Consider the following 205,453-nt stretch of genomic DNA (forward strand, 5'->3'; position numbering starts at 1 on the left):
TATTCTTAGTTTCTTTTTAATTTTGATTACGTGTTATGTTTGTGTATATGGCATTTATTACATTGACGTTTATTATGCTAAAAGGAGATGTTTGTCTGCATGGCATGATTTTATTGTATGATAGGGATTTGTAGAACTGTGGGGTCGTGCAGGGGTTAAAAATATTTTGTAGGAATAAAAAGGTGTAGTTCCAAAAAAAATAAATTGCACGACTGGGGTCGCACGTACTTGCTCTTATGGTAAAAGTTACTCTAATGTTAAAGTTTTTTATTGAACAAAATTAGGGAAAATTTGACATTTTCACGGAATTTCGTTGGTGGTACAAAAAAAATAAAATCCGTTTTTATAAATAATAAAATACCGTTTTAAATGATCTTTTACAAAAAACAAAGTATGCCATTTTATTTCTAGTATAAAAAGGAATTTTTAGAAAAAAATTTTCGAAAATCGTTAGAGCCGTTTTTTTAAAAAATAATTTTTTATATATAAAAATTTTCTAACATTTTTCAAAAAAAAAGTTGATATGCAATTTTGAATAAATAATTAATTTACACATAAAAACAAAATTTCAAATTTTTTCACCAACTCGTTTCCAAAAAATTGATTTTCAAAAAAAAAAATTTGAAATATTTTTTAAAAATCCAAAAATGTGGTTTTTGAAAAATTTTAAATTTTTTTAAATAATGATTGATTAAACGTTTCTGTATTAAAAATTTGGTCGAAATCTGTTATGTCGTTTATGAGAAATTCATAAATCAAAAAAACCGTACTATGGCAGGTACCGTTGATAACGGTACAAAAAATATTTTTTTTATTGTCAAAGAAGGCTCTTATCTGTAACAGTAAGCAGAAAAATTTTAATCAAAATCGTTAGAGCCGTTTTTGAAATAAATCAACTTTTCTGTTTCCGTTATATGACAGGTACCGTTAGTTTTGGTCCTAAAAAAAAACTTCAATTTCTCTTCTAGGGAATCACTCAAAACTGTTAACTACCAAGTTTAAAGAAAATCCCTTCAGTAGTTTAGGATGTAGCTCGAGGTTCTTACAGACAGACAGACGGACAGACAGACAGACAGACAGACAGACAGACAGACAGGCAGACAGAATTGCCGGACCCACTTTTTTGGCATTCTCCATCATCGTAATGTCATGTAAAATTGTTATCTCGAGTTCGATTTTTTTTACGAATCCTAAACTTGCCCTATAGTACCTATATCGCAAGTAAAAAGATTATGGGTGAATTTATTGTTTATGATCAGTTGAACGGCTAACATCAGTTGGTTGCACTCGGTGCCCATAACAAGTAATATGCTCCTCTAAGGACACAGAAAATGTACCGAACGTTTCCAAAAAAAAAAACCCGAAAGTGTCCCAAACCTATACCACGCATGTCCAGAACATGTCCCGAACGTGCCACATAGGAGTATTTCGATCAAAAACCTGGACAAAATTATTTTTTGAAGTAAAACAATTTATTTGTGCTAGAAATTATTATTTATGCAATTAAAGGCGATTTTAAATAAATAAGTTGAAAAACTTTAAAAACGCTCGTGATAAGAAAAACTAAAAAAATAGTATGAAATTTCATACACCCAAAATGAGGAAAATTAAAATATCTAAAATGTCAGAGCTTCTTCAAAGGAACCATTGTGAATTTTAGGCTCAGTGAATCCAAATGCATGAAGTAAAATAAAAAAATTTTTGGAAAATGTTAACAACCAGGAAGAAAAACACGTAGGGCGTATGAGTGATTTTTACTAAAAGTGAAAATTTCATTCGGAATTTATTTTGTTAATCGCAAAAATTCGCACCCAAACTTTTGATATTAAATTAAAAGAATAGTCAAAGTTATCATAAATCTATGTATCGAAGCAGAATAGCAGGGTATACTTTAACAAAGCCATTAGACTTAAAAAAAAGCAATAAAAATATCTATATGTGGCATTTAATTGAACAGAAAACATTTAATATTTCCAAAACTACTTTTTAATTATTATTCAATACCTGCAATTGTATTTTTCATTTGAAAATTTTATGTTTAAAAGCACACTCGCTCACAATCAATCTCCTAACAACACTCACCAAATCACCACAAATTAAAAAACAATCCAGAAAATAAACAGCTGACTTTGAACTTGTTTTGTCATGTGTTACGAACATGTCCGAAACATGTCCCGATCATGTTCCTCACTAGGCTATTGATTATGTAGTTTAGAAAGGAACTAAGACGTTCACGAGTTTTTATTACAGGAATCGTTCAATGGGTTATAAAAGAAGATAAAACCGCGGAGTGCTATTAAATGAGAGGGTGGAAACTGAAGATAGGGGTGCAAAAGCCCCATTTTTGGTTTTTTCAATATACCTCGTAAACCAAGCAAAATTTTGATATATTGTCAATACAACTTTTAGTAGAGAATTAAATTTCCAATTGGAATAATGTTTTTTAAAAATTGAAAAAAAAATTTCCATACCAAAATAGTCGAAACAATCATAAAAAAAATATCAAAAAAATCGATTTTTTGAGTTTTTTTGCTTTTTTAGTTGTACATTTTTTTTTGGGTTGAGATAGACATAAACATTGTTCTAAAGAAAAAAATAAGATTAAATTTCCTTCAAAATGCTGTACTCATTAAATTTTTTCATTGAAAATTGACCGAAGTATGGCCATTTTAATCTATCTTTTTTTCGTATTTTTAGTTTTACTTAAGTAAAACAGAAACATTTGAGGGGAAAGTACGATTACTTAAGCACCAAGAACTGATAATGAGATTTTGTAGAGGGGTTAAATACAATCATTGTTTACTATGGGAGGGAGGGTCAATGTCCCCCCGTTTTGGAGGGAGGGGCAATTTTCTAAAAAAAAATACTTAAAATTAAAAAAAATTATTAAAAAACAACGGCAACACTTACAGTTTTGATTGATACTTTTTTCAAAAGCTAGAATTATAAAGTTAATATTAATTTCAAAATGAAGTTATTTTAATCAATTCTTTTTGAAATACCCGATTTCAAAGTCAAAACTTGTAAAAAAAATGTTTAAAAAGCACATTGAGTACAATTTTCACAAAGACTGTGGACTTCCATACGACAAAATAAACTGCCTTAATTGATTTCTTATCAAATCATGAAAATCATAATGTTCCTATGCCTTCTACTTTTTGAGAAAATTGAAAAATAGACAAAATACTTTCTTTATCGGAATCACTCGTTTATTTCAAAAAGAATTGATTAAAATAACTTAATTTTAAAATTAATATTAAGATTATAATTCTAGCTTTTGAAAAAAGTATCAATCAAAACTGTAAGTGTTGCCGTTGTTTTTTAATAATTTTTTTTAATTTTAAGCATTTTTTTTAGAAAATTACCCCTCCCTCCAAAACGGGGGGACATTGACCCTCCCTCCCATAGTAAACCCCTCTACAAAGTCTCATTATCAGTTCTTGGTGCTTAAGTAATCGTACTTTCCCCTCAAATGTTTCTGTTTTACTTAAGTAAAACTAAAAATGCGAAAAAAGATATATTAAAATGGCCATACTTCGGTCAATTTCAATGAAAAAATTTAGTGAGTACAGCATTTTGAAGGAAATTTAATCTTCTTTTTTTCTTTGGAGCAATGTTTATGTCTATCTGAACCCAAAAAAAATGTACAACTAAAAAAGCCAAAAAACTCAAAAAATCGATTTTTTTGATATTTTTTTTATGATTGTTTCGACTATTTTGGTATGGAAATTTTTTTTTTCAATTTTTAAAAAACATTATTCCAATTTGAAATTTAATTCTCTACTAAAAGTTGTATTGACAATATATCAAAATTTTGCTTGGTTTACGAGGTATATTGAAAAAACCAAAAAGGGGGCTTTAGCACCCCTATCTTCAGTTTCCACCCTCTCATTTAATAGCACTCCGCGGTTTTATCTTCTTTTATAACCCATTGAACGATTCCTGTAATAAAAACCCGTGAACGTCTTAGTTACTTATTACCCTGTTTTTTTCGACATAATCAATAGCCTACACATATCCCGAACATATTCCTAACATGTAGAGAACGTGTCCCCATTGTTTACCGAACGCGTTCCAAAAATTTTCCGCACGTATCCCAAACATGTCTCATAAGACATGTTCGAAGAGGCATTTCTCATGAAACGTGTCCCATTAGACATGTCTCATGTATTTTTTTGGATTTTGGTTAATTGAGAAAAATCGGAAAAAGTACAATTTTTACAGTGAAAAAAAAAACAAATTTTAATTCTTAAGAGGTAGGTAATTTGAAAAAAGCTTTTTTGTAATAACTTTTGAACTAAGGGTAGGCTTACGAAAAAAAAAGTGATGTAATTTGTTGGTATTAGCATGGTTAATTGAAAAAAATGGAAAAAGGACAATTTTACAATAAAAAAAAACAGATTGGTAATTTAAAAGAATTTTTTTTCGTGTAATGAAAAATAAATCACTTCAAACCATTGTATATCTATTGTTACTTTTGAAAAATGTTTGGATATATTTAACTAAGCATGTAGCTTTTTCTAGGTGCTTATATGGCAAACAAAATAAATCAATGATTTTTACATTTCACGAAATTTTTGTATGTTGTGGTTTTTAAGGTGAAATGTCAACTTAAGCTTCTTAACCGTCAAAAGTTAAAGTCAAAATTGTATGTCAAATAAATAAAATTTGGAGCGCAATGCAAACACCAGTGGATTTAATTGTTTTTAACTATAAATTAAAAAAAAGTTCACTGTGGTGTATACGTACTTTTTTTGTGTGGTGAATAAAAGCTAATTTTTCTATAATTTTTAAACTAAGCGTAGGATAGCGAAAACAAAAAAAAAACACAGTACAAAAACAACAATTTTTACACTGAATAAAAATAATTCATTTTTTGTGATTTTTGAGGTGAAAAAAATAATACCGTTATGATTTTAGAACTAAGGGTGGGCTAGTGAAAAAGAATCTTGGGTTAACCTGAGCTAATCTTGGGCAATCGAACCAGGAAGGTTTGAAAAAAAAAAAAAATTTTTGCATTTGGGGGTGCCAACTTCACATAGCCGGTCACTGTCCTATTTGAACGAATAAACTTTCAACGACATCTTACAAATGAATTCACAGACAAAATTAAACCCTTACTGACCCCACTGTACAGGGACTGTGTATCCACTTAACAAAAATCAGAGAATATCTTTTCATATTCCTGAGTGAGCAAAATACAGTTTAGTGAGCACAAAGTTAATCGTTTCCCGCAGCAATTTTCATTCGAGTTCATCGTATTTCCCTTTCATGTCAATGTTTCTTTATTTAAATATGTGTTGGTATGTGTATTTAATTAGAGAAAGAGAGAAAACGAGAGAGAGAGAGAGAGAAACCGAGAGGATAATGTTTTTTAAGGAATGGGAACAAGAACAAGTGTTCTGCTATATTCCTCCAGTCATTACCGTTATTTGCCTTGGCCAACTCCGGACTCCGAAGAGCTTCTATGTATAGAACCTTGCAAGCTAGCAACGTCATAATTCAAATTGAAACATAAACGAAGTATTTAAAAAGCCATGAATTATTATTTTTACTACCACAAAACGACTTTGATGAAGAAAGACGATGAAGTATTAAACTACGCCAGAGTAAATGTTCGTTTCTGTGGGTAGCAAAGAGAGGGTTGGGGAAGGGTGGAAAACCTCAGAACTCCCCAACCAGACCCCATTTATATCCCATTTAACAACTTCGAAACGCAGTAGCAGAGGGTTGTTTTGGAATATACCTACCGAGTACACGTTGCGTTGGCTGCTGGCACACTTCATACTTTGTATACAGCCATTGTGCCATTTTATCGTTGTGGTTTTTATTTCAAATGCAATGTTGCTGATTGCATTATATTATTATTTTAATGGCGGCCGGTGGTTATATGGCGTTGTTGCTATAGATTTCCATCCACTTTATGAAGTGGGGGTGGGTTGAAAATAATGGAAAAACAAACGAAGAGACTCTTTTTATTGACATTGAAAAAGGACACATTTTAATAAATGGACTCTGCTAAACAGTGGGAGCATTTATATTTTAATTTATTGGTGTGTCGTTGAGTGTTTGTGTTGTTTGTGTGTGTGTTGGAATTTTAAATGCTAAGTAATTGATTTCCATGTAGGTTGGATGAATAAATTAAGGGCATCTTGAAATTAATTGGTTGGAAATAAAACGAAAAAGGACGAATTTTTGTTTGAAACGGAACGATTAAAAATTTAATTTTTGAAAGCAGATATTAATTGTTTGAAGTTAAAATGTGTCTTTTGGAAATAATAAAGAGTAGATAAGAACCCTACATAAATAATATGGGTGCCTCAAGGCCCAAGGATCAACATTAGATAAATAATGTTTAAACTCTGGCAAAATATGTTACTGCAAACATACAATTTAAAATTCAGAAATCAATGCATTTGAGGCATTTTTCTGGTATTTTCAAACTTCATAAAGATTGGCTTGAATTTCAAAACTGCAACAATGTTACGTATATTAGTTATACCTACAGAGGTAATAAAGGGTTCTTTTACACCATAAGATCTAAGAAGTTCAGCAAAGATCAGTTGAAACCAAAATACTAGACAGCTATGAATTAATTAGGAAGATTTTCCGCAAATCCCAACTAACAAAAATCCTACAAATAACGAATTCGGAAGCTTAATTCATAGCCTTACATCAGCAAACCAGCATTAAATCGGAGTGAAAAACTCTTAGCTTAGTTAGGAGACCAAAATAAAAATATGCCGGTACCGGACAACAAACAATAAAAGGCAATTATCAAAAAAATTTGTGTGAGAAAAATTTGTTCAGCTTAAAATTCTCCATAACTTTTCTGTTTTATAAAATAAGATCTTCGTTTGTTGTATTTTACAAAGTCAATTTTTACTTAAACTTACCTCGGCGGGGCTGTACACCTTGTCGCGGTGCGGAGGCTTAGTAGAGGTCAATGACTCTTGGGACTAAAACATTCCCTATGAGGAGATTCGAAGCTAAGATGCAGCCATCCCCTCCCCTCCTCTACCCCTCCCCCCTTCTTTCCTATTTCCCTACTCAACTTACCTTCCCTTACCCTCCACAAACAAAAATTCCCAAGTCAAGGTAGTTGGAATACGTGCCGAGGACTGAATGGTGCAGGGAACAAAACATGTGCATCGCGAACGTACTGTCCCTATGCGATACCGGGCGACCTCGCATAGTAACTAGCCTTACGTCTACATGGGAGCTCTGTAGATAGTTGACCTTATATTTCTCGCCATACTCGTGGGATTCAAATGGAAACAAACAAACAAAAAAACACAAACCAAAATAAAAACAAAAACAAAAATCATTTACTGGTTGACAACGCAATAACGGAGTCAGATGAAGAAGCTCTACTCCGCTCACCAGGGACTGATATGGACGTGGATTTCGTCGAACCACCGCCATATACAGGAGCCGTGCCCGTTCCCAATGCAAAGGGCAATCTAGATGCTCAGGCACCACAAGGTCCAAGCTCTATGATTGAGGGTAACGAACACGTCAACAAGCCCCAGCAGAAAGATTATTTCACTGGGGCTCAGAAGCGACGTATAGCTGCGCAGATAAGAGACGGCATTGAGCCCGAAGAAGCCAGGCGCAGAGAAAAGGCTAGATATGCTAAAATACTAGCAGACAAGCAGGCTGGCACATCGGTGCAACCAACTAACAAGGGCAAAAGGGAACGGTCAGCTGACAACTCCCCTGCAGGAGCAGCCTCGAAGAAGCATCGTGCTCACGAGAAGACCAGATTCAGCCCTAATACCAGCAAAGACAAGCCCAGCAGTGCCGCCAAAACTGGATCCAACCATGGAAAAGAAGGTAATCAATCACGACCAAGCACATCAGGGGGCTCCTATCGGGATGCCACAGCCCAATGTAAGGTCGCGATTATGCACTTTCTCCATCCTTTACAAACACTTACGGAGCGCGAAACCAAACTGGTCAGAAAAAGCGTTCTGGAAGAAATGGACAAAGCAGACAAAAACTGTCCAGCAATTAAGTTTGTAGCCGTCTCGGACAGAGACGGATGGCTCTCGTTTACCTGTCACGACACAGAGACCAAAAAATGGCTCATGTCTACGGCAGAAAAAATAAAGCCATGGAAGGACGCAAAACTACGTGTCACTCAGGGCAACGATATACCCAAGCAACACGTTTGCGTTACTTATGTCCCGGAAGATGAAAATCTCACCAAAGACATTTTTCTAAATCGGCTTGGAAAACAAAACACCGATTTAAACACCAAAGGATGGAGAGTCCTCAGGATCATCAAAGAAAAAAGTGGCGGTCATCACGTCACTTTCTCTGTCGATGAGAAATCCAAGGACTCCATTCTGAAGTCAAAGTGCAAACTGTTCTTGAATTTCTCTCAGATCCAAATTAGGATCAAGGCAAACTCAAGACAGGAAGGCACTGGCACGCAAGGAAACAACAAGGGCGATAGTTCTAAGGACCTTGCAACAACAGAGGAAGCAAAAACAGATGCTCCTACAATCAGTGGGTCAACGGTAGAAGTTGCCAACCCCAGGAAGTCTAAGACGTCTGAAGACTTATCTCAGACCGACGAGACCCCTGGGGATAACTCTATCGCGGCACCTGGAACTGATACTGGCGCTCCTGCCAGTAAACCCGCTCAACAATAACATGGGATTGAGGTGTATCCAAATTAATCTGCAGCATGCGAAGGCTGCCTCGGCAGTACTAAGCCACAGATTCAATAAGGAACACCTTGATATAGCCTTTATCCAGGAACCTTACATAGTGAAAGACCAGATAAAAGGCCTATCAGGTGAGCTAATTTATGATTCTAGTAGTGAAGGTAGACCTAGAGCTTGCATTATGATAAATAAATCTATAATAACCATTCCTATTCCACAGTACACCAACAAGGACATGGTAGCAGCTATCATCCAGCTGCAGACCTCGGAGGGTAGGTCAGAAGCTGTCATCTGCTCAGCCTACCTGGCAGGGGATTCTGCCGACCTAAGCTTCACACCACTGCAGGATCTTATAGACTACTGTGGCAGAACAGGCCGGCAAATCATCATTAGTTGTGATGCTAACGCCCATCACACTGTATGGGGCAGCTCCAACATAAACAAAAGGGGTGAGTACCTTCTAGAATTCATTTTTAAAAATAATCTTGAAATCTTAAACTATGGGAATAGCCCTACCTTCATGAACAGAATCAGGGAAGAAGTCCTTGATCTCACCCTATCCACTTCATTCATAGGTAATGCTATACAAAACTGGCATGTTTCGACTGAAACATCAATGTCAGATCACCGGCAAATTTGCTTTGATATATGTATAGAATCAAAACTCCCCTTAACGTACAGACAACCGAGAGCGACGAACTGGGACGACTACTGCCTAGAAATCTCGCAAACGATCAGAAACTGTCCAAACAGCATCAGAGACATTGACAGCCTAGAAATAAGCTGCAACAGTCTTAATGCAACAATCACTACTGCCTACCATAACGCATGCCCAGAGAAAACGAAATCAGGCACACGAAAAACACCATGGTGGAATGCCAAGCTCTCAAAGCTAAGAACGCTGACCAGAAAACTATTCAACAAAGCCAAGCGCAATGGAGACTGGACCTCATACCGCACTTCTCTAACCAACTACAATACAGAGATTAGAAGAGCCAAAAGAGAATCATGGAAAAAGTTCTGCAATGATCTATCTGATATACAAAGCAGCGCTCGCATCCACAGAATTCTCGCTAAAGAGCACACTAATCATATTGGTCTCTTAAAAAACACGGATGGAACGCGTGCGGAAAATGGTCCAGATACGTTACAAATCCTTACGGACACTCACTTTCCAAACTCTGTAGTCATACCCTCAGATCTATCTAGTCCTTCTCCCCAGTTCAGGCTTACCAGACCAAACAGAGAGGATTGGAAAAGAGCAAGGGATATGTTCTATGAGGGAAATATAAAATGGGCAATAAATTCCTTCGACCCATATAAATCTCCCGGAGAAGATGGAATCTTTCCAGCACTCCTTCAGAAAGGAAATGAGTTAATTACACCTATGCTAATAAACATATTTAGAACAAGCTACGCATGGGGTTACTTACCAACAAGCTGGAAAGAAGTAACGGTCAAATTCATTCCTAAATCAGGACGAAGACCAACTGACCAAGCTAAATCCTTCAGACCAATTAGTCTTACCTCATTCTTCCTGAAAACAATGGAAAAGATACTAGACAGGCATATCAGGGACGGGCCATTGAAAACAACACCTCTTCACAACAACCAATATGCCTACCAGCCAGGAAAATCAACCACGCTTGCTCTTCAGGAATTAACAATGCGGATTGATAAATCCCTTAACGACAAAGAGACTGCAATAGGTTGCTTCCTAGACATTGAGGGTGCTTTCGATAACACTGATTATGCCCAAATACAACGCTGCATCCTCAGCACAGGGGTAGATCCTACCACATGCAGATGGATTCAACATATGCTCAGTCACAGAAAAATTAATGCCACATTGGGCAATGACAAAATCAGAATCACAGCTGCAAAAGGATGCCCTCAAGGCGGGGTTCTCTCCCCACTTCTGTGGTCCATTGTAGTTAATGAACTGATTGTCATACTTAGCAATGCTGGATTTTATGTTCAGGGCTATGCTGACGACATTGTGATCCTCATTAAAGGTAAATTCGAAGACACGATCTCGAATCTTCTACAAAGAGCACTCAATATAGTCGCAAACTGGTGCCTAAAAGTTGGACTTAATGTCAACCCTAAAAAAAGTACCATAGTCGCCTTCACCAGAAAAAGAAATAAACACAAACTTATAAAGCCTACTCTTTTCGGTGAAGCGATAGAATTCTCAAAGGAAGTTAAATATCTAGGGATTACCCTAGACGAAAAACTCAACTGGAACTCTCATATACAGAAAACCATTGACAAAGCCAGGACTGCCTTATGGACCAGCAAATGTCTAACTGGTAAAAACTGGGGTGCCAACCCCAAAATCTCTCGCTGGCTCTATACAGCCATTGCCAGACCAATTATAACATACGCTGCACCGGTCTGGTGGCATAAAACAAAACAAAAACAGTACAAGCCAAGCTCAATAAACTACAAAGACTAGCTTGTATAAATATTACAGGAGCAATGAGAACAGCCCCCACAGCAGCGTTAGAAGTTATCACAGATCTACCACCACTCCATCTCCTACTAAAGAAAGAAGCCATGGTCAACGGCTACAGGCTCATCGCAGAAGATAACTATAATTCCAAGATAATCCACTCTGATATTCTCACTGAATTAAATAGGGAAGAATTACTTAAAATATGTCTAGTAGACAATTGTCTCCCAAGATATAACTTCACCCAAAACTATAAGGTCACATTCCCCTCACGACATGAATGGGAACAGAACAGACCCATCTTCAATAGCGAGTCTCATGTATGGTACACAGATGGCTCCAAAACAAATGAAGGTGTTGGGGCCGGAGTATTCGGAATGAACACCAAAACTTATCTGCACCAGAGCATGGACAGCTTCAATTCCGTATTCCAAGCAGAGGTATTCGCAATTGAACTCTGCCTCAGAGAAAACTTAAACAGAGCTGTAATAAACAAAAAAATTTATATTCTCTCTGACAGCAAGGCGGCACTCCAAGCTCTTAGGAGCAATGAAGTCACCTCAAAGCTGGTATGGGACTGTATACAACTTCTACACCAGCTTGCCAGTACAAACAGAGTTCAACTCATTTGGATACCTGGTCACAGCGGTCACGTTGGGAATGAAATAGCAGACACACTAGCCAGAAAAGGTTCCGCATCTACATTCATGATGCCAAGACCATTCTGTGGCATACCAACAAGCACTGCAAAACATTACATTAATAAATGGCTAAGAGATATGGCTAATCATTACTGGACGCATACGGAAGGTAACAGACAAGCCAAAAAATTTATACCAAACATCTCCCACGCCAGAACGAAACAACTCCTCACACTCACCAGGAGTCAGATTCGCATAACCACAGGCTTCCTTACTGGACACTGCTCAGTAAAAAAACATCTCAAGACCATGGGCATCACACAAGACGATACCTGCAGAATGTGTAACGAAGACGAAGAAACAGCAGAACACATATTGTGTCACTGTAATTGCTTAATCAATACACGTCGACGTCACCTCGGAGGGTATTATCTCGAAGCGGAAAACATTGCCGCTAGTTCACCCAAAAACATACTAAGTTTTCTAAACTCAGGATTTCTACGTGAACTCTAAAAAGAGGACATCACAATAGGCCCATCAGAGGCCGCAGTGATAAGGCGAATTATTCCCACCTCTCACCCTAATCTTAATCTTAATCTTACTTAAACTTACCTAATATGCAGATTGGGCTAAATTTTAGCTCCCATACAAAATTATCTCCAAAATTAAACCGAGCTATAATTTTTCAAAAAATTTAACCGAGTTGTGGGCAGCTCCAGCTAAAAAAATCTCATTTTTGTCCTGTATTGTACATTCTTTATCGGACATAATTTAGCAGACGGAAAATAGTTTAGAAAATGAAATAAATTATTAAAGCAATCGTTTGTTGATGTTTACAGTATAAAATTTGTACTAACATGCGTACAATCCCAACAAACAATATTACTTCTATAAAGCTTTACAGGAGCTACATTACCACCTGTAAAACTTTATAAAAGCAAATTTGTTAGTCGAGATGTTACCAACAAATCACGACTATTTAGGTATAGGTAAAGGTGAAGTAGTAAATTGATTAGACATAAATGAGCATTTGTCTAATTTCCTCCGGCAGGTTACAACATGGCACAATTGTCATAGTAAAAAAAAAAAATGTGTTCAAACGCTTCTTTTCTCTAACGTTATCCGAGGACTTCATGGATTGTTAGAATAATACGGTGGGTGATCTACGGAGAACTTCTTTATTACCTAGAGACCTCAATACCAGCCAGACTTTGTCACAAAATTTGTTGGAACTGAAACCATCCTAAATTATTTGATTTTCAAGTGGCCACATACTCCTCTGAAGTTTAGCTCTTCAGATGCTCCCAAGCACAAAACAATGGTTTTTCTCTGACTTTTTTTGGTAAATTCGGATTCATCATCGGCTTGAATGTATCAAGAAGTCAAACTGGATAAACGAATGCTATTGGTAAACATACGTCTTTCTAAAAAATTGGCATTACCATGGTTAATTGAGATAAAGTGTAAAAAGGACAATTGTTCTTACACTAAAAAAAAAAACAAACACGATTTTAAAGTAACGCTATTTTCACAAGAAAAAAAAATCATATTTTTTTCGGTTTCTGATATGAAACAAAGTTTTTTTTTGTATCTTTTGAAAAAAAAAATGGTGGAAAAAATGGAAAAAAAAAGTTGAGCTATCGTCATATCGTGACGTGCTTACCTTGGGCAAAATGAACAACAGTGCAAAGCCAACAATTTATACACTGAACAAAAAAAAAAAAAAATATTTTTTGTCATTTTAGAGGTGGAAAAAAAATAATTCCGTTATAATTTTCGAAGGAGGTTTTTTTACGACTCACCACTGGAACAAATGTTGGTCCGGAATTTTTCCAGACGATCTATCGATTAGGAACTCATGCGAAAAATAAAGGTTTTTGACGGTGTAGTAGGTAAACATAATATCTCGGTTCTCCGATAATTTCAAAACTTTATTCGTCACTGGGCTTATGCGTTGTATGAAGGACTTTTCAAGAAAGCAATTTATTTATTCTAAGCAAAGCAAAAAGTTAATGACACAATTTCTCGTTTCACCCGTCTCAAAAACTGTTTTATATTGGATTCAAATAGGTTGATAAACCAATTTGTTATGAACAACTGTCATCGAGTTGGTGAAGATCTTCATGTGGAATTCATGGACAAATAAAACTCTCAACAATTCTACTCTGCAACATCGATTCAAAGGGATGGTCCTTGTTTTGAAACTAGAGATTTCATTTTTGTCACCTGTGGAGACCATTATAGATCAACGATATATTCTCATGTTAGTAGAATTTTTGAGAGAAAGAGAAAGATTCGATCGTAAAATTGTATGACAATCTCTTGTATTAAAAACTTGGGGGTACCTTCGAACTTCATGAGGGCGTTATAGATTTAGAGTTAACAACTATGAATATTTAGGTTTATAGGATCAGGAACGTTGGATAAAAACCAAAAAGCCAAAACATTTCTTCCAAGGCTATGACAAATTATTGTAAGCCAAAAGCCAATTATCTGCTTATTTTGAAGAAATCAAAAATTCTAGTTTTACAAAACATTTCAACCGACCCAACTCCAGCAACGTAGCACGAACCTTTCCCCCATTAAAAAGGTTATTCGGAAATAAAACAATAAGGCCACACGCATAGTATCAACTTACCAAAGAACTGTCAACCAAAGATGAAACAACAAAATAACCTTCCGTCGTTGTCGCCAGCCAGTTCTCTGATAGAGTGATAAAAATACAAAAACGGATACTGCGCCTTGGATGCAAGTTCTCTCTGAGGCACACAAATACCATTAAACAAAGTTGCCTCATTCAGTACATTATATTTTACTGAAGGCCAATTGCCAGCATCAAATGACTCTGCAGAATCATCATAAAGTTGGCTGGCAGGCAATAATAAACGCATGTTGTATACTCCCCAACCCCAAACCAAAGCCTCCAATATAAAAATGTTGAACACCCGCCGCCAACTCGACTTTAGAAGAGGATTCCATCACCATCTCCCGTTATAAGTGGTAAAGCATAGCATTTAATGCCTTTTCACTGTTTTTGCGGAATCGCTGTGTTGTTGTATATTTCTGGCTGATGATGATGATGCTGGATGCTGACTTCGCCTCTCAGTCTCAATGTAATTAGTGTCGTTAAAGTGCTGCTTGCCAGTCCTGCCTGATGCTGCTAGCTCCTGTCATCCACCCGCTCTCTCTCTCTCTCTGTCTTTAAATGATGTCAAACTAAAAAGCCCTCCCGCCAACCATTTGTTGTTCCCCCCGACAAACTCTGAATCAAGCGAGTTGGTAATCGGATGCCAACAAAGTCTGTGCATCTGTCAAACATAGATGGCACTCGCATCGTGATGGCAATGCCTTTGAACGTAAAGAAGGCTAAACGGGGCAAGGGTGAGAATGGGGGAACTTGGAATATTGAAAATTGGAGTGGGAATGAGACCAGAGTGGTTGGGCCAGCAGCAGCAAAACTCTGAATTGTATACACTCTCTTGGCTTGGTTTGGCTTGGCGTTGGCAGTAAAACAATTTATCCTCGTTTTCGGCATGCAGCCATTTAATTTCCGATTATAGTGAGATTTTCATTTAATTTTTGTTTTTCGTGTTTTTGTGTTGGCTGAGTTGGGATCAAGCAGGGCAGAGGGTTCGAAAAAAGGAAGAATTTTGTATTTGTATGGGTTTTGTTTGTATTTGGGGGCATTTGGGACTTTGGGGGACGAAATGGTCGAGAGGACGAAATCAGAGGTCGAAAAGAGGATTGTGTAGTGCGGTCGGTGAATGGATAATTGCTACGTCCTGTCGTTGATGAGGCGGCACATTAAGTTTTATTTGCATTTTCGATTTTCCAAATTGAAATTATTATTTATACGGGTTTTTGGAGGGTTTTTTTTTTTTTTTGGTTGAATCTGTTGGGTTATATCGTTGCCCCGTTGTCCGTTGCCACTGCCAGTGGCAAATTTACTCTGGAGAGGTTGTTGGAGGAAGATGAGGATGATAGTATGAATGCTGGAGAGCTGGATATGGATGACGTGGTAATTAATTTGCTTGACGTTTTCATTTGAATAGCGGGGGTGGAGAGGAGTTGGAGAGTCGGATGGTCTCGCTTTTCGGTATGTTTGGCGAAATTGCTTCGAGTTATTCATGAAGTTGGCAGTTCTGTTGGTTTGGTTGTTATTTTCTGCAAATCATGGGATTCGTGATAAAAGAGTTTGTTGTATGTTATAATGTGGAATGCTTTTGCCTACAAAATAACATATCGTTTTTTGGAAATGGTAGCGGTGTGGGGCATCATTTGGTTTTTGGTTTGGTTTGGTTCGGTTCATTTTGGTTTGGCAAGTGGATACGGATGCGGATTGGGTGGCTGCTGATGGTTAGTATTCGTTTTTGTTGCGTTGATGCGGGTTATATTGCGTGTGTGGGTGTGTGTTTTTGTAGGGCAACCATCATTGATGTTGGGTAATTATGACTGTGAGTTAGGCTTTTTCGTAGATATATATGGGCGAATGGATAATGATGAATACTGAGGTGACCCAGAACAAATTGATACATCAATCGTTTAATTATAGAATATACGAACAATTGTGGCCGGAAGTTTGATAAATTAAAATGCTATGAGCATTATGGTTTTTCGTAATATTGAGAATCATAATTTTTTGCGGGAGAATTGATATAAATATTTGTATACATATATTCATTAATAAATGCTCTTATAGTTATTTCAAATATGAATTGTTGTATTGTAAGAATTATTTTTACCAAAAAAATACTTGTTTTATAAAGGTTCAAACAGCTTTTCCTTTTTTGGAATATTTAACCGCCTCACTTACTTATTCGACTGTGACGTCCGATAGTCGGCTTAAATTAGGTGAAGCTACAGCCTGAACATTTTTCATTCAAAAGACCGTCAGATAATGTCGCTATCTGTGAAGTATTTCATCGTTCTAAGCCGCTGGATCTATTAATAACACTCTGGTCGGCAAAAAAACATAAAAAGTCGGGAGCAAGAACTCTGTAAGGTGATTTTAATAAACTTGATTGTGCTGAATTCAAAACAGTTTACAGATTTTATCCATCACGTCTTGTTTTTGAGCTCTGTACTTCAAATCTGCTTCAAAAACCATAAGTTAAATTAACCATATCTTTAAGAAAAAAATAATTTTGAAAATAAAAATAAACGTATTTAAGACGATAAAATATGGCTTTTGAATATTGCATATGTAGTTTTGCGAAAAAAAATTTAACGGTGATGAAATTCAACGCCAAAAGTACCACAAAAATGCGTTTTTGACCTGTTAATATTTAAACATTTCGAAAACTTGACGTGTCAGTGAAATTTTGACTTCAGATTCGGAATCAGCACACAAAAGTCCTTTAGAAAAGTATGGTTTGGTTCAAGCTACATTTTCTATGCCGACCAGTGTAATTTGTTCGACAAGGAAATATTATTGTAGTTTACACTAACTATCGCAGTACCAAATAAGGTCTTTACCTACCTGAGTATGTTAGAAGACTCTGTTAGGTCGCATGATCGCGATGGACCTGCCGTGTTAATAGTTTTGAAAAGATAATTTGTTGAAAAATTTCGTGTTTATTCCATTGGAAACTGAAAGCTCTGGCATGTCAAACTTATCAAATTCGAATTTGAACTAGGTATATGATTTTGTTAGGTTAGGTTAGGTTAGGTTATATGGGCTGACAGTTGATTTTGTTACCGTCACACTTGGATCAATGTAGATCCCTTGTGATACCCTGAAGTATTATAACTTCATGAAAAAGTGTTAACCTATGAATGCTATGGTTGTTCGAGCCATTTGGAGGACTTAACAAAGTTCAGTAGGCTATTGCCTGAGAGTTCCGATAGTTCTTCTAATTCATTAAAAAAATAGTTTCCTAAGAATTTTTTCCTAGTGCGACAGAGTGCTGGGCAGTGACAGAGGAAGTGAACAGTGTTTTCCTGTTCGTCCGCAGCCTCTGCATAGATCATCCGTACTAAGCCCCATTTTCTTTTTGTGGTATCCTAGTAGGTTATGTCCCGTTAAGACGCCTATTAGGGATCTTAAGGAAGGCTTACTAAGTAGTAAGATCTTATTTGATTTTTTCTCGTCGAAGTTCGGCTATAGTTTCCTGGTGTGACCGCAGGTTTCTAGGAGGTTCCATCTTTCATTGGTTTTTTGTGAAATATTGTTGACGATATTTCGCTTTATTTCACATTGTGGGATTCTGATGTTATGGTGTATGAGAGAGGGATCAAGAACTGAGCCCTCCCTTGCAAGCTCATCTGCTTTTTCGTTGCCGAATATATCACTGTGTGATTTTGTTAAGGAACACAATAATTAACGGTACCTGCCATACCTATAACCAAAATGAAAAAAAAACTTACTTTTCTCAAAAATGGCTCTAACGATTTTGATTCAAATTTTGGGTTAAAAAAAAATTATTATGTATTTGAACTGAAGGAAAATACCTGTGATAAAACCGTTTTCTTTATTTCTCAATTAGGTACCAACTAGAAATTTATAGAAAAGCCTTTTAGTACCTACTGTTAAATAAAAGATAAGTGAAATCTTGGAAGAACACAATTTGCATTTTAATTTTTTTTTTCATAAATCATTTTTTTTTTAAACGGTCCCATGATATTTTTTAAACATTGTTTACATGTGTGTCTATTAATAAATTTTTTGAACGATAGATAGCATACCTATCATTAAAAAAAATTAAAATTTTTATGCAGGTACAAAATTAAAACAATTTTTAGAGATAATATTTTAAATACTCGTATTACAAATCGTCGGTCTCATAAGGAGACCTCGTCACTCCACCTTTTTTTCGAAAATGACTTTTGAAAGCCATTTTTTAGAAAATATGTCAGCGGAGTAACCCAGAAAATTTGAAGTCATTCTGAAAACTCTAAATAGACTTAAATTCAAATTTTGCACAGCACGTTACTCCTCAATTACTCTGTAGTCTCTCTACTCTTTCTTCTCTCCTATAAAATGTTGATTTTGGGAGTTACGAGGTTTCCTTTTGAGGCCAACGAAATGATTTTTTACACAAAAAGTCTAAACTTTTGAACAACTATTTCTATAAGAGCAAGAAGTTTGTCAAGTAAGTATCTGTGCCTTATTAGTTCTTTATTAAAAATTCACATTTTTGATCCCTTTTTTTCTACAAAGTTTTGTTCTTGAAAAATCTAGCTTTTCTTACAGCAGTTTTTCAACTTAAGTTACAAAAAAATTAAGGCCAATTAAATTTTATCTTTACTTAGTTTTTTTTCAAAGTTTACAACAAAAATAGCAACTACCCGAAAAAAAGTCTTACCATATTAACTTGATTTTCAGGTTCAAAAATGAACGAGTTATGTGCAAAACTTAAAATAACGTTCAAAAACAAAATAGCGGCCTTATGGCAATAGGTGCAATTGTGCAAAATATGGTTTTTGGTTTGTATCGATATCAAATACCGAAATCAAAATTCAGCTCGGATTTTTTTCCCCAGAGAATCAAAATAACGAAATGTAGAAAATGTCACCCGTCTATAACTCACTACACAACGAGAACCGTTGTTCGTATTAGAAAATGTATTGAGGAAAAAATTTAGGTAATTGAAATTTCTCCCACTTCTTGATAAGAAATTTTTGTTCGAGAAAATCTTAGGGAAAACCAAATTCAAAATTTCTCTTAAGTTGAGCCACATTTCTTTGAGCCATGTTTTTAGAAAAAACTCAACAATAATGAAACTTTTTTTTTTTTGAAGCAAAAACGCAATAAAGCAATTCCAGAATCGAAATTATTGAATTGTCAAACGATAACAGGTAGGGTAGAAGGGGGAGCATTTGCCAGTGGGGTACCTTTGCCAGTCCAGGTTTTTTTCCAAACCAACAGAATATTAAATACAGAAAAATCATTTTGTGTTGCACATTTATGATTGAAAACTTTGCACAAAATTTGACAGCTTTTGGCTGGACACGAAATAAATTAGACGCTTGTGTTAGTTTTTTAATGTTGAGAACCAAAATATGAAGGTACATAACCGTCGTAAATTGTAAGTATTTGTCGTGTTAAATTACTTTTTGATACAAATATCTTTTCAAAATTATGTGTACTATGCTGTGTAGAAGCGATTTTTTTTACTGTTTAACTTATAAAAAAGTTATAAGTAAATTTTTGAAAGATTAGCTTGTGGGGTGCATTTGCCATTCGTTTTTGGGTAGGTTTTGCTCTGGCAAATGCACCCCATGGGGTACATTTGCCAGAAGCAAGCTTCCTCAAAAGAGGATGGCAGAATCCTTTAAAATCAGTCCCTTCTTCGTATTTTCAGCTAAAAAGAAGTTTTGTTTATGAATATTGGTTTTATTTGTATTAACTTTGATATTTAGGTAACTGGCAATCCCTCCCCACCCCCGTGGCAAAGCCTCCCACCTGGGGAGGCTTTGCCACATCACTTTTCATTTTTTTGAATAAATTATTAAAAATAGAAAAAATTAATATATCAAGATGAAAAAAATATTTAAGTGAAGATAATAAAGTCAATAACAATATCAGATATAAAAAAATTAAAAGAAACGTAAAAACTTTGCGTTAAGTCAATTTTCCTAAATCCTGGCAAATCCTCCCCCTTCTACCCTAAATATTCTATTCAAAAGACTTATCTTTGTGATCACATTAAGGAAAGAAAAACACCCTTTAATTTAAGTTGTTCTACATAAAAACGTTTACTTTGAAAATATAAAAAGACAAGTGAATGAACAATTCAAATCCCTAATATGATTTTTCAATATAAATAACCTTTATTAAGGGTTGTAAAACATCTTTTCTACTCGTTAATCGGGATTAACATAAAATGATTTATTAACGTTTTCCATGTTTTCAGTGCAAGGGTTAAACATGTACCTATGCTCTTTTTGCTTATTTTTTTTTTATTCATAAATTCTTAAACAATCGATATATCTGTAAAAACTTAAAGCCTTGTAACTTTTGAAATTTCTTGAACGGGTTTGAGTTTCTGGTCATAAAAAAATCAAAATAGTTTTTGATTTTCCAAAAACACATCGCTTGTTTTCTATGCATGTTAAAATGTTTCACATGACAAGTTTCTTCAAGAATATCTGGCAACCTCGAAAGACTATTTATGGAAATTCATGAAATATGGCGAATAGGAAAATATGGGTGGACGATGATAATGGAAAATCATTTCTGGCTCATATTGATAAGAAATACCTCACCAATATTTAGACAGCAGTCAGGTAATGGTTACTTTTTAATACATTTAAGTACGTTAATGATGATTTGCTTATTAAACAGAACTGTATGAAATACAATTACAGACAGCTTAAGAGCTACGGTCTTTTAAACCCTTAAGCTTGTTGACGAAATAAATGCATTGTTTGAAAACCGGTTAGGTACATTATGAATTTATAATTGCATAACACAAGGTAAGCAATGTATTTATTCAGAAACACGGGGATAAAATGATATTAACATTTAACCCCTTGTGAATTTGCACACGCAATACCTACATAAGGGTTGTTTCCGTTCAAGTTACTTCTCATTTTTATAATCAATTTGCAACGAAATCAAGTACCTCTTTTGAACCTCTCTCGCACTCTGCTCTATCACCATTTGATTAGTTTCCTTTTCCTATTCAATATAAAATTAACAAACACAACATACTTTATACTTCCCCAGAAATACACGAACAAACACACCCTCTTACAACTCGTACTGTAAAATTGTTAAGCACCGTGCCAAAGTTGCTATCTTGCAGTTTAACTAGCAAAACAAATCTCCACACTTCAACTGACAACAACTGAAAAGCACTCACTTAACTGTAAGGCTTTTCTGGGAAAATCTGGAAAATTAATTGATACACATCCCCAAAGCAACATGAAAACTCTACTCCCCCATTACCTAAATAAATGAATATACGTTACGTATGTATGTACTTTGTCTATTAATTCCCATACACGCATACGTATCTACCCATATATAAACATCAACTATACTCACATGCTTACACACTTATACAACTTCATCCACAGAGTCAGAGCCATACAAAGTTTATAAATCGGATTTTCATCGCACATACGGTACATTATTATCCTGCAATTAGTAGACACTCTACAATTTGCTGGCAGCATTGCCAGATGGCGCTCACAATCTCCACCAATTTGTAATAAAGATAAATGTGCATAATGATCCATCCATTGCTCCTGCTGCTAGCTATAACTGCTACTGTTTGTAATGCCAATGATTAAGGTGACCAGAGTGGTAATTTTATTAAGAATAGTTATTTTAACCAGACAGAAGGTTATTTTTACCATTATTTTTAAGGTTAAGGTGAGTGATAACTCGAGAAAATGGTAGCTTTTGAATATTTAGAAGCAAACTTACTGCATGACATCATTTTTCCACGGCATTTTAAAAGCAATTGTGAAGTTGATTTATACCTACATTTTTGCTAAACTGGTTTTTTTGTTCGACATCAAAGTTAAAACGGGTAGTTTCCGGACGCCCAGAACTCACAAACTAGGGAAAAGTGAAATTCAATTTTTCCACGTGGAATCTTGTTCACGGGAAACTCACGATGAGGCTTGTTGTGAAATTTCGACGAAGGCGATACGACAAGCTGGTTTTTATAAAACACTTCTTAATCTTTTCGTGACCAGGTTTCTCGTTAAGTTCGAAAATATCTTTGGAACTAGCGAGAATCTTTCAAGTCAAGAACTTTACCTACAAAAGCTCTAGAAGAATCGGCAGTTTGGGAGATCAGAGAGAGATGCTAGAAATTTCAAACTCGCTACATTTATTGAGCTTGTCAAAACAAAACTCCTCACAAAATTTCAGCCTTTTACAATGAGTAGTTTCTGAGATATAGAACTTCAAAAATCGCAAAAACCGTAACTGACTGACTGACTCACTCACTGACAGATCATCAAAATTATGGAGAACTTCCCGTTAACGTAGAAACTTGAAATTTTACACGGTGATAGGACTTGTGGTGTATACAAAGGAAAAAATCGAAAATTTGAGATTTTCAATTCAGGGGGCATGGCATCCGCCCATTTCCGCTGATTTATCATCAAATATTATAGAGCACTTCTGACTATCGTAGAATCTTGAAATTTGGTAGAATGGTAGAGATGGTAGTTTATACAAAGGAAAAAATTTAAAGTTTGAGAATTTCAGCCAGGGGGCGTGGCAACCGCCCATTTCCGCTGAATTTTCATTAAATATAATAGAGCACTTCTGATTATCGTAGAATCTTGAAATTTAGTAGAATGGTAGAGATGGTAGTTTATACAAAGGAAAAAATTTAAAGTTTGAGAATTTCAGCCAGGGGGCGTGACAACCAACCATTTTCACTGAATTTTCATCAAATATAGAGATTTTCAATTCTACAGCCATACCTTGCAAAAAGTAGTGAAATCACAACAAAAACATTACTGTTAAAAAAGTAGCCAAGTTCTCCTATGTTGAAATTATGCTGGCACAAAAAGTACTGAGATGTAAAAGTGTACCAAGTTCTAAAGTTTGGGTTCAAATTCGTATAAATAAAATTTTGATTGTTTACTTGGCAATTTTTGAAATAACTTTAAAAATCGGTAATTAAAAGAAAAATTATCAAGAGAACAATCAAAATTTTATTGATACGAATTTGAACCCAAACTTTAGAACTTGGTACACTTTTACATCTCAGTACTTTTTGTGCCAGCATAATTTCAAGATAGGAGAACTTGGCTACTTTTTTAACAGTCATGTTTTTGTTGTGATAGAATATTACTCGAAAAGAAAACAAGGACCTCTCGACAATTAAAACAATAATTATAGTAGTACAGGTAAAAAAGGCATTTATTAAAAATTTGTACCCACATGAAATTTGCCAAATGTTCGCTTTGGGGATAAAAACCAAGGATCACGACTGGGGTCGCACGTAGTTGCTCTTATGATAAAAGTAGCTTTTATGTCAAAGCTTTTTATTTTCAATTAATTATAATTTGATTTTATGAGGAGTTTCATAAGAAATGCAGAAATATGCAAATTTTTTTTATAACTTCTTACGCCATATTTCCACTACTCGTATTTTTTGAGAAAAACTAAAACGCATTTATGTTAGATTTACGTTCAACATAACGTTAACGTGTTAAATTTAAACAAAATCGTTAGAGTCGTTTTCGAGAAAATTGCAAAAACTCATTAATGGTGTGCGGGAAGAGCCGACATCAGCGATTTAAAAAAAATTTAATATCATATTTCCACTATACGTATTTTTTAAGGAAAACTAAAAATGCAGTTATGTTAAATGTACGTATAGCATTACGTGAGTCAAATTTAATCAAAATCATTAGAGCCGTTTTCGAGAAAACTGCAATACCTCCAACACGTTGTATGGGAGGTACATGTTCTAAGCGAGATATTGAAAAAAAAAAAACAACCTTGGAAATTACGAAAAAATCATCCGTACCAAATTTCAAGAAAATCCGTCCACCCCACAGTGGTACCGGTTTCTAAGAAGGGCGGCCATAGGGGATTATGGTTAGGATAGCAACAAAATATACTTGAATATGTGTGAGAATATATTTTTTTAACAATAAAAAATGAATTAATTTAAAAACAATTGTTCTATATAGAAATCTTGTATATATTTAATAACAAAATGTAAAAAGAAGCCTTGAATCTACATACAAACAAATGATAAGTTATTTTTTAAAATTATTTATTTGGTTTTTTTTTTCAATTTCAGTCATAATTTTTATGTTACATTTCAGATTTAAAGCTTGCTTAATATCATATATTTTTATAAAAATATGTGCAAAAACTTAAGGAAAACATAAAAACTTAAAAAAAAAATTTTTTTTGAAAAAGTTTTAATTATGAGAAATATTATTCGCAGACAGATTCAATTGTTTAAGAAACTACACGTGCTAGAGAAAATTTATGTATATGAATCATATATTTATATTGATGACAACATAGTTAAAAGTTTCGGTAAAGTGAGAAGAAAAACAAAAGTATGGAATTTGAACCTGTCCTTTTCTAGTCTGTTTTTTATTGAAAATTTTAAATAAAATTGAATTGTAAACTCTTTAAATAAAGTACATACCTTCAACTTTAAGTTCCATAACATAAAAAAAAACTTTAAAAATAATTTTAACCGAAAAATACACTTAAAAGTTTAAGTTGATTCGGGACCAAAAATAAAGCATTGAAATCAGACTTTTTTCGACAACTTTTCATGGTCGATATGAAAAGTTCCGTTATTTTCTTAAAATTTCTGTTATGCTATCTTAAAGAATAGGCTTTTTATAACAAATATAACGAAAAATGACGTCATTATATTGACATCGATATTTCGGACTATGGCCTACTACGGAACCACTGTGCACCCGTTTAAGCTGCAGCTTCATGTATACATCTTTTTTTGACGACGCACAGACGCACGGACGCACAGACCGACGGACGTCATGACGAAAACTACTTTTTCGGACTTCTCCATGATCGTAATGTTAGTTTTGATTAAAACCTCAAATTTTTTTTTTGACACGAAACCAATACTTGCCCTATTGAGCAAGTAAAAATCAAAAAGTTTTGATTTTGTCGCTCCGGTGTGTACACAAGTGTGGTGTGATTCCTCGATTGCAAGTGATATTGGAAAATTGTACAACTTGGTCACCCTATCAATAAAATCTTAGTACCCATGCAGTACAAAATACATTTCAACATCAATTATATTTGCGACGCGACCAAAAGACAGCAATAGCATTATTTGATTGCGTTACTTGCTACTTTACAATTCAAACGCAGCAGCAGGTTCGTTACGTCTGTAGGAGCGTAGGTACCTCTACATTTTGTGTCTATCGCACAACAGAGTATAGACTTTGACTCTTCGACTGCAACATACAACCAAACAAGCCCTCCCATTTTACTCCTATAAATGCTGCAACATTGCCAAAGTGCACTTCTTCTTGTGAAACAGTTTATAAATAAAGGTCTGAGCTCTCCTCTGGTCCCTGTTATCCCATCATATATCCCACAAGGGAGAGATGGGTGTTTGATGGTTTTGAATTGAGAGAGAGTGAGACTTATGGCTTGTTTTTGTTGGGGAGCACACTGAGCACAACAATATTACTCCCCGGGTGAATTTGTCGAACGAAACGAAGTTGTATTGGAAACTTATTCATGTGCATTTGACGAACCATACGGCAAAGGGGGTCATCAATGTTTCAAAGGTCTTCACTTTAAAATATACCATTACACTATTCCCCTCAAACCATGGCAGGTCGGCTGCTCCCCATTTTACATCCATAAAAGAGAAGATGAAGCGGGGAACGGGGAGGATCCAGCAACAGAAACAGAAATAGCAGCATGTTTTCAATTACCCACTGTCAATTCGGATTGTGAGTGCCGCTGTCTGTGCCATTCTCCGTTATAGTCGTTCGTTGTTGTACGGCAGCGGTCGGTGGTGGTGGAGTATTCATTTCTTTAGGGACAAAAACTCCATTCATGCAACAGAAACGGTTCCAGTGTTCCTTGCGGACTCCTCTGACTCTTTTTATATGAAACGACAAAGCGACCCCATTGACATTGCCAGTATTGTGGGTCGTATTCGTTGCCGTGCCGTGTCGGTTCTCGTCGTCGCACAAACAATATTTTGTAGAAAGAGAACTTGCCATTATAGCAAATGGAAGGGGAGAAGGTTATAGGAAGGATACTTTTCATTTTAAGGGTGGGGTTAGAGGGGGTAGTAAAAGAACTCAATTTAAATACACCGCACTCGCATACACTGTAATAGCCTGCAGCTAGCCAATTGCAACATGTTTCCCTTGAGTGCTTCCATGCTGCACACAACTTGCAACGTCGCATTAAAATTAAATTTCATGAGAAAGAGAGAGTGGAAATGGGGGAGAGTGAGCTGGGAAGAGTGTGCGACTGTGTTTGGGGGAATAAATCCAAGAGAATGTGAACTTAAATTGAATTGGGCATCTGTTTGGGTTTTTTTTTTACTTTTTCATTTTTTACAAATTAATCTGAACAAACAAGCTTACTTTGTTTGTATGTTGGATTGTTGGTAACGGGAAAGTATCAGCTTCATAATAAAACGATTTCGTTTTAATCCGAAGAGAGGTAAATTGGTCTTGGTACTTGGTTATTAAGTAGGTATTATTGATCATAATTTGCAAAAGAGGAGGAGAAATTAAACGAATTTAATTGTTAATTAATTTCATTTCATTTAATGTTGGATTTGTTTGTTCAATATTTAATTGTAAAAGGTTGTCAAATCTTGTTCCTGACTTCAAGATGATAACGTTGAACCATATGGGACAGTCATACGTTATGAACTAGTCGGATTAGTTGTTTGTAAGCCAGAAATTTCGTCGTCTTACTCAATTCGTTCCATTTTCTGAGAAGCGGAAGGACCAAGTGAGTGTTTGACGAACTGGAAACGAAAGTTGACTTTCAACGCCCATTTTTGGGTAGTGGTCCCATATATTTCTGCTGTGGTGCTTCACCCCTTGACAGCAGTTTCTGGTGAAAGTGATGTCGCATACGTGATAAAGTCGGGGGCAAAAATCTTCATCTTCGTTTCTGGAAAAATATTGAAGAAAATTGGTACCAATTTAGACCCTTGCGGCACTCCAGCGCAGATTGTTTTCCTTGTAGACTAGTACATATATTAAAGAATCTATGGGTAAACAAATATTTGATTAGACTTCATCAGGTTGTTTAAAGTCCGAACTCTGATAGTTTGAATATAAGTCCTTTTAATTTTATCAAAAGCCTTTTTAAGGTCCAGAAAAAATATGCTATTGTTGTTTCCACTTTATTGAGTCCAATGGTGACCTCTGTGTGCAGTGCATTTAGTGGATGAATTATTGAGTGTTTTCCTCAAAAGCTGTACTGAAACTGTGGTATGATTTCCTTTTCTATGTAGAAATGTTTGATCTTCCTAAGGATGCCCAAGTAACAATTTAACTTGTATAAGGTTCAATGCAAACTATTTTTTGCCTTGTGTAAGAAGAAGAACAGGTCTTATGCAAATCATTTTGGCGTAAATTACTGAATTTCCTCAAGACGTTTCTCCACAGGCAATCCATAAGCTAATAGCTTATAACGAACAGCGTAAAACAATTATATTTTATAAAACAACTTTATGGAGGTTATAATAAGGCCTTATACAGGTTGTTATAAGATGTTGAATTTATGATTGAAAAAAAAAGGTTTATTGAATTTCCTTCTTTTTTTTTCTTTTAATGTTTTTCTATTTTGTTTTTTCTTCTTTTTTGTCCATTCTAATGTTTTTTCTGTTGTTCTGAAATGGGAAGAATTTTATTTTACTTGAAAAAGAACACATTTTTGTAATTTCATAATGGCCTCTGCCAGGAATCGATCTCACGTACCTCCGCATACCAGCGCTGCACTCTACCAGTAGACCATGCTCGAACATTTTTAAGATGAGTGGAAAATAGGGAGCTACCTCACATTGAAATGCAATATTTTTTTCAAATGCACTAGAAAAATTGCATACTTTTAAGAAAAAAATATTGCATACTTACAAGAAGAAAATATTGCATACTTAAAAGATAAAAACATTTCATAGGTACTTCAAAAAAACCTCTTGGAACAGGTCTTATAGAGGCCTTCTGTCACTTGAAAATACGAGGCTTCCTTAGAACGGTTCAAAGAAGTCTTGAAAAGGCCTTCTTAAACTAAAATGTACAAGGCTTCCTCTAAACACTTCTAGGAAGTATTAAGGAAACCTTAAGGAGACCTCATGCAAGCCAAATTGTTACTTCACGATCTTGCAGGGAAGAGATATTGATCGGTAACCTTTGATGTGGTTGGTTTTCTTTTGGCAGATGAGCTACTTTTGCCATTTTCCATGATGATGGGAAGTAACTGTTGTTGAGGCAGTTGTTAAAGATGATAGTCAAAAGCGCTAATGCAAGATTCGGTAACTTTTTTTAGTAAAAAGTTAGAAATCTTCGAGTTCCCACTATGAATTTTATCAGGCACCTCTTGTTTTCCCTGTTGAAGGTCCGGTAGTAAATCCTTTGCCGCTTCTTCCTGAGTCTAGGCCTATAAAAGGATAGATCCCTTCTGCTCGGAACTTTTTCTACTTAATCCTATTATAGGTCATTTATAGCTCTGGTTGAGGTTGCTTGCTGAATATCTTCAGGGCCCATTGGATCCTTAATTCTACTGCCAAATAGTCGGATTCACTGTCGTGTGGAACACAGTTGCAGTTTCAGAATTCTTCCTCAATGTTTATTTTTTCCACCTGAGCAACATGGAGTTAAAACAATATTGTAAAAGCCCGCATATTTTATTTTCATCTCTTTTATAACTTTTTATTTTACTGATATTGAACAAAATTATCAAGAAAACTGTCTCCAATTGGACACTTGGAATATGTTTGAAGGCAATCCACACCTTTTGTACCCTCAATATAAGCGTCTTTATAATATTCTTCACTTGATTCTTCTGGACTGAAAAAAAAAAACATAAATAAATAAAAAAAACCCATAAACAACACAAGACAAATTATCTTATTACGTCATCATTTGTTGATAAATCTTCTCAGCAAAGTCATGTGCATCGTCGTCGTACAACACCTGTGCGTTTTCACAAATAGCCCGTTGCATGCACTGCCTTCCATTGACACCACTATTTGTCATGTAATTCTCCAACACTGCATAAATATACATTCCAGTAAGGTCAATTTCGTCCGGTTGCACAAATGTTCTTCTAGGTTCACTTGATCTTGACATTTGCCAATAGTTAAAGTTGCCTAACCAATCATGAGCATGGTGAGGCATATCGTAATTAAATCCATAATTGAAGATCATATTGAATGTTCGCCATTTCTTCTTGTCGTACAAATTTACTGGAATTGAAATGCTAAGACCAAGCTGAAAGAACATAGAAATAATTATTATTAGAACTTATTATAACTTGAGTATTAACAAAATTATACCTTTGTGGATCCTGAGTTTGCCCATATGAGATATCTCTTTTCACGGCTTTTAGACCATTCAGTTAAATTTTGATTGCCAGTTGATGCCAAATATACAAATGTTAGGAAGAAAATCAAATGGATTTTTCTATAAGTTCTTCTTCTAGTAGAGATCGTAGAAAGAAAATTTAGTCTGCTGTCCATGGTGATACTTTCCTTAGTGTTCAATAATCCGTGCCTACCACTGAGAAGAAGACTACCAACACACACGCATGACATGCCAACCAACGACACCAACCAACGATCGTGTGTGTTTCCTTATTCCCTATTCTTCCCTCCCTCTCTTCTCGTCAGTCTTAACAAGATCTCTCAATAAAGAGGACGTCCAGTCCTATTGCAAGTATAAACTTGTGTTTTATTTATTTATAATTACAAATTTATTATACAGTCCGCTAAAGTTATGAACAGATTATTGTTCACGGTCCTTCGTAGCCCAATATTGAGCTATGCCTATAAAAATTACGTTTTTGTTTAAGTGAGAATGCGGAAAATAATTTTATTTATATACCTACAAACAAATTCTCGCGAGTGCAAAAAAGGGATAACAGATCTAAAACAAACAAGCCCTCTTGTGTACAAAGAAATACAAGTTAAAAAAAAAAAAAAAAACAATTGGACGGTAAAAATATCAATAGATACATTCATAGAATGGAAGTGATTCAACTGGGCAACAATAATGTATGGATCTTCAGGGACTTCTTGACACATATTCATCGAGCGAAAGTGAAAATCAGAAAGCAGATCTGGCTCTGCGTAGCCAACACGAATTCAACTGGGCAAATTCCTATGAAAGCATTTCACATCCTCATTTTTACGTTTTAAGTATCAAGGAGCTACATAAAAAAAACGTATACGTAAGTAATATGTATCAATGAATCGTGCCCAATTCACCATTTTCATATTTAAATTTTCAAACTACATATGTACATACATTTTAAGAACTAAATTTTGAGAATTAAAACACAATACAAAACATTTTGAATTACCGATTCTAAACAATTTATTAAGTTAGGTACATATCACTATACTTTAAAATAAACTTCAGCATGTACACAATTAGTTATATACCTACCTATACCTACAAATTTCGCTCTCACATCATTAATAATTAATTTTTGCTTGTTTTTGAGACTATTAAAAAAAAAAAAAAAAACAAGACAAAAATACATTTTCACCTATTTATATAAATGCTCCCATACATATGTACACATATGTGAATTTTAAATACATCAAGGCCAAGAAATCAATAAGAATAAGAAATTCGTTTGGCAATATGTAGGTACCTACACACATAAAGCAGGTAGGTGCCTACCTGATCCATTAATATTTAGGTCAGTTATTTTATTTTATTTCAATATACACATCCACGTAAAATTACAGGATCATTTGTCATTTCATGTCCAGCCAATAATAAATAAATACATACATGCGTAGGTACATATGTATGTATTTTCATAAAAAACTTTGCATTCAAGTAATGTAAAAAATATTTCGCTTTCATACCTATATCCGCATGCGTGCATTAGATTGAAAATTTGTTACCAATTTCTGCGTTCAAATAATTAACAACCCTATCTCATACCTATACATGACAGATTTTCCAAATAAGATTTTCAATAAGTAAAAGCAAAAGATCAGTAGGTACAAATTCGATTTCCAATATCTAATCTACATAGCTACATACATACAAATACAATTCAACATCAAAAATTGCAAAACAAGAGACATCGGTCCATGGTGTCGCGGTCGCGTACACATGCATCAACCACCGAAATTTATATATTTCCACGAAGGTATGTAGGTAGTTGGTGTTATTTTTTGCATTTGCTTGAACATTATCCCATCTTTTCTATTTATTTTTTATGTGACCAACTTGGTGGTGCGTTGGAAAAGAAAACCCCGTTAGGTCATCTTCATAGCCCTTCTAAAAATGTGTGTAGCAAGAATTTTGTTTTCTTAAGTCATTTAGGGATACATTGTTTGTGTCGCGTGTCACTCGAGTACACATTGGGTACCCTTTTTGTTTTTATGGGTCTTTTTCGTTCAAATCGCGAATTGTTTTTATGGTGCAGGTAGAGAGATTTGTTTTCTTTAGTGATGACTGAGGAGTCTGTGTACCTACATGAATACATAGTAACAACATATGTACATCTTCACACACAAAATATGCGATGAGATGATCGCATATACAATAAGTAAAGTAGGTAGGTATAATTATGAATCAAAATATAGTAAATAAAAATATCAACTGCCACGATTAACAATTAAGACCAACGATATATTTACAACTTATGCTACCTACCTATATCTTTTCCTATGTGTATTGTCGGTTTGTGCCAGACTTGTCACATATAAAAAAAGAGAAAATAAAAAAAAAAAAAAAACATGTCTATTGTCTACATTCTACATATAAAAAAAAAGAAAAGATTCATTTTCGTAAATTAAAAAAAAAAAAAAAAAAAAAAAAAAATGAATTTTAATTGTCACATATTGAAATCTCATGTATGAGCCGCCAAACTATTAGCGAGTAAATAGGAAGTGGTCCTTTACCAAATGTGTAAGAATGTATCTATTTATTCGAGAATCTACCTCGCGCTACGCATTTTTCTATTTGTTTTGCAAAAGTATGTATGTAGCCCAACTCGTTTTTTGTGCGAACAATTTCTTTTCCTTTGTTTTAGGGTTTGTTGTTGTGAAGAATCTATGCAGCTGTTGAAATAGAAAATTCCGTTAGGTCGTTTATTGCCCTTTTTGTAGAATAAGAATTCTCTTGTCATTGGTTCAGTCAAGTAGGTAGGCAGGCATACATTTGGTAGTGCACCACACATTTTACTAGACAGTAAGATCATTACCATTTTTTGTCGGCTCAGATTGAGAATTCGTGTTTTATGGTGTATGAAGGTATTTTTGAGCGAAATTCTTTTATGAGGAATGGAATCACAATCTTAGACAGCCACATCACAGGGAATTCAGAATTATTTTATGATACCTATTAGTATTTTATTTTCGTTTTGATTTAGGTAGGTATCGTGGTGAGTTTGAAGTTCAGATGTGCTTAATTGAGTTGTGGTCATAATTCAATTAGGTACTTACAAAGCCAATTGAAACACATCTTCCTATGTCATAGTGATTGATAGATAGTGGCTGTTAGCGTTTTCAGTTGTTGTATCTCCTTGGGTAGGATTTGGACACAAGACAATAAAAACAATATCACTTTTCTTAAACAGAAACAAAAAAAAAAAGCAAAAGCAATAATATTATAAAGACAACTGCCATATTTCAATACCTAAATCGTTTCTTGACCTAACTAAAGGTTTATCACAAACTTATGCACTTAATAGGAAGTGTATATGTTAAATTTCTGGGGTTGAGAAGAAAATTGTCTCAGAAGGAAATAAAACAACAAAGACTGCAAAGAGTCCGGAACAAGTAGAAAACCATTATACAATCACAGTTTCATATCATATCAAACGTTTAAATCGATAAACAAACCCACATTCTGAATGCACAAACAGTTGAACTCAATTAATTTTTCATTTGAAGGAACTCATATTTTTGTTAAAAAAAAGACAAACAATTAAAACATAATAAATTAATTGCACGACTGGGATCGCACGTACTTGCTCTTATGCTTAATGTAACTATAATGTTAAAGCTTTTTATTCAAAAAATTTAAAATTTGATATTTTGAAGAAATTTCATAAGTAGTATAAAAAAAATTAAATCTGTTTTTATAATTAATTAAACTCCGTTTTAAATTATCTTAAAAAAAAAAAAAACAAATATGCCATTTTATTTCTCGTATAAAAAGGTATTTTTAGAAAAAAATTTTCGAAAATTGTAGGAGCCGTTTTTTAAAAAAATAGTTTTTTATATATAAAAATTTTTTAACATTTTTCAAAAAAAAAAAAAAAGTTGGTAGGTATGCCATATTGAAAAAATAATTAATTTACACATAAAAACTAAATTTCAAAATTTTTCATTGATCCGTTTTCAAAAAATTGATTTTTCAAAAAAAAAAAATTTTGAAATATTTAAAAAAAAAAAAAACAAAAATGCGTTTTTTTTAAATTTTCTAAAATTTTAATATTATCTTTACTTGCACACTTTTGTATAAAAATTTTCATTTAAATCGGGTTAATGTTGTACGAGATATTCAGAAACGAAAAAAACCGTTCTATGACAGGTACCGTTAATAACGGTACAAAAAATATTTTTTTTTTATTTAAAAAGTTGGCTTTTATGTGTAGTACTACACACAAAATTTTTAATCAAAATCGTTAGAGCCGTTTTTGAAAAAAATTAACTTTTCTATTTCCGTTATATGGCAGGTACCGTTAGTTTTGGTCATAAAAAAAAAAAATTTCAATTTCCCCTCTAGGGAATCACCAAAAACTGCTAACTACCAAGTTTGAAGAAAATCACTTCACTCGTTTAGGCTGCAGCTCCAGACAGAGACAGACAGACACTTTTGGCATTCTCCATCATCGTAATGTCATGTAAAATTGTTATCTCGAGTTCGATTTTTTTTACGAATCCTAAACTTGCCCTATAGTACCTATATCGCAAGTAAAAAAGGATTTGCCTGCATAGTGTGGAAACACTCAATCTTGAGGGAAAGTTGTTGCCCACAAAGGTTAAACTTTTGATATTGCATATTGAGTGTGCGTTTTTACAAAATGCACATTCTTCCGAAACAAAAAAAAAAAAAATTGTTACCTACAAGGCTGAATTTAACATTTTGAGTGTGTGTTCTTACAAATCGCACATTCTTGCAGACAAGTTGTTACAAAGGATAACCTTTTACTCCTTATATTTTACTTGGAGTGTTTGTTCGCAGGGTGAATCATTTGTTCATGAGACAAAATTCATCCCAGCGTATATTCCTGCAGAAAAGCAGATCGCCCACATAGGGTGTCCTTTTCTCAATTCCATTTTGAGTGTACGTTCTTACAAAACGTACATTCTTACAAAAAAGCAGATCGCCTACATAGGGTGCCCTTTTCACAAATCAATTTTGAGTGTGCGTTCGCAGGATGAATCATTTGTTCAGAAGACAAAATTCATCCCGGCGTACATTCTAACATGAAACAAAGATGAAGCATTTGTTAAAGAGACTAAATTCAAACCAAAAACATCAGTTGATATCAAATTTTCAACAATACAAAACACTTCGAACACGTGTGTACATAATAAAAAAAAATCAGTATCCATTAAAACTGCTCAAGAAAAGGCAGCTACATCAGATCGATCGCACTCATTAAAAAAGGTTTAGGAATTGAAAAATACTAAATTTATAAGAAAAACAAAAGTTCTTCATCCACACCTATGCAAGAGACCTGTTCAATTAGTTATTTTCAAATCACACAAATTAACTTAGGAATTAAATCATTGGAAGCAGAGTCATAAAGCAAACTCAATAAACAAAATTCAACAAACTAAGCAAAATCAAATCATAAAAAATTTCAAAGAGTATCATGCAGAACAAAAATCCTAGTACATTTACATTTTACATCTATGTATGTATTTACTAACTTAAACTGTGTTATTTATGGGTTTATTGTGCAAGAGAAATATTAAAAAAAAAAAACAAAAATTTAGGTACCTGTACATATATAAAATAAGGTACACAAGGTTGGTGTTCGGGGTTTGACTTTGGTGTTTAGGTTGACTTTGGGTTGGGTAACTTTTTGACTTTGGGTTGGACTTGAGTGTGCGTCCTTACAACGCGCACATTCTTGCAGAAAAGGATCTACCTACAATGGGTAACCTTTTGACTTTGGGTTGGACTAGAGTGTGCGTCCTTACAACGCGCACATTCTTGCAGAAAAGGATCTACCTACAATGGGTAACCTTTTGACTTTGGGTTGGACTAGGAGTGTGCATCCACACGAGGTGCACATTCTTGCAGAAAAGGATCTACCTACAATGGGTAACCTTTTGACTTTGGGTTGGACTAGGAGTGTGCATCCACACGAGGTGCACATTCTTGCAGAAAAGGATCTACCTACAATGGGTAACCTTTTGACTTTGGGTTGGACTAGGAGTGTGCATCCACACGAGGTGCACATTCTTGCAGAAAAGGATCTACCTACAATGGGTAACCTTTTGACATTCAAGAAAAGGACCTACCTACAATGGGTAACCTTTTGACATTGCAGAAAAGGACCTACCTACAATGGGTAACCTTTTGACATTCAAGAAAAGGACCTACCTACAATGGGTAACCTTTTGACATTCAAGAAAAGGACCTACCTACAATGGGTAACCTTTTGACATTGCAGAAAAGGACCTACCTACAATGGGTAACCTTTTGACGTTCAAGAAAAGGACCTACCTACAATGGGTAACCTTTTGACATTCAAGAAAAGGACCTACCTACAATGGGTAACCTTTTGACATTCAAGAAAAGGACCTACCTACAATGGGTAACCTTTTGACATTGCAGAAAAGGACCTACCTACAATGGGTAACCTTTTGACGTTCAAGAAAAGGACCTACCTACAATGGGTAACCTTTTGACATTGCAGAAAAGGACCTACCTACAATGGGTAACCTTTTGACATTCAAGAAAAGGACCTACCTACAATGGGTAACCTTTTGACATTCAAGAAAAGGACCTACCTACAATGGGTAACCTTTTGACATTCAAGAAAAGGACCTACCTACAATGGGTAACCTTTTGACATTGCAGAAAAGGACCTACCTACAATGGGTAACCTTTTGACATTCAAGAAAAGGACCTACCTACAATGGGTAACCTTTTGACATTCAAGAAAAGGACCTACCTACAATGGGTAACCTTTTGACATTGCAGAAAAGGACCTACCTACAATGGGTAACCTTTTGACGTTCAAGAAAAGGACCTACCTACAATGGGTAACCTTTTGACATTCAAGAAAAGGACCTACCTACAATGGGTAACCTTTTGACATTCAAGAAAAGGACCTACCTACAATGGGTAACCTTTTGACATTGCAGAAAAGGACCTACCTACAATGGGTAACCTTTTGACGTTCAAGAAAAGGACCTACCTACAATGGGTAACCTTTTGACATTGCAGAAAAGGACCTACCTACAATGGGTAACCTTTTGACATTCAAGAAAAGGACCTACCTACAATGGGTAACCTTTTGACATTCAAGAAAAGGACCTACCTACAATGGGTAACCTTTTGACATTGCAGAAAAGGACCTACCTACAATGGGTAACCTTTTGACGTTCAAGAAAAGGACCTACCTACAATGGGTAACCTTTTGACATTGCAGAAAAGGACCTACCTACAATGGGTAACCTTTTGACATTCAAGAAAAGGACCTACCTACAATGGGTAACCTTTTGACATTCAAGAAAAGGGACCTACCTACAATGGGTAACCTTTTGACATTCAAGAAAAGGACCTACCTACAATGGGTAACCTTTTGACATTCAAGAAAAGGACCTACCTACAATGGGTAACCTTTTGACATTGCAGAAAAGGACCTACCTACAATGGGTAACCTTTTGACGTTCAAGAAAAGGACCTACCTACAATGGGTAACCTTTTGACATTCAAGAAAAGGACCTACCTACAATGGGTAACCTTTTGACATTCAAGAAAAGGACCTACCTACAATGGGTAACCTTTTGACATTGCAGAAAAGGACCTACCTACAATGGGTAACCTTTTGACGTTCAAGAAAAGGACCTACCTACAATGGGTAACCTTTTGACATTGCAGAAAAGGACCTACCTACAATGGGTAACCTTTTGACATTCAAGAAAAGGACCTACCTACAATGGGTAACCTTTTGACATTCAAGAAAAGGACGTACCTACAATGGGTTACATTTTGACATTGCAGAAAAGGACCTACCTACAATGGGTAACCTTTTGACGTTCAAGAAAAGGACCTACCTACAATGAGTAACCTTTTGACATTCAAGAAAAGGACCTACCTACAATGGGTAACCTTTTGACATTCAAAAAAAGGACCTACCTACAATGGGTAACCTTTTGACATTGCAGAAAAGGACCTACCTACAATGGGTAACCTTTTAACAGTAAATTAGAAGTATGAGCCCGCAAGAGGCGCACCAGATAAAACGTAATAAAAAAAAATTTTAAACATACACATTTCAAACATACATTTATAAAATATATTCCTTCAAGTAGGAAGCATGACTAAATATTTTCTTCTTTATTTTCTTTTCTTCCGAGCATTTCCAACACAGAGAAATGGCTAAGAAAGCCATATGAGACACGACACAGCTTTCTCAATTCTCTTGATTCTGTAGAATCAAAGTGGGCAGGGACATCTGTTCATAGATCAAACCCACTACACAAGGCACACAATGCAGTATATCAGCAATATTTCGTCATACATTAGTATTTTAACGAGGATAACAACCAAAGCAGCAGCAAGAACTATAAGAACGACAGCACAGCACCAACTTGTGATTCATCAAACCATCAACAGAATACACCAACAAGTTTCAGTAGCTCTTCAATTTTAACCACAAGCATTCAGCAGTATCTACAAGCCTCACAACAATCATCACCAAAAATTTGCAAAATAAAACGGATCAAGTTTTTCCACACACAAAGTAAACAAATTTTAATCTCAAAAAGTTAAGCAGACACTGAAAACACACCAAGAAATCTCCAGATATCTATTTGCCAATAATGGCAGATATGACACAACCACATAAACAGCTTTCACAACAACAAAACTGGCCTTGGACATTGTCAAGTTTCAAAACCCTGGTTCATGAAAACCACCAACTACGATATTCTCACGACTCTCAAATTAAACTCTCCAAGGCATCTAACAGGCTTTCAGTCTGGAGATTCATTTGAACAACGATCTCCTCTGTCACTATAGTCACTTCTGTACCTACATAATTCCCGAATCGACTTGGTTTTTTCCATTGGGATTGACAAACACTCAGGGGCGTCAATGGTTTTCCCAATGTCCTTGAGCAAATGCTATTCGGAAGGAGCCCCAAAGCAGAACTTAACTTCAAGCAAAATAACAATCAGAAGATATTAAACCGAAGGTTTAAAGTGGGCAGGATGTTCAATAATCCGTGCCTACCACTGAGAAGAAGACTACCAACACACACGCATGACATGCCAACCAACGACACCAACCAACGATCGTGTGTGTTTCCTTATTCCCTATTCTTCCCTCCCTCTCTTCTCGTCAGTCTTAACAAGATCTCTCAATAAAGAGGACGTCCAGTCCTATTGCAAGTATAAACTTGTGTTTTATTTATTTATAATTACAAATTTATTATACAGTCCGCTAAAGTTATGAACAGATTATTGTTCACTTAGTGAAGTTTCTACCTTACATTAACAATTGAAAAATGTTACACTATGATATGGCTTAATTCATGGGGTCTAATTAAGGGAATTGAACTGTCAACCTATTTAAATATTAGTTAAGGCTGAAAACATTATTTGATTTCCAGTTAAAAATGTACATATTGACATAAATTAAAAAGTGTTGAACCTTAGATTGTTTGCATATTCTTTTACCAAGTTCATTTGTTGGTAATTTGAAGGCCATCTGTATCTACATATTTCACCCAAAGTAAGTACCGAAGGGTTATCAATAATTTAATTGGTCAATATTATGAAAGAAAATTCTAATTTTAAGCTAGACCCATTGCGGTTATCACACAGATTCACCGAATTTCAAGGTGATTCCGAAAAATTTTTTGAAGCAATGCCCTTTGATGGCCTGCATTACCATTTTTAAGCCTTTGGCTGGCATGGCTATCATTTTTGGAGTTTGGACAAAATATTTTTATTTGCTTATTCGTCGACAAAATGGAAATTAAATAGAAACGAATTAATCGGGATCGGGTCAAAATTCTGGCTTCAAAATTCAGCTTTTCAAAATTCTGCCTTTTTAGCAAAAATTCTGTTTTTCAAAATTCTGCTTTTTTCTACTCTGTTTTTCAAAATTCTGCTTTTTAAAATTCTGCTTTTTAAAATTCTGCCAGCATTATATTTGAACAAAAAAATTCTGCCAATTCTGTTTTTTTTTTTTTTATAGCATATGCACTGGCTAAAGAAAAATACATCTCATTAATGTAATTCAACATTGGTACTTTCCTAATTTTTTTTATTTAAGTGTCGCAAATATTTTTTGAATTCCATATACCTACTGACATTCTTTCAAATAAAATATGTAAACTAATTGGAACCGATGTTGTTTGATACAAAATATTCCTTTTCTTATTCAAATTTTTGAACATTCATCTTTATTTGATAAATTTATAATTTTTTAATTATTTTCGGAAATGTTTTATATTAAACCTTTTCTTAAAATTTTCAAATTTATTAATTCATAAAAATTACTTAATACGCATTTAAAAAATGACAAATTTTCAAAAAGATGATTTTACAGAATTCTGCAATAAATTAAAAAAGGGTTTGGAAAATGTTAAAAAGCGCGCGCTTTTTAACATTTTCCAAACCCTTTTTTAATTTTTTGCAGAATTTTGAAAAGCAGAATTATAAAAAGCAGAATTTTGAAAAACAGAATTTTGAAAAACAGAATTTTGAAAGCAGAATTTTGTAAAGCAAAATTTTGAAAGCAGAATTTTGATAAAAGAATTTTGACCCCGGCAGAATTTTGACCCCAACCCGAATTAATCTATTCCCTTGGAAATCAGAATAAGTGAATCCTTGACTAAAACCAAGCCAAAAAGATATTAGTGTATTAAACAATATTGATAAATTGGAGATGTATAAAAAGTCCACAAAAAAAGAAAGATCTTTCAAGCTCTTCTCCAATAGCAAAATCGGTTCGTTCCAACATTCTGCCGTAGATTGAAGTTTCTGGTTTTTTTGATAACAACTGCACTACCCGACAAGATACGAAAATTTTAATAGAATGCTAGATTTTTTATGTTCGACAATATGAATAAGTGACTTATCTTTTTCCATGCCTTATAAAGCAAATGAAAATCTACGCCCACCAGCTAAGAATCAAAACGTAAAGCTACACGGCCCGGAAGTTGATTTATATAAAATGTCTTTTATTTGGCATTTCTTTACTTAAATTGTTAAAGCAAGACTCTCAAAGCTATCTGGCGGAAGAAGAATAAAGAGCTTCGTTAAAGCTTCCTAAAATATTCTTTAAAGTCTGTAATAGACTGTACCAAAACTTAAACTTGTTTAACGTTAGGTAGTCCAGCGGTGCATACAGGGGGGGTCACGGGGTCATGACATAACTTAAACTTAAACAAGAAATTGTTATGTGATTTGCAAAATGTCGAAGTTTTAGAACATGAACGAAAATGAAAAGTGAAAAAAAATTTTCGGTATTCAAACCAACTATTTTCCTATATTTGGGGATATTTTTAGCAACCGCTATGCTGGATTAGGATTATTTTGATTCGTTCGATAATATAAGGCATTGATAGGCTACAAGTTAAGCTGTGTTGTAGAGTTTTGTATGGATTTAAAATCCAAATATTTTTTTAAGTTTGACTAAACCGATGAAATAGATAAGAATATAAGCAAACTTGTCTAAAGGCAAATTAAATATTAAAGCAAGCTTAGATCACTTAAAATATCCTTCGATAATCAATTTAAGAAAATCTAATAAATATAACTGAATATGTTTTATATTTTAAACCGCCGATAAATACCTCAAAGCTGACGAAATCAGAGCCGAAATTTCAAAAAAATATCTACCCTAAAACTAGCATAATTTTGTTTAATATTTTCTGTTACGACAAAAATATTTTTTTGTCTCTACTATTTTCACAGAGGTACCTATTTGAATCATGTAACCCCCTCGTCTTAAAAAAAATTAAAAATTCGCGTACAATTTTAAAACAAAATTTAAAAAAAAATTATATTTTCAAACACAATTTTTTTGGAAAAACTTTGCGATTCGTTTGCCTGAGGTTAGGAAGACAATTAACTCGAAAGTTACCAGTGTTATTAAATTAAAATGATTTTTATTTTAACTAATAAAATAATTCTGGACTAGCGAAAAACAATGCAGAGTTGTTTAAAGGCAAATTATTGAATCGAAGGACTTGTACATTACTAGGGATCGGGTTTCCATGCAAATGCATGTTTTTTTAGGAACACCTCGGAAGCATGGCAACGAAGTATGTACACGAATCCTTCAAATGGCAATCAATCGTTAGTGCATATTTTGCATTTATTAGCATTTTTTTTTTTTGCATATTTTGACATATTTGGAAATAAATGCATGTTTTTTGTACTTATTTTCGCAAAAATTGGCAAAAATAACGAAATTTCACGCTTAAATTTTTAACATCAATTGGAAAAAAAGTCAAAAACGTAAATTTGCTGTGCAAAACTGGCAAATCAACGTTGTCCAAACTCATAAAAAAACACCCTCAAATTATAAATTGGATTATTTAAGAGTAAATTTTCGCCAATTTTATTTATTTTTTTAAAGAAAACCCCAATATTTCCAAAAAGTTACATCTTTGAACTCGGAAATGTTTTCGTATATAGATTTCATAAAAGTTACGTAAAATCTTTTTATAATTTTAAAGAAATATTGATATTTTACAAATTTATGTGGCCTTAAAAGCATATTTAAAGTGCATATTTTTTACTTGCTCAATAGGGCAAGTATTAGTTTCGTGTAAAAAAAAAAATTCGAGGTTTTAATCAAAACTAACATTACGATGATGGAGAAGCCCAAAAAAGTGGGTTTCGTCATGACGTCCGTCGGTCTGTGCGTCGGTGCCTCGGTGCGTCCGTGCGTCCATCTGTACAAGTAGCTACAGCCTAAACGAGTGGACGGATTTTCTTGAAATTTGGTATGGATGTTTTTTTCGTAATTTCCAAGGTTTTTTTTTGTTTTGTTTTTTAATATCTCGCTTAGAACGTATACCTCCCATACAAAATTTTCGAGTTATTGCAATTTTCTCGAAAACGGCTCTAACGATTTCGATTAAATTTAGCACACGTAATGCTGTATATAGTTCTAACATAACTGCGTTTTTAGTTTTTCTCAAAAAATACGGATAGTGGAAATATGGTCTTTACATTTTTTTAAATCGCGGATGTCGGCTCTTCCCGTACATCATTATGGAGTTATTGCAATTTCTCAAAAATGGCTCTAAGGATTTTGATAAAATTTTGCATACGTAATATTCAAAGTAATTGCAGTAAAACTGCGTTTTTAGTTTTTTTCAAAAAAGTCAAGTAAAATAAAAAAAAATTTTATTTAACTTACATTTGGCCTCCATGCCGGCTCTTCCCCTACATCAACCAAATTTCTTAAAAATGTATATAGAGGCAGCTCTAATAACCTACAAGTAAGCTAACATAAAAAGGCTTTGAACTGCAAGAGCAAGTACGTGCGGCCCCAGTCGTGCATTTTATTTTTAAAGAGTAGATATATTTTGAGCGCATATTTTTCGTTTTAAAGTGTATGAAAATCCTATCCCTATACATTACACTGTACTTTAAGGACAGGATGGTCTTAATTGGTTAGACTTAAGGTTGAACCCTAAACAAAAGCAAACGAATCACACAACGTTTTTGTTTGGTTATTCTAAGAACTCTTCGGAACTGCTCGATTCGATATGCAAAACGAACAAACTTTAATATTTTTAATTCAAATAGCACATTTTCAAGTTTATGCCTACTATCAAAACTTTTGTAAAACAAAAATTGGCATGACAACCCCCCCCCCCCCCCCCCAAGTAAAGTAATTTAAAGTATCTACAAATATTATCTCATTAAATAGGTTTTACGTTAATGTAGATTTCAATTTCTTTATGAAGGGCACTACCTAAAAAAACAAAAACATAAAAATACAAAAATATCATAGTTTGGTGTCTACAAAATAATTGTAACAAATGATTTAACTTTATTTATCTCAAAAAAAAAAAAAAAAAAAAAACTAAAATGTTTCCATCAAATTAACCCACCTATATACGCTTCCATTTAATATAATTTAACCCAATCGATATTTTTACTTGCGATATAGGTACTATAGGGCAAGTTTAGGATTCGTAAAAAAAATCGAACTCGAGATAACAATTTTACATGACATTACGATGATGGAGAATGCCAAAAAAGTGGGTCCGGCAATTCTGTCTGTCTGTCTGTCTGTCTGTCTGTCTGTCTGTCTGTCTGTCTGTCCGTCTGTCTCTATCTGGAGCTGCAGCCTAAACGAGTGAAATGATTTTCTTCAAACTTGGTAGTTAGCAGTTTTTGGCGATTCCCTAGAGGGGAAATTGAAATTTTTTTTTTATGACCAAAACTAACGGTACCTGTCATATAACGGAAATAGAAAAGTTAATTTTTTTCAAAAACGGCTCTAACGATTTTGATTAAAATTTTTGTGTGTAATACTACACATAAGGGCCAACTTTTTAAATAAAAAAAATATTTTTTGTACCGTTATTAACGGTACCTGTCATAGAACGGTTTTTTTCGTTTCTGAATATCTCGTACAAAATTAACCCGATTTAAATGAAAATTTTTATACAAAAGTGTGTAAGTAAAGATAATATTAAAATTTTAGAAAATTTTCAAAAAACGCATTTTTGGTTTTTTAAAAAATATTTCAAAATTTTTTTTTGAAAAATCAATTTTTTGAAAACGGATCAATGAAAAATTTTGAAATTTAGTTTTTATGTGTAAATTAATTATTTCTTCAAAATGGCATACCAACTTTTTTTTTGAAAAATGTTAAAAAAATTTTATATATAAAAAATTATTTTTTTAAAAAACGGCTCCTACAATTTTCAAAATTTTTTTTCTAAAAATACCTTTTTATACGAGAAATAAAATGGCATATTTGTTTTTTTTTTTAAGATATTTTAAATCGGAGTTTTATTAATTATAAAAACAGATTTAATTTTTTTATACTACTTATGAAATTTCTTCACAATATCGAATTTTAAATTTCTTGAATAAAAAGCTTTAACATTATAGTTACTTTAAGCATAAGAGCAAGTACGTGCGACCCCAGTCGTGCAATTTATTTTAGTTGAATAACGAGCGCGCAATTAATTAATAATATCGTGTCTAAAACTAATTGATTAATGGATTTGGTGTGTAGGTAGGTATGAATTTTGCTCATTTCCCATTAAGTAATAATTTTTTTTTTTTGCTCAAAATTTAGCGACTCGAATACACAAAATCCATAAACATTAAAACCATTCTATACAATAATCATATACGATTGGTATCCAATTAGAGATACTTATTCCAGTTATTCTTAACATTTCACAGTAAATTATTATTATCTATAAATCAAACGTCGACCTGTGTTGTGTTGATATAGCTGTAGAGATATCGTAGACATTTTCCATTTAAATGCGTACTCAAACCCAAAGAACCCCGAACCGAACTCACCCCCACCTTAAACCCCTCGAGATTGCTGCCAAAGAACGCTCACTGCTATCGCCGAAAATAATCTACAACAAAATATCTACCTAAAGTTACTACATACCTACAACAATATAAACGTATAATTCCCTTCTGGAGGAAATCTTTCCTCAATAAATCATACGTCCGCAACAATGGCACGAAAAGTCGTTAGGGGCGCGCAGACTGTACAATGTACATATAGTAATCAATAAATACGTTTGTACGCAATTGAATGGAAGGTAAACGATGGGCGAATTGAGCAAAAGGAAGGGGATCCTATTCCTATCCTATCGTAGTAGAGCGAGCTCTAGATCCATGAAACCCACTTAGAAAACGTAGGTAAGTTATAGAGGGGGCTGAGGCATGAAGGGGGACTCAGAGAGTTCAAGTTGGATATATAGAAGACCACCAGAACGCGCACACGACAGACAAAGGGGTTGTTTATCAAATAAAAGAAATCGTTTCAATTGATTTTTTTCTTTTTTATTTTTTTTTACATTTTGTTAATGGAACCGTTTAACCAGGGCGAATACCGAAATAAAGCCATTAATGGGTTTTGTGCTATAGCATTCGTAGCCTCCAGCCTATTTGTGGGCCTACTAAGTGGGTGTTCGTTGGCCTTTGAACTGCTTTTGTTGGGAGAAAGAGGGACTCTTTGTGGGGGCAGAAAGAAAGACAGAATTTTAAATCAAACGAATGTTAACACTTTTCTGCAACATTGTATCTAAACATTTTGTAAAGTTGCGAAGGAAAAAACAGTGCCACTTGAACTACCCTCGCTAATTTCATTTGTCGGTTGTGTCGTGCGCTTCAATTTAACGCACACATTCAAAAATATGAAGACTACGTGTTTTATCTTGCCGCACCACCCGCATTCATGCCCTTATTGCGGAGAGGGTAAGAATAAGAATTATAACGGTATGTTGTTGTTTAGTTTTCGCTGCTGTGCTGCGTGCTCTCTGGCATTTAATGATGCAATTAATGTTTATGGAATACGTGGTGGTGGTGTATTCTTTTCAGAGGGTTGATGACTGAGTTGAGTTGAGCGCCGCAGTAGTATTTTAGGAAGATATTCAAGGGGTTAGAGGGAGTAAAAAATCGGTGTAGAACGAAGATATTATAGACTCTTATTAAGATTTTACGAGGGGTAAAGAGTTTATACAATTAATTTGTTTGTTCGTCGTTCGGTCGTATCATTTTTGGTTTCGCAGGCATGAAGCAGTAATTATTCGTCAGCTATATAATTGATACAATAATAAATTCGATTGAGGTATTGCCAGATTTAAAAACAAAATATATTTATTTTGAAAAACAATGAAGTTTTTCTTTTTTAAGTTGACAAAAAAGACAGTGTAGAGCAAGGAGTGAAGAAGATATTATATAGGACATAAGGGCTATGTGAAGTTGACACCCCCAAATGCAATTTTTTTTTTTTTTAATCTGTCTGGTTCGATTGTCCAACGTTAGCAAAGGATAGTATTTTTTCAAGAGATACAACAAAAAACTTATTTTTATATTAGAAACCGAAAAAATTGTGATTTTTTTCCTGCTAAAAAATCGTTAGTTTAAAGCCTTGGTTTGTTTTCCCCAAGGTTAGCCCAGAATAGCCCAATTTTTATTTTCGCTTCCTACGCTTAGTTTAAAAATTATAGAAGCATTAGTTTTTATTCACCTCACAAAAAAATAGTACGCATACACCAAAGTGACCCTTTTTAATTTATTTGACTAATAATTCTAACTTGATTGAATGTATTACCTATAACATTCTAGTCCAGTAATTTTAGGTTTTATCTGCGGAAAAATTCCTACTGGGCTCGATTTTGGTATAAACCTTCGTTACGGAATTGTTATGAAGATGTGAAAAATCGACATTGATATCGCGTCCGCGTTAGAAGTTATAGAGGTCAAAAGGTCACGAAAATCAGTTTTTCGCATATGTCTCGTGACCTGTTGCTCGGAGGTCAATAGGGGTCTATGGAAAATCTGTTCGTCATAAAATTATCTACAAATATTGCCTTATGCATTTTTCTGTAAATCCAACCGTTTTCGGAATAGAGCTGTTTTAAGCGTAGGCATAATACATGATACGTAATAATAGGTTTGTTTTATTTAAGAATGAATAATTCAGTATTTGAATACTGAAAAACACATGTGTAATCTCTTTTGCTTTTTATTAATACGTTTTTATAAGTTTCACTTGTAATCGATATTCAAACTAACTTACTAACTAACTAACTAAGTTACTTAGCTACTTACTAACTATTTAATAAAATCTTAGCAATTAATTTTGACCCTCAGGTCAAAGTTACCTACCCTGAGACATTTTGGTCTCAGGGTAGAAACATTTGAGGGTCAAAACACCCCAAATCAATCTTAGACTACTTCTAAGAGTCATATCGAAACTTTGAACAAATGTATGTAGTTTGAATGACTACATTACCTATAGCATAGTCCGAAATTGGTTGGATTTACAGAAAAATGCATAAGGCAATATTTGTAGATAATTTTATGACGAACAGATTTTCCATAGACCCCTATTGACCTCCGAGCGACAGGTCACGAGATATATGCGAAAAACTGATTTTCGTGACCTTTTGACCTCTATAACTTCTAACGCGGACGCGATATCAATGTCGATTTTTCACATCTTCATAAAAACGCCGTAACGAAGGTCTATACCAAAATCGAGCCCAGTAGAAATTTTTCCGCAGATTGGGGTAAAAAATGCCTAAAATTACTGGCCTATTCCTGTTAAGAAGCTTAAGTTTGATTTAATTTCACCTTAAAAACCACAAAATACAAATATTTTTGTCAAATGTAAAAATCATTGATTTTTTGGTTTGCCATATAAGCAATTAAAAAAGCTAGATGCTTAATAAAATATGTACCTATATCCAAACATTTTTCAAAAGTAATAACAAAAAATAGAAAACTAACCTTTTTTGCGTTAGCCTAAGTTAAAAAATAATGACAAAAAACTTTTTTTCAAAAAACCTGTTAAAAATCAAATTGATTTAAAATAGATTTCTGAACACATTCATTAGAATTTCCCTGTAAAGCCGAATATATTACTGAAGGGAGAGTGTACACCGCTACCTCCTGGAAACGAAATTTCTAAAAGCAAACTACGATAATCTAAATTAATTAAAACAAAATAATCTACAGAAAATAATGTACAGAATCTTTCGTTTCAAGTGTTTTTAATCGACTCCTAAAAAGGAGGAGGTTCTAATTAATCAATACTCATCTGAATTTTTTTATTTTTTTTACCTCAAAAATTTGGACTGGGTGAACCGATTTTGATGATTCCTTTTTGCATCCAAATTTGAAGCTACCAATCATTGACAAGGAACATAAGAGCCGAAGTTGCACAAGTTTCAAAACTAGGACCACATTAACATCTTCACCTCGGACCAAGCCTGTCTTGAAAGCAGATACTACTCATTTGATGTTGCTGAATCTGAATTCTGTAAGGTAAAACAATTCTCCAGAGCTTTTAAGAATTCCTATTCGATTTATGTAGCTCTTCACATTCTTACTCAAAAATTCTAATAAATTTCATTCCATCCGAACAGGATGTGGTCTCTATAATCACCCAAAATTAACATTTAAATTAGTTAAGATAATCCAATCGATCTTTAACTAATCCCCCAAATTTATCTTAAAAACATACATAATATACCTACTCAACTCATTGACATTCTCATATACAAAAACCAATTTATTCCAATCCAGATACTTAAATTATGATCTCATAAAATCAAATAAAAATCAAATTCCTATTCTACCCTCAATCCCTTTTTTCTCTGTGTTGTTTGTAGACTCATCACATCTATCGAAATGAAGAAGAGGAAAAAAATAGAAACCTCAAAAGATTAAGGGGCAAACAAAAAAATTAATTAGAACTTTAAAAATATACTTTGACATGAAAATCCATTAAGAGGTCTTCTTCTGCTTCCATTGGCATCGAGAGAGAGGAAATATAATTTGAACAAACAACATTCACATTATAGTTTGACGAGTACGCTACCGCATGTAAAATTTAAAAATAATCTTCAATTTAGTTTTTTTTTTTTTTTTTGGTTTTCATGTAAACATTTTTTCGAATTAGCGCACCAGCACTAAGATGGCTGGCGTATTTGTATAAAAGAACAAGATCAGGAATAAGATTCTTTATTAAGACAGTAATGCTGAAGGCTTATAGACACGATAACGCATAGTCGCGTCGGTCGTTGTCGAATTATGTTTGTTTGCCACTTAAGAAAACAATTAAAATTCTTAAACTTCATTATTAATAGTTGAAGAGGTAAAGTTGAATTTTAAAAAAATATCATGTAAAAAACAAATTTTCAAAAATTGTTTTTCAAAGCTACGAAAATACCTTTTTAAATGGTTTTAACCTCTAAACGCATCACTTTTGAAAATAACACTCTTCACTTTTGAAAGTAACGCGCGTCACTTTTTCAAATGGCTAGCGTCCCTTTCGAAAATAACGCGTTTGACCTTTGAAAATTACTCACGTGACTGTTTAATACGACTCGCGTCACTTTCGAAGATGACTAGCGTCACTTTTGAAAGTAACGCGTGACACTTTTAAAATTACGTTCATGACTTTTAATATAAAACGCGTCTCTTTTGATAAGCACGTCACTTTAAAAAAAATGCTCATCAATTTTAAGATGACATGTGTCACTTTTGAAAATGACTCGCGTTACTTTCGAAAATAAAGCATTTGACTTTTGAAAATTACTCACGTAACTTTTTAATATGCCTCACGTCATTTTTGAAAATAGCGTAACACTTTTAAGGTAGTAACTTTTGAAAATAACTCGCGTCACTTTCGAAGATGACTAGCATCACTTTTGAAGATTACTAGCTTTTTGAAGATTACTCACTTTTGAAAATAACGCGAGTACATTTTGAAAATGATTAGCATCACCTTTGAAGATGACTAGCGTCACTTTTGAAAATAATGCGTGTCACTTTTGAAAGTAACGCGTGACACTTTTAAAATGACGTTCGTGATTTTTAATATGAATTGCGTCTCTTTTGAAAATAATTGGGGCCACTTTTGAAAATAACGCTCGTCACTTTGGAAATAACGCGCGTCACTTTTGAAAGTGATGCATGACACTTTTAAAATGACGCTCGTGGCTTATAATATGAAACGGGTCTCTTTTGAAACTGACTCTGGCCACTTTTGAAAATAACGCGTGTTACTTTTAAAAAACGCGCGTCACTTTTAAAAATGACTCGCGTCACTTTTAAAAATGACTCGCGTCACTTTTGAAAATAAACCGCGTCACTTTTTAAAATGACTCGTTTTGCATACATTAAGAAGATAAGCAGCGATTGACAACGCTTTTTCTTAGACTATTAAGTAGACCCGGTATGCATAGCATCAAAAACTTCAATTTAACATTTAGTTCGGCGAAAGTATCTTTTAGTGTCTTTGCCGCGAGTCTATTAATTCGATTTGCCTGTTCAACATAAATCACTTCATTTTCTATATGTTCTCTATTCTAAGATCTAAGATTTTAGAATTCAAATTTTGGGGTGGAAATCCGCCATGCCTTGCCTTGTCTATGCTACGATCAGGAGGGCTGTCTCTTCTCTCTGCATGAGGCACCCTTGATGTATGTGTAATTTAAAAAATATACTCACTCGTAGTCATCAATCTTAGCGGGTGATTGAAATCAATCTAAAAAAAAGTGATCTTTGTCATCTTCATGATGTTTGATGTTGTTGATGATGATGACGATCTCTCTAAATGCAGATAGTCTTCGCTGGCAACCAAACACAACATCCAAATCCAACTTTTCCATCATAAACTTTACAATGTGTTAACAAAATTTGTTTTATTCCCCATTTTGATTGCTTCGGAAATTGAAATAATAATAATGCCCGATGCACCGAGCTGTGATGATGCTTGGGGACCGTATGCATTCTTCAAACAGCGACCCAGGCACGCACATTTAGCCATCACGTTGATGATCGGGCGAATGTATTTCAAAGTTACGCGTCAGCATCATAAAGCATGCAGGATGTTAAATATATCGTTTTAATGGCGTTTTATTGTTGCGTTTGACGGCATGACGTTCTTCTTCGATGTGGGGTACTCTGCTCTGCTCGTAAAATAAGATTCCTCGACTTTACTAAATGTCCCTCTTCTTCAATTTTATATTGCCGTAGAGTGATAAAGTGAAATTCTTCTTTCGTTGTTGAATTCTTATTTAATTGGACATTCACATTGCTAGAGCTCGAGATAGCATTTCGAAAAAAAAGATGAAGAGCCTAATAAAAACTATTAACATCATGTTCGAAAACAACATTAGACCGGTCGGTGTGTGTCTCTAAAGTGACTTCCGTTTTTCTTCTTCATCTTCATTCCTGGATGGGGAGATATGTCCCCAATGGATATATTTTAATAAAAAGATACTCATTCTATCGCATTTTATTTAGTTTGAGATATTTTTATTGGATACAAAGAAGAAGATTATTGATAGGTTTAGGTTAAGATATGATGGAAGAACCCGTTGATAGTTTAATTTTATGATTTATGAACTCAGCAGGTGCGGCCGGCGCAGGATGACAGGATTCATACAAAAATGGAACGCGCACTTTTGATGTGTCTTTTTATGACACGCAGTCATTTCAATTCAAACACATTCATGATGTTTTTTTCTTCTTGCTGAAGTGGAATTAATCATAAAATTTAATTTTTTAATCTGACTGAGTGAGTTACTATATTGCTGATGGGGAATATTTTTTTGTTTTATTATTATTATTTTGGAAGAAAAGCACGTTAATATACCATTAAAATAATGACGAGAATGTTAAATGCATAATTTAAAAGATTGAGAAATTCTTTTGATTCCTACATAATATCCAATGCAGGTGTGAGGTTCTGTTTAGACTCATTTGTTAATATTTTTAGAATTAGGAGATAAATTATCTCCTGCACGGAGAAAAAAAGGGCACCTTAAAATAAGATGATGGGCAAATTAAGTTTCACCACCTTAAAATAAGAGGATATCCGCTTAAAATAAGGTGATTCCACTTAAAATCAGTTAAATTTACATAAAAATAAAATGATCTCCCGTTTAAAACAAGTGGGAGTTAATTTTATTTGCATTCAACAAATTAATGTGATTTTTCACCTTAATTTAAGGTTAGATCCGCTTAATTTTATGTGGTCTTTTTTCTCCGTGTGCAAATGAGCTTACTTACCCCCAAATGGATTTAGGAAGGATTTCTATGCTTCATTGCATGGATGGTATGTAGGGGTGTGCTAAAAAGCGATTTTTAAAGAGCAGTGATAGCAAAGAGCAGCGTATAAAAAGAGCTGCTATTTAATCACTTTTTAAGCGCCAACTTTTGGCGTTTACGAAAAAAATTCTATGTATTTTTTAGCTTTTTTTTCTTCAGCATTGGTTTGTCGTACGTCATACAAAACAGGTACGGTAAAAAATTTCGAACGAAATTTTAAAATTGTTTTGTCTTTTTGCATACGTCCCAAATATAATATAAATAAATATATAAGTACTATAAAAGTATTTATTGAATAAAAGGACTCTATGTTCTATAAGGACGACGAATTTAAAAATTTGTTCTGCATTAAGCTCTTCGCTCCTTGCGGTTTACTCTATTTATTTATTTAAGGAAGAAAGAAAAAACCCATTTCAGAGACATCTTAGTCCCGTCCAAAAACGTATTTATAAACGGGAATTTAATTACAGTTTTAACTTGTCGTTTTATAAGCCAAAAAGGATCAGTACGACTGCTATTTTCAAGGCAAACACAAACCCAAATATTGCTCAAATGAGTGATTTTAACAAACACAAAATTGAAAAGAAAACTATGAAGGCAGAAAGAAATCATGATCGGCATGTTATTGGACCTTTGCTCTACCAAAAGGTAACGCGTCTTTATGTTTTTACAAACGAAAATTAAATGTATTAATAAATTTAAATCCTTAGTTTGATATTTATTTAATTCACTTTTATTTATGGTCATACAGTCCGTAAAACTTGTAATCCTCTCCTCACTCATAGTACTCTTAAAAATTTTGTAATGCACTTTTTATATGCGAAAAGATTGAAAATTTTTTTTTGCCACATTAGGATAGCCTCACCCCATTTATTCCAGCTAAAACGAAAGTTATTTGATAACTTTTTTAACGAAAACAATTTTTTGTTATTTAACGAAGTTAAAGAAACAATTTTAAAGATTATTTTATAGATTATATATAAATATACTTAGAATTTTGTCAGAAATACGATTATTTAAAAAGGAGTTAAGAAATTTCAATTTCAACACATCTAATGAGACGTTATCTCTGGGTGCTTTGATGCCATCTTTCACATCTCTTTCTTCAGATACACCTTTCTATCTTCATAAACTGCCCATTTCAGTTAATCCCACGCATTTACCATTATATTTGAAACTATAGGAACAAGATTGCCAAAAAAGTTTTTCTCCATAATCCATAATTTGCAAGAAATGGGGCAGTGTCCTTCTAAAAAATGATTTGTAATTCTTTAACATTATCCTGGAATTAATCTTAAGTATTAATTCCACTTTAATATGGTTTTGTATGGTGGGGCCATTACTTTACAGCTGGCAAAAACTGAAAGACTTAATATTGGAATGTCGTACGTACACTTACTTTGTCGTACGTGTATAGGAGTGAATAAAAAGTTGATTTTGGTGGCGTTTACGACAAACTGATTTTAGGTAAAAGTCTTGATAATTTGAAAACCAAACCAGATAAGACAATTTTAACAAAATAAATAAGAAGAAGATATCGCACAAAATATTCTATTAAATATTGAAAAAATTCTATCGGCTGGTTTTTTTTTAAGTGAAAACTTCTTTAGTATCGTAGTGATTTGAAACAAGATGAAACGAAAACGCTACACGACTTCAACTTGTTATAACTTTTTTGTTTTAATAGATAGATGAATGAAATTTGTAATTAAATAAATTATAATTGTACAAAATTTCAATTAATTTTATATTCAAAATTCGGAGATAACGGTAAAAAGATGTCCTTTTCCAACACACGTTATATCTTTTGATCTAGTGCACATACAAATTTGGTTAAACTTTAATACACATGCTGATAACATAACCTTTTATTTGATATATCACACATAACGTTACGTGCTCTACAAGTTACACAATCTTAAATTGAAAAAATTTTAAAATACCTCAAAACACCTGTGGAGATCTGTTGGCGATGACCAGCTACCAGTGTAGGAAGTACCGTAATCTCAGTTTGGAAATTCGACATGGTTGACTTTAAAAAATTCTAACTTCTCTTGTAGACATCTTTGAAATAAGATTTATACAACATTATACAAGGTGAAACAATAAGCTTTCACATGGTATAAAAATTTTTATAGGTTATCAAACAAAAAAATTGATTTAATAGCATGAGAACATAAAAATAAATGTTTTGTTTTTTTGATGAAATTTTATCGAGTTTAAAAAATTCTAGCTCTTTTTGTAGATGTCTCATACACCTGATCGATATATATATTTTGAGCTAAGACAATAAGCTTTCAGATGGTGTACAAATTTGTTACGGTTGTTACGGAAAAAAATGGATTTAATAGTGAAAGAAGATAAAAATACGTGTTTTTTCGCTTTTTTTGACGGAAATTGATCGAGTTCAAAAAATTCTAGATCTTTTTGTAGATGTCTCATAGACTTGATCGATATATATATTCTGAGCTTAGACAATAAGCTTTCAGATGATATAAAATTTATCTAGGTTGTCATATAAAAAACATTTATTTGAAGGTGATAGAATAAAAATAGGTAGATTTTTTTATTTTTTTTTTTTTGCAAGAAAAATGATTTTTTAAGGTTTCACTTCTACCACGTGTGAATTGCACACATGATTTTTTTTTATAGAACCAAGCTCAAATCTTAAAATGCGATTTCCCAAAATTCCAATATTGGCGTTTACGACAAAACAATTCTCGACCATGGACTTGAATCCACGTGGGTTTGGGTTGGCATTAAAAATGTACGACCTGAGTGTTGATGTTCATTTGATCTATATACATGTCCCACTCCACTCTTTTAATATAGGACTGAATAGCAATCCATTATAAAGATAAATATCCTCCACCATATAAATTGAAATAAAGCTTATTGTAAAAAAGTAAACAATTTTATTCATAAAATAACTAAAACCGTCATTTCCTGATAAACAAATATGTACTTAATCACACATCCATCAAAACCACAATATTTTAAATTCAGATAATAAAAAAATATAACATGGAGTATTTTTTTAAATTAAAAGCCATACAGATATTTATATTTGTCTTCTGATCCTGACTCATATTCATTAGGAGTAATGAAAATTGAACAAACGATTAATTAAATCAAATTAAACAAATAACATATTGTGATATTTGAATATTATTCTTATTAAATATATCCATGTCCTTTGATTTCAACGAATTCAACTCATTAGTCAGTGCCGGACTTTAAGCAAAGCAGTTCCCTATAGAAAATACAATTTAAAATAATATAAAACTTACACTCTTCCGAGAAAGAATTTCCTTAGATCTTCAAATTCATGGTTTCTAAAAAATGTTCTCATTTAATATGAGAATTATTTTGATTAATTTTTTCTGGAAGGAACTGTATTTCATTTAACCAAAATAGTGAAGTTGTTTCCACATTGGGCGCCATTTAATCAAGAGCCAGTCCTCTCCTACAACCACCATTTATTTACAAATTAATTATCCAATTCAGTTCGGGAGCATATATTAATTTGAAAGTACTACCTATTACTCGTGCATTTTGCACAGAGCGAGATAAGTTCGCTTTTGGTTGGATTGTGAATTTGTGATTTATGCGTCATCCATTACGACGAGTATCATAATCAAAATCACAAAACTGAAACAAATAATAATTGTCGATGATTAAAATAGTTTGGTTGGATGGCGGATATGCAGCAACAAGAACATCATCATATATAATATTATTATTTGCATGTGAGTGTGTTTGTTTATATGATTTAATCAAATTAAAAGAGAAAATGTTAAAAAGGCCGTCATCGTCGGTCGTGTCGTATAGTCGTCAATGAAATGCAAAATAAAATCGTTTAATATAATGCGCCATTAAATTTCAATTAATTATGATATTTTGCGGACATCGAAACAGAGCGAGATGCACTTGGCAATTCGTGAAATGGGGCTTCAATTAAGTTTAATTAATTTCCTAATTAAATCAAAGCTATTGAAAAATTGGTAAATATAAATATTTTATTGGTTTATATTTCGCATGTTGTATACGTATCGATTTGATGAACGAGGAGTGGGCATGTTGACTGAAAACCGAGAAATTGTTATTTTTCAGATGAAATTTAATTAAAATTTGAATACACTTATTTAACAAAAAAAAAAAAAACTTGGAAGGTCTTTAAAAAGAGTAACATAGACAAAAATATGAAATTTGTTGTAACATAAAGACTAAGGTCTTGAATTTCAGCGATGTCAGTGCGTTGATCCGCATTTAGCACAAGTTTATGTGTATCATTGTGCACCGAGCTTTTCATGCAAAATGAAAAGGTGCGTACGTGGTGCAGTCGTGGTGCTGCGGTGGCGTGCTCATCTAGCGGAATTTAATTAAAAAAATCACTTGCAAGAATCTATGGAAAAGCCGGTTTTATGTGAAGCTAATACCTTGTGCTAAGTAAGTGTGATTAAATTTTTGGGTAGAGATAACGCAAACAAAAAATAACTGATCTTAAAGTTGGAATTTGTCATTTTTTTTAGGTAAAATTGAGGTTTAAAGGTGCTTTGGTTACTATGGTCTTTTAAGTGTTTTTTAATTTGTTATTAAAAATTTTGTGTGATTTTTATTAAATGTAATACAGGAGCATATCAATTTAAGTAAAATCTCATTTCATATGATGTTCAATACTTTGCTATTTTGATTAAAAGTCGAAAAATCGTGTTTTTGGGTTAATTTTTACATTAAAATGGAGATAATTTAAAATTATTCCGCATTATTCCATTGAGAATCCATATTAATTTTAAAGCTTTATATATTAGCTTACCTTTTGCATTTTAAGTGGCTGCGCATAGCTGCGACACCCATACATTTTTTTTTGCATTTTCGAACTAGCCTTCCAGAAAAATAACTTATATGGAAAGAATCAAAACAAAATTATAAGGATTGTAATGTTAATTTGAAACAGTTTTTGTGAGGATTTTTTTGCCATTAACAGGTGTATTAAATGGTCTTTATGCTTGTTTTCTAAAAATAATTTTCGAAATTTTAAGACGCAAATTCTTGATGTTTGGGTGTCTTAATCTAAAATTAAATTCCCTGCACCACCAGCGCTAACTCAATAATTACAGAGTTATCTAATTTTTGTTTTTCAGGCACCTAAAGCTTCCAACTAACTCTATGTGTTAAATTTCAAAGATCGTTTTTGTTAGTGGCACTGTTAATGCCAAAGTTACCCAAAAAATAAAAATCTGATAAGAAAGTTGTTTCCTTATGTTTCAATTTTCTCAAAAACTAGAAGGCATAGGAACATATGGTTTTTAGTGATTGAAAAAGAATCAATTGAGACAGTTGGATGTATCAATCAATTTTGTATTTATATCCACAGTCTTTAAAAAAATAGTATTCTATGTGTTTTTTAAAACTTTTTTTCCCCAAATTTTGACTTTGAAATCGATTATTTCAAAAACTTTGTATTATAATAACATGATTTAAAAATACTATTCAGTATAAAACGTTAGCTTTTAAAAAAGGTATCATTCATAACTGTGAGTGTTGCCGTCATTTTAAAATATTTTTTTCTTTACTTTAAGTAATTTTTTTGAAAATTGCCCCTCCCTCTTAAACGGGGAGAGATCGACCCCCTCTCTACAAGAATACGTTACAATTTTTCACCTTCTGTGTTATCGAACTTTTGCCCAAAAATTACCCCCATCAAACCTCTGTTGGCTTAAGATATGAAAAACTATGTACAAAATTGTAGCTAAATTTTATCTTGTATATATTTGTTATAAATTCAACAAAAAAAAATCCTCGAAAGGTTATAATCTGTGATCGCTATTAATTTAGTTTTGCTAGATGAGCGAGTTGTCACACTGTGCGGCGGTGGTGCAGCTTTGATGCGGCGGTCAATTTTTTTTTCTTTTTTTTTTCTTTAAAAATTCAATTTCTATTTTTAGTCGGAGATATTGAGAAGATTGAAACTGAGTTTGAAAGAAAAAATAAGATCTTTTATAAACCGTGACACGTTTTGTTGAAAAAGTTTACATTACGCCAAAATGTTGCTTGGAAACACAAAAAAAAAAGTGGCATTTCTAGATTTTCTAACGGAAATAGGTATCTAAAAAAACGTGACTTTCTAGTACAATTTTGATTTCGGATTCGGAAACCATAGAAAAATCCTTTAGAAAAGTATATTTTTATTAAGAGGAGAATTTCCTTGCAGACCAATGTAATTGATGATATCCTAAGTCACACTGTTGCAGGGAAATGTTGGTGCAGCTATAATACATAGTTGTAAAGTAAATATGCGGTCACTGCCCTTTAACAAGATGTACAAAAAACAAAACTAAACTGATCCTTCTTCAAGATTTTCCGGTCTTATATTTAACTTGAACTGAACATTGAAGAATGACTTTAAAAGGTTTCCACACCCTCCATACACGGGTCAGTTTTTTTGACACTTTTTCAGTACATTCTCTCACAGTTCATACAGAGGTATCAGTTAGGAGGCTTCACAATTAAAGAAATTTAGCCAGGAATATCTTCGAACAATTTGCATCCGGTTACGTCAAACGGGCCGATATTATGGATTTCTTTGAAGTTGTCGAATACTAAAATAAATTTTTAACAATACCTACCTAAACTTTTTTCTTACTTTGAAAGTATTTGCAAACACTGCGGTGGCGTTAGGTCTACTTTAAAGCATTCAAAACCTAAACTATAAATTGCATTAGTACTTCAAAAGTGTGTTTAATTAATTTGTTTCACATTTAAAGTGGCCCGAATAGTAAGTCCCACACAATCTTTAATTAGAATTTAGAATGGAATACAACATAAAATCAAAATACAATTTATTTAATCTAAAATGATTTCTTGTTTCTTCTTGAATTAAATAAAAACATCATTTACCTAAGTATTTGAAAAAAAAAAAATCAAAACAAAAACCTTATACTTTTACCTTCTACTTAATCATATTTTAATGGCCCATCTGACAGAGGCCCGACTAAAATATTAATCTTAAAAATATATTTTAATAATTTTGTATTCATTTTGAAAAATTAAATTTTTTAAAACTAATTATTATAATAAATTGCCTAATAAACTGCAACACTTTTAGCCATCTCTATAAATCATTGAAACAAAAAAATATTCTCATCTCAAAAACACTTAAATAAAATCAAAATATCTTAAATTGATAAAATTAAAAATTAAAAAAAAAATAAAAGATATTCCCATGGCACAGTTCAACCGCAAAAAATGTTTTCAATTCAAAAATGCTTAAACATTCTATAAATATTATTGTGTTTTCAAAGATATTTTTTTTTCCGTTGATAATTTAATGGATCCTATACAGATAGATATATAATTATAATTTATTCGCTCATCATTGCAATAAATTAAACTCGCATACTAAAAAGGCTTCCAAGTGCAGACGCGCAGATGAAAAAAAAAGCAGAAGAACTTTCTGTCACATCCTCCAAAAGATTTTAATAACAAGCCACTTGTCAAAAATAAAACAAACACGCCCAAAGTCGGTGTCGCTCCCAGTGCTAAGGAGAGGGGCTTTTAGTTGGGGAATGGTGGCAACTCGAACCATGCCAAGCAATGGAAATGGAAATGAAAACTAATTCCCCCAGGGAGTAAGAGTATTTAACACGACGCGCATCCTTTTAATTGATGGCATTTTATTCATTTCAATTGAATTTTAATTACCTCGACGTCACCGAGGAATGTCAGAGTCATTTATGAAGCCCCCTTCCACTTTTGGCCCCCGAGAAGACGACTGCTAAACAGCTAACCGAAATCGACTTATACTTTGTATAGAGGATAGGTACTATCCATATGTGAGATGTGCGAGTGAGAATTCATTATGGGGATTGGGGATCTTTGCAAAAGGCAACGAAAAGATGTAGATTTTTGCTCAGTTTTCAGGGCTTCTTTTGTTGCATTGTTATTTCGGCAGATGCTGTGCTGTGGTGTGCACAGTGCACACTGGCAGCAGCAGCTTGTTGCACACACATTTTTGCCAAGCCAAAATGCACTTGGTTGAACTCAAGTGCGCGACAAGCCAAACAGAAGACATGCAGCCTCCTAATTGCCAACATTAAGGACTGTCGCACAGGAGGGGTCTTCTCGTCTTTTCGTTTGCAGTTTATTTTTTTTTTTTAATTTTATTTTATCGTCATCATCGCCGGTCTTGGGGTTTAGAAAAGCCACTTTGTTGTTGAAACGATATGACTGCAAAAATGAAATGAAAAAAAGAGAAGAAAAAAGCAAAATAAACAGAAAAAACAAATTGTTTACATATCGTTGTGCATATTTAAATGATGATTGTTAGGTGAATTTCTCGGGGGTAACTTTTTTCTTTAGCTTGAGATGAACAAAACTATGCAGTGTAATGCGTATTGGTTAATCCTAGCATACTAATACTATTTTTGTATGTATAAAAGAAGTCATATCAATCTTTTAAGCCGAATAATCGTTTTTTATTTTTTAATAAAAGGAATTAATAAAATCTGATGTATCATAAGTAAGGGTTTTGCACTTTGCTTTTTAAATTTTGAAATCACCAGAAAAATTTGAAAAATTAATTAGAATTTAGCTTTAAAGGGATCGGTTCCGGGAACGCATTCTCTATCACAAAAACCGCTAAATAACTGTTTGAATTTCCCAAAACTTAAAAATCCTTCGTGCCAAAAAAAAAATTACTTACCTACCAGCACTGATAATGTTGAAATGAAAATGTGCTAATTGAATTTAATTGATTGATTTACAGAAAATTAATATGAAGTGTTGAGAATTGAGTCAAAGAAAGTTATAAAATGGGGAAAATAGGTACACTCCCCTGTCCCCTCACACTTCGACTTTTCATTTATCTTCAAATTTGTTTGAGTGATTTAGAAGTAAAATTTTACCGGTCATCCTGATTTTTTTCGATAGAGAAATTTCAAGCGTCAATACATAATAACACTGGTCAACAAAATTTAACTTTTTTTTTGCCACAAGAACCAAAATATACTTTTCTAGTAGTTTTTGGTGTGTTGAATCCGAATCTGAAGTCAGAAAAATTTGATTGGCCGTCGTTTTTGAAATATTACCGTTAGAAAATGTCAAAAAACGTAATTTTGGCTGTTTTCGAGGTTCTGTTTTTATGTTGGGTAATTCATTGTAAACAAATTTGTAACGGTTATTTTAAGAACAGATATTCTTCTTTCAAAAACATTTTAAATTTTCTAGATATCTCTTTTATTGCTCGAGAAATCTTAAGTTTCATTTAATAAGTCAAAGAGAAACTAAACTTAATCTAAAGTTTAAGTCACTGGTCACAGAATTTTTGCCACAAGAACCAAAATATACTTTTCTGAAGGTTTTCGAGTTGCTGAACTCAAATCCGCAATCGGAAAAATTCTATTAGCCTCCGTTCTTGAAATATAACCGTTATAAAAAAAAACCCTTTTTTGCATTTTATAACGGTAATATTTTAAGAACGAAGGCTAATAGAATTTTTCTGATTGTGGATTCAAGTTCAGCAACCCAAAAACCTTCAGAAAAATATATTTTGATTCTTGTGGCAAAAAAAAGTGTAATTTGGTTGGCCAATGTTGTTTCTGATTCAAAGACCGCCACTTAAATTTTAAATATCTCGGGCAATAAAAGAGATATCGGAAAGATTTAAACATTTTTTAAAAGAATAAAACTAGCTCTTATAGGCACCGTTACAAATGTATTCACAATTAATTACTCCACATAAAAACATAACCTCGAAAACAGCCAAAATTACGTTTTTTGACATTTTCTAACGGTCAAATTTTTCTGACTTCAGATTCTGATTCAGCACCTTAAAAACTACTAGAAAAGTATATTTTGGTTCTTGTGGCAAAAACCTTGTTGACCAGTGTAATTAATTTTAAACGAAATTTTGATTTGGAAAGTGATGCTTTCCACTTCTTGTTAAGGATTTTATATACCTAGTTACAATATTTTCAAATAAATTTTAGCTTTATTTAGCATAGAAATAAATAAAATTTATAAAAAAAAACAAGAATCTTGAAAAAAAAAGCTTGGTCGTCAGCGCACAAAGAGCCACTAATTGATAAAGAACCATAATGTTTTAAGTAAATGAAACACTAATACCTACCAGTTTTTAGGGCTATGTTTCTATTTTTTTTTTTTTTCAAATAGTCCAGTAATTTTAGGTTTTATCTGCGGAAAAATTCCTACTGGGCTGAATTTTGGTATACAGCTTAATGACGGCGATGTTATGAAGATGTGAAAAATCGACATTGATATCGTGTCCGCGTTAAGAGTTATAGGGGTCAAAAGGTCACAAAAACTGGTTTTTCACGATTTTCAGCAAAACGGTAAGTCTTATCAAAAAATTTTCAATGCAAGAATTGTAGACCAGATTATTATATATAAAAAGTGTCATGACACTTTTTTTCCTAAGACCCACCGTTTCTTAGGTATAACGATTCAAAAAGTTGAAGTTTAGTTGTAATCGTCATAATCCTATTCCTGAAAAAAAAACTCCTAACTGAAAAGTTCCTGAAATTTCATTATTTTTTTAGCTTGAATTTCGTTCCTCAACTGTTAAGAATATGGGGAAACCAAAAAAAAAATGGAAATTTTCGCCATTTTTCCGATTGGGGCCCTTCTCCCGAAACCATTTCCCTGGGAATTTTTGTTTAGAATATGTCTGAAAATATACAGGGTGTGCAATAGAGCATGGACAACCCTAAAACGGCTTATAGCTACACTTATGATTGTTCTAAAAACAGATAGAAAAAAGTTCTATCGCAACCAGTTCATAAAATATGGACTTTTTTTCGTTCAGTGTATTTTAAATTTTATCATCTTATGTTTTCGTTCACTACAACCACGAATGAATGAATTTTATTTATTTCTTTTTTTTTATAATTTTCTACAATAATTGGATGAGTACATAAACACTTTAAAAATTTCATAGCTATTGCACATTTTCGTAAAAAAAATTTTGAAATCTGTTTTTTGATGCAAAATGTAAAAAAAGTATTTTATGAAAAATTTTAAACACCTGTGGTATAAAATAAATCTATAGAAACCTAGGTGGCCATCTTTCTTAAAAATATTCTCCTTATACCAGAATATTTTTAAGAAAGATGGCCACCTAGGTTTCTATAGATTTATTTTATACCACAGGTGTTTAAAATTTTTCATAAAATACTTTTTTTACATTTTGCATCAAAAAACAGATTTCAAAATTTTTTTTACGAAAATGTGCAATAGCTATGAAATTTTTAAAGTGTTTATGTACTCATCCAATTATTGTAGAAAATTATAAAAAAAAGAAATAAATAAAATTCATTCATTCGTGGTTGTAGTGAACGAAAACATAAGATGATAAAATTTAAAATACACTGAACGAAAAAAAGTCCATATTTTATGAACTGGTTGCGATAGAACTTTTTTCTATCTGTTTTTAGAACAATCATAAGTGTAGCTATAAGCCGTTTTAGGGTTGTCCATGCTCTATTGCACACCCTGTATATTTTCAGACATATTCTAAACAAAAATTCCCAGGGAAATGGTTTCGGGAGAAGGGCCCCAATCGGAAAAATGGCGAAAATTTCCATTTTTTTTTTGGTTTCCCCATATTCTTAACAGTTGAGGAACGAAATTCAAGCTAAAAAAATAATGAAATTTCAGGAACTTTTCAGTTAGGAGTTTTTTTTTCAGGAATAGGATTATGACGATTACAACTAAACTTCAACTTTTTGAATCGTTATACCTAAGAAACGGTGGGTCTTAGGAAAAAAAGTGTCATGACACTTTTTATATATAATAATCTGGTCTACAATTCTTGCATTGAAAATTTTTTGATAAGACTTACCGTTTTGCTGAAAATCGTGAAAAACCAGTTTTTGTGACCTTTTGACCCCTATAACTCTTAACGCGGACACGATATCAATGTCGATTTTTCACATCTTCATAACAACGCCGTAACGAAGGTCTATACCAAAATCGAGCCCAGTAGGAATTTTTCCGCAGATTGGGGTAAAAAATGTCTAAAATTACTGGGCTAAAATCCGTCGGGTTCGTTTACCTAACGTTAGCCCAGGCCAGGATATCCCAAATTTTTTTTAAATGATACAAAAAAAAACTTTTTTTTATGTAAATGAATTGAAGAAAATATGATTTTTTTCCTGTTAAAAAAAATCGTTACTTTAAAACCGTGTAAAAGGTTTTAAAATCAGTGTAAATTTTTTTTTTTACACTTTTTCTTAATTAACCATGATAATTCCAACAAATTACACCACTGTTGTTTGTTAGCCTAACCTTAGTTCAAAAATTATGATAAAAAAAAACTTTTTTCATATTACCAACCTATTAAAAACAAAAATTCGTTTTTTTAGTGTAAAAATTGTCCTTTTAACATCACTGGTTTGTATTTTTTGTATTATATTTCAAAATACATAGAAGTAAAATTTGTTTGTTTTATAAATTTTACTTCAATTAGTGAAGGTAAAGTTCCGTGAAGCCAAAACTGCGACCTCAAAATTTTTGAACCAAACAAGTCTTATTCGTTTGTCCACTTTTTGTCTAAGTTTTTTTTTTTTTTTTTTTGTAATAAATAATAATTTTTGAACTAAGAGTGGGCTAACGAAAAAAAGTGATGAAATTTGTTGGCTAGTTAAGAAATGTTTAAAAAGTACTATTCATGTACTGAAAAACGAAAAAACCAAACGAACCCATTGTTCTTGGTGTTACTTTTGAAAAAAGGATACTAAAGAATGTAGCTTTTCTAAATGCTTAAACGATAAACCAAAAAAAATAATGATTTTTACACTTGAAAAAATATTTGTATTTTATTGTTATAAGTAGAAAATAAAACAAATCATTTTAAGCTTCTTAACAGGAATGTTATATGTATGGACTACATTAAATCAAGTGAAGATTCTAAATCAAATGAAAAACATTTATAAATTTAAAAAGAAAGTCACTGTGGTGTATGCGTACTATTTTTTTTTTCTAATACAAAAAAAAAAAAAAAATAAAACTAGTTAGCATTTGTAACCAACTAAAGTTGGGATGACGAAAATAAATGATCGCTTAGCCTGGGCTAACTTTGGGCAAACAAACACAGTGATAAATCAACGATTTTTACACTGAACAAAAAAAAAAAAATTTTTGTGGTTTTTTAGTTGAAAAAATTTTATTCGCTATAATTTTCGAACTTAGGATAGAATAGCGAATATAAAGCTGGACTATCTTGGGCTAACCTTGGCCAAACAAACCCCGGTTTTAAACTAACGTTATTTTCATAGTAAAAAATGAAAAAAAAAATTGTGGGATTTAGATAAAAACGGTTGGGCTATCCTGGGCTTATAATGGGCAGTTAAAACAGGCATTTTAAAAAAAAAACCATGTGCAAACAGTTTTTTAACACACCTTCTAAGAAAATATAACTCTCAAAAAAATTAAATTATAATTTAGCATAAAAGGCTTTAACATTAGAGATACTTTTCCAAAACACAGAAACTTACGCCACAGTCGCGCATTTTGGCAAAAGTTACACGCTCTAGTTAATATCTGTTTATTATTAAAAAATATTGGATCTTATTTCAACTTATTACAATGGACTTTTTTTTAAGTCCCGAAACTTAGAATAGAGAAACCGCATAATTTTTTAATGTACCTAAAGTAAAAATTTAATTATTTCAAAAAAGCAAAGAAAACAATATCAAATAAGCTCCAAAATACTTATTCGTAATATTTACCCACTTACAAATTTCAAACATTAAAAAAACACACTTAGGTATTCTAATAAAGTACTGGTTTCAAAATGTTGTAAGCGTTAAGCATTTGGTTTATAAAATAAAAACACTTGTCTCAAAAAAAAAAAAAAAAAAAAAGAGAAAAAAAATTGATTTTTGTATTGTTTCCTACATATTAAAAAATCTCTTAGTTTTATGAATATTTGTCTTTGTTGGTGTTGGTGGTTGCTGGTGAAATTAACCTTTAACAGTTTGTTAAAAGGCAGAGTATTAATGCTAGTCCTTTTAAAAAGCCTCGTCTAAATATATATATTTTTAGTTGCGACAATTTCAATTTCACACTCGTGATAGTTTTATGTGGCGGTAAAACAAGTGCTAAAATGCCGCTACCGCCACAAAACATTTCAGAAAATGTTAATAAATGAAAAAAAAAAACCAACGATTTTATTTTTTTCTTACAAACAGGTCGACAGAAAGAGCACAATTTTCGCTAAATTACTTAAATTACTGGGAGGAAAAGAAAATCGTTTTCGTGTGATGCAAAATATACACACTTTGCTACAAACTACTTGTATGTAAATAATTTTCATTGGGAAGAACAGGTTATAGAGACTGGGTATAGGGTAAAGTAGGGTGAAACGGTAAGCGGATGGATCAAATGCCTCGGCGAGCTAAAAATATAACAAACAAAACCAACCAAATCGACACTCTCTCTTCGTCATCACATCACCCAAGAAGCGGTGGGAATATTTTGTAATCGCCGCGGCGGAAAAAAAGGACGGACGTGTCGTCGAATTTCTTGTGATTAGTGGCAGCGCATGGCTTATTACCTGTATATATTTGTGTCCTGTGGGGGCTGTTGGGGGATTGTAACAACAAAATGGTATTGAGTGACAAACGTTTTTTTTTTTTTTTTTTGTTGATTTTGTTTGTGTGGGATTCCGAAAAATTAAGCACTTGGTAGGGTAATTTTTTCAATTGGACGTAAAATTGTTTTGCTTTTGTTGCAATTTGTGAAAAGAGAAAAAATAGATTTTGTGTGTGTGTTTTTATTTTTTTTTTGGTTTTGTTTGAAGTCATTAGGTACCTACTTGAGTTTATTAAGTTCGTTGCTTGTGGGGTATTTTCAGAGTTTTTTTTCCTTAATTAGCTTAGCCGCAATTCAATACAATTGCATGTCATAGTCATTAGAATAAAGCTCATGCAGTTAAGAAGTTTTTTTTGTTGGTTTATTGGAAACTCAGATTTTAGAAGAAAAGAAAGACGATACCTATTCTTTTAAATTACCCAGAGGTTTTTTTATGGAAATAAATAGCATAGAAATATTTTTTTGTTTTGAAAACATTGTATTTGTATTTATCGTATTTCTTTTATTTTTCAATTTAGAAGGTATCGTATTTTATAATGGTATTGTTAGTTATTTTGAATAATTATTTTTTTTTTCTAATACAAAAAGATTTGGGTGCATCCACCTGCTACACGAAATCTTATGAACTTTTTAGTTTTTCGATTTCTAAAAAAAAAAATCACTCATACGCCATACAACATTTTTAATGATAATATTTGTTGCAAAGTAGTATATTATTTGTTAATGTTTTCTCATTCTCTTAAAGAAAAGATATAGTTGAAAAGATATACCTACTAAAAAAAGTTTTTGAGTGCAACATAAATGTGAACTGATAAGGGATTAATGTGCCGAAGGGTGGGAAAAAAGTCAAATAAAGAATTTTTACTGTGTACATAATGTTAATGTTACTTTTTACTTGCGATATAGGTAAGTTTAGGATTCGTAAAAAAAATCCAACTCGAAATAACAATTTTACGTGACATTACGATGATGGAGAATGCCAAAACAGTCTGTCTCTATCTGGAGCTGCAGCCTAAACGAGTGAAGTGATTTTCTTCAAAGTTGGTATTTAGCAGTTTTGGGTGATTCCCTAGAGGGGAAATTGGAATTTTATTTTTATGACCAAAACTAACGGTACCTGCCATATAACGGAAATAGAAAAGTTAATTTTTTTCAAAAACGGCTCTAACGATATTGATTATTTTTTTTTTGTGTAAAGTATTACACATAAGAGCCAACTTTTGAAATAAAAAAAACTATTTTTTGTACCGTTATTAATGGTAGGGGAGAGTGGGGCTAAATGTAACAGGGGTAAGAATTAACAGCTAAAAAAAGCGATGTTCCTTTCAATATTAAGAAACGGGTAAAGGAGAAAAATGCTCAATTTTTGCATATCTACCGGCACATTTTCTTCAGATGAAGATTAGACGACAGGGTGAGAAGTTACACTAGTGGTGCCCAAAAAATGCATGTTTGTAACTTTTTTTTTTAATTTTATTTTCGGTCTACCTCTTTACCCGAAAAAGATAGAGTGCTAAGTGTTTTTTTGTTATATGCAACTGTGTTTTGGCTCAAATTGCGTGTATATGTTATGTCTATATCAGTTTCGCTTTTTTTTTAAATTGATTTTATGTGCCAAATTTCATGCTGGGGCTAGTTGTAACATTTTTCCGGGGCAAGTTGTACCATGTAAAAACCTACCTATACTGAAAAATTGTTTACCTAATATAATAAACAACCCTGGATATGAATGCTTGTAATTGAATTTGTATTTATTTTGAAATTGGAAATACTTTTTGAACCACTACTTGAATTCATAAAGCTTATAAAACAATTTATGAATTCAAATAACTTTAATTTAAGACTACTGTTAAATTTTCTCTTGAAATCTTGGATTTTCTCCACTTTTTTTTTAAATTTGCACCAAAATTTCATGACTGAGGTTTGTTTTTATTGTTATTAATTAAAAATAAATTAATATAAACAAATAAAGGTATTTTTCTCTTATTTTTAGTTCTTGGTACAACCTACCCCGGTATGTGTTACACTTTGCCCCGTATGTGGGGTAAGTTGAAACAACACGATTTTTTTTTTGGAAGCTTTATTTTTCAACATTACCGTTATGTTTTGCTAAATTTTTATGATGGATCTTGGAGCTAAAACATGGGTCTTTAATTTAAAAAAGGTCTGGTTGACCCACTTTCAAATTTGTAGGAGAACCATCGATTTTAGAAAAAAGTGTTACATTTGGCCCCACTCTCCCCTACCTATCATAGAACGGTTTTTTTTATTTATGAATAACTCGTACAAGACTAATCCGCTTTCAACAAAAATTTTTACATAAGATCGTTTAAGTAAAGATAATATTAAAATTTAAGAAAATTTTCAAAAAACACACTTTTAGATTTTTAAAAAATATTTAAAATTTTTTTTTCGAAAAATCAATGTTTTTGAAAATGGTTTGACAAAAAATCTTTAAATTTTGTTTTGATGTGTAAATTAAGTATTTCTTCAAAATGGCATACCAACTTTTTTTTTTTCGAAAAATGTTAGAAAATTTTTATTTATAAAATATTATTTTTTTTTTAAAACGGCTCCAACGATTTTCGAAATTTTTTTTCAACAAGAAATAAAATGGCATACTTGGTTTTTTGTAAAAGATCATTTAAAACGGTGTTTAATTAATTATAAACACAGATTTAATTTTTTTATACTACTTTTGAAATTTCTTCAAAATATCAAATTTTAAATTTCTTGAATAAACAAAAAGCTTTAACATTAGAGTTACTTTAAGCATAAGAGCAAGTACGTGCTACCCTAGTCGTGCAATTTATTTTTGTTTGAGATCTAAAATTTTTAGTTAATTTTTTAATACAAAACAGATTTAGTAGGTATATTCCGGTTTGAGAATTGTACAAAAAAATTATAGAATTGGTAGTAGATATAAACAAACAATTAAAATATTTTAAGAAATCGCGGTGTTAGTCTATAAGAATGAACTTCGAGAACTAATGTTATTCACTCAATAACATAGCAATGCTGTGTTTGTGGAATAACGTTAAAAGGTTTTTACAAATTAAATACATTGGCAACGAAATGAAATTAAACGAAAAACCCATTAAATTTGGTTTATCAATGCACGAGGCAGAATTTTTGAGATTTTTCTGCATGTATATTTTACAAGCTCTCTGTAAGGAAATAGTAAATTACATCAATGTGGATATAACATCTTCTATGGAGATCAAAAAAACAATAAATAATAGTTTTTTAGCGGCTAGGATCAAAATTTGCCTGTATCAGAATTCTGTTTTACAAAATTCTGCTATTTAAAATTTTGCAAAACATTAAAAAAAAGGATTAGTAACTTTTTGAAAGTTTTTTTTTAATTTTTTGGCGAATTCTATAAAACAGAATTATGAAAAGCAGAATTTTGAAAAACAGAATGTTGAAAGTAGAATTCTATAAAAAGAACTTTGACCACAACTCTTCATTTACATGAAAACATTTTTAGAATACTATACTTGCAATATAGGTAGGTACTATACTATTACGATTAGTAAAAAAAGTCGAAATCGAAATAACAATCAAACACATGACATTACGATAATAGACAAAACGAAAAAACTCGGGTCTCGCAATTATATTTTTGGGTTGGGGTCAAAAGTCTGCTGGGGCCAAAATTCTACTCTTCAAAATTCTACTTTTCATAATTCTGTTTTACAAAATTCTGCAAAACATTAAAAAAGTGTTTTTTTGTTCGTCCTTATCTACGTTTTTTTAATTTTTTTGCAGAATTTTGGTATCATCTTCTCGCAAAAATTCTAGCGTGTTTGATTACTTACACATACCTTGTCAGAATTCCTATATTTAAAAATATTAAGAATAGGCTATTGATTATGTCGAAAAAAACAGGGTAATAAGGAAATAAGACGTTCACAGGTTTTTATTGGAGGAATCGTTCAATGACTTTTTCACCCCTATCTTCAATGTCCACCCTCTCATTTAATAGCACTCCGCGGTTTTATCTTCTTTTATAACCCATTGAACGATTCCTGCAATAAAAACCCGTGAACGTCTTACTTCCTTTCTGAAAGACATAATCAATAGCCTAGAAAAAGGTTTTTAGTGTATATTTTCGAAAAGCCCTTAAAAATGTATGAGTTTTTGAAGGGTTGGGGTCAAAATTCTGCCGGGGTCAAAATTCTTTTGTCAAAATTCTGCTTTCAAAATTCTGCTTTACAAAATTCTGCTTTCAAAATTCTGCTTTTCAAAATTCTGTTTTTCAAAATTCTGTTTTTCAAAATTCTGCTTTTCAAAATTCTGTTTTTCAAAATTCTGCAAAAAATTAAAAAAGGGTTTGGAAAATGTTAAAAAGCGCGCGCTTTTTAACATTTTCTAAACCCTTTTTTAATTTTTTGCAAAAATTTGTAAAATCATCTTCTTGAAAAATTTTCTGCTTATTTGATTACTTACCTTCATAATTTGTCATTCTTTGAAAGCAAACTAATTTTTGTTTTATAAATAAATAAATTTGAAAATATTAAGAAAAGGTTTGTAATACATTTCCGAAAATAATTAAATTTTTTTTAATTTATCAAATAAAGATGAATATTCAAAAATTTTAATAAGAAAAGGAATATTTTGTATCAAACAACATCGGTTCCAATAAGTTAAACATAGATTTTATTTGGAAGAAAGTCAGTCTATGCATTTCAAAAAATATTTGCGACACTTAAATAAAAAAATTTAGGAAAGTACCAATGTTGAATTACATTAATGAGGTGTATTTTTCTTTAGTCAGCGCACATGCTATAAAAAAAAAAACAGAATTGGCAGAATTTTTTTGTTCAATTATAATGCTGGCAGAATTTTGAAAAGCCGAATTTTAAAAAGCAGAATTTTGAAAAGCAGAATACAAAAAAAGCAGAATTTTGAAAAACAGAATTTTCGTTAAAAAAGCAGAATTTTGAAAAGCAGAATTTTGAAGCCAGAATTTTGACCCGATCCCGTTTTTGAATTACAAAAAAAGATTATTTTTTAAACAAAAATTAAATAAGAAGAAGAATAATTTGAATTGAACAACATCATTCAAAAGTATATAGTTACAAAGATGTGAGTTTTAAGAAAAATATAGTTAAAAAAGTACTAAAGTTGAATTACATTAATGAGGTGTATTCTTGTTTTGTTTGTTCAAATATATGCTGGCAGAATTTTGAAAAGTTGAATTTTGAAAGAAAGGATTTTTACAAATCAGAATTAAAAAAAAAATAAAAACAGACTATATTCGTTAAGCAGAATTTTGAACACCATAATATTGAAGTCAGAATTTTTGCCTGCTCTTTCTATGTTTTACTGTCTATGTGTCTGTTTCTGACTACAGTCTAAACAATTGAATTTTTTAGCACCAATAGTTGTCTTTTCTAAACGATTTTGAAAAAAAAAAAACAAGAATAAAAAAAAATAACATTTTTCGGGCAAAAAAATAGTGAGAGGCAAGTATTTTTTTTTATTTTAATAAAAATTAATCTAACATGACTATTGAGAGTAAAACATTATGGTCAAACATGCTGCAATTTGAGTATCGTTTTGCATAGATTCGAATCCAAACAAAGAGGGTTATTGGAGTGATTTTTCAGACAGCGAATCTTTAGCCTCTTTTATACATATGAAATGTTTTTTATTTTATTTATTTGTTTACATACTTTCTGTGCAATTTTTTGGATTTGAATTTAAAAATTCTTTTTATGCGAGGCAATAATTCACTTCTCCCACTTATGACGAAAAATTCACTTTTATTTTAATTGCATACAGAACCCACCAAAAGCATTAACTAAAAAAATAGAACTAAGTTCGCAGATTTTCTGTAAGACAACATACTACCATGTCACTAAAAACTACACTGTCTTTATCAAAACTAATTTTTTCTGGCACTATGAAAACCTATGTAATTACATATTTATATTCATTCTCTGCAATTGTGAACGGAATCTTACAAGGAAATAATGAAGAATTCAATGCCCCACCCCGGACCCCTTTATTAAAATTATTCTTTTCTATTAAACGGCATCAATATCATTTTGTCTAAATTATAGAAATAATTCATTTCTATTCAACATCAACATACTTGCACTCATGCCCCCATCGTCACTTTAAAATACAAAAAAAATCTCCACGAAAAATCTTAAAAACAAACATAGTCATAAAAAAGTAAACCATATCCTGGGGTCATAAAAAAACACACTACCACTTATAATCCCCGACAAACAATTGGGACATTTTTATGATTGATTAGGGTATTTTTAATCTGTTTGCAACACTTACATCCTCACAATCTAGAATGGGCGAGTTTATATTTGAATAATATGCCAGAAAAACTTCCAAAAATATGCTAATGGAAATGGATGGATGATTTTATTAGGACTTGAGCTCATTAAGAGGCAAATATTTGATTTAACGTCTCGCACGCTCACTTATGATAAAATCAAAACTTTGAAACTTTTTTAGTTGAAAAAAGTTGATGGTTTGAAGATGACATAATTATTTCCAAATTCCTTGATTTTTGAAAACATTTTGATTTAAAAAAAAAACTGTTTAAGGAATTTTTGAATAGAACTTACAGGAAGTGATGTAATACCTCAAACCCTCTCGTTTATAGAAAATTATCATGAAATTCAAATGCAAATGTACAATAGTAAAGTCACACTTCTATTGCACTCGCAAAAGGTAATGTTCCCATTCAGTGGCGTATCCAGAAAAAAATTTGGGGGGGGCTGAAAAATTTTTCAAAAATTTTTGATAAGGTAAATGTACTACAAATTTGTCTCTTTTTTTATTCATCTTTGATCGAGAGAAAAGCGCTGTGCTGCGGTACTGAAAGTCGTATAGTAGCATTTTACTGCTCCCGACAACTTCGTACTATTGTCTCCTTTCACATTCAAAGTAGCTATTTTTCCAAGTTCTTGTATCCCAAACATTTTACACAAACAGCAAGGTGTAATCTTTAAAAAAAAAAAAAAACACTTTTTCGTTCGAACTGTTTCATGTGCTGAATTCAAAACTGTTTATAGATTTACTCCTATCACGTCTAGTTTTTGAGCTATACTCATTAAGGTGGAGTGATTTTATTTTTTTTTTTTATTTTCGATTCGGCATAGTGATAAAAAGTTGCGCCATTTATAAACGAACAAAACTGTATATTTAAAATTTTTAAATAATTTCATTTTGAGGTGCCCCAAGCCCTCTGAATGCTTAAAAAGGCAACTTTTTGACCTTTAAATTAAATGGGAAAAAATAAAGTTCAGTATAGATTTTCTTTTAAATTCGTATTTAACTGAGTTTGAATCATCTAAAAAATATGTTTTACTTCACTTTTAATTGAGATTTCAATCAAAAATCTTAACAAAGGTGCGGTTAGTTGAAAATCTAGAATTCTTAAATTTCGATGTTCATTTGTTCATACTTTTCGTAAGACTTTTTTCTAAAAAATATATTAAAAAAGTCAAGTAACTTATTTTTTTCAAGTTTCACACTCAGTGAAACATGAATTAAAAAGAAAATAAATTGAACTTTATTATTAAAGGTCAAAAAGTCCCCTTTTTAAGCATTCAGAGGACTTGGGGCACCTCAAAATGAAATTATTTAAAAATTTTAAGTATACAGTTTTGTTCGTTTATAAATGGCGCAACTTTTTATTACTATGCCAATTCGAAAATAAAAAATTAAAATAAAATCGCTTCACCTTAATACTCATCACTTTTTTCGGTATAAATGCCCATATTTCCGCAATTCGACCGAAAGTGAACTGGCATCACTTTTCAATTTCACGTGAAATTGATCTTCGATCGATTTCGAAAACTTCGAAAATGCTTCGAACTGTCAAAACTGAAGGATCATCCATTTTTATTTTGTTTCTAAAGTTAAATTACTGCTACTTTGAAAATGGATACAATTTTATTGGCAACTTTACTGAAAAAAAGCAGAATTTAAAAGAAAAAATAAGAAGTCACATTTTGCGAGACTTGTAGGTAAGTGAAATGCAGAACATGGGCGATATTATTGCAAATTTTCAAAGAAAAATGAATTAGATAAAGTGTAAAGCGAATGAGGTTGCCAACACAGAGGCATGATATTCATGCCTTATGTGTTTTATGTATTTTGTATTAAATTAACAACAAATAAACATTACAAAACAATAAAAATATAAGTTTTGATAATATTTTGTCCAAAAATTGGAGATTCATTGAAAAAGATACCAAGTTCACAAGCAGAAACAAAGCGAATTGAATTCGATCAGAAAATCGAAATGAGCGAAAAAATGTAGAACTCCTAATTTCACTATCGGCAACGCAAGTGAATGCTCAAAAAGGAAATGCAGAACGTAAAAGTCTCAAAAACTAATTTTCAATTAAATTCGTTTGATGTTTAATGCGATATATTTTTTAATAATATGTTCCTTTTTTAATATAAATCAGAAGCACAAACTGGAATTTGCTTAAATAAACTATTAGTTTGTTGACCACTAAGATATTGAGATATAAACAATTTGTATTTCCAATATCTTTGAGAAAAATATTATTTTTGAAAAAAAGTAATATACTCAAGACAATAAAATACAACGTGATGGCATAAGAAGCTTTGCTAAATTTAACGGTGATGTAATTCGACGTCAAAACAACAAACAAATTATTTGAAGAATTCTGAATTGGACTAAAATCCTGAAAATCCCAAACCTCAACGTCAACTAAGGCACTTACAACACAAACAACCATTTTATAATTTGGGGGGGGGCTCGATCATTTGAGCTGCCTCTAAATCTCTACGATTTACGAAGAAGTTTCAGTTAATCATGTAGATTATGATGAAATCAGCTAAATAGTAACATTATTTTGGAGGCTGGGGGGGGCTTGAGCCCCCTGAGCCCCCCCCTCAATACGCCACTGTTCCCATTATGTCCGCAGGCCAAACATGAACAAAAAATGTCACATAGTGCACAACATAACACAAAAACCTCTAAACCAGCAGCAGAGCCGCCAACCCATTAGCAGCTTTTTACATTTTCACCCCGGACCCAGGAATCCCTTAGAAGGATGGAGGCCATATACAAAAACCAGGAGAAACACTATTGTCAACTAAAATCATCGCAATGACATCGTCCTCTACGTTTCAGTAGTCGCTTCGTTCCTATTCGTTATTCCTGTATATTGCCAAAATGCCTTTGGGCCCCCCACGAAACACAAGAAAGCCATTAGTGTTGGCCTTTTTGGTTGTGAGTGCTGCGCGCGGAATTCGACAATTTAAATATTGCAATAAACAAACCTCGCAGCATGGCAACATGCCGTACAAAGATGCACCCCAGCCGACAATCGCGAGAATATCGACACAATAGCCAATGATGAAGCTGGAGACAGTGGCAGAGTGTTATTGCACCAGCAAGCCAACTACAAGCTCACGCATACCGAAAAACATGACTTACCTGGCCCCGGTGTGATGCTAAGGACAAGTAGAAGCAACAAGTTTGGCTGACCAAAGAGCAACGCAAAATAACGTCAAATGTTTCGTTCGTAAAACAAGTGGAGAGGCTAAGGTAGGTACCTAATATTGGTACTTAATGGTAACTTGACCAGAAGAACGCGTTTATTAGTCGCTTTTGATGGCGGAGAGGCTTAATTAAAGGGACTACCACCACGACAAGGACACACGGTGCGATTCCAATTATGCAAACAACACCCGGGCAATCCTTTGATTGAAGCACAGTCGCATTTAATTAGCGTGAAATATTTGTGTGTTTCCTTTTATTTTAATTTTAAGGTTCTTCTTCTCATTGACTGTACTTGAATTTCCAGCTAACTTCCGATACGAAAGGGGAACCATTCGAAATAAAAAAAAAAATTGAATTCTTATTTAATTACTTTGATTTTTAAAATCGACTTCCTTCCTTTTCAGGATTAAAGAATTGAGAAAGTATACATATTTGAAATTTAACGGTTCGCTATACCACCTAAAAGTATGCAATGATTAATTTTACTATGAAAAATAACATTGAATGCCTTACGATATGCAATCATTTTATGATTCATCTGACTTTTCAATACAGAACACTCCCAAAAGTAAGCTAGTAGTTTATGATTTTACTGGATATGGTAAGTTAACAGTGCTCCCACTTTATTCTTTTTGTTATTTGAATACGATTTATCGAAAGGTAGTTACAAAGAAGAAAATATACACATACGAATTTTTCCGAAAACATAGTGAAGAGATTAAAGAAGTACATTATTCAATAGGGTGGGTCAAAAAAATGGAAATTCGTTTTTTTGATTTGGTACTTCAAAAACTCGATTGCTAGACACCTCTAGAATATACTTACCAAATATGAGCTCTTTATCTTAATGGGAAGGTCCTCCGCTTTTCAATTTTCCATTTTTACATCAAGCTTCTACCAAAAAAAATATAATTTTTTTATTAATTGACTTTTTAGCCAATTTTTTTACATATTCTTGTAGAAAATTGAACGCTCTACAAAAAAGGTTAAATACACTTTTTTGAATTATTTAACCGTTTAGTAGATATTTGAGGTCCAAAAATCGAGAAAATCTTTAAAAATTCGTTTTTTGTTCTTAATTTTGTAAAAAATTGAAAAATTATAATAATCAAACGCGCATGACATATTCTTGTAGGAAACAGATTGTTCCACAAGAAAGGCCTTAATAATTTTTTTCAATAATCTAGCCATTCTAAAGATATTCGAGGTCAAAGTTAAAAAAAAAAATATGAAAACATTTTTTATTTTTCAAAATTTTCGAATTCACTGAAAATTCAATATTTTCAAATTAGCAAGATGCTTTATTGTAGGGACTTAAACGTTCTATAAAAAGTTCCTTGGCAGCAAATTAATAATTGCTTTAACCGTTTAGAAGATAATCGTATTCAAATCGCAATGCATACTTGTTATAAGAAAACTATTGAAATCAGTGGGCATTGGTTTGGATACGAATATCTTCTTAACGGTTAAAGCAATTAATTTGCTGCGTATAATACGTATAATACGTGCCCTCGTATTTTTTTAGGCACCCTGATGTATTTATCATTAGTTGGTCGCTAATACTATTCAAGTAATATTTTTTGAGGCACCAAGATATAATGAAATTTTTCTTTCAAAAAAGCAATTTATTTCTTTGGGGCCTCTGAGGTAATATTTTTTTTTTTTAGATGAAATTTTATGGCTACCAATTCATTATGCATTACATTGAAGAATATTATTTGTCTCTCTTGTGGCCGAAGTGATTCATGTCAAATATATTATCTTTTTGCTACGTTACTTTTATAACCAGTAGCCTTCTCTGAAATGTCGCCCCTGCTTAAGGTTCAAGTTACTAGAATTCTTAGGACTTTTTATATAGAAATTTAGGAAATGTAGGTAATTATTGTAGGTTTGCAAAAGCAGAAACAAATTATTTGAAACACATACAAATTGTGTTTTCAAATGAATAAATTGCCTCCAAAACAAGTATGCAACTTCATTTCTTTTATTAAGAATTGCAAAATCGTTAAAGCCGTTTTTATAAAAAACTATTTTTTTATAAATAATTCGTTAAAAAAAGGTTTAAAATAAAATTGGTATGCAAATTTGTAAAAATCAACATCTAAAACCAAAATTTAAAAAAAATCAATGTCAGGTTTTCAAAAATTTGATTTTTCAAAAAAAAAAAATTTCCAATTTTTTTTTTTTAGATCCATAAATTATTTTTTTCAAAATTTTATTTTTGGCTTATATGGCATTCGCACTTTTAATTAACCTAAACACAAATTAGTTTCACCTTTTAACAAATATATTTCACCCTTTAGCAAATATATTTCACCTTTTACCAAATATAATTTAACTAAAAGCAAATCAATTAAACCCAAAAGCAAATATAATTAAACTAAAGCAAACTGTTTAATTATTTAGCAAATCTATTTAACTAAAACACAAATTTATTTCACCTTTAAAATGAAAAATGATAGTGATAAAGTTTTTTTTTAATAACGTTAGTCCGTTTGCTGACATTGGAATAAGTAGAATAATGTCAATAACATTGCTAGGGCAATCTACTTTTATCAATTTTACTTCAATTACCTACTGCAACCAAGTTATGGTCCCTGTTAATCTTTCGTTTAAGTCGTCCGTCGTGCTTATTTTTCGATTAAAGAAAATGTCTTTTTTTCTTTTTTGGGCTATACTTACTGTGACCATATTTCTGGAAGCCAAACCCGGGACGGATAAAAAATTCGTTGGATCGTTTTGAAAATATTGATTTAAAAAAAAAAATTAAAAAATTTTTTAAATGAGTTTTCATAATTCTTCCTTTTTATTAAGATTTCCTAAACGATTTTATGGGAGCGTTTTTGTTGAAATCATTTAAGTCGTTTACGAAATCAGAAATCAAGAAAATGGTTTTTTAATATTGTCTGTTAATAACTTCTAAAAAAATATTTTTTTAATCAAATTCGGGAGAGCTGTTTTTTAACATTTTTATTTAAATGGTTTTGAAATTGTAAGAACCTTAACACAATTTTTAACATGTCCTTAAAAGTTTTGAAACTTATCTGGGTTCTTTACTCTTCCATATGTTGTTCTTTATTCGAAAACATTTTTCCTGGTGTAGCAACCTGACAAACAGAAGCTGGAACTAAATAATTGACGAACATTTAAAAAAAACTAAAGCCTAGTTTAGAGGAAAAACGAAAATTTTCATACAAAACCAGCACAACGAAATCGTAAACGAAAATTTAGCTTTTCGTTGCACAGTACGCAGCTTAGGCAACGAAATTCTTACCTGTGCAAGAATATATGGAGAGTTTATAATCGTTTTTTTACTTTGGAGACTTAAAAAATGTTTCGTTTTGCTTCAGCAGCGTACTAGAAAAATTTTAATTTCCAACCACTGTTTTCTTGTTTTCCGTACAAAGTATTTAAAATATTAAATACAAAAATCAGAGAATGTGCAAATACGGGACAATCACGGGACAAATTACAAAATACGGGACACTTATACGTCCCGGGTTTCTTAAATAAAAACCCGGGACAAGCTGTAGAAATACGGGACAGTCCCGGGTAAACCGGGACGGATGGTCACCGTAGCTATACTATAAGGCCCATTTCACACATCGCCGAGAACCGTCTATCCGGCCCGGATACACGGTTTTGTCAAAAAATGAGTATCCTTTCACACACACCCGGCAGCCGGTCGGTTGCAGCTGCAGAAGAAACAAGAATTTTTCTTGTAGGTTTCACTTCGACTTGATGTTGATATACCTAAATAGAAAAAAAACAACCCCTTCCTTACCTCACAATATAAAAACACAAAACAACCCTATCTTACCTCACAATACGAACTGACATCAAAATATAAAAAAAAAAACAAAACAACCCCTTTCTTGACTACAGCACATGAGAAGGAAACCAGAACGGCAGCTAAGTTGAAGCAAAGACAAGAGAAATATATATTTCTTCTGTCTCTGGTTGTAGTAAGCGCATTTGGTTTCATTTCGGCAGCCGAACCGTGTACACGGTTTCGGTTTCGGTTTCTACGTGTGAAGGCGCCCATAAGATTGTGTATCCTAGCAACCGTGTATCCGGGCCGTTTATCCGGTTCTCGGCGATGTGTGAAATGGGCCTAAGGGTTAGAGCATGTTACTTTTAATTTTTTCCAACATTACTTTTTCGGAAAAAAAACATTAAAAAACATAATTTTTTACGGCGATGTAACTCAGAAAGTATAGCTCGCATGAGGAAATGAGATATGGGAGAAAGAAAGATAATCGTATTTTCGAACCGAAAAAATCAAATTTTCTGTGCTACAAGTCGTTTTCGAGATATTGAGAGTAACAATTTTTTAAATAGCGGATGTCCCACCCAACAAAAAATTACTTAAACTGAGATTTAGGTACACTGAAAATAAACCCCTCTCCAAAACTGCATCAAATCCTAGGTGGAGTTTCTTTTGTTGTTAGATTTTTCCATATTAACTGAAATGCACATTTTGTTTATAGGGTCTTATTGTGGTTTTTGGGGTGTTTCGTTGATTTTAGTGCTACGGACAGCTTCTAATCCCTTGTTCATAGCTCGATACCAAAATCTTTTTCTAGATAAGGTTTAATCAGTTTGCGTTAAGTTTAAATAGGTTTGCTAAAAGCTTAAATAGTTTGCTTTAGTTTAATTATATTTGCTTTTGGGTTTAATTGATTTGCTTTTAGTTTAATTATATTTGCTAAAAGGTGAAATATATTTTCTAACAGGTTAAATATATTTGTGAAAGGGTTAAATAATTTGTGTTTAGTTTAAATAAAAGTGCGAATGCTATATTTAAATTGTATAAATGCTTTTTTAGAAAGAAATTGGTTGAAATCGAAGTAGTATCTAGTATTGGAGAAAATCGGAATTTAAACAAAAAACGTTTTTTTTTTGTATAAAAATTAGTTTTGAGGTTATGTCATAGTTTTTTTTTAGAAAATTTAATGCTCTATAACTTTAATGTTGACACAAAACTATGTTACTTTCCCAAAAAACGAGAAATATACCGAAAACTAATTAAATTAAAAATTACCTGAAATGACCTCCAAAATAATACTTAACTAAAAAAATTAGCTTATTATTATAACAATATGCCTGTTTTTTTACCAACTTTCCTGTACTAAAATTCACAGTTCTTTGCTGTCATGAAGTTGGTGGATCTCCTTTGTTTAAATCACAAGCTCTACCATTTTTTTTTTTGATATAGAAGAAGGAAGAAGTGGGTTGAAAATGTTCTGTAAATAAGGAAGGAAGTTTGGACACTATACGGTGTCTTTTGGTTTACTAATATTTACTATAGCGGTATTGTATTGCTAACTAAAATAATATTTGAGTTGTGTTAAGTTAGAACCTTCAAATTTTAAGTCGATATGGTGTCAGTAGTTCATTAAAAAAATGGAATATAAATCATTTTGTAGATTGGTTTTTACTAGAAAACATTTTGTTTCAATTTTTTTCAACTGTTTTTAATTTTCATGCCTTCAAAACTAAACATTTTTAAAATCTTTTTTGAAGGAACTAGGTACATACCTACATTTAATTTTGTAAGATCCTGTCCCCCCTTTGTATGGAAAGAAAGAGTCTTTATCGGAGACGTCTATATACCTTAACTCGATGAAAACTAAAAAATTGTTGTTTACTTAGAATATTGAAAAAAAAGTGCTAAAAAAATAGTAAAATCAATTTTTTTTTGATCGGAATTCTTCATATGATTTTCGTGATCCAAATGACTAAAAATTGGAACGCTTCCTACAATACTAATACAGTAGGTATTAATTAATAAAGCGGATTCAAATTATGTAGGTAAAAAACCCTTAAAATTTGATGATTAATTAGAAAATTTTTTCATCGTTCAAACAATTCAAATTCGACACAAGCCCGTTAACAAAGGTTTGTGTTTTCATTTTTGTTGTTACCATTGCATTATCACTACCTATACAAATTTATTTAAAAGTATAAACGAGAATAAATAATATGTAAATCAAATAAAAACAAATATTTTTTTGTTTAAAAATCGCCCTGTATTTCATTTTAAGACACATCTTAATACAACTAAATAATTAATTATATGCCTATGTATGTATAGTAATATATAATAATATGCTTTGTTTTCTCTTTTCCTAAATTACAAAACAAAAAAATTACAGAGTTTATTCTTTTCTTTTTTCAATTTTTATATTGTTTCTTAAACACTAAAGAATTAGTAGTTTTATTCTCTTGACATTTCAACAATTTGACTAGTTTCCATTTTTTTTAATTAAATTTTACCTTTGTATTAGTTAGTTATTAATTTTTTGTTTTTATTAATTAATTTATAATAAACCATTTATTTTGTAAGAGTGTTAACAATTAACAATCAATATAATCAATATTTAGAATGTGAATTACAATAATAATTACAAATATATATATTTATTTTTTGTTTTGTATATTTAAATTCTTTTTTATCTATAAACTAACAGTTATATAAGTAATTTTTTATTTTGTTAAATTGTTACATATCCATTTTAATATTTTATTTTTGTTAAATCATTTCTTAAATTAATTTATTAAATTAAAAAAAAAAAAAAATAAAATATGTATACATTTAAGTTTATTATTATTATTATTATTATTATTTCACCGGCTTAAAATTTGTTATATTTGTGATATTTGAAATTTGAGTATTTGGGTTTGTAAACTTATTTCTAAAATAATAAAGAAATAAAATACATTTTTTACAAAAAACCATAAATAAAAAAAAAATAAAAAAAATATTTATTTATATTTAAAATTTGTATTTACAAGTAAAATACTTTCATTTGCATATTTTTCATTTTGTTAAATGTTTAAATTTGACAGAAAAAAACATTAAATAAATAGCTTTTTTAGATGTCAAAAATGACAGCTCCTCAATATTGGTCCTCATATCAATATATTATAATTTTTGTATTATTTCTGGGATTTTATTTTCATTTTTTTTGTTTTGTTTTTAAATTTAATTTCATGGACAAAAGTCCAAAGTAAATGCCATTTTGAGACTTAAGTTGTCATTTTGAAACGCATTGTACATTTACATTTTTTTATGTAAGTTTTTTTTTTTTTAAAGTAGATAAATATATTTAGATTTTTTGTTTAGTGATGTTTTTTTTAGTAAGACTTAATTAATTTTTAAACTACAATCACACTTTACTTTCAGGACCTTCAGCTATATGCCTAAAGGCCAATTTAATCTTTGATAAGTAATGCGAGCAAATATGTCCATAGCTCTTATTATACCATTCTGGTGTTTTACCCCTGAAAAATAAAAAAAAAAATAAAATTAAATTAATTAAGAAATATTTAAGGTGTGATTGGTTACAACTTACTTTATATCGACCCTGGCCAAATGCATTACTCTTGATCGGCCACTACCACATGGTTCGATAAGGTATCTCGAGGCAAGGACAACTCCACGCACGCTACCAAATACTGACTTTGCCTTTGGGTGATCAATTGAAGTTTCCACTATTACACAAGCTCCACGAGGCAGATCGGTTTGCCAAGATCTAAAATATAAAAATAGTCAAAAAAAAAATAAGTTGGGTAATTACATTTTCCAAGACCAAGACATTTTCTTAAAAAAAAAAAAATTATCGCCAAACAGAAGCAAATAGAAAATAAAATCAAAATCGTTCTTTACATATAAATGATATTAAGATAGTTACAATACGTTATGTATCTATTCAAAATGAGTAATTTGATTAAATGAAGTTTGATATTGATTGATCTGGTAATAGCTTAGTTCCATTGGAATACTTTGAAGAACTTCAAACTTAAAGAAAGTAATCGCTACAAACAAGTTTTTCGTAGAATAAAAAACCTGTTCAAAAATACAATTTTAACTTTTTGATTAATGTATAACTCTTTTTTTTTAAATTATTGTAGGTACATAAATTTTACTCAAATAGACCTGAGTATACTGATATGGGAACACTACTTTTGAATGAAAAACTTTTTTTAGATTCAGCTTTTCAAAAACAAAATGGGATTTCAGACTTAGCCCTGATTTTTCAATCGTCAGTTAGTTAGTTATCAGAAGAATGAATGTCAATATAAAAAAAAAAACTTTTAATCCTAGGAATAAGCTCGAACTGAGGTTTATCTGACTACACTGGTCTGCAAGGAAATCCTCCTTTTAATAAAACTACTTTGCTAAAGAATTTTTGTATGCTGATTCCGAATCCGAAGTCAGAATTGATCTAGCACGTCACGTTTTTTAGATATTCCCGTTAGAAAATCTCAAAAACCCATGTTTTGCTGTTTTCGAAGAAATATTTTGGCATAATGTAATATTTTTCAATTAAAATTGTTACGGTTTATAAAAGAACTTATTTTTTTCTTTCAAATTCAGTTTCAATCTTCTCAATATCTCTTTTCTTCTCCGAGATATCTTAATTTAAGTAAGTTTAGTAGGTTTGGCATATCTTATCATAAAAAAACTGATCTATAAAAATTAATATATCTTTCTCCCTAGAACAAAAATATACTTTTCTAATGGACTTTAGTGTGTTGATTTTGAATCCGAACTAAAAAAATTTCGGTCAGCTCTGGTTTGTGAGATATAGTAGTTTTTATTGAGATTTTCTAAGAAAAAACTTGATTTTGTGATACTTTAATGCGAATATCTTAAAATCATCACGTGATAGAAATTTTTTGACTTCGGATTCTAACTTAGCACATCAAAAACTATAAGAAAAGTATACTTTTGTTTCTAGGAGAAACAAATCTGAAACTTTACAATGCAGTTTATCGAATGGTTTATTACAAATAAGATATTTCTAAATAGATAAATAGTATATAAAATTACAAAACACGTTAAAATTTTGTCTAATGTAGTTTATTATGGTTTTCTTTACATATTTGACTTTTTAAATATAATGGGCGTTGATATTTTACATTTTCCTTAATTAAGGTGTTTTTGTTCATGTTGGATTTACTAAAAAGTAAAGGATTTCGATATTTCTGCTTTTTTTTATAAATCAGTATTTTAAAATATGAGTATAAACATTATTGTAAAAAGACATATTTGGTGTCAATCGATAGGCCATATTACGAGGAATAAGTCCTCCAAATTTGAGCTCAATGCTACAAATAGTTTTAATTTTGCAAGAGTTCAAATAAATCTAAAAGGTTGATTTTTTAGAAACTACCCACATTTTTCAAAAATCATTTTTACAAAAATGGTACCTGATAGTCCTGAAGTCTAATCTTTCATAATATCAAAAAATTATTTGAAGGAAAAAAAAAGTTAAATTTTGCAGACCAGTGCTATTGGATAATGTTCCCTTAGTAAAATACAGAAAAAAAAATGGGTAGTGTACAAAAAAAAAAATATTGCAGATAATATTCGGGATTAGGTACTATCTATTTGAAAAATACTTTTTTATTTCGAAAATTGCGTGGAGTTTGAGTTTGGATTGATTTTGTTATAAGTTCATTGAACATAAAATTCAAAACAAAAATTGAACAAAAAATTTGTTGACTCTTAAAAGAACCATTTTTAGAATAAAAAGTTATTTTCATCAATAATAATAATATATTAAGAAAAACTGGTTTTGGGAAAATTATTTGACGAACAAGTTATTCTGAGCATCTGTGAAATTTTTCGTTCAATTAAAGTATGGTAAAGAAGTTAATAATACCACCTGACGTTAGGTAGTGCATTTTGGCACAGTTTTAATGACAAAACGCCATAATTTTTCATCCCTAGACTATTTTTGAAATTATTATTTCAAAATATTTAAATTACAATTTAACTGCCATACATGAGTACCTACTTTATCTAATTTCTGGAAGAAGCAATCTTATTTTCTCACAACTACTATGTCTGAAACAACAGAAATTTGCTTCCCCAACTAAATTTTGAATAGCTTATTTTTGCTTATTAGCCTTTTTTACCATTTTTCTTTCAATTTAAAAAAAATCCTTTAACTTACACTTTTTTCTTTTTTTTTTCTTTTTTCTTTCTTAACAAGGAGAGAATTAAAATAAATAAAACTTTTGACAAATCTGCAATGTAGATTCTAAAATTGTCAAGGCTCTACTTGAAGAATTTCGTTATTTTTACTGAAATCTTTATAAAATAGCAATTTCTTTTAAATTATATAAAAACAAAATGAAAACTGTTACATATATTTTCTATAAAACAAAAAGTTTTTCTTCAAAAATTAGTAACTCTTGGTTCATATTAAAAAAGCAAAAAGAATATCAAATCTGGAATGATGTTTAGGTAAATCTCAATATGAATGGCTCGATTGAAAACTATTTCCGAGTTCAGAAATAAATTTTCACAATTATTGAGATTTGATAAAAAAAAAAAAATGAATATGCTTGGAATTTACTTAAATAACCCAGTTATATAGGAAATTTCATAATTTGTAATATTCGTAAACATAATTTCTTGCTTTGCTGCTATAAAATGCATCTTAATAAATGAAACTTTTTTGAAACTTAAACTTAAACTTATTCTCAAACTTCATGTGTTAAAAAAACTAATCCTCGTTCCAGCCTACCTTAGCACACAAAAGTCCGTCCAAATTTGTCCATCGAAGACATACTGGAATATTTCAGTTCTTTCATCTAATTTCTTTATAGTTTGACTTTGTAGAAGATTAACATCCCACGACGCCCTTTGTTTAAGGACATACTCCAGCACCTCTCGAGGTGGTCCCTCCACCTCTGTTGTACATCGCCACAAACGCAAAGGATGACCATCGCCAACCTTCTTGTAGGCAATATCAACATTTGGGTCTAAGGATCCTGTACTAAACCATCCGCGAGACCTACAAAAATACATTCTTTCCCTAAGATTTGTCCTTATTTCAGGTTATACAAAATTTATACTTCTCTCTGCCTTCCTTGATGGTGGCATTTGTACATTCATACAAATAACCCCGCCAATTGTGAAACTGCATCCCTTCTCCTAAAGCTTCTAACGGTACTGGCTTAGATTCTTCCATATATCCAAAATTACATTTGGATATCCTCTCCCGAGAAGCTGTAAAAATCTGCCGATAGTTGTCAATCATAAACGACAAACACTCATGTGATGCTTTAGCTTCGGAAAGTTCTTTAGCATCTGGAATGCCAGCGTTCTTTTTTCGCCTTGGCGAAGCCGCAACCGAAGTACTTCCCATTGAGAGACTATTATGGAACAAAGATGGCGCTAAACACACAGCCAAGTTATTAGCTGTCATTTGATTATACTGTGAGTTATCAGCGACCAGAGTGAGGAACTCAAGAAGAGCATAGAGAATCTCACGGTTCTCATCGGGCAGTAATAAAACAGCACATTGGACTGCATCCAAACGTACATCGAGTGGAAGATCTAAAAGATTGATATTATTTAGCTTAAGTTCGGGAAAAGGTTTTAAAAACTTACGTTGAAATATCGCTGCAAATGTCTCTGACATCTTTGTTGTCAATAAAGACTCGGGTAGGTCCCGGAAATACTGTTTCACCATATCAGCCACATCGTAGGCTTGCTGGGTGTCAAAGACATCCATACACTCGCCAGATGATTCCGCCACCTCAACACGCTCTTTGAGCTTGAATATTCTCGACTTAACTCCAGACTTACGGAACAAACCAATCTGATCTAAAGCATTCAATTGAAGCCATCGAAAAGCTGCTCTGACTGGCATTGGGAGAGTTTGTCCCGTTCTTTGGAGAGTTAGAAGAATTGGAACTCCAAAGACCTTTTTATCCTTATAGTCAGGCATTTTGATCTTCTTTATGAATTTTGGCAACTCCCAATTCCATCCTGAACGATGTGTGGGGCAGTACCGTTCCATATAACCGGTTAAAATGGCCAAAGCAAGTTTGCGAATAATCTGCAATTGGCCACAAGACATTGCCGCAAATGACATTCCTTCGGTTTTTTCTGTTTCAACTTTGCGAGTGAAGCATTTTTTGAAGATCATGTGTGGGCGTTCTTCTTCTTGGAAACTATGCCATCGGACAACAGGACTTTTACTAAAATGATACAAATTTTAAAGAAATTCTGAAAAAAAGCTATAAAAAAGCTTACCTGACTATCTTCACATTTTCAGTGTCACTCTCAGAAGTCTTGTGATCTTTTCGCACCTGTGATCGGGTTCGAAAACTAGCTGATCTGAAACCATCTCGTTTCTTCGAATCCTTTCCGAGATTCAATGATCCACCACGAGTGAGCTTTTTCACTTTCATCTAAAAGAATTAAAATTTAGAGCTTTTGTGCTTTATTTTAATGACCCCAGACTCACCTCTGTAGTGTTCGAATTGGAATCCTTGAAGACAAACTTTCTGCCTTGATGGCATTCAGAATCGGAATGTGTACCAATATCATCGACCTTGCCAGTTCTCTGGAGGAATCTTCTCGACTTTGATGGAGCTTTTCGCAGAGACAATGTAAGCTTTCCACCGCCAGTCGACGAGGACTCCTGACTATCACTGTAATACGATGATGAATCATCGGATTTGCCCTCTCTCAGATGTGGCATTGGAGGAGCACCAAAAAAGTGCAATGGACTGGTTCGCATTGATCGCGGTGTCGTGGGTGTTCTCTTCGGACTAGCTATCCGATTTGGGCTAAGGAAATTGTCACTTTGCGATGGAACTTTCAAGTCATGTTGATTGAGATGATGATGTTGGAATAGAGGACTTTTCGGGTACATGTGCATTGGGCTAACTGCTGAAGGTGAGGGTGGTGTTGAGTAGACTGCATCCGGCTTACGGACAACTCTCTGACCTAGCTGTGATAAGTCTAGAGCTTGAGGGCCACTTATAACAATACCCTCACGATTTTGACGTTTCCTTCGACGTGACTTGATCGATTCGACTCGTCGAAGAAAAGCTTTTGCACCATCTTTTAAGCGTTCGCTACCAGTACGTCGCAAACGTACCGCCGATGAATCGGAATCATTCTGTTGCGTTCCATCGGCTTGTTCATTTTCATTTGGCATAGAGAGATTAAGAGTTTCACCAGCAATGTCATAGGTATCGTCATCTTCGAATCGATCGGGTGAGGATTCCTTCGAAGAGCTTTCGTTTTTATCCTGTGATGTGAGTTTGGTGGGGAGTTCGAGGCCCATTTCGCCGATGCGAGACCAACGTCGAATGTGTGGCTGGAATGTCCAATTCTCACTTAGAGCACAATTTTCATCGTCTGAATCTTCTTTCTGCAAAGAGAGACGTACAAAAACTTTAAAAAATGAGCTTTGAATATAAAAAAAAGCTTTTGACATAGAATTTAGAAAAAAGCTCATTTTATAAGTCTAAAAAACCAAGATAAAAAGTTGTTTATATCTTTAAACAAAAGTTGATTTTAAATGTGAAAAAGCTTTTTATTTATGAGTAAAAGCTCTTGATTTGAACTTTCAAAGGAACATTTCTTGAAATAATCAAAGAACATAAAATTATCAAGAATACAAATCTTAAACAAATTAGGGATTTGAAAGCTTTCTGAGCTTTTCATTTTTTTTTTGGAGCTTTTAGTAAAAAAGTTACATTACATGCAGGTATGTGGTATCAAGTGACCCAGTTTTGTGGATAAGACACGCGAAAAAGGTTCTCACTCAAAAATTTTCTACTTCGCTGTGTACTTTTTAAAATCTCGAAAGAGCTTTTTGTTTTTAATTAACTTTAAAAGAAGAGCTTTTTTCAAAATATAGATTTACATATATTTCCTTTGGTGATAAAAAAATCTTACTTAAATATATTAAAAGCTTTGGTGGACCAAAATTAAGGTTTAAAAGCTCCTTCAAGTGCCTTAAAATTGACATTAAGCTCAAAAAGTTTTTTTTTTTTTTAATTATAAGCTTTATAAGTTTTTATATTTTTTGTACAAATATGAAAAACTAAAACTTAGTTGAAATTCTTTACTTACCTGTGGAGTGTGTGATTTATGACTATTATCCAATCGCATTGTGGCACATCGGTTTAATATACATAAACGCCGATATAGCGACTGCAATGGATCATTCTCCAAATTTGTATGATCTTTGGCAACATTTGTCAGATCGATAGGAAATTGATGATCTAAAATTAAAAAAAAAAAAATATTTAAATCATTAAAAACAAAACACAAAAATATTATTTGTTTAATAAAAAAGCATTCTTATTCAAATTTTAACTGATCTCAAGTGATCTTGGGGAAAAAAAGAAGAAAAATAAACATTTGATATGGCTTCTGGTTTTCGAAGTAGAAATTTGTATACGAGCAATGTAGGAGGTCAGACAAATTTATTGATAATACAAACAAAGAAGTTCTATTTGCCTACTCATTATATGGTCAATTAGGTTTGGGGCCGAAACCAAAAATTTGTTTAGATTGTTTTGATTTGAGAAAGTGTGAAAGAGCAAAGAAAACATTTATCAGGAAGTGTGAAACAACTTAGTTCCATTGATAATAACTAGAAGGGGCACTGGTAGTATGTTTGTCAAATGCAAATACATACCACTTGTCCCTTAAATCCTCGTTCATCTCATCTATACAAATTATAAATTATAAAAAAAATCAAAGTTTCAAACGAAATTTATTTGGTGGTGTACAAAGAATTGATACAAAAAAAAAAAAAAAATAGAATGGTCGAAATCGAAAATTCTAATTTATTTTTAATTTTGCTAAATACAGTGTTGAGGTATAAGAGACTTTTTAATTGATTAAAATTTCCAAAAAATACATAATGTTTTTTTTTTTTATATCAATGAATTTGTTCCAAAATAATACTAAACTTCAAAGAATTTTGCTTTGGCTAAACCTACTTTTTATTATTTTTCTGAGAAAGTATACATTTCGTCAATTTGAATACAATTTAAGCTTTCCCAGAATGCAGAAAACATTTAAGGGTAAAGTATTGCAAATTTTCTAGCAAATTTTTTCTCTTACAATTCAAAGCAACTTAATTCTTTTCATACACAAATAAATTACGTAAACGAAGTCGTGCACATTTGTATTTATTTTAATTACAAAATATGTTTGTTTTCTATCAAATAACGTATAAACAAAACGGAAGCACTTTGAAATTTTAAAATTTTTTGTACACGAAACGTTTTCGTCTGAACTGAATTCCCAAATAAATTTTATACGAGAAAACAAACAATGCATACAAAAAAAAAATACTTTCTCAATGAAATTTTAAAGTTTTTTTTCTGTGAATTATGACGTTAGTTACATACTTGAAAATGTGTGAAAGTGCAATATTTATAAATATTTTTTATTTTTATTTATCAAATCATTAAAACATGTATGTTTCACACATCTTTTATGTTGAAACATTTTATTAGTGACGTAGATTTTTCGTATGTTCAAATGTTTAACCTACGTCACAGGTAATTAAGTAGAAGAGCATCAAAAGCTTTCTAGTTGAGTACCATAATAATGATGAATCAGTAGAGATATCGATGGGTAATTAAACAGAAATATTGAGGTGAATCTTTATGAGCTATTTTTGTATCTATGAAAATACGAAGATACAATTTGGTTTCGGTTTATTGCGTATTGTGTGAATAGCTACAGATATAGAGCACAATTGAATACTATTCAGTGAATAGTAAAGTTATAACGTATGTATAACACTATCTTCATTTAAAATTTAAGGGAAGGATGTGTTTTCTCCGTTATTTTAAACAAAGAAATTAGGAAATCATAATCAATATCATACACTCCGCCTCACTAGATTAAAAATATTTTTTTTTAAAGTTTGACGATATTTTCAAAATCTGAAAATTAATTAATTAAATTAATTAAAAACAAACTTTACCAGAAAACATGAGAAATTGCTAAAATGAGAGAAAAAATGAGAAACTTGAAAAATAAACGAAAAACCATGTTTTGTTATACCTATTCTAAAATTACTTTAAAGAACTTCCGAATGCTGAATAAAGTTACTTTTTACCGACTTCCAAAAAGGAGGAGGTATTCAATTCGTCTGTATTTTTTTTTTTTTTTTTTTTATGTTTGTTACCTCATAACTTTGGACTAAGTGAACCAAAATTGATAATTCTTTCTGTAATGGAAAGCTGGTGCCTGCAGTGTGGTCCCATTTCAGTCCCATTTCATTCAGTTATTGCCATATAAACTATTAAAAAAACCATAAAACCCAGTTTTGATCCATGGAAGTCGGTGTTGTTTTTTTTGATAAAAATTATTATTAATGCTGAATGCAAATTCCCAAATTAAGAATGAATCCAAAAGTTCTTAAGAAAATTTTTGTTGAAAGTATTTTGACAGTTAGGTATTTGTTTATTTTTTAAACACGGGAAAAAAGTTTCGTTAGTTATACGAACTAAGAATCGGAAGGGTCCACAAACTTTTTTTTTATAGTAGAAGGGATTTTTTTCTAGGCAACGAATTCAGAATTATCTTGTATCAAAAACTATGACAATACCAATGAAAATTGATAAATGTGTTTCATTTACCATAAAAACTTAAAATCTAAACAGTCTAAAAAATATTTGTGTTCCAAAAATCTACTGTCTTTGCTATTCTGAATTGTAAATTAAATAAGTAAAAACATTTTTTTCGTGTAAAAGGGGGTTTCTTTTAATGGGAGGTGTGAGTTTTTGTAAAAACTAGGTAAGAAAAATAGTATTCATGGAAATATTACTACATTTGAGATAGAAACCGAAATATTAAGGTCTGATGCATTCACTTCACTATTTAAAGTCCCTTAAAAATTTATTGAAAAAATTGGTAGGATACTAGGTTGTTGAATTAGCTTAGATAAATTAGATAACATATCCTGTTTGTGTTTGATTCGTGTAGTACGTATTAGAACTTTAGTATAAAAGTTTTATTATTCTTGCCAACAATCAATTGAATGATCTTTCGAATTACCGAGTGTTTTGATATATTACATATTTTTATGTATTTTTTAAAGTAAAGGAAATCTAGTGATTTTGAAGTCAAATTTTATTTGGAGATTTTTAATATGAATAGAAATCGTTATTTTCCAAATCAAATTTTAATTAAAAATCTCAACATTCCGCCGATTAGAAAAAAACACCATTTCATATTCAAAATAAAGCAGAGCAAATCTGCAAAAATTTTTAAAGAAATCGATGATATGAATGAAAGAATGGTAGGTAATTGAACTCAGATTTTTGAAAAAAAAAAAAAATGATTGACAAAATTTTAACAAGTCGTTTTTAAAACTTTTTCGTAATATAAAATGCATTATTTTTTTCAAATTTTTTAGGCCACATTTATTATGATTTGAAATTATAAAAGGAAATGTCAATATGTATTATAGTTTATAAAAAAATTAAAAAGTATTTCATTTTCGAAGAACTGTTTTTAATAGAAGTTTAAAAAAAAAAATACCTTTTTTTTTTTTAAAGTTCAACATTTAAATATAAAGTTGTTTTTTATTTATTTAATAGCCCTTATTGTTGAAAGTTAAAAAGCAAAAGTTTGAAGTTCTTATTTGTCAAAATCTTTGAGAAAATCAATTATTTCAATGCAAAAATTCAATTTTTATCAAAAAAGCACTTTGAAATTGGAGTAATTTTTAATTTTAAAAGTGTGATATATATTATTTTTTGTGCTTCGGAATTCAACTGATAACATTTATGGCCAAAATTTATTTTTAAATAAATTCATATTTAATTAGAAAAAGTTTGGAAAAAAGTCATTTTAAATTTTTTTAATAAAATTATTTTTTTTTAATTCTGAGTTTGAGGACCATTTTTTCAAAAACTCTTACTAACATTTAGTGGATTTAAATTTAAGAGGTAAGAATAAGCTTTGCCGTTGTTTTCAAAATATTTTTTTTTGTGTTTGAAGTCAGATTGTGAGAAAATTGCATTTATCACTTAAACTATGGAAGATTGTCTCTTACTCTCTTTTATTTGTTTTCCTTAAATTACCTAGAGAATCTTTTGCTATAATTTTTTTTATGAAATTTAAGCAAAAAAATGGTTTTGTTGAAAAAAAAATTTAATTTTAATTTTAAAAAACAGTACGTCAACATCGGCAATTTTTAATCTATATTCTATAGTCCTTATAGTATTTTTAATTACCTACGTTTGAAAAAAAAATCGTCAATAATCGTTCCCTAATAATTTGCTTTAGTTACTCCACTAAATGTTTTTAAAACGAATTGTATTTTCGTATTTTTTTCTGAAACGTTTTAAAGCAGGTGTTTGAAAAATCAAAAAAATATTGAATTGTTGCCAGAGTTGAATGTTTAGTCTAATGTTGTAAGATTTTTTGTTCACGCCATGACTTTTAGGACCAATATCTTTTAAGAACATTTTTTTCATTACGTTGATTTAGATATTTACTATTCTTTGATAAAAATTAATTGTTCAAAATTAAAATTTTCTTCTTAAGTTTTTTTTTTTTTGTGAAAAAATTGCCTTTTGTGATATTTAGCAAAACAACTTACCAGATTTTCATAAAATATCTATCCAACTCCAAAAGAAAACCTTTTTTAAATATTTTTTCAATCATAGGTGTTTTTTAAAATCCATTAAATAGAAATGTAAACGTTAAATGGTGTGGGTTTCCACTAAGAAAAACTTGATTTTATCAATAAAAACAACGTAAAATTATCGCAATTTTAAATCACTATACCTAATCCACAATTATCGTACTAATTGTTTTTGAAAACATTTTAAAATTAGAAACATAAATTACAAATAATTTGAATTCAACCGTTAAAACAACACATTTTCACTGTGCGCACTCCTTTAAACTATTCAACGCACTCTCAAACGCATCCGAAAATCTAGCAAAAAAGCTATAAACCTCCTTTGCAATATGCAGAGAGTGCGTTGATGTGTATCCGCGTATCTAAGACAATTTGCATGTAGGAAATCTTGTTTCACCATTCGAATACACTTTTGTGTGTTTTCTTTAAATCAACAAAGGAGGAGAAAAAAAAATACAAACAGCACATAAAAAAAGATAGAAATTTTACACCCAGCACTATTCTCGAGATGAATGACCTAAACGTGCGAATATTTATTCCAAATTCGAAAAAAAAATATTTACATCGAATTCTATAATTATGACAAAGTTTCGGCACTTTTTCAAAAAGGGACGAATCTATAATAAATTAAAATTCAGGACAGACTTGAGAAATATTTTATATTTTTAGAGCGAACGCGGCGAGCGCTAATTTGTTGTGCTGATCCTGCGGCGATCAATCGCACAGACGAATCCGTGATTTCGGTACGAAAACTAATAATTTATGATCGCAAATATCTTTGAAAACCAAAAAAAAGAGTAAAGAAAAAAAAAAATCGAAAAAATCTCCAACAAACTCAGATCAAAAGAAATGAACAGACCTACTACAACAACAACAAAAACTACGAAAGACAGCAAAAAAAATTGGAAAAAAAATGTATTTCAAATAACAAATTTATTGGATCAAGATTCGCTGGATTAAGAAGGGCGGGCCGGTTAGATGGGATATCAATATAATATTGTATGTAAAGTAAAAATAGCAATTTTTCCATTTCCAGTGAAATGGACTTAAAAAAAAGTTGGGCAAGAAGTGGAATAACATTTTTATTGTGTATATGCATCATCATCATCGCAGATGATAGTGCAGCAATCTCTGTGTTACTATGAGAGTGTAACGCTCTGCTCTGTCAGTGGCACTATACCAAATACCAATAATTTCTCATATCTTCTAGAGACGTTGCGATTCTTCTCTGTGTGTTTGTAGCATGCATTTACGTCAGATTTGGGCCATAGAATTCGGTATGGGTATGACGCGCATTTCTCGAACCGAAATCGCCTTGAGCGAGGGGGTTATCATCGTTATAATGCGAAAGATGCGTGCGTATTTCATGTGTCGGTCGGTCGGTCGAACAACTCGTGAGCCGTGAGGAGGACGACTTAGGAGGCTTTGAGAATGTGGGTAGTGTTAAAAGAGATTGTCTTTATACTCTTGCGTGCTAATATTCAACTCCGGATAGAGTTGGACGCGGACATGCCACTGCTGCAGACTCTCTAATCCACTTGACCGTGAAAAATAAAACAAAAACAACACAAAAAACATTGAATTTGTGGTCAGATAAGCATTTATTTTTTTATTCCACCAGACATTCGAAAAGAAAACCAAAACAGAAAAATCAAAACGATCTTTTTGTGTGTATGGAAGATAAATTGACTTGGGGATTGGGGAATCCGCGATGTCAGAATGATTTTTATTTATTGATGATAATTTTTTTGATCAGGTTATCCAATTATTATTTGAGACAGATTTTGAAAACGATGTAGATAGGATTTTACATTGTGAAGAGTTTTTTGAAATATTAGTTGAATGCGTGTAATGAAGAGCGACGATTATTTAAATTTGGAGTTGTTTTCAAAACTCCACATACTTCTGAGAAATATGGTGATGGTGCATAATCAATAACCTTGCATTTTTAACTTATTCTATCGGATGCCTTGGCAGACATTTTTATATTTTATTGTTTTTTTTCCGGCATATGGACTTTGTCGTTTTTTTTATTTCTTCACAGGACAAATCCATTCTATGCCACCTTTTTTTTGAAAAAGTAATGCATCTTGAAAAATCTTAAAAAAATTTTTGATTTTTTTGCCATCAAATTAAAGATCTGGAAATTCTTAATATTGCGGTTATTATTGAATCCTCCAATAAATGACTTTTAATGACTAATGAAATGTCCATTAGGGTGTGTCACTTTTGTATGGCCGAAAAAAAGTACACTAATTTTGCAATGTAATAGTGATCAAAAATTTTATTAGGGTCTAAGGTTTAATAATATGTAAAAAAAAATTATAATATCGTTCGTCTTTGGCTCGCTCAAATCGGTTGAAGTTGTTGGAAAAAAACGATTTTATATGAAAAAATGATTTTTTTTCTTCGCATATTATTTCGCAGCTTCTTTACTAAGTGTTCAATTCCAACAAATATAAGCTTAAAAGTTTTTTCTTATAAGGATATATGTAATATATTTTTTTTTTGTATTCAAACGGCCGCACGGTTGTCCAAAATGACTTATCTCGTTGCAAAAATCATAACTTTTGAACGGATTGAGTTAGCGGTACAATTTTTTTTTTTATTTGAAGGACATTTCTAGGGCTGTTATACCAATGAATTTCAATAAAATTATTTCACAGGGTGTTTCGGAATCATCGGCCAAAAACAGATTTTCTTTAAAAAAAAAGTTTAAATTAAAATTGGTATGCCATTTTGTAGAAATCACTAATCCACATTTAAAAACAAAATTTCAAAAAAATACAACGTCACGTTTTCGAAAATTTTATTTTTCAAAAAAAAATTTCAAAATTTTTTTAAAAATCCAAAAATTATTTTTTTTGAAATTTTATTTTTGGCTTATATTTGAGTTATATAAGTGCTTCTTCACAAAAAGTTTCGTTGAAATCGAATAAGCCGTTTTGGAGAATATCGGATTTGAAAAAAAACGGTTTTATGGCAGGTACCGTAAAAAATCCATTCGGTTCCATTCATTAAGCCGAATAGGGTATGTGTACCAATCAATTGTTGATTCAAAATAAAAATATTTAGCTGCGCATGCTTGCGCACTGCCGAGATTTTGTACTTTGAAAAAAAATGAAGGCAGAAGGAACAGATTTTCTTTAAAAAAAATGTTTAAATTAAAATTGGTATGCCATTTTGTAGAAATCACTAATCCACATCTAAAAACAAAATTTCAAAAAAATACAATGTCCCGTTTTCGAAAATTTTATTTTTCAAAAAAAAATTTCAAAATTTTTTTAAAAATCCAAAAATTATTTTTTTTGAAATTTTATTTTTGGCTTATATTTGAGTTATATAAGTGCTTCTTCAAAAAAAGTTTCGTTGAAATCGAATAAGCCGTTTCGGAGAATATCGGATTTAAAAAAAACCGTTCTATGGCAGGTACCGTTAATAATGATTTTCCAAAAAAATTTTTTTCATTAGAAGATAGACCTTGTTTTCAAACTTACATTTGAATTTTTTAAACAAAATCGTTGGAGCCGTTTTTGAGCAATTACAGCTTTACTGAAATTGGTGTATGACAAGTACCGTTATTTTTGGCCCAAAAAAATTAATTCCAAAAACACCTCTGGAGGGTCTCCAAAAAATGCTACATACCAAATTTGAAGTCAATCGGTCCATCCGTTTAGGATGTAGATCCTTATACAGACAGAAAGACAGACGGACTTCCGGGACCAACTTTTTTGGCATTCTCTATAATCGTAATATCATGGAAAAGTGTAATCTGAACTTTTTTTAGATGTGAATTAGTGATTTCTACAAAATGGCATACCAATTTTAATTTAAATATTTTTTTTTTAAGAAAATCGGTTTTCGGCCGATGATTCCTAAACACCCTGTAAAACAATTTTCTTGAAATTCATTGGTGTAACAGCCCTGGAAATTTCCTTCAAATTAAAAAAAAAACTGTACCGCTACCTCAATCCGTTCAAAAGTTATGATTTTTGCAACGAGATAAGTCATTTTGGACAACAGTGGGCCGGCGCAATAAAAAAAAAAAAACATATATCTAAAAATCTCAAATTTCTTCGATTTCTTCCTATATTTTGAGCGAGCCAAAGATATAAATTAAAATCAAAATTGTAAACGCAGGATTTATTTTTGATAAGTAATGCAACTTTTAAAAGCTATTACATTTGAAAATTCCATACTTTAGCATTTTGACACACCCTAATGTCCATGTCCCTTCAAAATTTGCTTTGTAGCTCTCATTATGACGTAGGCGTAGATCTTAGATTGTTAGCTTCGAACTGCCCCCTAGACATAATTTTTAAGAAATTTTAATTTAGGATTATTCCATAGAAAAATCCTTGATTAAAAGATAATCGAGTGTGAACAAACCGGCCCTTAAACTATATTTTTCAATATTTTAAGACATAAAATCACATTATTGCTTCTTTTCTAAAGTTCTGCCATCAATATTAAAGGAATATGTAGGTATATTTTTTTGCTGATAATTTCATGTTATAATAACAATTTATTGAACCTTTATGGATGAAATGGAACTTTCAGAAATAAATTTCTTTTTTGAAGTGAAAACTTCTTTAGTATCGTAGTGATTTGAAACAAGATGAAACGAAAACGCGACACGACTTCAACTTGTTATAACTTTTTTGTTTTAATAGATAGATGAATGAAATTAATTTCATATTCAAGATTCTGAGATAACGGTAAAAAGATGTTCTTTTTCTACACACGTTATATCTTTTGATCTAGTGCACATACAAATTTGATTTAACTTTAATATGCATGCTGATAACATAACCTTTCATTTGATATATTACAATTAACTGTACAAGCTCTACATGTTACACAATCTTAAATTGAAAAACTTGAAAAAAAACCTCAAAACACCTGTGGAGATCTGTTGACGATGAGCAGTGTAGGAAGTACCGTAATCTTCCGACTAAAAAATTTTGCTTCTGTAAAGCTTTATACATGCTTCTTTTGCTTCTGTAATGCTTTATAGAAGCAAAATTGTTAGTTGGGCTCAGCTTGAAATTTCGACATAGTTGGGTTTAAAAAATTCTTATTTTTTTTCTAGGCATGGTAAAACTATGATTCATACGTCATATAAAAGGTTAAATAACCTTTCATATGATATAAAATTTACTGTAGGTTGTCATTTAAAAAAATATATTTAATGGTGTTAAAAGAGAAAAAAGATTAATTTTTTTGTTTTTTTGATGAAAAGTGATTTGGTTTGAAAAAAAATAAGCTCTTTTTGTAGATGTTGTATAGACATGGACGATATAAATATTTTGAGCTGAAACAATAAGCTTTCAGATGCTATAAAATTAATATAGGTTGTCATATAAAAAATATGTATTTAAAGGAGATAGAATAAAAAATAGGTAGATTTTTTCTTTTTTTTTGTAAGAAAATTTGTTTTTTAAGGTTTCACTTCTACCACGTGTGAATTGCACACATGACTTTTTTTTTCAAACAATTGTACATAAAAAAATTTTTCATAATGCCAAAATGAATGATGCGCATGTAAAACGAAGGCAAGTTAATTGGTGACTGCCTAACTACTAACTAAAAAATGTATATCAAACATCTCGAGGACATCTTTTACGTGTCCCCTTTTATCTATTGTCATTCAACGACAACAATACCATTCCTCCACTTATATTAAAAGAAAATTTCAAACCAAAGGCAAAAAATAGTTCCATCGATTTCTTGAAAATACACCGAAACAGCGTTTAAGAAAATGCCTATAAAATATTCAATTTCAAAAACTTCGTCAAGTAAGAAAAATAAACAGAATGGAGAAACTACAGTTACAGTTCCGAGCTGGTACGGACCGCTTACAGTGACAATAATAAAACCTCGGTTTTTCTTTAGAAAAGAAAACCCGGGCTCCTAGAAACTATACGCCAATTTTTTTTTTTTTTTGGGGAAAAACTTGAGCATTTTTTGAACTTAAATGAAAAAAACACACCAGAAATAATTTGGAAAAAATGCAGAAATGTTGGAAATTGTGCAAAAAAAAAGTCGGAAAATAAAAAGCAAATAAGGCCAGAAAAATGATATATATGTATTCTGGCCAGACCCGATTTTTGTTTGGCATTTTTTTTTTCAGGGTTATTTTTCTCTTTTGAAAATGGAAAAAATGTCAAAAAATTTATGGCAAAAAAGCCGGGAATTCTTGAAAAATGCACAGAAAAGTTTGCATTATTTTGTTGGGAAAAAAGTCAGGTTTTGTATGAAAAATTTTGTTTGGCTTTTTTTTTCAAAACCAACAACAAAACCTCGTTTCCATTGGCAAATTTCTTCTTCAAAATTAATTTGATTGATAGAAGCTGTCATCCCTTACACCCATTTAATCATCGCATGCATTCTGGGAACAAACCTCAAGTCGGGAAAAAAAAAAATTCTAACTAGTTTTAATTTCCACATAATCTGTGCCTACCTCCCAACAACTACACACACAAATGTACATTATAGACTTTGACCACATATAGAGGCGAACATTTTAATTAACTTATTCATCATGTCTATGTTTGTTGCACACCCAGTTTAAGCTGCAATATGCAATGGCAGCCAGTAGACCATTTCACTTCATCGAGCATCATCGCAACATCATCCCATCATCAGCCCATACCCATAGACCCCGTCAATACCTATACTATACCAAAAACCAAAACTCATCATTACGGAAGGCCAAAAGTAGAATTTCATGCAATCCTACTGTGCGCGCATTTCCAGAGCTACAAACAACAACTGATGCAGATTGATGTGGCTCATAAGGCTGGCCACCGCCTTCTCATTGCTTTATTTCAGGAAATGTTAACCCAAACATATGAGTGGTTGTCGACTGGTTCCACATTGGTTAATTAAGGTATAGATTCATCATTTCGGGCTAGAGATAGTCTTTATTGAGGTGAATGTGCTGGCTGGCTCATGCAAGTTTCAACCACAGCTAGCAAATTAAGAAGCTATATGAGCATCGTTCCAAGGTCGTCATTGAAAAAAAAAAGAGGCTTTACCCTGGGCAAACCTTTAACAGTCGCCTTCGTTATGTTGCGGGAGAGGTTTTTCTGTGTGTGATAATTTGTGACTCTACGCCACGCAAAGTACCAAGCCCGGCCGGGTCGAGGATAGACATCATTTGCTTAATCCATGCAATCAATCTGGAATTCCCTCAGGCGAAACATCGCATCGGTTTGTTGCTATATAGTGCCGATGCCGGGGCCCTGAAAGTAGTTATGTCACATAAAATGCCGATCCCTCTTCGCTGGTCGTAAGTCTCACGTTCAAAATCTCTGCACACGCATATTTCCATGTAAAGAGTGTTTTATTCCTGTGATTTTTTTTTTTTGTGTCTTAAAGTCTGAAAAGACAGACAAACGTACAAACGCAGGCAAATTAATAAATCACAATATTGCGAGTTGCCTGTGAATTTTGTTACTGGCTTCCACCAAACAGCAAATATATTTTTATTTTTGGATTCAAGAAAAAAAAAAAAGACACAAGCGAGAGGCTATCAACACCAATGTTATGTTTTTGTTGGTTACAAAAAGCCATGTTGTTTGTGGTCGGGAGTCAAGACCGATGCGAGAGAGGCCAAAAAAAAAAAAAAACACAATTGCGAGTTTCAAACGATCACTTTCGGCCTCACCCAGCTCCAGCATGCGCAGACTTACTGAGCTCTGGCTGGGCTGAGAGAAAGGTTATAAGAAGCATGAAATTTTATGTTAAAAGAGGAATTAATTACTCACGGGAGGCCAAAGATTGTGGCGGGCACCAAAGTCAATCGCGCAATTTATGTGAAATTTGGATGGGCATTGGGCCTGGTTATGGGCTCACACACGAAATGTTCATGGTCTCTTTTATATGGACAAAGATTAAGGACCAGAAATTAACAATTTTGGCAATCAAATTGATTTTATACTTCAGTTACGGTGTGTGTGTTCCTTTAAATTTTGTTTTTGGAAAGAATGGGGGAACGAAAGACAAATGCGGATTGAAAATGAAATGAATTCTCTCGAGAGATGTGGCATCGAACAAAATGAAAGTGGATGTTGTTGATGGTGCGTTAAGGATCTTGTTTTTTGGTATTCTTTTTTTTTTTTTTTTTGGGTTTTTCCCCTGTATATTTTGTAAGACTTTATAATGCTGCATTTTTGAAGGCGTTTTTAAGTCAATAACCTTTAAAAGGTGGAGCTGTGACATTGAACTTTGGGGAATTTTTTTTTGAAGGTGAAGTTATTGCAGACTTCCAGGAAGCAGTTATATTTGTTATGGGATTTCATGGAGGAATAATGACGATCGTTAAAAATATTATATTTACTTTTTGTTCGTCAATAACTCCAAAGATACTGAGAGAAGTTTATTGACATGATATTAATCTATGGGAATTTTTTAAGGACCATCATTTGGGTTCTTTACATGTTCATATGGCAAAGAATGGTAGACAATAGTAAAATCTTTTAACTTCGGGTTCACAGCACGGTACAAAACTTCATTTGCTCTAAGTTTTGCTCTGCAGAGCAAGAGCCCTTTTAACTGGTGAGTAAACAAAGTTTTTTTCTCACGTGTAAAATTCTTAACTGAACTACAAATTCGTGTCAGCTTTTTTTTGGGTTGGGGTCAAAATTCTTTTGTCAAAATTCTGCTTTCAAAATTCTGCTTTACAAAATTCTGCTTTCAAAATTCTGCTTTTCAAAATTCTGTTTTTCAAAATTCTGTTTTTCAAAATTCTGCTTTTCATAATTCTGTTTTCAAAATTCTGCAAAAAATTAAAAAAGGGTTTGGAAAATGTTCAAAAGCGCGCGCTTTTTAACATTTTCCAAACCCTTTTTTAAATTTTTTGCAAAATTCTGTAAAATCATCTTCTTGAAAAATTATCTGTTTATTTGATTACTTACCTACATAATTTGCATTCTTTCAATGTATATTAATTTTTGTTTTATAAATGAATAAATTTGAAAATATTAAGAAAAGGTTTTGAATACTAAACATTTCCGAAAATAATTCAAAATTTTTTAATTTGTCAAATAAAGATGAATATTCAAAAATTTGAATAAGAAAAGGAATATCTTGTATGAAACAACATCGTTTCCAATAAGTTATAGATTTTATTTGAAAGAAATTCAGTCTATGCATTTTAAAAAATATTTGCGACACTTAAACAAAAAAATTTAGGAAAGTACCAATGTTGAATTACATTAATGAGGTGTATTTTTCTTTAGTCAGCGCATATGCTATAAAAAAAAAAAAAACAGAATTGGCAGAATTTTTTTGTTCAAGTATAATGCTGGCAGAATTTTTAAAAGCAGAATTTTAAAAAGCAGAATTTTGAAAAGCAGAGTTTTGAAAAGCATGAAGCCAGAATTTTGACCCGATCCCCTTTTTTTCACTTGTAAGCCTTACAAATAAAACAAAAAATTATTTTTTTTAAATTTCATTACAATAACAACATTTTAAGACCATAAACTTCAAAATTTATGGACTCAAATAAGTCGAAACTGAACTAAATCCAAAATTTATGAAATGTCATGGCGCCAAAGAAATAATGTTGATTAAACGAGTGTCAAAGAAGTCTGTGTGAGTACATACCGTATTTTGGATACGTAGTACCTATATATTCTTCACTATCGTTGAATTGCAGCACCATTTATTTTTATCTTGGTCTATGGCTATTATTTGGTAGCTAAGTTAGAGCAATGTGGAGTCATCACCTACGCAACCCGAGCAAAAATAGAAATTTAATTTTTAAAGAAAAAATAAAATCTTGACCGCTGCACCACAGCCGCACCACCGCCGCGCCGCCGTTTGGTGAAAAATTTTGCCGCAAGACGTCCGCACCATTTCATTTTGTATGAAAAATTCACTGCTCCACCGCCGCACCATTTCTGCATTCTTTCATTTTATACGTAAAATTTTACCGCCAGATGATAAATGATTTTTTCATTTCATACAAAATGAAAAGGTGCGGACGTGGTGCCGCGGAATTCCTTTTTTACTCGGGAAACGATTTGGAATTATTGGGTTAAGAAAGATCGCCGTAGTAACTATTGAAAATACGGAAGCTGCTTTGAGCAGTAATTAAAAAAAAAAACTGATTCTTTATAGTTGGAGGCCTAAGAGCTGAAGTGAACCAAGTCACAAAAAGTGCATTCGGAGATATAACGAGTTAAAGTAAATATGTTTTAATTCAATCTTATGGTGAATATTTTTTTTTTTCGAGCAAATGACAATATTTTAATCGAAACACTTTTGGATCAAAATAATAAAAGACTTTAGTAGAGTCAAACCTTGCTCAGATTTTCGCCCTAGATTTCGATTTTTTTTTTTTTTTTTAATTGGTCCGTTTCAAAAAAGCGAAAGGTTGAGTTCTAGAAAAAAATGGAGAATGGCTTGCGTGAAAAAGAAACCGAATATAAAAAATAGCCTGCAACTGAGAAGTAGATGCTTAGTATAATAGCAGGAGTAGCAAGGCTTGATCGAAGCACTAAAATCTGAGGTAGCATTTTCGTTAAAAATACGGTCTTGGATCAAATGTCATAGTACAAAGCAGAAACTCTGAAAGCCCAATTCCAAATACGATGTCTCAAACCAATTGGAAAGAGAAGGCATGCCCATAAAGCTCATAAGAATACAAATCCATCATTAAACAATTCAAAACAAGGTGGCCTGTGCCAATTTTTCCTCAGCTTTTCTGAATAAAAAACCGCCAGAAAAAAAAAACGACAGAAAAACAGCTGAAGAAATCCTCAAAGAAAGAATTTTGCAAAGATTTAAAAATGTTTCTATTTGAATTCCTTTTTACACACAGCCTTTTTTTTCTTCTTTTTACCTTTAATCTGTCTTCATGGAAAATTTTGATTCAAGGTGTATCCAAAGTCTATGAAGGTCTGACACAAATATTCTCTTCTTAAACACGCACGATATAATTTCTTTTTTTTTTTTTAATTTTATTTTTCTACATAAATTTGAAATTAATGAACACCACGCGGCGCGCCTTTTTAAAAATATTTTTTAAGGTCAACCAAAAATTGCAACCCAAATGGTAATATGTGAACACTCGAATGCTCATGTTAAACATGAAATGCAAGGGTGAGGGTCATATACACAAGCTCATCATGATAAAGTAAAAAAAAAAAATAAATAAAAAAAAATCTTCTTTCATTCATAGCAAAAAGGCGCTTTCGTAAAAGTTGAGAATAGACAGTAAAAGGAGCAAGCATACATATGGCTGCTGTGTGTGTGTGTCAGTTTCCAGCAAGGACTTATTTTTAGAAATATTCTCTCTCTGCACACCATCGCCCACCATTCATGATTATCATCGATCCATATGCATATTTTTCTTCTGTGTTCAGGTAAATCGGCCATTTTGTGGGTGGTATGTAGGTGACTCAGTCAATTTAACAAAACAGTAAATTCCCACACTCATCATCATCGTCGCCATTTTTAAATACTTTCTATTTCAATATATGCATTTTCTGTTTCTCACTCTCTTTTTGAGGACATAGTTAACAAGAAAAAATGACATTTCATTTTCTATCTGACACCAATGCGATGCCAGTTCTACATATTTTGCACAACACAATGAAGGAAAAAGGATCTCATCAGGATATATAACGACTACACCTGTGAATATGTTGAAATAAGTTTTCTCTATATGAAAAATGATTCCCTGATGATAGATTGTATAAATGATTGTGCACACACGTCGGTCGTCGTGCATCATCTGAGCCTTTTAAGAAAAGGTATACCAAACAAGGACACTCAAAAGCCCAAGGACTATGGCTTTTTTAAAATAAAATTAACTTTCGCAATACAAAACATGAATTCAATTATCTTTTCTTTTTTGTTAAACAAAAAACAAAAAAATACATAAAAGTTCTGATTAAAAAATGTCAGGTAGATGGACAAACGCCCCTTATGTCCTGAGTCCTGACGTATAAGTAAGCTGAAATTATTGTTGTAGGTGTTTGGGGGGCGTTTTGTGTGTGTGTGTGTTTTTTTGTACTTACCTTCATACATTTGGGCATATTGTGGGAAACCAGCTGCACGGAGCCATTTACAAGCTTCGATGGCTTCGATTTCTGAAAAAAAGATACAAAGAAACAAAAAAAATATAATAATAATAATTACTGGTATTAAAATTGTGAAGAGAATATAAAATAAATTTATTATAAAATGCAACTTTTGTAAGCTTTCTCGCGACTCATGTAGGATGACTTAATTACATTTTAATATTAAAAAAAATATTTAAAAAAGTTAATAATGCACAGAGAAAGATACTCAAAGTACACTGGTACTGGCACATAGGTAAAACGTAGGTATACTTGCGTGTGCGAGAAAGTAATTTATATTGAATTCAAGGACATTTATATTGAATATATTTTTATACATCAGCATGTCAATGTTAAATACGACTTATGGATTCCTTTGTTCCAAGAACATTATAAAATACATTGCAGGTGTAGGTGTGTGGGCTTTTGGAAAATTTTCAAAATGAAGGTAAGAGGCTCTATAAATGTTGACAAGAAGATTATGAATTTTTTTTTATTGTGATAAATATATTTACTTTAAAGTTTATGATTTAAAGGAATTGTGGTAAAATTAAGGTAGTATATCAGTTCATTATTTTAATTTTTAAGGGAGCCTTAATAACTGAAGCGATTTTCGTGAAACTAGGTAGTTATGAGTCTTATAAGATTCCCTAGGGGTGAAATTGAAATTTTATTTTCAGGACCAAAATTAACGTTAGTTAATTTATGGTAAAGTTTATTTTTGCTCAAACGATTTTGACAAAAAAAAAAAAAAAACACATTTACTATGGAAACTAACATCCTATTTTTGATATGACAAAAATATTTTTTGGACCGGTATTAACGGTATCTGCCATAGAAGCGTTTTCTTGATTTCTGACTTTCTCGTGAACCACTTAATCGATTTCAACGAAAACTGTATAATTACTTTCCAGAAGCTTTAACATTAAGAAGATTTTCGAAAAACTCAACTTTGGATTTTTAAAAAAGTATTATTATAAATCCCCCTTCGCAGTTTTCGATTTTTACATCAATTTTATACTAAAAATCTTTTTTTTTTGTATTATATATTGTAGGAATTTGAACGAAATACAAAAAAGAGCTTATTACATTTTTTCGCTTATCTAACCGTTTAAAAGATATTTGAGGTCCAAAGTTTGAGAAAATTTCTTAAAATTCGTTTTTTGTTCTTCGTTTTGAAACAAATTGAAAAATTATAATAACCAAATGGGTATGACATAGGAAACAGATTGCTCAACAAAAAAGGTTTTCATTAATCTTACCATTTGAAAGATATTCGAGGTCAAAGTTTGGGAAAATTTTATAAAAACATTTTTTACTTATCAAAATTTTCGAATTCACTGAAAAGTCATTATTACACTGGTTAACAAAATTTAATTTTTTTTTGTTGACGAAACAAAAATATACTTTTCTGAAGGTTTTCGGTGAACTCAAATCCGAAATAAGAAAAAATTAATCAGCTCCCGTATTTGAAATATTACCGTTAGAAAATGCAGTACTTCGGCCCTTATTCTTTTATATAATGAAAACTGTTTGAGCATATTTAGTAACGGTTTTTATAAGAACTATTTTCCACTTTTCCACGGTAATATTTCAAAAACGGAAGCTGATTAGTTGTTTCTGACTTCGGATTCGAGTTCAGCACACCGACAGACAACCTTCAGAAAAGTAGGTATGTTTTTGTTTCGACAACAAAACCCTTGTAAGACAGTGTTATCAATTAAACAAGTTGTAAACGTTTTTACAAAAATTCCTTTTATTTATTAAATGCGTAAGTTAGAACTCAGAGAGATGACAGATTCATCACAATGATTTCTCTCCTAAATTGTCTTTTAACTTATAGTTTTCATGTAAATGAATATCGCAGGTATGTAAGAGAAACCATTGTTGCAAAATCTCCAGTTTGGAGATGATTTAACGATGCTGATTACAAGGAAATGTCCAAACACGGGACCAAATTTGACTGCAATGCACCGTCAAGCTCGACCTCAATTGCACAATAACGCTTAATTCCACAATGCACAGGGAAACTTTTAAATTTTTTAGGCAAGTAAAAGGCTAAAAAAGTCCAAAAACTTGCACTTGGTTTTGTCTTAAATGATTACTGCTATATTCCTTCCAATTTCATTCGGTTTTTTGTTAAATGTTTCAACTTATCCGATTACCTCTTAACATCTTGAATTGATTTTTATAGCTTTATTTAAAGCTAATGAATCAATCAAAATCAAACGAAAACAATTTGTTCGACTTTTTTTTAAGAAATAGTACGCATACGCCACAGTGGCCGAACACTATTGTGGTTCAAAAAATATTTTTTCGATTTTCGGTCGGGCCACCACCTAAATTTGTTCCACTTATCTATAACATTAACGTTGTGAAATTTCAATTCGCTATCTTAACCGCAAGAGGGTGCTAGTAACAATTCAATTATTAGGTTTTGTAGGTAATCTTGATTTTTTTAAAAGTTTTTTTTTGAAAAGCAAATATTTTATTTTAATTTAACTCGTCTTTATAAACATATAAAATGTTTTTTTTTTTTTCGAAAAAAGTGAGGAATAATTAAAAGCAAAAGTTGGTCACCATCACCATATTAATTTTAAAGGTAAAATAACTTGAACTTTCTCCGACCCCTGCGATACCCCTCTGGTAAATGCCAAAGCTTTTTTGCTTTCTAATTTAGTCCTTTAAATGGCCAACATAATCTCCAAACAGAAAATGTCGATATTATATTGTAAAAGTGACTATAAATAAGCTGTTTTTTTTCTTTTTATTAATAATAATAAATATACCTATAGCTATCCTGTATCTATATCAACATAGAAAACATCGCTCGTGTATCTCTAATCTCTTTTTGTTGTGGGCAATCATGTGGATAAAACTCATTCAACACGACTATTAGAAGAAATAAGAAAAACCATGTGAACGAGGGTGTGTTTAGAGAGGGTATACTCTAGGGGTTTAATGAATCCTTCAGACTCTAACACATTACCGTAATTTTACAATATAATAGAGAATGAGCCTTTAGAAGGTTCTTGATGACATAGAAACCAGAGTGTATCATAATCAAACAGAGACGATCGACACGACGACCATCAACCGACGATGGCATCATTTTATCGCTATCAAATATAAATTTAAAAGAATTTTTTTTTTTCTGATAATGAATGAATTAAGGATAAGTGGAGAATGAATGAGAATTTTGTGTTAGCGTTGAAATATTAAATCGATTGAAATGATTTGCAGATTGTATACATAACGAGATGAATAGAAGGCCAACAACCATTTAAAATATAGAAAGTTTTCTTGTACGAGACTGTAAGAAAAACCAATGAAAGCAATGAAGAAGTATCTAATGAATACCTTACTACTGAGTTATTTTAGAAACCTTTTTTTCAGATTAACCAAGTAAATTCTTGGGATTGATTAAAATAGGAATTTAATATTCACATTAACAAATCCTTTCATGGTTGGCTTTCATTTGAGGTTTCACCAGTTTAGTTGTTGCCTGGAAAATGATTTAAAATGGTTTACCTTTATCTACGATATAAAAGTTTAATATTTGTAGGAGGAGATAACTATTTCCGTTGACATTTGAAAAGTCCAAACAATATCGAAAATGTCAAAAGGTTAACGACAATAAGTATTATATTCATGAGAACTTTTCTTTTTTTTTTGAAGAAAATGTCATTTAAACTTTATAGCAGGAGAACCTTTTGCAAACTAAACATAAATTTAGTATTGTTAAAGTAATAGAATAAAGGAATAATTTCATAGATTTAAAAAAAAATTAAATTACATGTCCAGTACAGTTTAGCATTTTGAACCCAAATGTAATAAAATTGGCAGAACAATGGACTAAAATTATGTATCCTAAGATGTTAAAAAAAAGTTTTATCGAATCAGAAGAACGAATATCCAAAGAAGACTACATGCTAAAAATACCATCTCCATGGAGATCAAAGAAGCATCGAATAAGGAAGAATAAATAACATCAATTTTTCATCTTTAAAAAAAAAAAACTTTTCTTTAAAACTGAGTTTATTTTTTTTTCATATTTTAATTTAATATTGCCAATTCATATTATGAAAATAGTTTTGCGTCACCCTGTATAATATAAATAATTAATAACATTGATAAATTAAATCCATCGATCGAGCGAATAATGTAGAATAATATAAATACGGGTCACTGTGGCGTATGCGTAACATTTTTTTCTATAGAAAAACTTATAACAAATTTCTATCGGTGACTAATTTTTTGAACTAATAGATTTATGTCTATGGGGCCATACTGCATTCTGTAACTATCCTGCTTGGGTTCACTATAGGGTTAGGGGTGCGGTTTAAGAATAGTTCTATGCAAATTGTTTTCAAATTTCAAACCTATAAGTTTCTTAATCCAAAAGAACCTTTGGATATGGCCAACATTTAGGGGTTTGCAGGTACACTGCATGAATCCTTAAAATCATGTGACTGTTTTTTTTTGCGTAACTTAAGTTAAATTATTTTTATTAAATAAATAAGCTTGTGGTTCGACTCCCAATGAATAATGAGTATGGTCTGTTTTCTAACAATTTTCAAAAATTCTTACTTTAATATGTTAGAATATGAGAAGCCGGGTAAAAACGACTAAGCAGATATGCACTTTTTCAATGATTCTTTCGGAGGCTTTGTCAATTACTCGAAAGAGGCAGTATAGATGGTGGAGGATAGAATTCGAACCCAGACCTCTGACGTGACCCATCGCAATAATAAATCCGCTAGGGTGTACTACATTACGGTGTACTTCGTTATGGCTCTATGACGCTTTCTGAAGGTCTCAAAACGCCATTATTTTCAAACACTGTGTTATGAAATCATCCAAATTGATGCAGGTAAATAACCATTAGGGTGTAATATTATATGGAATAGTAAATAAAATAAAAAAAAAAAAACAATATTCTTGTATTTCGTTTCAACTCCCGGAAGTATGATTAATATCCAATGCCAAAAATTATAAAAAGAAGGTAACAATATTTCGGCTATCTATCGTTTGGGCATCAATGATATACGCAAAGATACACTTTCAACTTCTAACTAGCTATAATGAGTAGGTATTTATCACAGAGTGTTTTGGCTGCCCGAAATGTTCGAATATTGAATATATTTCAAGAGGGAGCGGGTCAGAATTCTGACTTAAAAATTCTGGTTTTTAAAATTCAGCTTTTTCACGAAAATTCAGTTTATGAAAATTCTGTTTTCAAAATTCTAGACTGACTTTCTTACAACTCGCATCTATATATATATACTACCTATATACAATTGAAAACTAATTAAAAACTATGTTGTGTGCTACAAAATATTTCATTTCTTATTCAATTTTTGAATATTAATTTTTATTTTTTAAAATAATAAATTAATTACCTTTTATACTTTTAAATTGATCTTGCCACTGCAAGTTAGGGAAATTGTGTTCTTGTCTTGATTTCAAGTCCAATTAACAATTTTGTTTCTATAAACCTTTACAGAAGCAAATTAGGCATCTGTAAGGTTTTAGGGAACAAATTAGTTACTCGGGAGACAAGAAGTTTTAACGTGTTTTTCATCTATCGAGCTATCACCCTCATTTTCTTATACAGATGAAGAATAGATCAATAATTGAGTTGTCATTGTCCTTTCTAGAAGTGTGGGTACATTTATGTATATTTTTAAATTTCACCCTGATGCGAATTGTCAAAAAGAATTACCAACGTGCTATCTCACTGTTGAAAATTAGTTACGTTGTTTTAACTTTATTTTGAAGAAGTTTCATGTTAATTTTTGACGTGATAACGTCTTATAAATCGATGAACCATGGCAGCCACCACAAAAAAAAGACGCCATTTTCTAACGTTACACTCTCGCACTTTCGCAGTGCGGCAAAAAATTTCAATTCAAAATTAAAAATAAACTATTAGAGATACAAAAATCTTCCATAGCTTATTTGAAAGATAATAACCTAAAGCTTAATCCAAATCCGTCATTTAATAGGGTAAACAGGGATAAAACGGAAAGATGAAATTTGGGCTAAAATCTAAACGCGAAGTTGTAGAGAATTGTTTTTTTTTTTGCTATAGATAGATGAGATTAATTTAAGAATAACTGCATTTAAGAAAAAATTCTAAAAAAATTTGAAACTAAGCTACATATTATAAAGTTTTGTTTGAACGTTGTACACGTGATGGGGCTATGACAAAATGATGATTTTAGGTAAAGGAAATTTTTTTTGACAATTCTAAAGATGCCAGGTGAAAGATGAGGGAAAAAAAATTAGGGGTCTGATACGGATTTTTTTTCAACACTCTGCGTTTCGAAATATGAATTTTTGAAAACACCTTGTTTTTTAGGGGTATTTTTGGGTAATTTTTGATTTTTAGCTTTTTTTTGGAGCGTTCAAAAAATCTCAAACTTATAGGACATGTGGCCTCATGCATACATGATGTGCAAAAACTTGGAATCGTTTAGTGAGCTTTGACTGAATAACGGAAGAAACAAGTTCTTAAAAAACACGTTTTTTTACCGTTTTTAACCGATTTTCATCGTTTTTATTTTTATCTTTTTTTTTAATAGATACAGGAATAAAGTATGTGGAGTAATGATAGACCATGACCACGACTAAATGTGTGCAAAGTTTCAATCATTTTCGTAAACACAATTTTGAGATAACGGTAAAATAAAATTTTAGAATTCAACACACATCACACATAACGATAGACTAACTACAAGATACTCAATGTTAAATCAAGAAACTTGCGAAAAACCTCAAAACACCAGTGGAGATCTGTTACCCCCCGAACAGCCACCAGTGTGGGTAGTACCGTAATCTCAGTCTGGAAATTCGACATGGTTGACTTTAAAAAATTCTAACTTCTCTTGTAGGCATCTTTGAAATGAGATTGATACGTCATATGAAAGGTGAAATAATAACCTTTCACATGGTATAAAATTGTTTATAGGTTGTCAAACAAAAAAATTGATTCCATAGCGTGAGAACATAAAAATAATGTTTTTTTTGTTGCTTTTTTTAATGAAATTTGATCGAGTTAAAAAAATTCTAGCCCTTTTTTGTAGATGTCTCATAGACCTAATCGATAAATAAATTTTGAGCTAAGACAATAAGCTTTCAGATGGTATAAAATTTTTTATTTGTTGTTAGGGAAAAAAATGGAATTAATGACGTGAGTAGATAAAAATTCATGTTTTTTTTTGCTTTTTTTGATGAAAATGATTGTTTTCAATAAATTATTTTTATAATTTTTGCGCATTGTAAAAATTTAAAAATGGTTTTATTCTCAAAAAGAAATACTTGGCTTTTAAATTGCATAATTTTTTTTGTAAGCTTTTAAAATAAAAAAATTAATATAATGAGAAAATAAAAAAAGGTATTTCTTTTTAGCTTTTTCTTGTAAATTATGATGGTTTGAAATAAGTAAACGCTTCAATTGACTCATTTTAAACGAAAGCATACAACCTGTTTTCTGACGGCGTTATCAAAAAATTATCGTCCGTAAACCGGCTTTACAGACAACCTCTTTTTTTGTCAACATTAAATCAACGTTGAACATTTTACATTTTACGTTGCGTTTTTTCCCTCAGTGTACGATGGACCCATCAAACTTATAGAAATGTAATAATGTCAGCCTTGTTTTTATTAAGGGGTTTCGTTTTTATTTTTTCTTTGGACGTGTTCTATTACAATTCCGTTAATTTCACTTCCACGTGCAGATCAAAAATTCATTACCCTAACTACGTTTTTAGAATTCGTTATCTAATAATTTAACCATTTTTCGAGTTGTAATTGGCCAGTCTAAGCCATTAACTTGGAGAGCTCAATCAAGCACTTTTTTGCAATATTGAAGAACTGCCAAAATTGTTTCTACTCCAATTAAGTTATCAATTTTTCCAACAGATCCCAGTTATCTCCAATTATTTCCGGGAAAAATCAAAGCATTTTTGTATGCAACATTGCCTTAAAAAAATTCTAAATCTCTTCATGAACAACCCAATTGTATATGTATTTCATCATTTTCACTGTTCAAAAATAAAACAGACTGTTACTGTATCTAGATATTCGTTATTAATGCAATATGTTTGCAGGATTAAAAAAAAAAAAAATGGTTTACTAGTTTTATTTCTATCCGCACACTTTTATACGCCTTCACTTTTGATTGAAATATCCTACAAAAAAAAGGAGAGAATAAAAAAAAAAAAACTACACACGAAACACACTTAATATCCCATATCCCAGGCATGCCAGGAAATTTTGCATTTATTAAGGTCAAAGTCGAAGCTGACAAGGATTTAGTTTAGATTAGAGTTGTAGGCCTTAATGCTTTTATATAGACCAAGCGAGGGACAGTAATCTGTGATGTAGGGGGTAGTTATGTATGGTGAAAGTAATAATTCGAAAGGGGTGTTGCCACTAGCGTTGTTGGCACCAAAGCTGATATGGTCTATGTGAAGAGTGTCAGTTTTCATTTGTGTTTTATAGAGAGGCTTATGGGGCTTTAAACTGGTATTTCTGATAATAGAATTTGCATAAATGCCAAAGTGGCAAAATATGCAAGTTAACACCAAACACTGCGATATATTGGGTGTTGGCGTGTGTTTTGTCATTTTTTTTTACTGTTTTACTGTGTGTGTGCAAAGCAACAACTTAACACACCTACCTACGCAACGGAAAGTTGCAAAATAAATTTTTAGTTGAAAGCCTCGACATTCTCTGTCATATGTCATGGCTCATGAAGTGATGCTAGTCAATATTATACCATTAATACATGCATGTGTCTACAACAACTGTTGTCATGTTTAATTTGAAGAAAATAAAAACAACATTATTTCGTGTTGAACTCAAAATTCGTTATAGGAGTGAAGTGTGTATTCGTGGTGTTCATTAAAACTTAATTCCTGAATGAACAGACCAAAAACACCCACTACACACTGCACTGAACTATGCTATTAGTGGCAATGGGATTAATGAGTGAATGTTTTGAGGTTTAAATTGTTCCTGACGTTGTGCTATGCGCTTCATAATTGCACTATTAAGACCACATCTAATGTAATTGGTGTACAGGAAGTCATTATTAGAGAAAAGTTTTAATTTTCATACTATTATACTTATCTTCTTAAAGGGTTTTAATTTGAAAACCAATATTCGTTATCGTAGATAGTTATAATATTTTTTTCACCACAGAAAATATTTCACTGTGGGATGAGATAGTAATTTTTTTTTATATTAAGAGCAACAAAATAAATAAGTCCTTTGGTTTTGAGTTCTTATTGTCAATAACAACAACTTTTAAAATTTTGGCTTTTAAGATGTATTAGCCCAGTAATTTTATGCATTTTTTTATCCCAATCTGTGTAAAAATTCCTGCTGGGCTCGATTTTGGTATAGACGGTTGGTTTTACAGAAAAATGCATAAGACAATATTTGTAGATAATTTTATGACGAACAATTTTTCTATATATCCGAAAAACTGATTTTCGTGACCTTTTGACCTCTATAACTTCTAACGCCGGCCGGTACGATATCAATGTCGATTTTTCACATCCTCATAACAATTCCGTAACGAAGGTATATACCGAAATTCAGCATAGTAGGAATTTTTCCGCAGATAAAACCTTAAATTACTGGAATATATTTATTTAATTGTTAATTACCTTAAAGCGTGCCATGAAAAATTTTTACTTGCGATATATCAAGTTATGCATTCGTACAAAAAAAAAGTTGAGATAACATTTTTACATGACATTACGATGGTAGACAATGCCAAAAAAGTGGGTCCCGGAAGTCTGTCAGTCTGTCTGTCTGTCTGTCTGTATAAGGAGCTACAGCCTAAACGGATGGACCGATTAATATCAAACTTATTATGTAGCGTTATTTGGCGACTCTTCTAAATATAAACCAAAAATAAAATTTCCAAAAAAATAATTTTTGGATTTAAAAAAAAAATTTGAACATTGAATTTTTTTGAAATTTTGTTTTTAGATGTTAATTAGTGATTTCTACAAAATGGCATACCAATTTTATTTTAAAACTTTTTTTCCAAAAAAATTATTTATAAAAAATAGTTTTTTTAAAAAACGGCTCTAACGATTTTGAAATTTTTTTTTCTAAAAATGCATGTTAATATATCAATCAAAACTGCATACTTGTCTTGGAGGGCAATTTAATTTATGATTTTATTTTATTTTTTTTTTTTTTCAAAAAAAAATATGCATCAAAATAACAAGATTGGAGAAGAAAATTTAAAAAAATAATCTGGCTTTAACAAATTTATGGCATAATGTATAAAGGGATTGGACTTGACTCTCTCCTCCCTTTTGCAGTTGCACAGTAATCGGTTCCATGTTCATTAAATAGACTTAATTCTGAGTATTATATTGTTTGCTGGTTTGTGAAAATGGAGAATGTGCCTATTTGCGAATCTTGAATCATTTACGTAACTGCAGGAGATGAATTTTGACAAGTTTATGATATAATTGGCTGAGAACAGATAAGTTGAGCAACTAAGCATATTGTGAAATAAGGCATCAGTGTCTGTCGCTATTTGTTTGATTTTTTTTTTTAAATTCTATTTGAGTTATTTTATAATCTCTTTAAAACTGAAAGCTTGAAAATAAAAACCTTAAAAATAAAATGTTTAAATATTTTTCAATTTGCATTTTTAACCCTAGAAAGCGACGAACATCAATTTTATTTTTCCTGTTTTCTCGGAAAAAGGAGGTTCTGATTGCATTCGGGTATTCTATATTTTTTTATTTTATGCTTTCTATAAAAAAAAAATAACTAATTAACATGAATTTATTTTAACTTCACAGGAATTAGTATAATTTAATAACTTTTTTTTAACTGCGCAATTAGATATCACTTCATCGTAGGTGTGGGTATAACCACTAAAAACCTTTAAAAATGAATTTTTGAAGTGAAAACTTCTTTAGTATCGTAGTGATTTGAAACAAGATGAAACGAAAACGCGACACGACTTCAACTTGTTATAACATTTTTGTTTTAATAGATAGATGAATGAAATTTGTACTGTAGATAAATAATTAAATAAAGTATAATTGTACAAAATTTCAATTAATTTCATATTCAAAATTCGGAGATAACGGTAAAAAGATTAAATCGAGTTTAAAAAATTCTAGCTCTTTTTGTAGATGTCTCATACACCTGATCGATTTATATATTTTGAGCTAACACAATAAGCTTTCAGATGGTGTAAAAATTTGTTTAGGTTGTTAGGGAAAAAAAATGGATTTAATAGTGTGAGAAGATAAAAATACGTGTTTTTTCGCTTTTTTTGATGGAAATTGATCGAGTTCAAAAAATTCTAGCTCTATTTGTAAATGTCTCATAGACTTGATCGATATATATATTTTGAGCTAAGACAATAAGTTTTCAGATGATATAAAATTTATCTAGGTTGTCATATAAAAAACATGGATTTGAAGGTGATAGAATACAAATAGGTAGATTTTTTCCATTTTTTTTTTGCAAGAAAAATGATTTTTTAAGGTTTCACTTCTACCACGTGTGAATTGCACACATGTTTTTTTATTCAAAAGTTCAACATAATTTGTTGTTCCTTTTTACTTGCTCTATAGGGCAAGTATATTGGTTTCGTGTCAAAAAAAATTTCGAGGTTTTAATCAAAACTAACATTACGATGATGGAGAAGTCCAAAAAAGTGGGTTTCGTCATGACGTCCGTCGGTCTGTACAAGTATCTACAGCCTAAACGGGTTGACGGATTTTTTTGAAGTTTGGTATAAATGTTCTTTTCGTAATTTCCAAGGTTGGTTCTTTTTTGTTTTTTAATATCTCGCTTAGAACGTATACCTCCCATACAAAATTTTTGACTTAATTCAATTTTCTCGAAAACGGCTCTAACGATTTTGATTAAATTTAACACACGTAATGTTGTACATAGATCTAAAATAACTGCGTTTTTAGTTTTTCTCAAAAACTACAGATAATGGAAATATGGTCTTTACATTTTTTTAAATCGCGGATATCGGCTCTTCCCGTACATTATTATGGAGTTATTGCAATTTTCTCAAAAATGGGTCTAATGATTTTGATAAAATTTTGCATACGTAATATTCAAAGTCTCTTCCCCTGCATCAACCAAATTTCTTAAAAATTTATATAGAGGCAGCTCTTATAATCTACAAGTAAGCTAACATAAAAGTGCTTTGAACTGCAAGAGCAAGTACGTGCGGCCTCAGTCGTGCATTTTATTTTTATATAAAAATTGAGACACATTCATACCTTTATATCTCAAAAACGAAGTAAGAACGAGAAAATTACCCAAGTTTTTTTTTTTTTTTTTACATAGAATTAACCTCAGGAATCCATATGGTTTTCAATTGTGGATACCCTGTATAAATTCAGTCAAATTTGGTTTTGACATTACCAAAATTATTTATATGACTTTCATTAAATTTTATTTTCACCCCTTCCTGTCCTTCTCCCCACATAAACTTTCAAACTTCCAAATTAATATATTTTAATTAATATATTACAATTAGATAAAAATGTTATTAAAGCATCATACAATGCTGTAAGGTTGCACAAAAAAAAAAAAAAAAACAAACAAAAGTTCCAAGAGCCCTACATATATGGTTCTTTCTATACCCTTTTTGAATTTTTTCCAAATTCTGTTGGGATGGGTTAAGGTCTAATAATGGTTTAATAAAGTGTGCTTGAACTGATCTTTAAAAGTTTTGTTTTCACGTTAGGAGGTCGGAAATAAGATATGAAATGTTTGAAATTATAATCTGATTATATTTGTTATTTACATACCTATACTCTTTGACCAACAGGAATTGAAATCATTTCAAAAAGGATTAATAGGGTTTATTTTGATCCTTACAACTTTGCATTTCAAGTGAATTACATCTTTAGTGTTAAAACTTATAAAAACACGATTTTCTCAATCAGTAACTACAAACCATCAAACCATTGACATAAAATTAGTGTTCACAATGTTGTAGTGAAACTTTAATCTCAATTTTATTGCCTATAAATGTATAGTAGGTATGTAAGTTGAAATCAATTGATTTAAAAAACTGTGGATGGAAAATATGGAACACCACCAACTTGTATTTGTATACCCTTCGACTTTTAAGAAACAATAAAATGCTAAGAATATCTTGTTAAAAATTATTTTTATGATATTTTCGTATGAGTTTTTGAATCCAAAAAATACAGAGTTAAGACATTGCTTTAGCAGTTACAAGAATAACATTAAAGGTAATTACAATAACAATCCTTTACCAACGATCACCTGTGGCTCTAAAAAATATGCACTGACCAGTACATTTCTTTACTTATCATTAAAATATTAACTGATTTCATTTTTTGTTTTGCAAAAGAATGTATTTTTTAACCATAGAAAAATTGTTAAAAAAAAAAAAATGTTACACATACACCAAAGTGACCAGTAAACAAAAATACAAAGACATTTATTTTTCTACCTTCTTCACATTGACTTTAAGTCTTAACTAAATACATTATAAATATCTGTAAAGAATTAAAAAAAGTTTCAAACTAAACTGTTAAACTTCAATCATTAAAACCAAAATTTACTTGAATTTATTTCATTTTCTTGTCAAACACACTGTCAGTCCATTCCAATTCCTCAACAACAACAAAATCAAAAACACATTCCATCACCGCAGGCATTATAAAAAATGTAATCTTCATTAAAATAAAAAAAAAAACACAAAAAAACATTTTCAAAAACAACAAACTTTTCATTGAAACGTGTGCTGAAATGAAATAATACCTTCATATCTGTACACCTGTAGATACTAAAAAAAAAAAAACTACCCAACAACATTTTTCTTTTCCAGAAAAAAAAAAAAAAAAAAAAAAAAAAATACCCACATAAATTTTACCCTTCGGCGCTTAATTTAAATGTAAGCGTTTTTAATTTGAATTTAATATTCTTAACCTTAACAAGACTCCCAAATTTAAACATTTATTTTGACGATGAAATATCCAAAATTAGATGAAACGCGTGTAACCTTGAAAAAAAAAAAATACTAGAAAAAAGCTATATAAATTGTTTTTTTCTTTTTAATAGAAAAATTAGCCAACACAAAGTTTTTTTTGTGTGTTTTCTTTATTAATTATATGAATAATTATTTCGTTTAGCTTTTTGACCACAAAAACAATCACGAGACGTGCGGTCTATGTCCGTCAATTTATTATCCATCTTCCATCCCCACGCCACGACCGATCCAACAACAAAGCAAACAAAAAAAAAAAATCACAAAATGAAAAGTGTTTTCCGACATTAATAACATTTCCAAAACCCACCCCTCCCAATCCCATTCAAGAGGCCAGTGTGCTCTTCATTCAAAAATCACATCACACAGAAATCGTTGCTTGTTTTGTTCGCAATAAATCTTTCGAAGAAAAAACCATGATTAATACAAAGCGATTAATGTTTAACAAAAAAAAAAAACGTATTTGAGTGACAAACAATATGGATTACCTGCAATCTTTCGTTCACGCATCTTCCGCCAGAGCGCTTCGGCCTTGCGTTTTGGCCAATTTTCAAATTTCTGTGAAAAACTCCGGAAGAATTTGTATTCACGAATTGTGATTGACATTCGCCGTTGCATTGCGAAGTCAGATTTTTCACCCTCACCACCGCGACGACGAGACAGGACGACACAATTGTGTGGGACACTTGTCGACAAAAAACAATAACAACAACAACAAGGACGAGGACAACAATGACGAAGTCGACTTTATATAGAGTGTATCACCGTTCTTCGACGTCGACGATGAAACAAAGCAAATTGACAGTTCTTGTTGTAAGGCAATGTGTTTTACATGACCCCTTCCCGCCGAACGACACGACCAATATTCATTCAATATGTGGCATCTTCGCACTAATGGCAGTCTTTTTTTTCCAAGGATGACACTTTCAATGGGTTAGCAAACAGAACAGCAATTTTGAGCGGAAATGGATTTTTGAAAGCTTTTTTTTTAATTCTTGTCTCGATCTTTTTTTTTCGACAAAAAAATAAACTGTGAATTATAAAACACAAAAAAAAAACAACCACAATGATATCCAAATCCAACGGTTTTATTTTTTTATTTTGGTTTCAAACTCAAGATCTCTGTTACGTCTTTCTATAGTCTAGCCAGGAAGCTAGCTTTGAAATACCAAAAAAAAAAAATAAAAAGCAAACAGACCGTTTACACGAGTGTTGTTTTTTCGAAACGTCGAAACGTCTGCAATCAACGGAGCCAGTAACAGCACTAATGAAACACCACGAAATGAATATTGAAAAATCCAATAAACGATAATATTCTCTCGAGATACACACAACTGAACGTAAAATGCTGCTGCTCTGTTATACAGCATCCCCATCGACAAGGACTTTTTTCTTGATGCTTTTTGCACAAAAAGCACACAAATTTCCAACCCGACGCCACAGAGCGACCGCCAGTATACAGTGGGTGGGATAATTGTTCGAACAGGGAAGTCGAATGTCCTTGCTGAGATTCACTGATAGGTATTGAATAAATTTAGAAGGTTTTTTTTCTACCTTTTAGAGGGGGGAGGGGGTCAATAGGGGTGGTTAACAAAGAGACTATGATTTTTGGGATGAAGTCTTTTTGAGATACTAATAGAGTGTATATTGTATTAAATTAGTTATGATATTTTTGTTTTTATTTTTTTTTTTTGTCGTATCCTTTTTTTTTTTAAGGACATACAAAATTGAAGGGTTTTTGTAAAATTTAAAAAAAACAATAAGAAGAATGTTTATTTTTCTGTTATGGTTAACTAAAGCTTAGTAGACGAAATAAAAATTGAATAATTTGTTTTGTTGAATTATTCAAAAAGGATCTTAATAATGGTTGAGAGCATTAAAGGATTCAAGGAAGAATTTTTTAAAGTGACCTTAGGAGTGTTTTATATTTTTTTTTATTTTTTTTTAACATACAAACACACGAGGGGAAGCTTTAAGCGGAAAATAAGGTTATCCTTTTAACAAGAAGGATTGAGTATTTTTTTTTTAGAATTTATTTAAAGAATCAAGGACATACAATAATTCTTTCTACATAATTCCTACGAGCTTAAGCAATGTACCAATTAAATGAGGGTTACTATGGTCATAGATGAAAATTGTTGGCGTCCTTGTTATTTCGGAAGCATTTAAAGACTAAATTCGGATGAATGAATTTATTAGTTAAATTGTTTCAAGACTTTTACTGGTACTGAATTGAAGATATCACAGATATTGCTGTAATAAAATTTAATATTATTATATTAAAGATACGAAATTGATATTATAGGCACTTTCTTTCATTCATGAGGAGCCAAAAAAAAATCAATAGTGTTTAGTGGGAAAACTACGTTGCGAAAATACTTTCAAACATTTTTATGAATAAAATTAAGGACAGAGACAGTGATTGTTTTTTTTTTTTTTTTTCGTTTTGGCTTTTCAGGAGCACATAAGGAGTGGGTTGATTTATTGAGTGGGCTACTTTTCGGGCTAAGGGATGTTTTTGGGTCTCCACATCTTTCATGTCCTTAGTTATGTGTGGGGTCATTTTTTTAAGCTTTTTTCAACGATTGAATAAAACTGTTGCTGAGCGTATGGATCTAGGAACGAGTCCTGAAAATGAAAGCTAAAAAGACCTAGATTATTGAGAATATTATGGGCTTTATGTCAAAAAATAAGAAGAGTGATGTAGTGGAGATGTTGAAAATGAGTCAAGCTGTTAGCTCCAGTTAAAATGGCTAGGAAACATGAATCGCGTGAACAGCGACACATCATACCCACTAGTCCTTGAATTGAGCTGTACGCAATTTTAGTACATACATAGGAGGCAAGAAAACAACTATCTGGCTGCCTGGAGTTTTGAAAAGTCGTGAAGAACTTTGGCTTGGAAGAGCCGCCAATTTTAAAGAGAAAATACGTTAGTATAGTAGGTGAGTAATTCCATGTGAAAAGAATATACGAAAAATACCTATGTCATGAAATCTTTTTGTGTCATTTTTTACTGGTTCCTAAGCTCAAAATATGAACTTCTGTATATAAATAATCCCCCAAAAAATTAGCAAGTGAGTAGTATGAATTATTTCCTTAAGTCACTCAATTTTTGAGAGTAAAAAAAACTATGATCTTAAATTACTTTTTTGCATATTACTTGCGACTTTAAACATAATTGAATGAATGTTTTTTTGCGTTTGTATGGTGATATTTAGACCTTTCCAAAACCGTTATTAGAAATGAAATTAGTCCATTTTAAGCTGATCTATTAAAAAAAAAGTGAAAAACACATTTTATTTTTTTTTTCTAAAAATCCATTTTTTAATTTTTTTTTCAAAACTGTTTTTGAAGTAAAATTTTATGATCTTTCCAAAAAAAAAATATCCCGTTATGATTTTTACACTTTTAAGTTATTTTTTCAAAGTTTTTTGTTGTTGTTTTTCTAGGCATACTTACTATTTGGGTTATATCTTGAGTAATAAATGACTAATCTGAACAAAAGAACCAGAACCTGAAAGCTGAATAAATAAGTAAGAAACTTTAGATGTTTAAGTGCAATGTACTAAAACATTTTAAAAAAATCGATATTTTAATAGAAATTTTTGCAAAAAAAACATTATTACTTAAAGCAAAAATCAAAATCTTTCGAATCCTCATAGTTTTAAATTTTTCATGTATAGTACATTTTCTGGCAAAGATAAAAAGATAGTTTTATCTATGGATAATTCATAAAGATATGACAATTTTTGTAACGATCAATATTTTCGACTTTTTCTGTTACTTTTTGAGTTTTTGTCTATAACTTGAAAATTAAGCCGAATTTGAAAATTTTTATTAAGTATTTTTTTGTAGATACATAATTAAATTTCCTATCGATATCCTATCGGTATCTTTTTAAAATAATTTAAAATTAAAATATTGCAAAAAACCTAAGAAAAACTATTCAAAAATGAGAAAAAACGACATTTTTAATTTTTCTACTAAATAATCCATTTTTATCCTTTGAGTATTTATAGATATTGAACATGTAACGGAGAAAAGAAGAAACTTTATTTTTCATTAAAATTGTCGTGTATTGTCAAAAATTGAATACGGCTAAATTTGGATTAAATATGAACTTTCAAAATCTTTTTGAACCATTTTTGTTTAACACATTTTACAAGTGGTAATAAGGAGTTTTGTATATTTTTAACTTTACCAATTTACACCTCTATTAAAAAAAAAAAACGTAATCTGATATCGTTTATCCAAAATTCTGAAATAATAAAATGTTTTCAAATGAAAATAGATTACTATTTCTTTTTATATGTTTAATATTTTATAAGTTTTTAAAAAATTTCTTGTATTCAGTGGTCTTATGGTTTGAATTAATGATAAAGAAGTAATTTTAAATAACAAACGCATACAATAAAACCAGGTAATTACCATTTGTTAAAACATGTGTTAAGAAAAATATGGTTCAAAAAGACTAAAAACAGTAGATTTTGAAAGTTCATATTTAATCCAAAAAAAAACACTTATCAGAAAAAAAAAAATAATGAAATGCAAATGTGTGGTATCTCCTACTTGCCATTTTTGAGCACCCTATTTTTATGGAAAAAAGTTTCTAAACGATACCCAAAATGGGTGTCAAACAAAAAATTAGTTACTTCTGCATTCCATCGTCACGTATAGACAAACCTGTCAACATAAAAAACCCTCAAATTATGTAGGTATGTCAAGTGATTTATAAATGAAACTTTCGGTGTTTTTATCAATTTGACTGCGTTTTTTGATTAGGACTTATAATCTGATCAATCCTACATCATTTAAACACAAATTTCATTCTGCAACTTTTTTTTTACTTAGGACGAAAATCATTAAGACTTTGAGTATTATTTTCCATTAAATACCTAGTTTAATTTCAACTTAACCTCCAAATCTTTGAAAATGGTCAAAATCAAGAAAAGTTTACAATCAGTCAAATGAACGGAAAACAAAACGTAACATTAAGAACCAAAGCGACTTTAGAACATGATCCGGAAATTAATGGGATGCTTCGGGTGCCGAAAATGTTTGGTCCCGTTTGGACCTTGAAATTTGCCACTTGCAGATTTAAGATTTTTTTTAAACATTTAAATAAGCCATGGAATGTAACAAAGATATTTACAGGGCCTATAAATCAATGATTCCTAGATTGAATTCTTATTTAATTGAACCAAATATACAATTTTTAGGCATCCAAAACATCAAATTTGAACATTTTCGAGAAAAGCCTAACTCCAAAAGAAAATAATTAGGGTTGGGGTCGAAATTCTGTATGTTGCGAAATTCTGTATTCAAAATACTGTATGCCAAAATACTGTATGTCAAAATTCTGTATGTGCAAAATGCTGTACGAACAAAATTCTGAAAGTCAAAATTCTGTACAGCAAAATTCTGGTTGGTCAAAATACTGTATTTCAAAATTCTGTACATCAAAATTCTGTAAATCAAAATTCTGTAAAAATGCTGTAAAAAAATATCGTTTTGATAATGTAAAAAATTTTGAAATACAGTATTTTGCCGTACAGAATTTTACAAAACAGAATTTTGCATGTCAGTATTTTGTTCATACAGTATTTTGACGTACAGAATTTTGTATTTACAGTATAATGACGTACAGAATTATGGTATTACAGTATTTTGACCCCACAGAATTTTGTCGTACAGAATTTTGACAAGCAGAATTATGACCCGCTCCCAAATAATTATTGTAATAATATGGAATATTTGAACATGTTTTCATCGAGAAAAATTTGTACTGAAAAATGAATTTTTACTTTTGGAATAAAAGCTAAAAAGTTAAAAAATGTTATAACTGGTACAAAAAGTATTTTTTTATTTCATTGATTTTAAGTTATAATTTTACTCAAAACTAATTAAATAAATTTTAACCAACTGATTTCGATAGGAAATTTAATTTTCTTTTAAAAAAAATGTCTTTATCATTCTAAAGTAAGGTTTGGTTTTCAAGTTAAATTAAAAAAAAAAAAAAAAAAAAACTGAAAACCGACCAGTGTTGCCGTTTTCTCAGATTTCCATTTTTGGCTGAAACATACTTTTATGTCAAGGAATTCTAGGAATAAATTTCTTGTAGATACGAATAAATCTCGCAACCACTGTGTTGCTTATAAAACTCAGTCAGTTTACTTTATTCAGTATTTAACCCAATTTTTCATTGACTCCCATGCTCTTAGCAATAAGGACAAGTATTGGTTTCAGTCAATTTTTTTTTATTTTAGCATGTTTCACTTTTAATGAATGTGATATTTATGAAGCGGTAACACATCATTGTCAGATAAATAATAAGTCCAAAATCGTCCTATTTACATCATACCATTTATATGGGTCGAAATCATAGTAACATGGGTCAAAATCATAGTAACATAGGTACATATATTTTATTGAGAAAATGTTTCCATGGAATTTTCTATCACTCTTGTGGGACGCATTTTTCTGCCACATTATCAATTATTTATAAATGGCAACGTAATATCGAAACGAACCATCAAACTCCACCAGTTTTATGAGCAAATCCACCAAACTTATTTACTTACCTTTTATTCTGAAGAACTGAAGTGAAGCATTAATTGATGCTACAAGCCATATCGTTTCAACTTTCTACAGAAATTCATCACAATTTCCACCCAATGACAACCACCCCATTCCTATTCTCATCGAAACTTCTACCTTTTTGATGACGACACAATCACATTAAAAATATGTTCACAATAAAGTTGTGACTGTGTGGTGGCACCATTCTAACCACCTAAAAATAAACACTCATTTGCTATTCAATATTTCAATGAAAATCTTTAAATCTGAAAACCATTTGAATAATGGAGAGAGAGTATTTGTTGCCTTATTTTTTTTGTTAATGCGCGAATGTTTGTCATATTTCAATGAATTCGAAATTTCTTCATTTCAGTTAGATGGTTTTTAACTTTTTTTTTTTTGAGTTGGTATTTTATAAAAAATTCTTTTTAGAGAGAATTGTGACGAGTGTAACTAAATTAGCAACAGGTCAATTGGTAGGAAATTGGAAAATAACTGACGTCAGCGTATTTAACGAAAGTAGATCGATTAAATAATTTTCATTTTTTTTTTGTTTTTTTTTTTTGACAATATGGTTATTCATGGTCGTGACATTGGAAACTTTATTCCCAAATCGATGGATAAGCTGCTTAGTTGAATAAAATTCTATAGAAATACGAGAAACCAAATCACAGTGGAGTCTATATTAATGAACTAGGTTAAAACCAACTAGGAACTGGATACAATTCAATATTAACTAGTTTGCAACCGATTTGAAACTAGTTTGAAATTTATTAAATATTGTTCAAAATTAGTTTTTTAACCTTGTTCGTTTTGACTCGGAGTCATTTTTTAAGTAATTTGCAATCGATTTGAAATTAATTGGATTGCAATTTGAAACTGATTTGCAATCGATTTTTAACTAGTTTGCAACTAATTTTGGATAAACTTGTAGGCGATTTAAATTTTTTTAACATTTTCTTCAAATGGGAAGTGATTTTAGTCCTATTTGAAAGTTAATTACTCACTTTGACTGGCTTTACTGTATGCCCAGCAAACAGAAAGGGTTGAAATTCCATCCTGTTGAATATGTGTATCTTGAGTACATATTGTGATAGGTTTCCTTGTAGATATTATATTCATTATTCTATTCGTTAAGTTTGCCACTTTTGCTAAATAGAGTTATTTTTAGAATTTAATTTGCAAAAAAAAGATAAAATAAATGAACAGCAAATTGAATATTACAAGAAAAAAACAGCAACATTCCTGGTTCTATTCTGCAAGACTAGATTGATGTGTATGTTTGTGTGTATTTGTGTAGGTGGGTTTTTATCAAATGGAGTGGAGAATTTGATTGTAGAAGCTCTGTATGTTAAGATTAAAAGACCGGAAGTAACATTTTGTTGCTTTCGTGTGTAGTGTCATTTATTGTGTGTTGTCTATTTTTAAACAAAATAATAATTCTTTTTTATGATGACCTCTGTTATCTTTCATATTGACTAGATGAATCATTTCTGGGTGTTTTTTTTTTTTTTTTTTTTTTGTGTAGTCAATTCATATGGCAATGTACTTTATTTTGACGTAGAAATAAAGATAAACGAGATTTATTTTTATTTTTTTTTTTTTTTCTGAATAGGGGGCATATGCGTAATATTTATTCTAAATACGTCATCGTATGTATGAGTTGAGAATTTGTGGTTTTGAAATACCATTTTAGGTTATTGGTTTATGGTGTTGTCTATCGATAAAGCAATTTGTTTCTTGGTTTTACCAAGAAATGAAGAAAGTTGTGACATTATAAGCTGTTTATGTGTTTTTTTTTGTGTGTAAAATTTTACCGATATGAAGAATTTTTTTTTTTGGTGGAGTTTAGTAGGAAATTTTAATTTGAATGGTTAGAATGGTTTATTGGAAAAAAAAGGAGTCAAGTTAATTTATGAGAACAACAGAGAGAATATCCCTGCTAGCAATTTTGCTTCTTTAATGCCTTACAGAGGCAACAGTAGCTTCTATAAAGCTTTATAGAAGTAATATTGTTTGTCGGAATATCTGTTTTTTAATCTAAAGCCACATTATTGAAATAAAATTCACGGCAATTTCTATGAATTTCGGCATCAAAAATTTTTCCTTGAAAAATTTGACACACTCCAGGACTCTTACGTGATAAATCCAAAATATACCAATTTTTATGTTTCCAAAATCGAAACTAGCATAATAATTTAAATGTAATTTTTCAAATTATACTATTCAGTTTACACAGATATGGTTCAATTTGAGCTGATATTTGTTATCCCTTTTTCATTAGTTTTATTGTGCGATAAATTGTAACAGTTAATATCTAAATCTACAACGAAAATGTGCTCGATTAAATGTTGGAATGAATTTTGTATGGGAAATATAACATATTTTACAAGATATTTATTTTCTTATTTTTAAATTATATTATGTTACTTTCTTGAAATTTTAATAATAAATAATTTGAATTATGAAACAAAAGAAAATCCTGGCTTGAGCAACTGTCATGTACTCAAGTGGGTTATTGAAAAACCATATTTTTAATGCAGTTTTTAAATTTAGGTTAGATTTAAAAACAAGTTTAGTATGGAGTTTTTACTGTCTTCTCATTATCTTATTTACTTCACGCAAATGCATAGATTTTATGTCCTTTTTGCTAACCTTAAAAATATTCAACTTTTTCAAAAGCTAGGTGAAATCTTTAAAAATCTACAAATTTAGAAAATCTACAAATTCACGAAATGAAGTTATTTGAATGCATTTTTTAATGAATTGAAGATAAATAAACGTTTTGTAAAAATTGAAAACGATTTAAAGTCAAAGTCAATTGAATATTAATACAGTAAAATAAGGAGAAAAAAGGGGTAAATCTCGGAATGAATGTTAGTAGAAATTTTTTTTGCTCAATATCTTCCTTTTGCCATTCTATAACATATCTCAAAAGTCTAGAAAAATCTCATGTCCGCTTGTCGCGATTTCAAGGTCAAATCGCGAAATGGAGATTTTCAAAATTAGCAAAAATAGGCTATGGTATTATATAAACATATGATACATGATTTCAAAGTATTTTTTAATGCTGATTCCAAAAAATCTAAAATCAAGGCAATCTGACGTCTCTGAAAAAAGTTATACCTGTTTTTCATCTTTCAACCCATATTATTATAACAGTTGCTAACTTACTACCGAAAAACATTTAAAAGTAATGGTAGCGGAATCATATTTTACATGAGGGTTTTCATATCCATTATCATTAAGAATCAAAACAATGCAATGCAAAAAAACATTTATATCTATGACAAAATGGTATTTTTGAGAAAAGGGGAAATTTTGGGATGTGCACTAAAAAACATCCTGGTACAATCTTGGAATTAGTGCTAATAGGCTAATTTTTTTGTTTCTATCTTTGTTTGAATATTCTATAACTTATGTCAAAAATCTAAAAAAATCTCATGTCCGCAAGTTCTAATTTTCCAGGTTAAACTAAGTTAGGCGCAGATTTAAAAAAAATAATAAGAAAACTTTAGATTCTTATATGTATACCAACATAACCCATATCATTTCAAGGTATTTTTTAACGCTAATTCCAACAAAACCCACAAACAAATCAATATGACCATCCCTGAAAAGTAATGTACATTATTCATGTTGATCTGACACAAATATCTGAAGAGTAGTTTTTCAATTTTTTTAAATCTGCACCTTATCTTCAAACCAAGAAAATTAGGACTTGCGGACATGAGATTTTTTTAGATTTTTGAGGGTAGTTAAAGAATATCCAAACAAAGATTAAAATGAAAAAAATAGCCTATTAGCACCTATTCCTAAGATGAACAAGAATCTTCTTTAGTGCATATCCTAAAATTTGCCCCTCCATCAAAAAATACCATTATTTCGTAGGTATATATATTTTTTATAATGGATTGTTTTGATTTTTAATAATGATGGATTCTAAAATCTTCATGCAAAATTTGGTTCATCTACCATAACTTTTAAGGGTTTTTCGGCAGTAAGTTTGCAACTGTTATAATAATATGAGTTGACAGATGAAAAACAGGTATAACTTTTTCCAGAGACGTCAGATTGTCTTGACTTTAGATTTTTTGGAATCAGCATTAAAAAATACCTTAAAATCATGTATCATATGTGTATATAATACCATAGCCTATTTTTGCTAATTTTGAAAATCTCCATTTCGCGATTTGACCTTGAAATCGCGACAAGCGGACATGAGATTTTTCTAGACTTTTGAGATATGTTATAGAATGGCAAAAGGAAGATATTGAGCAAAAAAAATTTCTACTAACATTCATTCCGAGGTTAAACCCTTATTTGACTGGATTATATGCTTTCTTCAGGAAGTGCCATAAGGCTTGGTCTTAAAATATATTTACACATACTGGTAGCATTTTTAAAGTTAATCACCCTTTTAATGAACCAGGAACTAGTGAGACAAGACCCAAAATACCATTTAAGAAGTTTCAGCAAAAATGAAAAAAAAAAAAATTAAGAGTTAAGAAAATGTTAGCCCTTAGCTGCTAAAGTGGGTGTGGCAGCAGGCATATAGGAACCAAACTATTTTCTGTTTTTGAACTCACCTTGATTATCAAATTTCTTAAGGCCCAACTATAAAAAGCATATGCGCGCATATATGAGTGAGTTATCGAACATACACAATTGTTATGGGGATAGCCATAATGCGCATATGCGCACGGCATGAGTAAATTTGTCAGAATAAAATGTAATCAACATTAATGCAAGGGGGATGGAAAAATTAAATTAATTTTCACTCAATAAAAATGTGATAAAACGAATTGGGAATTGAATAAAACCAGTTTTAAAAATATTTTTGTGTAATTCAACGCGTTTTTTTACAAAAAATATGGAAAACAAAAATTTAAATTGTAAAAGAAGGCTATGCGCCCGTATGTTCATTTTGGCTACTCCTCATGTTTTCAGAAACAGGACGAAGCAGTTCGTTCGATTTTGACATACGCCTATGAGCGCATATGCCTATTATAGTTGGGCCTTTAAGTTGTACTAAAATTGCGCTAGCCGTTGAAGACATAAATTATATACAAAATGTTAGTGGCAAGATACTTCGCCGTTCAACGCACACTTATCTATGCAAAACCTTTTTCGAATATATCGAAATATGATCGCTTTGGGTTTTCAATTCCATACGAATAAATATTTTATTTGATAGGGTTCTTTAATTTAGTTCTGAAACTGATAACAATTACCTTAATCTAATAACAGTTCTTTTATAATGTTTAAGAATGATATAGTGAATTAGACCTAATTAACATCAACTGTAAATAAAATGTTTATTTATTAACAAAATTTTTCGAGTGGATTTTAAATTAAGATCATAATATTTTACATTATCATTAGTATTGGTAAATATTTTTTATAAATGTTTTCAATTTAAAAAGTTTTAACGAGAGTCTGTCATCTAACTATTATTATAATAATATATTTAAAGCTCATTTAAATTAAAACACTTACATATGTGGAAAGAAGATTTGTAACGATTGAGAATCAAGTAGAAATTTATTATTTAAGTTTCGACTTTCTTTTTGAAATTATCAACGTTACCCAACTAATGCACAATTTTAAATCCACTTGTGAATGCAATATAAGTTCTTAGATACCAAAAGTTAGTTTCAAATGATTAAGTTCAAACTCGTATCATTTTCTAGCCATTTTATGATTTGGGTCACTGTGGTGTATGAGTAACTTTTTTTTTTTATAAAATTATCTTATAAACTGTCAAAGTTAATTTATTCTTTTCGTTGTCAATTGATCGGACCATTCTGACTGCTTAGCAATTTTCTGGTCTTTTAAAAGGCATAATTGATCATTTGGGGTGTTAGAATTAAATAAAGTGTTAATATTTTGTGAGAAAATAGCTTCAACAATAGAAGATCCATATTTTGGTTAAATTTAGATTTTTACTTTTATATAACATTAAATCACCTTTCAAATCAAAAGTATCTATTAAAATGAGTTGCTAATTTCTTCATGGCTCAAATATCTAACGTTGCTCAGAATATCAAATCTTCTTAATATAAAAAGCTAGAATAAGCATTTTAGAAGAAGTAGATAAATTAAATTATTTAATCTACTTGTACTGACCAAACACTCAAAAACTCACTAAAGATATTCAAATTGTAAATTCTGGGTACTTCTTGATTTCTAAAGCCCTTGGATTTAAATTTAATAAAGAAATCTTAAATAAAAAACAAATTGAACTTACCTGCTAAATATCTATCACTCTGCGATCGGGAGTATCTCAGCGTCTAAAATACAACAAAGAAAAAAAAAAAAGAAAACAAAAATTAAACAAAACATCAACTCAGCACCATCATCACATTTCAAAAGAATGAAAAAAAAATAACCAAAAAACTAAACAAAAATGTTAACAATACCTGCTTTTGTCCGCCGAAATCGTCACGTTTTCGCTCCTTCTTCAGAAGCAGTGGTGCAGAATTCGACTTTGTCGTCAACTCCTGCATGCCTAAACTCTCGTGACCACTATGCAACGAAGCACTGCTGGGTGATGGTAGCTCATGGAAATTCGTCGGCATAATACTCTGAAATGGTTCCTGCCGCAAGGCCAGACACAGTCTTCCCTTATCCCGATAGTTATTGTTGTTATTGTTGGCCTTCAGCTCGTGTCTAAGTGGCAGAGGCATGGGCAAAGGCGATGCCACCTCCAACGAATGACTGCGACTCTTGGGTGCTCGCGGTGGCAAATATGGAAGCAAATGAATGGCGGAATCCTTGCTGCCCCCATGATTGTCGTTTATTTGCAAATTTGACTTCCTCCGAAGGACCACCCCTTTGCCACTGCCACTGTCATATCCATCGAAAGTGCCCGTCTCGAACTCTTCATGGTCATGGTCGTCGTGGTCTTGGTCGTGGTCGTGGTGGATGCCAATGTCATCTGCATCATCGTCGTGCGTTTCGTCGTACAGACTGAGCACTTCCAATAAATCAGGATCATCTGACGAGGCCACCGAGCTGCCCTTCTGGAATTTGATCTTCCTCAAGGCATCCAGGCTGCTTGTCATCGAATCATTGTCTGTTGTATTCTTCCAGAATCCAGAATCTTTTGGTGGCGTCGCTGTGCCAATGCCGCTTTCGTTATTGTCATTGTCCAGCCCGGAGGAGTCTAGAGAAAGGCCAGACTTGCCAGAGCTTAATACTCCAGATGCCTCCTCACATGCCGACGATGAAGTGGAGCTATGGAAGATACAGAATTATATTTTATTTAAGAATTCAACTCATGGATGGAGATCATAAAAGGACATAAATATTCATAACCACCGCTTTTGCAATGGGCAATTTGAACGTACTTGTTGTCTTCATCGGCGGCGCCAACACTCCTCAGAATCGATTCCTCCGATGTCCAGATTGTCGATGTAGATCCTTTTTTGGTGGTATCGTTGTTATTGTTGTTGGGATGTTGCAATTGGTAGCCAGTGGGATTGCTATTGGGCGCTAATGTGACTCGCTCCCGTTTTGGTTGCACGGTAGTAGGGCCACTGGCGGCGGCAGGTGCCGCCGCTTGGCTTTGGTTCGAGTTTGCGTTTGAAACTGACGTCGTCTCTATGTCACTTTCAAATTTTCTACGGCGTCTTTCTTCGGCAGCGATGGCGTCATTTTCTTCAATTTTCAACACTGTCCTACTCCCAGGGGTATTCTTTGGCAGGAGGCGACAGTTGTTGTTGGTTTTGTTATTGGTATTGACTGGACTATGATTACTGTCATTAGCATTGGGTGCGGACAATGTTCTCAAGTAAATACCGCCGGGATTTAAAAGCTTGGCGGCATTCAGTGATGCATCAAGTGGACGACGACAATCAAGGTTAAACGATTGTAATGGAATGGTTACCTGTAAAGAGAAAAAAAAGAAGAATCAAGATAGAGGAACATCACAACAAAAAAACAAGCAAAATAAAAAATGTTCAACTACAAAATGAAGAATAAAAAATTGTAATCGAGTACGTGTTTTTTAAATAAGTGGAATTGTGTCCTTTGGAAAAGGCTACAAGTGATGCACGAGCTTTATTGGATAGTTGGATTGGATATATTGAAATAGACAAACTGGCTCAAGGAAATGAATTGGGCTTCAAAATTATAGAGGGGGATCCCATTTGAAAAAAATGCAGCCTATTTAGTCAAAAAAGATAAGCTTCTATAAGCCCGAAAATATTAAGCATAATCAAATACTGAAGCTATACAAATTATAAAACAGACATACCTATCATCTGGTAACGTGTGTAGGGGCTTACTGCGAATTTTTCATGAAATTTAGAGATCCGAGAATGTTTTCCACAACATTACCTACCATTTACCGATAAACTAGTCAAAAAGGACTTTATGTCACTTTATAGCCTTCAACAAAGAAGTGTTCCCAAGAATAGCAGAACAATTCTATTACTGAACAATATAAGGACTACTTCAAAGTAATTAGAGCATAAACAAAAGTGTCGCAAGTAGGAACTCTAAAAGAAATTGAAACGAACAATCTCATCAAGGTTATATTAAAAAAAAAAAGAGGTTGTCTGTAAAGCCGGTTTACGGACGATGATTTTACGTGATAACGTCCTCAGAAAACAGGTTGTGTCCTTTTGTTTAAAATGAGTCCATTGAAGCGTTTACTTATTTCAAACAATCATAATTTACAAGAAAAAGCTAAAAAGAAATACCTTTTTTATTTTCTCATTATATTAATTTTTTTATTTTAAAAGCCTACAAAAAAATTATGCAATTTAAAAGCCAAGTATTTCTTCTTAAGAATAAAACCATTTTTAAATTTTTACAATGCGCAAAAAGTATAAACATAATTTATTGAAAACAATCATTTTCATCAAAAAAAGCAAAAAAAACATGAATTTTTACCTTCTCACGTCATTAATTCCATTTTTTTTCAATAACAACCTATAAAATATTTTATACCATCTGAAAGCTTATTGTCTTAGCTCAAAATATATTTATCGATCAGGTCTATGAGACATCTAAAAAAAAGGGCTAGAATTTTTTTTTAACTCCATCACATTTCATTAAAAAAAGCAAAAAAAAAAAACATTATTTTTATGTTCTCACGCTATGGAATCAATTTTTTTGTTTGACAACCTATAAACAATTTTAAACCATGTGAAAGCTTATTATTTCACCTTTCATATGACGTATCAATCACATTTCAAGGATACTTACAAGAGAAGTTAGAAATTTTTAAAGTCAACCATGTTCGGGGGGCAACAGATCTCCACTGGTGTTTTGAGGTTTTTCGCAAGTTTCAAGCTACACAATGTTAATGTAGCTTGTAGTTAGTCTATTGTTATGTGTGATATACCAAATGAAAGGTAATTGTATCAGGATGCTCATAAAAGTTTAATTAAATTTCTACTCTTGGTCAAAAGTTATAACCTGTTGAATTCTAAAATTTTATTTTACCGTTATCTCAAAATTGTGTTTACGAAAATGATTGAAACTTCGCACACATTTAACCGTGGTCATGGTCTATCATTACTCCATATATATACGTTATTCCTGTATCTATTAAAGAAAAAAAGATAAAAATAAAAAACGATGAAAATCGGTTAAAAACGGTCAAAAAACGTGTTTTTTAAAAACTTGTTTTTTCGTTATTCAGTCAAAGCTCACTAAACGATTCCAAGTTTTTGCACATGTATGCATGAGGCCACATGTCTTACATGTCCTAGAAGTTTGAGATTTTTTGAACTCTCCAAAAAAAGCTAAAAATCAAAAATTACCCAAAAATACCCCTAAAAAACAAGGTGTTTTCACACGAGTGTTGGAAAAAAAATCCGTATCAGACCCCCAATTTTTTTTCCCTCATCTTTTACCTGGCATCTTTAGAATTGTCAAAAAAAATTTCCTTTACCCAAAATCATCATTTTGTCATAGCCCCATCACGTGTTCAACGTTCAAACAAAACGTTATATGTAGCTTAGTTTCAAATTTTTTTAGAATTTTTTCTTAAATGCAGTTATTCTTAAATTAATCTCATCTATCTATAAATCAATTCTCTACGACTTCGCGTTTAGATTTTAGCCCAAATTTCATCATTCCGTTTTATCCCTGTTTACCCTATTAAATGACGGATTTTTAAAAATCCTTCATTTGGATTAAGCTTTAGGTTATTATCTTTCAAATAAGCTATAGAAAATTTTTCTATCTCTAATAGTTTATTATTAATTTTGAATTGAAATTTTTTGCCGCACTGCGAAAGTGCGAGAGTGTTTTATGAGTTCAAATAATTTGTATGGTTTGAGTTTTTTTGTTTCAGATTTTAGTCCTGCAGTTCGGTACAGTTCCTATTTTAATGAACTCTCTCTCGACTAAAATTTGTCAATTTCCCAAAATCGCTTTCCATTTCTCTTGTAATTTGACCACTCACTCACTTCTTCGAACCTTTTGTATTATTAAAGTAAGGGTGTACAATTTTCGCAAATAATGTCTTATTACCATAACATCATCCGCATAATGTCAGATGATGTGTGAAAGTTCGTCAAGATTGAATTTATTGCTTTCTCTTGAAAATCTTGAACTTCTTATGTTAACTTGAATAGTTTTTTTTTTTTTTTTCAATTCAAAAGTATGTCCAAGAAGTAAACTTACTACAAAAAAAAAAAAAACAAAAAACAAAAGTGCACCTTTCAACTTGTCATCGAAGTTAAAAGTGAAAAACAGGCTTATTTTCCAGCATCACATTAATGTGACTTGTGAATTCATTCAGATCATGTATCAGAAACCATGCAATTTGGTGGTGGCAAGTGTATAAGACCTAGCAAAAGATTCACAAAAAAACTGTTTCTTCGAAATAATAAGACTCTTCGATTCCATATAAGGACTGAAAATAACCACGTACGTATGTACACATAACAAAGGACACAAAGAAGTCTCCATACACTTCATAGGATATCACCAGAGAGAACGAAAACCTACAGATGCACTATACAACAGAGCTGAATGAATGCAACAATGGCAATTGGCTTGTTGCCAATAAATCATTTAAATCAATTTCCGTTCCATTTTTTTTTTCTTGGCCCAGAGCATCGATTTGTGTGTTAAGCCCTATCCTTGCGATGTGTGTTAAAGGTAGGCCTAGCCCCTTTCAATTTTAAGCCACAAGTTGTTGCAATTGCAACATCATTCTCGCACAGACCAAATACCTATAGCATCAACATCAAGCATCTTCCACCAAATCGCTGACAATTGTTATTCTGTTGACATACCGGAGACTCTTGCAACCCAAAGTGCATCTCTTGCATCACGATGAGGCAAACTATATGTACCGATGCGAGGACAAAAGTCTCAAAGATCACTATCACAGATCAAGATGCACGCTGGATGACCGACCGATCGAACGGACAACGCGGACAGAAGAAAACAAAACAGAGATCCTTCTCAATGCAACTTGTTGGTGGTGCATTTCTGTTTTTTTTTCTTTTTCTTCTGTTTCAACTGCGTCCGGGCATTGTCCGAAATGGGAATGTACAACTTGCCCCAGCGCACCAGTACACCAACCAGCAGCAGCAATTGTACTATAGATCTCGACTAAGATATGTCAATCTGGTTACCTGGGACAGAATGGTGCAGCCATTAAGCGCGCGATGGTGCGTGATTTAAAAGTTTAATTCACGAAGCCATTGTTCGTTGTTCATTGATGAATTTTTGCTGACTCCACAGTGACTCTTGGCTTGGCTCAGCTCTCTGATGGGTCCTTGAAAAACGTCAAGAGAGAGCCTCGATTATGTATAATATTTCTCTAAGTTGATTTGCAGTTCTTCCAAAAATGGTATGAACCCCGTCATGTTAGTTGATTTCCTCTGATGTCTCGGTTATTGTCTTTTTAGTCTGTTCTCGTAAACTGAATTAATTTGTGACTTCAGACGACATGCGTTGTTGCTGGTGCTTTTTGAACATCATTGCGAACAAAATCGTTTTGTATTCTGAGTGGCACACACTTTTGGAACTTTTTGTTGTGTTTTTTTTTTTTTTAATTTTTTTGTTCCTCAGATATTTTTGCGTGGACGGACCAAAAAAAATGATGATTAATATGATTTGTTCAATTGGCAAACGCATAAACTGCGACGGACGGCAACTTCTGAGTCTACTAACTAACTAAGATGGATAACAGATGGTCATCTTGGTAAAGTGGGTCAAAAGTCCATTAAATTTGTGAATACTTTTTTGTATTTTTGTGGTATTTACTTAAACTTGGCTGATGCCCTTTTTTAGTTCAAAAAAATAATAATAATGAACTGAAAACGAGGAGTCAATCTGGTGGAGAGTGGGTCGAAAAGTGTTTATTTTTATATAAGGGAATCAGTTTAAATGTCTTCCTTTTTATGGTTTTAATTTAATTGAACGAGAAATTTTTGGAATTTCGGAAGAATCATAAAATTTAAATTATTAAGACAAATTGAGCATTTCCTGTAATTTTGTAATTGTCTTACTTCTATACGGGGAAAAAAGACCACATAAAAACAAGCTGATTCCGCATTAAATTAAACGGATTTTTGTATGGTCTTTTTCTAAGATGAACTCGATCATAAATTAAGAGGAAAAAACGTTTTAATTTCTTGAATAATCAAATTTAAAAGAATCCACTTAAATTAAGCGGAAAATCATCTTATTTTTATGTGGAAACATTTTAATAAAAAAAAAAGCGACAACCACTATGGATCGATTCTTCAGCTGTTGGGTTACTAGGCGAGTGCTTTACAATCAAGCTTTCTCGCTGTTGGAAATAAGTATAAAAACCTGCAACTAAACCTCTGACGATAATTTTTAACTTTTTTATTTTTAGTCGTTTTTTAAAGTTGAAAATTCAAATTAAAATTAAAAGAAGTTTATCTAAAAGAAGAGGATTTCACTTATATTATTTTAAAGTGTTGGTATTTATAGTGGGCATCAGTTTTTTTTAAGGTGCCCTTTTTTTCTTTTTTCAACCTTTTTTATCGGTCGATACCAAATTTTTGTAGTGTGCCCACTTCGAAACGCTTTAATACTGAACTATTGGTAATCACAATCAGAAATTTTTGAATATTTTGCATTTTGCCTCAAACACTATTTTATTGAAAAGAATGCTTTTATACACAAGACTTTGATAGAGCAAAAAAAAATCGAAGTTTTAGCGTTCCATTTGAGTCTAGGTCACTTCAAATTCGGCAAGAAAAAATTTTTGAATTTCGCATTTTTTCAGATTTTGAAAACTATTATATTAGTTTGTTTTCAATAAAAGCTTGAATATTTTAAAAAGTGTTTGAGTTAAAAAAATTTGGGGTTTGCATAAAAAATTTTGTTTTGAACAGCTACAGTTACTGGCAAAAGAAAACAAATTTAAAAGGCATTCATTAAAAATGGTCTGATCAAACCGGAAGTGCTTTTCTGAAACTTTAAGTTGAAAAAAAAAAAAAAATGATTTGTGCACAGGGCGTAAACAAGTCGGGGCCCCAACTGATGCTAGGGCCCCGAAAATGCAGAGAAGGAAACTGTTATTTTAAATAAAGTAGAAAAAATATTATCTCAGGGGCCTCAAAAAATGCTGCTAAAATAATCTAAGTGACTAACAAATAATACTTCCGGGGCCCCAAAAAAATGAGAAAGGCGTTATTCCTTTTATATAAAACTTTCTACATATATCGAAATGGCACCTTAATATCAAAGGGGCCCCTTAAAATTAATATTGTCCCGGTGCCCTGGCAGCTCAACGTATGGCTCTGCTTGTGCAATTAGCTTTTAACAAGCTACAATTTTTGACATCGATAAATCTAAATTATAAATTATTTTTGGCCGCTAACTTCAGTCTTATTTTCGCGGAATTTTTAATAACAAAAAATTAAAAAAAACTGTTGAGGGTATAAAAACAAAGTTTAAGGAACTCAAAAGCATTCAAAAATCTACAAATTTTGGAAGTCAGCCAAACCTATAGTTTTAAATCATTTCAGACTTATTTTAGAGGAAAATTCAATAACTCAAAAACCATGTGAGCTATATCTAATTTTTTGGTTTGCTCAACAAATTATCATTTAATTAACTGCAAATTATGAGATTATTTTATTTTTATTCCGGCACAAAGTGTCCGCATCCTTGATAAAATATACAAACCATGTTTCTCAAAAATTTAAAATGTATGACATTTAAATTCTTTTGACATTAATAAGCTTCATATTTTACTTAACAAATTTTCATAATCCCTTAATTTTCGAAAATGACATATCTGAAATGTATCTTACACATGTATCACACTCATTTATTAATTTCTCCCAAAAAAAAATGAAGAAAAATAGGTATAACTTATCACTAAAGTGACAAGAATAATAAAAATTGAACTCTTAAGGGGCAAATATGTTGTCATTAAATTAATATTTCATAATGAAAGTCAAGTCATCTTCATCTCGTCGTTCATTCATGTTCGTGAGTATCTTCAATGGCATCGCAGCATCCCTCTTTATAGCAGCTGTTTCATGAGTCTTTGAACTCAACATCGTATAGTCTTAAAAAAAAAAAACAGCTACTAGATCGGGTATCTTATTTTTATTATTGGATTTTAAATGCTTTGAATGACACAAAATAATTACCCGTATCTATGAATGATGAAGTGAATACCACCAACACGATGACTTGTCGAACTATCAAAAAGGGTTCTAGAAAAAAATGTTTGTTTTTTTATAGATTGAGGAAATAATAGATTGTTTGATTTTTGCTCTGAAAAACTCTGTTTTGTTGAATTAAAACTGTCATAACTTTTGGTCTTACTTTAAAAATTTTATACTTTCTTGGAAATTGCAAAAAACAGGGCAAGTTTTTAAATTAATAAACTAGTCTCGGGCCATACAAATTTTGTTCGATGTGTTAAGCTATGATTACACGGTCAACGAAATCGGTCAACGCGTTGACTCTCTGACGTCAAGAAAAAATCCATATTCTCTCTGTCATCTCACCGTCAACGTTCACAGTGTCAATGCATAAAACATTGACTGTCAAAAAAAATCTTTCCAATTTAGGTAATTGTATTGGAAAGCTGACTGGAAAGTTAGGCAAGAAAATTTTCCCTAAAAATTTAGGAAAGTTTTTTTTTTGTCAACAGCTGTTTGTTTTTAAATACAGAATTTCATTAGCAAAATTAAATCAATTTGTGTGAAAAACGAGTAAAAAGTGCATTAACGGTTGTAATTAATATTATTTATTTATTAAAGTGAAGTGAAATTTGGTGTCTGCCCCATGCGATCTTAAAAATTCTAGTAATTTACGAAATTTGACAAAAATGAAATATTTAAACTAATTTAGTCAATTTACTCAAATTTCCGTTCAAAAAATGAAGTTGCCTTAATATCTAGTCCCTAATATTTCTTGAACGTGCCCACTGTTTGACACAAAGCAAAAATTTAAATTTTCAAAAAATATTTGTAAAAAAAAAAACGGAGAAAATGAGATTTGAAAAAAGCTCTCATCGAAAAATTAAAGGGAAATATAACCCCCCTCCCTCCAAAAAGGTACACCATTCCAATAATCGTCCTACAAAAAATGTTCCCAATCCAACTTTCATCACATTTCTATACAAAAAACAATGTCATTCTAGAACGATGACACGGTATTATATTCTGCCGCGTCAACGCTGGGACAGGGTCATTGCGATGACACCCAGTCCTAAAACCCTGTCAACGCGTCCCAATGGCATTGACAGAGAGATTACACGGTCATCGAAAATAGTCAATGCGTTGACCCGAAATGTGTGTCAACGCGAGTGTCATCGTATCCGTCAACGCAATGACAACAGTTTTCGTTGACGATCACACAACGTGACCCTCTTGGGCCAGATTGTGACGTCATTTTTACGTCAGAGAGTCAACGCGTTGACCGATTTCGTTGACCGTGTAATCATAGCTTTACTCTCAAATAAAAGTATGAAATTATAAAACTTTGAACTTTTGATTAATTTGTAGCAAAATGGCGCGGCGTATGAAATAGAAAATATTTTATTAATTTATGCATTGTTTTAGTGAAAGAATTATAAAAACCAAAAATCAATTATGGGTGGAGAAAGCAAAATATGTATTCTTTTAGATGCAAATAACTCTGCAACCAGACCTCCAATAAACTTTTGGTTTTCAGTTATAAATAGAGCCTAAAAAGACCTTTTTTTATTGTCCCATTTGATTACGACGTAAAACTTGGTCTAGCCCCGATGTATTTACGTACGCTTTAAAAAAATATTGATTTCCAATCGATAATCGACATTTATTTCTGAAATCAAGTTTTTTTAGCATGTCGAAATTGTTGAATAACAACGATATAATTTCTTAGGCAAAATTAAGTTGGAAAAAGCTCAATGTACTCGTTATGTTTAACAAAATATTCACAAGATCTTTTTTAATGAATAGAAAATCGAAATCTTTGTCATAACTCAAGCAAAACTCCTTAGCTAAAACGACTCAATCAAAAAATATTCATAACTTTAAACCACTTGACCTAAAAAATAAAATAAAAACTCGCAACAATTTTCAATAAATTTTAATTAATGAATATATTTGTCTACACGTTGCTGAACACCATTATACTCCATAAAGAAGTTGGCTCCTTTAAAACAAGCCTCCACTTTGGTAAGGTACTCACAGCTACTGTTGACACTCTAACTGACTTGGGTTAATGTCTCAAATGTCTCAATTTAATTGAAATTTAAAACCACGTTTTTCATGCACCAGCATAATATTTACACAAAATCTAATACCTCTGCCTTGAGAGTACAAAAAAAAACCTTAAAAAAAAACTGAAATAAAAATAAAACACTTTCTATATACAGATTTAGATTATACAATGCAGATGCAAAATAAAACTCACAAAGATACCTATCAACACAACACACACTCTGCAACATGTTGCGCTGTCATTTAGAAATATGTCATTTCGATATCCTTCTGTCAGAAAATTTATAGCCGAACATGTCATAAACATCACTTTCAAATCAGAAAAAAACCTTACCACTGACGCCAGCCGCCACTTGTTTTTTCTTCGTCGATTTTAGAACACAAAACTTCCAATATCACTGCACTTCCATCGTTTCGCCCCGCGATTCGTACCAAACAACAACCATTAGATACAAGATACACCACCAAAAAATATAAAAGACACGTTCCAATAGCAATATCTATGGCACCAGCAGCGAAGCAGTGACAGTGACAATATTCAGTGCAGCACGACATTTCTTCCTCTAGGTATATTGCGATTGCGATTGCTTGCGCTTGCCAGTCAGCTACACAAAACATATGTTTCGGAACTGCTGCGCGCAGCAATGCCGAATAGCCGGCCGTTCCATGGCATTTTGGCGTTCGCTCAATAGTTCGCTTAAAAAACCGATCCGTATTTATGGTAATTTCACGAACAATTTCATAAATCGATCTGCAAAATTGCAAATTTGGTTCAGGTTGCTCCGTCGAATCAATAAAGCAAAATATAATCAAATGCTTAACATCAACATAAAGCTGGAACTGCGCGCTCTCAGTTGTCTCAGTAACTTGGTGCTCTGGGAATTAAAGTTAAAATGTTTGCCTTTTGTATTTGGCGAAAGGAAGTTTGAGATATCAGGGTTGCCATGAAATATTTTTATAGTTTAGTGTCTGAGGGAAAATAACTTTATATCCTTGTTAATTAAGTGCAAAATGACGATTTTAATGCACATGAATTGTTGTAATGGGACTTTCTTATCTCTTACATAATCGGAATTATTCACAGTGATGTCAATTAGAGCTTTGGTAAGTATTAAATCTGCAACTACCACATAAAAAGAAGCGGATTCCACATTAAATTAAGCTGATTTCTGCATGTTTTTTTTTTTTGCCAAGGTGACTTCCGTCTTAAGTTAAGCGGACAAATCTTCTTAATTTAAGCGTAAAATCATCTTATTTTTATGTGAAAAAAAATTCAATAAAAAAAAAAATGGCAGCGACTGAATTAAAATTAATGAAGTTCACCTTAAAATTAACAAAATGTATGCGGTTTCCACTTATTTGCAGCGGAAATCGTATTGTTTTAAGGTGGTGAGATTTAAAGTGGACGTCATATTATTTTAAGAAAACCTTTTTTCCTCCGTGTAGAATATTTTCAGCTTAGTGAGCAAAACAAAAACGGAAGACAAAAAAACCTGTGCATAACGAAAAGAACGTATGTACACTAGTACACTTCAGGACACTGAAAAAAATCATTGAAAACCTAAACAACTATTCTGGAAAAAGATCGCAAGTTCTTTGAAACATTGAAGCAAACCTAGTCACCGAATAAAGGAAAATAGTAGAAATATGTGGGAAGCATATCTATAGCTAATTTTGCCAGGATAAGAAGATAACCTTAAAATAAATTGATCAAATCTTCTTCAAAGCTGCAAATGATAGCAAAACGTTGTCAGAAGCTTCATAAGACGAAAGCTAAAATTAGGATATCGAAGTTTTTTTTTTCAGAAATGCAGTTTCAACTGGTAAATATAGACATCTCGTCCGAACTATTTTAAGCGGTTACACGGTTTCGGCAGTTTGAGGCGCTTCTTTTTGTGGTCTGGGGCCTATTTAACCATCTTACAAATTACAATTTACAAGTACTTTTTCACAAAAAAAATTGACAAATCCTGTTTCACCAACTTACAAAAAGTTACAAATTTGTTAAAAAAAAAAAAGAAAGTACAAATACAAATTTGTGATTGTGAATTGTATTTGGTGAAATAGAACACTGGCAAAAGAAATGGGTTCAAATATCCAACTCGGAGGACTCAGTTCATGAACAACATAAAATAATGTTGTAAATGGGGTAAAGAAAAATAAACCAAATACCTACAGATGTTCCAAAATGTGATGTACACACATCCACTAAACCTCTAACCTGAAAACTCGTTAAAGTACGGGTAAAATGTAAAAAAAAAGAGGTTGTCTGTAAAGCCGGTTTACGGACGATGATTTTACGTGATAACGTCGTCAGAAAACAGGTTGTATGCTTTCGTTTAAAATGAGTCAATTGAAGAGTTTACTTTTTTCAAACCATCATAATTTACAAGAAAAAGCTAAAAAAAATACCTTTTTTATTTTCTCATTCATTATATTAATTTTTTATTTTAAAAGCTTACAAAAAAAATTATGCAATTTAAAAGCCAAGTATTTCTTCTTAAGAATAAAACCATTTTTATTATACAATTTTTACAAGCGCAAAAAGTATAAAAATATTTCTAATGAAAACAATCATTTTCATCAAAAAAAAAGCAAAAAAAAACATGAATTTTTATCTTCTCACGTCATTAATGCCATTTTTTTCGCTAACAACCTATACAAAATTTTATACCATCTAAAAGCTTATTGTCTTAGCTCAAAATATATATATCGATCAGGTCTATGAGACATCTAAAAAAAAGGGCTAGAATTTTTTTTAACTCGATCACATTTCATTAAAAAAAGCAAAAAAAAAATATTATTTTTATGTTCTCACGCTATGGAATCAATTTTTTGGTTTGTCAACCTATAAACAATTTTAAACCATGTGAAAGCTTATTATTTCACCTTTCATATGACGTATCAATCTCATTTAAAAGATGACTACAAGAGAAGTTAGAATTTTTAAAGTCAATCATGTCGAATTTCCAGACTGTCCTACATGTCCTATAAGTTTGAGATTTTTTGAACTCTCCAAAAAAAGCTAAAAATCAAAAATTACCCAAAAATACCCCTAAAAAACAAGGTGTTTTCAAAAATTCATATTTCGAAACGCAGAGTGTTGGACAAAAATCTGTATCAGACCCCTAATTTTTTTTCCCTCATCTTTATCCTGGCATCTTTAGAATTGTCAAAAAAAAATTTCCTTTACCCAAAATCATCATTTTATCATAGCCCCATCACGTGTACAACGTTCAAACAAAACGTTATAGCTTAGTTTAAAAATTTTTTAGAATTTTTTCTTAAATGTAGTTATTCTTAAATTAATCTCATCTATCTATAGCAAAAAAATCAATTCTCTACGACTTCGCGTTTAGATTTTAGCCCAAATTTTATCTTTCCGTTTTACCCCAGTTTACTCTATTAAATGACGGAATTTTTAAAAATCCTTCATTTGGATTAAGCTTTAGGTTATTATCTTTCAAATAAGCTATAGAAGATTTTTGTATCCATAATAGTTTATTTTTATTTTTGAATTGAAATTTTTTGCCGCAGAAAATGGCGTCACTTTTTTGTGGTGGCTGCCATGGTTCATCGATTTATAAGATGTTATCACGTCAAAAAGTTTTGAAAGTTTGGTACTCTGAAATAGGGTCCCATATTTAATTTTATGTATCGTCACATAGCCTACATCTAGTGTCTAAAAGCATGTGTTAAAGCTATGATGGAACAAATGAACATACATAAATGCATACCGGACGAACATAAAACCCTCCATTTAGCTTTGCCGAAGTGGGGTAAGCTAAACAAAATCGCATTATATTGGGCTAATTTTGTTTAAACCATGTTGGTATGGTAACCCTCCCAATGATGCACCACCATGAGAGGTGGTCCCGTTGAAAGACGACGTCTTTTAAATTTCCTTCGAGTTTATACGAGACAAATCAACATTGCATTAAGCGAATGTTGAGAGAAAATAAAAATTAACTGACGTCATAAATTTTGTTTGTAATCCTTCTCAAGTAGTTATTATTTCATAATTTTTATTTATGTATTTTTTTTTTTACAATTTTTCACTTAACACTAAGCAGTTCAATTAAAATTCGTTTAAAAGTTTGCCGCAAAAGTCTCTTATTAAGTGCGAGATGAATAATAACATAATTTTCTATAAAAAATAAAAAAAAAACTCTGTCGGATGGTCAAAGCGTTGATATTATTTTTGAGAAAGTTGATGTTTTGGTTATTTTCTTGTTGTTGTTGTTGTCGATAAAATTTTTTTTTATAGCTAATGGTTTCTTATGGTTCACTTTGTATTCAACAAACGCCAGCTACACATTTTTTGTTTAATCGTTTGATTGGAAAACCGATTTTTATGGATCAATTAATTCAATTCATGAGAATTTTATTCATTTATACAACAACAATAAACAACGAATAGAAAAAAAAGTTAAAAAATCTTTTCTTTTTAAGATTTGTAAATTATTCTAATAAATCCGGGAATGGGAAAATGATAATAAAAAATAAAAATATGTCTAATCTTTAAAGCACAGTGAGCACAAATCCGATAAATGGATGACGAGGGGAAATCTTTTGTTCGGTTTCAAATAGATTTTATTGATTTTTATCGAAATCGATAAATCATTTCGTTTAGATATGGGACACAAGAATTTGTCAACATTTTTGTATTTTTATATATTTTTTTTTAATTTTGTGAGATATGGATTAATAATATAAAGTTCTATGAAGAGAGTCAGAGTTTGAATTTCAGTTTATTTTTTTTTCTATCCGATGAAATGCAAATTTGTTTTATCGATTTATCAAAAATAAAAAAAATATGATGAAGAGGTAGAATTTTTGAAAAAATTGACATAAATATTTATCTGTCGGATAAGATATCGCAGATTTTCCCATAAAATGGGAAGGTTATTAAATTTTAAAGATATTATCAAAGTCGTAGATATTTTTTTTTTAGTTTTACTAAATATTTTGATGTAATTAATCTTTCAAAAAAAAAAATAGGTTTTTTAAATTCACAAACGAAAAGAATTGTTTTTTTGTTTTCAAAATTAATATGTTTGACCGATTTATCTGAAAGTTGAATGGGAAACTAATATAACAATCTCAATCTAACAAAGGAATTAATTTAACAAAAATATATTTAAAGACTTACCTATGAATTTTCATCAGCAGACAAATTGCTTTTATACAAAATACTAAGGAAATTATCGATCCGGCCAATCGATAAATAATGTTCTAAGAATAAAGTGGGAATTAGGGATTTGGTATACCTATTACTTAAGCCCTTTCATTTAGAAAAACCTAGAATGTTAAGATTTTTAAATGAACATATAGGAAATAAAATTATGAAAAAAAAAGATCACGAAAACTATTTTGGAGGAGTTTAGATAGAAATCGCTTCATTTCTTACTACATATGGGTTCATACTTGTGACTTAGTTAAGTTTTAAGATTGTGAGGAAATGTTAAAAAGTTTTATTTCACAATAGAAATTAACAGTGTGTGATAACGTTGATTGGAATTTGAAACCTTTATAAGCGTGTGGCACATTTACATTACACTCTCATGTTTTTACATGCTCTCTTCATTTTCTTAGGACAACTATCTTAAACTCTGCTATATTATATACCTATAATAGGTCAAAATAAGTTTCCCTTTTTTTACTTTTCTGAAGATTTTTTTTCAATACGTTATTTTGAACATTCTGAAATGACTGAAAAAGTTGTGTAATTTTTTTGATTCGTCACGAAAAATCCTACTGATTTAAGCAATCCATAAGGAGTACTGTCATACATAATAATTAATATTTTTTTTTTTTAACTATGTATAATATAAATACAAATTTCTGATTCTCAGTTCTTCTTGTGATGGTTTTTTTGTTAGCTTTAATATTTCAAAACTTCAATAAAAATGTCTTGAAAAAGACGTTTTTTAATATCGAAATTTCAAAACATAAAAACTTTTTTATTGTTTGATAAGAAATTCAAAATTTTTTTATCAAATTAAGTTTTAATAAATTAAGTTGATCATATTTCATATATATGGTTTAACTTAAAAACTCCAATTAACAAACTGACTATAAATACTGCTTAGTCCTTCACAGTGAATTGAGAATCAGATGATTACACTAGTTTACAAAAAAATAAAAATTTTTTTTGACACCAAGTGCCGTTATACTTTTCGTAGAAATTTGAGCAGAGAAAACTCTAAAATCTTATCTAAAAAAATATTTATGGATAGGTTTTCGAGACATGATTTTTCAAAGTTACAAGAATTATCATATCTTTATAACTTATCCATAGATTTTTAAAAAAATTATCTTGTTATTTTTTCCAGAAAGTGTACTACACATAAAAAATATAAAACTAAGAGGATTTGCAAGATTTAGATTTTTTATGTAAGTAAAAAACTCGATTTTTTTTAAGTGTTTTGATACAATGCACTTAAACTTTTGGAGTGACCCAAAAAAGTTATACCAGTGTTTATTGCTTATTTGATCAGCTTTCAGGAACCGGTTTTTCTGTTCAGATTAATCGTTTATTAATTATTACTGAAGATATAGCCCGAATACTAAGGTCCATTTTCTTCACTCGGAGTTGAACATAACTTGAGAATTTTTAATATAAAAATTCTCAAGTTTTGTTCAACTCCGAGTGAAGAAAATGGACCTAAGTATGCTGGAAAAAAAACGACAAAAAACTTCTAAAAACCATATCTCGAAAACGTTTACATCGTAATTTTTTAAAGTGATTTCCGAAATAATGAGTTCAAAGTACGTAAGAAAAAAAAAGTGGGATTATCTCAAATAATTCCACGGGTGGCGTCCAGTTGAATCTGGGGATTTTTGATAACAATAATTGCATTATTAGATTTTTCGGGGTTACGAGGTATTTATATCAAAAGAAGTCGATACATCAAAAGACGCTTGAAAAGAATGCCAACATTTGGTAATCTCGACCTTTTATAAAACTTGAAAAAGTTTGATTTTAAAATTTACATTTAATGATCTCACTTCTTTCAATATAGCTAGAGCTACCTAATATGTAAGCAACGGCGTATACAGGGGGGGGTCACGGGGTCATGACCCCCCCCAAGAGCTCAAAACTTAAACAAGAAATTGTTATGTGATTTGCAAAATGTCGAAGTTTTGGAACATGAACGAAAATGAAAAGTGAAAAAAATTTTCGGTATTCAAACCAACTATTTTCCTATATTTGGGGATATTTTTAGCAACCGCTATGCTGGATTAGGATTATTTTGATTCGTTCGATAATGTAAGGCATTGATAGGCTACAAGTTAAGCTGTGTTGTAGAGTTTTGTATGGATTTAGAATCCAAATACTATTTAGATTTTGACTAAACCGATAAAATAGATAAGAATATAAGCAAGCTTGTCTAAAGGCAAATTAAATATTTAAGAAAGCTTAGATCACTTAAAATATCCTTCGATAATCAATTTAACAAAAACTAATAAATATAACTGTATATGTTTTATATTATTTAAACCTCCGATAAATACCTCAAAGCTGACGAAATCAGAGCCGAAAATTGTAAGATCCTTAGTGAGTGATCTAAAACATTTCTTTAATTAGTATTGGCGTTTGAAATTTCGAAAAAATATCTACCCTAAAACTAGCATAATTTTGTTACGACAAAAATATTTTTTTGTCTTTACTGTTTTCACAGAGGTTCCTATTTAAATCCTGTAACCCCCTCGTCTTAAAAAAAAAATAAAAATTCGCGTACAATTTTAAAACAAAATTTTAAAAAAAATTATATTTTCAAACACAATTTTTTTGGAAAAACTTTGCGATTCGTTTGTCTGAGGTTAGGAAGACAATTAATTCGAAAGTTACCAGTGTTTTAAATTAAAATGATTTTTATTTTAACTTATAAAATAATTCTGGACTAGCGGAATACAATGCAGAGTTGTTTAAAGGCAAATTATTGAATCGAAGGACATTTGTTAGCATTTTGTTTTTGCATATTTTGACATATTTTGGAAATAAATGCATGTTTTTCGTGCATATTTTCGCAAAAATTGGCAAAAATAACGAAATTTCACGCTTAAAATTTTTGACTAAAAGTGACTAAAAGTCAATTGGAAAAAAGTCAAAAACGTAAGCAAATGCTGTGCAAAACTGGAAAATTGTCCAAACTCATAAAAAACACGATCAAATGATAAATTGGATTATTTAAGAGTAAAAATTTTCGCCAATTTTATTTATTGTTTTTAAGGAAAACCCTAATATTACCAAAAAGTTACATCTTTGAACTCGGAAATGGTTTCGTATCTTTTTATAATTTTAAAGAAATATTTATATTTTACAAATTCATGTGGCCTTAAAAGCATATTTAAAGTAGATATTTTTTTTTTAAGAGTATGTTTTGAGCACATATTTTTCGTTTTTAAGTGTATGAAAATCCTATCCGTATACATTACACTGTACTTTAAGGACAGGATGGTCTTAATTGGTTAGACTTAAGGTTGAACCCTAAACAAAAGCAAACGAATCACACAACGTTTTTGTTTGGTTATTCTTAAAACTCTTCGGAACTGCTCGATTCGATTTGCAAAACGAACAAACTTTAATATTTTTAATTCAAATAGCACATTTTCAAGTTCATGCCTACTATCAAAACTTTTGTAAAAAAAAATTTGGCATGACCCCCCCCAAGAAGAAATCCTGTATACGCCCCTGTATGTAAGTCTACATTTCTTTGATTTATATATAATTCCATAAAGTCTCTGTAGTTCCATGAAGCACATATCCCTTCGGACGAAGCTTTTCGAAATGTTCGCAATGTTATAAGTTTTTGATCAAAAACATCAAAATTGACGTTAGGTCAATAATAACTGTGATAAAGTAATGACCGACGCAATTAAAAATTTAATTCATTTTATCGAAATGATTTAGCATTTCTTATAAAATTGAATTCACTGCTCATTCATAAACAAAAATTTTCCATTGATGGCACAAACTAATTTGTACTATGTACCGCCATTCATTGTGAAAGTCTGCTTCTGCTTTATTTAATTTTATTCTAAAGAAATTTAATTTCCGCGCATTCAATATATGCATTTAATGAGTGAAAATCCAATTTTGATTTCCATTCATATCGCCTCTGTTTGTTTGATATCGTTTTTTTTGTTCTGCGAAGCATTAACTTTTTGTTCCAATTATACCTAACAGCTCACAGCACAACACACAAACTATCTATCTATTGTGCTGTGTCGGTTCGATCATCGAACCATATCGTTCCAGTTTTATGATTTTACAAGATAAAAATCCGTAAAGAAAACAAAAAAAAAAAAATAAAAATTAACATAGAAATTATAATTCGATGCATCAGTGCAACAATCCTTCTTCACACCTTTGAAATTCTCAAAAAAATCGTTCCATCCATTCGAGAGATATTCACTCTTAAAGTTAGTGTAAATTCAAATAAAGTTCGGCTGTGAAGTGAACGGCCGGAAAATTCATTTCGATCTATAAATCCATAGATGCAATAGAATATCTAAGCTAAACATTGAACCAATAAAAAAAAAAAAAAACTAGATACTCACATGTTTCTCAGGTCTTGGAATACTGATCTTCATGGAGGGACCAGCAGCAGCAGTGCTGTTCGGGGTACTGACGACGACGGAAGTTCCACCATTACTGATCGGGGAACTGGGGACAACGGCGGACCATTTATCTGATCCCATTAAGTTGTCCAAATCCCGCAGGAATTTGTTAGCCCATATGTTAACGTCATCACTGGGATCATGGCTCTGCTGTAGATACTCGGCCGGTGAACAACTGGAAGCGTTCTGACTATTCAATCGCTTGAGTGTGGACGCGCGACTGTTAGCATTGCTGCTGCATGGAGTTGACTCAGTTTGGTCATTGCCATGATTTAGACTAGGAAACGTGTTTGTTGACATTATGGCTGATGGAGATGGTGTTGCAGGAGCCGACGAAGAAGACGGTTGATGGTTGTTGTATTCGGAAGGAACAACCGGCACTGTTAAGTAGCGGCCGCTGTTAGATGAGCTGGAGAAGCCATTTGTGTCGCTACTACTGGATTCATTCACTTTCATATTACTGCTCCTGTCCCGGTCGATCTCGGCGGTGGTACCATTTAGACGACATGACATTTCATTGGATGGCAATTTGTTGTCAGCCACCATCTGGTTGACGACATCGGCTGCCACAGCCATATCTGCATCCGTACATCTGGTCGATATGTCATTCAGCTGTTTGGACTGTTTGTACTGCTCGAAGACTTCGTTGATTTCTGTCTGCAAAAAGAGAAAGAGAGAATGATAAAGTTCCACTCCGGAGATAAGTTGCAACTAATTTATGTTTGAAGAAATGACTACGAGAACTAGAGACGCATGTATCACTGTTTCCTGTCCGAAGCGATGATAGTGTGTAATTTGTATAATAAATCAGTATGCAAAAGGAGCCAAATGGTTTTGTGAAAGAGAGAGAGAGAGAGAGAGAGAGAGAGTGATCCTGTGGCAGAGGGATAGATTTTCTATTTAGAAGCTACTATATAAGACAAGACCTAGGTCACGATTTTCGTTTTATGCCTGCGTTGATAGGCGATTATCTTTAGTTGGGATCTTGAAGAAGCGTGCAACGTCATTGTGGTGGGATGTGCTTTGAAAAAGAGGTTTGTACTTTTTTTTGAATAAAGAACTTATACTATTGCGGTGCAGAATTACTTAATTAAAATTGTGCGGTGCCCACGGTTTAAGTCGCCGGGCATATAGCTTCCGCACTGATTAATGAACATCATTAGATGGTAATAAATTTTACACGATACCAGCAATGGTGGGAAGCTGGAGAAGAAGGGATTCACTTGTGGCACACTCTTTCTTTGAGTATTTATAGAGACTAGCTAGATGGGTGGCAAGCAATTAGTTTTAGGAATAAAGTAGACCTCAAGGATAGAACATTTATTTTATTTGTGTTATTGATTATATTATTGTGGATGGTTAGTTTGAGATGGAGGAGTTTAGTGTTTGGGAAATTTACATAGAATTGAAAAGTTTGGAGTTGGAAATTCAAGACTTTAAGATTATCAAAATAATTTGAATGAAGATGAGGATTCGATTTTCTAAATTTAAATAGCTTAAAAGTTCCAGTTTGATAGCGCTTTTCGACGACTTTTGACATTCAAATACAGTGGAACTACAAAATGCTTCGGGAAAAGTTACTCATTCATTTTCTAATCTTTTTTCATTCCATTAGGTACTTGCTTTAATACCCGAGAAACTAAGACTACTAAACTGTCGAAAACTCCAAATTTCGGAAATTTTTAACTGCTTGTGAGTTTTGTAAAAAACTGATTTCAACATTTTCTTTTACAAAAATTACTTTTTAGGTAAAAAAAATAGTAGAAATCTTTCTTAGTGAGTGTAGAAGAAATTAAAAAAATATTACCGCCCGAGCAGGGACTTGAACCCTGGACCGTTGGATTAAAAGTCCAACGCTCTACCAACTGAGCTACCCGGGCACTTGCAGAAATCTGATTCAAATAAGAATTTTGTCATCATCAATGATGTTTGATATTTCCAAAACTAAGTTCTAACGCAAATAGCAATATCATAATATCAATCTCTCTGCACTTTGATGAATCTTTAAGCTTGTCTCACAACTTTTCTTTTTTTATGTAGGTAATGGTTTTCCAGAAATTTTTTGTCAAAAGGATTTTTAATTGATTTTTGTATACTTTTTTTACTTTGACACCATTTATTTAGAAAAATGCGTTATAAGTGCCTGGCTACATAGTGTTGTGCTCAATCACGTTTCAATTTATACAGGAAAATCCTCACCTCTCTTGCCTACAATCTGACTGGTTAGACATTTGAAAAATCACTGTGCAGCCCAGCACTAAGATAGCATCCTTTTTATTCTGTTTATGAAACATCTATTTATTCCCTTAAATTAACAAATCATTTTTTTATTACAAAATAGAATATTTCAATTTTATACTAAAAAAAAAAAAAAAAAAAAAAAGGTAAATTTTTCGAAAAAAATATTAATTTTAAACGGTTTTTTAGTAATTTCTAAATAACTATTATATTTTCGGGCTTCTTAAAAAAAAAAAAACAGGACAGTAAAAGCGTTTTAATCATTTTTAATAATAGTTTATTATTATTATTTTTTTTAGATTTAGTTGTAAGTTTTCTTTTTTTACTTGCGATATAGGTACTATAGGGCAAGTTTAGGATTCGTAAAAAAAAACGAACTCGAGATAACAATTTGACATGACATTACGATGATGGAGAATGCCAAAAAAGTGGGTCCGGCAATTCTGTCTGTCTGTCTGTCTGTCTGTCTGTCTGTCTGTCTGTCTGTCTGTCTGTCTGTCTGTCTGTCTGTCTGTCTGTCTGTCTGTCTGTCTGTCAGTCTGTCTGTCTGTCTGTCTGTCTGTCTGTCTGTCTGTCTGTCTGTCTGTCTGTCTGTCTGTCTGTCTGTCTGTCTGTCTGTCTGTCTGTCTGTCTGTCTGTCTGTCTGTCTGTCTGTCTGTCTGTCTGTCTGTCTGTCTGTCTGTCTGTCTGTCTGTCTGTCTGTCTGTCTGTCTGTCTGTCTGTCTGTCTGTCTGTCTGTCTGTCTGTCTGTCTGTCTGTCTGTCTGTCTGTCTGTCTGTCTGTCTGTCTGTCTGTCTGTCTGTCTGTCTGTCTGTCTGTCTGTCTGTCTGTCTGTCTGTCTGTCTGTCTGTCTGTCTGTCTGTCTGTCTGTCTGTCTGTCTGTCTGTCTGTCTGTCTGTCTGTCTGTCTGTCTGTCTGTCTGTCTGTCTGTCTGTCTGTCTGTCTGTCTGTCTGTCTGTCTGTCTGTCTGTCTGTCTGTCTGTCTGTCTGTCTGTCTGTCTGTCTGTCTGTCTGTCTGTCTGTCTGTCTGTCTGTCTGTCTGTCTGTCTGTCTGTCTGTCTGTCTGTCTGTCTGTCTGTCTGTCTGTCTGTCTGTCTGTCTGTCTGTCTGTCTGTCTGTCTGTCTGTCTGTCTGTCTGTCTGTCTGTCTGTCTGTCTGTCTGTCTGTCTGTCTGTCTGTCTGTCTGTCTGTCTGTCTGTCTGTCTGTCTGTCTGTCTGTCTGTCTGTCTGTCTGTCTGTCTGTCTGTCTGTCTGTCTGTCTGTCTGTCTGTCTGTCTGTCTGTCTGTCTGTCTGTCTGTCTGTCTGTCTCTATCTGGAGCTGCAGCCTAAACGAGTGAAGTGATTTTCTTCAAACTTATTAGTTAGCAGTTTTTGGTGATTCCCTAGAGGGGAAATTGAAATTTTTTTTTTATGAAAAAAACTAACGGTACCTGCCATATAACGGAAATAGAAAAGTTAATTTTTTTCAAAAACGGCTCTAACGATTTTGATTAAAATTTTTGTGTGTAGTACTACACATAAGAGCCAACTTTTTAAATAAAAAAAATATTTTTTGTACCGTTATTAACGGTACCTGTCATAGAACGGGTTTTTTCATTTCTGAATATCTCGTACAACATTAACCCGATTTAAATGAAAATTTTTATACAAACGTGTGTAAGTAAAGATAATATTAAAAATTTAGAAAATTTTCAAAAAACGCATTTTTGGATTTTTAAAAAATATTAAAAATTTTTTTTTTGAAAAATCAATTTTTTGAAAACGGATCAATGAAAAATTTTGAAATTTAGTTTTTATGTGTAAATTAATTATTTATTCAAAATGGCATACCAACTTTTTTTTTGAAAAATTTTAAAAAATTTTTATACATAAAAAATTATTTTTTTAAAAAACGGCTCCTACAATTTTCGAAATTTTTTTTCTAAAAATACCTTTTTATACAAGAAATAAAATGGCATATTTGTTTTTTGTTTTAAGATAATTTAAAACGGAGTTTAATTAATTATAAAAACAGATTTAATTTTTTTATACTACTTATAAAATTTCTTCAAAATATCAAATTTTAAATTTCTTGAATAAAAAGCTTTAACATTATAGTTACTTTAAGCATAAGAGCAAGTACGTGCGACCCCAGTCGTGCAATTTATTTTTAATTGAAATAGAAGCTTTGAATTTTAAGACAGTTTTGTGAACATTCATAAATAATAACTTTAATTAAATCTTTAAAAAACAAGCATAAAGTTTGTTTTGCAAGAATATTGTGTGGTTAGTCTTTGTTAAAAAAAAAAAAAAAAACATTTTTATAGGTATATAAAAAATTTCAAATATGCATTAAAAAAATGTATTAAAAAATATATATAAGAAAATTGAATTTTTTTTAAATAGTAGGTAATTCAAAAATGTTTTTCGAAAATTTTACATATTTTTACTTTTACGGTTACTAAAAATTTTTGTCAAAAATCTTTCGTAAAAAATCGATTGAATCGCTTTCAAGTCAGTCAGAAATTAAAATGGTTCTGTGACAGATACCGTCAACAACGGTTACGAAAATACTTTTTTTATTTTAAAAGCACTAGCTTATTTGCGACAGTACCTTCCTAAATACTTGCATACAAACATTTTAGTCACAATCATAGGTACATTTAAATTTGATATTAAAAATATAATTTCAATGTTTCAAAATTTAGATCGCAAAATTTTTGAATTATTGAATTTTTCTGCTAAAATAAGTCTAAAGAAATAGGAGTATTAATATATTTTTGATGTCGAAAATGTTAGCTAAATAAATTTTAATTTTATGCGCAAACTTTAATTTTCTGGTTCAACCCAGTTATTTTTATTTCAATTTTAAGTTGAGAGGATAATTTTTTAATTTTTTTTAAACATTTTTAAAAAAGATAACTCAAAAGTAAGGTTTCAAAATCCAAAAAAAAAGCTAACTTTTTTATACAAAATCTTGAATATACTAAAAGTGAAAGATTTTCAGGACCAAAATTAACAATTTTCGCCATAAAACCTAATCAACGGTCAAAATTTTTAAAATTGATAAATTTTTTGGACACAATATCCAATGTTTAAAGCATTGATTAATAATTTCTTAAAAATGGCATTTTTTTTTTTTTTTTTTTGAAAAATGTTTGAATATTTTTTAAAAGTTATTTATTTAAGAATAAAAACAAAGATTATTAAAATGTCCTTTGTTATACAATCAATTTAAAATCATATCTCGGATCAAATAAATCATTTAGAAATGTTTAACATTCAAAGCAGCTTTTACAATAAAATGAAAAAAGTGCTACCAGTTTATGGATTATATTTTCATAAAAATATGTTTTATAGTAGGTATCAGCTCTTTTTTTTAGAGAAAAGTCCAGTTTTAGTTCGGAGAAAATGATTTTTAGGAAAACATAAAAAACTGAATTTTCTAATGTCATACTCACTTTGAATTTTATTCTCTATTACTTCACTTGAGACTGCAATAAAGATCCCTATATTCTATTTTATAAATACATTTAAGAGCTTAATGTCAAAACTGAGATAAAAAGTGCTGATGTATTGTTTATCAAGTTTTGACCTTTCAAAACTACCTATGGTTTTATAAATTGATTTTCTTTAGGAGAAACCTTAACTATAAAAAAATCTATTTGCTGAGTTGATTGAAATATTTAAAATCGAAAATTCTCTTAGGAGGTATTCGTGTCAAATTAAGGAATGAATGATAAATTCTATTTTTTCAGCTTGACCTAGACATTTTCTTTTTTTCTGCCCTTAAACCTAAAGACTAAAAAAATCCACCACTTTTGAAAAGGAAAAGAAGAAAAAGAAAAAAAAATGAAAACAAATAATTTGTTAGCTGTGTTGATTTCTTTTGGGACCCAGTTGCACAGCATCAGCACAACCTTATACTCCAGTAACTCACTTTTATTTTTCGATTTCACGCATTTCTTAACAATTCAAATAGACACAACCCACCAGCATCTTCCATTGGGGGCTCTATGACTTGATTATTGGTCAAAAAGGATATCCCAGCTATAAAAGTCATTTCCGCAACAAGTAGTTCTTTTAGTACGCCAAGTACCTCTTCGCGACTCGCAGTTGGTTAATATGATTTTATCATTTGTTTTGATCTTAGTTCTGTGTAGTGCGTTATCATTTCCACAATACAATAGATTCAGTGACACTAGTCGTGGTGACATCAGTGACATTAAATTAGTTCTGAAGAAGAACGCCAAACTTGGTGAGGACAATGATTTGGATTTGGTGGAGCGTGTCTACGATGCTCAAGCTCAAGAGCAAATAGCTATTGATGCATCGAAAAGAAAATTGGAAAACTCCAGTTCGACTTTAGGGAGTGGTAGCATATCGCCATCACAGAAATTATGGTCACTGCAACAATGTGAACCATATTGCTTGCCAGTATATGCACCAGGTTTCAGGTAGGTAACGAACTGACATTTAAATTAAACAAAATAAAAAACCATTAAAACTTTTATGGTTTGGGTTGGATAGTTAGAAGAAAGAAATAAGAGTTGGGGGTCGCGTGTCGTGGCGTAGGTGACTGCACAACAAAAAACCAGGTCAATGTATGTTGTGTTTTTTTTTGTAAAGTGAAAGTATATCTCTGAAATGCAGCGCCAGTAAGTCTGATTTAATCTTGTTGTTTATTTTTATTTTATTAGTTTTTTGTTTTTCTTTCTATTTTTATAAACTTCCTACTACTTTTAAAGGCGTTCTTCGAATAAGATTAATTGCAAAAGAATTTATTCTTAACTATATGACTCCCAACTCGGTGGTAGGTCTCTTGTCAAATGGAATGGAGATAAAAGTTTCAAGTTTTATCGCAGCAGCAGAAATAATAGATTTGACCTGAGTCTTTTGTCAAATTAATTAGTAGCTAATGAATTTAAAGCATTAAATTTATAAAACTGGTTTCAAGAGGTTTGGAATGGGAGTGAGAAATTTTGTGTAGTAAAGCATCTAATTTGATAGATTCAAACAGAAATATTTTATTGATTTGGAATTATGATATAAAATGGAAGGAGTTTATGGGTCGAAAAGCTATATAATTACTGGGTTTACATTAAATTATCTTCGGCAAGTAATCTCAATATTAAATGCTTTAGCTGTCAGACACAATTAAAAAGAAATATGTTTTAGGTATATAAAGCTAAATATGTACTTGAACAACGATTGTGACATAAACAGTATGATATTCAATTTTAAAACTAAAAGTAATTTAATCATAATAATGAAAAAAAAAAACAGAATTGCACTTTTAACCCAGTAATATCAAAAATAGTAAAAGAAAGGAAAAAAAAAATGTAACAGGCCCATTTTTGGTAGAACACTATACGATAATAATTTTTTTTAATTTTACCATTGCTATTTTATTCGAATGACATATTTTTGGGAAAATTTGAAATTTTTTAATTTCTAAACGGAGTGTCCAAAATGTCATTAAGGAATTGGGAGAAGAAACATCAGCATAAAAAATCCACAAGAAACAGTTTTTGAAAAACAAGAGTAAAAAGGGCAATGAAAGGGATTTTGGGAATTAATAGCCTTGTACCAGATTTGAGAAGTATAATTTTCTCAAGAAAGAAGCGCTTCTAACTTCACGGCAGTGAAATAAAGTAGGTACTTTACTTTTATGCCCTTGCGTGATGAATTTTAATATTTATCAAAGTACATATATAATTTTAATTTTATTAAAAAAATAAAATCAAAAACCCTAAATAATATGTATTAAGAATTTCGAAAATAGGCATTTGAACCCTTAACCAACTGACAATGACGTTTCAATTCTTGTATTACAAAGAGTTTGGGCAGCCGTTTAAAAAAAATTATTGTGTGTATTAGATTGATTCAAAATTTTTTTTTTTTTTTTTTTGTTCAAAGTACCTAATACCGAAAATATTGTTGGAAATGACGAAAAAAATACAGTAAAAGTTTCAGCTCTTAATATTAACATTAAGTACCGCCGCATAGCAAATTTCTATTTCATGTACATGGGAAAGATTGTGTTTTTGAGTTTGGAATTTTATAACTTTTTAATGGTTCATCAAAAGGGCTAGATATAAAATTAAACGCTCTACAAAAAAGCTCTTATTAATTTTTTTGATAAACTGCCCCGTTTCGAAGGTATTCAACTTTAAAATATAAAATGTAATTTTTTCTTCATTTTATTTTTTCAATTTTTTGACGAAACTATTCGGTTTTTCAAAAAATTTGGCAAACTTTTCGAATATTCGTATTCTATGTTGTGTTTTGGTTTCACAGATCCTTTTATATAACTCTCAAACCCCTAATTCTATCATATTAGATTTCTACAATAAATTCGAATTATTCATTTTTTCAACTAAAAATTATTTTAATTAATTTTTCGCGTCGGTTTTTTTTGTTTTAATTTTAAAAATGCAATTTTGTAGAGCGTTCAATTTTATACAAGAAAATGATTAAATCTAGCCTTTTTGGTGAACCATTAAAAAGTTATAAAATTCAAAACTCAAAAACACAATCTTTCCCATGTAAATCATATGGGAAATAGAAATTTGCGATGCGGCGCGGGCGGATCTTAATGTTAATATTAAGGGTTGAAACTTTTACAGTATTTTTTTTCGTCATTTCCAACAATTATTTCGGTATTACCTACTTTGAACAAAAAAATTTTTTTTTGAATCAGTCTAGTGTGTATTTTTTTTTTTAAGTTTTTCAAAGAAAAAAGGATTGGTAAGTAATTTTTAAAAAATATCAAGAAACTTCATAAGGTACCAGCTTTGAAAAATAAAAAAATTATTGGATTTTGTTTCAATCCAAAAATTTGTTTTTTTGAAATTTTTTTTTTAATGCCTGTATACAAATTTTTCTTTATTGAAATTCTGGTAAATAGTTTACGAAAAACTGAGTAATTAAGAAACAGTTTAATGGTATACATATATGCAGTCAGCAACAGTTAAAACTTTGTTTATATTTCAAAAGGACTATGTTATTTCCACTAGCACACAACATAGATTAAAATGGTTTTTGATTAAATGAAGTATTTTTATTTGGGTTAAATGGTCCTAAAAATATGTCCCGTTTACGAAATCACCAAAAATACAATTTTTTTTTAATTTGGAGCCAGTTCACTTCACTTCAGTGGTTTGAGATGTAGCTCGAGTATTCGCATTTTTGTTCTGATTTAATATGAAATGCCCAACTGGGCTATACGTTTTCGCTCTTAATGCTCAAGTTACTTTAGTTTTTAACCGAAGCTTAGCTCCAAAAAAATTTCCAATTTTTATTAAGAAGCATTAAAAATATATTCAAAATCGTTTTAGCCATTAAAATATTTTTATATCGTATGTATAGATAATTTTTTTAAAAACAAAATATTTACTAATGTTGAAATTCCATTTTGTAGTATGTATTTGTTAACCAACATTAACAAACTATATAGGTAGGTACACCAAAAGGTAGACCCTTCTTAAAAACAAACACTTCTTGAATGTTTTCACCAAAATTCCTTTTGAGTCGTTTTTGAGAAAATCAAACTTTTCCAAAACTGGTAGTTATATGAGAGTTTATACCTATAGTTTTGGTCATAAAAAATTAATTCCAAAAATCCCTCTGGTAGGTCGCCGAAACGCTACATACCAAGTTTATTTTCCAATACACCCGGAATTAAAGGACAAAAACAGTTTTTTGGACCTTCAGCTATTATAAACAATTTTAAACAAAATTATTAATGTTTTATATTTGGTTTGTATAAAATCAAATTAAATGAAATAAAACATTTTTTTTTTAATTTTGTACGGGCTGTACCGTAAACCAAATATAAAACTATACAAAGGTCATATAACATACCTATACATAAAATTGTTAATGCAATTATTTTATGTTTATATATTTTAATATATTTGTTTATATTTTTTTAATATTGGAAATTATTTCGCAAAATGTTTATTGTTTCAATAATGCATGTTGAAAAAAAAACTTCTTTTATCAAGTTCTACAATATAAAAAATTTTAAAAACAAAAAATTTATTTCGTTGATGTTACAGACACACCTTAAATTTTCATCATTATTCAATTTCAACTTCCATATGTTTGGCGAATGTGTTCAGCCTCATTTCTCCATAAATAAATCAAAAAACAAATTAATTAAATTCAAATAGTTTGAAAAGCACCTATACGTTAATAAGTAGATACTTAGTCAATTAAACTAATGTCAAAAATGTGTATCAAATCGATATCCAATAAATAGAATTAAACAACAAATACCTCCTAATTGGATATGTTCAATTGAGCTTAAAAATTCCAAATCACTAAAATGAAATAAAATAATTGTAGGTATATGAATCAATTAATTCTCAGAAAAAAAACATATAATTGGATCTAAATTACAAATTAATTAAAAAAAAAAAAAAACTGAACAACAACGTGACACAATATGATTACAAAATGCTTTAAAAATTCACTGAATTAAAAAATTAATTAAGTTACATGGGATTTTTTTGTTTGTTTTGTTATAAAACCGAATTTTTATTGCATTCCAACTTAATATTTTCCAATTAACGCTTGTCCTTTCGCAGTTTGCAATAAATCGCTGTTGACAGGCTCCAGTAATATGTTTCATCCCGCAGTGAAATAGCCGACATAAATAATTTAGGTTAACATTTTTTTGCCCAAAGTGAAATTTCATCCTCGACTTACTCCCACACATTTGCACGGAATCCAAGCTAATCCCACCAAAAAAGCTCTTATTTTCTCTCTTATCCTGAAACCTTAATCGTTCAACTTACCTTCTGTTTGTTAAATTTATATAAAAAAAAAAGAAAAAATCAACTCTCAATCTCATTCATTTTATTGACCCAAATAGCAAGAACATCTTACATATTCGGATTGGGATTGCGATTGGGTTGGGCTGTGCTGTACACACTTCATTCAATCAACATATTTTTTTTAGACACGAACCCCTTATACAAAGAGCAAAAGAAGGCGAAATGAGAAGCCTACACCCGATTCGCCAAAAAAAGAAGTGAGCGCCTTCAAAAGCCTTTCTTTTCTTTTTTAATTGTGTCAATTCAATTTCATCCTGCTCCACTGCACTGATTTTCATCTCAGCATGAGTTCTTTAAGTTTTTTTTTTTTTTTGCTCTCAAATTGTGCAATATACTACATATTCTCTTCAATTTTGGTTTCATTTCCCTCAATGAGAAAAAAAAAGAAAAATTATATAAAACATAATAAAAACGATTTACGATCATCGGATAACATACATACATTGGAAATGTGTGTGACAGGAAGTTAAACACGACCAAACCACCGTGCAGCCCAAATATCAATAAATCAGAGCCCCATAATCACACAAGGAAGAGACGACCAACCACGCTGGCTGGCCATGCGCTGATGGTGCTGGCTAGCCGCCATTAAGTCTTCCAAGACGTAAACTGATCGAATTCAATGATCAAGTGCATCTGTGCAAACTGCACGCCGCGCCAGTCGCCTTCGATTCCACAATATGCCCTAAAAAAATTGACCCTAACCCATAAACTTGGGAACCCTTAGCTGAAATTGAATATACCATGAATCGGTTGCATGAACTTGCTCAAAGTTTTGAAAGTCACCAGTTTGTTTTCGGAACTTTCGTTGTTATTCGATGATTTCTATGTTTTTTTTCTTTCATTCACTATATAAGAGCAAGTAAAACCTTAGGTTCATATATTTATATCATAGAGACAACATACCTTTCGTGTGTTTTTTTCTATGAGTTTCTATGTTTTTTTTTATTCATTTTGTCCTATAAAATGTCAATAAAATATAAAATGTCAAACTTATATTTTAATCATTTTTTGTTTTCCAAACCAATATTCAACATTAATATGTTTCTTTGATTTTCTATGTTTTTTCTATACTTTCTATGTATAATTTTTTGACTTCTCCTAACTCTTTTCCGCCTCAGTACCTAACCAAAATTTACTAATTGCGTCTTTTTTCAATGATTCTCTAGGATTGTCTGTTTTTTCTACGTTTTTCTATGTTTTCTATGTTTATTTCATCTCACTTGCTGTGTATCAATAAATCACCTTAAACCATGTTTAAACCATTTTCGGTCAAAAAACCATGTCTGGGTTGTGTCTGCTTTTTACGACTTTCAAAGTTTTCTGTGCTTTAAATCATACCTATGTTTATTTTATCGGAATCAATGTCTGTGAACAAGTCAATATATTTGAATCATTTTTCGCCCCAAATAATTGTTCGTATTAAACGAATTTCAATGATTTTCTATGTTTTTTTCTTTGTTTTTTTTATGTTTTTTTTTTTATTTTACTCGAAAAGGCATATTTGTTTAATGCTTCATCCACTTTTCGCTTCAGAAAACAAAATTTACTCTTAACGTGTGCTCTCTACGACTTTTTTCATTGTTCTATGTGTTTATATGACGTATATTCTTTGTTTTATTTACCTCACTTAATTTTCATCATTTAGTAAAACTTAGCTTATTTAACCTTTTCGAGCAAACTTACCCATTATGTAGCCTTCGTATCTGTTTTCTACGACTTTCTATGTTTTTTAATGTTCATTTTATCGGAATCACTGTCTATCACAAAGTAAAACTTGACTTATAATTTAACCATTTTCGCTTTACAATCATACCTCTTTTATGTGTTATTACGATTTTCTATGTTTTTTCTATGTTTTGTGAATATTTATTTTATCACTCATTATTCATTGAAAATTCATATTTGACTTCTTATAAAATCATTTCTTGTACAAATCATACTTTTCCTGTATGTTTTAACGACTTTCTATGTTTTTTCTATGTTTATTTTAAACCACTAAAAGTTATATTTTCCTTTTAACACAACCATTTTTTGTTTCAGAAACCAAAACTTGCCCTTTACCAACTAAAATTTTAATCAGAAAAAAATATCGAAAAGACAAAACGACTCTTTTTTGGAGCATGATTTAAATTTTTCAAAATAAATTAAACATCACGAATGCAAAATTCAACACAAATCAGCCCACATAAAAGTTCATTTTAAATTCAATAAGAAATGTGTGTATAGTGTACTGACGCATCCTTTGTGAATGTCTTGAGGAAAGTTTTTTTTTTTTTTTGTTTAATTGAAATATCGACGATCGATGTTGAGAAAATTTATCGATAAAGATCTTTTAGTAACGGAGAAATGCATGTTTGGCACAATTCATATGGTTTATTTTTTTTGTTATTTTGGTATAAAAAGTGAAATTTTTTTGCGACCACCCTATGGTGTCAGTGTAATGTTGTTAAATGCAAAATAAATGTTGATACGTTGGCGGGATATCGATTTATTTGCATAATTAAATGCCAAATGTCACTGAAAGAATTGTCTAAAATAAGTTTTGGCTCAAAAAATTGAAATTAATGGAGACATACTGTCTGCAAGAAACATGAGAAATAATTATTATTTGAGTTTCTCTTTCCTTAAGCCGAAGACTAATTAAGAATGAGAATGGACATTTTTCTTTTGAGACCTTAAACGGGTGAATACATTAATGACCCAAATCCGTAGCCTTCTAATTAATTTTATTATTCGTTTTCAAAACAAAACAATTTAATTAAAGAATGATAAATATTTTTATGATCAAATCATGGCGTGAGAATGCTTTTTAATTGAGAGAGATAGTTTTTCCCACTGATAAATAGTCTCGAGTCTAGGATGTTAAGGCCTTGGGAATTTTTGTGCTTTTACAACTTTCTATGTTTTTCTATGGTTTTTCAATATTTATTAAAAATAATTCGTTATACATTGGAAGGTTTTATTTGACTTATAATACTAACATTTTTCGTATATATCATACGACTGTCTATGTTTTTCTATGTTTTTTCTTTGTTTATTTTATAGCACTAAAAAGTCATATTTGACTTTGAGAACATTTAGTTTTCGTACAAATAATATGTGTGTTTTTATGAATTTCTAATTTTTCTATATTTTCTATGTTTTTCTATGTTTTTTTTCTATGTTTATATTATAACATTACCCATTGAAAAGTCACATTTAACTTATAATTTTGCAATTTTTGTTGGCCTGGCATAAAAATTAAACTATACTTCAGAGTGATTCAGACTTTCAAAGGTCTACCCAGTCATTTCAATTACTAAATCATTATTCAGTAGAAACTTTTACAAGCTCCCTTTAGAATCCAATAAAAAAAAATCAAAATCAATTAAAGAAAACGATTAATTAATCAAAGGAAATTATCACCCACGTTTCTGATCGTAACTTGATTTTATTTATTTTTTTTTTATTTCGAAAGACCAGTCATTGTTCAATTTCGCTCAATCGAGACTTGTGAATGCAATTGCTCGCCCATTACGGGTCAAACGGTCTAATTACAATTAATTGCATACAACCTACTATAGATTTCAATTATACACAATTTCTGTGATCGCCTAACCTCTTGAGTTGTTTCAAGATCTATAAGGTTTTTTTTCGATAAATGATTAACAACCATTTCAGCCACACACAGTTTTAAACACAAATCATTCTATACACACCCACATTATTCTCATCATCATCATCATGTAGAACATACAGTCGAGAACTTATATTGAAAAAAGCCCACATTCCTCAAAGTTAACACTCCTTTTTCTCAATTCTAAAAAAACTTGATGGATGGTTCTTGATGGACTCAAATCCATAACACGAATCGCCAATTTCAATTCTCATTCAAAACCCAAAAACCCATATAATTTTTTTTCGATTTTTTTGTTGTTTTTGGTATGACGATGAGTCTACAGATGGCGAAAAGAAGTTCCAAGAAGTTTAAAATGAAATAGATATATGGAGTGGAGTTAGAGTGGAGCCCGGAGGTGGTTGCGCGTGCGCACATCAATTTCATTCTTGATTTGAAGGTGAATTTTAGGAGGAGAATTGATTTGATATTTTAAAAAAATGGTTTTATCAAACAATTTTAAATGAGATTTTGTTTTCTTTTTTTTGAGGCCGTGAAAAGCCTGCAACATAAACCGATTAATAAATAAGAAACGCTTTCACGTTTAATTTTAATAAACGACGAATTCGTATGAATGTTTTTTCGTCCTTATTAGCCTTTCAAAAAAATTATATCAAATACATAATTCTCTAATTTAGTGGCAAATTTTCAAAACCATGAACTGGAAAATCTATAGATCAGTGCATGAAAAAATATGTGACAAGTGAATTTACTCTCTTATTTACTGGGTTTTACAGCCTTAAATTAAATTTAAATTTATTTCCATGTTTAAATGGAAAAGTTTAAAAAATGTCCTCCTTTTGTTATTCCCTATAAAGCAAATGAATATTTGAAACTTCATTTTGGGCTATGTAACTCTGAGTACTCCTCCAGAGGTTAGTAATCTCTTCATTAAACAAAGGTTGTAGAATAGCTTGCTTCCAAATCATATAGATGAAATAACCATTAGAAGTAAAAGAGAATCACATTGCTTTAAAGGAGAGGATAGTTTTTGTAGTTTCAAACAACAATCAGAAATGACATTTCGATGATGCAGAATGCCAAAAAAGTGGGTCCAGCAATTCTGTCTGTCTATCTATATGTACCTCGAGCTACCTCCTAAACTAATAGCGCGATTTTCTTCAGACTTGGTAGTTAATAGTTTTGGGTGATTCCCTAGAGGTGAAATCGAAATTTTTTAAGGACCAAAACTAACGGTGCCTGCCTTATACCTAACGAAAATAGAAAAGTAATTTTGTTTTCAAAAGCGACTCTAACGATTTTCATTGTGTGTTGTAACAAATAAGACCTACTAACGGTAGGTACCTTTTCTTTTTGTTTATTAATATCTCGTACAAGACTAAACCTATTTCAATTAAATTTTTTATACAAAAGCGTTTTAGTAAGAGTAATATTAAAATTTTCAAAAAACACATTTTAGAATTTCTAAAAAAATATTTCAATTTTTTTTTATCAATTTTTTTTGAAAACGGGTTAGTGAAATATTTCGAAATTTTGTTTTTTAGTGTTAACCCTTTCGGACCCAGCGTTACTCTCATGTAACATTTTTTTTTAAATTCGTAAAAAATATTAAATTAAACAATTTTTTAGGTTACGATGGCTTAATTGAAAGATAATAATGCCATAATTTTGAAAAAAAAGATATAAAAAATTTTAATGCAGAAAGTGTTTTGTTTTTTTGCTTAGAAGAAGTAGCATACATTATAGTTTCATAAGAAGTTATTTTCTCAGTTCTCCGACTTTTTTTGGTGGTCATAGGCAGTGCATGTTACTTACATGTAATATGAGAAAAACACATTAGTTTTGCTATTTATTATTTTGGAAAATAACTTTTTGCTATTCATATTTCTTAGTTGTGATGTTTTTGACCCGATAATACCGAAAAAAACATTTTTTAATATTGATTTTCATAGCTTGGGTTCGAAAGGGTTAATTAATTATTTCTTTAAAATGTCATACCAATTATTTTTCTGAAAAATGTAAGAAAATTTGTGTATCTACATAAATATAAAAAATTATTAAAAAATAACCGGCTATAACGATTTTCAAAATATTTCATTTTATATAAGAAATTAGATGGCATATGTATATTTTTTGTGATCGAAATCATTAAAAACGGTGTTTCATTAATTATAAAAACAGATTTTATGTATTTTTTTACATTAGGTATCGGAAATGATTTACTAAAATCAAATTATAATATAAATGTCAACTAAAACATTGAACCTAGTCCCTAATGTATGGCCAACGAGTCAAAATTGTAAGAAATTTGACGAATATTAAAAAATAATATTTAATGCACACATTTTGCATTGAAATTTTGTTTTCAATGCAGAAAATTTTGTATTGCAATAATTTTTTTTTTTTAGTGCAAAATATTTTTATTTATTGAATTCAAATATTTTTCAGTTGCAATAAAAATTTGTTTTAATATTTTTAATAAATATTTTTTTTCTAATGAAAATTTTTGGTATTTTTGCAATAAATATTTTTCTTAATTTCAAATGCATTTTATTTTTTATTAATATTTTAAGAAGCCTATTTGTTAAAATATCAGTTTAGTTTAGCTTATGGCAAGCCATTTAAGAACATTCAAAAATTACAACCACCAAAGATTGCAAGGAAATTCTACATGAAAATCATTCAAAAATAGCACTGGACTCCACAATAACGTATCAAGAAATTGACTTTTGCAAGGCTCAGTTTGAACAAAACAAAAAAATTACTTTCTAATGAAGAAATACACTTTAGTGAACCTGCTTCCAAAAAGGTGAAAGTTTGTTAACTGTCGAAAGAATTAATAAATTATTGTTTTTATTTTTTTAAGTACATATTAACAATTTCTCAATGATTTTCTTAAAAAGGGTCCAACAAGAAATTAGTGAGAGTTGAGAAAAGTCGGAATAAATCCATATGATTTTAAAGCATGTGTACCTTTTACTCCCATCAATGTAATTGGAACACGTTTTGATTATTTCAATAAATAATGTTATTTCTGTTATTCGATGAGTACATAGCCAAAAAAAAAAAAGATTTTTTTGGTGTACAAAATTGTCAGAAATAAAAATCTTCTCCTATATAAAAGAGTTTATGTACGAACCTGAATTAATAAAAAAAAACACCCATTCTGGTTAAATTCTCCCAACAGATTGATGGGAATTTTCGTTCTTTGGAAATTTAATACCTCGCCATGATAGTAGGCCAATCGATTGTAATAGATACCCAATAATCACCCTTAATCATCATTGTTATCCTCTTCGCTTGAATAGAGTCCCACCAGCCCGCCTCAAACAGTATCGCATATCAATCAAAGAATATATAAAAATTCAGCAAAACAAAAAAAAAAAGTATCCATCATCAATAATTCAATATTTGTATTCTTCTTTTGTTTTCTTTTTTCATATTTTTTATTTGCTATAGTACCGAAGGCATATCAGCAAGTAGTCGACAGAACGATGATGACATTTTACTCCATTTGAGTGGCGATAAGGATCTGTACAAGTTCCTAGAATGGACAATGGAACAACTTGGTTCGGTGAACAGTTACAACGCATCTGGCAGCTATTATACTGGCTTGAATATGTGGAAGAAGGGTCGTCGCGAGTTGCCGCTGTATGTTGAAGAGCCCAAGTACATTGTTGTGCGTCGTGAACCAGATGATTTTGAACAAAAATTGAGTAAGTGCAAAAAGATATATAAAAGATATGTATATTATTTCTGTGAACGAGTGCGAGTACGTTGTTGTTGGTGATCGTAAGTGATGAAGAGAAAGGAGTGGTTGTTGATGATTGTACTTATTATTAAAATGCGGGTCTTTTAGATTGGAATGCATTGTGGATGATGTACCTACTTTACTTACTGTCTGTTTTGTTTGTACATCTTTTTACCTGGATCGAATTTCATGATAAAAAGAATTTGAGATATTTTATTTCTCGATGATGGGTATGTGTTCTGTCTTACGCACTCAACTCAGCTCTACTCTTTCGGGCCATATATTTCTATTTGAAATTTTTATCTCAAAAATTCAATCTTTATTTGGTTTGTTTTTATTTTTTTAAATATTTTCTATGAATTTTTTTTTATGTTTTATTGGAGACAGAAAAAGATCTTGGGAGAGCCTGCATAATTTTTTATTTTCTTTTTATTAAAAAAAAAAAAACATAAAGAGGACGTTTTGGTAATAAAAAAATTTTATTATGATTTTTTTCATTGTTTTGTTAAATTACTTAATTTATTTAAGGCTTCATGTGTTAATTGGGTTTGGTTTTGGTATTTTTTTTTTTATAAATTCAAGATGAATTCTTATTAAAATTCTTTACAAATTCAATTTTCCTTTGTTGTTTTTATGGTTTTAGTGATTTTTTCTATACAAATCGCAACGAATTAAAGTACTTTTATTGATGAATGGAGTGGAAAGAGTTATTAAAAACGATTATAAATTTACTTTTTATGGGCAGTATAAAAGAGTTCTGTGTTGTTAAAATTATTCTACAGCCGTGTTAAGTGGTTTTGAAAGTGAAAAATGAATTGGACCTGATAGGGATAATAAAATTAGAAGTTTTCAAACATGAAATATGCATTTTCGTAAAAATGCAGTTTGCTATCTAGTTTATGATTCTAATGGGTCTGTTCATAATTTGAAGGAATTAACAAAGATCAAGTGGTAGATATCTATAGATCGGTTGGAAATGGTTTTTAATAGAAAAGACCTTAACATTTAACCTGTTTGGTTAAGAGCCTGAAATGCTTTATATCAGCTAAGCTACAAATTTCAATTTATTGACTTATTTCCACAATGGGACACTATAAATGGCAATTCTTAAGAGTTGTTAAGAAAAATATTATGTCAGAGAAATTTTAATTTAAAAATTTGAATATTCAATATTTTTAGTTCAGGCAAATTAGTCAAAAAATGGTCATGAAATTGCATTTTTTGGGGGACAATTTTTTTTTTCATGGAATATTCTTGAGTGTGTATCCTTAGGTATCATAATAATATATCATTTTGTTGGGAATTGGGATTATAAGACGTCAGGAGACATATTGACAAAGAGGTTGTTATCGTTTTTATTTAAAAGCTCCATTTTTACTCATTTTAGACAGAAATAACAGACAGACTTGTTAAAAATAAAATTATCTAAAAAATGATATGCAATTGAATTATCTGAATTAATTTAATTCAATTTTATAGTTAGTCGAATTCCGGGTTTGTGTATTATCTATCATTTTTCTTAAAATATTCCGCAACTATTTTATGCCGGAGAATTTCCGATGAAAATTAAAGCACAACAACTTTGCTGAACACACTTCATCGCAATGCGTTGATGGGAGCCTTGTTTCGTCGGAAGATTGTCCAAAATGTCAATCGGAACGGATATGGAAAATTCTCCGATTTCGAACAAATCGAAAAAAAATTTCTCCGAACGGATACCTCGACAGGGCTGTATATTTTGAGTTCTTCTAAAAGCATCATCGCCGAGATTTAGGTTTGTAAGTGGATCAAGAAAAAGGTCAAAAAGAAATATTAACATGATTTATACTGTAATAGAAAAATATGATTATATGAAAGCTAGTTGCAGTCAAATGTTTGATTCAACTTATTTTTTTTTTATAATATTTATAAGCATACACAGAGAAAAATAGACCACATAAAATAGAACAAAAACAATAAGATTTCTCTATGGTTTTCATCCAAGAAGGAAACCTTATTAAAACAATCGGGTTTTCCTTATTGTTTTAAAATCTGCAAAAAAAAAAAAAAACGATGACCAGGCTGGGAATCGAACTGGAGACTTCAAATCGTTAGTCGCCCACCTTACCATAGGCGGATTTAGGGGGGGGGGGGGCACGGGGGCACGTGCCCCCCCCAGAACTTAAAGTTCATACTTAAAGGAAATCAAACTATAAGAGTTTTAAAAATATATGAATAATAACAGAAAGAACTTGAGTAAAATTCTTGTCTATTTCTGGCTGAAAATGCGAATTTTGTTGATTGTTTCATCCCTTTCCCATGAAAAGCTCCACCTCACAAATAAATAAACGATTTTTCGATTTAAAAAAAAGTGAATTTTCAAAGTGATTTTGGTGAAAAATTTTGATATGGACATCGAATGACATTGAATGATATAAAAAAAATAATTGTACCTATATGCAACTCTATTTTTTCATACAGAGGGGTTAAAAAATTTGCACTTTTTTCGTTGTTTTTTTTTTCAACATTAGTGTTTTTAAAATAGCGGAACACGTCACAAAATTGCATAAACTATACATTATAGAACTGCAATATATGTAGAACAAACTTGCATTTCAGAAGTTTGCCCAAGTTTGCACCCCGAAAATAAAGACCCCTTGAAAAAAAACTCCTCAAAAGCGACCCTTACTTATAGATTTTTATAAATATTATTTTATTGAGAAAATTTCTCCAGGGATACCTCTAAAAATATGTAAAAATAATAGTGTTCCAAATTTCAAAAGAATCGGTGCAGTAGTTTTGAAGTTATGAGGAGCACCGGCGTTGAAAACATTAGTTGTGGGGATAACGATTTAAAGTTTTGAACTCTGGACTAAAAGACTAAAACGTTCCTAAGGGTAGTATTAAAATACTTATAACTTGGTCAATTTGGCTCCAAGAGACCTACGATTTGAACACAATATTCTTGAGGTATAAAACAATTTAACCCCTTGTAGCCCCATGTGACATTTCTGTAACAAACCGAAAAAGATTGCATAAAAGCTCTACAAACTATTTTTTTTTCTTTTGAAGCTTCTAATATTATAATCTTTAAGTATTGCTTTATCGAAATAGTACTTCAAATTTCTAATAAATAGCACCAATAGTTTTTAATTGACAGTTAATGTTGAAAGTTGGGCTTTTTTTGAAAATAAGCAAATTTGTATAAAAACTACGAAATTCAGAAAAAAAATAGTTTTTGTTAGTAAACCCCACGGGGTTTTATTTTTGGATTTTAGGAAAGTGCCTAAAAATTAATATTAGATAGTTTTTTGCTTGAATTTTTGAATTTTTATATAAAAATAAATTATTTAAACTTTTTTTTACTCCCAAAATATCGAAATAACTAAGTAAATAATGACTTTATTGAATTTTTAAAAAATACGTGTTTTATTAAAGATAAAGGCCAATCGATTGACTTATTAATTTTTAAATTTACGACCTTGGGTTACAAAAGGTTAATGCAAATAAAAAAAAAAACTGGGTTTCCCGGCAAAAAAGTAGGATTCAGTTTTTTTGTTATTCTTAGGAACTTTAATATTTATTAGAATGAAGTCTTTAGTATTTGACTAAAAACTACTAGGTCATTAACTAATGGTATAATTATGTCCATAATATTGCAAAATTTTATACAAAATCAATTAAAAAACGTAAACATTCTTTTTTTTCAAAATTTCATCTCTAAAACTTAATTTCTCAAAATCTATTTGGTGAAACAACTTAAGTCAAAAAATTAAACAAAGAATAGATTACTAACTTTAATATAGCACAGAATTGTACGTGCATTTTCTTATTTTTTATATTTTTGTTCTTCCGGCTAATCCAGGAGTAAGAGGGTTAGCACTTAAGTGGCTTTTACTGTAACAAGAAAATGAAAATTTTTCCTTCCGAATAACTTTTTGGTCATTTGGTACCTATTTGATGTGGGAAATGTGCCTAAATATTTTTGGCCAGGTTTTAGACCACTGTGGGTCGTTAAAATTTTCTGCTTGTTAGTCAGTCGTATGGTACTTCACTTTATTTCTAACTGTTATTGCTGTTTTTTTTTGCCAATCCGTCCCTTGTGCCCCCCCCAGAAAAAAATCCTGGATCCGCCCCTGCACCGTACCACCTGAACCAACCTGCCATGAAAATATTGATTGCAATTTTTGTTCTAGTGCTAAGTTGCAAAAAAAAAATCAACTTTTCAGTCAAATTTTAATAAGATTTTCTCTATAAAAATAATAAGAAATCTCCTTAAAAAAACCTTATTAAGGGGGGGTTTCCATAGCATTTTAATGGAAGACGGTTGACTAATTGTTGTATAACTTTTGCAGTTTATAAGATAATCTTATGAAACGTACTTTTTTGAAAAGGTAATAAACGTACAAATATTTTTGCATCATTTAAATTTTAGAAACATTTCTTGTGCGATTTTTATAAGGGTCGAAAATGATTTTTTTCCTGCAAATTTAGATTGAATCAGAATTTTGGTTGGGGCACCGTTGTTTATAAACTTTTTATTTATTTTTTTTTTGTTTTATAATGATCAAATGTGTTTTCATGCAGTACGCGAAACAGATTTTTTTTTTTTTTTTTTTATTAGAAAAAAAGCTTCGTTAATTTGTTGTAATTTCATGTTTTTTTACTCACTCTTCTTAGAATAACTTTACCGTTTATTAGTGTTTTTAGATGAAACAAAAAGAAAACAATAAAGGGAAATTAGGAGAATCCAATAAAATTTCTAAAATTTAATTTGAAGTTAGTTTGAACGGTTAATTTGAAGGAAAGGTGTCAAAATGCACTTTTTTAGCATTTTGGTCGTGGGGCAAAGCGTGATTATTTTTTAAAATGTTTTTGTATTTTTTAATGAGAAGTTAATAAAGTTGTTCATGCAACCCGTTTGCCAAAAAAAAATATTTTTTTTATTTACACACTAAAAATTTGATTTTAATAAACCAATATTTGCATTCTGTTTTTGAGGAAGGGGCAGTCAAAGCATCCACAATTTATTTTTATTATTTTTTTTCATTATATTTCAAATCAGTTTCAAAAAAAAAATATATATTTTTGCTCACAGTATTTTTAATATAAATTGTTGAAAAAGTGTCTATTTTAGCTTTTTTTACTTTGAAAATTCCATTGATCACGCACACATGCAAATTTAGTTCAAAAGAATGCCACGCATAAGCTGGCGCTGATGAACTCTTTTTTTCTGTTCTTTTCTATTTATTGAAAAAAAACTTGCTCTTGAGCTCTCATTTTCTCGTTATATTTTGTTTTTGTTTTTTGTGTTTACATAATATGTACTTTTTTTTTTTTGTTTCCTATTTCCTCACTCAGGCAGGCAGAAATCATTCATGAAATTATGAAGATGCTGCAGAGAGTAGGTAGATAGTAGATATTTTTTGCAAGATCATTATCTTTTGTTTTCAAAAAGGGTTGTTTTGTTCTTGTTGACTCTTGGGTTTTTTCTAACAATTCATTTCGTGTTTATAATATCGCACCCGCGGTTGCGAGTTGACACTTTTGGGTTTTTTTTTTTGGTGTCAGCGAAATTCTTTGCATTGTGTAATATTCACATCGCTCGTGCGGGGATATAGGTAAAGGATTAGATATGTGGTATGCATTTGTTTGTGTGTAAAAATGTGTATTGACATTTGACATGTGCTTGTGCACAATGATTGATTTCTATATTTAGGTTGATTTCTGGGTTGTATTGTTTATTATACTACACTCGCGCGTGCGTGCGGGGTTATATAATATAAATATATCGTTTTGTTTTTCATAGTCTTTGTTTATATGTTGCGGATTCGGTTTTTTTTTGTAGGTTTGTAGGTATAATAGTTATATTTTCGCGGGGGAATGTGTAAAGGGTTATATAAGTGTATTTGTGGTTAGAATGCACCTGATGGTATTTATAGAAATAGTTTTGAATAGGTGAAGATGCTCAGTATGTTTCCTTAGCAAAAACAAAGTTTTTAAAATTACACTGAGGAAACAAGCAAAAAAGTAGCTAATGCCTATCTGAATTTATAAATAAAATATCAGTTTGAAAAAATAGATCATTTTTTTTTTCAAAGTGTTGAGCTTGAAAATTATTTTTGAAAACTTCCCTAAACTTTGATTACATAGTTGAAAAATTAATTTCAAGGTTTAAAAAAAAGTAACTTATAAGTTACACTGGTCAACAAGCTTTTTGCCACAAGAACCAAAATATACTTTTCTATATGTTTTTGATATGCTGAACTCGAATCTGAAGTCAGAAAATGTTTATTGGCCTCCGTTTTTGAAATATTACCGTTAGAAAATACCGAAAAACGTCATTTTGGCTGTTTTCGAGGTTATGTTTTTATGTGGGGTAGTTCCTTATGAAAAAATTTGTAACGGTTCCTATAAGAACTGGTTTTATTCTTTCAAAAAATGTTTAAATCTTTCCAATATCTTTTTTACTTCCCGAGATATTTAAAATTTAAGGAGTGGTCTTTGACTCAGAAATAGCACTGGCCAAACAAATTAAACTTTTTTTGCCACAAGAACCAAAATATACTTTTTTAAAGGTTTTTGAGTTGCTGAACTCGAATGCGCAATCAGAAAAATGCTATTGGCAACAAATTTGTTTATAATGAATTACCCCACATAAAAACAGAAGCTAGAAAAGAGCCAAAATGACGTTTTTCAGCATTTTATAACTGTTATATCTCAAAAACGGAGGCCAATCAAATTTTTTTTGACTTCAGATTCGAGTTCAGCATATCAAAAACCTATAGAAAAGTATATCTTGGTTCTTGTGGCAAAAAAAAAGTTCAATTTTGTTGACCAGTGTTATTAATGCTGCCTTATCTTTGTTTCCTAATAATGTAGGTATAGGTAAATAAAAAACAAAATCGATTCAACTGAGTTCATTGCATTGGTGACTCTAAAAAAATCTTTATTAAAAAGGTGTTGAAAGTAAATTGGATTGATATCGAGTCCATCCTCAAACAACATATAGATAAGAACCTAAACATTCTATATATTGTAAGTAAATACATTTCCATGTCAGCCGGCACGCGCGTGTGCGAGATAAAAAATTGCTCAACGAAGAACAACTGAAAAGTGAGCAAGAACCTGAAAACCAATCCTTCTGCGCATCTACTCATATTTTTATACAAACTACACAAAGGATACTGTCAAGTATATTATATCAATGCACCCATATAACACATCCTCTACCTGCTTCTCCGCTGAACAACTATAATTATTATTATAATGCAAAAAATTTCTCTGATACACAAAAAACTCAAATGCCATCCACAACAGCAACATGGAAACAAGTTTTCATTTCAAAAATAAATAGGTATACACTCCAGAAATCTTTCATGAAAATATTGAATTTCAAACCAGTTTTCGTCCACAAACACCATATCCATATAAAGATCTATGTAGTATACCTACATCCATTTGCATGTCACCCCGCACGCGTGAGTGCGATGGCGATCTCACAAAGAGACAATGAATGAAAACCATAACCAACATCCTGAGAGTAAAAAACCAGAGAATTCGATGGCGAGAGAGCGAAACACATTCACTAATACACACAAATGCTTTTACATGAGATTTGACTTTGCTGAAAAAGGGAACCCAGTCTTAATCGTTGATTTTAATAAGATTTCCTTATGAAATGTATGGACGGTAAAACAATATGGCAATCTGTTAGTTTTTAGCGGGTCATATTTTTCTCTGTGCACTTCTTAAAATTAACTAACAACTTTCATCTGAGTTTAATCGTAATTCTCAATTCGGATGAACTTTCTCAACAAAATATACTTTTCAAGGCCTTGTCCTTAACAAGAAGAACATTACACGAACTAGTATCTACGGTAAATTTATTTGGATCTGTAGAACGAGTGAAAGTGTCTCACGAAAAAGAAAACAAAATGCTTTAATTATAGCCTTTTCCCCAATTTTGTTTGCTTTTTAGGATTGGTAACCTCTATTGCCAAAATTTTGGAAAAGTGTGACATTTACTTAAAAACTGTTCAAACTTTTATAAATTATTTCCAAGCGAGCGGTATCGATAAAAGGCTTAATTTTATGTTGGTCTTGCATGAGGTAGAATATTTTGAGAAAAATTGTAAAACTTTCTTTCATTATTTTCACTTCAAATCCTATCTTGTGGAACGTAAAATTCCACCCGCCCGATTTCTTGATTTTTTATTTATTTTCTTTTTTTTTTGTTTCTTTGTTTTTTTTTTTTTACAGATTTTGGTGACAACGAAGATGACATCCCATTCATACCGCCACGCGGTCGCAAATATTTTCCACATTTTTCTCGAGAAGATTCCTTTATACCGCATCGCGGCAAAAAGGACAAACTCAAAGACATTTTCAAATACGACGAATTGTTTTTTCCGCATCGTGGAAGAAAACGCACCACTTCGTCTGTTGTCGAAAGTGGTGGTGGCAATGGTGGTATATTACATGGTCCATCAGGTGGTTACAATAACTACCAATCGTCAACAGCAGCAGCATCAAAGAATGATGGTCAAACGTTTGGTGATTGTTTTACATCAAGCTGCGATGACATAACATTGGCAGCAGCATCAACAGCACCATCACCTCATCAACAACAAATGGTCACCAATCAGGCAGAGAATATAAATGCTATAGTGTCATCAGCAGCGTTTCATCTTCCACAACCGTGGCAGACAGTCTTGGCGGATGCCAACAATGACGCCGCTATTTCTTCTGCTGATGGACATGAAGATGATTGTACTGCCGCCGAATGTCAAAAGGAAAATGACGTTAAAATGAATGGATTCGATCAATCAGCGCAGCAACAGAAACGTCAACGGCAGCAGCACTACTCTGAAGGGGGTGCATTCACGAATCGGCAGCGACAACGGCGGCGGCTTCTGTCATCATCATCATCATCATTGGCATCAGTTGAAGCGGGAGCTTCAACATTTTTGCCGCTCAGTTACTCCGATCAACTTAACCGATTACACCGATATCCAATTAGAAAAAACCAATGGCGTGACTATTATATTCAGCAGATGGCAGCACAATCTAGACAATTTCCACCATTTTGAATAAGACTTGTTTTTTTTTGTAGCAATTTTTATTATAATCACCAGCAAAAGAGGCAACTCTACTAAAACTCTATGTAATCTTTTGTTTTTATCGTAAATCTAAGTGCAGCACAGAATTTAAGCTATAGTAGCGCACTCTATTGTAAATTAATGTGTACTATATGGTGAAGCAAATATAATAAACACCGCGAATAAGAGCGATAGCCTTAAAAAATTGTGTAAGGCATTGAGGTTTAATTTTTGTATCTTTTTTCGACTTTGTTATGGAAGACAAAGGCCTATTGTCTTTCTGTCTCAAGACTTTTTATAGATGATAGGGTGAGTATGATTGGTTTTTTTTTTTCTTTATTTTGTAGCTTTTTCTGTCGGGGAGATTCGGAATGTTAATTTAGAAGCTGATGAACGATATGACTGATGCATGATGATGTTGATCGAGCGATCAGATTTCTTGATTCAAGGCTGCAGATGGATGGATGACTGGAAAGATGTGGAGTTGAATGAATCGGGGAATATCAAGACTCTCCAACTGTATACAATGTTGTTAAGTACTTACACGACTTGGATTGTTTTGTATTGTTCGTATCTGTAACGACGAACGTTGATGAATTATACAAAAGCCGCCATCATCTAGCTGTATTATCTCTGTTTGAAGATTTGATTAAAAAGTTTTAGTTTTTTTTTTTTGTATTTTTCTTTTAATTTGAAAGCATTGCTGATGGATATTAACTCTGGGGCGTTTCGAAGTTTGAAAAAAAAAAAAAAAATGTCGGAAGTGGTTTGAGATAATTAATGGATGTGCAACAATTGTTTAGTTTTATGGGTTTTTGTATGGATTTATTTCATATTCGATGTATAACGGTTATGGTAAGTTGAAAAAAACATTGAGCTGCAATGGCATTGAAATGTTATTTTTTCTTGTCTTCATGATGAAAGAAAATTGTCTATATCTGATGTAAAATTTGACTTGAGAGAGGAAATTAATTGCAGGCGGATGCAATTTAATTGATATGAAATTAAAATGATTCATAGGTACCTACTGCACATATTAGATGTAGGAGATTTAAGATAACAGTCAATTTAGATAATTAGTTTTGGTGACACACTAGTAAAGTATCGTTTTCGGCATTAATAACATCAACCAACTGACTGCATAGAACCTGATCGATGCCGTCAAATGGAATTAAAAAAGATTCCCACTCAACCGATCTAGTATAGACTGACAATCCTTAAATAAATTCTTCTTTAATTGGCGGACTATCAAACTCATCTGCTAGAGAAAAGAACGCTTATTTGCTTAAGAGCACGTTCTGCTGTGCTAAGAAAGGTGTTTGTTAGGCCCGGTGCACACATGCTTTTTTTGACGCACGATGTCACAACAATTTGGTACTTTATTACTCCCGCAGTAAAATTGAGTAGGTTCACATACACTGTGCGGCAACGCTGCGTAAAAAAAGAATCGCAAGTTTCCAAACCACAGCAGATTCATCTCACAGTGTATGCATATTCAATTTAACTGTGAGTAATGAAGTATCAGCGGGATCGTGCGTCAAAAAACTCATGCATGTTCCTAGCCTAAGCTACACAAAGCTGCGTCAATTTGCTCCTGGTGCGGTGACGCTTCGTTAATTTGCTGCTGTTGCGGTGATATGACTCGGCGGGAAAAAATCTTGAGAACAAGTGGAATAACAGTCAGGGTGTCACAGGGACGAAATTTGGAGACTGGGATGAAGGTGATCCCTAACAATTTGACGTACAAAAATTACAAAAACACTTGGTTGGGTAGTAACCTCAACGGCAGTGGTACCCAAACTGGACGGCTAGGTACTTTTAAAACTAGAAGAACGTGAAACTGGTCAATCCGGCCAAACTGATCTTAATTGGCCTTAGATCTGAATATGTCGAAGTAGCCCTTTAGACGCCACCGCTCTCATCTGGGAGATTTGTATGCTGCTGCTGTCTGGAGCCAAGGAGAAGTGTGTAAGTGGGAACTCTCCTCTCTCTGTTTGCTGCCCCAACAAATTCTCACGGGGGTTTTACCCCAATCTTACACTCAAAAGTGACGTATCGACAAAAACCATAACTTCGATGATAGTAAGAACTTCGTGGGCCTAGGCTCCTAGCATTTCTATTGTAAGCCCCTTCTATTTAAATTTGAGGAGGCAATTGACCAACAAAGGCCTCTCTCGAAAAACTAAGGTGTTTCTTTTCAAAAGTCTCATACAACAACAAATTGTACGGATTGGACAAAGGCACTTACTTACCTAACCAAATGAGTAAAAGAAAGGAGTAGTGGCTAAGATGGCTAGGTCATGTGGAGCGTATGGACAACTATACTCCAGCCTGGAAAGTTTTCGATTTTATTACAGAGGAAGACTCTGGCGCAGGCAAGTGGAAGGGGACTTAATTTAACTTAGCGTGCGAAGTTGAAAGCAGTTGGGTAGTCATAGAGCTACCGAGTTTAAATGGATTGATGGATGGTAGCACTGCTTAAGGTGCTGGTCACCCTATAAGCTGGATCTTGATCTAAAGGCAAAAGACAATTAAACGAAGCATCCGGTACTTACTTAAATCTCTATTCAGCTGTGTGCATCAATATCGAATTTGTTTCCGCCAGTTCAATCCCCAGCTAGCCGCCTCCAATTTTGCAACTCAATGTGACTGCTCAATCGGAAATAAGATCCCGACTAACAATTTTGCTTCTGTAATGCTTTATACATGCTTCTTTTGCTTCTATAAAGCTTTATAGAAGCAAAATTGTTAGTTGGGATATCCCTCTACCTCTTGTACACTTTAGTTTGTCGTTGTTGGGTGCAGGACTAAAGTGTCTATGTTCAATTGCTATTATAGTACCCTAGCCATTGTGAACGCTTTATGGTACCTTCTCGACTTATAACTGGGACTTGAAATGGTAACGGAGTTACGAATAACAGAGTTACGCGCGACAGAGTTACGGCCGTCAGAGTTACGCGAAACCGAAGTTACGAAAAACTAGAGTTACGAATTCTAAAGTTATGTTAAGCTATGACATGTGATTTTTGGGTTGGCAACGATTGCAACAACAGTTCACCACACCAAAATAACGTCTGTAAAAAAAAGGGGTGGTTTGGTTATTATTTTAATATAAATAATAACAAAGTGGGTATTACAAAATACGCTATGAATAATTATATTAATTAATAGAAAAATAAAATACGTATTTACAATATTATTTGGACAAATAAGAAGTTAAATTCAATTATGTCCCCCGAACTTACATAAGTATACTCATGTTTTTTTTTTTCTATTTCAACGTTTTTGCGATCTTCTCACAAAAACAAAACCATATAAGTATATCTATACCTATCCAATCAAAATTTTACAAGATTAAATAACACACATTTTCGCTTTACTCATTTAGTTCTGACCAATGAGAAAAATGTTAATCTCTTGTTTGTATTTCCATAATTCCATGTCGTTCCTCGCAATGTTGCCAACCCAAAAATCACATGTCATAGCTTAACATAAATTTAGAATTCGTAACTCTAGTTTTTCGTAACTTCAGTTTCGCGTAACTTTGACGCTCGTAACTCTGTCGCCCGTAACTCTGGTATTCGTAACTTCGTCGGTTTCCCCTGGGACTTGTATCACAAACCAACCATTTCATGTTTATAGACATATTTTTTCTGATACACCCTCTTCTTCATATTTCTTGTATGAACATTTCAAGTAGTGAAAGTGAAATGGGTATTTTTTTGCTCCAGGAATATGTTAAGAATGCAAATTCTGAATGAAATCTTTTCTTTTCAATCAAGCACCAATTTTTTTTTTTTTTTTCTTTGATGAAGATTTTGCAGTTATTTCCAGATTCAATTCAATTTTCTTTTCATACGATATATACTTTTCTTTTTTTTGTTTTAATTAAAAGGCAATTCGATTCAATCATGTTGTCTTTCTGTCATGTTTATAAGCGGCTTCACATGTTCAAAGTCCATGCATAATCCGTTCGGAACGTTTAACGCTTATTATGCGCTGTCAAAGAATAAGGCTGCGGTAGGTGACCTACTTAATTGATGCCAAGCCAGTAAACCATATAAACATGAGATGTACAGAGTACCCAGAAGAGAGGGATCATTGCAATTAATGAATACACGACCACTGACAACAAAGACCGACAACAATACTGTGTATATATCCGAACAACGAGTAAAATTGGTGATCTCCTTTTTTAGAGAAATTATATATTCGCAATATAATACTCCCTCCCATCGTGGTTGTCGGTCGTTCTTCAGACTTCATGGGGGAGAATGATCATCACTTTGACATGGATTTTCCGTTGTGTACGAATACGTTACGTTAACGAAATGAAAAACTTCACAACATTCAAGCCCGAAATTAAGACAGCTGGGATTGTATAGTTGTTGGATATGTTGTGTGCGGTTTATTGCGTAGTGGGCGTTCGCGCAACATCATTCACTAACTGGCTGTGTCGTTCACGAATAATTATGCAATCTTGTATAATGTTCGTTGTTGGTCCAGCTTCTGACTTAAAGAGAAGTCACATAATAATAACAAGTCCCAAAAATCTTCGAATATATTATTATTTCTTGTTACGAAAAAGAAAGGATAAACGTGATATTCTGGGAAGATGGACAATTTGGGACAACTCTTGAACATTGAGTCTACTTATTAAGTGAACATGGATTAGATTAGGTTAGAGATCTGATGTGATGGGTGCTTAAAGGAAGGGAAAGAATAATTTTCGAAAACTAAATAAGTACCAAAGTGAATGTGAACTATACCTAATTAGACCAGTGTACAAAAAAATCATAGTAGGATGAAACCCATTGGAAAAGGAGGGAAATATGATAAGAATGAAAGGAAAAATAAATTACGGGCGAGCCGAGTTCGGGAAGTGGGTGGGTTGAGTTTTTAATGGTAAAAAATGGTATATCTCGATTTCCGGCAAAACTACAAATCCTATCGAAAAAAGTTGTTTTGCAAAGTTGTAGGTAATAAAAAGATCTACAACTTTTGTATCAACAATTTTTTCACATAACCTCAAAATTTATGTGAAAAATTCAAAAAAACCGAGTTTTTTATTTTTTATTTTTATCTTTTTCAAAAACAAAAATTTTTCTACGAAATTTGGTGAAAACTTACCTTATTATGTCCCCAAATACACTGTAATTTATTTGATTTAAAATATTAATTTGTTCACATTATTTTGACTTAATACCAAAAAAAACACCCTAATTTTCAATCGAAAATTCACGTGTCAAAATATCAGCTTTTTTCAAAAAGTCAGTGAGCATGACGTTTGTTAAAATGTTTTTTTTCTGATGGTGTGAAAAACATTTTACATTAGTATACTATAGAACATGTTCTAGTAAAATTGAAAAAATGAAAAAAGCTTGAATTCGAAAAAAAATTTTTATCATTGTTTACAATTTTGGCCTATTTATTCAAATTTACTCTTTAATTACTCAAAAAACGTAAGATTTCATGTAACATTGATTAATAATGAAAAGAACAGATCTAATAATGTAAGATATGAACTGCCCTTAATAGATCAACACTATCTGAGGGCTAGAAAAAATGTAAATAATAACAAAATGCCCGTTGTTGCAACAGGATTCAGTTCCTGAGCCTTAGCAATCCGTGGTAACTTATGGTCTTGGAAGTTTAGTCCAATATCCGCAAGAGGGATAGTAAAAAAATTTTTGGAATTCAAACCAAACCTCCAATTTATTACTCAGACATGGGCCGCACTATTAATTTTGAATTCGATCATGACTGCTTGACCTTATACTTTATTAGAAATTGCAAAACTGCAAGCTCGATTTGTTTTCCCGTGACGTAATACTTCTTAAAATTCTGCCTCTGGTAGTAACTTATGGAACCTGCATTTGTATAAGTATTAATTCTCTAATAGCGAATTACCGCTTATTAAACATTTATCGACATTTATCACAAGCACACAAGTTGGGCGAAGTTGGCGAAAACGCAAATAAGATCATTGACTGATTTTGTTTGCCTAAGCCACATGCAGAAAATAATGGACCTACCGAGAAGTGGGTTAAAACAAATGTGTTAAAAATAACGTAGTCTTGGTTAAAAACTACTTAGTTCTCGTTGCTAAAATCAACGTAGTCGTCTCGGTTAAGTTAAATTGTTTAAAATTACCATATTAGAAGATTATTTTAACCGATCAACTTGTTTATATTGATCAAGAAACTCTTTTAAAATTTGAGATTTTAGTAAAATTTAACAGAGAAAGTTAGTAAGATTAAACAATTTTGAATAACCGATTGGGTTCGTGTAATTTTAACCGGGGTCAGTTTGCAGGTGCTATATTAACAATCTTTTCTGTTAATTTTACACGATTTTTACGTTGTTTTTAACCGATCATTTTTCTGCGTGCACACTGATTGACCCTGTTTAGGTTGCAAGACAGCAGTTTGATGGTCAAAGCACACATGTGCTTTTTTTGACGCATGACGCATCTGATTTATTGTAGGTACAGGAATCATACACAAGGGCGGAGACGCTACTTCAATCTACTGATTAATATAACCTCTCATGCGATGATGCTTCGGTGACGCTGCGGGAAAAAAGACTGGCAGGTTTCCAAAACACCGCAGCGTTACCGCACTTTTTGGTTGGTTCATGTGTCAAAAAAAGACCTTCGAGAATCGAGATGTAAATGGGATCTCGCGAGACCAGAAATATACACATATTTCTACATCGGACTAATGGGAAAGAATTTCTTGTTGTTTTAGAAATAATTCATGAATTTTTTGTTTGACAATGGGCACATTCACGAATCTAGTGACTACTGGTTCTGATTGGCTGAAAACAACTAAAAAATTAGTTAAAATTTCCCCTCCGACACGTAGTGTAAAAATTTCGGCTTCAAATTGAGTTGACATTTCTCAGTCGGCTGTTTGATGAAAACAATTGTATTTAATTTAATTTTTTGGTGGAATTGATGAAAAAAGCATTGAAAATGAAAAACCTAAGTGTGCAGTATTTAAATAAAAATCATGAAATTGAAATTATGAAAGGAAAAAAAGCTATTTGAAGCACTCTAAACACAATTTTTTTTATTTCATATGTTTTCACCTGTCAAATATGACAGTTAACGTTTGACTAGCTTTTTAGTGCAAATTCACATTCCAAAAGCTAGTTGAAAGTCGACTACGTAGTCACTACATTCGTGAATGCGCCAAATGTAAATGTTAACAAGATATCACTAAGCAGTCTAGTCTCAATATTCCCAATCTAAACATGCTCAAAGGGATCAATAAGATCGATGGTTAACGAATCTAAAATATTAAAAAGTGGCCCTTAAACTCAGAAGGTTGACAGTTTGACCCTTTTGTAGAATTTTGAAGCTCTAGGTACTTGTCAAATAATGAACATCAAATCAACAATTTCCGATTGCACATTGAAAGTGTGTTTTTTAAATAAAAGGTTCTACGAAAAATTGAAAGACAAACTGCCAGCAAAAGTTTTGTAGATGTGTATGTCTATCATGCAATCATTGACTTTGTTGTGTCGAATTCAAAACTGTTAACCGATTTATACTATAACGTCTAGTTTTTGAGCTACACTCACCGCTATTTTCGCTTTAAAAAACTAATTTCAAATTAAGTTCTCTTTGATGTTAAGTGAAAAATATATATTTTCCTTTAATACATATATTGTTTATTTTTAGGTCCAAATCAGATGACGCAAACTGGAATTTGGTGCAAAAAACCATTCATTACTTTGAAAAAAAGAAAAAAAAATGCAAGATTTTGAGATATTTAGGTATCATGAATTTCTTTTTTCAATATCTTTGAGAAAAAAAAAATAATTAAAAAAAAAATAAATACCTTCGGGATGTTTTAAGATTACGTTTTTAGATTTCATAAGTAGTTTTGCAAAAAAAAAAATAACTTAACTGTGATGTAATGCAACGTCAAATGTACCCACAAACGCGTTTTTGACTTATTAACATTCAAGTATTTCAAAAATGTGACGTGCCAGTGAAATTTTGACTTCGGATTCGGACTTAGCACAAAAAATCCTTTTGAAAAGTAGGGTTTGGTTCATGATCTATTTTCGTTTGCTGACAAGAGTGTAATCAGCCTACTGTGAGTTTCATGTGAGCAAGATTTCACCAAGATTTTACTTTTACCCTATTATGAGTTCCGTGCGCAAAGTTGTTCACGTTCAAAAAACTCCCCGTATTTTTTCAGATAATGTGCGAGATAGTCGACGCGGTCTTTTCTCACAAGAACTAGTTTTGCCGTTTTTGAAATTCCATGCAAACAAAAATGTTTCGGGTGGAAAATTTCCACGTGAATCTTATGTGTGAATCTCTAAGTGTTATTTTGAATATTGTTGAAATCAAACCTGAGATATGCTGACTGTCAAAAATTTGACTAGATTGCGTTCGCATTTAGAAATAATGTCTTTCAACTATTGAAAACAACGTAACCTGATCATTAAAGTCAAAAATTATACCAAAAAAATGTCCTTAGTCCAATAACAACATTTTAAGACTATAAAATTCAAAACATATGTAGAAGTTTTCAAACGGCAAGCATGCATTCACGTTTTTTTTTGAATGCATACTCTTTTTTATCAATTTTAAACAATGCAAACTGTTCAAAATATGTTACATTCCAAGCAAACCCAATTTAAACTTAAAAATTGTTCAAAAATTTGTAAAATTGCATTCAGTTCAAGGTCAACCGGAGTTATCAGCAATACAAAATTATTTGCTTTCCACTTGAACTCGCTTGACCCATAATCTTGCATATATTCCTCTTATTCCATCAAACAACATCAATATGGAAACACTTAAAAGTGACAACTTCTAACAACCATCGAAGAAACAAAGAGTCCGAACTCCAATCACCATGAGAGCACTTTTATTTGACTTTGACCAAAAGCTACCAGTCATGCCAATTACCTCATCCTCATCTCTGGCTGCTGCGCGATGCGGTTAGTGCTCATGAAAACTATACGCAGCACAACAAGTCGCTTATAAGAGGCTCAAGCTATAACTTCAAGTGTACAGACAGACACTATGGAGACTTATATGCACACAGCCAATCTGGTATAGAGTAAGACAAAGCACTTATTGTTCGAGAGGACATCACCTCATCCCGCATTATTGCATTTAAACCACCCGTCAACTCTGACTTTCTTTTCATCAAAAAAATAAAAAAAAAAAAATAACAACAAAATCTGTCAGTTCTCCATCAAAAAGTGAACACAAGAGAAATCCTTGAGATATCAAAATTGGACATACAATTTGCATTAGAACTGGATATGGACTGCGTTTTTGGAAACATTTTTTTTGGCATTCGACTTGGAAATAAAAGGTGATTGTGTGATGCGAGAAAGTCCGGCATATTCATTCATTCGCAATTCAATCCCCTTTCTGAGATTATGCGAATCGAAAAAAATGAATTATTAAAAGCCGGTCCATTCAACGAGAAGACAGTGAACGGTCAAACATGGTCATAATAATAAAAAATATACCTATATGAAAAAAACACTTTTACTAGCTCGCGCAATTTCATCGCAGTCAGTTCATGAGGGGGCATCCTTTTTCGTTGTTTTGCTCTGCACTCAGCTTGTTGGTTTGTTGTCTTTGACGACCGCCTACTGGGTCCATTATGACTTCAACGCGTTAACGCATATTCTCGTTAGCCATACTACAAACTGACAGCTGTCACAAAGATGGTGGTAGTAGGTATCTACTGTGTTATGGTTGTTGTGTGTTGATGTCGTTTTCCGTTTTCAAAATGAAATGTGTTCAAAACGGAGAAATTCAGTTCACTTTCGTTAACATTTATTTCACACACAATATTTATACCGCAAAGTTTGATTGGCGATTTTAGCAATTTTTATGGTTGCCACTTTGGCGATATATATTTTCTTATCTTTATCAAAAGTAAAAGTTTTTTCTTAGTTTTACAATGGAGACCTGTTTTTGCTTAAGCAACTAAGGACTTGTCTTTCTTGAGAAAGTTCTTGAGAAAAATCGATAAATTTCCAAACAAAAATTATAATCGTTAAAAAAAGAAAATTTGAAATGTTGAAATGGAATAAAAAGGATAAGCTTTTGATTTTCTCGATAACTTCATAGAATTCTTCGTTGTCTTGAGAGTCTTTCTTTAATCAAAAAAGGGAACCATAATGAAGTTTAACGAAGAAAAAATAGCAAAAATAATAAAAAATGAAGTTTCATCAAAAAATTCTTCCATTTGCGATTTTTCGTTTAATTTCAATTGAACGAAGAGTTGCATTCAGCGTTTTTACTCGCTTTAAAGCCTTACAAAGCTTTAAAAACATACCAACAAATTCTTTAATTCAATAAGAACATTTCAAGACCATGAAGTTCAAAATCTATTGAATAGTTTTGAAGTTGCAAGCATCTGAAATAACTACCTCAGAAAGGTTTTTTTTTTTAGCTTGAAGTGAGTTAGGTTGGCAACCATTAAATGCATTTCAGCCAATTTGGCAGCATATACAAATAAATATTTTTTTTTATTTTTCTGCAGAGCCGACAGTCAACGATCATTTTAATGCGCCCGTGATGAGATCAAGACACATCCGATCCAAATAGGAAAACAACTTTCTCGGATTGTTATCATGTCAACGCATTATAAAGCAAAAAAAAAAACCGAATTACCAGTCCGTTGTCGCTCGTTGTTGTCGACAGCAACGACCAAAGCTGACGTTGTACTTTGTGCTGCATAACATATCCATCCATCGCCACTCTATATCGTCTAACCAAATAAATGTTTTTCAAAATGTTCACAGAAAAACTATTGGTATAAAAAAAAAAAGAAATAATTTATATGATATCGTCAATTGTACGAGTTTTTCTTTTATACAAAGCCCCCATAGTTTGTGCTGTTGGCTTCTCGTTTAATACACAAATTGTCACTTAATGATCATTTTTTTTGTATTTTTTGCTTTTTTTTTCATTTCTTATAATTTCCTTGTGTAAACGCGCGCAAGCGCACATGAAATAGTCAGCTAATAAACTGCAGCAGCCAGCCACATACAATAGACGGACAGTGTGTGGTGGCTTTCTAGCACGCTATAAAGTATAATGATGTCGCTTCATCATATCTATGGCATCATATCTCTTAACGCGCGGGAAACATGCTTTTTCTCGCAGCTTTATAATACAATATGGAAGAGTTTAAGGGTTGGATTTGACATAAAAGGCGCTTTGAAAAGAAATGGTATAAAATTGTGCAAACATTTCTTTGAACCAGACGACTTTTCTTAACCTATCAATTATACCAATCACAGCTTTTGAATATGCTTTGGCCAAAAGACAGCAAATTAGGTCAGGTGGGTTTTACAAAACAAATTCTAAAATCCTTATGCGTTTTATCACATTATACCAATCAGGCCAATTAGTTTGTGAAAATGGCAAGTCTGAACTTATAGTTGAATATAGTTGCATGAACAACTCTGACATAGCGGAATTAGACGACTTCCCAAAAATACAATGATTCCAACAATTATCTTTAAGTTTTCGTAGATAAGTTTATTATAAACATTTGCCTGCATTATACCAATCGCTATTTTGGTCTTTAGTTTCCAAATATCTTTATTATAATTTTTAAGACAACGAAAAGGCGTTTGCATCTAATTTTCATTAATTATATACCAATAAGGACTTTGCAAAGTTTTCGATTATCCTATTTATACCAATACCAAAATGTAGTTTAATGCATGCCTGGCAAGAGTCTTTCAAGAAACCTTTCAAGTAACGAAAAATTAATTTTTATTTTTTATTATTGGTTCGACCAGTTTATACCAATTTTTTTTTTTGATTTAGTTTTTGGAAAATTTGAAGACCATTAGACCAGTTTTGGTACGATCCACTAAACGACAAATATATATGATTTAGAGACCTCTCAAATATAGTACCTACCTAACTTACTTACTTACTATTTGCTGCATGTGTGCACAGAGAAAAATATGACCCGCTAAAAACTAACAGATTGCCATATTGTTTTACCGTCCATACATTTTATAAGGAAATCTTATTAAAATCAACGATTAATAAGGTTTTTTTAAGGAGGTTTCTTATTATTTTTATAGAGAAAATCTTATTAAAATTTGACTGAAAAGTTGATTTTTTTTTGCAACTTAGCACTAGAACAAAAATCGCGATCAATATTTTCATGGCAGCTTGGTTCAGGTGGTAAGGTGGGCGACTAATGATTTGAAGTCTCCAGTTCGATTCCCAGCCTGGTCATCGTTTTTTTTATTTTTTTGCAGATTTTAAAACAATAAGGAAAACCCGATTGTTTTAATAAGGTTTCCTTCTTGGATGAAAACCATAGAGAAATCTTATTGTTTTTGTTCTATTTTATGTGGTCTATTTTTCTCTGTGTGTGTGAGTTAGACCAGTTTATACCAAATGATTTTGGATTGACCACAAAAATGTATGAGTAACACTATTTTCAAGTAGTCAAATGCCTGTTAGACAAGTTTAAAATCATTCGCGACTAGAAGAAAGTTTGGTATGTTTGCGTTAGACCAGTTTATACCAACTGTGTTTCTTTTTAAGTCTCTTATCAGTTAGAAAACAATATCGTACAGTCAACATCGTGCAGGACATTTTCAAATTATAAAACTGCAATTAATAAAATTTTATCCATTGGTTTGGAATTTATTTTTTTGTTATTTTTTGGTCATCGAATTATTCAGGTTATATGTCCAAAAACTTGTTTTTTTATTTTCAATATTTGCTCCATAAAAAGTCCTTTTTCATTTTATACCATTCAAGTAAATACGTCTAAATCAAGGAAAGTTGGTACGAAAAACCTACTTTTTAACTTGGATACTTGTCAAGGTACTATCAAATGCGGTCCTGGTTTAAAACAATCATGATGATGATGATGGTTTGAGAAGGAGGACGATCAGTCTAACGATAGGTATACCATATAAAGAAGAGAGGCAGGTATCATAGTATAATAATATCGGAGTTCAAAAGATTGTCTCAAGTCCTAGAGGTGCGCGTTACCGCCGTTTATTATAATAGAGGCTGGAAGCGCGCGCTTGCGCACACCACACATTTCGACGCGGTTGTCATTTTTCTTTTTTTTTTTTGCTTCTCAGTTGAATAGTAGTAAATGTGTTGTGTTCAGGAGAGTATTATCTGCGATATATGTTTTGTTTACTTTTTTTTTTATTATTATTTTTGTTGCATGCAACAACAAGCGTGCTAGCACAATGGTTTATTGCTATCATCAGGGGCAGAGATAACGTCACACTTTTGCAAACATAAAGTGACAATGATGGTAATTTAGCACGAAAGTTAGTTTAATTTTGTTTTTGTCACTTAGGAGATAAACTATAGGTAACTGGGTAACTTATTTTCTTCTTCTGTATGTTTGTTTGTTTTGGATTACCTATTCGTTTCAATTTTTTGATGTGATTTTGGGTAGAAATGGTTTATATTAAAATAAATGTATATTTGATGACAAAATGTATTTTGAAAGTTTTATTAAATAGTCCCATACAGATTTGAAAGTAAAGAAAAGAGATTGGATGATGTTGATAATGGGATAGATTTCTCCCAATTAAAGGAGGCATAAACCTACTTTTGAAGGTAATTTGGACTTAAAGTTTCAAATAAAAATGGAAAGGGACAGTTCAAATGAATTAATTTTAATTGAGGATGGGTATTTACAGTGATAATATTCAAAAGGAAAGCATCTATGGAAAGTTAGGGCTTAAATTTCAAGAAAATAAAATGGAAATTTATGTTTTAGTTAGGTCCCATCATTGATTAATTATATACATATATAGAAGTCACACCGGGGAAAAAATCCGCTATGAATGAGAATTGGTTCCACAGTCGCCTTACAGGTTTTTGTATTCGATAGCCAAAAGTTCCCTGGAAAGGAATTTTTGGTTATTAAGTAACCAAAACTATAATACAAATTCTATTTCTATTTTTTTTTCATTTGTACCTATTTGTTTTGTTTTGTGTTAAATTTGTTTTTGTTTATTCTTTGTTTTTGGAATATTTTTAAAACAAATTTCGTATTCTTATTTAATAGGATTTTGTTTTTCTCTTTATTTCTAACACTTATGACAAAGGAAATGAAGTTTTCGTTCAGGTATTGAGTGCAATTTTTATTGAATATCTTTTTGGGTATGTTGTGTGCACTGTGGCGTATACATGCTTTTTTATATTTATATAATTTTTGGTTATTTTTTGAGTACATCGTTCTGATACAGTGTAAGTATAAGTTAGAAATTCAGTGAAATTTGTTCCAAAAAAGTATTCCCATTTTTAATTTGAATAAAGCTATTCATATGTAAAGAAGAAAATAGTTCAAAAATTGGAAAAATTAGTCGATTATGGCACGAAACGCATTTTAAAGTTGTTGCCACTCAAAAACGTAAGTCATGAAATTTAAAATAAACAGATAACAGTAGGTGTATAGATCACTTTTAAAAAACATTGCCAAGCTTTTTTAAGATCAATTTTAAGGTCTAACCGGATTTCTTTTTATTACCTTCTAGAAAGACGTTAGTAAATATTTTTCAAACAATCTGCTTCATTTAAGCTCTAACTTCGGCTCCCCAAAGTGTTTCAATAGTTCGTTAACCTTAACTTGAAAACTTCTTAGCAACTTATGAAAAAGCTTATAACAAAGTTAAAGCATGGTTAGAAAAACAAAAAAATGCTTCTTAGGATGGCTTAATAGAGAGAGAGAGATTTTTTGTGAGATTTCAATTTTGTGATAGGAAAAATGGTTCCTTGGTAAAAAAAAAAAAATGCACGACTGGGGTCTTGCTCTTGCAGTTCAAAGCACTTTTAAGTTAGTTTACTTGTAGATTACATAATTTTTTAAGAAATTTGGTTTATGTAGAGAGCCGACATAAATACCGAATTTTTGTTAAATACATTTTTTTTTTGTAATTTGACTTTTTTGAGAAAAAAGAGCAGTTTTTGAGAAAATTGCGTGATTAAAAAATAGGAAATACCATATTTCCATTATCCGTATTTTTAGAGAAAAACTAAAAGCACAGTTTTGTTAGAACTTAGTACAGCATTACTTGTGTTAAATTTAATCAAAATCGTTAGAGCCGTTTTCGAGAAAATTGAATTAACTCGAAAATTTTGTATGGGAGGTATACGTTCTAAGCGAGATATTAAAAAACAAAAAAAAAAACTAACTTTGGAAATTACGAGAAAAAACATCTATACCAAATTTCAAGAAAATCCTCCCACCCGTTAAGGCTGTAGCTACTTGTACAGATGGACGCACGGACGCACCGACGCACAAACGCACAGACCGACGGACGTCATGACGAAACCCACTTTTTTGGACTTCTCTATCATTGTAATGTTAGTTTTGATTAAAACCTCGTAATTTTTTTTTTGACATCAAACCAATAAATGCACTATTGAGCAAGTAAAATGTTGTTGAATGTATGCTTCAGACATAAATTCATGCAGGAATCGTTTTGTATTGAACGGGTCAAAAGGTTCGATAATTCCTAAAAAATTCTTACAGTTATTATCTTGGATAGAAGGAACGAGTAATCACAATCGGTCAATAAACAGGTGAAAAAATTTGTATACCTACTTATAAAATTTTCTTTGGTATTCTGTTAAACATTCATCAATAACACCGTGTTCTCTGAAAAAAAAACTTTGCTGTCTATAAGAAGAATAAGTTAGAATGAATTATGTGTATAGGAGGTCTTTTGATAAGGAAAACTATTAGCCATTATTAAATTTACATTAGGACTCTTGAAATATTTAGAAACAAAATTCTCAACCTTCTTTCAAACTGTCCATCTGTAGCTTGGTTAGTTTTACTTAAATATCAAGTTCGCTTAAATACGAACACTTTTTTTACCGATGGAAATAAGTTAAACATGCAAAAACTCAGATAACACAAATTTTCTTCAAGTCTCATTCAATTTTGTTGCTTTAATTCAAATTCGAAAGGTATTTTAAAGGGGGGAAACACTTAATCATACAACTCAAATTAAGTCAAATTAACTACTTACGATATTTGGTAAAAAAAAACTTAATAGATTTAATCTTAATCACACTGCTTCTGGCTGTATAACAATAATTTTTGCCACCAAAATTACGTTTATTTTCCACAACGAAACTAACAAAAGTTACATAAGTTTCAAATAAACAAAAGCTTATGGCTAAATTGCAACAAACTAACCCATATTTCTTTTATGTTACTCAATTGTTCAACCTACTAATTTCAAATTCCCACTTTTGACTAAAACTCTCTTGCCTCTTTCCATTGATAAATGGAAGTCAATTTTTCAAAATTTAAGCTTACTCCTTCATTTTCAGAAATTATCGCCATCAATGCGAAACAACACCAAAAGACACAAACCGCCTCATAATATTATTCTCTGGTAATCGTATAAAACATTCACACCATTGTCATCAATATCACAATGTGTTTCAGTTTTTTTTTGTTAGATGGATGGATTGGGATATACCTCCTTTTGGTAGGTTGGAGTTGCCCAGCATAATAATATTTTTCCAATTTGATTGATTGATTAAAAAATCCCTCACTTTCATCTCTGTGGGCAATACAAAAAATGCCTACCTACTCTCTTCATACATTTTTACTATACAATATAATCCTTCGATCTTCATATTCGAGCAAGGTTTATAGTAAACCCCAGCTAACCTACCAAGTCAAAGCCATCCATCCATCCACCATCCCTCCATCATGATTCATATGATTCATTTGAATAACGAACAATCGTAATCATAAATTATATTGACTCCTACCATTGTCATTATTATTGTTGCAATTTTTCCAATTTTTATTGTCGCGCCTCGCGCATTGAAAATGAAGCTTGCTTATTTTTTTTCTTTATTTTTATTGAAAAAAAAAAACTGCGGGTAGTTTGATTTTTAGAGTTGCCAGATATGGCATATTTTCATGTGAAAAAAATATACCCATACTTTTTGTACTTTTTTCTTATAAAAACTTTTTTTTTAATTTTTATAATGTATTATGTTCGATAGAGTATTTAACTAGCTACAAAAAGATGTTAAGCAAATTTTTTATTTTGGATTAGTTTTCGAGATATTTCCAAACAAACATGTAAAAATTTGAAAACTCTCAAAATTTATTTTTTTACATATTTTTTGATAAGCTTGAAAAATATAGACTTTCTGACGAACTTTGATCCCTATTTAGAATCAAAAACCACTTTTTGAAAAAAAAAATTCTATATTTCTGAAGCAACCTGGCAACCCTATTTACATATTTTTATTTCTTTTTTATGAATGAACTTACGACAAGATAAATGCTCATTGATCTCAACAAATCTACAGTAAAATATAAATATATATAAAAAAAAAAAAAACTTATTATAAAAAGGGAAAACGGTAATCAACACCATAAACAACCACAATTTTTATTCTTAAAGTATTAACTTTATGGTTAGACACAATTTAAAGTGGGTAATTGAAACTTTGTCAAATGGAAAAATGATAATTTTTGTGTGCGCCTTCCTTCGTTGGTTTCAGTAGGAGTTTGATGGTAATGGTGGACTCTGTTCCGGTTGATAGATGGTAAAAAAAGATATTTGAATACCTCAATAAATTTGCGGTATTGTGGTTATAATATGAAAAAAATCATTAATATAATTAGAGATATACTAAATAGCTTGTTATTTCCAATTGAAATAATAGCAAATTTGTGTATAGATATTGGATGTGATGAAGTTCACTGACATTAGGGAGATATACATAATTTATAGAAAAACCACAAACGGAAAGCGACATTATATTACTTGAGTTTATACAAATGTTAAGTTGGTTTTGAAGAGGGCTAATAGGAAGGTATTATATTAGAAATATCAATTACGATACTACTGTGGGTTTCATTTTCACGCGGAATATTTGAGATATTGCGGAATTCCAGAAGCGATTTTTTCTTAAATGAATTTCTTCTCGGTTTTGACAAAGGGGCTTGATGGTTTTTTTTTTAGAGAAAATTAACTACTTACAGAGTATTAAGATTAAAGAAGAATCGATTTTAAAAGAAAACCATCAAGTTTACACTTATTACTCTTCCGGGACTGTGGAAACCAGTCGAATGATAAGAAATGGTAAATCAGAATCCTTGCTCAGGGAATGTCGCGGTGAAACATAAAATTAATTTTTCAAACTAAATACCTCTACCCCAAAGGCTGAAAGCTTCAACAAACTGGACAACTGTCCAGACTTGACTGAGCACCGACGATAAAATACAGAAGTACTGGACAGAGGCAATTTGAAGGTAGAGAAACTGAAGTTACTGAGAAGTGGTTCTGACAAAAATAAAAGATTATTGTGAGAAGGTCAGGCCCGTAGTCAGGGGGGGCATTGAGGGGCAATGCCCTACCTTAAATTTAAAATGCCCTACCTTAAAATAGCCCTACTTTGGAAAATGCCCTACATTAAAAAATGTCCTAAAATCAGATAGGGATTCCTTTCAAAAATGCCCTACCTTCAAATATAACCTTCTTATAAAAATGCCGTACTTTCAATAATTCATTGCTTAAAAATGTCCTACCTTAAAACATGCCGTACTAATGAAAATGTCCTACTTTCAAAAATGCTCTAGCTCTCAAAATACCCTAAATTCAAAAAGGCTGCAATAATAAAAATGCCCTACAATCAAAAGAGCTTTAGCTTTAAAAATCCCCAACCTATAAAGATGCCGCTTTTTTTGCATTTTCCAGCACAGCGTTAATATTTCCAAAGCGAAAAAAGTACCTAAATATTTTAATTTTGGATTCGTGATCAGCGTGGTCTAGGATATAAGGCCGCAATAAAAAAATCTAAAATAAGGTCATTATGAAAAAGAGAAATTGTAGTTTTATTTAATTTTGCCAAAAATGGTCAAAAGAAGTTGTGCTTTATTTCATTTATTTTCGAGGCATTTTTTTAATATATATGTTCAAATTAAACGCATTTCCATAAAAATGCTAATTTTAAATTGATGTTTAAGGTCTAACAATTCCAACAAGAGAACAGGCTATGGTCAGAAATTATTTGAGTAGACTCGAAGATAATATTAGAAAACCAAGTGCAGATTTTTTACAAAAAAAAAAAAAAAATTAAAATTGTATATATTGTATATGTATTTCAAGAAACAATGAAATAAATTAGATTTCACTGTTTGTCAAAGATTACGCTATGTGACAAAAACTTACATTTAAAGATTACATTAGTCACGACTAAGTACAAAATATACAAAATTTGTCTATTTGTAATTGTAGTAGTAGAAAAATAAAATTTTGCAATGTGAATACCCCTAATTTTTTCGACCGTCGTTCAGCAATTGCAAAAATCCTAGCGTTGTCAATTTTAACTCAGAAAAAAAAATTTAAACGATTACCAATGCCCAACCTGGTAATACCGATGCCCTACTTTAAATTCAACTCTGGCTACGGGCCTGGAGAAGGTTATGGCTAGCTCCAGTTTTACCTTCACGAAGTGGAAGCTGAAATATGCAGTAATCGAAAAAAAAAAATGTCAGGCATTACCTTGTAGAATTAGGAAGTTACGACCCTATGTCGTAGGGCTTTCAAAGTACTGAGGGTTGAGTTTGAATCCTCCACCACCTAAAAACTTTTTTTTTTCATGGGCCTCTACTGCCTCTTGTGACGAATTGAAAAAGCTTCCAAGAGTAACATTGTCATGAAAAATTGCAACTGTACCTACTTGGCCGTTCGGACTTGGCGGTAAATTGTAGCTCCTTCCATTGGTTTTAACTACACGCACATAAGAATTGTTGAGACCTTGAGAGTTGTTAGTTACTCGGCCTTGTTCATTCATGGGGTATCGTGACAAAAATTTAATTTTTTTTTTAAGAAAACGTCAAATTTGCAATTTGAAGAATACTGTCCTACCTTTTTCCCCTTTTCGAGTAATCCGAGTTTAAATGACAATACACGGAGAAAAATTACAACATAAAACTAAAAGATTGCCTTATTGGCACTATTATTTTATAAAAGACTGACCTAGAGGGTAAGGGTAAGGTGCTCGACTGACAGTCAGGTTCAACAGCATTAACCTTTTTTTTTTATTCTATTTTGTATTTTAAACTGACTTGATGTATTATTTTGCAATAATAAATTAAAGTATTACAAGTTCTAGAGGAGTGCCACTATTTGCTGGAGAAACAAGGAGAAATGTATTTTATTCGGAGAAGGTCGGAAAGAAGCAAATACCTATAGAATGTGTAAAATGAGTTATCTACCAGGAAATAGTGATTTAAAATTTCGATATACATGAGTTTTGATCGTTCTTTTATATCTTCCTAGTAATTTTAGAGACTCGCAACCAATCTTAGTTTCCGCTGTCTTTCGTGATCTTTCCTAAAGTGTTTTTGCTTTGTGTCTTTTGGCAGAAAGAAATTTGTCAGTTTTTCTCTTAATTTTAGCATTTTTTCATCAGCGACTGCTGGCTGGTCTCAAAATTACTTTTGATTCTATTTTTGTTTTCCGAAAAGATTTCTTCAACATAAAAACGCAAGTGGCGTTTAAGCGAGTTAGAGCCGTTTTTATTCAAACGAAACTTAAGAATTTAAGAAGAAGAAGAAAACGAAACGCATTATTTTAAGGAACAGTTCAAAACAATATAAGTATAAAATTGAACTTAAGAATTTAAGTTCTACCTACATATTAGTGGAGTAACTAAAGCTCAAAAACTGGCAATATTAGGGAACCCGGCCGAACAGCTTAGATTTTGATGATCTTTTTTTTAAACGTCGGTAATTAAAAATACTTTAAAGTCTATAAATTAAAAATTGCCGATGTTGCCGTTTTGATTTTTTAAATTTAATTGAAAATTTTTGTGAACAAACAAATTTTTTTCGATAATTTTTCTTAAATTTCATAAATTAATTGATTCCAAGACATTGTCTAGGAAATTCAAAGAAAACAAATGTATGGGAATGAGGGACAATCTTCCATCGTTCAAGCGATAGATGCAATTTTCTTATTAATTGACTTCAAACACAAAAAAAAATATTTGAACACAACGGCTACACCTACAAAATTTAAATATACATTTTTAAAAAGCTAGAAGCTTAATCACATTTGTAAAATTAAAACGAAGTTAATTGAATGAAGGGCTTTTAAAAGAATGGTAATTGAACACAGATTTTGAAAAAAAAAAAAAAATTATTGACAAAATTTGAACATGTCGTTTTTAAAACATTTTCGTAATATAAAATGCATTTATTTTCAAATTTTTTTGGCCACATTTATTATGATTTGAAATCATAAAGTAAATGTCAATATGTATTACGGTTTATGAAAAAAACTAAAAAGTATTTCATTTTTAAGAACTTTTCTTAATAGAAGTTTTGAAAAAAATTTAACATTTTTTTTTTTTAAAGTTCAACATTTAAATATAAAGTTATTTTTTATTCATTCAATAGCCCTTATTATTAAAAGTAAATAGAAAAAGTTTAAAGATCTTAATTGCCAGAGTCTTTGAGAAAATCAATTATTTTAATGCAAAAATTCAGTTTTTATAAAAAAAAAACCATTGAAATTGAAGTAATTTTTAATTTTTTTTTTTTTTCAAAAGTGAGATATATATTACCTTTTCTGCTTCGGAATTCAACTGATAATATTTATGGCTAAACATTTTTTACAAATAAATTCATATTTTATTAGAAAAAGTTTTAATTTTTTTTTAATAAAATTTTTTTTTTAATTCTGATTACCATTTTTTTAAAAACTCTTCGTTAAATTTAGTGGCTTTTTAAAAATGTATTTTAAAATATTGTAGGTGTTGTCGTTGTTTTCAAAATATTTTTTTTTTTTTTTGTGTTTGAAGTCAGATTGTGAAAAAAATGCATTTATCGCTTAAACGATTGTCCCTTACTCCCTTATAATTTTTTTCCTAAAATTACCTAGAGAATCTTTTGCTATCATTTGTCTTATGAAATTTAAGCAAAAAAATGGTTTTGTTAAAAAAAAATTTAATTTTAAATTAAAAAAAAAAAACAAGGGAAGAATCTCATTCTCATTTTCTTTTTCCTTATTTTTCTATCTACCTTTCGGTCTCTGTACAGGTAATTTTTCTTTTTTAAAAGTAGACTTTTTCAAGTTTGTGATGAAAATTCCCACATTATAAAAAAAAAAAATATTCTAAAACTTACCTTCACACGCTCCAAATATTCCTGCAACACATAATACGGATCCTCTTCAGAGTCATTCAATTCATCCAGAGTAATAAAGTTTAGCTTATTTTTGTCATCGTTGTTCAACGATGTTGATGACGACGAAGTCGAAGTCGACGAAGAAGAGGAAGAATTATTCTTATCACATTTTGCCATCGAATCTGTTTCTTGTGATAGACACATTCGATCCTTGGCGCTGAGGTTCATATTTCGGGTCATATTGGTTAAAGTATCACCATTGCCATTGACGATGACAACTGCTCCATTACAAACAGCTACTGAGCCTGTTCTTGGTGTTGCCGCCACTATCGTTGGTTTCGACGACTTACACGACTTGGACGACGACGACGATGACGAAGAGCAGGAGCAACTGCTACTACTACTATTTGAAGTGGTGTTGCCAATAAATCCATTGCCGCCAGAAGCTGTCGCTTGAAATCCAAATTTATCACCGGGCCTGGTTAATACTTCATGTCCTTTGGATGACGATGGTGTTGTGGTTGTTGGTTGTGATGTTGGTTTTTCTTGTGATGCTTTTGCTGCTTTGGTTGCTTCTGTTGTAAGAGGTGTTGAGGTTGACGACGACGACGAAGAAGACGGTGTTGAGGACAATGATGGTGATTGCATTGATGATGGTGTATTAATTGCACTGCTTGTCATGGTGTTATCATTATTGCACTCGTCATTACATTTTCTATTTGATTCTACTTTTCTGTCAGTTGTTGTAGTTGAATCTGGAAATAAATGTGGGAAATTATTGTCGTAATTAGCCGGATATTGAATAAAAAATATAAGAGTATGAAAGAAAATTCCATTTTATATAGAAATTTAATCGTAAATATAGATTTATAGCTTTTTAGAGCATAAATTTAAAATGATAAAGCTGTTTGATTGGGTTTTGTAAAGCAGTTTTTTTTTTCGTTTTTCATTATAGATGCAAATGAGCATTCATTTGAATCTGACTTAAAAGTTGTTTGATATGAAGTAATAAAAAGCCACGTTGAAATATCTGAGAGAAATAAATTTTATTTTTTGAAAAATAATAATTCAAATTAAACTATATGTGCGTTAAAGAAGTTTGTGGAAATATGCTTCGAATAAGGGCAATTAAGACCATGATCTTTGACATCAAAACTTTATGTTCCGAACTCAATGAAAAGAACAAGTATATAGACTCAATCATCAACTAGAAGCTAATAATTAACATTAACTTCAAACTTTTTCCGAAATACCAACTGAAACTTTATTTTAAAAACATTCGTCTGAATATCTCTTTGCCATGTCTAGTTAATTATTTTTGTTTTCAGATAAAACATTTCTGGTAAAACCTAGTTGGTATGCAATTCGTATTAAATTATAACAAACGTACAAAATTTTCTAGTATCGAAAATCTTAGCTCCAACGTTCGATGTTAAAAAATTGCTGTTTTTGTAAAAATATTCACAAGCATACAAATTGAAACGAATTTAGCATCCAAATACCCTATAAACTGCCCTTACTCTTACATAAAATATTAGTTTAAAACATTTTTCAAATTCGATGAAATTGACATTATTTGTATAGCAATTATGGGTCGCTTTTTTGAAAATTTAATAAGCGTTATACAGCTCATTAATTCTAAAAATTTATCGCTAAAGGGCTGAAATCACCATAGTTTTGGAAATTCGGGTTTTATTCAATTTGTTCATCGGGTCATATCAACATATCAATAAAAAACTCTGCCCCAAATCAGAAACACGAGATCTTACGCACGCACGGT

At 31.5% G+C, this 205,453-nt stretch overlaps 3 protein-coding genes and 1 non-coding gene across 5 annotated transcripts; 1 reads left to right on the plus strand and 3 right to left on the minus strand.

Moving 5' to 3' along the window:
• Positions 1-29,107: 29,107 nt before the first annotated feature.
• Positions 29,108-30,066, minus strand: LOC129915026 (uncharacterized). Its single transcript, XM_055994481.1, has 3 exons — positions 29,729-30,066; positions 29,308-29,663; positions 29,108-29,240 (listed from the first exon to the last, which is right to left on the minus strand). The coding sequence occupies exons 1-3, from the start codon at positions 29,984-29,986 to the stop codon at positions 29,108-29,110; spliced, it is 747 nt and encodes a 248-aa protein (XP_055850456.1). The 5' UTR covers positions 29,987-30,066.
• Positions 30,067-83,331: 53,265 nt separating this feature from the next.
• On the minus strand, positions 83,332-204,424 carry LOC129914402 (rho GTPase-activating protein 7). 2 transcript variants are annotated; one of them, XM_055993630.1, is made up of 14 exons: positions 203,674-204,424; positions 153,928-154,644; positions 135,034-135,572; positions 134,104-134,920; positions 133,932-133,974; positions 107,020-107,091; positions 90,439-90,590; positions 88,817-89,731; positions 88,603-88,760; positions 87,955-88,547; positions 87,417-87,900; positions 87,086-87,355; positions 83,900-84,079; positions 83,332-83,828 (listed from the first exon to the last, which is right to left on the minus strand). In XM_055993630.1, exons 1-14 carry the CDS (start codon positions 204,352-204,354, stop codon positions 83,714-83,716), a joined length of 5,736 nt encoding a protein of 1,911 aa, XP_055849605.1. In that variant the 5' UTR covers positions 204,355-204,424; the 3' UTR covers positions 83,332-83,713. The 2 variants fall into 2 exon arrangements, with proteins under 2 accessions (XP_055849605.1, XP_055849606.1); XM_055993631.1 differs by lacking the exons at positions 133,932-133,974; positions 134,104-134,920; positions 135,034-135,572; positions 153,928-154,644; positions 203,674-204,424 and adding an exon at positions 121,588-122,098 and having other exon boundaries at positions 83,333-83,828.
• Trnak-uuu (transfer RNA lysine (anticodon UUU)) lies at positions 155,795-155,867 on the minus strand. The gene has a single exon. It is a non-coding gene; the product is annotated as a tRNA-Lys (tRNA).
• LOC129914403 (uncharacterized) lies at positions 160,270-181,713 on the plus strand. The gene is made up of 3 exons (XM_055993632.1): positions 160,270-160,662; positions 172,127-172,383; positions 180,660-181,713. Exons 1-3 carry the CDS (start codon positions 160,331-160,333, stop codon positions 181,487-181,489), a joined length of 1,419 nt encoding a protein of 472 aa, XP_055849607.1. The 5' UTR covers positions 160,270-160,330; the 3' UTR covers positions 181,490-181,713.
• Positions 204,425-205,453: the final 1,029 nt, after the last annotated feature.

This window comes from Episyrphus balteatus, chromosome 3 (assembly GCF_945859705.1).
Source record: "Episyrphus balteatus chromosome 3, idEpiBalt1.1, whole genome shotgun sequence".
In the NCBI taxonomy this organism is placed as follows: domain Eukaryota; kingdom Metazoa; phylum Arthropoda; class Insecta; order Diptera; family Syrphidae; genus Episyrphus; species Episyrphus balteatus.

Excerpts from the sequence above, each read along its gene's own strand:
- LOC129914403 (XM_055993632.1), top strand. The coding sequence starts at position 160,331 with ATGATTTTATCATTTGTTTTGATCTTAGTTCTGTGTAGTGCGTTATCA. Across the intron at positions 160,663-172,126 it reads GTATATGCACCAGGTTTCAG|TACCGAAGGCATATCAGCAA; the intron begins GTAGGTAACGAA and ends TATTTGCTATAG. Across the intron at positions 172,384-180,659 it reads TGATTTTGAACAAAAATTGA|ATTTTGGTGACAACGAAGAT; the intron begins GTAAGTGCAAAA and ends TTTTTTTTACAG.
- LOC129914402 (XM_055993630.1), bottom strand. The coding sequence starts at position 204,354 with ATGACAAGCAGTGCAATTAATACACCATCATCAATGCAATCACCATCA. Across the intron at positions 154,645-203,673 it reads AATATTTGGAGCGTGTGAAG|ACAGAAATCAACGAAGTCTT; the intron begins GTAAGTTTTAGA and ends CTCTTTTTGCAG. Across the intron at positions 88,548-88,602 it reads GAAAATGTGAAGATAGTCAG|TAAAAGTCCTGTTGTCCGAT; the intron begins GTAAGCTTTTTT and ends GTATCATTTTAG.
- LOC129915026 (XM_055994481.1), bottom strand. The coding sequence starts at position 29,986 with ATGTCATGCGTGTGTGTTGGTAGTCTTCTTCTCAGTGGTAGGCACGGA. Across the intron at positions 29,664-29,728 it reads CAAACTCAGGATCCACAAAG|CTTGGTCTTAGCATTTCAAT; the intron begins GTATAATTTTGT and ends ATGTTCTTTCAG. Across the intron at positions 29,241-29,307 it reads ATTTATCAACAAATGATGAC|TCCAGAAGAATCAAGTGAAG; the intron begins GTAATAAGATAA and ends TTTTTTTTTCAG.